This window comes from Lithobates pipiens, unplaced genomic scaffold (assembly GCF_037356315.1).
Source record: "Lithobates pipiens isolate NorthernLeopardFrog02 unplaced genomic scaffold, aLitPip1_a1.2 Scaffold_8, whole genome shotgun sequence".
NCBI lineage: Eukaryota > Metazoa > Chordata > Amphibia > Anura > Ranidae > Lithobates > Lithobates pipiens.
The window spans coordinates 452,962,593-453,250,950 of record NW_027507903.1 but is presented as its reverse complement, the minus strand read 5'-3'; the positions used below and the strand labels follow the sequence as shown (position 1 = coordinate 453,250,950).

The 288,358-nt window shown below is 44.1% G+C and overlaps 3 protein-coding genes across 5 annotated transcripts; 2 read left to right on the top strand and 1 right to left on the bottom strand.

Moving 5' to 3' along the window:
• Positions 1-73,872: 73,872 nt before the first annotated feature.
• Positions 73,873-91,598, bottom strand: LSM11 (LSM11, U7 small nuclear RNA associated). Its single transcript, XM_077468412.1, has 4 exons — positions 91,187-91,598; positions 83,671-83,810; positions 79,557-79,640; positions 73,873-74,764 (listed from the first exon to the last, which is right to left on the bottom strand). Exons 1-4 carry the CDS (start codon positions 91,584-91,586, stop codon positions 74,420-74,422), a joined length of 969 nt encoding a protein of 322 aa, XP_077324538.1. The 5' UTR covers positions 91,587-91,598; the 3' UTR covers positions 73,873-74,419.
• A 14,663-nt stretch (positions 91,599-106,261) lies between these two features.
• Positions 106,262-124,028, top strand: SOX30 (SRY-box transcription factor 30). The gene is made up of 4 exons (XM_077468411.1): positions 106,262-106,843; positions 111,686-111,925; positions 112,537-112,656; positions 122,132-124,028. Exons 1-4 carry the CDS (start codon positions 106,558-106,560, stop codon positions 122,242-122,244), a joined length of 759 nt encoding a protein of 252 aa, XP_077324537.1. The 5' UTR covers positions 106,262-106,557; the 3' UTR covers positions 122,245-124,028.
• Positions 124,029-160,385: 36,357 nt separating this feature from the next.
• On the top strand, positions 160,386-277,574 carry ADAM19 (ADAM metallopeptidase domain 19). Of its 3 annotated transcripts, none has more exons than XM_077468408.1 (22): positions 160,386-160,641; positions 173,613-173,713; positions 189,766-189,836; positions 217,458-217,536; positions 236,725-236,801; positions 241,034-241,205; positions 246,174-246,239; positions 249,064-249,135; positions 253,688-253,854; positions 254,781-254,865; positions 256,093-256,232; positions 259,360-259,537; positions 259,945-260,034; positions 260,191-260,386; positions 261,478-261,586; positions 261,668-261,869; positions 263,153-263,230; positions 269,709-269,817; positions 270,156-270,306; positions 270,806-270,866; positions 272,988-273,167; positions 276,662-277,574. In XM_077468408.1, the coding sequence occupies exons 1-22, from the start codon at positions 160,548-160,550 to the stop codon at positions 276,728-276,730; spliced, it is 2,547 nt and encodes an 848-aa protein (XP_077324534.1). In that variant the 5' UTR covers positions 160,386-160,547; the 3' UTR covers positions 276,731-277,574. The 3 variants fall into 3 exon arrangements, with proteins under 3 accessions (XP_077324534.1, XP_077324535.1, XP_077324536.1); XM_077468409.1 differs by lacking the exon at positions 160,386-160,641 and adding an exon at positions 182,905-182,994; XM_077468410.1 differs by lacking the exons at positions 160,386-160,641; positions 173,613-173,713; positions 189,766-189,836 and adding an exon at positions 214,119-214,269.
• The last annotated feature ends 10,784 nt before the right edge of the window (positions 277,575-288,358 follow it).

Here is a 288,358-nt window from a genome sequence, read left to right as displayed (position 1 = left end):
ATTTCTGCGATTTTTTTGTCCTGTATAAGGTTCTCGTTTAATCGCCAAGTAAATGGATGTCTATGTATTCCAGGTATCCTCATCTTCATTAGCACTGGGGAGTGGTCTGATAGGGATATTATTCCTATCTCTGTTTCCATCACGGTCTCCAGCAGTCTATGGTCGACCATTATATAATCCAGCCTGGAGTGCGTCCCGTGCACTGGGGAGAAAAAAGTGTAATCTTTTGTTTTTTCATGTTGTATCCTCCAAGCATCTATTAATTGATTTTGTCTCAGTTGGAGTTTTAATGCTTTCATATTTTTCCCACTTATCCCCCTTGCACGAGACGTACTATCCAGAGATGGATCCATGCCAAAGTTGAAATCACCCGCCAGTATCACGTCTCCTGTTTTAAAGTTTGCAAGATTCTTCAAAATTTGTTTCAAAAATCTAGTAGGATTTTCATTTGGACCGTATACATTGGCCAAGGTAAATATCCTATCCCCGAGTTTACCTTTCAAGAACAGATAACGGCCCTCTGGATCAGTCTGCCTATCTATCACGGTGAACTTTGTGTGTTTCTCAAACCCAATCGCCACTCCCTTGGCCCTCCTTATTGGGGAGTCTCCATAGAACCATTTCGGGAAGTTGTCAGAGGACAGCTTAACATTTGTATCCTGAGTTAGATGGGTTTCTTGCAGAAACACCACCTCTGCTTTATATTGCTGTAATTCCTGTAGTAATTTATATCTCTTTATAGGCGAATTCAGGCCTTTAACATTATAAGATACAAATTTCACCTCTGTCATCTGAGACTCCCAAAGGAGGTACTTAGTCCCCCCCTTTTAATCCTGTGAATCATTAGAACCCCCTTTTCCTTTTTTTTTCTTCCTTTTTTTTTTCCTTTTCCCCCCTCCCTCTTCTTCTTCTGCAAGGAATATCTTTTCCCCCTTTTCCCTCCAACCTCCCCCCCCCTTCCATCCCTCCCCCCTCCCTCTGGCCCCCTTCCGGCCTTTGCTTTGCATTGTGGACCTCACTCCCTTCTGCAAGCAATATCTATCAGGTTATGGCTCAGGCTGCGGCACTCCCCCTCTGTAATCCCTATCCCCTTCGCCTCAATGGGAGAAGGGGAACACCCTCTACAGAGTAAGAGTGATGGAGCCAGAGCCCCGCCCAGACCCTCCATCACGCTATCCCCCCTCCACCCGCTTCCCCCCGGCCCCCTCATCCCCCCCCTTATCAGTGCAATCAAAACCTGCAATAGGTGAAACACTGAACAGAACAGGATAATCAACACAACCAAACTGATTTCAGTGAGCAACACTGAGTTTGCCTAACAATATACCCGTGGCTCCACTGGAAACAGTGAGCCAAGGCTAATTATGGACAGAGGAAAAAAAAAAAAAAAAAGGGAGAAGAAAAAACAAAAAATCTCAAAAGCAGACATGTTCTCCCCCCCCCCCCCTCCCCCCATCATTACTTATTGCTATATTTCACGGGGTCTAAAGGTATCTTGGGGGTTGGTATTCCCACTTGATTACAGAAGTCCTCCAGTTCGTCTAGGAACTTTAATCTAATAGTTCTTCCCTCTTTCTGCACCATAAGGGCTGCCGGGAACCCCCAGCTGTATCTTATATTTGCTCGTCTCATTTGTTCCAATAAGGGTTTTAATCGTCTTCTCCGTGCTAAAGTTCCCGACGACAGGTCTGAGAAAACCTGTAATGTTGTCCCTTCATATTGAACAGGAGGTAGTCCTCTGAGTTTGCTCCAAATCTTAGCTTTGTCTTCATAGAGATGGAATTTTATAATCACGTCTCTTGGTACCTCTTCCTTTATTCCTGGGGGTTTCCTCACTCTGTGCACACGATCTATCTTTAACTCTACCCCTTCTTCTCTTCCAAGTATATGATTAAATATCTTTCCCATTTTTACTCCTAAGTCTTCTCCCTGTTGTTCTGGTAAAGCTCTGATCCTCAGGTTTTGGCGTCGATTTTGATTCTCCTGTTCCTCCATTTTATAGAGGATATCTCTGTGTGCCTCCTGCATTTTTTTTGCCTGCGTTTTTAAGTCTAGTATCTCCTGGGCCTGTTTACTTGTTTGTTCTTCAACTTCCTCTACTCTTCTTAGCAAGTGCCCCATGTCCGTCCTTACTGTTAAAATTTCAGCTTTGATTGTGTTTTCTAATTTCATGAACATTTCCATCATTTCGCTTTTGGTTGGTATTTGGGATATATCCCTCAGCTCCTTTCTTCTACCCTCCATCTCTGAGTCCCTCTCCTCCCCTGAGGTGTCTCCCCGTGTCTCTTCTAATTTTCCAGTGTCTTTCCTCCTTTCCTTAGCCCCCTGTTTTCTTTCTATACCGGGGCTTTTTTGGCTTGTTTCCTTGAGGTATTTCTGGATCGTGCTTGTATTTAAGCTCTCCCTCGGGGCTTTAGGATCATTCGTTTTTTGATTTCTTCCCTTCATGTTGCCACTCTTTATTTTTCTCTTCCCCAGCTTTCCCCTTTATTTAACTATTTCCAGAGGACAGGGGAGGGAAGCAAGGCCACAGAGAACACTCCTTTCTTAATGTCCTTCCAGGACCGTCTATTAATATCTATAGGAATCAGGGTTTAAGTTACTTTCCTTAGAAATGTATGTGTTATTGTTCAGCTGGTAACTCTGACCTCAGCACACCAATCCGCCTGCTCTTTACCACTCCGTTTGCATCCCTTTATACACAGTCCTTTACGTTTTGCATCACACTCTATGGTGCATTGGTGTATCTGCTGCGGGTATGCAATTTTAGGGAGAGATCACTCAGTGCTATATAAGGTACAGTCAGTCGTTATCATTATAAATAGATGCCAACCGAGTATTCAACCTGCATCTTTTTCCCTTTTTTTTTTTTTTTCCTTTTCCTTCCAGCACTGCCGTCTCGTCTTTTTAATGCGTGTTTAGTCTGTGGTACATGCGTTTTTGAGCACAGCATACACCCATTTTACCCAAGCTTAAGCTTAGTTAGTTTCAACGCTCAAAAAAAAAGATCAACCCACGGCTGAAAAAAGAAAACAGTTCATAATATCATATAACTCTTTTCAGGGCTTCAGCATATATTTTCAGGGAATGCTTATTCAGTGGTTCTACTTCACCCTTCCATTTAACAACTGTCCTTGACACACAGAGAAACTCCTCACTGCTTTCACAAACATTCCTTCCAAGTTCCTGAATTCAGGGCTCCAAAAAATATGCATTTATTACACTTCTGTGTCACTTCTGTTGTCCTATACATGTATCTCCCATCTTTACAGTCCGCAATATACAATTCAAATAGGAAGAGATACTTTTAGTCTGACCTGTTCGTAGCTGTCCTCAGCTTTTCCCTTCTCTTCCTCCTTCTGAGCTCCACGGTCCACTGAAGAGGTATAGAAACAGAGGGCAGCCTGGGGGGAGATCCGAGGGGGGACCGCACGCTCCAGCGGGATCTTCCGCCCCGTCCGCCGTCAGTGCACGGCTCCGGGTCTCGCTGGTGATCTCTCACAGTCAGTCGCTCCTAAGCCGGTATAGTCGCGGCGGGCAGGGAAGCATAGTCGGCGGGGTCAGAGTGATATCATTACGGAGCGTTGCGCTCTCTCACTGCGCTCAGATCCAGCTGGTTCGGCGGGGCTTCCTCCATCTACTCGTGTGAGTGCCGCCGACTGGCCCCTCCCCTCTCACGTACACTCCATGTGTGAACACGTTCTTGTATCAAAAGGATTTCTAATTGGAAAAGTTCTCTTTTACTAGTAAAGAAGTTTAAGCATTTTATCTTTAAGCATGCATCTTCTCCAGTGCCAGGAGCATCTGCCTCTAGCCAGTCTTGACGGCCTCCACCGTCAAGCTCAAGATGAAGACCTCAGGGGCAGTCCCAGGGCCAAAAGAGGAGTTGGGGCAGAAAGCCCGCAAAACAAAATGCTAAAGCCTCCTTATGAAGGGGTGCCCCCGGTCGCTCACGTGGGGGGGAGGCTTCTGCAATTTTCAAAGATCTGACAGGAACAATGTCAAGACAAATGGGTGGCTTCCTCAATTTCTCTAGGTTACAAACTAGAGTTCCGAGAATTCCCTTCTCCTCGTTTTCTAATATCAAATGTTCCCAGAGAAGAGGAAGTCTCTCTAGCTCTGGATCATCTCTTATCCCGGGAGGTGATATCGGAGGTTCCCACAGAGGAACAGGGTTCAGAGTTTTATTCAAACCTTTTTACGGTTCCAAAACCGAACGGGGAGCTAAGACCCATTTTAGATCTCAAAGATCTGAACCGACACTTAAATATCCAGTCCTTTTGCATGAAGTCAATCTGATCAGTTGTCGCCATTTTGCAAGGAGGGGAATTTTTGGCATCGATTGATATCAAGAATGCATATCTCCACGCGCCGATATTTCCCGCTCATCGGAAATTTCTACGCTTCGAGGTAGAAAATAATAATTTTCAGTTTGTGGCTCTGCCATTCGGTCTAGTCAATGCACCACTTGTGTTCACAAAGATCCTGGCACCTCCTTTAGCCAGGGTAAGGGCTCAGGGTATAACTGTCCAGCCTATCTAGACAATCTGCTTTTAGTAAATCAATTGGTCTCTGGTCTAAACTAAAGTTTAATATCAGCTGTAAGATACCTGGAATTCCTAGGCTCGATTCTCAACTTAAAAAAATTCTCCTTAAAACCATCAAGGAAATTACAATACTTGGGACTGGTCATAGATACCGTTCAAAAGAAGTTATTCTTACCCCCGGCAAGAGTCAGCTCCATAAAGGAACTGATTCCACTTGTCAAAGCAAAGAGAAATCCTTCCATTCGGCTGTGCATGAAATTGTTAGGAAAAATGGTGGCCTCTTTTGAGGCCCTCCCTTATGTGCAGTTTCTTTCAAGACTGCTACAAAACACCATTCTGGACTACGGAATTATCCTGTCAGGACTCAATCCGAAAATGCCACGGTTGTGGCCTACATCAATCACCAGGGGGGCACAAGAAGTCGAGCAGCCCAAAAAGAGCTGAATCATGTTCTAGCTTGGGCAGAAAGCAACATTCCTTGCCTATCAGCGATTTTCATTCCAGGGATAGAAAATAGGCATGCGGACTACTTGAGTCGCCAACAATTGTTTCCGGGAGAATGGTCCTTTCACCCCGACATCTTCCTGTCGAGAAGTCAAATATGGAGTATTCCGGACGTGGATCTATTCCCGTTCAGATTCCACAACAAAGTCTACAACTTTGTCAAGGACGAGGGATCCGCTAGCGTGCGGAACAGACACCTTGGTCTTTCCATGGGATCGGTTTTCACTGATCCATGAGTTTCCTCCGGTTCTGCTACTTCCGTGCCTTCTCCGCAGAGTCAAGCAGGAATGGAAAGAGGGGATTCTGGTGGCCCAGAAGATTTTGGTTTTTAGAAATCATAAAGATGGTGGTAGGACTCCCTTGCACCCTGCCGCTGTCGCCAAACCTTCTCGCACAAGGTCTGCCTACCTTACAAATGCTAAATTTAACGGTTTGGCTATTAAAACCCACATTCTAAAGGATCATGGGTTATCCCCTTCAGTAGTGTCTACTTTGGTTAGTGCTAGGAAGTCGGTCTCCAGAGTCATTTACTATAGAGTCTGGAAGGCATATGTTTTCTGGTGTGGATCCAGGGGTTGGCACCCCAGGAAGTATGTCATAGATAGGATCCTTGAATTCCTGCAAATGTGATTGGAAATAAAGCTGTCCTTGAATACTATCAAGGGCTAGGTCTCGGCCTTATGGGTATTCTTCCAACGGCCTCTGGTTTCTCACCCTCTGGTGCGTAGTTTTATTTAGGGGGTAACACAAATTAATCCCTCTGTCAGGGCACCTCTAAATCCTTGGGATTTGAATTTAGTCTTGTCGGCTTTACAGAAACAGCCTTTTGAGCCTATATGGGAAATTTATCTTTTTGGTTACCATATCCTCTGCCAGAAGGGTATCGGAGTTGGCGGCTCTGTCTTGTAAAGAGCCATATTTGATCATGCATAAGGATAAGGTGGTATTGCGGCCTCATCCTGAATTCCTACCGAAGGTGGGGACAGGTTTTCATTTGAACCAGGATATTAGTCTGCCTTCTTTTTTCCCAGAGCCTAGATCTAGGGAAGAGAAGGCACTACATTCCCTTGATGTAGTAAGAGCAGTCAAGGTCTATTTAAAGGAGACCGCTCAGATTCGCAAAACACATGTTTTGTTTGTACCGCCAGAAGGTCCTAAAAGAGGACCAGCAGCATCAAAATCTACGATTTCCAAATGGATTAGTCAAGTGATTGTTTAAGCTTATGGTCTAAAGATGAAAATTCCTCCTTTTCATGTTAAAGCGCACTCCATCAGGGCTCTTGGTGCCTCTTGGGCGGTGCATCACCAGGCCTCTATGGCTCCGATCTGCAAGGCCTCTATGGCTTCGACTTGGTCTTGGATCCATACATTTACCAGATTCTATCAAATTGATGTAAAGGGTCATGAGGATATTGCCTTTGGGTGTAGTGTACTGCAGGCTTCTGTTTAAGTCCTCTAGCCTCTTAATGCCCTACCATTTTTGTTGTCTTCCCTCCCTTCAGTTGCCATTGCTATGGGACATCCCACATGTGGCTCTGTGTCCCTTGATGTATGAAAAGAAAACAGGATTTTTAAAAAGGCTTACCTGTAAAATCCTTTTCTTTGAAGTATATCGGGGACACAGAGGTCCCTCCCTTCTTTGGTATACACGTATATTGCTTGGCTACAAAACTGAGGTACTCCCAGTAGTGGGTGGGGTTATATAGGGAGTGCACGTCTTGTCTTAGGGCGTGCCAGTGTCCTCCGGCTAGCAGGCAGGCCTCCGGTAAGTTTGGGGTTTTTTGCTTCCTCCAGACACCCCCACCTGGGCTGAACTCTTCCCCTCTTCATGAGGCTGAGTATAGGGGTGAACTGAAATGATCGGCAATGCTGTTTTCTTTCACCGCCCCTACTCTGTGGCGGCTTCCAGGTCTCCTCCATGCCATCCCTCCCTCATTCACAAGCCCGTCGGATCAGAGGCTTGTGCAGGAAAACTTTTATTTTATTTTTTTTCGTTAAGTGAATGGAGGGGGAGCACAATGTGAGGTGGGGGCTTGGCTTAGCATGGCATTGGATTCCTCCAACGCTGGAGTGTGTTTAAAAAAAAAAAAACTCCATTTTGTGCTGGCTGCAAAATTGTCAGAGAGACAAGAGCAAAGAGGAGAGTGTGAGGTTTTGGTGACACAGGCATTTCCTATTTGACACATTTACTATTTGCATTAGGCTGAGCATTAATAGCAGTGGCTGGACTATTGCTCAAGCAGTGAATGCAATTTCTTCTGGTAGTACCTCTGCTTTGTGCATCGGGCTATGGTCAGAAGGGGGGGGGGGGGTTGAAACGCCACCAAAAAAGAGCTAAAAGGGTCTCCCTCAAGCTCAGGAAAACCTACTCATTTCTACAAATGGCATCCTCCCCTGAGAGAGGGTGGCTGGTCAGAGTGAGCATCAGGGCCAGGAAATGTTTTCAAAACTGCAGCCCCTGTTTACCAAAAAAAAAATCTTTTTTCCTCAACCATGATGGGATTAAAAAATTTGGGTCAAAATGCGACAGGTTCTCTTCCATTGCACAGAACCCTCAAACTGAGGAACTGGGGGGAGAAGACTAATTCCCTCAGGGGACCGTGGTGAGGCTAATGACTCCTCTTCTGAGGTGTCAAATGTGGGAGAATCCGCTGTTTCAATCCTAACATTGATGGTGCAATTTCTTACTGAATGGTCCGCTCCACATTTATATACTCTTAACTGAGTGTTTGGGTTCGCTAAAGCCTGCTACGCCTCCTTTCACAGCTCCTCCTCAGCAATCACATGATCGGCCAATTCTCACTCTCCTCCTCCTCCTATCCCGAGTGATGTCAGCGGGGGTATCTCAGCCCTGCCCGCTGCGTCTGTCAGAGGGGGAGATGAGAGAGCCAGACGATCATGTGATTGCTGAGAAGAGCTGTGAAATGAGGTATAGCAGGCTTTTTTATTTTTATTTTTTATTTTTATTTTTATTTTTTTTATTCTAAATCACTCACACAGGATTAGAACATGGGGGATGGGTATGAAAATGTGAAAGTGGCTTAACAACCACTTTAACTGGCAATTGCATGGTCATGCAATACTGTACGCAAATTAAATTGATATCCTTTTATTTCACACAAATAGATTTTCTTTTGGTGGTATTTGATTACCACTGGGTTTTTAATTTTTTGCAGTATAAAAATAAAAACATTAACAAATTTTGATCAAAACAATATTTTCTACTTTCTGTTATAAAACATATCCAATAAAAATAAAATGTATGTTCTTTATACATTTAGGTCAAAATGTATTCTGCTATATGTCTTTGGTTAAAAAAAAAAAAATCCCAAAAGTTATAGCATCTACAATCTATGTATTTCAAAATTGATCAGTCCTGGTGTACTAATTTCATTTCTTAAAGCCCTAAAATGCCAGGACAGTACAAATAACCCCTTTTTGTTGGAATGTAGACAGTCTGAGCTATTTAATAAAGGGCACGGTAATTTTTTTTTTTACAAATATTTTTAATATTTTTTATTTAATGTTTTAAACGTTTTTATTTACTTTTTAATATTTTTTTTACTTCATATCATAAGAGTAGTTTGGGGTTACCATAGTGTGGTCACGTTTTTTTTTATTTTATTTTATTGCTTATAATAGTGATTATCCTTATAAGCAATAGTTCTGACTGTCATGAATGGCTTTCAAGCCTGATTACGATTGTGATCTGTGATTGGCTACAGCTAATCGCATGGTACAGGGTGCAGTGATTGGCCCAGTTACCATGTGGGCTAAACAAAGCATCACTAGAGTAAGCAAGCACAGCTGTTATAAATTAAAGTCATTCATTAGTTTACATTGTGATTGCATAGTGATCACGCAATTCCCCAGGCTGCTTTACCAGTAATCCTTTTTGTCCAGGGTCACAGGAGCAGTTTGCTTGCGTGCCCATGTGCTAGGCAACCTACATGTTTGTGTCAATGTCCCTTTGTCTTTCAGTCAGTTAACCATGTTGGCCGCGCTTATGCTTATCAGAAAAAGTTTTCCTGGAAACTGTACATGCCATCAAGATGTTTGATACAGTACCTCGCAACACCCCAAATGAAGGGGCAACAGCTAAGTGGGCACCAACAATTTGAAGCTCAGTAAGCTCTGACATGACTCCATATTACTAGCAGCAAACGCAGTGAATGGCAAAAGTGAGGCTTCCCACCGGTTAGCTTGGTGTCTTATCACACTGGAAGCAAAAGAATGGGTACATCACTTACGATTTCAATGGGAAACGTTGTCACTTACACGTGTGCAAATCACGTAATGTTTCCATTTTTTTTGTCTAACCCCTGTGTGTCTATATACTTTTAACACACACACACATATACTGTAGGTTATTACTTTCACTGTTTCACAGTATAGAGTGGATATAAAAGGTTTACACACCCCTGTTAAAATGTCAGGTTTTTGTGATTTAAAAAAAAAAAAAATAGACAAAGCTAAATGATTTCAGAACTTTTTCCACCTTTTAATGTGACCTATAAACTGTACAACTCAATTGAAAAACAAACTTAAATCTTTTAGTGTGGGGGAGTAAAAATAAAATAATGTAGTTGCATAAGTGTGCACACCCTCTTTATAATATGGTATGTAGCTGTGTTCAGAATTAAGCAATCACATTCAAACTCATGTTAAATAGGAGTCCGTACACACCTGCCATCATTTAGAGCACTTTCACACTAGGGCATCAGCGGTAAAGTGGAACTGTTTTATTTTTAGCTTTACCGTCGTTTTAACTGCGCTATTCGGCCGTTAGCGGGGCAGTTTTAACTCCTCCCTAGCGGCCGAAAAGGGGTAAATCCGCCCACAAATCACCACTGGTATAGCAGCGCTGCCCCATTGATTTCAATGAGGAGGCGCGGTGAGTTCACCACTCCAAAGCTGCTGCTGGCAGGACTTTTTCTGATGCCCTGCCAGTGCACCGCTCCAATGTGAAAGCCCTCTGGCTTTCACACTGGAGTGAATGTAGCAGCTGTTTAAGGGCAGTTTGCAGGCACTCTTTTTAACGCTATAGTGCCTGCAAAGCGCCCCCCAGTGTGAAAGGGGTTTAAAAGCGCCTCTGGTTAACCCCAAATAAAGTTCAGCTAGTATGTCTTTCCTGACATTTTCTTGCATCCTACAGCAAAAGCCATGGTCTGCAGAGAGCTACCAAAGCATCAGAGGGATCTCATTGTTAAAAGGTATCAGTCAGGAGAAGGGTACAAAAGAATTTCCAAGGCATAAAATATAACATGGAATACAGTGAGCACAGTCATCAAGTGGAGAAAATATGGCACAACAGCGACATTACCAAGAACTTGATGTCTCTCCAAAATTGCTGAAAAAAACTGGTCAGGGAGGTTGCCAAGAGGCCTATAGTAACCATAAAGGAGCTGCATTAATATCTGGCAAGTACCGGTGTGGTACATGTGACCACAATCTTCTGTATTCTTCATATGTCTGGGCTATGGGGTAGAGTGGCAAGACGGGAAGCCTTTTCTTACAAAGAAAAACATCCAAGCCCTACTAGATTTTGACATCTGAAGCTTCCCAAAAGCATGTGAGAAAATGTGATATGGTCTCATGAAACCAAGGTTGAAGTTTTTGGCCATAATTCCAAAAGATATGTTTGGTGCAAAAACTATTGCACACTACCAAAAGAACACCATACCCACAGTGAAGCATAGTGGTGGCAGCATGCTTTGGGGCTGTTTTTCTTCAGCTGGAACAGGGGCCTAAGTCAAGGTAGAGGGAATTATGAACAGTTCCAAATACAAGTCAGTATTGGCACAAAACCTTCAGGCTTCTGCTAGAAAGTTGAACATGAATAGGCAATTCATTTTTCAGCATAACAACCCAAAGCATACATCCAAATCAACAAAGGAATGGCTTCAACAGAAGAAGTTTGAAGTTTTGGAATGGCCCAGCCAGAGCCCAGACCTGAATCCGATTGAAAATCTGTGGGGTGATCTGAAGAGGGCTGGGCACAGGGCACAGGAGCTGCCATCGCAATCTGACAGGTTTGGAGTGTTTTTGCAAAGAAGAGTGGGCAAATATTGCCAAGTCAAGATGGGCCGTGCTGATAGACTCATATACAAAAAGACTGAGTGCTGTAATAAAATCAAAAGGTGCTTCAACAAAGTATTAGTTCAAGGGTATGCACACTTATGCAACCATATTTTATTTTTCATACATCATGGGACACAGAGTTAGCGTATAACCCAGTAGGTAATATTAGCCTATCTCTAGGTGAATTGACACTGGTAGACAAAGTTTTAGACAGGAAGTCATCCCCTACATAACCCCTCCCATACAGGAAGTACATCAGTTTTATTTGCCAGTGTCTGCAAGGTGGATTTGCGCTCTCTGAGCTCCAGATCTCTAGTCCCACAAATCAAGGGATTGACCGATCGGATCCATTTGACACAGGCTCTCTATATACTTAGATAAATGGTACCCGAGCCTCACAAAGAAGACACAAGATCCTGTGATGTTTTCCCTGTAATGCAACCTGTGGGCGCTGGACCCTGCGAAGTGGAATCCTGGACACCACAGCGCTAAGGCATTCCTGCAGGGTGCTGTACAGGTCCAAGGGAGTGGACCCTAAACATGAAAGGGCTACCCAGTGCTTGAAGGTGCTCAAGTGACAGGAACCCGCCGTGATGGGTGAAGACCCCCTTATTTACTTTTTGGGGGTGTCCCAGTGATCGTAACAATCAGTCAAGCTAGCTAGTGACTGGACACCTGTGTTCGGTGACCATATGGGGGAATTTTGGGCTAGCTGTGGGTGTTTGCAAAGTGTACCTTTTTTTTGCTTGTGTCTGTTTTTTACCTGTACGATGGCGCATGACGGTGCGCCATTCCAACTTGGTTCGCTATGGCGCACATGCATTGTTTGGCGGCCAAGGCTTATGCGGCTTCGCCATAAGCGCTGTGCGCACTCGGAGCCGCACATGCACCGTTGCCTAATCTGGGTGCTCGGAGATTCTCCTCATGCGCAAAATACAGCCATGCCCGTTTGCCGGGACTGCGCACGTGTATGCGCATGCAACCGCAGAACACCCTGGGGCACAGCCAGCTTATTTAAGCTGTGTATGCCAAATATGCGGTGCTTTCAGAAGGCAAGAAGTGGGACACAGAGCAGGCCCTGAACCAGGCATTTGCAGCATTTCTCCTTACATGGGTCAAGTGAGTAACCAGGTGTTGCTTGGCAGGCTAAAGTGCTTAGTAGGATTGTTGCATAGGGGCTTGGTGAGCCCTATCAAAGCATCTCCCTTCTGAGGTGTGTTTTAATACTACACCCAGGTACTCTTTTTGTGGCTTGTAAATGTCTTCAAAAAAAGTGGGACTAACGCTAGAGGGAAGAGCACAACTATGTCATCAGTAGCAACCTTGTCGTATCCATAGTGTTATATCCCCTGAAAGACCAGAGGCTTCCGGGGCAATCTGACCTGCTGCGCCTATTTGGTATTGTGCCTACAGTCAATGCTGCTGCTTTATCCTTTCTTACCAAGGATGAACTGACCTCAGCCCTAGCTGGGTTAGAGCACAGGATTGCTGGCATGATTGCCTCCATCCCGCAGGGTGGCAAGAAGCGCGACAGATCCCCCTCCCCTGAGCCTCCTAGTTTGGAGCAGGAATGGGTTGAGGATGGGGGGGGAGCTAAAAGCTCAGGATTCTGCACAGGGCCTGGCGGATGAGTCTGCTTCTGAGCAATCTGGACAGGAGGGTATCCAGTTGGTGTCTACCTCTCAGTCGCAGAGTTTTTTTATCGGTTGTTGAGCCCCCCCCCGGTCCTCTTTGCCTCTTCAGGCTGCACAGGCTTTCCCCTTACACCCACCGTTGGAACAGGCAGTGTATACTGATTGGGAACATCCTGACAGGATTTTTGTTCCTTCTAAGAGGCTTGCTTTCCCTTTTATATTCCTTGGATGATAAGTTCTTTAACCACCTCAACCTGAAAATTACTCAGTCATGCAACACTGTACCCATATGAAACTTGCGTACTTTTTTCCACACAAATAGAGCTTTCTTTTAGTGGTATTTAATCACTAGTGGGGTTTTTATTTTTTGTGCTATAAATAAAATAAAATGTAAATTTTGTGGAAAAAATGCCTTTTTCTTTGTTTCTGTCATAAATTTTTGCTAATTAGTAATTTTTCTTCATACATTTTGGCCAAAATTTATGCTGCTACATATCTTTGGTAAAAATAACCCACATTAGTGTATATTATTTGGTCTTTGTGAAAGTTATAGAGTCTACAAACTATGGTGCCAATCTCTGAAAACTGATCACATCTGATCAGGCCTTCAGTACATCAGGTGTATCTCATTTCTTGAGACACTAACAAGTCAGGAAAGTACAAATACCCCCCAAATGACCCTGTTTTACAAAGTAGACATTCCAAGGTATTAACCACTTGCCGCCCGCCCTATTACAAATTGACGGCGGCAAAGTGGTTTCATAATCCTAACCGGACGTCATATGACGTGATTAGGATTATGAGCCGCTGCGCGCCCCCGGGGGCGCGCATCGCGGCGATCGTTGTTGCGGGGTGTCAGTCTGACACCCGGCAACTACGATCTCGGTAAAGAGTCTCCGACGGAGACTCTTTACCATGTGATCAGCCGTGTCCAATCACGGCTGATCACAGTGTAAATGGGAAGAGCCGGTGATCGGCTTTCCCTCACTCGCGTCTGTCAGACGCGAGTAGAGGAGAGCCGATCGGCTGCTCCTCTGACAGGGGGGGTCTGTGCTGATCGATTATCAGCACAGCCCCCCCGAGGATGCCCACACTGGACCACCAGGGACACCACTAGACCACCAGGGAAAAGGTAATAAAAATCCATAATCCTCCCTAGACCACCAGGGTGCCAGTCAGCACAATGGGTGCCAATCAGTGCCCATAATGGATGCCAATCAGTGGCCACAATGGGCATCACTGATTGGCATGAATTATTGTTTGGCACTGATTGGCATCCATTACTATAACACCGATGCTGCCTATGAGTGCCCACCTGTGCCGCCTATGAGTGCCCACCTGTGCCGCCTGAGTGCCCACCTGTGCCGCCTGAGTGCCCACCTGTGCCGCCTGAGTGCCCACCTGTGCCGCCTGAGTGCCCACCTGTGCCGCCTATCTATGCCCACCTGTGCCGCCTATCTATGCCCACCTGTGCCGCCTATCCATGCCCACCTGTGCCGCCTATCCATGCCCATCCGTGCCGCCCATCCGTGCCGCCCATCTGTGCCAGCTATCAGTGCCAATTTGTGCCACCTATCAGTGTCCGTCCGTGTCGCCCATCCGTGTCGCCCATCCGTGTCGCCCATCAGTGCCGCCTATCAGTGCCACTTCATTGGTGCCACATTGGTGCCCATCAGTGCCACCTTATCAGTGCCCATCAGTGTAGCCCCATCAGTGCCCATCAGTGAAGGAGAAAATGTACTTATTTACAAAGTTTTGAAACTGAAACAAAAAAAAACATTTTTTTTTTCAAAATTTTCGGTATTTTTTTATTTGTAGCGCAAAAAATAAAAACCGTAGAGGTGATCAAATACCACCAAAAGAAAGCTCTATTTGTGGGAAAAAAATGATAAAAATGTCATTTGGGTACAGTGTAGCATGACCGCGCAATTGTCATTCAAAGTGCGACAGCGCTGAAAGCTCAAAATTGGTCTGGGCAGGAAGGTGTTTAAGTGCCCTGTATTGAAGTGGTTAAGTAGCATGGTGAGTTTTTTTTAAGTTGTCGTTTTTTCCCACAATTCTTTGCAAAATGAAGATTTTTTTTTTTTTTTTTTTAACAAAATTGTCATATTATCAGGTTATTTCTCACACACAGCATATGCATACAACAAATTGCACCCCAAAATACATTCTGCTACTCTTCCCGAGTACGGCGATACCACATGTGTGAGACTTTTACACAGCCTGGCCACATACAGAACACCAACATTGAAGTAGTACCTTCAGACGTTCTACGAGCAAAAATTACGCATCTCATTTCTCAACCACCTATTACACTTCTGAAGGTCATGGAGCACCAGGACAATGGCATTTCCCATAAAATTACCCAATTTTGGAAAGCAAACACCCCAAAGTATAATCTGTGAGGCATAATGAGTCTTTTGAATGGTTCATATTTTTCCAGACGTTTTTGGAATATGTGGAAAAAAATAAAAACGCATTATTTTTTTGCACAAAGTTGTAAATTTTTAAGATATTTCTAACACATAGCATGTATATAGCAAAAATTACACCCCAAACCACATTCTGCTACTCCTCCCGAGCATGGCAATACCACATATGTAGGACTTTTACACAGCCTGGTCACATAGAGATGCCGAACATTGAAGTAGTACGTTCAGGTGTTCTAGGAGCATAAATGACACCTCATTTCATTCCTACCTATCACACTTTTGAAGGTCCTGGACCACCAGGACAGTGAAATTACCCACAAAATTACCCCATTTTAAAAAGCAAACACCCCAATGTATATTCTATGAGGCATGGGCTGCAAATAGGTACTCGGGTACTCTGATGGGTTGCAGATAGGTACTCTGGTACTCTGATGGCCTGGTGACAGGTACTTGAGTACTCTCATGGCCTGCTGACAGGTACTTGAGTACTCTGATGGCCTGCTGACAGGTACTGGGGTACCCTGATGGCCTAGTGACTAGTATTTGGGTACTTTGAAGGGCGGTGATAGGTACTCAGGTACTCATATGGACTATGACAGGTACTCGGGTACTCAGATGAACTGTGACAGGTACTCAGATGAACTGTAACAGGTACTCGGGTACTCAGATGGACTGGGACAGGTACTCGGGTACTCAGATGGACTGGGACAGGTACTCGGGTGCGCTGTGACAGGTACTCGGGTACTCTGATGGGCTGTGACAGGTACTCGGGTACTCTGATGAACCGTGACAGGTACTCTGATACTCTGATGGGCTGTGACAGGTACTCGGGTACTCTGATGGACCGTGACAGGTACTCTGGTACTCTGATGGGCCGTGACAGGTACTCGGGTACTCTGATGGGCCGTGACAGGTACTCGGGTACTCTGATGAGCCGTGACAGGTACTCGGGTACTCTGATGGGCCGTGGCAGGTACTCGGGTACTCTGATGGGCCGTGACAGGTACTCTGGTACTCTGATGGGCCGTGACAGGTACTCGGGTACTATGATGGACTGTGACAGGTACTCTGGTGGACTGTGAGTGACAGGTACTATGAGTGGTGGTGACAGGTCCTCTTTATTGGGGGGGCAATCAGTGTGATTGGTGTACTCTGTAAGCGGTAACGAGATGTTACCGCAATCTCCTCCTCACACACGATCGGTGTGTGGGGAGGAGATCCCGGTAACATCTCGTTACCGCGGTTTGTTTACATTTTAGTGATTGGCTGTGAAAGGATCACAGCCGATCACGTGAGTAAACAGCTGGCCAATGGCTGTTTACCAGCGTCGGTGACTAGCAGTGCTCCCGGGGAACACGCTACCACCAACGTGCATGCGCAGCGCGCTCGCACGCATGCACCGTGCACAGTGGGGGTGTGACCATCTGTGATCGGCCGTGACTTCATCACGGCCAATCACGTGGTAAACAGCCATAACCAATTGCTGTTCACCCCCTTCGGTGGCGAGCGGTGTCTCCGTGCGCATTCCCTGTTTAAACGGGAGGCCGTCATATGACGGCCTCCCGCCACAATAGGTGCGCCGCCTGGCCCTCATTTGACGGCCGGCGGTCAGGAAGTAGTTAGGGAGTGGAGCATGCCAGCCATAGATGCAGGAGTCTCTTCCTTAAACAAGAACTTAACTTGTCCGGTGGATAATGCACGGGGCTTGAAAGACCCTGTTGACAAGAAACTGGAGTCATTATTAAAGGCTTCCTTTTCTTTGGCCAGTTTAGCTATTCAGCCAGCTTGTTGCAGCAATTGGTATCTGCCAGTCCATAAAGGATCAGGTCAGATGGCCTGACAGGCCTAACCAGGAGGATGATCTGGCTGAAAATAAGACATATTCCTTGAGCGCTGTTTTGCTGTTGATGCCTTTTAAAGGATTCAATACAGCAGGTTTCTCATTTAGCTCTCTTGTCTGTACATATGTGCAGATTTGTGGCTTAAGAACTGGTCACCCGAGCTTCCTTGTAAGAAGTTATTGGCAGATTTCCCCTTTCATGGGGAACATTTGATTTGGTGATGATTTGGACAAATATATCCAAAAGCTTACCGGAGGGAAGAGCCCTCAGGAACTGCTTACTCAGGTGTCTCAGCGCCAAGGCAGTTCCACCGCCAACAGGGCACTAGAGCTAGGGGCAAGGCCAGGGCCAGAAACGGCCCTTGGTTCAAAGCTCTTCTAAACCCGGCACCAAGCCCTCCTTTTGAGGGGACGCCCACACTCTTATCGGGTGGGGGGAAGGCTGCTGCACCTTGCGGACATTTGGAGAACAGTGGTTCAGGATAAGTGGGTCACCTTGACTATATCCTTCCCTTACAAGCTGGAGTTACAGGGGGTTCCCCCACAGAGTTTTCTAAGATCCAGCGTTCCCTCGGATTCTCCAAAAAGAAACTTGCTGTTTCAGGCACTACATCATTTAGTGCATCAAGGAGTGATTGTACAGGTTCCTGTATCCAAAAAGGGCGCAGGGTTTTATTCAAACCTGTTTATGGTTCAAAAAACAAACAAAGACACTAGGGCCATTTTGGATCTAAGATCCCTGAACCAGTATCTACTAATCCAGTCCTTTCAGATGGAGTCTGTCCGCTCAGTTGTAGCCTCACTCTAGATGAGAGACTTTCTAGCCTCCATCGATATAAAGGACACGTATTTACACATAACTATCTTTCAGCCTCCTCCAGAGGTTCCTGCGATTTGCAGTAGCGGAACGTAATTTTAAGTTCGTGGCTCTTCCCATTGGGCTTGCCACAACTCCACGGGTGTTCACAAAAGTCCTAGCACCAGTACTGGGTCTTTTAAGGGCCCAAGGGATCTTGGTGCTCTGGTATCTGGACGACGACCTGCTCAGAGATCAGTCACTACAGGCTCTAGAACAGAGAATAGCCTGCACACTGCTGTATTTGGAAAGCTTAGGCTGGGTCATAAATACCGAAAAGTCAGCCTTGAGACCAGCTCAAATTCGGAAGTATTTAGATCTGATCCTACATATGCTCCAAGCAAGGGTATTGTTGCCACCCGTCAGGATCTGTGCCCCGAAGGATCAGATGCGGGTCTGTATGAGTCTTCTAGGAAGGATGGTGTCCTCCTTCAAGACAGTGCCCTATGCCAAGTTTCATTCCAGGCCTATACAACAAGACAGCTTTGAACAGGAGAGGGCAAGCCCTGGGTTATGCAATGTTCCTATCTCCTCATGCACACTTAAGCCTAAACTGGTGGTTTCAGGATCAGAACCTGTGAAAGGGAAGATCCTTTCTCCCGGTAACTTTGAGAGTACTGATTTATAGATGCCAGTTTCTTAGGCTGGCGAGCGACCCTAGAGGGGCTCACAGCTCTGGGGAAATGGTCAAGGACAACAGATCCTGCCCATCGATGTCCTGGAGTTACGGGCAGTATGTCTGGCCCTACGGTCCTGGACAGGGGAGCTTCAGGACTGCCCTATTAGGGTTCAGTCTGACAATGCCACTGTAGTGGCCTATATATAAACCACCAAGGCGGTACCAGGAGTCGTTCAGTTCTGAAGGAGGTGAACCACATACTAGACTGGGCACAGGGACATGTCCATATCCCGGAAGTAGAGAACTGGATCCCTTGTTTGGGACACACTGCTGTAGCTTGTTGTTGAACCTGGATGCCAATAGGTCGGCCTCTGGCCATCCCCAAAGCTGGCAAATTTCCTGGAACACTCCTGGGTGTAAGGATCATTCCCCGGGCAGATCTGCTGGTGGCAAGATAATCTGCCCTCCCTGTGCACATGGCACTAATAATGTTTTCAGAACATGTTTACATTCTTTCTAGTCCTGATTAAAATTAGCCTGCTTATGTAACGCCCCTTGTTACCATAAATGTACAATTGTAATATTAATGTGATACCTATGTAACCATGTGTATAAAAACCTTCAAATGCATCATAATAAAGGAGAACAGTTATTTGGAAATATGCTGAGCGTATCTTTTGTGTCTGTTCCCTACTGCAGTAGTTATTAATTTGGAACCACTAATCAATATGAGGATAGGAGTTGCCTATCTTTAAAATATCTAAGTCATATTTGTGATATTTTTGGTTGCTATATCCTCAGCAAGGAGGGTTTCAGAATTGGCAGCTCTTTATTGTAAAGAGCCATATTTGATTATTCATGAGGACAGAGTGATGTTACGCCCTAGTCCAGGTTTTTTGCCAAAGGTGGTTTCAGGCTTTCATCTGAATGAAGATATTGTCCTGCCATAGTTTTTCCCAAAACCAGGTTCCAGGGAAGAAAAGTAATTACATTGTCTCGATGTGGTCAGAGCAGTGAAGATCTATTTAAAGAAAACTGCTCAGATTCGTTAGACTGATGTCTTATTTATTCTGCCAGAAGGTCCTAAGAAAGGACAGGCAGCTTTGAATTCCACTGTCTCTAAGTGGATTTGGTAGGTTATTATTCAAACTTGTGATTTAAAGGAAGGAGGAGGGGTTATATAGGGGACTCAACTTCTTGTATTGGGTATACCATTGTCAACACCTGAAGGTCAACCATAACCCATTAAGTAATTACTTAAGGCTCTGTGTCCCATGATGTACTCAAAGAAAAGGATTTTTTTTTTTTTTTTTCAAATAACGTTTTATTCACCATCAGTGAAAACAGAGGCATAGAAACAGTACAGTAGTGCAATAAGAGACAATCACATATAGGGCTATACAGAAGTAAATATAGGTATGTGACAGGCAGCAGCGGAGCACAAACATGTGCCATAGAGTCCAGTGTTTCGGGCGATGGAGTGTCACGGGGCGGGGGGCACCAAAAATCAGCCATCCGCCCCATAGCCCCCATGACCCAGTACGTGCTGCCCAGTGGCCTAAACCAAACATACAATGCATAGCAAGTGAGAATCGCTATAAAAACTATAGAGATGAGAAAGAAAAACAGAGAAAGGGGAAAGAAAAGAAAGAAAAGAAAGAGGAGAAAGTGCCAGAAATCCAGGTCGTCATACCTCACCCATTTCGCCCCTAGTCTTCCCGCAGTCGCCATCTCTCCCATATTCGGTCGAATTCCTCCAGCCTGTCCCTCAATCTGGCCGTCATCTTCTCCATTAATTCTACGTCCTTAGTCCTGGAGTAGAGGGCCTCCATGGATGGGGCCAGTCTACTCTTCCAGTTAAGGGCTATTAGACAACGAGCTGCAGTAAGGATATGCCGCAGAAGCTGCCGAGACGGCTTAGCCATCCGCGGTTGGGACAGGCCAAAAAGATAGAACTTGGGCGTAAACGGGATAGGCACCTCAAATACCCGGCCAAGGAGCTGTTGGGTTGATATCCAGAATGGGGCTATCAAAGGGCAGGCCCAATATATGTGAAGTAGGGTGCCTCTGTCCTGAAGGCAACGCCAGCATCGATCAGAGGCAGAGGGGTAGATTTTGTGGAGCACGGCTGGGGTCTGGTACCAGTGATAGAGAATTTTGTAAAAATTTTCCTTGTAAAGTGTGCACAAGGAGGATTTGGCCGCTTGCCTCCACATCCCCTGCCAAGCTTCGAGGGGGAGTTCCTCACCCAGCTCTCTTTCCCATCTCAGCATATACTTGTGCTTGCCCTTTGTGGGAAAGTGGTGCGCGTTAAGAATGCGGTATATGTCTGATATCATGCCCCGACGGTTCCGCCCCTCAAGTATGAGCAGTTCAAAGGGGGTGGGCGGGGAAAATTGGAGTCTCGGAGCTATTGTTTGCGCAAAATGTCTGATCTGTAGGTAACTGTAGAACATCCGTTGGGGGAGGTCGTGTTTAGTCTGTAGGTCCGAGAAAGACAGCAGTTTTCTCGATCTGGGGTCCACTAGGTGTCCCAGATGAAATAGCCCCCGGGACGCCCAGGGCCAAGACATCTGGTGAGTAAGGCCGTCCGGGAGTTTAGGGTTACAAAGAAACGAGGTTAGCAAGGATGCCTCCGAGTGGAGCCTGTGTTCCCGGGAGATTTTCCTCCAGAGCTGATTAAGCTGGACCATCGGCCCCAGTAGGCGATTCGTATCAACCTGTGTGTCCGTGCCCCAGAGGAGGCTATTCGGGTGCATCGGGGCTAACCATAGCTTCTCTATCTCCGACCATTTGTTGTATGACCACTGCGTGTACCATGAAACTATAGCCCGTAATTGCGTTGCTTGGTAGTACCTAACCAGGTCGGGGAACGCCAGACCCCCATCCGAGCGCGAGGCAATCATAACAGAGGCGGGAACCCGATGCTTTTTATAGTTCCATAGGAACTTCAGTAAGTCTCTCTGGAGCATACGGAGGTGCGCGTAGGGGATCGGGATTGGGAGCGTCTGGAATAAGTAAAGAAGTTTGGGGAGGATCACCATTTTAATAGAGGCGAGCCGCCCTAAGAGCGATATTTGGTGAGCCTTCCATTTATGGAGAAGTGCCCTGATCTCCCTATAGAGGGGGGGGAAGTTGGCCTGGTAGAGGGTGTGAAAGGAGGGGGTAATGAGAACCCCCAGGTATTTTAGAGAGGATTTCTCCCATCTGTAGGGAAACACCGCTCGTAGGTGGGCCTCTTCCGTCGCTGGCATATTAATCGGGAGGGCCACTGATTTGGAGGCATTGATTTTGTATCCCGAGATCTCCCCGTATCGCTGCAGCTCCGCACTCAAGATGGGCAGGGATGTCCTAGGCTGAGTCAGGGTGAGGATGACATCGTCAGCGAATAAAGATATTTTAAATTCCCTATCCCGAACTAAAATGCCCCTGATATCTGGATTGCTTCTAATGGCCTCCGCCAGGGGCTCTACACAGAGAGCAAACAGCAAAGGAGAAAGGGGGCAGCCCTGGCGGGTGCCATTGGCAATAGAGAAGGTTGGAGACGCAGCATACAGCGTTTTAACTTGCGAGGTGGGGGTGGTATAGAGGTGCTGTATTGCTTGCAGGAAAGGACCCTGAAATCCCATGTGGCGTAAAGTCGTCATCATGAAAGGCCAGCTCAGACGATCAAATGCCTTTTCTGCGTCTAAACTCAGAGCCAGGGAGGGGAGAGCAGTCTTATTAGCTACATCTATTAGGTCGATGACTTTCCTAGTGTTATCACCCGCCTGTCTGCCAGGTACGAAGCCCACCTGATCCTTATGGATCAGAGCCGGAAGAATCGCGTTAAGGCGATTCGCTAAAATTTTTGTAAAAATTTTCAAATCTGAATTCAATAGAGCAATAGGCCTGTAGCTGGCACAGAGAGTCGGGTCCTTGTCTGGCTTCGGAATGACAGAGATAAAGGAGGCCAGCATCTCAGTTGGGGCCGGGGTGCGCGCTAGGAAGGAGTTGAACAACTTGGTCATATAGGGACTCAGGATAGGTAGGAATGTCTTATAATACTCGTATGGGAATCCGTCAGGGCCTGGGGATTTGTGAGCCGGAAGCGCTTTTACAGTCTCCAGCAGTTCCTCATCTGTAATTTGGGGCGTTAAGGTCGTGAAGGTCCGAGTCCTTCAGTCGGGGCATTGTCAGGTTTTCCAGGTAACTGTTAATGCGGGCAGTCAATGCGGGGGAGGGTGGATTATGGGGTATATCCTGTTTATTATAGAGATCAGTGTAGAAGGCCGCAAATGTGTCCGCGATGGCCTGTGGATGAGACAAAAGGTCCCCTTTATTGGTTTTGATTTGGGAAGGCGTAGAGGCTTGTGTTTGATCAGCCAGTTTCCTAGCCAGCAGGGTATGTGCTTTATTCCCCTTATCATAATAGAGCTGTCGCAGACGGACAAGCTCCTTCTCCACTGATCCCAGAGCAAGATCCCTTAGAGTCATTCTCGTCTGTACGATTTTCTTAATCAGTGTCAGGGAAGGGGCTCCTTGGATCTTAGCCTCGAGGGTCTTCAATTGACCTTCAGCCAGCAGCCTGGCGGCCTGTGCGTCTCTCTTCAGTGCCGAGGAGAGGGCAAGGCAGCGACCCCGTATAACGGCTTTGTGGGCTGCCCACAAGGTGGGGGGGGTAACGTCTGGAGTGTCATTTTCAGCAAAGTACAGTTGGAGTGAAGACTCCAGCTCCGCTTTGGACGGGAGATGCTGCAATAGGTAATTATTCAGTCGCCAGTTGCAAGGCTTGCGAAGCGGGACCCCAATGTCTAGCGTCATGGTTATCGGGGCGTGGTCAGACCAGGAAATAGGTAGGATGTGTGCGGAGCGGACAGCCCTCAACGTGTGATTATTTACGAAAAAGTGGTCAATGCGTGAATGAGTGCGGTGGGGGGCCGAGTAGAACGTATATTGGCGGGCTTGGGGGTGCAGGGTTCGCCAAACGTCAAACAAGGCTCGTCTTCTGGTGATCTGGCGAAACAACTTGGAGTCCCTCAGGACTCTGGGCTGAGGCGCCTGTGGGTTTCCCACATGGCGGTCCTGTGGGACTGACTGAGCAAGGTTGAAGTCCCCCCCTATCACCAGAAGCTCGGAGTGTGTTTTAAAAAGGCGGGACAAAACTCCTGACAGAAAACGGTGCTGGCGTGCATTAGGGGCATAAAGGGCACACAGGGTGAGGGCCTGCGTGTGCCAGGTACCTCGGAGTATGACATAGTGGCCCTTTGGGTCTAGGTATGTCGACGTGCATGTAAAGGGGGAACCCTTCCGGATAAGTATAGCCACCCCCGCCCGCTTGCGTGTACTAAAGGCCTGAAAGACCTGGGGGAAATGTCTAGAGGCAAACTTAAAGGAATCGCCCTGGTTAAAGTGAGTTTCCTGGACCATCACTATGTCCGCCCCAGATTGCCGGAATTCCCGAAGCGCAAGATGGCGTTTCTTGTTGGAGTTTAACCCATGGACATTGAGCGACAGTATCTTAGCCATAGTCAGGGGGGTGGTCGGGGGTAGTCATACTTAGCTGAGACCGATGAAGTGACGAATGTCCCGGGGAGAGAGGCGACCGTCGGGGAAGGACTGGCGACCAAGACGACTTCTGAGCGATATCCACACAGTGGGCGGGGTAGAGAGAAGACCTGGAAAAGAAAGGAAAGAGAGAAACACAGACAAAGAACATAACCAGCGTTTAGCTGTAACGTATATTAGGTCCGGGTGCCCTACAGGGACACCGAGCCTAAACGGTTCCTATAGGTCTCCTGGCCCGGAAGCACCAAAAAAAAGGGGGGGGGGGGTCCGGGCAGGTAGACGCCAACAGTTAATAGTCTCTGGAGGAACCAAAGGGTGGAATGAACCACGGGGGGGATCAGTAACCTGGGAGTCGAACTGCTCTCGGACTCTTCCTAGGCCAGCCCTAGGTAAAAGACAGTTCCAAGTAGGAACCTTGTAAAGCTCAGGCCCTCGGGGGAGGGAGTGGGGAGCAGACCCTATGTGGGGAGAAAAAAGTGAGGGAGAGCACTCTGGGGAGGACAAAAAAGAGAAAAAAAGGAGGAAAGCGGGTCAAAAATAAGGTGCAGGGAGTTCCCCCGGCGGGGGATTCCATGTCATTTGTGCGTAGGTGATCTGCGATCCGGGTCCGGTCCTCTGTGTCTCTTGGCCGAGGGTACCTTCTGCCAGAGCACTGGCGGGGGTGGCGGGGAGGCTATCAAGTCCCAGGCCGGGAGTTTAGGGACCGGTATGCCCAGGGTGTCACAAAAGGAGTCGAGGTCCTCCGGGTAGCGAAGAGAGGCCGATTTCCCTTGATGTCTGGCCGTGAGGCAGAAGGGGAAACCCCATCTGTATGGCATGTTCCTGTCTTGCAAGGTGCGGAGGAGAGGCTGCAGCATCCTACGTTTTTGGAGGGTTATCCAGGAGAGGTCCGGGTACACCTGGATCGGGGCGTTATCAAACATGAGGTTGCGAATTGATCGGGATTTGGACATAATGTCTTCCTTGAGGGGGAAGGAGTGTATCCTGCAAACAACATCTCTTGGTTTGGAAGCAGGGCCTTTAGGACGTAGGGCCCGGTGTGCTCTGTCCATCTCAATATGTTTGGCCGGGTCCTCTCCCAGCATTTCGTTAAATAGCGTTTGCAGGGAAGACTGTAGGTCCTCGGGTCCATCCGACTCCGGGAGTCCCCGAACACGTATGTTGTTCCTGCGACCTCTATTATCTAGGTCCTCTACATGGCGCTGCATGTCCCGCAGGAGGAGGCGGTGATCCGAGTTCTCCAGTTGGGTGCGGTGTACAGCCATTTTAGTCTCCTGAATTTCTTCCTCCGCCATCTCGACCCTTTCAGCTAGGTGTTTAAGGCCAGCGTGCAGAGTCTGGATTTCAGCTCGGCAGGTGGCTTTCACGTCTGCCACCAGTTGTTTGAAGTCGTCCTTAGTTGGGATAGCGGTCAAATATGCGTGCCAGGGGGGGTGTCCGTCCCCGTGTCGCTCCGTGGGGAAGCGGGGACTCGCAGGACAGTGGGGGGGACGGTGGGGGGAGCCTCCCTGTGGGGGACCCGAGGCCGTGGAGGGGGGCCAGGGGGACAAAGGGTGTCCGTGGTCCGGCCAGGATGTAGCGTGGGGAGAGAGAGTCATAGGGTCCGGAGAGGCCCCTTGGGACCGTGGGGAGCGGGGGTGGGCTACTTGGGCATAAGAAAGGCGGGCAGTGTCCTGGCCTCTGACTGCGCTGGAGTCCCGGGAGCGGGGCTGTCTCTGGGCCTTGGGGGGGGCGAGTGGCCTCAAGGCATCTTGGGGCCCCACATCAGAGAGGGGGAGAGCTACTGCTACCGCTCGGCTGGGGAGGCCTTGGGGATCTCCTGTGGCTCCTGAAGAAACGGGGGTAAAGGACCCTCTCATCTCTGGGTCCGAGGCCGTTCGCAACAGACGGGGGAATGCTTCTGAGCATTGTGTGAAGGGCAGGTGGGGCTGCAAGATGGCAGTATGAGTCCCTGGAGAGGTGGGGGAGGAGGCGTGGGGGGGATGCTGCTGACTCACCCCTTGTGCTGATGCATCGTGCAGAGGCTACTGTTGGGCCCTCCGGCCATCCCAGGATCCCGTGTGGCCAGGAGGGTAGAGAGGCTCTGTGTGCCTGCGCTGGGCCTCCAGGCTTGCAGGCTCCACGCCGTCCGTGCGGCCTAGGCCGGATCGCGGCCTGCTCACCCCCGCGGCCTGGATACGGCCGGAATCACACGGGGGGTGTCCCATGTCTTCTATCTCCCATGGGGGGTCCACTGCAGACGGGTGCAGGTGCACCTCTCGGCGTTCGCCCATCAGCGGCGGCGGCGGTGGGAGGTCCCGCGGCATCGCGGTCGGGTCGTCCGGCGCCATCTTGCGGCCTTCGCCCGGCGGGAGCACGGGCGGCTGGAAGTATGACTTCAGGGAGGATGACGGGCCCGGGGGTGGCTGGGATGATCCCCGGGCAGACGAGGACCTGGTGGCTCGCGATCTCCCCATCGTGCTGCGCTATAAAACCCCCGAGATAGGCCGTTGTAGCGCTGGGCTGGAGGAGAGCTCTCACTCACAGCGTCCTTCCAGCTCGGCTTCCGGTCACGCCCCAAAGAAAAGGATTTTACAGGTAAGCTATTATAAAAATCCTATTCTTTCGTCATACCTGTAAAATCCTTTTCTTTGAGTACATCATGGGACACACAGATCCCTCCCCTCTTTTTTGAGGACTTACTACAAAACTGATGTACTTCCTGTATGGGAGGGGTTATATAGGGGAATCACTTCCTGACTTTGTCTACCAGTGTCCTTTCACCTAGAGATGGCATATAACCCAGTAGGTAATGAATATTAGCCTAACTCTATGTCCCATGATGTGCTCAAAGAAATGATTTTTACAGGTAAGTATGACAAAAAAAATCCCATATATCTTTTATTTTTTTCCTTTTTTATTTTTATTTTTTTTACCCCCCACCTAAAAGATTTCAGTTTGTTTTTCAACTGAGTTAGAGTTTATAGGTCACATTAAAGGTGGAAAAAGTTCTGAAATGATTTATCTTGGTCTCATTTTTTTTACATCACAGAAACCTGACATATTAACAGGAGTGTGAAGACTTTTTATATACACTGTAAATAAACCCCTTCTAGTAGTGATTATCTGCTGTTTTTGTACTATGAAGGGCTGACTTTTTGTTTAACCCCGTCATGGCAGGTGATATAAAAAGCATGCTGCTGCTACTACTAAATACCTTAGTGACAGCATGTGCTGGTTGCATCAAGCTACCTGCCTATGATGAGGATGTCTGTCATGCATAATATTGTATTACAGTCCTGTCTTAAAATCTACAAAACCAGTATTTTAGGTGTCTCAATTTTTTTTTCTCTTTAAATAAAAATGTTGATCTTGGAGGCTGATGCTGTGTACCAGATTCAACCTCTAATAGTATATACAGTACCTGTGTATATAAAAGAGAATATTCCTGCACCTAATCAAAGAGTAATCTAATTGTTGCACCGCTGCACACACTGAAATGGGGTACTTGAACCCCAATTGGAGAAGACAAAAGGTAAAAAGGTAGTGGTGCGCGGTACTATGGTGAAGAATCTAGTTAAAACAGGTTTAATATATTCAATAGGTACTCAAAAGATTAGAAGATAAATGTAATATCGTCTCCACTACAGGTAATAAATGGAACGTAGAAAAAGAAAAGACAATATATGTATATAAAAAATATAAAAAATATATATATATGTATATATAGTGAGGGACCCTCACTCCTATGAGTAGTAGTATTTTGACTGGTAGACAAATGGATAAGAAAAACAATTAATGATAAATAAGACTGGTGGTCCCAATGCGATTTTTTTAGGTAGCAGAGTTGCATAAAGTGGCAGTGCTGAATATAAAGAAGGTCCGTGAAAATAACTACTACTGTATTTGTTTCAGTGACTAAAGTACTATACATAAAATAGTGGACGAAATAAAAAATATATAGAGTGAATCACCATGCGATTTGTTAAAAATTACGAAAAACGCATACAAAGTGCTAGTGCTGAACAATAAATAGATCTGAAAAGAAAATCTGCTAAGTCAAAGTATATGTGTAACAGTGTACAAAAGTAATCATTAGCTAGATAAGGCAAAAGATGTAAGTAATGCTTGCCTTGTGACTAAAGAAATCGCATATGGTGTTAAAGCCAAGGGAGGGTTAAGCAAAGTGACTCTGTGCGGGTGTCTTTATACCATAGACTTAAATATCGGTGCAGTGCACTAAATTGAATCATACAATCAAAGAAAATAAATCAAATTGTTGAATCAAAACAAAAACGCATAAACGATCCAAGTGTTGGTGAGAGGGAAACAACCCTCTGGGAATAATCCAAAACAGAAGGAAAAAGGTGCACAGTGTTTGAAGCTATAACAAATATAAAAAAAACAACAATGGAACAGTAATCCTAGTTAAAATTGTCCATTCAGCTGGTGCAACAACAAGTGGCGATTAGCCCAAAATCGCATGTAACAAGACAGTCGCCTTTTTTTATATTTTTTATAGCTTCAAACACTGTGCACCTTTTTCCTTCTGTTTTGGATTATTCCCAGAGGGAATAGCTAACCTAACCATATAGCTGGTTATTTATATGTACCACTGCATATAGATATTCAAGAATAAATTGTCGTTTTTTTTTTTGGTTTGTGTTTTTTTTTTTACTTTACATATTACCTTAAAGTGATTGCAAAGTCTCGTTTGTTATTAAAAAAAAAAAATTGTATACTTGCCTCCTCTGTGCAGTTGGTTTTGCACATAGAAGCCCAGATCCTCCTCTCAGCTCCTGGCCTCCTGTCAGCAGCTTGCTATGGGGGCACCTGAGCCGAGTCACAGCCCCCAGTGTCCAGTCATGGAACCCCCGACCTGGCCCCCTCTCTCCCCTGATTGGCTAACTTACTTTGACAGCCGCAGAAACCAATGGCGGAGGGACTCGTGGACATCGCTGGAGAGAGCTGGGATTAGGTAGGTAATTAAGGGGTGCTGGGGAGGCTGCGATACACAGTTGTTTTTTTTCTCTTAATGCATAGACTGCATTAAGATAATAAAAACTTTTTGGCTTTACAACTCCTTTAATTATGCGCCACACACTGTTTTTGGAGGTTTTTATCCGTTAATCATTAGTTGCAGCTAGGGATGGGCCAAACACCCAAAAACAGGCAAAACGTTTATGCGAACCCTATTAAAGTTTATGGGACACGAACATGAAAAATCAGAAGTGCTCATTTTAAAGGCGTATATGTAAGTTAAAAAGTGTTTGGGGATCCGGGTACTGCCCTAGGGGTCACGTATCAATGCAAAACACAGCAAAATTACATTTCTGAAGGAAAAAATTTAATTTAAACTTGGTCGCGGCAGTAATGTATTACCGACTAATATAGATTTAAAAAAATCAAGAAAAAAAAAAACAGCGTGCAGCCCACCCCAACCCCCAACCCCCACCCCCCACCAGCCCCACCCCCCACCAGCCCCCATACATGACCCTTCGGGGCTGGTATGGATTTTATGGGGAACTTTAAGCCAAAATGTTATCGGAATCTGGAAGCCTCCTTTAGGCTAGGTTCACATTGCTGCGATGCGGGAACGCCGCGAATCCGCGGCGTTTTCCCGCATCGCATACCTCCCGCCGGCAGTTCACACTGCCCTATGCGGACGGCTGGGGGTGTCAATGTTATGTTAATGACACCCCCAGATCCGTCGGCATATCGCAGTGCGATCTGCCGACTCGCACAGGAATCGGATCGCATGGTGTGAACCCCCATGCGATCCGATTCCGTTGCGGACCCAAAAAAGGGTCCTGTGCGAGTTTGCTGCGGGACAGCTGCGAGTTCAGCCATACTATCTGTATGGCTGAACTCGCAGTGCTACGGAGATCGGATGTGATTTGCTGTGCGAATCACATCCGGTTCTCCCCCCGCAGCGGTGTGAACCCAGCCTTAACCACTTGCTTACTGGGCACTTAAACCCCCCTCAGTCCCAGACCAATTTTCAGCTTTCAGCGCTGATGCACTTTGAGTGACAATTACGCGGTCATACAACACTGTACCCAAATGAATTTTTTATCATTTTTTTCCCACAAATAGAGCTTTCTTTTGGTGGTATTTAGTTACAGCTCGGAGTTTTATTTTTTGCTAAACAAACAAAAAAAGATGCAAAAAAAAAAAAAAAAAAAATCATGTTTTAATAGTTTGTTATAAAATTTAGCAAACGGGTCATTTTTCTCCTTCATTGAAGTGCGCTGATTAGGCGGCACTGATAGGCTGCATTGGTGGGCACTGATGGGCTGCATTGGTGGGCACTGATAGGCTGCACTGGTGGGCACTGATAGGCATAGTTAAGGCGGCACTAATAGGCACAGATAAGGCGGCACCGATGGGCACAGATAAGGCGGCACTGATGGGCAAAGATGGGCACAGATAAGATGGCACGGATGGGTGGCACGGATAAGTGGCACGGATGGGTGGCACGGATGGGCACTGATAGGTACCACAGATAGATGGGACTGATGGGCACTGATAGGTGGCACTGATAGGTGGCTCTGATAGGTGGCACTGCTGGGCACTGATGGGCGGCACTGCTGGGCACTGATGGGCGGCACTGCTGGGCACTGATGGGCGGCACTGGGGTGCAGCACCTGAGGCAGATTTTGGGTGGCACTGTGGGTGGCACTGCTGGGTGGCACTGTGGGCACTGCTGGGTGGCACTGTGGGCACTGCTGGGTGGCACTGTGGGCACTATGGGCACTGCTGGGTGGCACTTACTTTATTTCAGGATGGCACTGCGGGTGGCAGGTGGGCACTGACAGGGGGCAGGTGTCCTTTTACATTGCTGGCCGTGATCGGGACTGATGTCCCGAACACGGCCGCCGGCGATCGGCTTTTTTTTTTTCTCCTCGCGCTGTCAGCGCGAGGAGGAATACTAGCCGATTACCGGCTCCGTTTTATCACATGATCAGCTGTCATTGGCTGACAGCTGATCACGTGATAAGGGGTCGGGATCGACCCCTTACACGGATCGGTGATCAGGCGAGTCTCACGGACTCGCCGATCACAGAGCGCGCCGCGCGCGCCCCTCAGGGGGCGCGCAGGCCGCTCGTAACCGGGACTACGTCAATAGACGTAGTCCCGAAAATGTGGGTCCGCGCTATTGCCGTCATTTTGCAATAGCGCGGATCCCAAGTGGTTAAACAATCCCCAGATCCTGGCCCCCCTCCCTGGCATTGGGTACATTGTACCCCTACCCATTCACCAAAAAAAAAAAAAAGTGTCAAAGTAGAAACCACAATAGATAGTTTTTGATAATTCTGCCCGACTGACCAGAAAAATAGAAAAAACAAAACAAAAAACTTTGCCTCCATGGGAGGTCTCCCACAAGCTGCTGTCCTTTACCTTTGACAGCTCTTATATAGTCAAGGGCAGCAACCTGCTGACTTAACCGGATGACCCAGCCCGATCTCACAATGTCAGAAGGTGATCGGTTACGTCAGCTGGCCCCGCCCTTGCTTACATAACTGCTGTCCAGCCAAGAGGCAGCAGTCGCTGGGAGGCCTCCCATCGAGGCGGAACATTTTTTATTTTTTCAATTTTTCAGGTCTGTCGGGCGGCATGATTGAAGATGGAAGGACACCGCGGGACACTTTTTTAAAGGAATTGTCAAAAATTGTCTCTTGTGGTTTTTACTTTTTGACACTTGTTTTTGGTGACCATGACAACCAATGGTCAGGGTTTTTTGGGAAGAGACTCTTGTGCCCATCAGACCTTGGCAAGCATCATGTCTCCTCCAGACATGATGCTTGCCATTCAGGCTAAAGAGTTTGATCTTTGTTTCATTAGACCAGAGAATTTAGTTTCTAATGGTCTGAGAGCCCTTCAGGTGCCTTTTGGCAAACTCTATGTGGGCTGACATGTGTCTTTTTACTGAGGAGTGGCTTCCGTCTGGGCGCTCTACCATACAGGCCCGATTGGTGGAGTGCTGCAGAGATGGTTGTTGTTCCTAGAAAGTTCTCTCTCCACAGTGAAACGCTGGAGCTCTGTCAGAGTGACCATCGGGTTCTTGGTCACCTCCCTGACTAAGGCCCTTCTCCCTTGATTGATCAGTTGGTTGGACGGCCCACTGTAGGAAGAGTCCTGGTGGTTCTTGACTGCTTCCATTTACGGATTATGGAGGCTAATGTGCTCATTGGGACTGTCAATGCTACAGAAATTTTTCTGTATTCTTCCCCAGATCTGTGCCTGGTTTGTGCTGGCATGCACTAACTGTGGGACCTGATATAGACAGGTGTGTGCCTTTCCAAATCATGTCCAATCAACTGAATGTACCACAGGTGGAAGTTGTAGAAACATCTTAAGGATGATCATTGAAACAGGATGCACCTGGGCTCAATTTTGAGTGTTATGGCAAAGGCTGTGAATCAAGGGTCTCAAACTAGCGGCCCTCCAGCTGTTGCAAAACTACAAGTCCCATCATGCCTCTGCATGTGGGAGTCATGCTTGTAATTGTCAGCCTTGCAATATCTCATGGGAAGCAAAGGTCCACAAAGGCCCTTTTTGTTATGTTACAGTCTTATTCCAAAATGGATTAAATTCATTATTTTCCTCAGAATTCTACAAATACCCCATAATGACAACCTGAAAGAAGTTTGTTTGCACTCTTTGCAAATTTATAAAAAAAAAAAAAAAAAAATCACATGTATATAAGTATTCACAGCAGGGGTCTCAAACTGGTGGCCCTCCAGCTGTTGCAAAACTACAATTCCCTGGACCTAGTGATTTACAGACTGTCCCTGCTCCAAACACCAAACTGTCCCTCAGTCCCTACACTGATAAAAGACAGCTGCAGAATCAGTCAGCACTTAGTTCAGCAGCACAGCAGTCAAGTATAATATGCTTTCTATATTTGAAAGAAAGTATATTATACGTGTGCAACCCTATATACTGTACACCTATACCAGTCCTTAAAAGGACCAGTGCGGCACAGCACAGTTGGTGTCACACTGATTTGGACTGTGCCATTGCCGGCAATAGCCACTGACTTGCCATGAATTTATTTTAGCTGACAATTTTTTTTTTTTTTTCACATTTAGAAGCCCACTGACAGCTGATGACTCATCTGTTGCTAAGGACCTGGTGGCTGGTTTCCTGACCCGCTCCTTAGCAACCAGTATATACCGTGAATGTAAAAAAAGACAGAAATCACAGAAAGCACTGCAGAAACGTTCAAAAGCAACATGCATAGATGTGAATCGAGCCTCAGATACTATCAAGCTGGTCCAGAGCAATGATGTGCAAGTAGACAGGATGATATTTACTAAAACTAGTGCGCTCAGAATCTGGTGCAGCTGTGCATGGTAGCCAATCGGCTTCTAAGGCCCTTTTCATACTGACGTCCCGTTCAGGCCCGCCTGTCAGTTTTTCAGGCAGACCTGAACGGGTGCTCCATAGAGCTCTATGGAGCGTCGGATGTCAGCGGTGACATGTCCGCTGACATCCGACCCGCTCCGATCCGAAAAAGTGTAACGGAGGAAAAAGCTATTTTTCCATCCGTCTGCGGATCGGGTCGGGTGACGACGGGCACTGCGGTCCGTCGTCATCCGATCTCCCATAGGGGAGAGCGGCGCTGTGACAGGTCTGTCCCTGCGCAGTGTGCAGAGACGGACCTGTCATCTCCCTGCTCAGCGGGGATCGACGGAGTGATCCCCGCTGAGCAAACGGATATCCACGGGGCGGATCAGAACTGATCCGCCCCGTGTGAAAGGACCCTAACTTTGGCTTTTTCAATTAGGCTTTGGCAATAAAACCTGGAAGCTGATTGGTTTCTATACAGAGCTGCACCAGATTTTTCACTCTTCATTTTTAGTAAATAAGCCCCCTCTGTGCATGGAGGAGATAAAAAGTGCTGAAATACAAAAAGGATGAAAAAAAAGTTTAAAACAAGTATTTTATGGCGAGAGGAAAAAGTGAATACACAGTACTTTAGCATACTAAATATCATAATTTAGGGTTTACATCTACTTCTCACACAAGTATTCTGCTGTATGATCGACTCTTTTTAATCTAAGTACATTTGGCAGGGGATAGGTGGCATCATCACAAAACTGTCCTGATTTTTTTTTTTTTCAACCATTGTTCTCCATTCCCTTGCTTACCTCAAATCGCTTCTGTGCGACAGTCCAGATGTTTTCCACCGTTAAACCTTCTGACCCCAGCCTGCGCCTGCCCGCTTCATTCCTTCCGCCGTTTCACACCAGCCTCGGCTCACTCATGGAGGGAAAATAATTACAATTTGGGCAAAGTAATTTTCATAAATAATTTAAGGTTGTTTAATGACATCTCCTCGTGCTGATGGGCGCAGGGGTGCCGCGTCCAAACTGCACTTCATCTCCAGCCCTTCTAATTAGAGGGAAATTCATGGGCTGCGGCTTAATGGTGATGGAACATGATTCACAGCCTGAATAAGAGATGAGAAGCTGGGGTAATTAGCAGGCTGTGGTTTTTAATCTTTCAACAATTCGCCCGCTTTAAATTGGTCTCACAGAATAGGAGCTTTCATGTGTTGTTAGATCAACAGCATCCATGCTCACCTTTCACACAGGAGAAGGCTGCGTTCTACTCAAACCCTTCCACTGTGGTACCAAGCCTGCATGGGGGTTGAAGTGGAACTCTGGAGGAAACTCATTAGTGGTGTCACTAACTGGCCAGTGGATTATTGAAAGGAAGAGATGGAGAATGCAATCAGCGGTACCCTGGTTTTCAGTAGATTTTAAGGTACCAGGGTACATGGTTCTCCCCATTGACCTGTAAAACCTAATTTACACCCATGCATGTGCTAAAGACTCTAAAGCCCAAACTGTTTTTGTTGGGTAGGGTAAGAAGGGTTAAAGTCCTGTTAGGTTTATATGGCTATGGCCCATGCCATGCAGATATTTTATCTTCCTTCCTGTCTCAGAGACAATATGTGAGAGGAAACCCCTTATAGCTGTCGCCACAAGTGTCTCCATTGGAAGATTTGTTCTCATTTGCTATGCTGGCGACAACTGTGAAATGTACACTCACCGCCACTTTATTAGGTACACCTGTTCAATTCCATGGTAACACAAATTGCTAATCAGCCAATTACATGGCAGGACCTCAATGCATTTTGGCATGTAGATGTGGTGAAGACGACTTGCTGAAGTTTAAACAAGCATCAGATTGGGGATAAAGGGGTATGTAAGTGACTTTGAACGTGGCTTGGTTGTTGATGCAAGATGGGCTGGTTTGAGTATTTAAAAAAACTGCTGATCTACTGGGATTTTCATGCACAACCATCTCTAGGGCTTACAGAGAATGGTCTGACAAAGAGAAAATAACCAGTGAGGGCAGTTGTGTGAAGCAGGTGGGCTACAGCAGCAGAAGACCACGCCAAGTGCTACTCATGTCAGCTAAGAACAAGAAACTGAGGCTACAATTCACAAAGACTCACCAAAATCGCATAATAGAAGATTGGAAAAACATTGCCTGGTCTGACGAGTCACAATTCCAGCTGCAACATTCAGATGGTGGGGTCAGAATTTGGTGTAAACAACATGAAAGCATGGATCCACTCTGCCTTGTATCAACTGTTCAGGCTGGTGGTGTAATGGTGTGGGGTATATTTTCTTGCCACACTTTGATCCCCTTAGTACCAATTGAGCCTCGTTAAACGTCACGGCCTACCTGAGTATTGTTGCTGACCATGTCCATCCCTTTATGACTACAGTGTTCCCCCTCTTCTGATGACTACTTCCATCATCATAATTCACCATGTCACAAAGCTCAAATCATCTCACACTGGTTTCTTGAAGATGACAATGAGGTCACTTTACTCCAATGGCCTCCACAGTCACCAGATCTCATTCCAATAGAGCACCTTTGGGATGTGGTGAAATGGGGGATTCGAATCATGGATGTGCAGCTGACAAATCTGCAACAACTGTGTGATGCTATCATGTCTATATGGACCAAAATTTCTGAGGAATGTTTCCAACACCTTGTTGAATCTATGCCATTAAGAATTAAGGCAGCTCTGAAGTCAAAAGGGGGTCCAACCTGGTCCTAGCAAAGTGTACCTAATAAAGTGGTCAGGGAGTGTATAGTTTCATAAATTCCTGTCCTGGCCAAATAGGGTGAACCTCCTCAGCAGAGACACAGATGGCAATAGAAACCAAAAAATTCAACCTTTTTAAAGCAGAACTTCAACAATTACATTGTTTGCCTTCTTTAACCACTTGAGTCCCAGGGCCATATTAAAAAGGTGCTGGGAACACGTTTTTTTTTTTTTAAATAGTCCTGGCTGCTATACTGGCTAGGAGTGTGTGTACATTTGTCAAGCCAACTGTTGGCTTTTGTGTGGATCACTTCCACAATTGCCGCAATATTCTCCCCTCCCCCGCTGTGTATACCTGCGAGCCCCCGGTGCAATAATTGCAGGTGTCGCTGGGGAGGGTGGCAGAAGCTCTATGAATGCTCATACGTAGATAAACCACCTCCTGTGAATTGACGAGAAAACTACATGTATGACATCACGTACTGATCTAGAATTGTTAGTCTGTGAAGCTATTCTTAGAACATTACTTGTGTTCCATTAATGTTTTAAACATTTTTTTTTTTTATCATATCATAATACCAATATACAAAATTTTCCTTCGAAATTCAACCAAGGATACGATATTAAATACAGTTTCAAACCCTCCCCCCCTTCCCCGAATCCACCCCCATCACACGCACCTTTCCCGAATCCAACCCCCATCACAGGCCCCTTTCCCGAATCCACCCCTCCATTACATGCCCCTTTCCCAAATCCACCCCCCCCCCCCATCACACTCCCCTTTCCCTTCCTCTCACTATAACCTTTATCTCTTATATTCCTTTTCACCCGCTTCCCCCTCGCCTATCAACTCATCGCCTCAACATATCTCCTCATCTTCTTAAACGTCTTCCACTCTTTCCATTTATTTGCCAACCCCTCCATTTCTTCCTCCCCACAATATCTCACGTATTTCATGTTATATGTCTCTTCTACTCTCGTAATCCAGTCCCTTATTTTAGCGCTTTCTGTTTCTTGCTACCTTTTTGGTATCAAGCTTTTAGCAGCGTTCATCATATGAGGTATCATTGATTCTCTGTATTGCTTTGAAAATAAGTAAATAAGATTGCGCTATGGACAGATATAATGCCTATACACTGCAAAACTGAAAGAAAAACAGGTGAAAATAAAAATGAGATAAAAAGTAAACTCGAGAGGTTGAAGCTGCCTGTGCTTAGAATCTACCCCTTAAAATAAAGGAGTAGGTCAGAGATAAAGTATGAATTAAGCTGTGGCGCTAAAACCTTTTCTAACAAATATCCTGGTGTCAAAAAGGTGTGTAGAGATCTAATCAGTGTAATAAATAGATGGCCCTGTTTATTGCCCCGGAAAATAATATAAATAAATACTGTGAATTGATGTGAAATGTGTGGTCTCCTGAGGACCACCTTATAGGTGGTACCTACCAAATATTATATATATACTTCTTATAAATGCGTGTTGTGTAGAAAAGACAATTTTTTCCTGTTGGCATGCAACTCAAAAAGTACACATGTGTTATAACCAAAGAATAGTGAAAATATTTCATAAAAATGTAAATAAATAAACCATATATGCTAAGTGAGAGAGATCATATGCAAACCACAAGCCACTATATTAGTGGTCTGTAAACTGTGCTCTATATTATGAGTCCCAAGAGTGACAGTCCAAGAACAGCAAAAACAAAAAGAATTCTTTCAATGCCCAAACAAATTTTTTCAAATCGCATCACACAGTTGCTCGAAAAAACGCATAAAGTCTCTTCAAGTAAAAAGGGTAGACCAAAGTGACTAGTGCAGAAAGGTTAGGAACAATCTTCTCCGGTGCGCCACTCAGTGTCAGAGAAATAATTGCGCTCACCAGACAGAGAACCCTGAAAGGGTTAGCCGAGCAGTCACAGAATAAGCCACTGTGCAGCTTTCCTTGGGCTCTGCTCCTGCTGTGCTGGGGGAATGTTCGCCCTTTTACTTCCGCAAATAGTCCGTTTAGCAAGTGCATGAGGGAGGAAACAGAAGTACAACCATAGTGCAACACTGTTTGTTAACGATTTATTTATCTAAAATCCAAACTACTCACAATATTTCATAAAACAATTCGCCTTTGAAATGGCTGCGCTGGCGTTGCTGCCTGTATAGCAGTATGAGGTGCACGTCCTAGGCCACGCCCTACGCGTTTCGTCAGAGCGACGTCATCTGGAGCGGCCATGTTGGTGCACCTTATCGCTTATGTAGGGTGCAGCGCTCCACTGCGCTTGCGCGAAGGATCCGCGCCATTTTAACTGTGGGAATGCCCTGACTGTGCCGCTACGGATCCTACTGCGTGCTGTGTGTTCCCTCATAACAGCACAGACACGGAGAAAAGTCCGTATTTTCATCTCCCCTGCGGGCATAGGGCATGATAAACTGTTATATTGTTATATTAAACTATGGAGCACTGCAACCCACATATTTAATCCAGGCACTTAGAACAAAAACAGGCAATAAAAGAAACTAATAAAATACAAAATACACACAAATATATAAATAAAAACGGTATGTATGTAATCTACTAACAGACTATCCCATACTTATGACACTTTCAGAACTCCTAAAATACCTGATTTGTTCTATTTTTAAAACATTAAAATTAAGAATTAATCTGTTGCAGACACTTTCCTAGGGAATGAATATAATTATAGCATTTTAGTGGACACGGAATCAGGAAGAAGGAAAATTAAATGAAACAAACTAAAAACCTGTGTGTGTGTGTATATATACACACACATCTTTACACTCACCTATGTGTATAAGGTTGCAAACAATAATGAAAATATATTATATAAAAAATTATAAAAATTATTATGAGAAATTTATAATGCAAACTCATTCAGTCAGTCAGTTAACTGAAATCAATGGATATGGGATAAGGTAATATGTAACCACAGGTGGAAATAGGTTTATGTGGGAAGCATATTGTAAAAGAGTACCGGTATGTTTCCTTTTTTTTTTTTTTTTTTTTTTTTTTTGGGAAAATGCTTACTCCCAAGGGTGAAGAAAAGGACAAAGGAATATATGCATATAAATCCCTCATTGGGGGGTGATGCGTCATAATCAATCTATTGTAGGCTCAACATTTTTTGTATTTTTGTATTTTTTCGTATTTTTTTGTATGTATGTGTATACTGCCCCCAATAGGGGATATGTGTATAATCCATTATTTAGGCCCCCAATTATACTATTAGGCGCCAAAGCTTTAGGTGGGTCTTTTTTATATAATACTACAAATTATTATTCAATAGATTAGAAGGAGCCTCGTATAATGCTTAATATGATGTTTGATTTCTATTGTATTCAATCCTATCTCAAAAGGTGTCTGGTCTAACTATAAAGAAGGGGAAATTGAACACATTCAGAAATTGGTCAGAAAGCAATTCAGATCCAGCTCCACATTCATTCCCTGTGGTTGAAGGGTGTCTAAGTCATATATCCATTTGGTCTCATTTTTAGATATTTTAATTGTTTTGTCCTCTCCTCTCCAGTGGGCCCTTATTTTATCAATTCCATAGAACACCATCTGCCCTGGGTCACGGTTATGGAAGTCCCTAAAGTGTCTGGAGACACTATGTTTGGGATACCCTTTTTTGATGTTCCTAATGTGTTCTCCGATTCTGGTTTGGAGTTCTCTCGTGGTTCGCCCTACATATTGCTTGGAACAGGGGCACTCAATAATATAGGTGACATGAGTGCTTTTACACGTGATGAGCTCATTTATTCTGTATTCTCTTTTGTTTGAGGATGACTGGAAAGTAGTTCTCTTTTTTTCTGTTCTCTTACTATTCCTACAAGGGAGGCATTTGCCACATTTGAAAAAACCTTTTAAATTGCCTGCTACTTTTATTTGTCTTGGGGGATCAATGGTATTTTTAACTAATTTATTTCTCAGTGTGGGTGCCCTTCTGTAAATAAACAGAGGTTTTTTTGGTAGGATGTCTTTGAGTGTACAGTCCGCTTTCAGGATAGGCCAATGTTTTTTAATAATGGATTCCACATCTCTGTGTTGCCTATTGTACCCTGTGAGGAAGGCAGTTGGTAAATTGTTAACCTCTTCTCGTCTTTTATCTTCCAGTAGTTTGTTCCGTTCCATTTGTTTTATTTCGTTTTTCAACTTGCGTAAACCGTTTTCATCATATCCCTTATTTTTGAATCTTTCAATAATTATTTCCGCCTGTTGTTCATAATCAATGCTTCTGCTGCAATTTCTATATAATCGCATCAGCTGGCCCTTAGGTATATTCCCCAGCCACTTAGCATGATGGCAGCTGTTTGTGGGGATGTAGCCATTGCGGTCCGTGGGTTTAAAAAAGGTGCGTGTACCCAACCTGTTGCCTTCCTTGTATATTTGTAAATCTAAGTAGTCCACACTGCAGTTATTATAATTACCAGTGAATTTTATGTTGTAAATGTTGTTATTGATCTCATTAAAGAACTCCTGTAATTGTTCCGTTGTGCCTCCCCATACAATGACGATATCATCTATATATCGACGGTACATTTTAAGGTTCTTCCTGTGTACGCCATAAATTTGCTCTTCCTCCCATCTGTTGAGAAACAGGTTCGCTACGCTTGGGGCATATTTAGCCCCCATGGCTACGCCTTTGGTCTGATTATAGTATGTTCCTTTGTACCAAAAGTAGTTGTGATTCATTGCCATCTTTAAACCTTCCATCAGATATTTAATTTGCTCTTGTTTTAGGTCAGACAACTGCTGCAATGCCCACTCAACACTACTGAGCCCATCATCCTGTTCGATATTAGTGTATAATGATTCCACGTCGATGGTGACCAATAGATCGCTCTCTTCGATCGTCAAGCCTCCTAATTCCCCTATCAGTTGTTTGCTGTCACGCAGATAGGATTTTCCTCTAGTTACCAGTGGTTGTAAAAAACCATCAATGTAGGCCCCTAGTCTGGAGAACAGGGAGTCAATCCCACTTATAATTGGTCGCCCTGGTGGGTTGTTCTGGTTCTTATGAATTTTGGGGACATAGTATATGATAGGAGTTTTAGGTGCCTTCTGCACCAAATATCTGGACTCCTTTCTATTCAAGATACCGAGGGTTTTCCCCTTATCAACATACTTTTTGAGTTTCTTTTCATACTCAGCTTTGGGGTTTTTCTTCAATTTCTTGTAGGTATTAGGAATATTAAGTAGATTTTCCATTTCTTTCTCATAATCTTGCTTGTTTAGAATTACCAAGCCCCCTCCCTTGTCAGCTGGTCTGATGACTATACCCTTCTGCTTCTCTATTTGTTTAATGGTTTCCCATATATTTTTTCCTTTAGTTCTTTTTATTTTTAAATTCTTCAGGTCATTCTCCACCATCTTCTTAAAGACTTTTATATTCTCATCCTGTGTTACCTTGGGGTTAAATGTAGAGTTGTTCCTCAACTGGGAATGTTTGTAAATAGTATTGTCATTGTCCCTTGCGTTTGACTTTGCTATGCCGAAAATTTTTTTGATATTAAGTTTTCGCACGAATTTTTGGAGATCAATGTAGGTCTCAAATTTGTCAAGGCCCCTATCAGGGGCAAATTTCAACCCCATATCCAAGACCCTGAGTTCCTCTTCTGTAAATTCAATCTGACTGAGATTATAGATACCTTCCCCTAATATTCTCTTCTTCTTTTTCTGGAGGCCTCCTCTCTTCCCCCTTGTGCGTTTTCTGTTTGCCAATCCGGTGGTCTGTACGGTTCTTCCCTTCTCTGTTGCCAAGGACGCTCGTAGTCTCCTTGGTTTCTCCTTGAATTGTCTTGTCTGGTCCACCTTGGATTCCAACCTCCATTTCTGTAGGGACCCCGTTGTTGGTTCCTTCCTGGGTACCGGAAGGGTCTCGCTTCTCTCCGTGGATCGTATTGAGTATCTGGTATTCTGGGTGGCCTGCGTTCCTGTCCCCTGTGAAAAAAATCCCTATCGTATCTTCTATAGGGGGTGTGTTGGGGATATCCCCTCAGAGGCGAGTACCTGTTGGAATGCCTTGAGATATTAGGCGTATAGGGAGTGCGGTTGCCCCAGTATCTATTCTGGGTTTGTTCTTCAAAATTTCTATTTTCTGGTCTTCTGTAAGCTGGCGTTGCGGGGATGTCCTGTCTAGTAATGTTGTTTTGTGTCTGTAAGTTCCCTTGCCCATATTGTTCATCTTCCTGTACTTCATTTTCTCCTGATTCTTCCATTAATGAAGTTTCATTTTCCACATCGCTATAATTATTGTCTGTCTGCCATTTGTAAACCTGCTGGTTCTTGTAATCCAATACGTCCCTCTTAAACTTCTTTTGTTTCTTCTGTTGCACTTCCTTGTCATACTTCTTTATAACTTCCTGTAAATCTTTTTCTTTGTTAATGTATTCCTCTGTTTCCTTGAATGGTATTAGTTGGTCCCTAAGTTGTGCAATTTCTATTTCTATGTTTTTCAATTTATGCTGTCGCCTAAAGACTATTTTTTGTAACAATTCTGTCTCACTTTGGTTAAAAAATCTATACCATTCGTCCATCAGTTGTTTGTCATTGACTGCATCGTTAGGAGAAACATCCCAACGTAATCTTCTAGGGGTAATTTTCTCAGCTATATACATCTCTAGTATGGCCACATCCCACCATACTCTCAATTGTTTTTCTAGACAGTGTTTTAGATGTTTGAATAAACTGTCTAGATCCTGCCTGATGACCACATGTTCTTGATTGAACACCTCCATTAAATTAACTTTTCTGCTATTAACATATTTGAAAATGTCCATTGCTGCAACTTAGAGTGGGAACAATAAGTCCCACGGAAATGAAAATAAGTAAATAAGATTGCGCTATGGACAGATATAATGCCTATACACTGCAAAACTGAAAGAAAAACAGGTGAAAATAAAAATGAGATAAAAAGTAAACTCGAGAGGTTGAAGCTGCCTGTGCTTAGAATCTACCCCTTAAAATAAAGGAGTAGGTCAGAGATAAAGTATGAATTAAGCTGTGGCGCTAAAACCTTTTCTAACAAATATCCTGGTGTCAAAAAGGTGTGTAGAGATCTAATCAGTGTAATAAATAGATGGCCCTGTTTATTGCCCCGGAAAATAATATAAATAAATACTGTGAATTGATGTGAAATGTGTGGTCTCCTGAGGACCACCTTATAGGTGGTACCTACCAAATATTATATATATACTTCTTATAAATGCGTGTTGTGTAGAAAAGACAATTTTTTCCTGTTGGCATGCAACTCAAAAAGTACACATGTGTTATAACCAAAGAATAGTGAAAATATTTCATAAAAATGTAAATAAATAAACCATATATGCTAAGTGAGAGAGATCATATGCAAACCACAAGCCACTATATTAGTGGTCTGTAAACTGTGCTCTATATTATGAGTCCCAAGAGTGACAGTCCAAGAACAGCAAAAACAAAAAGAATTCTTTCAATGCCCAAACAAATTTTTTCAAATCGCATCACACAGTTGCTCGAAAAAACGCATAAAGTCTCTTCAAGTAAAAAGGGTAGACCAAAGTGACTAGTGCAGAAAGGTTAGGAACAATCTTCTCCGGTGCGCCACTCAGTGTCAGAGAAATAATTGCGCTCACCAGACAGAGAACCCTAAAAGGGTTAGCCGAGCAGTCACAGTATAAGCCACTGTGCAGCTTTCCTTGGGCTCTGCTCCTGCTGTGCTGGGGGAATGTTCGCCCTTTTACTTCCGCAAATAGTCCGTTTAGCAAGTGCATGAGGGAAACATCAAATCAAACATCAAACATCAAACATCATATTAAGCATTATACGAGGCTCCTTCTAATCTATTGAATAATAATTTGTAGTATTATATAAAAAAGACCCACCTAAAGCTTTGGCGCCTAATAGTATAATTGGGGGCCTAAATAATGGATTATACACATATCCCCTATTGGGGGCAGTATACACATACATACAAAAAAATACGAAAAAATACAAAAATACAAAAAATGTTGAGCCTACAATAGATTGATTATGACGCATCACCCCCCAATGAGGGATTTATATGCATATATTCCTTTGTCCTTTTCTTCACCCTTGGGAGTAAGCATTTTCCCAAAAAAAAAAAAAAAAAAAAAAAAAAAAAGGAAACATACCGGTACTCTTTTACAATATGCTTCCCACATAAACCTATTTCCACCTGTGGTTACATATTACCTTATCCCATATCCATTGATTTCAGTTAACTGACTGACTGAATGAGTTTGCATTATAAATTTCTCATAATAATTTTTATAATTTTTTATATAATATATTTTCATTATTGTTTGCAACCTTATACACATAGGTGAGTGTAAAGATGTGTGTGTATATATACACACACACACAGGTTTTTAGTTTGTTTCATTTAATTTTCCTTCTTCCTGATTCCGTGTCCACTAAAATGCTATAATTATATTCATTCCCTAGGAAAGTGTCTGCAACAGATTAATTCTTAATTTTAATGTTTTAAAAATAGAACAAATCAGGTATTTTAGGAGTTCTGAAAGTGTCATAAGTATGGGATAGTCTGTTAGTAGATTACATACATACCGTTTTTATTTATATATTTGTGTGTATTTTGTATTTTATTAGTTTCTTTTATTGCCTGTTTTTGTTCTAAGTGCCTGGATTAAATATGTGGGTTGCAGTGCTCCATAGTTTAATATAACAATATAACAGTTTATCATGCCATATGCCCGCAGGGGAGATGAAAATACGGACTTTTCTCCGTGTCTGTGCTGTTATGAGGGAACACACAGCACGCAGTAGGATCCGTAGCGGCACAGTCAGGGCATTCCCACAGTTAAAATGGCGCGGATCCTTCGCGCAAGCGCAGTGGAGCGCTGCACCCTACATAAGCGATAAGGTGCACCAACATGGCCGCTCCAGATGACGTCGCTCTGACGAAACGCGTAGGGCGTGGCCTAGGACGTGCACCTCATACTGCTATACAGGCAGCAACGCCAGCGCAGCCATTTCAAAGGCGAATTGTTTTATGAAATATTGTGAGTAGTTTGGATTTTAGATAAATAAATCGTTAACAAACAGTGTTGCACTATGGTTGTACTTCTGTTTCCTCCCTCATGCACTTGCTAAACGGACTATTTGCGGAAGTAAAAGGGCGAACATTCCCCCAGCACAGCAGGAGCAGAGCCCAAGGAAAGCTGCACAGTGGCTTATACTGTGACTGCTCGGCTAACCCTTTCAGGGTTCTCTGTCTGGTGAGCGCAATTATTTCTCTGACACTGAGTGGCGCACCGGAGAAGATTGTTCCTAACCTTTCTGCACTAGTCACTTTGGTCTACCCTTTTTACTTGAAGAGACTTTATGCGTTTTTTCGAGCAACTGTGTGATGCGATTTGAAAAAATTTGTTTGGGCATTGAAAGAATTCTTTTTGTTTTTGCTGTTCTTGGACTGTCACTCTTGGGACTCATAATATAGAGCACAGTTTACAGACCACTAATATAGTGGCTTGTGGTTTGCATATGATCTCTCTCACTTAGCATATATGGTTTATTTATTTACATTTTTATGAAATATTTTCACTATTCTTTGGTTATAACACATGTGTACTTTTTGAGTTGCATGCCAACAGGAAAAAATTGTCTTTTCTACACAACACGCATTTATAAGAAGTATATATATAATATTTGGTAGGTACCACCTATAAGGTGGTCCTCAGGAGACCACACATTTCACATCAATTCACAGTATTTATTTATATTATTTTCCGGGGCAATAAACAGGGCCATCTATTTATTACACTGATTAGATCTCTACACACCTTTTTGACACCAGGATATTTGTTAGAAAAGGTTTTAGCGCCTCTGTATTGCTTTGTTGAACATTTCACCCAATGAAACAAACATGTCCATAGTTCTTCCACTATCACTCTGTTGGTAATCTCTTTTACAAGTTGTAGGCTCTCGTTCCAATATTTTTTTCTTTTTGGACAATCCCACCAAATATAGGCCATAGTTCCTACTACCTTAAAACCTCAATAACACTCCGGGATTTCCCTAATTGGTATTTGCATGCTTTATCTGGTGTTATATACCACCTTCTCAGACATTTGTAATTCATTTCGGCTGTGTTTGTATCTACCGTATGTATGTACCAGTCTCCTTATCTTTCCTATATTTTGCTTATTCCCTCATGTCCCCAATTCTTTCGCCTATTTTTTCTTTTATATATGGTGGAACCTCCAGCCCCCTTGCTGCCGTTAAGATTTTGTAGATCCAGTATATACTGTTTTCTTGTATTTGCCACTGTGCATAGCCGCTCCAGCGGCATTAAATCTTCCCCTGATCTTATTGGTTGGGACAAATTCATAACGAAGTGCTTCAGCTGAAGATGCTGCCATTTGTTTACCACCATGTGCTTTAATTCTTGATATATGCATATTTTCCCCTTTTTTATTATATCTCTTAGTTGTGCATTTTAATTTTTTTTAGCCAATTCCTGCCTACTTTCCCTTTCCCCCATGTAAAATCATTGTTTTTTTTGGGATTAATGGTGGATTATATTTCCATTTGCCTTAAACCCCAGATTCTAAGTGCATTTCGTGTCATTACATGTGTGTTCTCTCCTAGTGCCCTAAATTGTGATGTGTTTTAAACATTTAAAGGGACACATGAGAACATTTTTAGCCAGCCTCCACATAAACACACATACATACTAAAAGACATGCATTGGGGAGCCTTCGTATGAAAATGGCGTTTGCCCTACAAATGATACATATGGCCGTGCACGTCAGAGTGAGATCAATAATTCTAGCACCAGAGCTCCTGGGTAACTCTAAACTAATGACGTGCAGGGGCTTTTAAAGTGTCGCCAATGGGAAATATAGGGTATTGATGTTTCTTTGCTGTTTCGCAGGCGCACACAATTTCTAGGTTTACATGTTGGGTTTCCGTTTACTTGATGCAACTACATCTTTTATATTTTGCATTTGATAAACTGTTGCGATAATATGTAACATAAAAACACAACCACCATTTTATTCTCTGGGATGTTTTCTTTCAGATATATAAATATATATTTGGAAGTTTAAAGTATTCTTCAGGCCAAGATTTTTAAAAAATGTAAACAAAAAAATAAAAAATAAATTAAAAAAAATGGCTCTAAGGCTTCCTAACACTTGAAATTAGACGAACTCAAATTAAAAATCTGCTGTTTTAAGGGGAATATATAGAAATGTTTATTGTGCCCAATCGGTACTGAGAAAAATTTAATATTTGCCTGGAATTCCTCCTGAAAAACAGCAGTGCACTTCCTGTAATCCGTATTTCATAGCTGTATATCTGTAGGTATAGATGATCATCTGCCTCTGACTGCTACTACTGGAGTTAGATTTGGTGATGTCACTAATATGCTGCTCGATGTGCAAGACGCTGCCTTCATTCTGAGGACCTGAGCTTCCTCCACCTCTCCTGCTGCTTCATGATCATTACCCCACCAGTCATAAGATTGACGCTTTGACATGAGGAAGCAAAGCCCAGCCATTTTAGACTGATGCGGCCGCAGTCCGCATTGCAGAAGGGTCCTGTGCATCTTCTGGTCCATTTCAGGTGCAAATTCAGCCAAAAATTCCGACCTGATTCACACATGAAATGGTGAATAGACACGCAGCCGCTCCCTTGCTGTGAGCCGCATCTAGTGTGAACCCAGCCTTACCAGAAGGCCACCTCCACGCAGAGATACAGTGTGGAACAAGGCGTGGTCATGGGTGTCTGTGACACTCTTTAGATTTCTGCTTGCCTCTGCATAACCAATGTCAATGTGGGTGACAGATTCAGATTCATGGGCGGCACAGTGGTGTAGTGGGTAGCACCCTGGCCTAGCAGTAAAAAAGGTCGCTGGTTTGAATCCCAACCATGACACTACCTGCCTGGAGTTTGCATGTTCTCCCTGTGCCTGCGTGGGTTTCCTCCGGGTTCTCTGGTTTCCTCCCACACTCCAAAGACATGCAGGTAGGTTAATTGGCTTCTGTCCAAAATTGGCCCTAGTATATGATTGTGAGCTCCTTGAGGGTAGGGACCGACGTGAGTGTGCAATGTACAGGGATAGGGACAATTGTAGACACTCACTCAGGTTGAACTGGATGGACTGGTGTCTTTATTCAACCTTACTAACTATGTACCTGTTGAAAACAGGTACCTGAATTTTTGGCAAGTACCACATGTGGGGGCACAGTGATGTTGGCATGTCCTTACATCCTCATCCTCAACACAGCTGAGTTCCCTAGTGCAGTGGCTGAGATTTGTAGCTAGAGAGGCAGAGTCTAATAGTGAATTAGGAGACACTAGTTCCTCATCAGGTAACTTCCTATTGGCAGTGAGCATATCCATAGCCAACAGATGGCCTGCTGATGTCTATGGAATCCACCCACTGCCTGCTGTCAAACAGAAGCAAGAAAAAAAAAAGTCCTGATGGGTAACTAATGTCTCTGCTTACCCCTGCTCACTGTCAGCATCCTTAACAACCAATGACAGGGGGTAGCGGCGGCAGCAAACATGCCCCTGATACGCAGCATACCGCGACAGACATGGGATAGAACCAGCAGACCAGTTACTAAGGACACATTTTTATCACCGGTGTATACTAGAATCATAAGTCATTGGTGCCCATCCAAAACAGGTTTTTTTTATTTTCACTTGCTGTATATTGTGTCATGTCATGGTGTCAGACATTTTATGCATACATCCTTGTAAAGTTACTAAAAGTTCCAATTTAAGCAGTGCTTGATAAATGCTGCTTTGCTTTTTAATGCAATTAGAGTTCTTTGATTTAAATGCTTCAGTTGTACTTTTTATCTTTGTTCTAGGTTAGCTCTATTAGGATTTGATACACATTATTAATGATAAGTAACTATTTATGTAATCAACATTGCTGTGTGTGCAAATTGTGCCATGATTGTAGTTGGAGCACCAGCACCACCTAGTGGCTGCATCTGATTCCACTAAGGAACTTCTCTGTAGAAAGGCCAGTTCTGTTATTACACTCATTTATTTAGAGCTGGCAGAAGGCATATACATAAATGGGTCTGTTCACATTAGTTCCTGATGCAGCAAAGTTTTTTACAATTTAATGTCCCTTCTACACACTCACGCTGAAGGGTCACTTTTAAAGAGAAACCATTTTGCAATGAAGCATATTTTTGGATGGTAGAATGATTCATGGGAGAAGACAAACTCAGTGCAGGTAATTTTAAAGTGCAATAAAGTAGAAAGACATATGCGGTACATCTCAGCAATATATGCCCATTTCTGCATGCTCTTTCATTTTAAATACCCTGCAAGTACAGAAAAATACATGTTGATCTAATAGAAATGCACACAGCTGTTAATTCCTATTGCAGCATTTTTGTGGACTCGGGTGTCAGTTCTGCCCGCTGTCTTTTGCTAAACTACTGAATCACAACCCTTCATCTCACATCCACGACATTAGCACTAATTGATCTGTGATCTAAGGTAATAACTGGGTGGGTTAATCAGGCTCCATGGGATAACATTGGAAGTGTGCATAGGACTCAGAACAGCGCAGAATTTTTTATGTCAACAGGTATTTTTTGTACTTGCATAACAGAGCTCTTTCAATGGTTTATGTACCAGAGAAAATAAGAGAAGTTAATTCTTGGGGTTTACATACACTTTAAAGGGTTGGTTAACGCACGTTTCACTTTCTATAATCTGTTCTGTCTTAAAAGGATATGTCCCCTTGTGTGTCTGTTGTATTAAAAACAAAAAAAAAAGCTGTATATACCTTATCTGTGACCACTAATCAGCAGTCACATGACGCGCCGCATATCTCCTCTCTCCGTGTGACAGAAGCAGTGGGAGGAGCTGAGATTCCCCCCGTTGATGTTATTCTGGAGGGGAGGAGGAGAGAGCTGGAGAGATGCGGTGCGGCACGTGGCTGGTTAGCGGTCACAGATAAGGTATATACAGCTTTTTTTTATACAACAGGCACACAGGGGGACATATTCTTATAAGGCAGAATGGATTTTTAGAAAGTAAGACATGTTATTAAGGCAGCAGCAGGGGGTGGGGTGGAGTGGACGCTGACACAGGAGCTGAAAGGCAGGGATGGGAGAGGGGAGGATGACATAGAAGCAGAGAAGAGAGACAGGAGAGCTGCGTATGACGGAGGTACGCAAACTGACCACGGTGTCAGGGCTCAGCAGCCATGATTACTGTGGTCAGTTTACAGAGGGCAGAAACTGGCAGGATCAGGGAGGTTCTTCAGGTGATAGAGGGGTCAAAATGACACAGGACAAGCACTGTGTCATATACCATGCTTTAAAGGAGCAGGATCCATTTTAGTTTTTTTTGTTTAAATACGCTTTAACGCAACTCCTGGGAGAACCATGGTCATAAGTAAGTGGGGCCAGTAATCCCCAAAACAGCAATTTTGAATTATAGCTGAATTCTGGGCACAAGTAACCAGAATACATACACACCAGTTCGCCACCTTTTTTCTGTAGGCTCATACAGTATATATAAGCATTGAATCAGGTTCTTTCTATGTCCCCAAAATTATCTAATTAAAGGTTTTCTGAGCCAAACAGCTTAGTGCACATGGCGTCATCTATGGTCATACCTGGCCATAAAAGGACACTGGAGCCCATGAGGATAATGAAAGTACAGTTCGTAGATACAGCTGTATCCAGTGCCCATTTTTACAACCCTAAGAGTAGATCTCTGCTCAGAAAAGGTCCAAGCATTGCAGTTTCTTGTATCTCCCTCCAGCCGGTCCAAAGTTCAATGGATCCTGAGTTACCACTGAGATGATGGGGAATCCCAGAGCAGACAGGTGACACAGGTAGCTGCAGAGCTAATATCAGAACCAGTAATACTACCTGCCAGTTAGGCAGTAAATATAACTAAAGCCCAACCTTTTTGTTATCTTTTAGAATAGAGCAGGGAAGGGTTAGAAGACCTGTCCATGTGTTTTTTTTTTTTTATTTGCTGTCCGTGTCTTCACTGTTGAGATCTCCCCTAACTTTCTGTACCAGAGATACAATAGAAAGGGAGACTAAATCCTTGAGACATGTGTCATTGGAAACAGGTCTCCCCAATGGAAAATTAAGGCTGGCCATACACAGAGCAAATCTCTTTTCTGCAACCAAGAAATTTGCTTGATAATTCCTATCAATACAGACAGTGTTGATGTGGGAATCCTTCCTGCTGGGCCATTGTCTTCTCCCGGTGGGGAAAGCTGTCCCCACCAGTAGAAGACACTGATTATTGTTACCCTGTTTCCCCGAAAATAAGACCTAGCGTGACTGTCGGTGATGGCTGCAATATAAGCCCTACCCCCCAATAAGCCCTAGTTAAAGTCCTTGTAGGTCTTATTTTCAGGGTAGGGCTTATATTGCAGCCATCACGACAATCATGCTATGTCTTATTTTTGGGGAAACAGGGTAGCGGCTATAGCAGCTTCTAGCGATAATCTCAGGTAAACCCGGCATGCTGGTTGCTCCCAAGTTGATTGATAAACTTGGTACATTCAGCCTGCCCATACATAGTTCGAATCTCACCGGTTCCAGCTGAACCGACCAAGATTTGAACTGTGTATGGGCCTGCGTTACTCTCAGCTCCTTTTGACAACTGTCAATGGTCACCAGGCCAAGTAGAGAGGATCTCCCCAGTGGGAACAAAGACGATAATAAAGACCTGACAGGGGTTCTAATTCCCCCCTCCCCTCCTCTCAATCCACCACTAAGGGCTCATACACATCATGTCTTTTGAGCTGCACTAATCTGCATAGATCAACAGAGGCTCAATTCAAGAGCTGAAAAATATTTTATTTTTTTATGTGCCCTGGCACACCATTGATGTGTGTGCTGTGTTATCTATCAATACAGCATGTGTCCATTTTTACACAGCATAACTCACCACCTCACCTTGCTGCACCACGTAACAACATGCTGCGGTGCATAGAGCTGAATGAAATTTTATTTTGTGAAAAAAACGCAAACCCTGCCCCTCACTGACCCTACACAACGCACACCAGAGGAAGTGCATTTTAGCACACAGGCTGGTGTGAACGAGCACTAAAATAATTTTGATTGCTTTCCATTCACTAAAGTCAACAAGAGACCCTTTAGTGTTGAATAGAGGGGCAGGACCTCCTCTACTCTACTAGAAGGATGAGTAGCAGCGGACTTCAGATTAAAGTGGAAGACTCTTTTAAGCATCTTTCCCCTCACGTAGCAATATTAGTTGCGATATGAAAGTTCATTTAAAGTCTTAACATATTCTTTTGTGTGCGGTAAAGAAGCTATTAGTGGCGAAGGTGCCAGGTGCGCAATTAACATTTTTTTTTCTAATTTGACCACAATTACTTCTGTGTCAGGAGAAAAGAAATAGTTTGCGTTAGCATATCTCTCCCTGGCATCTGGGAGCGGCAGAACAGCTGGCAGCCTAATGAATATGCATCTGCTTAAGAGCCTGTAGTTCATTAATAAACCAGTAGATGGAAGGGGAGAATTGTGCTCATCAGCCGAGGAGGAGATGGGAGTCGGCGAGCTGTGAACTGTTACTGTCACACGCAATCCTGTTACAGTGGTAAGTTCTGCGAGATGACTGAAGCAATGAGGAAGGACAGCCTTTAAAGACTGCAGGCCGATTTCATCTGACACACTTAGCAGATGTACTTGCAGTATTTAAAAGTCCAGTCCTATTCAATCAGCACAAAGGCGACGGCGGGATTCTGTATTATATATGGATGTGAATGCATAGAGAATAGAAGGCCTAGTTTAACAATGTGTCTGAGCTAACAGTTGTCTGCTGCTCAGAGCAACCAGAATCTGTCTTTCCTTCTCTTGCCCAAAATAAGCAGACCCGATGTTACAGGCATGCGCACAGGGTTTGCCAGATGTGCCTGGGCACACCCTAATCACCCTGTTTGCATTAGCATTATTGCTTTGTGTGCCAGTGGGGAGATGGGAAAGATCTTCCACTGAGCGACTCTGCATAAAAGGAGAAGTATGGAAGCATTTCTGTCTCACTCAGGCAGGGATATCATGTGGCGATGGGGAAGAGTGCCACAAGGAAGACTGTATATGTGTATATAAATATATATACACATACACACACACGCATGTATGTTTTTTTAGCTTTAGTGTGCACACCCTAATGCAATATGCAGCGCACACCTATGTCTGCTGTACAATACACTATGTGGTGAAGTTTTGGGACACTTGACCATCACACCTATAGAAGCTTTTGGGACATCCCACTCCAAAATCATGTGCATTAATAGCAGTTGGGAGTACCGGGACCTGCTGGTACAGCACCCAGGGCAAGGATACGGAACTGTGCCCCCTTCCCCACTATTAAAGCATGCGTTAGAATAGGATTACTGCCATGTGTCCATTCTCTGGCCCCTTGCTCTGCTGTGCCCAGGGCAGTTGACCCTCCTGCCCACCCCTTGTGCAATAACAGCCTCCGCTCTTCCAAGAAGACTTTCCACAAGATTTTGGAGTGTGTCTGCAGGAATGTGTGTCATTCAACCAGAACAGCATTTGTGAGTCATGTACCGATGTTCAGTTAGAAGACCTGATCCACAATCATCATTCCAATTCATCCAAAAGATGTTCACTAGGGTTGAGGTTAGGGTTCTGTGCTGGACACTTAACCATCACACCTATAGGAGCTTATGGGACATTGCAAAATCATGGAAATTAATATGAAGTTGGTCCTTCATTGTGGCAATACCAGCCTCTCCTCCTCCACAAAGGCTTTTTACAAGAGTTTGGAGTGTTTCTGTGGAAATTTATGCCCATCCCACCCATAAGAGCATTTGTGAGGTCAGGTGCGAAAGAGGGCACACCAGCCTAGTGCATTATCCCACAGCATTAAATAAAAATCAACATTATTAATACTCTCAAACTTGTGAGCTATCAAGCTACTTTTCTATAGCCCATATTTTGAAGGTGATCCCTTCTTCATCAGAGCCAAGTTGGCTGTTTTTTTTTTTTTTGGCAATAACAGCCACTACTCTTCCATGAAGGCTTTCCACGAGATTTTGGAGTGTGTCTGTTGGAATGTGTGCCCATTTAACCAGAAGAGGATTTGTGAGTCAGGTTCTGATGTTCGACTAGAAGACTTTGGGGGTTATTTACGAAAGGTAAATCCACTTTGCACTGCACTTGTAAGTACAGTCGCTCTAAATCTAAGGGGTAGATCTGAAATGAGTGGAAGATCTTTCCCGATTTTATCAGCTAAAATGTTTTTTTTATTTTCCTTGAATATCCCCCTTGGATCTACAGTGACTTTACTTCCAAGTGCACTTTCAGTGCAAAGTGGATTTTCCTTTAGTAAATAACCCCCTTTGTCTACAATCACCATTCCAATTCATCCAAAAGATGTTCAGTAGGGTTGAGGCTAGGGTTCTGTGCTGGGCACTTGACAATCACACCTATGGGAGCTTTGTGTCCAAAATCATGGAAATGAATATGAAGTTGGCCCTCTGTTGTGGCAATAGCCAACTCTCCTTTTCCAGGAAGGCTTTTCACAAGAGTTTGACGTGTGTCTGTGGAAACTTGTGCCCATCCACTCATAAGAGCATTTGTAGGGTCTAGTGCTGATGTTGAGGGTTGAGGTCAGAGCTCTGTGTGAGGCACTCAAGTTCCTCCACACCACACTCATCAAACCATATCTCCATGGATCTAGCTTTGTCCAAATGGGCACAGAAACAGATAAAGGTCTTCCCCCAAACTATTGCCACAAGGTTGGTAGCACAAATTGTCTAAAATGTCTTTGTATGTTGTATGTTTTTAACATTAACAGAACCCTTCGCCGGAAACACCTAAACTCAAATATTTGCAGAGGCATCCATATCCTTTTGGCCATATAGTGTAGGTGTGATGGTCAGATGTCTACATACCAATGTAGTGTATTAGGATGTTAGAGGTCAGTGCAATGGACCTTGACTTTTTAAGTAACATTGGTTGAGTATTTTTAGGATGGGAATTATAGGACAAATTTTCCATTATTTTTGGTAGCTAACATGTTTGTGTTGGGGAATTTACTTTCATAATTTCTCCAGTTAGCCCTGCTTACATGGTCTTGCAGATTATAAACTGACTAGCTCTTAGTTGACTCTTTCCTTTGATTATTGGGTAAAGACAGGCCCTTGAGTCTGATTGATTGCATAATTGGGACACTACTAAGTAGTTGTAAACCCTAACTGGATGACAATTAGTTTGCTAAAGCACTGCATATTATAAACCATTGCTTTTTTTAAATAAAATGTTTGTTTTTACCTTTTTTTTAATTTTACATTTTTTTTTTTTTTTTTTATTTTTTTTTTTTTACATGTGTTGCATTGCAGTGCTGCCGATTTCCCACTGACTTTTTTCAGCCATTTTCCATCTTCGAGCACTTCAATGATAGCTGCATGGCTATTCTCAGGGTGGTCTTTCTCAAGGTGACTGTGGATCTTTTATGCCTGCTGTATGGTCGCTTAGAGAAATGGAGGCGGATCTTTTTTATTTTTTTTTTCCGGGTCCGTTGGCAGAGCGAGAGAAGAAGATGAATGGACTTCATGGGACATTTTTATTTTTTTAATAAAGGACTTGTCACAAGATGTGTCTTGTGTTTTTTTTTTTAACATTTTGACACTTTTTTGTGAAATGGTAGGGGTAAAATGTACCCATTACCATTTCAAACGGGGGGGGGGGGGCGGGAGCTGGGGGTCCCCTTGTTAAAGCGGGCTTCCAGATTCCGATAAAGTGTTGTGGGGAGAAGGTGCTTTGGGCTACCCCAAAGCACCCTCCCCATGTTGAGGGCATGTGGTCTGGTACCGTTCAGGAGGGGGGGGCGCTCTCTCATCCCCCCTCTTTTCCTGCACCCTGCCAGGTTGCGTGCTTAGATAAGGGTCTGGCATGGATTTTTGGGGGGGACCCCCACGCCATTTGTTTTTAAAATTTTGGCATAGAGTTCCCCTTAAAATCCACACTAAACCTGAAGGGTCTGGTATGGATTTTGAGAGGGATCCCTATGCCATTTTTAAAAAGAAATTTGGCACAGGGTTCCCCTTAATATCCATACCAGATATGAAGGGCCTGGTATTTGGGGGGACCCCCACGCAATTTTTTTTTAAAATTATGGTTCAGGGTTCCCCTTAATATTCATACCTGACCCAAAGGGCCTAGTATGGATTTTTAGGGGGACCCCATGCCGTTTTTTTTCAATGACTTTTATCTGTATTGCAGAGACCCGACAATTTATTATAGCCTCGAGTAGTTTTAAATGACCTTTTAGAAATGTCATTTTGTGCAGGGACTGTTCTAAACATGGGAAAATGTGCCACTTTACTATAGACTCTGCCTAGGTAGGAAATTTAAAGTAATATTTCACTTTTATTTCACTTTAAGCATTAGAAAAATCACTGCTTGCGAAAAAACGTCCGTTTTTAAAACGTTTTTTTTTTTTTTTGCATTGATACATGTCCCCTGGGGCAGGACCCGGGTTCCCAAACACTTTTTATGACAATACCAAGCATATAAGCCTTTAAAATTAGCAATTTTCGATTTCTCCCATAGACTTTTAAAGGGTGTTCTGCGGCTTTCAAAATTTTTACTTTTCGGCAAACAAGTGAACACCCGGTGTTCGAGCTCATCCCTAGTCTCTAACCACACTTGACTGAAGATTTCCCTTTGCACCTTCTTTTCTTGTGAAAACTTTAAAATCAGTTGATTTCCTATCACTTTCTGTACTGGAGACAATGGTCACCAGGACAATTACAGATGGTGGATCTTCTCAGTGGTCTACTCTATACAATATTTAAAGAAAGTTATGGCTTTACACACACTTTAAAGTGACACTAAACTCTGGCTTTAAAAAAAAATAAAATAATCTATGCTAGTATTTATTCTTAACTCAAAAAAAAGCACCTTCTGTTGATCTCAGCCTCCTCCAAATTTTGTTCCTACTGTGATCCAACTCATTGTTGGAGGGTGGCTACATTTGCTCTCCATGGTCTCACTATATGTAGGAACATAGTCGTTCTCTCTTGCTCACTCCTGAGATAGACTATTGGATTTGTAGCGTTCATAAAGCAGTCCACATGACTGTCATGAACATGCACTGATAATTCCGAACAAACAAGTGAGAGTAAAAGGAGAGGTTCGAGAGCTTGCGGAAGGCATTACACAGTAAGATGATTTCATGAAAAACAGGTTACAAGTTATTAGGTAGTGGATGTGTATGGATTATTTTTTTGAAAATAAGGATATTGTTTAGTGTCACTTGAATGAAGTCACATCTATTCGTCAAGTAACATACATTCTAGATATTCTGCATAATCTCTGTCATTCTATATTTGATAAACATTTGTACAATAATTGCTTTGGGTCTATTTGTGCCATCCTAAAGAACATTACAGCACATACCATGAAGACCTTTGATGTTGCCACCAGCACTCAGGACCATAAAGTAAATATAACCGTGGCCTTTTCTATAGTGCCGAAGTTCCTCGCCTTTGTTAATTAGGAGACAAGATTAACGGCCTTTTCGATGGCGTTCCGTTGCAGGAATACAGATCGCCCTTTGTCCGCCAGTGACCTAATTAGTTAATAAAGTAATTGAATATTAAAAAGGATGTTGCGCGTGATTAAAATGTAAGGGGCACTCAGAACATTATTACATACATAAATCATGTATCAGCCTGTTCATTTACATACGCACATCTCCATCGAATGTTCCCCGCTCCCCGCCAATTAGTCTGTGTGCACAATGTGTGGAGAGGGCTTGATAGGCTGATAAAAAAAACAGGAACAAGTCTCTGCTGAAACATCTAAGGCAGCTGCTCCGGTCACACAGGTAGAACATGGAAGACATTAATCATCCCCGTTAATAATAAAAGAACACAGCTTGTAGAATTAGAGGCAATTTGTAAAGTAGTCACTCTTTCTTAAAGGGTAACTCCACTTTCGTGGGGGAAAAAAAATAGCAAATAAAGAAAAAATAATATAGCACATATAATTGCGACACTAATCATATTGTAATTGAATGATATTAAAAATTACCTTTCCTTTTCAATCTGCAGCCGCTGTAATTTTCTGAGAATGCATTGCAATATGGCTACCTGGAGTTGTTCTGTACACAGAGTGTGTACTGACCACTCCCCAGAAACATAATTTCCTGCTTATGTGATTGGTTCACCAATTTTCCCACAAGTCTACACTAAGATACAAATCAGATTTCAGGCGTCCCCTGCAACAAAAATGTCATTTTTGGAGAGATACATTCAATAGGAGCATGTCTAAAGGGATGCAGGGCCAGCAGATTTCCACATTACTGCCCTGCAGCTGCACACCTCACAGTTAATTAGACCCACTCGGTACAGAGGCACAGACAAACACACATGGATTTCTTCACAATACCAAAAGGTAGGAATCTGCAACAAGGTTGTTATAAACCTTGCAATGTACAGAGATCATCGGGGGGGGGGGATGTTTTTTTCTCAACAAAAGTGGAGTTATCTTTTAACCACTTGCCACCTTCCGGCTGTCATATGACAGCCAGGCGGGGCGGCTCTCGTTCTGGGAGGGCGTCATATGACGTCCCTCCATTTAAACAGGGAATGCGCGTGATCGTGCGCGCGCATCCCTGTTCCTTCGGTGGCGGCGTGTCACGGAGACACCGCTCGCCACCAAGGGGGGTGAACAGCCATTGGGCATGGGCCATGATGAAGTCAGGGCTAATCACAGGTGGTACCGCCCCACTTTGCAAAGCGCATGCGTGCGACCGGGAGTGCGATGCGCATGCGCGTCTTTGGTGGCGTGTTCCCGGGAACACTGCTCGTCATGGATGCTGGTAAACAGCCATTGGCTGGTGGCTGTTTACCACATGATCGGCTGTGATCCTTTCACAGCCGATCACTAAATGTCAACAAACCCCGGTAACAAGATGTTACCGGGTTCTCCACCTCACACACCGATCGTGTGTGAGGAGGAGATTGCGGTGACATCTCATTACCGCCTACAGTGTACACCAATCACACTGATTGCACCCCCCAATAAAGAGAATCTGTCATCACCCATCAAAGTACCTGTCACAGTCCATCAGAGTACCTGAGTACCTGAGTACCTGTCGCAGTCCTTCTGAGTACCCGAGCACCTGTTGCAGTCCATCAGAGTACCCGAGTACCTGTCACAGTCCATCCGAGTACCCGAGTACCTGTCACAGCCCATCTGAGTACTTGAGTACCTGTCACAGCCCATCCGAGTACTCGAGTACCTGTCACAGCCCATCTGAGTACTTGAGTACCTGTCACAGCCCATCTGAGTACCCGAGTACCCGTCACAGTCCATCAGAGTACCCAAGTACCTGTCACAGTCCATATGAGTACCCGAGTACCTATCACAGTCCATATGAGTACCGAGTACCTGTCACCATCCTTCATAGTATCCGATTACCAGTCACCAGCCCATCAGTACCCGAGTACCTATCTGTAGCCCATCAGAGTACCTGAGTACCTGTCACCAGCCCATCAGAGTACCTGAGTAGCTGTCACCAGGCCATCAGAGGACCCGAGTACCTGTCACCAGCCCATCAGAGTACCCGAGTACCTGTCATCAGCCCATCAGAGTAACCAAGATTCTGTCACCAGGCCATCAGAGTAACCCGAGTACCTGTCACAGCCCATCTGAGTACTTGAGTATCTGTCACAGCCCATCTGAGTACCCGAGTACCCGTCACAGTCCATCAGAGTACCCAAGTACCTGTTACAGTCCATATGAGTACCCGAGTACCTATCACAGTCTATATGAGTACCGAGTACCCGAGTACCTGTCACCACCCTTCATAGTACCTGATTACCAGTCACCAGCCCAGCAGTACCCGAGTACCTATTTGTAGCCCATCAGAGTACCTGAGTACCTGTCACCAGCCCATCAGAGTACCTGAGTAGCTGTCACCAGGCCATCAGAGGACCTGAGTATCTGTCACCAGCCTATCAGAGTACCCAAGTTCCTGTCATCAGCCCATCAGAGTAACCGAGTACCTGTCACAGCCCATCAGAGTAACCGAGTACCTGTCACCAACCCATCAGAGTAACCAAGTACCTGTCACCAGCCCATCAGAGTAACCAAGTACCTGTCAGCAGCCCAACAGAGTACCCGAGTACCTATCTGCAGCCCATGCCTCATAGAATATATGTTGGGGTGTTTGCTTTCCAAAATGGGGTTATTTTGTGGGTAATTCCACTGGGCTGGTGCTCAAGAACCTTCAAAAGTGTGATAGGTAGGAATGAAATGAGGTTTGTAATTTATGCTCCTAGAATGTCTGAAGGTACTACTTCAATGTTGGTGCTCTGTATGTGGCCATGCTGTGTAAAAGTCTCACACATGTGGTATCACCATACTCGGGAAGAGTAGCAGAATGTATTTTGGGGTGTAATTTGTTGTATGCATTACTAATTAACAAAATTTTATGACAGAAACAAAGAAAATGGCATTTTTTTCACAAAATTTACGGTCTTTTTTTATTTATAGCACAAAAAATAAAAAACCCATTAGTGATTAAATACCACCAAAAGAAAGCTAATTTGTGTGAAAAAAAGGACGCAAGTTTCATATTGGTACAGTCAGTGTTGCATAACTGAGTAATTGTCATTCAAACTCTGAGAGTGCTGAAAATTGGTCTGGGCAGGAAGGGGGTGTAAGTGCACTGTATTGAGGTGGTTAAAGGCATACCCCGCTTAAAACTGAAAATCAAAGGGAAATCAGTTTTCTTAGGGGAAAAAAACTCTCAAGGTAAGTATATATATATATATATATATACTGCAAACATTGTAGCAACTTTCAGAAGGGAGCCAACTGCACAATCATGGGATAGAAATTCTGACATATCTTTCAAAAGTAAGAGGTATTGTCGCATATATAAAGTGGGTATAGAAAAGGATCACCCCCTTTAAAATAATCTCATTGTGTTGCTTTGCAGCCTAAAATGAAGACAGACACAGTGGGGTTGACCTACTAAAGACAAATCCGCTTTGTACTGCAAGTGCACTTTCAAGTACAGTCGCTGTAGATCTGAGGGGGACATAGAAGGAAAATAAAAAACAGCATTTTAGCTTGTACATGATTGGATGATAAAATCAGCAGAGCTTCCCCTCATTTCAGATCTTCCCCTCAGATATACAGAGACTGCACTTACAAGTGCACTTGCAGTGCACTTGTAGTAGAAAGTGGATTTGCCTTTCGTAAATAACTCCCAGTGTTTGTTTTCTCCAGCTGTATTTACTCAGTGTAACCTATAACATCCAAGTGAAAGATATACACCAACATGTCAGAAAAAAAATAAAAAAATTCAAAAACAGAATCACTGAGTTTGAAAAGGGATCCCTCTTGTGTCAGTATTTTGTTGAACCACCTTTTGCTTTAATTACAGCCTTTAGTCTGTTGGGATAGGTCTCTACTAACTTTGCACATCTAGACTTTGCCATATTTGCACACTCTTCTTTGCAGAACTGCTCGAGTTCAGTTAAATTTGATGGTAACTGTTGGTGGACTGCAGTATTCAAGTTATTCCACAGATTTTTAATGGGATTTAAGTCTGGGCTCTGACTAAGCCATGCAAGGGCATTCACATTTTTCTCCTTTAACCACCGTGTGGTCATTTTTGCTGTGTGCTTTGGGTAATTGTCATGTTAGAAGGTAAACCTTCTTCCCATTGACAACTTTCTGTCAGAGGCCCACAGATTTTCCTTTATACATTTTTCCTTCTATCCTGACAAGTGCTCTGGTCCTTGCTGCAGAGAAATTCTCCAATAAGAGAATATTACCACCTCCATGCTTTACTGTAGGAATGGTGTTATTTAGTGTTGAGGCCAAATAATAAAATTTTAGTCTCATCTGACCATAACCCCTTTTTCCATGTGGCCTCAGAATCTTCAAGGTGCGTTTTGGCAAAGCGCAGTCATAACTGCATTTGGCCTTTCCTGAGGAGTGGCTTTTTTTCTTGCAACCCTCCCATACATGCCACATTTGTGGAGAATTTGTGATGTTGTCACATGCACACAATGACCACTCTTTCGTAAATTCCTGCAACTGCTTCAGAGTTGCTGTAGACCTTTTGGTAGCCTCTCTGACAGGTATCCTCCGGGCTCTTTCATGCAGTTTGGAGCAGCATTCTGGTCCAGGGAGGGTCTGTGTTGTACCAAATACCTTCTACTTCCTAATAATAGATTTCACTGTTCCTCTAGGCATTGATAATGCCTTTGAATTTTTTTGTTGTATGCATCTCTTGACTTGTGCCTGTCCACAACTTTATCCCGGAGATCTTTTGACAGTGACTTGCCCCCCATAATTGATTGTTTGATTCAGTTGTACTACCAGGGAATGAAATGCTCCAGGAAAGCTCTTGTCATGCTGAGCTAATAAAAATGATCACAATTGACAGTCAAATGGCTTTGTGTGCCATTGAGAAGGTGCTTAGCTACACCTGATTGATTTTACAAGTAATTTTTAGGAGGGGGCGTGATCCTTTTTAAGTGATTCTGTTTTTTGATTTTTTTTCTAACAGGTTAGTGTTATATCTTTCACTTGGATGTTATAAGTTGCACTGAGTAAATACAGCTGGATAAAACAAAAAAAGTGTCTGTCTTCATTTCAGGCTGTAAAGCAACAAAATGTGATTATTTTATAGGGGATTCTTTTCTATACCCACTGTATATAGGGCTATGTATAGGCCAGCCTTCCTTAACAAGAGGAAGAAATTGTGACAATTTACATGACCTGTTTGAACAGAATTCTCCCACTGACCTACAATGTAATTATTGGTTCACTTCATGATTTATTACAGATAATAATTTTGTTGCATAGAGGAGGTGGTAACCGAGGTTTAATCCTGGGGGTCAAATATGCTTAGTATGCCATTGGGTGTAATTTTTATACAGGGGTTCCCTGAGACCTGAAGTCACAGAGCATGTGGGCGGATCCTGACTTCACTGTCACGATTTTGCCGAGCCTGGACCGACCCAGCTCAGCCTCTCAGTGAGCCGTTAAGAGGCTGAGCCGGCCACTATCAACCCCTCCACAGCCCAGCACTCCAGTGAGTGCCGGAGGGGGTCAGAGCAGAGAGCTGCAAAAACTGAGCGATCAGTGGTGTTAGATCGATCAGTTCTCAGTGTTAAAGCCAGCCGGGAACTGATGCTGCATCCAGCTAGTTAATTATTGTAAGGGTTAATTCTGCTTAGACCTGGGACAATCGGTAGAATTCTTTCGGAGCTCCGGAAGCATTCAATGCACAAGACAAGAGACAGTTATTGAATGAATGCTTGGCTTTAATGGTAAGACTTGCATCTTTATACAAATTATAAACAAAGAATATTACACAACTTACAGAGAAGGAGGGAGGGAGGACATAGTTCATCACATTACACATAATCCTTATACAAACATATAGCCTCTCAGACATAGTCTTAAACTAGTGTTTTAGCTGACGGTTGATATTATCTAAAAACATAATTTAACTAAGTAATGCTGATGATCTGATTTTGTCTGAAGACATCATTTCAAAACCAGTTTTTACCAGACCTTATCTATACTGTGGTCATCGTGAAAAACAAGACCCTAAAATAAGAGATTAGTCCTGTCAGCTATATTCAAGTTTCAGTCATGTTAACTCTTTCTCCTCCTTCAAGTATGATTTAAAATAATAGAAAAACGGATTCTCATACAGTACTTCCCTTTTAAAACTTAGATGAGATCTTCCCAGAAGTATCAAATTAATGTTGGCAATGCAATCTCTGCTGTAGGTCAAGTCTTAAACATCTAATGCACCTTTCTTCTTATTCAACCCTTCTGGACCCAAGTTCATAAGTGGATTTTGAGCATTATGGATACATCTTTCCATTCAGAACCATGTTGTTATCTTTTGCATGACTCTCATGAATCACCATACACCAACAATGAATACCTTGCCGGCCACTGTCGTCTTCTTCAGGGTGCTGGAAAGCACCTTCTTGATTGGTCAAGGAGCAAGACATCATCTCATGCAAGTTCAGCTCAGTGTGCATGCAATAGAAGCCTGAAATCAGGCATGTAAGGGTGTCTTATTGCAGAAAAGACACAGCATATCTCCTCCACAATAAAAAAAAACTGCCTGCTTGCAGTGCTTTAAAAAATATGTTTAGGTTTTTAATCAATGCTGCAAAAAATTTATTTTTAAAACAGCTTACCTGTAAAATCATTTTCTTGAAGTACATCACGGAACACAGTGCACTAAATAATGACTATCTGGGTTTATATGCTACCTTCAGGTGATTGGACACTGGCAACCAATAGTAAGAAGGTTCCTCCATTTAACCCCTCCCACACGGGAAGTACCAAGCAATGAAGATCCCAGAAAAGAAGGGGGGGACCTCTGTGTCCTGTGATGTACTTCAATAAAAGTATTTTACAGGTAAGCTGTTTTAAAAATCAATTTTTTTTCTATCATACATCATGGGAAACAGAGCACCAAATAATGACTATCTGGGATTTCCTAAAGCAATGCATTTTGGGGGGGGGGGACATGGTATTCCTAGACCCCATCCGGACCCAGGATTTATAAGCCTGCTTGCATCATGCTGCGGCCAAAAACTCCTTTTGAGATCTAACATCCACCTGATAAAACCTGGTGAATGTATGAACCGAAGACCAAGGGACCACTTTGCAAACCTGAGCCACAGACACCTGCTGGCGCACTGCCCATGATGTACTAACTCCTCTAGTGGAGTGAGCTTTTAGATACTGAGATGGGACCTTGTGCTTTAAACCATAAGCCTGGATAATGACCTGGCGAATCCATATAGAGATGGTTAAACTAGTTGCTGCCTGTCCTTTCTTAGGACCCTCCAACAGGACAAAAAGGGAGTCAGTTTTCTGAAATGGAGCAGACATCCTCAAGTAAACCTTGATTGCTCTTACCACATCTAGTAAGTGAAGCTATTTTTCTTACTTAGTCTTAGGATTTGGAAAAAAGGAAGGCAGAATGATATCCTGATTCAAATGAAAACTGGAAAGCAGGCAAAAAATCCGGACAGGGGGCGCATGACCACCTTATCCGGATGTAAGAATAAAAAGGTTCCTCACAAGAAAGGGCTGCCAATTCTGACAGCCTTCTAGCCGAGGTTATGGCCACCAAAAAGACAGATTTCCTAGTCAATAGGATCACAGGAATATTCTTAATAGGCTCAAATGGTTGAGCCTGTAAGACTGATAGTACCAAGTTCAGGTCCCAGGGATTTAAGGGTGGTTTTACTGGTGGCCTCAAGTGCGTTACCCCTTTGACAAAGGTTTACACTAAAGAATGGGATGCAATTGGCCTCTGGAAAAAAAACGATAAGGCTGAGATTTGACCTTTTATGGTCCTTAAAGCTAGGGTAACATCAACTCCTGTTTGAAGAAAGGCGAGGACCCTGCCATTTCCTCACCTCGTACCAGGAAATGTAAGACTTCCAGACCCCATAGTAAATCCTTATAGAAACTGGTTTCTATGCGTTTATCAGAGTAGACAAGACTGAACTTCTAATACCACTGTCTTTTAGTATTCTGGTCTCAATAGCCATGCCATCAAATTTAGCAACCATAAAGAAGAATGGAATATGGGACCTTGGGATAACAGGTCCGGACGGCATGGGAGACACAATGGGTCTCCCACTGCTGTCTTCATAATCTCTGTGTACCATGACCTCCTGGGCCAACCTGGAGCCACCAGGATCACTGGTTTTTGTTCTTCCTGAATCCTGCTGACTGGTCCAGTCGGACTGGACTCTGACAGGAAGACCCCACAATCTGGATGTCCAGAATAGGAGAGCCAGGCGGGCAGCCCGAATCCAACAGATTGATGGGTAAGGTCTTCTCCACTTGGGACCATACTTCCTGGACGGAAGCCTCCTCCAGGACTGCTCCCCACCCGAGATGGTTGGCGTCAGTAGTCACCACTTTTGAGGCCACAGGCGGAAAGGATTTTCCGCTTTTTAAGTTGCTGGTTTTTGACCCAAGCGGAGAAGACCTTACCCATTAATCTGTTGGAGATTCGGGCTGCCCGGCTGGCTCTCCTATTCTGGACATCTAGATTGCGGGGTCTTCCTGTCAGAGTCCAGTCCGACAACTCCACGGTGGTAGCATACATCAACCACCAAGGAGGCAGCCCAAAAGGAAGTGAATCATATATTAACTTGGGCAGAGAGGCATGTGCCGTTTCTTTCAGTGGTCTTTATACCGGGTGTGGACAATTGGCAGGCAGATTACCTAAGTCGCCAGCAATTGTTGCCAGGGGAGTGGTCCCTTCATCCCGAAGTCTTTCTTCAAATCTGCCAGCACTGGGGGATCCCAGACGTGGACCTTCTGGCATCCAGATTCAATGCCAAGCTGGACAGGTTTATGTCCAGGACCAAGGACCACTCGCTGTTGAGACAGACGCGTTGGTGATTCCCTGGAATCAGTATTCCCTAATCTATGTCTTCCCTCCAATCCAGGATTTTGTCGCACCTGCTACGCAGGATTCAGGAAGAACAAAAAACAGTCATCCTGGTTGCCCCAGGAGGTCGTGGCACACAGAGATTGTGAAGATGGCAGTGGGAGACCCATTGTGTCTCTCATGCCGTCCGGACCTGTTATCCCAAGGTCCCATATTCCATCCTTCTTTACGGTAGTAGTGCAAAACGGGACATCTGAATCGAGTCCTTTAATGCATCTACTGCGAAACATAAAGCGCGAGGAAGCTCTAACAATTCGTCAGTAGATTCCTCCTGAAAAGGTAGGCTCCTAACCAGCCTTTTAAAATTATCCATCAGGTACTGCCAAATACAGATAGCTGCCACCGCTGGTTGTACCGCTGATCCAGCAACCGTAAAGGAAGCTTTTAACAAGGACTCCAGTTTTTTATCTGCTGGATCCTTAAATACCTGAGCATTATGCACAGGACAGGTTAAGCTTTTATTAACTGAAGAAATGGCTGCATCCACCAAAGGTGTAACCCACTTCTTCCTGAATTTCTCATCAATAGGATATAAAAGGGAAAACCTCTTTGGAGGTCCCAGTCAGCATAAATCACCTGCTCCAATAATGGATGCAAAGGGAACACCTGGGAGCCTTGCTGAGGTCGCAAGGATCCCAAAGTAGAACAGGAGAGTCCGGGCTCCTGAACCGGGAGTAATTTAAACCCAGCTCTTACCATTTAAGCTAGAGACTGAATAAACAATTTCTGGGACTGGGAGGCTGAAATTGGTCCCTCAGAACTCGAATCCTCCGCCGAGGAATCTTCAGCCCCTCCTTATCCTTTGTGGCCACTTCCTCCACATCCTCTGTCCATTCTGGTTCCAGATCATCTGGACCCATCTTGCTAAAAGAGTCCTGGTGTTCAAATGACTCTCCACTGGGGCCAGGCTCAGGAGATCTATGACACTTCTTTCCTCCCTGTGTTACTGTGGCAATCATACCTGCTATTTTTCCCTCAAGGCCTCATACGATAAAAAGACCCTTCAAACTTGTTGCAACTGTACACTCACATGTCCCAAACCTATGAGTCTCAACCGCACGTTTCCAGAGCCCCTGCTTCTTATAGCGTCCATGATGCCGAGAACCAGCATCGCCGCGCACAGGGAGCACGCCTGCGCACCGCACAACCTCTGTGGCACATGTACACTCCCATGCATGGCCCTGCGACGCACGCGGTACAGACGCATGCCCGCGATGCACATGGTACACGTGCACAGCTCTGGCACACGCTGTCCTGGTGCATGCGCACGAGGCCCTGGCGCACATGCGGGACACATACAGCATAAGTGCACACAGCCGGCTGTCATCCTGTAACATCAGACACAGTAGGACACAATGGCGCACCTAGGATCTCTTGTTGACATACAGAAACATAATATTAAGGCATCCCAGAGGGAGTACTCACCGTCCACACCTGAGACAGGCCCAATCTTCCCCCATCACGGCGGGTAGCGCCTCTGAGGACCTTCAAGGACCAGGTCCCCCATTTTTTTGGGGTCCACACCCTTGGACCTGTAAGGCACCTTATAGGTTCCCTTGGGCAATTAAGACCAGGAATACCATTGAACAAGGGTCCAGCGCCATATAGGACACATTATAGGCAAAACCCCATTCTTGAGGTGAGGCTCGGGTACCATTCATTTTAACCTTTTTGCCATCTGAATGGATCTGATATAACATCCTCACTGGGACATCATTGAAGAAATTTGAAGACAGCCGTGACCATCACCTTAAAGATACTGGCAAAAAACTAAGATACTTTCTGTGTGGGAGGGTTATATGGGAGGAACCTTCTTACTATTGGTTGCCATTGTCCAATCACCTGAAGGTAGCATATAAACCCAGATAGTCATTATTTGGTGCTCTGTGTCCCGTGATGTATGATAAAGAAAATATTATGCTTCTCTAATAGAGATGTAGCACCCCCCAAAATTTTGCAATAGAAGCATATACTAGACGTATCTTCACAAACACAGTAAGCTAGAGCCATCTCTGTTGGTAAGGCATGAACAACTTGCATTCAGTAAAAATTCCTGAGCACTCAACCCTGGGCTATACACATCTGATTTCTCCCCCTCTATTTTCCCTATTTTTTTCCTCCCAATAACAAATATGTTGAATTTTTTTCAAAGTCTTTTTCTGCACTCAAACATGACCACAACCATAAATTCCCCTTTCTGGTAATTTTTTTATTTATCTACTGATAAATAATGAATGCTCAAACCAACTGACTTTTGCTCTTGAATAACTTCCCCTTACTTTTTTTAGAACATAAAAATATAAAAACTGTTCTACTCCTGCAAAATCATATGTTATAGTTATTATCTATACTTTGAATGCCAACATTATATCTCTGTACATTAGTGATATACCGATATCCGTATTTGGTGTAAACTGTATATGTCTTGATAAATAAAGTCATAAATACTCTGGCTGATTAATATATAAAAGATGTTATGTTTAATAAGCATATAAAGATGAACTCCAGGCAAACGGATAATACACAGATGAACTACATACTGTATATAAGGGCGTTTTTACTGCCAATATATTATTTGCTGGTGGGACACTGCAGAGAGCCTGGACACCAGGGATCCATCTGTGCTGTGTCTCCATGAATTGCCGGTGCAAGCATCGGTGGGCCAGCCTTCGGGATCCTGCAAACCGGAAGTGAAGCCGTACTTCCGGTTTGTGTAATCCCAGCGGCTTGCGCTCCACAGCCAGTTGATGGCCCGCCGATGCTTGCACCGGCAATTCATGAAGACCGAGCACAGATGTGTCCCTGATGTCCAGGCTCTCTGCTGTGTCCCACCAGCAATACATTTGTGCAGGTAAAACCTCCCCACGGATTGTCATATGTTTGTTCATAAACACATACAAACAAACTTGTTTTTTTCTTTATCTGTACTGCTTTGTGCACTGCTGTATTTAAACACTAGGCATTTTGTGGTGCCGGTCAGCACAGCTTTGAAGAAGAGGGTGTGCCCCCCGAAACACGTCAGTGTGCCTAATGTGAGGTTTTAGAAGCACTTGCACACCTACCTCATGTCATCCTTCCACTTACATGCTGTACACTCTGTACTTTTGTGGGTATGCATTTTATTGGTTTCTTTTCATTTTAATAAATACATTTTTCCTCGGGTAACGCACCAGGGGTTTGCACATTTCCTTTTTTGTTTTTGTAGTTCCACACTGGATACCACTATGCACAGAGGGTTGCATTCACTGGACATTGGACTGAGCATGTATGTGTCACTGGTTTGGGCATCCCTCTGTTGAGGGCCACTGCGCGCTGGATGTGTTTGGCTGTTTTTTCTAGCAGGGGAGGTGATCTGATCTTTCTGTGCTACAGTTTCTCTTTCACCTCCCTAGCACCAACCTGTGAAGGGACAGTGAACACTGACAAGTTCATCTTTCTATTACTCTGCTCTCTCTTGCACTGCATTTCACCTGACTGGCTACTTGTTTTTATTCATTGAATAATGTGCGTCTTTTATATCTGCTTGGAGTTTAGCTTTAACCACTTGCTTACTGGGCACTTAAACCCCCCTCCTGTCCAGACCAATTTTCAGCTTTCAGCACTGTTGCATTTTGGTGGCACCAGTGGGCACTGGCAGGTGGCACTGGTAGGGGGTACTAGTGTGCACAGATGAGGCATAATTGCCTCTTTCTATTCGGGACCGATGTCCCTTGCAGATGAGCCAGTGATCTGCTTTTTTTTCTCCACACGCTGTCAGTTTTTGTTTATATCATGTGATCAGCTGTCATTGGCCTCTTACTCAGATCGGCGATCACCCAAGTCTCAGTGATCAGAGCAGTGCGTGTCATATGACGGCCGCCTGGAAATTCAGGTCTGCACTGTGGCCATCATTCAGCTAAAGCATACACATCTAGTGGTTAAAAAAAAAAAAAAAAAAAAAAACAGCCCAAATAAACCAGATAGTAAAGTATTTGGTGGGTACTGAGAAATGCAATACTATCCCCCCAGGTGACAATACTAAGATAGATTTTGTGGTATTTAATCACCACTGTGTTTTTATTTTTTGCTAAACAAATTAAAAAAGAGAGAATTAAAAAAAAAAAAAGTTTTTCTTAGTTTCTGTTGTAAATGTCTGGCAGCGAATTCTCTACATCCTGTACCCCCTGGACATATTTCACCACCTCTTTAGTACAATCTGAGATTATCGGAATTAATGTCAATACCTGATCCCAGTGTGTGGGCACTCAAAAGGTATTAAATATGTGGGTCAAATATGTGCTGGGGTCAACTAAAAACTTTTGAAGAGCTAAAACGCAAATACAAACTCCCTAATTCACATTTCTTTAGGTTTCTGCAACTTAGGCACGCCTTCCATACTCAATTCGATAATTCCTAGTTGGTCTTTTATACTTCAAGTTTAGAGAAATCGGTCAGGGGTGAATCTCTACCCAAGCCCTTGTCCGGCATTTATAAAGTGTTTTTACCCAATGTACACATGGGCCTAGATGCTCTAAAAGCCAGGTGAGAGACGAATTTCCCCACACTAGACTCGGAGGAGTGGGAGGAAATGTGGGAGTGTTCATTCTCACAGTTAGTTTCAGCCAGGGACTAGTCCAGTTCAAAATCATACATTATTTTACGCCCATGCGCCTACACAAAATAAACCCATTGACACCCGATTCCTGTTGGAGGTGTGCTTCACTGGAAGCAGATTTTATTCATATTTTTTGGAAATGTTCCCTGGTTGAGACCTTTTGGACTGTGGTTGCAGCAACTTTTCTAGCAGTCACTACAGTCCAAATCCCATTGACAGTGGATATCTGTCTGCTGGGCCTTGTAACTCCTCTGGCTCGTACCCAGGCAGTTAGAACCCTCTTAGGGATGATACTTTACCATGGCCGTAAAGCCATTGTCCTAAAATGGAAATCCCCCCGCTCCATCATCAATTACCTCTGGAAACATTTGATTAATTCAGCCCTTCAATTACACAAAACTACATACTTGGCTGTACCAAGAAATTTCATAAAGTGTGGAACATTTAGCGGGAATCCCCCTATACAAACGTTGATTGCCTGGAAGACTTATTATTTTTGGTAAAGTACTTGCCAATGGCATTGCATTTCTGTTCTATTCAGGGGAGTCACTCCTGCTGTCTGGAGCTGGAAGAGGGTGTATTTTATCATCCTATGAGTCAAGCATTGTAGAATGTCTAGGAGGATCGATTGGTAGGAGTCCTATTGGCGGTTAGAGCGTACCAACTGTTTTGATAGTATTAAGATGCCTTGGTTTAGGGCTATGCACAATAGGCTCCGTTTTAAATATTTTCTCGAAAACAATAAAAATAATTTTCAAAAAAAATAACAAATTTTGTAAATAAAAATAATTTTTCTCCTTCACTGATGTGCGCTGATGAGGCTACACTAATATGCAGCACTTATGGACACTGGTAGGTGGCATGGATAGGCAGCAGTCTTAATCCCAGCTTACCATTTTACTTTTCATGCATTTATACATCCATGCAAAGATCAACAAACCGTGCCTGGGCTAGAGACTTGTGCTAAACGATGACCTTATGACTGTGACACAGGTTATGCATAGGAAGATTGTATTTGTGTAGTTATATTGAGTGATTAATGCAATAGGTTGCCAGTATTGAGTTCTGCCAGCCCTAGACCTGCTTTGTTCCAGCCCCCCCCATTCACCAACCGTGGTTCTAAGGTGGGGTGCTGGTCCCATCAGGGCACTAGCTGGACAGCAACTGGTATGTACATGAAGGTGCCAATATGGGGAGGTCAGGGGGCATTTGTGGGTTGGGTGTGCCCCAGCTCCCACTGGGGGATTGGTTTTCTCCCATTGTAGAGCACACACTTCTGGGATTGGTATTGGGAGGGTACAGCAGGGGAGGTTTTATATGCAGGGTGGGGGGAGTAGTAGTGGGGGGACCTTGGATGTGTGTGATGCTTATTATTCCTGTTTTTTGCATGCACAATAAACTTATTTGGGTGTGCATATGTCCTTTCTTTTTTGTTTGTATATGGGGCTGCACTGATCATGACTGCCCTGCAGATGTCCCCACTGAGGAATGCTGCTTACTGACTCTCCTTGTGCGCCATCAGCGCGGGGAAAGGAATGCCAATAGCTGGCATTCCCTGTTTACACTGTGATCAGTTGTGATTGGACACAGCTGATCACATGATAAAGAGCCTATGCCAAAGGATTGTTAACGTGATCAGTGATGCCTTGTGTCAAGAATGGGAGGCAGACATATGACGTCCTCCCAGAATGAGAGTGCTCCTGTCTGTCTATCATTTTACTATGTGGTGGGAGAGAAGCAGTTAAAGAGCTACAGGCAAATCTGGTACCCGACACTTCTGGGTGTGTTAAATACCTGACCCCCACCAGGCATTACAGTTCCTCCAGCCAACCCTTACATCACTACAGAGAGAGTCATAAAGTAATGGCCAGCAGAAGCAACCACAACGCTCAGTGGGGAACCAGGGATCCAACACACCCAGAAGTGCCAGCTATTATGAATCAAAGGAAAGCCTGGACAACCACATTCTGTAGACACCTTTATTGAAGACGGTTTAAAAATGCTTCTGGTACAAAGACATCAGAGGCACAGGATCAGTGAAAAGCTGACATGTTTCACACCACTATGCGGTGCTTAGTGGTGTGAAATATGTCAGCACTCCATAGTGTCAGCACCCCATAGTGGTGTGAAACATGTCAGCTTTTCATTGATCCTGTGCCTCTGATGTCTTTGTATCAGAAGAATTTTTAAACAGTCTTTAATAAAGGTGTCAAAGTGCGGCTGTCCAGTCTTTTCTTCGATTCATTCCTACATGCAGAGCCAGCAATGTCTCCATTAGCAGGTGGGATGCATTATGAGATGTCTGCCTAGTGCTGCGTGTTTTTTTTTCTTACTAGCTTTGCCTGTAGATCTTCCAGAGAGCAAATATTTCATTCACCACCCTCCAGAAAAGTATGAACTACAATTTAAGAGGCAAAACTTTTTTTCTTCATTTTGGGAAAAAGTGAAGGTTATAACCCGTCAGGTTCCCCCCCCCCACCATTTGTGACCCATTTTGGAGATTTCCCTTGACTTCTTGTACCATAGCAAAACAGGAAGTTAGAGGAAATTCCTATAAATTAAGTAAATCCCTTGGGGACCCCCAGGTCACCAAAACTAGTGTCCCCATTTGGAACATTTCTCCTCTATAAAACTTTTCTGGGGACGACCCAAAATGTATGATTTTTCATTTACTTTCAATGATAATGGTAAACAGGACAAATAGACAGGGTGAATCTACCCAAGGGGGCCACAGACAGCAATAATAACTGACAGGTGTTCTAATCCCTCTCCACTCCACCCAAAACCAAAAAAAGACCAGGAACATCAGCATGAAATGAGAGCTCTTGATCTTCTTGCTCCAGGTCAATGACTTAGAAAACACCTAAGCCATTAGATCAGCATGAAAACCCAGAAACAGGTATTATCGAATTCTCAGTAATCAGGCCCAATAATTTCTCCTACTGATCCTGCAGCTGTGGTAAACCAGTCCTGTGTAGTACATTTCCTCCGCCAAGCAGAATAAAATATATCAAAAGTGATTTGCACATGATCATATTATGAATTGAGGCAAATAATTACAAAGTGTAAATGTCTTCTTCCACACGCTACATCTCATGCTTCCATATAACAGTATCCAGGTTGTTACATGTCCCTGAGGATCTGGGTGAAGGTGGTTACAATGAGTGTCTGGTCTCATCTTTGGGTTCTTAGAGTACAGGTTCTCATGTTTGCAAGTGAACCAGTACAATGCTTTCTCCCCGAATAAAAAGCTGTTTTATGTGGCGCTTGTACACTTTCTGATAATCAATCTTCTCTTTGGGCCATCTAGTCCTCAATTTGGGTTTATCACCAGAGATTCCCAATTGTCCTTGATCCTGAACAGTGGTGCTCCTGCCTCGGGCTTGGGCAGATCTGCTAGGATCTTGGACAGAGGTTCTCCTGTCTGTGCTCTGCCCGTGTGGAGCTTTGTGATGTGGAAGGGAAATTCCAGGTGTCCTTTCTACAGCACTTTGTGTTTCTGTAGAGGATTGTAACTCAGACTCCTGCAGCTTAAGCCTGTCAAACAGCTGCAAGACAATTTCATGTAAATTAGAGATAAGCAAATGCAAGTCATAAGTGGCCATAAAAACAATATACAGTAGTTTGATGGACAGCTAGTGAGTACAGGAGGTAAGGTGCATTCTTGGATGCAACCCTCCCATAGCACAGCTGAGGCTTGTCAATTTCAGACAGTTAATTTACACCAGGGATAGATAACCCTTGAGAGCTGGAGATCCACCCAATCATATATATATATATATATATATATATATATATATATATATATATATATATATATATATATATATATATATATATAAATAAATATAAAATCGCACCGTACCTGCACTCTTCCCCTCCCCCCCCACACACACTGGAATTGGATCGCATGGGTGTGAACACCATTTTTTGGGGTGTCACTAACTTAACATCGACACCCGCTGCAGTTTGCATCAATGTGAACAGGGTGTTAATCTTTCTGCATTGATAGTGGTAGTGTTATTTCAAACTACCCTCCCTATCGGTGGGCAGTGTCAGTGTTAATTAACCCCTTTATCTTGTATTAGTGGCCAGTGGCAGTGTTTTATTAGCCCCTTCATGCTGCACCATAAAAGGGGTTAATTAACATGGACACTGTTGCCACTAATGCAGCACAAAACGGTTATTTAATTGCCACTGATGCATCAGTGGCAGCACATTACTAATATTTTTAGCCCCTTCCTTGCCCCCGCAGAATGCGGTGCTTGTAGTGCCATTCATTTAAAATAGCACCTTGACTAACCTTGATAGTTCACCTCAATTCACGCGCATTTCCTTGTATCACAATATTACAATGCACACATGGTAACCACCATCTGCGAGTTGAAGTGCACCATGTTAAAAAAAAAAAAGGGGATCTCAAGCGAGAAATTAACCTAACCCTTACCTAACCAGCAGCAGTAAAAGGGTTAGCCTTTCTTTTCATTTATTTAAACCTACATTTTTACTGTCATGGGGGCTGATAAGTGTATCAGAATTCATGGGGCACCCCAGATGACGTAGTGGAAACGCGTTGGGTGTACTCCTCTGCAGACATCGCTGTTTCTTCATTCATGTACATGCCATTTTTGATATCTTCAAAATGTGAGTTTTTTTATGCCTATTCATTAAAAATTTCTTCGTGACAATATAACGCTATGTTGGGCTTTTGCTTTTTTGGTTCTATGCACAAGACCATTACCTCATCTCTCATTGGATATTAACGAATTTCTCGCCTATTTGACGTGGTGGTGCAAGCTGAGTTAGTGGAGTATCTACACCTATTGGGTGAATTCCATATATAAGCCTACATGACTTGGGGGGCATATGCCTGACTAAGTCCAAGTCTTCCGGTAAGCCTCCCCTAGTTTCACGGTGGTGGTGGTGGTGATGCACCTATGAAGAGTACACACTTTTTTGAAAGTTGTTTTTGGGAAAGTTGATTTTTCTACAAATTTATTTCTGGACTTTACAGTTTGGGACTTATTTAGCACTTGCACACTTTTTTGAGAATTATTCCTGAAGGATTATTACTTATTTATTTATTCCACTTATATTTCAAAGGTTTATTTAACTGTTTAAATGTGGTTTTCGTGGTTTATGTCCTTTTACCACTAGGGAACATGTTTTTCTTGTTTTAAGATTTTTATGGTGACACATATAATTTCAAATTTTTCTCTTGGTCATAGCGCTACACATATATTTTTTCTTCAGGTCCTGCAAAGAAGAATAGGCCAAACAGCCCAAAAATAGGTGTGCCAAGCTTGTAGCATCATAATCAAAAAGACTTGATGCTGTAATTGGTGCCAAAGTTGCTTCAACAAAGTATTGAGCAAAGGCTGTGAATACTTATGCACTTGATTTTTTTCCTTTATTTTTAATAAATTTGCAAAGATTTCAAAACAAAACTTGTTTCACGTGATCATTATGGGGGATTGTTTTTAGAATTTTAAAGGAAAATAATTAATTCAATCCATTTTGGAATAACGCTGTAACATAACAAAATGTGGAAAAAGTGAAGTGCTGTGAATACTTTCCGGATGCACTGTAGCCGTTTTAAATTTGTGGCTTTTACATCTGCCCGAATATAAGATTTAAAGTGAAATTATAGCCATCTAGAAAATACCAGCAGCACACATTGGTCACAGGATATTCAATTGCTACCCTGCATAGGCTGGCAATATGGGAAAAGCATATGATTTAAGATATAATGTCAGAATTCCCTGGTAGTAAAAACATTTTATAACATTATTGGGCATCAGCAGAGGTGGCTGTCCAATTAGGAGGCCGCCTAAGGCCTCGTACCCGCCTAATTTGCCTGTGCTTGATCACTAATGCGGACTGACCAACTGGCTCCAGGTGCCATCTGTAAAAGGCGTGCAGGCAGCCATAGGGCACACCGGGTGGTCCGCAAGTCCATGCGGGGCATAAAGCAGCTGAGCTGAGCCTTCAGCCTGCGCTGCTAACCTGGCCTCTCCATGTCTGGCCGGTTGCCTATTTGGGTCAAGAGTCGGGCCAGGCGGCGGAAACTATCCAGCTGCCCTATGACTGTCTGTGAAGGGGAAGGAGGAGCTCCAGTGGATGGATTCCATCCCGGCGCTTGCTGCAGTCTGGCCGACTGCCCAGAGAGAAAGTGAGTGCCTGGCTGTGCAGCCCTCCTGTGTGTCTGAATAGGAGGAGCGGTGGGGAAAGCTAAATAGGGAGGAATAGATTTTTCCATATTCCTTCTGCAGCCGCTGAATGCCCGCTTCTTCTGCAGACATTCATTGGCTGCAGAAAGAATATGGAAAGATCAATTCCTCCATATCGTCGCTCCTCCTATCCGACTTTTTTTAATTATTTTTTTTAACTGCTTCCGTACTCCCTGGTTCCTCCCAGTTCTCCCTGCCCACCCTCCCCCCCTGCTCCCCCACTGTGCTGTCCAGTCCACCCCAGTGCTCTCTGGTCCTCCCTGGCTTCCCCCCCAGTGCTCTCAGAGCCCCCGTGCTCCTTGGCTCCCCCCCTCCAACAGTGCTCTCTGCCCCCTGTGCTGTCCAGTTTCCCCCCCAGTGCTCTCTGCCTCCCCCCCCCCCCATGCTCTGGCTCCCCCTGTGCTTTCTATTCCACCTCGCACTCTCCAACTCTCCCCACAGTGCTCTTTAGCTCCCCCATGCTTTCTGCCCCCTCTTTCCTCCCTGGTTCCCCCCCCATGCTCTCCACCCCACTGTGCTATCCAGGTCCGCCCAGTGCTTTACAACCCCCCCCCCAAACGTTCTCCACCACACTGTGCTATCCAGCTCTACCAGTGCTCTCCACCCCCCACCCTCCCTGTGCTCTTCTGCTCCTTCCCCAGTACTCTCTGGCCCCCGTGCTCTCCACCAGCCCCGTACTCTCTGCCCCCGCCAGGCTCTCCGCTCCCGCCAGTGCACACCTCTAGTGCTCTCCACCTCCCCCAGTGCTCTCCCCCCCCCTACTCTAGACTCCCCCCTCTACTGCTCTCAGCCTCACGCCTGTGCTCTCCGGCACCCCAGTTCTCTTTTCTAGCCCCCTCATCCCCCGGTAGCTCTGCTAGGTTCCCCCTCCTTTCCCTCCAGCTGCTGCTGGGGTTTCTCAGGCTGGAGAGTGAGGAAGGGACCGCTCGGTCTATTTTTTTGTCCCAGTCCAGGCCTGGCAGCCAAGGTGAGCAGCGAGGCTGGCAAGGATCGATAGTCCTGGAGGGAGAAGAGCTCTAAAGTCCTCCCAGGACTGGAGAACAGGCTGACTGGAAACAAGGACAGGTGGACGGTACAGGTGACCAGGGACCACTTCATCTCACTGTTCTCATCCAGAATGAGAATGGACCCTGCTTGCTGCTGGCTGTCATGAACATCCTGCTGGCATGGAAGGTACCGTACCAAGCATCACACATAGCTTCCCACAGACAGGCACTGCAGACTGGGACATACAGTAGGGCACAGGAGGGGCTGCAGTCAGGGACAGGGCTAGGGATCTCTCTCGATCTCTAGCCCTGGACCCCCCCCCCCCCCTCACTCTCCTTCCTCTGTGGATGTGGAATGATTCAGTAACACCCTCTTCCCATTTTCCCAAGGCACAGGGGTGTCCTAGAGGGGTTGTCACCTTGCTCGATCCCAGATGTTGTATTGGCTGCATATGTCTGATGGGTGAGGAGGGTGCCCTGGAAGTGGTGCTGATCGCCTGTGTGCTAGATCCATGCATCTTTCTGCAGCACAAAGCCTAGAGCCGCCTCTGGGCATCACAAATATCAGGATAGGTGGTTACAGATCCCCATTAAAGGCTTGGCTTACCTTTCTGACTATTTTGCACGTTACACCAATATTTAAGGTATAACATGCAACATGGCCACATTTCTCAACCCCACCCATTTACCCACATTGCAAGGTGCCTCTTACCACACCATCCTGTGGATATTAGAATTTAGCACGGTTGTGCTTAGTACAATCCACACAGCCACATTGTCCATTCACGTGGACCTCTGAATGGAAAGACTACAAGTCCCATCTTTCACTGTGGCAGGGGGATTAAGATCGTGCAGGCACGATTGTGGTGATGTCTCCTCACGTGCAATTGGTTTACTTCCTCCATCTCAATAATTGAAGGTCTGTACCTCTATACGGGCAGGGACGTAAACAAACAATGTAAGAGCCTGCACACTGCACCCACAATGCACTAATCCTGGTTGCGATATCTCTGCAGGATTCTATGCAATAAATAGATATTTTTTTTAATTTCATTAATATGGGCAAGACACTACTACTACTACTACTTTTTCAGAATGTTAAAACAGATAGATGGATAGGTTACCCGTGTCAACGTCAACTGGGGCTCATTGTAGAAAGCTTTCCCAAGGACAGGCTTCCTATAGGTTTCATCTACATCGACCATGGCCTGAAAAAGAAACAATAAAATTAAATTGGTGTATCTAAAATAACTTCAAAACCATTACGCTTTTAAAATAGGTGGTCGGGGCGACACATGTTGTGGGCATGGCTTGGATGAATCGAGCTGAGGCAGCTTTATCTGCTAACCACTAGGGCTGGGCAGCACCCAACTCATCAGACCTTGTTAGCCTGAGCGATGGCCACTAAGCATTTACCATGGGTCATAGTTTTTTCTTATTTTTACACCTCCACTGAGAATTGTACACAGTAAGAGTTTGTCAGCAGGTCCCAGCCAATGATTCATGGCCAGGACCTACTGATCGGCTGTGTCCATTCACAGCCCAGAGCCTGGTGTTGACAATTAACTCAGTAGGGATAAGAAACAGAGATTATTAGTAAAAAAGCAGCACACATTAGACATATTAACCGCTTAAGGATGGCCGCCTGCACATTTACGTTGGCAGAATGGCACGGCTGGGCACAACCAGGTACGTTGCTCTTCAAGTGCCCAGCCATGGGTCGCACGTGCGCCACCGGCACGCTCGCGACCCGACGGCACGCTTGCGACCCGGTCCTGAGCTCTGTGACCTTGGGACCCGCGGACCCGATCGCAGCTGGTGTCCCGTGATCGGGTCACAGAGCTGAAGAATGAGAAGAGGTCTGTGTAAACAAACCTCTCGTCGTGCTTCCTAGTGTGGCTGTCACCGATCGTCTGTTCCCTGTTATAGGGAAGGACGATCAGTGACGTCACATGCCAAGCCACGCCCCCCCACAGTAAAAAAAAAAATAAAAAAATAAAAACACACACACACACACACACACACACAACGTCACACATAACCCCTCCTCGCCCCCTAGTGGTTAACTCCTTCACTGCCAGTGTCATTTACACAGAAATCAGTGCATTTAAATAGCACTGATTGCTGTATAAATGACTGGTCCCAAAAATGTGTCAAAAATGTCCGATGTGTCCACCATAATGTCGCAGTCACAATAAAAAATTATATATATATATATATATATATATATATATATATATATATATATATATATATAAAAATAATAATAATCGCTGATCACCACCATTACTAGTAAAAAAATAAAAATAAATTATTAATAAAAATGCTATAAAACTATCCCCTATTTTGTAAATGCTATAACTTTTGCGCAAACCAATCAATAAATCACTAATTGCGATTTTTTTTTTCCAAAAATATGTATCGGCCTAAACTGAGGAAATTTTTTTTTATATATATATTTTTGGGGGATATTAATTATAGCAAAAAGTAAAAAAAAATTGCATTTTTTTTTTTTAAATTGTCGCTCTATTCCTGTTTATAGCGCAAAAAAATTAAAAACCGCAGAGGTGATCAAATAACAAATAACACCAAAAGAAAGCTCTATTTGTGGGGGGAAAAAAAAAAAAAGGACGTCAAATTTTGTTTGGGAGCCACGTCACACGACTGCGCAATTGTCAGTTAAAGCGACGCAGTGCCAAATCGCAAAAAGGGGCCTGGTCCTTTGGCTGCAAATTGGTCCAGGGCTTAAGTGGTTAACATGTGTTAGACCCCTTTCACACTGTGCTGCCCATAGCGTCAGTGGTAAAACACCGCTATTAAAAAAAAAAAAAAAAAAAACTTTCGCTGCGGGGAAACACAACCTCTTTGTTAATTGTATTTCCTGTCAGGTGGGATCAGTCATCTCTCAGAGTGCCATCCTGGAAGACGACTTGAGAAATTAGATTTTTTTTAATTGGAAGTGTTTTAAAGCAGAACGAGCGTTTTCAAAATGTTTTTTTTTTCCTTTTAGTTTATAGTTTAGTTTATAATAAAAAATAAAAACACAGTGGTGATATAATACCAGCAAAAAAAAAGCTGTTTGTGTACAAAAATTATTTAAATTTAGTTTGGGTACAGCATGGCATGACCGCGCAATTACCAGTTAACCACTTCCGGATCGCTGCATTCCGATATAAGTCAGCTGTTTGAAGAGGGATATCTTTGCTATGGCAGCAGCTAGCTGCCATAACCACGGTATCCTCTTCTTCAGCGGGCAGTCCGGTTTCCAATAATAGTGGTCTCTGCCGCGGATTCGCCGCAAGATCACTTTTATCGGCGGCGGGAGAGGGGAGGTGATCGGGTCCTCTTCCCTGTGTGGTATGGAGATGAGTGAGGGGAAGATGGCCCCCACCCGTCTCCATACCATTGCAGGGCGGAAGTGACGTCAAAACATCACTTCCGCCCATAGCTATTAAAAAGGGCCATTTTTTTTTTCCACAATGACAAGATTATATTTTTCTTCTTATTGCATTTTAGTGTAAATATGAAAATTGGGGTCTTTTTGACCCCCAGGTCTCATATTTAAGAGGTCCTGTCATGCTTTTTTCTATTACAAGGGATGTGTACATTCCTTGTAACAGGAATAAAAGTGACACATTTTTTTTTTTTTTTTTTTAACAGAACAGTGTAAAAATAAAAAAAGGTTAAAATAAGAAAAAAAAGTTAAATACATTTTTTTTTTTAAACGCACCCCATCCCACCAAGCTCACGTGCAGAATTGAACGCATTCATGAATAGCTCCCGCATATGAAAATGGTTTTCAAACCACGCATGTGAGGTAGAGCGAGAGCAATAATTCTAGCCCTAGACCTCCTCTAAACACAAAACATGCAACCTGTAGAATTTTTTGTAAATGTCGCCTATGGAGATTTTTAAGGGTAAAGCGGCAGCAATTTTGAAAGGTGATGTTGGGTATTAATTTACTCGCGGTAACATTATCTTTTACAATATATAAAAAAAAAAAAATTGGGCTAACTTTACTGTTGTCTTATTTTTCAATTAAAAAAAGTGTATTTAAACAAAAAAAAAAAAAAAAAGTGTGCTTGTAAGACCACTACGCAAATACGGTGTGACAGAAAGTAGTGCAACAACCACCATTTTATTTTCTAGGGTGTTAGGAATAAAATAAAAATTTATACTGTTTGGGGGTTCTAAGTAATTTTCTAGCACAAAAAAATATGTTTTTAAATTGCGAACAACAAATCTCAGAAAGAGGTTCGGTCCTTAAGGCTCGGTCCTAATAATTCATTTAAAAAAAGGGTGCACTTAGCCAATACTAAAAAAGAGTGAGTGAGCAATAACAGCTGATTTCCCTTTGGGGAGACACCCACATATGAAACCTGTTAGGATCTGGTAAACTGCCATCTATTTTATCCCTAATACAGTGGTGAAGCACTTTTGGATAATTTTGCATGGAACTTTCACATATTAATTGTTTTGGATGGACAATGTTATTTGACACAGCAGTCAGTTCACAGATGGACCAAGTCATTTTATCTACACGTTTTGTTATTAAGGTTGTTTTTTTTTTTTTTTAGAAAAACACCAACTATTTTGAAATTATCAATAAGAGGTTTTTCATATCAGTTATAATTTTAGGACTTTTGTTTTTCAGACTCTTTCACTGTTTTGTTTAATTTTTTCGTCACTTTGTATCAATTGTTCATTTACACATGGAATTTATTATATAAGCCTATGAGCTTATGCACTTTAGTTTGACAGCACACTTCACATAGTTTTTGTAGTAATTTTTTGTTTGTTTTGGATAAAGTAAAAGGATTAGAATATCTGTCAAGTTTTAGTGTGATCTGTGTCCCTATGTGACCCAGCTCAGTGTACAATTCCGGCATCTGCAGGGAGAAAAAAAGAACTCCTGTGTGCATGAACAGGAGTCACGTCAGTCTGGCTAGGTCAGTCAAGATGGCAAAAGGCCCCAAACCTGGAAGGATCCAAGAAGATATCAGCACTGGTGAGGAAGCTTGCGGACATCACATCACTGTGCTTCTTGCTGCAAAGGCCAGTTATAGGTGGGGAGAGTAGCCATTTGTTTGTCACATCACTGGAGGGGAGGGGATGGGAGGAAAGTACAGTCCAATTTAATGTCTTCATGGAGCAGCTGACCATTGAGTGCCAAACACCTGACCCCCTGGACAAAAGCCTGAAAATGAAGCCTTGTAGAGTATTATTGTAAATAAGTACCATGTTCCAAAATTTGTCAAATGCAACAACGAATCCAGAGCACACGCCACGCAGTCCCTTAAAGGTACGGATATGAATGTTAACCTTTAACCGTTCCTGTACACAGCGATACAGCACTCCCAGAGGACCACCTTCATGCACTGAAATACAAAAGTTACATCAGTATTATAAATGAGTCTGCATTGAGGTGTAGCCAATTACAGGTAGGGGTGATATCAGCACAAAAGGGTATTTATGTTATGAAGATAAATGACTTGTACACGCTGCCCTATAGTCACTATGCATAGTGATGTATACATTTTCATATTATTTTCTGCACACATTTTTCTGTATATGGGCCGGCATCACCAGAAGACCTAGAAACCTCACCATGTTCAACCTAGTTTCATGGAGGTGGATTTACTACAGGAAAAAAAAAAATGGGCCGGGGTAAACCTCAAGCCTCATGTGTGAGAGTGAACATGCACCATCCAGGACCTTATAAAGCTGATCATACACTGAAAATCAAAGTTCAACTCCTAGCAACAAAAGTAATGATCCCTTGCAGCAGGGCTGTGCCTACACTGCAAGGGTTACTTGCTTGCTTTGGTCTAGGGCAGTGATGGCGAACCTTGGCACCCCAGATGTTTTGGAACTACATTTCCCATGATGCTCAACTACACTGTAGGGTGCATGAGCATCATGGGACCATCACTGGTCTAGGGCATGGGTCTCCAAACACAGGGCCAGTTTACTATCAAACTTTTGGGGGACCGGAATGTGGCCAGTGGGGGTCGAAAATAGTGATGCACCGAAATTTCGGCCGCCGAAACATATCGGCTGAAAATGCCCTTTTCGGCAGTTTGCCAAAAGAGAAAAACGGCCATTAATGGAGCCGAAAATGGGGCGTGGCCTGGGTGAGGGCGGGGCTCCGCCCCCGCCCTCTGGTGACGCCCATCATGGGGGGTGTATAGCGCAGGAGAGCCGCCTCCGCCGCCTGTTTGATCACAGCGCCGGGAACATCATTGCTTTCATTTCAATAGCTGTGTGTTCCCGGCCGCGCGCCGTCACACGCAGCCTCTCCCCCTTGTCCGGGCACTTAGATAGACAGATCATCCGCAGGATTGGACGGATGATCTGTCTATCAAAGTGCCCGGACAAGAGGGAGGGGCTGCGTGTGACGGCGCGTGGCCGGGAACACACAGCTATTGAAATGAAAGCTGTGATGTTCCCGGCGCTGTGATCAAACAGGCGGCGGAGGCGGCTCTCTTCCCTGCACACAGTGCACAGGCTGGCTGCAAATGGGACACACTGGCTGCAAATCGGACACACTGGCTGCAAATCGGACACACTGGCTGCAAATGGGACACACTGGCTGCAAATGGGACACACTGGCTGCAAATGGGACACACTGGCTGCAAATGGGACACACTGGCTGCAAATGGGACACACTGGCTGCAAATGGGACACACTGGCTGCAAATGGGACACACTGGCTGCAAATGGGACACACTGGCTGCAAATGGGACACACTGGCTGCAAATGGGACACACTGGCTGCAAATGGGACACACTGGCTGCAAATGGGACACACTGGCTGCAAATGGGACACACTGGCTGCAAATGGGACACACTGGCTGCAATGGGACACACTGGCTGCAATGGGACACACTGGCTGCAATGGGACACACTGGCTGCAATTGGCTGCAATGGGGCACACTGGCTGCAATGGGGGATGCCTCCTGTACCACGTCCTCTGTCTCTGACCATCTCCTGTACCACGTCCCAAGTCTCTGACCACCCCCTGTACCACGTCCCCAGTCTCTGACCACCTCCTGTACAACGTCCCCAGTCTCTGACCACCTCCTGTACCACGTCCCCAGTCTCTGACCACCTCCTGTACCACGTCCCCAGTCTCTGACCACCTCCTGTACCACGTCCCCAGTCTCTGACCACCTCCTGTACCACGTCCCCAGTCTCTGACCACCTCCTGTACCACGTCCCCAGTCTCTGACCACCTCCTGTACAACGTCCCCAGTCTCTGACCACCTTCTGTACCACGTCCCCAGTCTCTGACCACCTCCTGTACCACGTCCCCAGTCTCTGACCACCTCCTGTACCACGTCCCCAGTCTCTGACCACCTCCTGTACCACGTCCCCAGTCTCTGACCACCTCCTGTACCACGTCCCCAGTCTCTGACCACCTCCTGTACCACGTCCCCAGTCTCTGACCACCTCCTGTACCACGTCCCCAGTCTCTGACCACCTCCTGTACCACGTCCCCAGTCTCTGACCACCTCCTGTATAAAAATATTTTTTAAAAACAATCATTTTCGGTATCGGTGCTGTTTCGGTATCGGTTTTCGGCCTAGTGTATTTTTCATTTTCGGTATCGGTTTCGGCACCAAAAAACCCATTCGGTGCATCCCTAGTCGAAAATGTCCCAGGCTTGACATCAGGTGCGGTGTTCAGTTTCATAGTTCATGTGGGCAGCAGCAGGAGGAATGGTGCCCCATCACTGGTGTCAGTGGGAGGAATGGTGCCCCATCTCCTGTAGTGAGCGGAAGGTAGTGTCCCAACATTGGTGTCAGTTGGGGGAATTATGTCCCACTGTTGGTGTCGGTGTTAGGAATAGTGCCTCAAAGCAGCAGGAGGAATAGTGCCACAAGGGCTAGCAAAGAGCCCCATCCAGCCCTCGGACCGTAGTTTGGAGACCACTGGTATAGAGGAAAAAAAAAAAAAACAATTTACTTACCCGATCATCCACCCCTTCCCGCAGCTAGACTAGTCCCTGCAACTTCCTCTCCTTCAGGCTCCAGCAGTCTAGTGTCCTGACATCAAGGCCAAAGCATCCAAGCAAGATCCATAGCCTAGCAATAGAAATGATGAGGCCAAGGAACAGTCCACCACTGAAGCATGGGTTAGGGCCTTCTGCTAATGGAATTGAGCATCAGGCAAGTACCTCTCTCCTAGACAAAACAAGCCATCAATCCTTGCAGTATAGCTGCATCCCCACTACAAGGGATAATTTAAAATTTTCCCAGAACTGGCTCTTCAAAGCGGAGTTCCACACAAAAATTGAACTTCTGCTTTAAGGGAGGTGACGCCCCGACATGCCACATTTGACATGTCATTTTTTTGGAGGGGCTGGGGGGAGCCAGTACCCTCTTTTCAGAGGGTCCCAGCTCCCACTTCCTTCCAGCGCACCGGAAGGGGGATCACCTCTCCCCCCCTCCCTCTCGGCAATCATATGGGACACGTCACAGGTCCCAGATGATTGCCCGGCCAGTCACGGCGCGCGGCATGCGCAGTGGGTGCCCGGCTGTGAAGCCACAGCCGGGCACCCACAGTTACAGTGCTGGCACCGCAGAGAGGAGGGCTTTGCACACCCGCACCGCTGGACCCTGGGACAGGCAAGTGTCCGATTATTAAAAGTCAGCAGCTGCAGTATTTGTAGCTGCTGCCTTATTTTTTTTTTTTTTTTTTAAGCAGAACTCCGCTTTAAGTCTGACCTTCTACCCTTAAAAGCATTTGATTACGCCAAGTTCGGTGTGTTTGAATGCTTTTGATTTTTTTTTAAATGGAACTACTTACATCAGGTGAAACTGGACATGATGTAAGGTCATCGCTTCCAATTCCCTATATCATAGAGATGTACGGAGCAGTACTGGTTTTTGTTAGGCTCTATGATCAGAAGGCGATCGGGTGGGACAGAGGATCCCGATGAAGCAGCAGAAGGAGGAGAAGGCCCTCCTGCTGCTTCTAAAAAGCAAGCCAGTGGCTAGTTAGCCACTAGGATTGCTTTTTACAAAGAGAGCTGACAATTGGCTCCAAAAAAAATAAAATAAAATAAAAAACACGATACTGGGATGATGCCTGCAGCTGCTGGAAAAACAAGGCCAGTCCATGGAAGCCCCACCTCACAACCTACAGGACTTAGACCTGGTTTACACTAATGAGACGTGTGATGTGATTTGAGTTGTACAGAATCACATGCCAAGGGAAATCTCATTGTTTTCAGTGGTGCCAGTTGTAATCAATGCAACTCAGAATAGTGTGATTTTGGAAAAGGTTCCTGCACTACTTTGTTGTTATCACAGTGCAGCTTAGCCCCGTAGAATATGCAAAATTGTATCAAAGTTGCAACACCTAATCGCACTGTAAATGGCATCAAAGTTGCATGCATTAGTGTGAATAAAGCCTTACAGTGGTTGTAAACCCTCCCCCCACAACTTTGTCCCATGTAAATCAGCATAAAAAACCTGAATGAACACTGCTTGTAGATCTCTCCTTACTTAGTATTGTTGTAATCCTTTTTGTTCTTTAGAATGAAGTCACTGAGCATGCCCAGATCTCCCCTGATTTACGGCACACTCTCTATGTGCTTATCTATCTGTTATCAGGACTTCCTATGGCACAACACTGAACTCCCAGGAGACTTCAGAATCATTCAGAGCTACCTTCTACACCCCCATGTGACCATGTGACATGACATGCAGTGTAAACTTGGCCATTACTGCAGTCTTATCAGCTGAAGCTGATAAGACTGACAAAGGGAAACATTAGACATCGGCACAAGTAAATACTATGAAATAAAACAAGCCAGCTATGAACAGGGAAGCAGAGGCATAGAAACGTTGGATTGAGAAGGAGGCTTGGTTAACAGTACAGGAAGTGCTCAATGTAAGGGCGGAAATATACTCCACTGTGGACTCAGAAAACAATACTTAAGATGGCGCTGCCTAACCCCTGGAAACAAGTTTTTTAAACAGTAAGTAATATGTGATGTGGGCTGGATTACAGTGGCTATAGTCTGATAATTACTTATTATAATGGACTAAATGAAGAGAAGCATCAGAGTGGGAGAGTTTACTTCCTCTTTAAAGGATCTGCTACTGATAGCTTGGTGCCACAACATACATTCAGAGGTCTAGTGGCATCCATGTCTCAATGGGTCATGGCTGTATTGGTGGCAAAAGGGGATCTATGCTACATTAGGGGGTGGTCATAAAGTTGTGGCTGATTGGTGTAAGCACATTGTTTTTAGAGGTTCCCAAGGACTGACACAGCTTTCCTCCATAGTGGTCAGCTGATCTGGAACAAGCATGCAGACTTCACTGACTACATGCTTCTTCCTGGTCAGAGGTCATCAGGCTGTGAAGACAAGGATCAGGGCGACAGACTTGGATCTTGGCCATTGATGGGCCAAACACACCCGTTTGGTTCGTACCGGAACTCCCGAACAGAGAAAAAGTTCTGACCCGAACAGCAAACCCTATTAAAGTCTAAAGCCACGTACACACAGGCGGACTGTCTGTCCAACTTAGTCAGCTGAAACACATTTCAGCGGACAGTCTGGCGGACTAAGTCTTTCGGAATTTCCGTAATATTGTCCGTCCAACTTTGGTTTCAGCGGACAGTCCGCTCGTGAGTAGGCTAGTTGGACGGACTAAGTATGGCGCATGCTCAGAAAGGATTTACACAGCGGAAGGTTGCATTGCTGAGTATTGGACGTCCTATTTCTAGTCCCGTCGTACGTACTGTACACGTCATCGCGCAAGCTTTCAACGGACTGTCTGTTCATCGTGTGTGGTCAAGTCCGTTCATTCAAAAGTAGGACAGACTGTCCGTCGGATTGTCTGACGGACTTAGTTGGCCAGACAGTCCGCCCGTGTGTACGCGGCTTAAGGAACCTTAGCCTAATTTTGAAGGCTTATATGCAAGTTATTGCCCATAAAAAGGGCCTGGGTACTGCCCTGGGGGACATGTATCAATGCGAAAATAATTTTTTTTAAAAGATAATTTTTTTTAAAAGATAATTTTTACAGCTGGAAACATCAGCTGCGGTGCCGACATCGATGGACTCCAAGACAGGTAAGTGTCCTATTATTAAAAGCCAGCAGCTGCAGTCTTCTGATTTTTGCAGCGGTGAGCGGACCTCCGCTTGAAGGTGAAAAAACAAAGACTTTACAACTCCTTTAGACCCCTTTCACACCATGCTGCATATAGCGTCGGTGGTAAAAACGCAGCTATTTTTAGCGTCGGCAGTAAAACAGTCGGATTTGCGGCACATTTTGGCCACTAGCGGGCGCTTTTACCCCCCACTAGCGGCCGAGAAAGGGTTAAAACAGCCGGCAATACGCCACAATAGCGGCGTTTTGCCCGCGGTATTACAGCGCTGCCCCGTTGATTTCAATGGGGAGCAGCTGTGGAGGAGCGGTAAACACACCACTCCTTCATCGCTCAAAGAAGCTGCTGGCAGGACTTTTCCTGATGTCCTGCCAGCGCACCGCTGTAGTGTGAAAGCCCTCGGGGCTTTCACACTACAGACAATGGTGCAGCAGTTTTACGGCGGATTGCAGGCGCTATTTCTAAAGCTATAGCGCCTGCAAAACGCCCTGGTGTGAAAGGGGTCTTAATGCGCAACAATAAAAATGAAAAATTCCTTTAAATAAATCTAGTAGTCTTAGTAAAGTGGCGCATCTGTAGCATATAGAGAATATACTGCAGCAAAAGTGAAAATTTCTAAAGAAATTTTTTTTTTTAATTACATTTAAATTGCCACCAATACAATACCATACTGGCATGGATTTTAAGGAGAACCACGCCAAATAAAAAAAAAAAAAAAAAAAAAAAAAAAAAAACCACACACCAAACACACGGTGTGGGGTCCCCCCAAAATCCATACCGGCCCCATGTCCAAGCCCTTGTTAAAGGGGGCTTGGAGATTCCAATAAGCCCCCAGCTTGCAGACACCCACAAGCACAGCCCAGGGTTGTGGAGATGAGGCCCTTGTCTTTGCCCACCCCCCATGATGAGGGCATGTGGCCCTTCGTCCCTCCCTTTTTCTGGCCTGTTTTTTTTTTTTTTTTTTTTTTTTTTTTTTTTAACATCTGTTGTTAAGGACACAGCGGACAACTTCCCGGCCTGCTCCTTAGCAAACAGTTATTTTGGGGTAGGCCCCACACTGTTTTTTACATTTTGCTGTGGGGTTCCCCTTAAAATCCATACCAGACTTTAAAGGGGGACTCCACGCCAATTTTTTCCCCCACTTTTTTATTGTTGGCAATGTTATTTTTTTTTTTTATTCAGCTGTCAGCGGGGAAGCCCATTGACAGCTGATGACTCAAGGATGATGACTTGTTAAGGATGCCACAGCCGGCTTCCCAGCCCGCTCCTTAACCAGCTATGCCCTGTGCAGTGCGAACACCCTGCAAATTCAGGTGTTCCCTGAACGGGTGAACATGAGATGATTGGACAGAACATGGCATGGGATGATTGGACAGAACGTGACAGGGGATTACATGTGATGATTGGACAGAACATGACAGGGGATGACACGGGATGATTGGACAGAACATGACAGGGGATGATTGGACAGAACTTTTGCTCGGCCGAACCATTCACCTAACTCTATTAGCCATGAGAGGTGTTCTATCCCAGTAGTGACAGACATGTCTGAGAATTTTGCGCTGTGTCCCTCCACCTACACAGGGGGCGCTGCTGAGCCTTGTAGTCCCCCCTCATGGCTGCACTCACGTGGCATGCGGGTCAGCACGTTTTTGGGGGGTTTCCTCCTCCTCCTTAGGGGTCTCTCCTCTTCCTCCGGCTTGGTCACCATCAGCTTCTTCAGCCTCTCCACCCTGTCGGGGTCCGGCGCCGGTTTCCTCCCCTTTTTCTTCGTCCCCTCCGCCCGTCCCCGGGCCCGGCCGCGACCGCGGCCACCCCCCCGCAGGAAGCTCTCATACTCGGCCAGGTTGTTGAAGCATCGGACTTCGGGGAAAGGGAGCGGGGTGCGGGAGGAGTACAGGGCCAGCAGGGGGTCAAAGGACTCCGAGCTGACATCCAGACAGCTGTCCGGTACATCGTCTTCATCCCCGGACACCGGATCACCAGAGACCCCGGCCTGGGCCTGACCTGCCGGAGCTTCCCGCTCCATGTGTGCAGTACCGCAAAGCGGACACTAGATGGCAGCATCACACCGTACAGCCGTCACATGGTCACTGCCTCTGCTGGCTTTTAAAGAACTTTTCTGATGGGCACATAGAGGGCGCTAGTGCTCACTACCCAAGCTGAAAATAATAGCTGCCTGGCTGTCATGACTCATATCACTTCTGTTCCTTAATTGTTATAGAAATACTAACTGTCTGGTTGTCATGTCGCTTCTGTTCCTTGTTCGTTATAGAAATACTAACTGACTAGCTGTCATAGCTTCTGTTCCTTATTCAATATAGAAATACTAACTGACTGTCTGTCATGCCAATTCTGTTCCTTATTCGTTATAGAAATACTAACTAACTGTCTGTCATGTCGCTTCTGTTCCTTATTCGTTATAGAAATACTAACTAACTGGCTGTCATGTCGCTTCTGTTCCTTATTCGTTATAGAAATACTAACTAACTGGCTGTCATGTCGCTTCTGTTCCTTATTCGTTATAGAAATACTAACTAACTGGCTGTCATGTCGCTTCTGTTCCTTATTCGTTATAGAAATACTAACTAACTGGCTGTCATGTCGCTTCTGTTCCTTATTCAATATAGAAATACTAACTAACTGGCTGTCATGCCGCTGCTGTTCCTTATTCTTTATAGAAATACTAACTAACTGGCTGTCATGCCACTTCTGTTCCTTGTTCAATAAATACTAACTGACTGGCTGTCATAACGCTTCTGATCCTTATTTAATAGAGAAATACTAACTGACTGGCTGCCATGCAGCTTTTGTTCCTTATCCATTTTAGAAAAACGAACTAACTGGCTGTTATGCCAGATCTTTTCCTTATTCATTATAGAAATACTAACTGGCTGGCCATTGTACCGCTTCTGTTCCTTATTCAATATAGAAATACTAACGTATTGGCTGTCATGCCACTTCTGTTCCTTATTCAATATAGAAATACTAACGTATTGGCTGTCATGCCACTTCTGTTCCTTATTCAATATAGAAATACTAACGTATTGGCTGTCATGCCACTTCTGTTCCTTATTCAATATAGAAATACTAACGGACTGGCTGAGTACCGCTTCTGTTCCTTTTTCATTATAGAAATACTGACTGGCTGTCGTGCTGCTTCTGTTCCTTATTCATTATAGAAATACTAACTGACTGGCTGTCATGCCGCTTTTGTTCCTTATCTATTTTAGAAAAACAAACTAACTGGCTGTCATGCCAGTTCTGTTCCTTATCCATTATAGAAATACCAACTGACTGGCTGTCATGCTGCTTCTGTTCCTTATTCATTATAGAAATGTGAACTGATTGGTTGTCATGCTGCCTCTGTTCCCTACCAATTTTAAAAATACCAGCTGCCTGGTTGTCAGGCCGCTTCTGCTCACTATTACTGTCACATGGTCACTGCCTGTGCTGGCTTTTAAAGGAGAACTTTTCTGATAGACACACAGAGGGCGCTAGTGCTCGCTACCCAAGCTGAAACTAATAGCTCCCTGGCTGTCATGTCATTTCTGTTCCTTATTCATTATAGAAATACTAACTGACTGGCTGTTATGCTGCTTCTGTTCAACCTTCCATTATAGAAAAACTAACCGATTGCTATTCATTTTGGAAATGCTAGTTGCCTGTCAGTCATGCGGCTTCTGTTCACTACTTATTCAGGAAATGCCAGCAGCCTGGCTGTCATGTTAACCCTCTGGATTCAGTACTCTTACACTTATCTAGAACGCATATGTAAATAAGGGCTTCTTATTTTCATGCATACTTGCTCCAGATCAGTTAGTTTACTTTAGTACTACCTATGCCTAATTCAGGCATTTGCACCAGTTTCAGTAAAGTTACCAACATTGGTGGCAAATTCAGGTAGTTCCAACCACTGCCACTTAGACCCCTTTCACACTTAGCTGCCCCGGGAGTCAGTGGTAAAGCAACACTATTTTTAGCACTGCTTTACCGTAGTTTTGGTGGCGCGATTCAGCCGCTAGCGGGGTGTTTTAACCCCCACTAGCGGCCAAAAAGGGGATAAATCTGCCCGCAAAATGTCGCTGCAGCGGCGCTTTGCCGGCAGTATGGCAGCACTGCCCCGTTGCTTTCAGTGGGCAGAGGCCCTTTAGGAGCGGTGAGTTCACCGCTCCTAATGTGCTCCAAAGAAGCTGCTGGCAGGACTTTTTCCCTCCGGCTTTCACACTGGAGTGAATTGAGCCGCTGTTTCAGGGCACTTTGCAGGCACTATTTTTAACGCTATAGCGCCTGCAAAGCACCTCAGTGTGGAAGGGGTCTTAAAGTGGCCTGTTTGCCATTTATGTGACTCTTAAAGCGGAGGTCCACCCTAAAGTGGACCTTCCGCTCATCGGAACCCCCCCCCCCTCCGGTGCCACAATCGGCACCTTTCAGGGGGGAGGGGGGTGCAGTTACCTGGATAATCCAGGTAACTGCACCCACTTCCGGGACAGCTCTCTGCGGAAAGGGGCGTAACTTACGCCCCTTTCCGCAAGTGCCCGCCCCTTCCCGCAAGTGCCCCGCTGCCTGCTGGGAAACACACAGCTCCCAGAGGCAGCGGGGAGCGTCCTTATTGCGCAGCGCAATTCGCGCATGCGCAGTAGGGAACCGGGAAATGAAGCCGAAAGGCTCCATTTCCTGATTCCCATACCCAAGATGGCGGCGGCAGGACCCGACAGACGACCTAGCGATCGGCTTCGGGTGCCGACATCGCGGGCGCGCTGGACAGGTAAGTGTCACTATTTTAAAAGTCAGCAGCTGCAGTATTTGTAGCTGCTGGCTTTTAAAAAAAAAAAAAAACAGTGGACTCCCGCTTTAATACAAGTTAACCACTTGATCTCAGGTAGATTTACAAAATTATTTAAAGGCCTAGATGTGTCCACTTCTCTACAATATCCACAGAGGTACAAACAAACAACAAGTACTTTTTGTGCACTGTATTAGTAATTATTTTTTAATTTTTTGCACTGATTGTTTGTACCTCTGAGATAAAGATCTGGATCTTCTGCTATACTTAATAGAATAGACCCCCCCCCCCCCTTTTCTTCCCTTATGTGGATATTGTAGAGAAGTGGACACATCTAGGCCTTTAAATAATTTTGTAAGAAGGGTCTACTATTAACATGCATAGTCATGTCAGTTGGAAATATTTTCATTACCACAATTTAATTTATTTTGGACACCTGATCACTTTATATTTAATTGTAGTGGCATGTTCCTGGTTTAATGTATACAATCCACATGCACTACCTACCTCCGGTCTAATACATCCTGTATATGCTACGTTGTTGGGGAGTATATATAGGGGGTAAGTGGGAAGCGTGTGTAAATTGGGATAAAGGCATCTCTCGTTGGGGATCTTGATTCCAAATACCACTCCTTCTTTTCCCTCTCCCCATCCCTCTTTTTTGGGCTATTACTCCATTCCCAGTATCTGGTGCATATACATCTTGCACTGTGGTTTGGTGTGTTAATTAATCCCATCGTTCGTACACTGTAAGTCACCTTTGGACTGGGGAGTTTAATTTGTATATTACAACGTTCTCTCGCCTTAGGGCATTAATCCAGGCAAAACATCTTGTTTGGTATAGGTAGCACCTAAAGCCCCATATTAATATTGTAAACAGCGTGTTGTCTCCTGCTTGGTATGGAGACGAGTTAGGGCAAGATGGCCCCCACCTGTCTTCATACAATTGCTGGGCGGAAGCGACGTCAAAACGTCACTTCTGCCCACAGCTCTAAGACCCCTTTCACACCACACCGCCCATTCTTAGCGGCGTTTTACCGCCGGATTTGCGGTGCTTTTCAGCCACTAGCGGGACGCTTTTACCCCCCGCTAGCGGCCGCGAAAGGGTTAAAACCGCCGGCAATACGCCGCAATAGCAGCGTTTTGCCGGTGGTAATATAGTGCTGCCCCATTGATTTCAATGGGGAGGAGCGGTAAACACACCGCTCCTTCACCGCTCCAAAGAAGCTGCTGGCATGACTTTTTTCTGACGTCCTGCCAGCGCACCACTGTAGTGTGAAAGATACAATGGTGCAGCTTCTTTAGGGCGGATTGCAGGCGCTATTTCTAACGATAGCACCTGCAAAACGCCCTGGTGTGAAAGGGATGTTAAAGGGCCAATTTTTTTTAAAATTACAAATTGTTTTAAATTTTTTTTTATATTATTGCATTTTAGTCTAAATATGAGCTCTGAGGACTTTTTGACCCCAGATCTCATATTTAAGAGGACCTGTCATGCTTTTTTCTATTACAAGGGATGCTTACATTCCTTGTAATAGGAATAAAAGTGATTATTTTTTTTAAACAGTGTAAAAATAAAAGGTAAAATAAATAATAATGATAAAAAAATTTTTTAAATGTGCCGCGTCCCGCCGAGCTCGCACGCAGAAGCAAACGCATACCTGAGTACCGCCCACATATGAAAATGGTGTTCAAACCACGCATGTGAGGTATTGCCGCAATCGGTAGAACGAGAGTAATAATTCTAGCCCTAGACCTCCTCTGTATCACAAAACATGCAACCTGTAGAATTTTTTAAACATCGCCTATGGAGATTTTTAAGGGTAAATGTTTGTCGCCATTTCATGAGCTGGCTCAATTTTGAAGCGTGACATGTTGGGTATCAGTTTACTCGGCGTAACATTATCTTTCAAAATATAAATATAACAATTGGGCTAATTTTACTGTTGTCTTATTTTTTTATTCAAAAAAGTGTTTTTTTTTTCCAAAAAAGTGTGCTTGTAAGATCGCTGCACAAATATGGTGTGAAAAAAGGTATTGCAATGACCGCCATTTTATTCTCTAGGGTGTTAGAAAAAAAAAAACAATGTTTGGGGGTTCTAAGGAATTTTCTAGCAAATACTTAAACACGTGAACACCAAAATCTCAAAAAGAGGCTGGTACTTAAGTGGTTAACTGGCAACACTGTGCCCAAATAAAATGTATGTACTTTTTCCCCACAAATAGAGCTTTCTTTTGGTGGTATTTGATCATCTTTGCTTTTTTTTTTTTTTTTTTTTTTTTTTTTTGTGCTATAAACAAAAAAAGGCTGACAACTTTGAAGAAAAATATTTTTTACTTTCTGCTATAAAACATATCAAATAAAAAAAATAGCAAAAAAAAAAAATCAAATGTCTTCATAAATTTAGGTCAATATGTATTCTGCTAATATTTTCAGTAAAAAAAAAAATCCCAAGAAGCGTATATTGACTGGTTTGCCCAAAAGCTATATTGTCAGGAATCCGTCCGTTCTGTACAATCGACTTTCCGTACGCGCACGCGCACTCGTGCCGCGGGTCGTCGTGGGTACGAGCGTCTTCCAACGCGCGCGGGTGCACGTCGATCGTATGTGCGCGCGGTACACGCACGCACGGACGAGCGTTAGCTCGATTGGCGCCAGTGGCCCTTTTTAAAGGCGCAGCTACAGTGGTTCTGTGCTGTCTCGTCTGCAGCTAGTGCCTGAAAATACCTGCTTACCTGCCTGCTACCTATCTGATATCTGACCCGGCTCCGTTTGACCTTGCTGACCTCTCCTGCTCCGACCCCGGCTTGTTTGACCCTTCTTGGACTGATTTCCTGTTGCCGAACCCCTGCTTGCACCTGATACCTCTACTGTCTCCTGCCTGTTCCTGTATCTGCTACCTTGCATCCAGAGGTTCCATCCATCCTGATCCAGTGGCCTGCAGCCTTCTGCTTCCCTGCTACAGAGAGTTCCTGCTTCAGAGGATCCTCATCTCCTGACACCTGCTGCTGCACCTGGCTGGACTCTCCCACCCCACTGCGCTCCGGTCTCCCTGTTCCCATTCCAGTGAGACCAGAACCAGAGCCGTAAGAGAGGTCCCCTTCCACTAAGTCAGACTCAATACCCAAGGTTCTTAACATATATCTTCTACAAACACCCCACAAATCGGATAAAGGGTCAATCATAGTGGGCCCTTTACCACGTGATCAGCTGTCAGAAAATGACAGCTGATCACTGAAGTAAACAGAAGCCGGTTATCAGCTTTTATTTTTATTTTTTTACCCTCATGCTGTCAGCATGAAGAAAAGAAGAAAGGCATTAACGGGCTTCTGTTAGAGGGACATCAACCCCCTTAGTGCCCATCAGTACTGCTAATCAGTGCCCACGAGTGCTGCCCATCAGTGCCCATAAATGTAGCCTATCAGTGTCACCTATCAATGCCACCTCTGTGCCGCCTATCAATGCTCATCAGTGTTACCTCAGTGAAGGAGAAAAATTACCTGTAAAATTTGTTTTTTTCTTTTCATAATTTTCAGTCTTTTTTTTTTTTTTGTTTGTTTAGTAAAAAATAAAAAACCCAGTGGTAATTAAATACCATCAAAAGAAAGCTCTATTTGTGTGAAAAAAAATGTCATAGAATTTGCTTCTTCTTTAATGAGGATAATAATGAAGCTGCTTTTCTGGTGATACTGATAGAGTTATTGCAAACAATTTTTTTTTCTAGTGATATCAAGAATAATATTATTATGCTTCTTTTTTTCTTTTTTTTTGGGCAAGTTACCACAACACCATTATCCTGTAGTTTTTAAGATCAAAGCTTAAAACGGGATAATGGTGTTGTGGTAACTTGCCCAAATAATAAAAAAAAAGCATAATAATGTTCTTGATATCACTAGAAAAAAAAAGCCTTTGAAAATTCATTAGCAATAACTCCATCAGTATCACCAGCAAAGCAGCTTCATTATTATCCCATTAAAGAAGAAGAGAATTGTGCGCTGCATTTGGAGATTTCAGAATTTGCCACGTAACGAATGTTAATTCTCCATTACAAACCATAGTTTACAAGACCGACCGCTTCTGCTTCCGAGCATGCGTATTTGTACTTTGGACTTTTGTCCGACAGACTTGTGTACACATGCTCGAACAATCCGACAACACACATTTGTTAGCGGAAAATTTTAGAACCTGCTAGCCAACATTGGTTGGCGGAAAGTCCGACAACAATTGTCCGATGGAGCATACATAAGGTTGGATTGTCCGTCAACAGGGCGGCACAGTGGTGTAGTGATTCGCACTCTCACCTAGCAGTAAAAAGGGTCGCTGGTTCAAATCCCCACCACGATACTACCTGCCTGGAGTTTACATGCTCTCCCTCTGCCTGCGTGGGTTTCCTCCTGGTACTCCGGTTTCCTCCCACACTCCAAAGACCTGCTGGTAGGTTAATTGGCTTCTGTCCAAAATTGGCCCTAGTATATGAATGGGGACCTTGGATTGTGGGAACCTGATAGGGACTGATGTGAGTGTGCAATGTACAGGGATAGGGACAATTGTAGACACTCACTCAGGTTGGACTGGATTCAACCTTACTAACTATGTAACAGCCTAACATCCAATATTTCCCGTTGGAAAGTCTGATCGTGTGTACGGGCCTTTAGAGTGCAAAAAGGGGAAACCTTTCAACTTTCCAAACCACAAAAAAGATACCACAGGTCAAACCACCAGGATAATCACTCCACTTCCAGGCGGAGAGCCCCAGGTGCTGGCTAGTGCATGCACAAATGAGAAGAAATGGAAAAACTCTGGACAGCCACACTCCGAAAAGGATCTTTTCTTGTGCCTTTTATTGTAAAATAAAGATCACATAACACGATACGCAGCAAACGTGATACAGAACAAAATTCTGACGTTTCACACTGAAATCAGTGCTATGAGTAAGCACTGATTTCAGTGTGAAACGCGTCAGTATTTTGTTCTGTATCACGTTTGCTGCGTATCGTGTTATGTGATCTTTATTTTACAATAAAAGGCACAAGAAAAGATCCTTTTCGGAGCGTGGCTGTCCAGAGTTTTTCCATTTCCTCCCACAAAAAAAGTGAGGCACACTTTCAAAGCATTTGCAAGCGTTGAATGTGTAACACCAGTGGATACAAGGCCTTAGGGGGAAGCTGGTTGGCTGTAATAGGCAAAACTACAGGCCATTATTGACATTCCCATAAATAGAAATGTATGGCAGGGCAAAGAAAAAAAAACATGCAATACATGTCTACATTGAGGGGTTGATTTACTAAAAGCAAATAGATTGTGCACTTTGCAAATGCACATGCTCCAGTATAGCTTCAATTTGCATTAAGTACCCGATCACGTGCAAGGAAAATTTAAACAAATGCATTTTTGCTTGCACATGATTGGATGATGGAAGTTAACAGGACCTTTGGTCATTTACTAAGCTCTGGAACAGCTCCTCTTGCAGAGAGCAACTTCACTCTGCCTTTAGTAATTCAGCCCCAATATGTTGTAACCCTGCAAGTTCATAAAAATACCTCTAAGCCCCTGTACACACGGTCGGAGATTTCAACAACCAAATCCGTCGGATTTTGTCCGTCGGATCTTGTCCGAAACTTGCATACACACGGTCAGACTAAGTTGTCGAAAAATCCGATCATTCAGAACGGGATGACGTAATTTCGTTACGATGGGACTACATTCAGGCTAGTAGCCAATAGCTTTGATGTAGGAATTTGATCTGAGCATGCGTGGCACTTGGTCCGATCAAAATCCTCTACACATGATCGGAGTATGTCCGATCGAACCAGTTGGTCGGGAAATATTTCCAACATGTTGGAAAATTGGGTCCGACGGAATCAGTCCGATGCATACCACACACAGTCGAATTATCCGACGACACGGTCCGATAGGACACATTCCGACGGATTCTCCGACCGTGTGTACAAGGGCTTAATCTGCCAGAATTGCACTCAGCTCCTAAAGCTGGCCATAGATTGAGACATTTTTTTTCAACCAGCCTGTAGGCTGATTAAAAATATTTGAATAAATTCCCCCATCCACCAAAGCAATACAGGAATCCTCCCCCCTGTGCTGTTGTATTCTGACAACGGGACTCCTCCACTGTCAAAATACACTGATCAGTGCAGCAGCCGATTGACTGCAATGCTGCTCACGCAAAATTTTTCCAAAAAGCCTGTTCCTGAGAAGTTAATCTTTAGATCAACTTCTCAGGAATGGGAATGGCCGTAGATGAATGTAAATTTGTCTGGTCTCTGCAGAACCGGCTGAATTTCGTTCCATCTATGGCCAGCTTAACTCCTGCTGTAGAAACACAATTGAGAACATGACTAGGCACAACTTGGTAGTGTGAGCCCTACTTAGTTATTTTTGGCTAAACTACGCAAACCCTCCCCTATCCGTTTGTCCACAACATAGAGATTACTTGTCTTGTAGTTCCAAGATAAGAACTAAGAGGGCTAAATAGACTCCTTAAGATAATGCAGAAAGTGTGCAGAGGACACGGGCAGCTCTGAATTTCTGGCAGGATCGCCAGGTAATTTTCACACTTTTCAGATATACGTAACAATGCACTCAATGGTAAATTCAAAAGACCAAAAGGGAGAAAATAAAAGTTCAATGTTAGGGGTTACATATACTTTAATAAATATAGCTTTCATACCTACTGTATAACACATATCCATAATTATTACAATTTTTTTTTTTTCATTTTAAAGCATTTAAACCTTGCGATAATGCTGAAACTTCTGTCAGGTTTTTATTGTTGTCTGTGTCCTCACTGGAGATAGTCGCCCTCTCTTTTTGTCCTGGTGACCACTGTAACTAGGACTGAAAGAACCAAAATGTAGGGCAGGGGTAGGCAACCTTGGCCCTCCAGCTGTGGTGAAACTACATATCCCATCATGCCTCTGCCTCTAGGAGTCATGCCTGTGATTGTCAGGGTCTTGCAATGTCTCATGGGATTTGTAGTCTCAAAACAGCTGGAGGTTGCCTACCCCTGATTTAGGGTACTGTATATACTGGAACAGTAATAGAGAGTAAAGCCGGCCATAGACTGATTGAAATAACTTTGATCCATATATGGGCAGGGTAGTTGTACTGAAGTCGATAGCTCGATTGACTTCAGTATAACAAACCTGTCTTTTTTTTTTTTTTCAATTCCTGCCTGCTGGCAGTGATCATTATATTCTGACGGCTAGGAAACCCTCTGCTGTCAGAATACAAAATCTTCACCAGGGAGATTTCCCCATCAACACTGACTGTGGGGGAATCTGGGTACAGGAAAGAAAATAGCTTAATGTATGGCCTACTTAAAGCTTTGATAACCGTTTAAAAAAAATTAAAATCTATCTGCAGGGTAAGGGCATAATGTGCTAGTATGCATTGCACACTAACATATTAGGAAAGACTTCGCTTAAAATAAAGCCCCTCAGCGGTGTGCTGTCACCATTGCAGAGGCTTCCATCTTCACCCTTTGAGGTTCACAGGCTGTTGCTGCTTGAATGTCTGAGCCGCAATGATGTCAATCCCGCGTATGCGATTGGAAGTCATGGCACAGAGCTCTGATGGAACGGCACGGGTAGGCATATGTAGTCACAGGAATGAACGGATGGTGAACATGTTTCACACATCTTGTGCTCAGTCATAACCAGGCTGCTGCTCATTCTAATATCTCCTAAAACAATGCACGTTTATGAGATATTAATTTAACCTACAGGCAAGCTTTATTATAAGCTTACCAGTAGGTAAAAATAAGAATACAGAATTTAATACCACTTTAAAGTGGTTGTAAACTCTCCCCCACAACTTTGTCCCATGTAAATCAGCATAAAAAACCCTAATGAACACTGCTTGTAGATATCTCCTTACTTGCTTAGTATTGTTGTAATCCTTTTTGTTCTTTAGAATGACATCACTGAGCATGACCAGATCTCCCCTGATTTACGGCACACTCTCTATGTGCTTTTTTATCTATTATCAGGACTTCCTACGACACACCACTGAAATCCCAGGAGGCTGCATAATCACTCAGAGCTTCCTCCTACACCCCATGTGACATCACATGCAGTGTAAACCTGGACATTACTACAGTCTTATCAGCTGAAGCTGATAATACTGACACAGGCAAACATTAAACAATCAGCACAAGTAAATACTATGAAATAAAACTCTCCCCCACAACTTTGTCCCATGTAAATCAGCATAAAAAACCCTAATGAACACTGCTTGTAGATATCTCCTTACTTGCTTAGTATTGTTGTAATCCTTTTTGTTCTTTAGAATGACATCACTGAGCATGACCAGATCTCCCCTGATTTACGGCACACTCTCTATGTGCTTTTTTATCTATTATCAGGACTTCCTACGACACACCACTGAAATCCCAGGAGGCTGCATAATCACTCAGAGCTTCCTCCTACACCCCATGTGACATCACATGCAGTGTAAACCTGGACATTACTACAGTCTTATCAGCTGAAGCTGATAATACTGACACAGGCAAACATTAAACAATCAGCACAAGTAAATACTATGAAATAAAACTCTCCCCCACAACTTTGTCCCATGTAAATCAGCATAAAAAACCCTAATGAATACTGCTTGTAGATATCTCCTTACTTGCTTAGTATTGTTGTAATCCTTTTTGTTCTTTAGAATGACATCACTGAGCATGACCAGATCTCCCCTGATTTACGGCACACTCTCTATGTGCTTTTTTATCTATTATCAGGACTTCCTACGACACACCACTGAAATCCCAGAAGGCTGCATAATCACTCAGAGCTTCCTCCTACACCCCATGTGACATCACATGCAGTGTAAACCTGGACATTACTACAGTCTTATCAGCTGAAGCTGATAATACTGACACAGGCAAACATTAAACAATCAGCACAAGTAAATACTATGAAATAAAACAAGTCAGCTATGAACAGGGAAGCAGGGTTGCCATAGAAACTTTAGATTGAGAAGGAGGCTTGGTTAACAGTACAGGAAGTGCTCAATGTAAGGGCGGAAATACACTCCACTGTGGACTCAGAAAACAATACTTCAGATGGCGCTGCCTAACCCCTGGAAACAAGTTTTTTAAAGTTTCTTTAACCACTTTCAGACCGGACCATTTTGCTGGTCAAAGACCAGACCACTTTTTGCGATTCGGCACTGCGTCGCTTTAACTGACAATTGCGCGGTCGTGCGACGTGGCTCCCAAACAAAATTGACGTTCTTTTTTCCTACAAATAGAGCTTTCTTTTGGTGGTATTTGATCACCCCTGCGCTTTTTATTTTTTGCGCTATAAACAAAAATAGAGCGACAATTTTGAAAAAAACGCATTATTTTTTACTTTTTGTTATAATAAATATCCCCCAAAAATATATAAAAAAACATTTTTTTCCCTCAGTTTAGGCCAATACGTATTCTTCTACATATTTTTGGTAAAAAAAAACGCAATAAGCGATTATTGATTGGTTTGCGCAAAAGTTATAGCGTTTACAAAATAGGGATAGTTTTATAGCATTTTTATTAATTTTGTATTATTTTTTTTTTACTAGTAATGGTGGCGATCAGCCATTTTTATTGTGACTGCGACATTGTGGGGGACCCATCGGACATTTTTGACACATTTTTGGGACCAATGTCATTTATACAGTAATCACTGCTATATAAATGCAGTGATTCCTGTGTAAATGACACTGGCAGTGAAAGGGTCAACCAATGGGTGGCAGTGTAGGGGTTAAGTGTTCCTAGGGGTGTGTTACTAACTGTGGGGGGGGGGGGGTTGGGCTTTCATTTAGTGAACACTGATCTCTGCTCCAATCACATGGAGCAGAGATCAGCGTCACTAGTTGCTAGGCAGAATGGAGAAATGCTGTTTACACGGCATTTCCTCCATTCAGCCGCCCTGTGAGACGATCGCGGGTATGCCCGCGGCGATCGAGTCCGTGGGTCCCGCGACCGGACTCACAGGGGTCCCGACCAGCGCAGGAGCGCACCACTGGCGGCGCGCTCCCGATGGCAGGGCGGCATTGAAGATTGGACGTACATGTACACCAATATGCCTGCCCGTGCCATTCTGTCGACGTACATCGTCGTGCGCTGGTCAGGAAGTGGTTAAACAGTAAGTAATATGCGATTTGGGCTGGATTACCGTGGCTATAGTTTGATAATTAATTTTTAATAATGGACTAAATGAAAAGAAGCATCAGAGTGGGAGAGTTTACTTCCTCTTTAACTCTTCCAATAGGGACAATGATAACTAAGGGAAGATTGTACTGTCTTAGGAGAGATCTACTCTCCCTTCTTGTTGTGTTTCAGGATTAAAGAAAATGTCCCTAGGGGAAAAGGCAACAAGAAATTCACTATATGCAAAACAAAAAAAAGTTTTCATTATACATAAACTTTAACAAATTGCATGCATCCGGGTTACAATAATGAAAATTTGGCCCCGCTCTGCTTGCTTTTCAAAGACTAAATCAGGCCGGGGGAGATCAGCCTATACTAGGGGCTCGTTCAGATATAAGCACTACGGTAACACTGTGGTGCGTTCCAAGTTCGCCGTTACTGTACACTGCACTGAGTTGCCACTCACAATAAAATGGCAATGCAGTAGGACAGGTGCGTGGATGTGCATTTCAGTTCCCTTTTTCTTTTTATAAATATCACCCGATCACAATGGACAATAGCAGTTCAACATACTGCACATACTTGTATTACTGTGCGCATGTAGTGGCAAAAAAAAGTAATGTGCACTTTTAGGTCCATTGCTGTGCATGGTAGCCTGTTCATAGCTTTAGAGGTCTTAACACAAAATACTTTAATGTGTGATGTAGAGAAGGGTCAAAACCCTGTTTGTGTAGCCTTAAGCCGCGTACACACAATCGGAATTCTGGCCAGAAAAAGACTGATGAGAGCTTTTCATCGGAAAATGCGACCGTGTGCATGCTGCATCGGAATTTAGCTGGTCGAATTTCCGCCAGCCAAAAATTGATAGCATATTCTCAATTTTCCAGACGGAAAAACTTTCTATAGGTAATTCTGATCGTGTGTATGCTATTCCGACACGCCAAAAATCACGCATGCTCAGATTCAACTACGAGACAGACGCTATTGGCTACTGGCAATTGAACTTCCTTCTTCTAGTCATGTTGTACGTCACTGCGTTATAAATGATCGGAATTTGATGTGACCGTGTGTAGGCAAGACAGCTTAAGCCGAATTCCATCGGCATTCCGTCGGGAAAACCATCAGAGCTTTTTCCGACGAGAATTCCGATCGTGTGTACATGACATTAGGGAGATTTCCCTTAAGTTCCAATGTCCAAGATTCAACAAGGAGAGAAAGAAAATCTATACAAAGTGAGGACAATCCGTTCTCTCCCATAGACTGCGGTCACTTAAACAGGTGTCTCCATTAGAAGATTTCCTCTCATCAGTTCCTGTGACAACATTTTGGATATCCCATCACTTTCTGTATCTGAGACCACCAGGAAAAATAGAGGGGGGTTGAATCTACCCACTGGGGACAGAGACAGCAAGAAAAGAAAAAAAAAAAAAAGCCTAATTCAGTTCAGTCCACTCAGCACCATACCCTTGTTGCCCCTGCACAGCCAATAGTGATAACATATTATAGCTCCAGCACACTGCATTGCTAAATCTTTCAAAATACAAATTGAGATTCAATTGTAAAGTGCATAATTCTAAAGTGCAGAATTGGGAAGTGCAAAAAGAGACAACATCCACCAATGAGGTAGAACCACAATAAATTCAATGTTCGAGACTTTCCCCATGCATTATGCTGACTTTCTGTGTAAATGAGCAATAAAAACCTGCCAGGGGTTACCACCCTCTACCAAAAAGCAACAAAATCAGTCTTGGTTATATATACCCTTTAAAATACCAAAACAGACCTTATATGTGTGGGTCTGCCCTGAGGGGTGCCAGAGGGCCAAATTAAATCTGACACCTCTGTCCATGGGAGAAGAGGAATCTAAGCAATGTGGGTCAGTGATGAACCCCTAACAAAGTTCAAAGCCTCCAGGGTAATATTTGCTGCTTTTGTAAAATTGTTAGGACTAGGCACGATACAGGGCAGCAATATACTGGCCTTTGTAGAGGACCCAGAGTGAGCCTTTAAAGCACCAGTACTGTATCCTAACTGGCCTCCTAACTGTCACAAGGACCTGTAATAACATGGACAACCAACAGAGAAAGGGACCTGCTCAGGCTAGGAGACCTCTCCCAGAAGGCAAGAAGGAAGGAAGATCTGGTGAGACAGGTCAGTCCAAAATGAAGAAAAAATGCAGTCTAGCTGGGCTCCAGAGTAAGAGCTCTACCCCACTGCCCAAATCACCCCAGGGCCCAGAGGATCAGCTAAACCCTACAGCACAAATCACCCCGGATCTTCACATCCCAATGGAGCCAACTGCTAAAATAAACACCACAAATGCTGCGCTAACTGTACACCCCTCAGAGGCAGGTAAAGTGACATCAGTTATACTTCAATCATAAGTGATGTAGGCTGTGCTTATCTACATGGGGGGGTCATTCCCAAAGACTGATGCCACCGGTGGTTGCCCGTAGCAACAGATCAGACCTTAGCTAGCACTAGTCAATATCATGTTAGAAACTGTTTTCTGGTATGCATTAAAAAATACAAGTATGTGTTTGATTCGTTGCTATGGTAACAACTCTAAGGGCCGTACTGCGAAAGGAAATGGTCCCAGATAGCCAAGCAACCGTCAGGCTGAACATTAAAGGCTTTACTTTGATCAGTTGTCATGGAAATACCTTTAGAGGCCTTTCACTGAACCAGTACCTTCTCAGTCTGTGTAGGAATTGAATTATTCAGTCTTATAAATGTATCATGTGCGGGTTTACATCTAAACGATTCTTTATATTTTCACATCAGTTTATTTGCAATAGTCTTAATTTACAAAGCCAAAACACCAGCATCAAGGCTTATTCATAGGGGAGCTCAGCCCCGTACAGCGTGAAGGAGTTTGTTTACTTTTGTACTAGCACTGAGCTGCATGTAGGCGGCCTATATAAAGTGGATTGATATACATTGACTGTATTGATTCACCTGTACAGCCAAGTTTGACAGGCACCCAGGGCCAGATTTACGGTCCCCAAGGCAGGACTGGGCATCCTAGTTCTATGCACCCATCCATGCGTACCTGTCAAACTCAGCTGTGCAGGTGAGTCCTTATAGTTCATGTGTATCCATTCACTTTATATAGTCTGCCTGCAAGCAGCTCAGTGCTAGAACAAAAAGTAAACAAAGTCCAGTGCAGTCCCAGCACAATTGGTGTAAATGAGCCCCTAGAGGTGCAAGTTAAGAGTCAAAGGTTCATTTTAGGGGATACTAAGGTAGCTGTTTTAAACTTTTGAGGAAAAAAAAAAAAAATATATATATATATGTATACTTATGTGCAGGAACTGCTGATGAACTTTTTTTGATTGGGAAACATAGGATCTGCACTGTAGAATTGGCTGCTCTGAAAACTGGCAAACTGTTTGACAATTTGTTTTAAAAGTACAGCCAGAAGGCTTAAGACCCCTTTCACACCAGGGTGTTTTGCAGGCGCTATAAGAAATAGCGCCTGCAATCCGCCCTAAAGAAGCTGCACCATTATGTGTAGTGGTGCACTACAGCGGTGCGCTGGCAGGACGTCAGAAAAAAGTCCTGCCAGCAGCTTCTTTGGAGCAGTGTGTTTACTGCTGCTCCCCATTGAAATCAATGGGGCATCGCTGTAATACCGCCGGCAAAACGCCGCTATTACGGCGTATTGTCGGCAGTTTTAACCATTTTTCGGCCGCTATCTGGGGGTAAATGTGCCCCGCTAGCAGCTGAAATGCGCTGCAAATCCGGCGGTAAAACGCCGCTAAAAATAGCGGCGTTTTACCGCCCACGCTATGGGCGGTGTGGTGTGAAAGGGGTCTTAGAGTTGGGAACACTTTTTAGCTCAGAAATCTATAGGGAGCTTTAAGATTTAGACTCATATGCATACCGAAGTCCCACAATAAGAACTAATAGCATTGGGGTCCAAGGCTGAAAATGGATAAAAAGGGGGAGATTTAGTAAAATTGATGCACACAGAATCTGGTGCAGCAATGCATAGTTAACCAGCTTCTAACTTCAGTATGTTCAATTAAAGTGGTTGTAAACCTCAGTCATTAAATCTGAACAAAGCACATACAGTATATCTGTTCTGTTTACCTATCTCTCTCCAATGCTCTGTGTCATTTCTCTCTGGTGCTTCGTTACAGTTATCAGCATGAGTTACTTTTGAGAAGTTTTCCTGACACATGAGATATATTTGTGAAGGGGAGGGAGCTCAGCACACAGCTTGTCTATTCATAACACAGCTCTGTAGCTTTCCTTTGCTCCTGTTTGCTGTGTGGAGGTAAGCACTCACACACTAAACGCAGCTCTCTGCCCCCTGCTCTGTGATACTAACAGATGGAGAAGAATTTCAACATGATTCTGCTCTTTTGAAGGGTTGTAGGAAAGAGAAGACTGCAGAAAAACAAGGAAAACTTATATGGGAGGATATGTTTTAAATCTGTGTAACACCTGAGGCCGGTTACTTCACTGGGTATTTGAGAGTGTTTACAAGCACTCTAAGCTTTGATAATAAAACCTAGAAGCTGATTGGTTACTATGCAGAGAAGCACGAGATTCTGTGTGCACCAGTTTTAGTAAATCCCCCCTAAGGACTCGAAAACAGAAACCTCTACAAAAGGAACATGTTGGCAACAAAACACTTTTTCTTTTTCTTTAAGGGACCAGTCCCTTTATTAAGACTGGGTTCACACTGGATGCTGATGTGGCTCCCAGCAGGTGTCCGGTGCGCCCTGGTTCACTATTTCAGGTCTGATTTCAGCACGAATTTTAGGCTGAATTCGGACCTGAAACAGACCAAAAGACGCACAGGACTCAAATTTGCACCGGAGCCGCATCGGAGATATGTGAACCGGTTCCATAGAGAGCTGGTCACAATCCCCTGCTATTGCGAATTTGATACAGGGACTCCGCATCCAATTCGCAATAGTGTGAACCTGGAACTACACCTAAATATTTTAACACCACCTGACTGACTCTAAACACTTTTACACATTTGAATGTAAGTACTTGTACTCTGTCATGGGGACACCCAAACTGCTGTTCTGATCTGATATTAGCAATGAAATCTCCACTCTACAGGTTTCCCCTATTTAACACCCCATGTCCACAAGTACAATCAACACCCTTATTCAAGATGAGGTTGCTAAACTTATTTCTAACACCCATTTAAATACCTGTGCCCTGCACCCAGTTCCCTCTCAAATGCTCTGGTCACCCTCTGTCTCTATACTACACCCTCTAACCCACATCTTTAATCTCTCTCTCTCTTCTGGCATCTTCCCCAACACTCTAAAATATGCACTACTTAAAAAGCCTTTCTTGGACCCTACAAATCTTAACAACCTATGCCCCATCTCCTTGCTTCCCTTTTCCTCCCAACTCCTTGAATGCCTGGTCTACAACCAACTGAGTGATCGCCTCATTAAGAATAACCTTCTTGATCCCCTTCAGTCTGGATTTCGCTCTCCATACTCCACATAAACAGCTCTTTTAAGACACTCAAAAAAGACTTACTAACAGCAAAAACCAATGGACACTTTTCTGTACTCCTACTTCTGGACCTTTCGGCTGCCTTTGATACCTTTGACCACCCCCTCCTCCTCAAAAAACATTACTGCTTCGGTCTCCGTGACTATGCTCTTCACTGGCGCTCCTACCTATCCCACCGCACCTTCAGGGTCACTTACAATTCTACTTCCTCCTCTCCTCTTCCTTTCTCCATCAGGGTTTGTTCTTGGATCTCTCCTATTCTCACTCTATATCTCCTTCTTGGGTCAGCTGATAGCCTCCCATGGCTTTCAATATCATTTCTATGCTGACAACACTCAAATCTACCTCTCTACCCCCTCAGCTCACTCCATCGTCTCCTCATGCATCACTAATTTAGTAACAGACATATCAGCCTGGACGTCACAAACGCAACTTGTCCAAAACTGAGCTCATAATATTTCTTCCTCCACGTGCCACTTCCCCTGACTTCTCTGTCCAGAGCAATGGCATAACCATCAACCCATCCCCACATGCCAGGGAGCTAGGTGTTATCCTAGCCTCAGAACTCTCCTTTTGGCCTCACAAAGTTTGCCACCTCAACCTCCACAACATCTCGAAAATACGCCCCTTTATAACCAATGAAACCACAAAGCTCCTAATTCACTCCCTTATTATTTCTCGCCTCGATTACTGCAACTATAGGCTATGCCCTATTCAGTCCATCATTAATTTTGCTGCCAGAATCATTCACCTTACAAACCACTCGGCGTCTGCTATCCCTCTCTGCCAATCCCTCCATTGGCTGCCACTCACCCAGCAAATTAAATTAAAAAAACTAAAAATAACTTACACAGCCATCTGCAACTTGGCCCCCAGCTACACCACTAACCTAGTTTTTAGAATCGTTCTCTTGGTTCCTGCCAAGACCTCATGCTCTCTAGATCCCTTGTCATCTCCTCCCATGTTCGCCTCCAGGAGAAGGCGGCACAGTGGTGTAGTGGTTAGCACTCTCACCTAGCAGTAAATAGGGTCGCTGGTTTGAATTCCAACCACGACACTACCTGCATGGAGTTTGCATGTTCTCCCTGTGCCTGCGTGGGTTTCCTCTGGGTACTCCAGTTTCCTCCCACACTCCAAAGACATGCAGGTAGGTTAATTGGCTTCTGTCCAAAATCGGCCCTGGTATATGAATGGGGACCTTGGGTCGTGGGCTCCTTGAGGGTAGGAACCAATGTGAGTGTGCAATGTACAGGGATAGGGACAATTGTAGACACTCAGGTTGAACTGGATGGACTGGTTTCTTTATTCAACCTTAGTAACTATGTAACTTCTCCTGAGCCTCTCCCATCCTTTGGAATTCCCTACCTAAATCTGTCTGGCTAGCTCCAATTCTATCCATGTTTAGACGATCCCTGAAAATGTTTCTCTTCAGAGAAACCTATCCTGCCTCCACCAAACAACTGTGCTTTCATTTTCTTCATCAGCTTATCCCCCACAGTTATTACCTTTTGTATGACTTGACCCTCCTTTTTCGATTGTAAGCTCTAAGGAACAGGGCCCTCTGCTTCCTCCTGTATTGAATTGTATTGTAACTGTACTGTTTGCCCTAATGTTGTAAACTTTTGGTGCTATATAAATCCTGTATAACAAAAATATGTAGGATCTGCTATACCACATTAAGATTCTTAGGATTTCTGCTAGGAATACCTGACCCTCCATTCTCCAGGAACAGAAACGGACAAATCAAACAGCCAATAAATGCGTACATAATTTGGGCCCGGATTCAATGCCAAGCCCTCAGAAAAGCCAACCCCACAGCAACCTTTGCTGAAATTAGTGAGATGCTGGGAACAAAATGGAAAAAACTCTCTGAAGAAGATAAAAAGCCTTACTATGAAAAATCCTATGAAATAAAAAAGGAACATCATAAAGCATTTCCAGGTATGAAAAAAGCAATCTAACATCAGACATGAAAAAGCAATTATCTTATTCTTAATTGCATACACGGGTAGGTCCTGAAGATTGATAGGAGATTTGCTTGCACGGCCATTAAGGGAAAGAGCTAACAATATCTTGGAAGAACAGCATTGATTGGCTGAGAAATCCAGCAAGGCAATCCACTAGAAAGAGGCTTTTTATGTAGGGAAAATGTATGAAAGCATATTAGACCATGTCTCAAGTTATTAGTCTTTAATGTTATTCATTATGGAGTAAAGATGAACGTTAGATGGGTTGAGGGGAAAAATGGAACCCATAACCAACTAGCTGTTTCACGGTAGAGACAAATTTTTGTGGGTTGAAGAAATTGTACCATGCAAACTGTGTCATGGTGCCACATTGATTGGTGGGTATGTTGAAAGGTGGGTTTCCTAAAGGACATCTTTCAGCATTCAGCAATATACATTATACAACTATTTCAGGCCTGTTTATATTCACACTGGAAAACTTGAGTGGACGGGACCAGTTGATGAATATCTGTTTTGGTTCATTGCAATAAATACTTTTCTGGATTAAGATTTGTGTTTGGCTATTAACTTTATATTCCCATTTAGATTGGAAGTTCCAACCACATCGAAAAAACAAAAGCACTTCATTTAATAAATCCAGTGTGACCGCCACTTCGGGATATAGACCAACAAGCTTCCTGATACCCAAACCTATTCAAAATACAGGTAGGTTATATTGTTTTATTTTATTTATTTTTGTTCAATTCTTTGTTTTACACTACCTTCACACTGAGGCAGTTTTCAGGCATTTTAGAGCTAGAAATAGCCTCTAAATAACACCTGAAAACCGCCTACCATTCATTTCAGTGTGACTTTTCACACTGGGGCGGTGCGCTGCAGCATCTTTAGGGTGGTTTTGGGAGCGCCTGGAAAGCACTTTGGAATCGTCGCAACACGGGCACTTTTAACCCCTTCTTTGGGATTAAAAGTGCCCAGCTAGCGGGCCAAAAGCGCGCCGATAAAGCATTGCAAAAAGGAGTGGCGCTTTAGCGCTAAGGGCCAAGCACTGCAGTGTGAAGGTAGCTTAATTTTCAAGGAATTTGGCTATACCATACAGATCAAGACAAGATCACATCAGGTCACTTCAAGTTCACATCATTATCAAGATTATTAGAGAGAAAACACTTAGCCCTTGTACACACGGTCGGACATTCCGACAACCAAATCCGTCCGAAACTGTTGTATACACATGGTCAGACAAAGTTGTCGGATAACAGAACGTGAGGACGTTATTTCGTTACGACTGGACTACGTTCACGCTAGTAGCCAATAGCTTTGGTGTAGGAATTTGATCTGAGCATGCGTGGCACTTTGTCCGATCGGAATTCTCTACACATGATTGGAGTATGTCCGATCGGAGCATTTTGTCTGAAAATTTTACCAACAGTTGGAAAACTTGGTCCGTCGGATATTCCGACGTAAACAGTCTGATGGAGACCACACACAGTCGGAATATCTGTCAAAACGGTCCGATCGGACACATTCCGTCGGAATCTCCGACCAGGTGTACAAGGGCTAACAGATGTACTAAATAAACCTAAACAGTGCAAAAACACCCTGATGTCGGGGGAAAATGAGTTTTATGCAGTATGTAAGAAGCAAAATATTTTGTACAGCAGACCAACAGTGGTGCATAGTGCACAAAAGTAGTAGTAGTAAGAGAAGATGGGAACTAGAATAGGAGATGGGGAGGGAAATAGGAACCAGAGGGAGTAGAGAGGGTATATATGAGGAAAGGGAATGGGGGGAAGACAGGGAAAGGATAGAAATGAAAAAAAGGGGGGGGTGTGGCCTGACAAATAGATCTATCTCCCTCTCGGAGAATTACATTTATAGGACATGTCACTCCATAACCTGCTTTGGAGACTAATGTCGCGTACACACAATCAGACTTTTCAACGGACTAGGTCCGGCGGACCGGAATCCGTCAGACAATTCAATTGTGTGTGGGCTCCAGTGTACTTTTCTTACCCAAAAGTCAAACGGACCAAAACCGACGCTAGGGCAGCTATTGGCTACTGGCTATGAACTTCCTTATTCTACGTCATCACGTTTGAATCTGTTGGACTTTTGGAGTGATCGTGTATGGGCAGGTCCGTTCGCTTGAAAGTCCGGCGGACCTCCGATGCAAAGTCCGTCGGATAGTCCGCCGGACCAAGTCTGTCGAAAAGTCTGATCATTTGTACACAGCATAAGACTGAGAGGCATAGAAAATCAAGCTCTGAATGGAACTGTGAGTCGATATCCTGGTTGGACATGAGTCTGCAATCAATGGAGAACTCTCGAAAAGTTCCATCGCAGAAGTGTTGAAAATTGTGGGTCACCCATACCCAGTTGAAACATGTGCCTAATACTGGGATTAGAGGACTTGGGTAAGGATAGAGAGTAGACATCTTAAAGAATGAATTAGCAACCCTCAGAGTGACACCTATCATGGGATGTTGGGTGATCGTCGTGGGACAAGAATGAGGAAGGGTTCCCGCTAGAAACTGGTCTACTGTCACCTGCTCAAGGTCTACCCACGGGTTGGGATCATGAGCAACTTACCACTCCATAATTCTAGACAGATGGGAGGCTTCATAGTAGCTCACGGGGTCCGGGAAGCCGATTCCTCCTCTTTCCTTAGGGAGGGACAGTATGGATCTGCGGAGTCTAGCTAGTCTACCTGCCCACATGAAACAGAGAAATCTCACCTGTAAATCGCCCAGGAAACTCTGCGGGAGCCTAATAGGCATTTTTTGAAATAGATAAACGAGAGGTAGCATCACATTAATTTTTAAAACATTTGTTCAGCCATACCATGTGGATGTCTCTTTATCCCACCGCCGAAGATCTGTTTTAAGCTTGCAAATAAGGGGCGAAAAATTAAGCTCAAAGATCCTGCGAAGATTGCAGGGAATTTTTATTCCAAGATAGCGTATATGGGATTCTGTCCATTTGAAATTAAAAGATAGACTTAGGCCCCGTACACACGAGTGAATTCTGCTCAAGTTTGGCTTGCATGCACACGGTCACACAAAAGTTCTCTGAACTTTTGACCATCAAGAATGCGGTGACGTACAACACTACGACGAGAAAATGAAGTTCAATGCTTCCAAACATGTGTTAAATTGTTTTCGAGCGTGCGTAGGAATTTTGCACGTCGGAATTTGTACAGACGATCGGAATTTCTGATCAGAACTTTTTCCAACTGAAAAATATAGAACCTGCTCTCAATCTTTTGCTAGCTGGAATTCTGCCAGCAAAAGTTCGATGAAGCATACACACGGCCGGAAACTCACATCCGACTTTTGCTGGCAGAATTTCTGATCATGTGTATGGGGCTTAAGTTGTTGATGTGTTGTGGAAGCTATCCTGATGCCCATGGCTTCCGATTTATTGTAATAAATTTTGTAATTAGACAAATTACCATATCTATGTAATTCTGATAGAAGAGATGGGAGCATAATGCACGGGGAAGTGCTGAAAAAGATAGGGGGTGGGGGGGGGATGGGCTCACATAGTTCTCAGAAAGGGTCCAAGTATAAAAATGAGAGGTGAAAGTGGGGAGCCTTGGCAGGTCCTGTTCCGTAGAAGAAAAGTGTCCGAGAGAACCGTTGACTCACTCTGGCCAAAGGCGTAGAGTATAGTGAGTCCAACCACCATCTCATACCTGACCCAAGCCCAATATGTTCCTATGTAGTTTGCAGAAACACTGCATCCGCAGAGAAAAGCACCAAGGGAAGTGATGGGTCTGGGCATAATGGATTGCATTCAACACCTGTTGTGTGTTGTCTCGATCTTCTCCAGCAGGAGTAAATCTAGATTGGTCTGGTTGAACTAGAGAAGGAATGAGTGAAAGCAATCTGGTTGCTAGAATTTTTGTGAAGCTTTTTAAGTTGAAGTTCAAGAGCGAAATCGACTGGTAACTGGGACATTAAGCAGGGTCTTTACCCTGCTTGGGAATCACTGTCACATGTGTCCGCAGGGTAATGTCTGGGATGATATGTCCATCTCTTAAAGAGTTGTAGGCTGTCACAAATCACGGAGCCAGAGTAGAGGAGAATGTCTTATAGTAGGACAGGGTGTATCCATCTGGTCCCTGTGCTATGCTATGGATTTTAGGGCAACAAGAAATTTGTCAGTTGAAATTGGTTGGTACAATTACAATGTCCACAGGGAGCTCTGGCATTTTCGAGGACTCAATGTGCCATCAAGCTAAAACATGTTTGCGATCGCTCGCCGGGGTCAAGGAATGTGAGATTAAGATGTACAGGGTTGTGTAGTGTTCTTGAAAAGTCTGGGCAATAGCTGGAGGGTGTCATCTTTAGTCTTGATTTGTGCTATGTGAGTCTTTGCCCTAGTATTACATAAGGCATTCGCCAGCACTTTACTGGGCTTATTGTCAAGTTCATAAAACGCCCTCCAGCAGTAAGCTAGTTTTGCTTTAGCTTTCTCAGTTAACAATGAGTTTAGTCTACCGCTTGAATCTGGGAGTTGGTCTGCTACTTGTTGTGCTTGCAAGGCTCTATAAGCTTGTTCTAGTTTATGGATTTCAGTCAAGTGTCCATTTAAACAGTGCTTTTTGTGTTGTATCCCTAATTTAATGAACGTGCCACGCAACATGCATTTGTGGGCATCCCAGAAGTTGAAAGGTGTAGTGTCTACTGTATCATTAGTAGTGAAGAAGGAGCCTAAGTCTCAGGCAAGTTGACTTTTGTATGTCGGATCATATAAGAGTGATTTGTTCCGTTTCCAATGCCACTTACGGAGCTCACACCAACCCAGCTCTAGGGAGCAGTGAGTGGGGGCATGGTCCAGGAGAGTAAAAGACCCAATGGCGGTCAAGGAAAGGAGGGGAAGAGAAGTCTGTGAAATGAGTAAGTAATCCAGTCTAGTGTAGGTTTTATGATGCGAGGATAAAAACGTGTAATCTTCATCCTATGGGTTGATTATCCGCCAACTATCAACCAACTGGTGTTCATGCAGAGCTCTCAGTTTAGAATATGAAAGATGGGAACCACCCATGAAGGTGAAGTGTAAAGTGTTGGATCTAAGACTAGGTTTAGATCACCCCCTACCAGCACCACTCCCATCTTATGGTGGTCTACCAAGGACAGGCAGGAGATCAGAGACTTGATCCTCATTCGGTAGGTACACACAGGCTAAAGTGACTCTGTGCTTAAATAGGGGACAATAAACTGAAGAAGCCAAGACTACATAAAAATTTAACCAAGTAATTGCCTGCAGGCAATGTTCACTGTTTTCTATATCACATTAGGTTATTATTAGGGATGCACCGATACCACTTTTTTGACATATGAGTACCGATACTTGACATCATGTACTCGCCGATACCAATTACCGATACCTGATTTTGGTCATGTGACCATTTTAAAAAAAAATAATGAAAAATTACATATTTTCGCCATAATATGAGGAATTAAAACATAGTCAAAAGACATGAAAGAAAACATGTTTATGTGCTGGTCACAAAGCTGTTAAGCGTAAATTGCACAGAACGTGTTATATATATTAAAAAAAAAAAGTCAAATGTCATCAATGACATGTACAATGCAAGTTCACAATTTAGGCATGAGGAGAAGCAAGAACACTACAGTACCTCAGTCAACTCACAACACAAGACATTATAAAATTTCAAAAAAACAAAAAAAAATTAAAACACAACATGTGTTTGTTTCCAGTTCAACTTCTTACACATTTCACAGACAGAACATTCCAGGATGGCAAGGAACGATGTGTGTTAGGTTGGCATGTAGGCTGTAGTAAGGCCTCATGCACAGCTCAAAGCAGCTGCTTCTCCAGGTGTTTAGCTCTTTGAGCTTTTTTCTTCTCTACCTGTTACCCTTCCCCTCAATGTTAGCCTATGTGTTCATTCATGGCCATTGGCCAAGGAACACTATGCGGTTTTAGAAGTTTAGTGGCAGGGCAGCTTACATGCAGCAGGCAGAAAAAAAATCCAAAGAAATTGGAAATGGAAATCTTTGAATTTGTTTTCTGCCTGTAAACTTTCCTGCTACTAAACTCCTGAAACTAGTGTGCAATGGGCTGACATGGAGGGGAGGCATTAACAGACAGGAAAAAAGCTCAAACTCCTTGAGGAGCAGATCCTTTTAGCTGCTTTGTACAGGCATTATGCCTTGAAAATGAAAAGCTCAAATGTTACACAGAACATGAAATATCATCATTGTTGATGATGCCACATATAAAACAAACATCACCAGTTCACATCAACCAACCCAAGTGCAATACAGTTAAATAATGTTAGGCCTGAGGAGGAGCAACTGAACAGTACCTCAAAATTAAGATTATTTTTATTTTTAGCTACTAGTTCAACTTCTTATGAAACTCGTGAAAAAACATTTTTCACAGATCAAAATTAGGTTTATTCCAGGATGGCAAGGCCAAGGAGCCAAGGACTGAGCAGCAGTAAGGCCACATGCACACTAAGACCCCTTTCACACCAGGGCGTTTTGCAGGTGCTATAGCGTTAGAAATAGCGCCTGCAAAACACCCTAAAGAAGCTGCACCATTGTTTGTAGTGTGAAAGCCCTGAGGGCTTTCACACTACAGCGGTGCGCTGGCAGGACGTCAGAAAAAAGTCTTCTTTGGAGCGGTGAAGGAGCGGTGTGTTTACCGCTCCTCCACCGCTGCTCCCCATTGAAATCCCATTGTAATCCCGCCGGCAAAACGCCGCTATTACGGCGTATTGCCGGCTGTTTTAACTCTTTGGCGGCTGCTAGCGGGGGTAAAAGCGCCCCGCTAGCGCCCAAAATGTGCCGCAAATCCGGCGGTAAAACGCCGCTAAAAATAGCGGCGTTTTACTGCCCATGCTATCAGCGGTGTGGTGTGAAAGGGGTCTTAAGCTCAAAGTAGCTGCTCCTACATGCGTTTAAGCTCCCTGTTTTTGAGCCTTTCGTTTGCCTGTAGTGTTAACTCTATGCCGCTCCATATTAGGCTATGGGTCCCCCATGCATTGCACGTTGAATCACCTATAGAGTGCAATGTGCACACCATAGGTGATTAACTTTTTCACTTCAGGAAAAAGTTTGTGGCATGGAGTTAAAAAATGCAAATTTTTTTTTTCAAAAGGCCAACATGGAAGGGAGTTAACAGGCGGAGGAAAACGATAAAAAACGCTCAAATGCCAGATGGAGCAGAGCAGTTGCTTTGAGCTGAAGCGTGCAACTGTGCATGATGCCTTACAGTTGGACAGTAACAGGCGGTAGATTACTTTTCCAATTCAAACACAAGTGGCAAGTTTTTCTTTAAGAAACAGAATAATCTCTGTATGTTCAGTTAGAAGTCGGTTTCTGGTGTCTGTCAGAATGTGTGATGCTGCACTGAACAATCTCTCACTTTCCACACTACTGCAAGGAGCTGAAAGATATTTTTGTGCAATTTGGGCTAGAGTGGGAAATCGCAGTTTATTGACTGCCCAATACTCAAGAGGTTTTTCCGAATGAGGCACAGTGAGCTCTCCAAGATATGCTTCTAGTTGCATGGTAGCAGATGTGGGAGCACTGTTCTCAAATGTAGATGAATAAGCAATTTCTTGGAAAACACTGTCCACAGTCACACTGGTACCTGGCTGTTGCTCAGTGTGAGGCCTTTTGGTAGCTGGTTTCTCAAGCACCTTAGGTGTAGGTGCCTGTGCCTGTAGTACCTGTTCAGAAGATATTTCTTGCATTTCCAGCACAAACATCTCTTTGGCCAGCCTGCCGGCATCTGCATTTCAGAAGAACCAATCTTTATACCTAGAAGAAGAAAAATGCAAAACATTAGCCAACGTCATGCAAGCAAAGCAACAACTGTGGAAGCTTGCTGTGGGGGCACTGCTAGAAGGAAAGGTGAAGGAGGGGGACACGGCAAAAACAGTTGTCTGGCCTGCTCTGTGCAAAACTATTACACAGAGGCAGAGCAGGTAAGTGTGTTTGTCAAATTGTCATTATCGATTTTGCAAGCAAGTGATAACACTGTAAAATATCACCTTCATCCAAAAAACAAAATCATATCAGATTCAATATTCAAATAAAAACAAGTCAAAATGGCAGCCAGCAATAACGAATTGATTACCTTGGATCGAGTAAGGTAGCGATGCAATAAAGTGGATTTTGCCCAAGGGCCCTATGCCACTAAGGGGCCCCATCAGGGTTGCCAGCCTCAATAAAACCAGGGACAGTATGTAAAAATCTGTGTTTTAAAAAAAATCCCCAGATTATAGCTGCCCCGTCTCTCCAGTACCTTTTCTGTGTGTGTATGTGTATTCTGTGTGTGTATACTGTGTGTGTATATTGTGTGTGTGTGTATACTGTATGGCCCCATAATCTATTGTCTGGGGACCCCATAATCTTCTATTGCCCGGGAGCCCCATAATCTCCTATTGCCTGGGGGCCCCATGAGTTGTCAGTCCACCCCTGGTGGGAGATGTTTACCCTGCATATCACTAGTTCTAGTTTTATATCGGGTAGTCTGCAGTGCCCTTTCTCCAGATGGGACTGAGATAAAAGAGCTGAGCACTGCACTGTATGTTGGGTCATATGATGATCTAAAATATGTGATGTAATGATATCAGCAAAGTATTTTAAGTGATAAGCAATATCCTTATCTGAGAAATAAGGGCAGAAAGGGACGCCGGAAGGTGAAATAAGGTCAGAATAACAAAAAATGAATGATCTCACTACAATAAAGTCAAATCTTATTGAATACTGCACTTTACATATCATCATCCTTCCCCTTCACACTTGTCTTTTTTTTAATATTTCGAATGGCGCTAGCCTGACCTTATGCTGTGTCATTAATAAATGTTTAAAAAGAAAGAAGCAATGTTGTCCTTAACAAATAGTACATTTTTGAATTAGGTATTAAATTGATTTTAATTGCAATTCAAATAGGTTTGCAACACAAAGGGCAACATCGATCTGATTGGTGCCCTCAACAAAAATCCACCAAAATCAACCTACATGTGCTGATTAGAATTGAATTCTTTTCTTTTAGATTCTATCATTTTATTTTCTATTCTATTCTGTTCTATTCTTTTATTTTCTATTCTATTCCCTTATTTTCTATTCCTTTCTTTTATTTTCTTTACAATTCTATTATTTTATTTTATATTATATTCTCTTATATTCTATTATTTTTTATTATGTTTTATTCTATAATTTTATTTTCTATTTTCTGTTTTGTTCTGCTTTAATCTATTCTTTTCTGTTTTATTTTATTCTATTCTGTTCCTGTATTTTATATTCTATTTTTATTCTATTCTTGTTTATAAATTTGATTTGAATTTGAATATTGCTTCGTTATTTTGGATTTGTTTAAATTTGTTACGATTGTAATTCAGAAATTCTCGCACGCCGATGTACGTCCCTACTTTGGAGACGAATATCACTGTTATGGCAGCAGCCGTGTTCGACCAGCTACAAGATAAAAGTGGTCTCTGCGGCAAATTCTGCCCCCACCCTTCTCCATACCATAGCAGGGTGGAAGCGATGTCAAAATTTCACTTCCGCCCATACTTCTTAAAAGCACAGTTTTTTTATAAAATTTTTTCAAAATGACAATTTTTTATGAGATCTGAGGTCTTTTTGACCCCAGATGTCATATTTAAGAGGTCCTGTCATGCTTTTTTCTATTACAAGGGATGCTTACATTCCTTGTAATAGGAATAAACGTGACACATTTTTTTTTTTTTAAACAGTGTAAAAATAAAAAATAAAAAGGTAAAATAAATAAGAATTATTTTTTTTTAAATGCGCCCCGTCCCACCGCGATCCCGCGCAGAAGCGAACGCATACGTGAGTAGTGCCCGCATATGAAAATGGCGTTGAAGCCACACACGTGAGGTATAGCTGCAATCGCTAGAGCGAGTGCAATAATTCTACTTAAAGTATTGCAACGACCGCCATTTTATTCTGTAGGGTGTTAGAAAAACTAAATGTATAATGTTTGGGGGTTCTAAGTAATTTTCTAGCAAAAAAAAAAAAATTTTTTAACTTGTAAACACCGAGTCTGAAAAAGAGGCCCGGTCCTTAAGTGGTTGAATGTTTTTTTTCCCTAAAACTGCAATGTATTGCAGTTATTATGTTTGGCCTGTGTAGATTTTCTTCTAACTGACATTTTTCCATTCTATTCCCTACAGAGGCTGCAACTTTACCCCTTCTGCCACAATCAAAAAGAATTGTCCATTCCAGAGTTATGGGGTTGAATACCCACAAAGAGAGACTTCTTTACCTACCCTACCCTATGATCTGACCCCTCATTGGGACATTTCCAATTACTAGGAAGATACAAAACTTTGACTTTTTTTGTGGGTATTGCTATATCACATTCCCAGCAAAATCTCTAAATACTATTCCTATAAAAATCCATATTGTCCTTTGGAAAATATTATTTCTTCTTAGCATCTGTTTGTTTTGTATTAGTACAAGTGATCTAAGTATCTGCTTATGTATTATATTATATCTGAGTGTTGGGTACTAGGTTTTTAAGGATTCGTTGACCACCCAGAAAATAAAGTTCCGCTATACATCAACTTTAAGGGCCAGTTCACACTATTGCAATGCGAGAACCCTGCAAATCAACTGTGAGTTCCCGCATCGCACCCGGAACGCACGGCAGTTCACACTGCCATATATGAACTGCTGGGGAGTGTCATTATATGTTAACAACACCCCCATTTCAGCTCGCATATCGCACTGCGAACTGACAGTTTGGACATGAATCGGATCGCATGTGTGTGAACATATATGCGATCACATTCTGGTCCAAACTGATAAAAGGGTCCTGTGCGTGTTTGCACCGAATGCGGTGCGATATCAGCCATTGCACCAGCACAGACATCGCATGTAATGTGAACAGCAGTGCGTTGCGCATTACATGCCATGTCTGGCATCGCAATAGTGTGAACCGGCCCTTAATAGCCAAATACAAATTATTATTATTATACTGATGTATATGACAGTTTACGCAGCACTTTACAACTTGAGGGTAGACAGTACAATACACTTTAATACAGGAGAAATCAGAGAGCCCTGCTGCTCATTAGAGCTTACAATCTAAGAGACTTGGCACTTTGAAGAGTCAAAAAAATCAATCTATTTTTTAACTGGTTCCTATAGATTAGCATAGCCCATTGCAGTTTGCAAAATGTGGAATTCCCCTATAGGTACTTATGTCCCAAAATCTGACAAACCAATATCTGTTCAGGAATAGGAGCCAATAGCAAGATGCTATTGCGGTGCCAAAGATATTTTTTTTTTTAATAAATCAAAGAGCGCCATTAATAAATGTATCAATCTTTCAATGATCTGTAGTAAACCGCAATCTTTATAGGTTGCTATGGGCTTACATTATAATAGCAATTTGTATTGGCTTATAGAGTAAATCTGCCAATTATATTACAGGAGGAGCCAATGTTCACTAACGCATGCAAGGTCAGCCAAAACGTTTTTTTTTTTAGTCTTGGATAAAGTGTGGAAGGATTATAACTCCAGGTTTATACTTTTAATTAGAAAGGAAAATCTCCAACAGGGATAGAGACAACAATAAAAAAAAATGTCAGGGTTCTAGCCTCCCCCTACTACTAAAAAATAAAAAATAAAAAATGAAAAAAAAAATGCTCTTTTTATTTCCGTCTGTGATTACTGTTGGAAATTTTCCTTCACTTCCTGTCTGATGAAACAGTTTTTACCAAGACAGGAAGTGAGGGTAAATAATAAGGAGCTGGAAACTGGTAGCATTGTATGAACTGCCCAGCCAGTGCTGTTACACCTTATTTGATTGACAGGTTCTCATGAATAGCAATCACAAACATGCTGTACCCCTTACACAGTGTAATTTTGTTTGCTTCTTACAATGCTTGATGTTCATTTTTTGCCCACTGATGATGTTTTATATAACATCTAATTTGTAAAAACAGCTAGAGAACACCCTGTGGGCAACATTCCTATTATCATTTTATCTGTTAATGAATTGTTTCTGTTTCATTTAATTTCATTTCATCTCATTTATTAAAATAAACGTTCATGAAATGTAAAGCTACGTTTTACCAACCATCCACTTCTCTGTCTAAGATTGTGGCACGGATTTGTTGGTGTGGTTAATCTTGTGCTTATTAACCGCTTGCCGACCAGCTGGCACAGTTATACTGCAGCAGGTTGGCTCGGCTGTGCGAATCGCTGTAGGTTCACTTCAGCCTCATACGCGGCTTTCTGTGGGGGCCCACGCCGATTGGCCAGCAGGGGAGGCAATCAGCGGGTTCTGGGGGACTCGATGTCCACCGACCATCGTGATCATTCCCCGCAGAACAGTGTTCTGTCAGGGGATCACACAGAGATCCTGTCTTTCTGCTATGCAGGAAGACGGATCTGTGTGTTGTCCCAGGCAGCCCACACCCCATACAGTTAGTAAACACACCCAGGGAACACATTTAACCCCTTGATCGCCCCTGAATGTCAGTTAGATGTCCGATCTGTCCACCGCAATGTCACAGTCCCGCTAAAAATCGGAGATTACTGCCATTACTAGTAAAAAAAAAAATAACGATAATAAAAATGCCATAAATCTATCCACTGTTTTGTAGATGATATAACTTTTGCATAAACCAATCAATACAGGCATACACCACTTTTAAGTACACAATGGGGTTTATTTACTAAAGCTGGAAAGTGCAAAATCAGGCTCACTTCTGCATAGAAACCAATGAGCTTCTAACTCCAGATTGTTCAATTAAGCTTTGGTAATAAAACCTGGACACTCATTGGTTTCTATGTAGAGGTGAGCCTGATTTTGCACTTTGCAGCTTTAGTAAATAAACCCCATTGTGTACTGAAAAGTGGGGTATGCCTGTATACGCTTATTCTGCTACATACCAAAAATATGTAGCAGAATACTAATTGGCCTGAATTGATGAAGAAATTTGTGTTTTTTTTTATTTTTGGAGGAAAATTTTATAGCAGAAAATAAAAAATATATTTTTTTTTCAAAATAGTTTTTGTTTATAGCGCAAAAAATAAAAACCACCAAAAGAAAGCTCTATTTGTGGGGAAATAAAGGACATCAATTTTATTTGGGTACAGTGTCACACCTTCACGCAGTTGTCAGCTAAAATAACACAGTGCCGTATCACAAAAAATGGCCTGGTCATTAAGGGGTAAATCCTTCCGGGGCTAATTAAATTTTCATTACATGACATTGACTACACGAGTAGTATCGTTGTGAGCTGTATGGAGTTTGTATGTTCTCACTATGCTTGCATGGGTTTCCACTGGGTACTCTGATTTTCTCCTACGCTTCCACGTAGTGGTAAGTGAATGAGGAGCTTCACTCGCTCAGTCAACATTGACTATTTTAATTCTTATGCTGCTAGCATTTGTAAACAGATAGAAAAGTATATGGTTTTTACTTGTTTCAAACTTTTTTTTTTCCATTTCTTGAGTTACTTCCTAGTTCCCAGGCCTAAGCAAGTGATGTCATACATCCTAGGAGTCTTCAGGAGGGGAGTAGGGGTTTTTTCAGCTAAGCACACCCTCCTGCCTGCATTCCTGAGCTAAGGTCAGATGGATTCCAGGAGGTAAACACCACATGAAGCATTTACCCTTACTCAAGATGCCCATGGCCAGAAATGCTAGAGCGTGTTTTTCAAAGTGATTTCTCAACAAAATAAAGCATGAAGACATGGATGAATTTGCCTTGAATATTGAAAATGAAATAAATAGTGTTTTTGCTTTGTGGTACTCATAAGCAGTGTAGTTCCACTTTAATTAGCTGAAGCACTTCAACTTTAATTTAGTCTTTAGTGTGTGTTTACAAATTGGCTATTAACATGTGTTTACACATTACCTCACCAAATTCTATGGAAGAGTCTTATGCAGGCCATACACGGTCGAAATTCAAACAAATTTTCTTTTCAAAATCAGAAAGTTCGTTTTTTTTGTGATCCGATGGCGCCACCATTGATTTTCGAAATTCGGCCCACCAAGCCTTTAATTTCACCTCATGTTGCTACAGAATTTTTTTTTCGTGGCCGGGAATCTTCTTTTCTCTCTGTAAATTTTCTTTTCTTATTACATTTCTCGCACGATTCTCCCATCATTGATTAGAATATCGTTTGTTTTTCCAAAAATTTCCAACATGTCCGATTCCTCAAATTTGATTTCCGCACGAAAATCGTCTGTTGCTGCAGCCCACTAATGGTGCAAAATTCATACAAAAATCCTTAGATATGATTTTCGAAAGAGAATTCATTCGAAATTCGAACCATGTATGGCCAGAATTAGATGTGGAATCCAGATAGGTGGCCCATAGAATTGCTAAGGATACAACTGAACAGTGATATACATTGCTGTGCAGGTATTTATTGTGGTGATTTATTATTTATTGCTATGACAGTAATTATTGTGTCTGAGGTTTAGGGCTTTAGGTTATTACCAAAGATAGCCCTGGAAAGGTTATCTATTTTTAACCTGTCAGAGATAATGTCATCAATCCGCAACATTGTAAGTTTACAACAAGTCACAAGGCAAAAATACTGTTTAGCTTCTCGGTGGCTGGCTCTGGCCTGCAACTTCCCTCTTGTGCTTTACTATTGAGCTATCACTGCGAAGGGTGGCCTCAAAAACAGTAATTGAATATACTATAGATTGTCAATCATTGGATGGGGTGATTGTATTATTTTTCTTTTTTTAAACCTTTTATTCCTTTATTTTGATCTGGTGATCGGCCAGTAACACACCTCCTTAGGGAGCTACAGTCACTCCTCCGCTGTACCTATGGAGGAGCAATGTATCCACCCTTGGACAGCATCATTGTCAATCAGTGGAGAGGGCGGTGTTGGTTGGATCAGTAGAGAAACTTTACATAAGTGACTAAAAATTGACAGTGTAACTCCACTTTCGTGGGGAAAAAAATAGCAAAAAAATAATATATATATATATATATACATATATACATATATACATATACACAGTTGTGCTCATAGGTTTACATACTCTTTCTTTTTCAGAGAATATTAATCATAACACAAAAACTTTTCTTTCACTCATGGTTAGTGTTTGGCTGAAACCATTTATTATCAATCAACTGTGTTTACTCTTTTTAAATCACAATGGCAACATAAACTAGCCAAATTACCCTGATCAAAAGTTTACATACCCCAGTTCTTAATACCTTGTATTCCCCCCTTTAACATCAATGACAGCTTGAAGTATTTTGTGGTATTTGTGGATGAGGCTCTTTATCTTCTCATATGGTAAAGCTGCCCATTCCTCTTGGCAAAAAGCCTCCAGTTCCTGGAAATTCTTGGGCTGTCTTACATGAACTGCACATGAACATGAGATCTCCTCAATGATATTGAGGTCAGGAGACTGAGATGGCCACTCCAGAACCTTCACTTTATTCTGCTGTAGCCAATGACAGGTTGACTTGGCCTTGTGTTTTGGATCATTGTCGTGTTGGAATGTCCAAGTCTGTCCCATGCGCAGCTTCCTGGCTGATGAATGGAAATGTTGATCCAGTATTCTTTGATAACATACTGCATTTCCTGTGCCTAGGTAGCTCACACATCCCCAAAACATCAGCAATCCACCTCCGTGTTTCACAGTGGGAATGGTGTACCTACACCATAGGCCTTGTTGACTCCTCTCCAAATGTAGCATTTGTTATTGTGGCCAAAAAGCTACATTTTTGTCTCATCACTCCAAATGACTTTGTGCCAGAAGGTTTGAGGCTCGTCTCTGTGCTGTTTGGCGTATTATAAGTGGGATACTTTGTGACATTTACATAGTAATGGCTTTCTTCTGGTGACTTGACCATGTATCCCATCTTTTTTCAAGTGCCTCTCATTGTGCATCTTGAAACAGCCACACCACATGTTTTCAAAGAGTCCTGTATTTCACCTGAAGTTATTTGCCGGATTTCCTTTGCATCCAGAACAATTTTCCAGACAGTTGTGGCTGAAATTTTAGTTGGTCTATCTGACCGTGGTTTGGTTTCAACAGAACCCCTCATTTTCCACTACTTGATTATAGTTTTAACACAGCTGATTGGCATTCTCAATTCCTTGGATCTCTTTTTATATCCCTTTCCTGTTTTATACAGTTCAGCTACCCTTTCCCACAGATCCTTTGACAATTCTTTTGCTTTCCCCAGGACTCAGAATCCAGAAACGTCAGTGCAGCACTGGATGAAAGATGTCGAAGATAAAGTGTAAGCGCTCAACTTATATGTATGTGTTTTTTATGGTGATCATACGTGTTCCTGTGTCTCAAAGTACATATAAAATAACCCCAAAACAAAGGGGGGAATATTGCAATTTTGTGACGAAGAAATAACTATAAGGTTATCTATAAATATATATGTGAAAACCAAAAAATAATAAAGACTGTGTGGGTAAAAATTATCCCAGTGAAAAGGAAGCCAAACAATGACTATAATTATATACAAACATTGCTAATAATAAATGAAAAAAGTCCATAAACAGGCATATAGTCCATATGGGAATGTGCAAGGTATCAATCCAAACGTGTTGTGCTGACAGCCAGGGTTCCGTGATATTAAACCAGAGGAGATGCTATTTCACCCTGTGACGGTCCCACCACCTTATAAGGTACAGGCTTACCGGATCTAGATGACCCTAGCAGACATACGTCTCAGGGGTCAATCAAAGCTTATGGTCCTAGCCAAGGATTGGATGTATCAATCGTGCCGTGTACGATCCCCACAAACGACTAGATGTAATCACAGTTCTTCATATGTATGTGCAAATCCGACAACAACTCAGGCATGGAAGATGAAGAAACAAAGCCAACATGGCATAATAACGTTTTTTAAAAAAAAGACCTTTAATAAAAAATATTCTCAAACTCACATTTCCAGGGTGGATAGTAAAGCATGTCAGAGAAACAAAGGTGGCAGTAGCAGAGTCCTCCCGACGCGTTTCGACCTATAGGTCATCATCTGGGGTCATGACTGGATGAAAGATGCAAGGGTCTGTCAGGGGTCCAGAAACTCATTAACATTTTATACACACACACACACACACACTAATTAGAAGCAAACAGATCACATGTGAGGATGGTTACCTTTAATAGCCATTCAGACCCCTTTGTGTCAACTTGTGTGCATGTTATCAGGGCAAAATCACTAGGGTATGTAAACTTTTGATCAGGGTCATTTGAGAAGTTTTTGTTGCCATTACTAGCTGTGCACACATAGTCCCACAACATGGACACTGACATAACAAAAGTATTAAGTGAATCTGGGATCGACAACGACAAGCATTCTTTTTTTATCTGTGAAATTTTGACAATTCAGGAGCGCATGAAGGCCATGGAGGAGAGGCAAGGTCAGGGAAGGCTATGAAGGGGGTGCAGGAGATGATCAGTGCCACAGTCAGGGCAGCGCAGTCCTGTGCCAGTGTGCCAACCTGTGCTTGAGACCCTCCCTCTGCCCGGCCCTTACCCCCACCTATGCAGGGCTCCACTGCGGTGGTCCGGAGGTGCCAGTCATGGTGCTGGCACTGCCTGCTGATTGGCTTCTCCGCTGCTATCTCCCTCACTGTTTGAAACCAGCACCGCGATAGAGACTGACCACTGACACCAGCACTGTGATAGAGAGCACTGACACCAGCACCGAGATAGAGAGGACTGACACCACACCAGCACCGCAATAGAGAGCGCTGACACCAGCACCGAGATAGAGAGCACTGACACCAGCACTTTGGCTCAAGTCTGTTGCTCCTGCTCTACCCATACCACCCCTGCGGAAGGGTCTGCCTCTTCCTCTGCCTGTCATTTTTTAAATGACCCTGTGACAAAAGTCTCTAGAGAAGTGCAGTATGTATGTGGAAAGTATATTATACGTGTACAAGCTTATATACTGTACACCTATAAAAGGACCTTTGTGGACCTAGTAGCAAGTGATTTGCAGACTGTCCCTGCTCAGAACACCAAACTGTCCCTCGGTCCCTACACTGATAAAAGACAGCTGCAGAATCGGGCAGCACTCTGCAGCACAGCAGTCAGCAGTGCACCATAATATACTTTGTATATTTGAAAGAAAGTATATTATATATGTACAACCCTATATACTGTACACCTATACCAGTCCTTAAAATTACCTTTGTGGACCTAATAGTAATAGCTAGTGATTAAACTGACTGTCCCTGCTCCACACAGTGTCCTGTCCCTACACTGACAAAAGACAGCTGCAGAATCGGTCAGCAGTGCACTCAGCAATCAGCAGCACAGCCGTCAGCAGCAGTGCACCAGAACCCTATATACTGTACACCTATACGAGTCCTTAAAAGGACCTAATAGTAATAGCTAGTGATTAAACTGACTGTCCCTGCTCCACACAGCGTCCTGTCCCTACACTGACAAAAGACAGCTGCAGAATCGGTCAGCAGTGCACTCAGCAATCACCAGCACAGCAGTCAGCAGCAGTGCACCAGAACCCTATATACTGTACACCTATACCAGTCTTTAAAAGGACTTTTGTGGACCTAATAGCTAGCGATTTGTGTCACTACAGTCTGTCCCTGCTCCACACAGCAACCTTTCCCTACACTGACAAAAGACAGAATGTAAAATGGCCGCCAGATCAGGTCTATTTATAAGGTAGGGGGAATGTCCAATTGTCCATGTGCTGAAATGTCTCAATTGGCTGCCCTGTACCCCATGATGGATGTGTCATCATGGGTCAAAGTTCTTCACAATGTAAACAAATATGGCCACCGCGAACAGCGCCAGAAGTCCGCCGGTTTGGCGAATCGCGAATGAGCAAAATTTGCATTTGCCGCGAACCGACCGCCAGACAAACCGTAAGGCCATCTCTAACAGAAAGCCCCCAGAAATTTCATTTCCTGCTTTTGTGATTGGCTTACTGATTTTCCCAGAAGTCTGCACTAAGACACAAGCCATATTTTTGTAATCCCCAGCAACAAAAAAAGTATTTTTGGTGAGATACTCCCAAAGGGGAAATCATGTCTAAATTTTGTGTCTGGATGCAAGAATGAAATGCTATGTGACTAGCTGTGCAGCAGTGTGGAACCCTATCATTTGCAACTTCTACAGGGGTAGTGCTACACGTAAAATAATAAAAAATGGATCATTGTAAGTAACCCTGTTAGTGCTATATGGTTGGTCTCAACCCTCTATCTTCAACCTTTGCTGGACATCTTAGTCTGTTAAAAAAAGTTGAAAAACAATAGTCATACTGGCTGGATCACCATGTTACAGGGGGACTCAAACAAGGACTGCTATCTTAATGCTACTGACAGGCTGAATCATATACTATAGCTGGGGTGCTGTGTAAAATCTACATAAAAACAGAATGCAATCATTTGCAAATGTCATAAACCCAAAATGTATTCACAATAGAAAATATGAAACAAATCAAATGTTTAAACTGAGAAAATGTAGCATTTTAAGAAAAAAATAAAGTAATTTTGAAATTAATGGCAGTAGCACATCTACTAAAGTTAGGATAGGGCAACAAAAAGCTGATAAAGTACAACCACAATTCCAAAAAAGTTGGCACAGGGTGATGTCTACCATGCTGCAGCATTTCCTCTACTTTTAACAACACTCTGTAAATGTCTGGTAACTGAGAGGAACGTTGTCCCATTCTTGTCTGATATAGGATTCTAACTGTTCAATGGTCCTGGGTCTTCTTTTTCCTATTTGTCTGTTCAAGGTGGCCATTGGCCAACTATTTTAAATTGGAATATGACAACTCAACAGTGCCCCCTATCTGTGTGAGCTATCCCATCTTTTTCTTTCTATTCTTTACTCCTCATCCATGATACTTGGAGCTGGTAGATGGATTTGATGCCTAGTGGGAGCAGCTGTCAGTAAGGAGGACCAGAAATAGTGTCTGCACTGAAATGCTTTTCATTACAGGAATGTTACTCTATGTATGCGGTTTGAAGTCAGAGAAGACTTGTGCTCATAAATCATTTAAGGTCTTCTTCATGGCAATATTATGATGCTATTTCAATTCAAATGTAATTATTGATGCTACAGTCATCACTGCTAATGGCACGAGCTCTTGGCTTCCATCTCACCCTGTATTGTATAAGAGTTAGCCAGAAAATAGCCTTTCACTTCCTACTACAAACACAGCTCATAATTGTTTATGAAGTCATTTACCAAGAAGAAACTGTTTTCCTGGCAATACCCTTGTTCTATATAATGTATCACATTATTTTTGTTAAATAGAACCTGTAATGTTTAAGTAATTAAAGCAACTGAACTTTCAGTTTAAAGCGGTTGTATTGTCCGCTTGGTCATTTTTACCTACAGGTAAGACTATAATAAGGCTTACCTGTAGGTAAAAAATCATATCTCCTCAACCTGTACGGTTTAGGAGATATTCACCTTGCATACAGCCGCTGACGTCAGTAGCGCACGCGCAGTGAAGGTCCTGCAAAGGTCCGGCGTATCATGACGGAAATTGCTGGAACGGAGGGCTCCCGCGCGCATGCTCCAGCCACTCACAGCTCCAGAGCTGCGAACCCAGAAGAAACCTAGAGGGAACATGTCAGCTCCCTCAGCAGTGACCGGGGGGTCCTGTGTGAGCTTCAATCTTAGGTAAGTATTTCATAATGAGCTAGTATGCGGTGCATACTAGCTCATTCTGTCTTTGCTTTACAGGGGTTTTTTTTGTTTTTTTTGGGGCATACAACCGCTTTGAAGCAAAACTATAGTTCCAAAACAGACATGCTCGTTTTTGCAGAGGACACATGCAATGGGGTTGATTTAGTTCAGGTATATAGACTGTGCACTCTGCAAGAGCAGTTACTCCAGGGCTTAGTAAATGAGCAGAAGCTCTGCTGACTTCCATCATCCAATCATGTGCAAGCAAATATGCAGTTCAGTTTTTATTTACCTTGCACGTGATTAGGTATTCTTTGTAAAGTGAAGTTTTACCTCATTTATTAAGCTCTGGAGCAACTGCATTTGCAGAGTGCACAGCCTATTTACATTTAGTAAATCAACCCCAAGGTCCTCTCCACGATAAAATACACTGTGATGGACTCCTGACACCCTGACTGGGTGTCTCCACCAGAGAGCTGGTTCCTCGCCACTGGAACACAGGAACAAGGGGAATTGCACCCAAAAAATAGACGACACTAGCTTAGGTGCAAACAGGAACTGGCTTTATTGAAAATTCACACGAATTTTTACCACACAAAATCAAATACAGGCACACCCCATTTATAAGTACGCAATGGGGTTTATTTACTAAAGCTGGAAAGTGCAAAATCAGGCTCACTTCTGCATAGAAACCAATCAGCTTCTAAGCCCAGATTGTTCAATTAAGTTTTGGTAACAAAACCTGGAAGCTCATTGGTTTCTATGCAGAAGGGAGCCTGATTTTGCACTTTTCAGCTTTAGTAAATAAACCCCATTGTGTACTTAAAAGTGGGGTATGCCTGTATTTGATTTTGTGTGGTATAAACAATGAAAGTCATTTCATGTGATTCACAAAATTTAGTAATAAATGAAGTGAAAAAGAAGCTCCAAAACATCAAAAAGTCCTGGTTGTGAAAGAAAAATAGTGATATCCTTCCAAATCAACTGCAGGTGTTAAACCTCGTGCTCCCCAGGAGGTAATTAAAGGGGTTGTAAAGGTTTGTGTTTTTTCACCTTAATGCATCACTGATGCACATATTGGGTGCATGTAGTGAGGGGTGATAACTCACTGATGCACATATCGAGTGCATGTAGTGAGGGGTGATAACTCACTGATGCACATATCGAGTGCATGTAGTGAGGGGTGATAACTCACTGATGCACATATCGGGTGCATGTAGTAAGGGGTAATAACTCACTGATGCACATATCGGGTGCATGTAGTGAGGGGTAATAACTCACTGATGCACATATCGAGTGCATGTAGTGAGGGGTAATAACTCACTGATGCACATATCGAGTACATGTAGTGAGGGGTAATAACTCACTGATGCACATATCGAGTGCATGTAGTGAGGGGTAATAACTCACTGATGCACATATCGAGTGCATGTAGTGAGGGGTAATAACTCACTGATGCACATATCGAGTGCATGTAGTGAGGGGTAATAACTCACTGATGCACATATCGAGTGCATGTAGTGAGGGGTGATAACTCACTGATGCACATATCGAGTGCATGTAGTGAGGGGTGATAACTCACTGATGCACATATCGGGTGCATGTAGTAAGGGGTAATAACTCACTGATGCACATATCGGGTGCATGTAGTGAGGGGTAATAACTCACTGATGCACATATCGAGTGCATGTAGTGAGGGGTAATAACTCACTGATGCACATATCGAGTGCATGTAGTGAGGGGTAATAACTCACTGATGCACATATCGGGTGCATGTAGTGAGGGGTAATAACTCACTGATGCACATATCGAGTGCATGTAGTGAGGGGTGATAACTCACTGATGCACATATCGAGTGCATGTAGTGAGGGGTAATATCTCACTGATGCACATATCGGGTGATGCAGCTGTCAGATTACAGTTACCAGCAAGGTAGATTCTTTGTATGTTGTTTAGGTGTCCGTTTAGTAAACTGTGATAAGCTGAGATCAGGATGATCTCTGCTTATCTCAGAGCATTGCAGGTTTAATATACTGAGATCAGAAGATGGAGAACTATTTTTCTCTTCTCATCTCAGTCCACAGAACGGCTGCATTGACTGCAACAGAAACAGCATGTTTAGTAAACAGAGATGCCACTTTATCTCTGTGCTTCTCTTTCAAGTTCTCCTTTCTGGCTTCTCCAGCCCAGAGGTGGAGATAGCAGGAGATCTCTGCCAGAGAATAGCTTCTTCCTTCTCCCGTGGCCAAAAATGAAAGTAAAAACTTTCTTAACTGCAGTGAAAAATACACCAACAGCAGGTTACAAATACATTAACTATACAATTACACACAGAGATTATATATATATATATATATATATATATATATATATATATATAAATATATATATATATACACACACACACACATATATATACATACACACACATATATATACATACACATACATATATATATATATATATATATATATATATATATATATATATATATATATATATATCTGTGTATGTATATATTTATATTTGTGTGTGTATATATATTTTCAAAAAACTCACGGAACGGATCGTTCCTGGGATCAGAGTCACGGATTGGATCATTTTTCGGATCAGCAAATAATAATTGGCTGAGCATGACTGGGTATCGCTGAGTATGGCTGGGTATTACCGAGTATGGCTGGGTATTGGCAAGTATTGGCTGGGTATGGCAGAGTATTGGCAGGGTATGGTAGAGTATTGGCAGGGTATGGCAGAGTATTGCAGAGTATTGGCAGGGTATGGCAGGGTATTGGCACGGTATGGCAGTATTGGCAGGGTATGGCAGAGTATTGGCAGAGTATTGGCACGGTATTGGCAGAGTATTGGCACGTTATTGGCAGGGTATTGCAGAGTATTGGCAGGGTATTGGCACGGTATGGCAGCATTGGCAGGGTATGGCAGAGTATTGACAGGGTATGGCAGACTATTGGCACGGTATGGCAGAGTATTGGCACGTTATTGGCAGGGTATTGGCAGGGTATTGGCAGGGTATGGCAGTATTGGCAGGGTATGGCAGAGTATTGACAGGGTATGGCAGACTATTGGCACGGTATGGCAGAGTATTGGCACGGTATTGGCAGAGTATTGGCACGGTATTGGCAGAGTATTGGCACGTTATTGGCAGGGCATTGCAGAGTATTGGCAGAGTATGGAGGGATGACTGTGACTGCAATTGTTACAGAGCAGCGCTGTGGACACTACAGATCCAGCCCACAGCACTGCTTCTATCCGATCTCTCCCCTCCACTTTACAGAAGGGAGAGAGGAACCGACGTTTGTTTACAAGTGATCACTCCATCATTTGACAGAGTGATCAAATCATAAACGGCTGACGGGTGCACCAAGATAGCTGCCGCTCCAGAGCTAGGCCAAAGCCGCGACCTTTCCTAAGGCCGAGACCGCGGATCGCTGCGTGTGCCGATCCGAACAGGGTGACCCATTCGAATCACGGATCAGTGACGATCTGTTGCACCCTTAATATATATATATATATATATATACACACACACACATACACTCACACAGATATACACATATATATATAGGCATATATATAAAGGCAGTGTTGTGGCTACAGAAGTACAACTGATGCTGTAATTTTGACAGTTGCGCAGATGATGCATCGCTGATAACGCAAGGTGGCTGTAAAATTAAGAGCATCAGATGAGTCCAGTACACACTGCGTTTGCATAAGTGTATATGTTAATATGCCTGTGTGAAAAACGCCATATATACTTTACACACACACATATATATATATATATATATATATATATATATATATATATACATATATTTATTTTTTATTATTATTATTATGTATTTATTTATTATTATTTTAATTGTTAATTTAATATTTTTATTGTTATGCTTTTTTAAAATTACTTTGAACTATTTAATATATATATTTATTGTTTTTATATGAATGGTGCATATCTGCATGACAAATAGGGTACTATCATTTCAGAATACACCATTCGCATAAATATGCACATATGTTATGTATTAATTAGAATGTTTTACAGTTTTGGGGTGTCTTTTTATTGGGTAGGGGGATTATATCTTTATTATTAACTTAATATGTGCAGTGTATGTGGAGTGCTTCGCATTTCACTTTGGGATTCTGATACTGAAATCTCCTGAGCTATTGTGAGATTACAGAAACAGAAGCCGTTCAGGATTCTCAGAGCGTTTGTAGATCACTTCTATTCTCAGTGGGAGAAGTGATCTACATGATATATTAAACTGCCACATGGGTGAGAACAAATATCTCCGAGAAGAGCAGAGAACTCGAGAGATGTAAAATATCAAAATATACTAAACGGACACCTTAGTATGGTTGGAGGAATCAAGCTGAACAGGAGAAATCTATATATGCATGGTTAGCTTTACATTGCCTGGCCTAGTTAACTGGCTTGATAGAGAAAATTTGGCATGGTTTGATTAGTTTGCCAGAACCAACCACATCATCAATTTCTCTTACACAGACTTTTGCTTACACTGCTTACACAGACTTTTAAAACATCCATTGTCTCTGATAAGTACTGTTTAAATTATTCTTGCTGCCACAGTGTCTGTCCATAGTCATTCATCTATTTTAATTTGGTCTCGGCAGCAGCTGCCATAGATGCAGACAAGTTTCAGCTTGCTATTTCCATAATAAACTTCCCAACAAGAGGAACAAGATCAATGAAGGTATTTCTGAAACATATGACTGTATGGGATCCCACAACTATTAAAAAAAGGGCATCTTTCAGTATAGAACACACATAAATAAGTGGGCACTTCATCAAGCTGAGTGTTAACATGCCAGCTTGTTGGACATCATAAGGGGATGATAATAGTCAAAAGGAGTTAAAATTTATTAAAATTGACTAATAAAAGTCCATATAGACCATGTTAAAACACCTGGAGAGGCAGCTCAGTGGAAAGTAGGAAGCAAAAGCACAGGCGCCAATCTAAGTGTAGTATAAAAGGGAATTTATTGCACAAATAAATATTGGCACTCACAAGAGTGAAGTAATCACAAGCATAGGGTACAAATGGCAGGGTGTCATTGGAGAGGGTACATCTGTGAGGCTTCTCACAGATAGCTCAGAGCGGGCCACGCCGGTGTTTCGTCACATATGAAGACCCATCACATTTGGCTACCCGCTGGACTGCGCATATGCAATGCCACCATTTGTGTTCCAACACTGTGGAGATCTGCGCTTGCACAGAATTTTGGGCCCACACCCCTGAGTCCAGGTTCAAGCCATCCAAGTGGACATAGAGTTAGATTATAATTATGCCAAGCGAAGCGAGGCCGTGCCCGAAGCACGGCAAGCAAAGCGAGCCCACGAGGGGCCCTGTCTTGGAACGCATATGGCTGTGGCGAGCATGCGCACTCCACGGGTAGCAAAATGTGATGGGTAGCCGAATGTAACGTGACACCGGTAGTTGCCAACGTTTCCTGGGTCTGGAACGCACAGGGAGCCAGGGGGTGACGTCACTTCCGGGACGTGTTGGACCAATAGGCGGCGCGTTTACGGAGCATACCCTCTTTTTTCAGGCCTAACAGGAGCCATGTTAAATGTGGGCTTTTAAGCACTATAGCCGCTGCTGCTGTGTCTTAAAGTCCCGAACGTATATATGACAGTACATACAAGGACACAGAGCTACCTGACTAATTGACTTCCATAAAAACATTGTACAAAACTATTTTGCAAAACATTTAAAAAATGTTAAAAACATTACAGATACTTGAAAGACATGAGAATGAGCATGAGTGAAAGAAAATTGTATGTGAGTGTATAATAGGTAAAGAGTTAATATTGAAATTCATTTAAAGAGGTAATGATAAGATTAATTTTAATAGTGGGATCATAAATTAATAATGTATTTAATTATATATGATAATAATGAATCAATAATAAATAATGAAGATGAAAGAATAAATGAAAAAAATAAATAAATTAATGAATGAATGAAAAATATTTTGTGAATGGAAAAATGAAAAAAGGAATAAATGAAAAAAAAAAAATACAAAATAACCAATAGGAAATGGGCAAATGAAAAGTGAAAAACGAGAAATGAAAAATGAAAAATGAAAATTAAATAATAAAAATAATAATAAAAATAAATATAAAAATAAAATTAAAAATGAAAATAAATATAAAAATAAAAATAAGTATAAAAATAAATGTTATATGTTATATGATATAGTGTTGTAACAATAAACTGATAATTATTACTATATGATTATTACCGTAATTATGAGTACTTACTTTAGTTGATGTGTGTCATAGGATGCGCACTCCTATGCACGCGCGCACGGGTATGGCGCTCTGGCACACAGTTGTGCTCAATAGGAATGCGCTAAAGCTCATGCGCATGTGCGGCACGCGCATGCACACGAGCACACGCACACAGGGCGTGACCCCTCGCTGACCTATAAAGGAAGTGTGAGCATCCAAACACACTGCTGGTTCGTCTTCAGCTTCCTTTGATTCCCACGTCTGCTCTTGTGACCTGTCTTACCCGTTGTGACCCGGATTGCCTTATCGACCTTGCTGATCTTCTCCTGACCCGACCTCTGGCTTGACCTTGGACTCCCGCTTTCTGAATGTGTTTGACCCTCGGCCTGCATCTGGACTTATCTGCTATCTCCTGTGATCGACCCCTGGCTTGCCTCCTTCTGTCTCAGCATTCCTGGTACCTGTTGTCTTCTGATCTGGACTGTGTTTGACCCCCGGCCTGCCTCCTGCATTCTACCTTTGCCTTACGGACTTACTACTATTGTTCCTGGACCCTCCCAGGGGACATCACCTACCAGCTCTGCTCAAGCTACCTGCTGATCTGCTAGCAAGTGACTGTCCTACTGGATGCTTGTGCCTCTTGGTGCCAACCACCCTCTGTGCCACCTTCAGGGGTGGTCTGCGCTAAGTCGCAACAGTGACCGCTCTCGGCATGATACATGATTACATGATAGTATGAACCAGCTATGACAGAGGCCAACAGAGCAAGTTCTCCATTAGAAGTCCTGTGCCAGCAAGTCTCGGCACTCACGGAAGGAGTCCAGAAACTACAGGATGGCTATGTACAGATCGACAGCAGGCTTCAGCAATTAGCCACAGCTCTTGCACCCACAAATCCTACGTAAGCCTCCGCCAGCGGTGCCTCCACACCTCAAGTCCAGCCTTCACCCGCAATGATGATGGCAGTACCTGAACCGCGAGTACCCACGCCTAAGCGATTTTCAGGCGACCAAAAGAAATTCAGAGCTTTTAAAAATGCCTGTTCCTTGTACTTGGCCTTGCAACCCAGGAATTTTTCTTTGGAGATCGTCAAGGTCGGGTTTATTATCTCTCTTTTGACTGAGGAACCCCAAGCATGGGCCCACAGCCTTATGGAACAGAGAAGTCCCTTGCTAAACTCTATGGACACCTTCTTTGAGGCTATGGGACAATTATATGATGACCCTCAGCGTACTACCACAGCTGAGGCTACCCCGCACGCCCTCTCACAGGGGAGGAAACCGGTGGAAGATTACACCTTTGAGTTTCGCAAGTGGTCAGCTGACACCTGATGGAACAAGGCGGCCCTGCGCTATCAATACCAGTTAGGGCTTTCCAAGAACCTAAAGGACGAGTTGGCCCGAGTAGAGACTCCTGCCTCCCTGGAGGAATTAATCCAGCTAGCCACAAAACTGTCACAACGACAAGGGCCTATAGCTTTGTTATATCCGGTGGCCTTTGCATCTCGAAAACTGAGCCCACCAGAGAAGAATTATGATGTAGGCAACTGAGAACTATTGGCCATCAAGTTCGCCCTGGAGGAGTGGAGATACCTCTTGGAAGGAGCCACTCATCCCATCACAATATTCACAGATTACAAGAATCTTGAATATTTGCGGACTGCCAAGCACTTAAGACCCCGTCAAGCCCGTTGGGCGCTGTTCTTTTCGAGATTTCATTTCCATATCTCGTATCGGCCTGGATCCAAGAACAAAAAAGCGGATGCACTCTCGCGCATGTTGCCTGAGCCCTCCCAGGTAACGGAGCCTAGTACGATCTTGTCACGCCAAAACTTCCTCCTACTTCTACAGCCTGACTTGACTACAGCTATCAGAACAGCTTCCGTCCATTGCAATGACCCAGTCTTGTCCACCTTGGAAAAACGTGGCAATCTGTTTTGGGCCCGAAACAAGGTCTTCGTCCCCCTTGAGATTAGGACTCTAGTTCTAAAGACTTTTCATGATCACAAGTTGGCCGGTCACTTTGGGACACAGAAAACAACTGAACTGATCTCTCATTCCTTCTAGTGGCCAGGTTGTAGATGGGACTGCCAGACCTACATTGCCTCTTGTGTACTGTGCCAGCATAACAAGGGTCCCAAGACCAAGCCCTGGGGCCTGTGGAGGCCCTTGCCCATTCCTGACCGGCCTTGGGCAGACGTCTCGATGGATTTTATTGTGGAGCTACCGCCCTCTCGGAAGGATTCACCACAATCCTTGTAGTAGTCGACCGTCTTTCAAAGATGGCCCATTTCCTACCTATGGTCGGTACCCCCTCTGCCCTGGAAACTGCCAATCTCTTTATTAAGGAGATTGTCAGGCTCCATGGGGTTCCCAGCAATATCACATCAGATAGAACTCCTCAATTCACCTCTAGATTCTGGAGAGAAGTCTGCAAAGCACTGGAAATCAAGATCTGTTTGTCATCTGCAAATCATCCCCAAAGCAACGGGCAAACTGAACGGACAAACCAAACCCTTGAGCACAGGGGCGGATTGACAACTCATGGGGCCCCCGGGCAATAGGAGATTATGGGGCCCCCGGGCAATAGGAGATTATGGGGCCCCCTGGCAATCAGAGATTATGGGGCCACATAGTATACACAAACACACACACACACAGTAGACAATCACACAGTATACACAGACATGTAAACACAGTATACACAGACATGTAAACACAGTATACACAGACATGTTTCTATTGGCTGAGAAGGTACTAGAGAGGTGGGGCAGCTATAATCTCTGGATTTTTAGACCAAAATTATGTCGGTAAGGGACATTTCAGAGACAGATGTAAAAAAAAACACAAATTTTTACATGCTGTCCCTGGTTTTACTGAGGCTGGCAACCCTGATGGGGCCCCCTAGTGGCATGGGGCCCTCGGGCAGTGCCCGATTGGCCAAATGGTCAGTCCGCCCCTGCTTGAGCAGTATCTTCGTTGTTTTTGTTCAGGATCCCAAATCGATTGGTCGTCCCTTTTGCCGTATGCAGAGTTCGCCTACAACAATTCAATACATGCAACTACCAACCAGACTCCCTTTTGGACTAACTGTGGGTTTCCTCCTTCTTTCCTCCCCAACTCCATCCCAGAATCTACTGTTCCTGCGGTCCAAGATCGAATAACCACCATCCAATCTAATTTCCAAAGGATCCTGGAGACCATACAGAAGGCCCAGGATGATTACAAGAAATACAATGATAGGGGAAGGAAGGAGAATCCTACCTTTAAAGTTGGGGAGAAAGTCTGGCTATCTGCCGCTAATCTAAAGCTTCCTTGTCCCACACGCAAGCTGGGCCCCAGATTCATAGGGCCGTTCAAAATCAAAAGAGTAATAAATCCTGTAGCCTTTGAACTAGTTCTCCCTGGATCGTACAGGATACACCTTGTTTTCCATGCCTCCCTTTTGAAGCCATTGGTCCCTAGTCCTTTTCCTGGAAGAGAAGCTCCTCCTCCACCACCCATCAAGATCGATGGAGAGGATGAGTTCGAAGTGGAAGCTTTACTAGGATGCAGGAAAGTGGGTAGGCAAATACAATACCTGGTAAAATGGAAGGGGTATTCTTCGGAAGATAACTCCTGGGAACCATCCAAGAATCTTTATACTCCCAGACTAATTAAGACATTCCATCAGCAACATCCGGAATTGATGGCTAGCTTGGGCGTCCGGAGGCCGCCCCTCGGGGGGGGCACTGTCATAGGATGCACACTGCTATACGCATGTGCACGGGTATGGTGCTCTGGCGCATGGTTGTGCGCAATAGGAATGCGCTAAAGCGCACGTGCATGCGTGGGGCTATTGAGCGGCACGCGCGTGCAATGCGCACGAGCGCGCGCACACAGGGCGTGATCACTCGCTGACCTATAAAGGAAGTGTGGGCATCCAAACACACTGCTGGTTCGTCTTCAGCTTCCTGTGATTCCCACGTCTGCTCTTATGACCTGTCTTACCCGTTTTGACCCGGATTGCCTTATCGACCTTGCTGATCTTCTCCTGGCCCGACCTCTGGCTTGACCTTGGACTCCTGCTTTCTGAACGCGTTTGACCCTTGGCATGCATCTGGACTTATCTGCTATCTCCTGTGATCGACCCCTGGCTTGCCTCTGGATTACCCTTCTGTCTCAGCATTCCTGGTACCTGTTGTCTTCTGATTTGGACTGTGTTTGAACCCCAGCCTGCCTCCTGGATTCTGCCTTTGCCTTACGGACTTACTACTATTGTTCCTGGACCCTCCCATGGGACATCACCTACCAGCTCTGCTCAAGCTACCTGCTGATCTGCTAGCAAGTGACTGTCCTACTGGACGCTTGTGCCTCTTGGTGCCAACCACCCTCTGTGCCACCTTCAGGGGTGGTCTGCGCCAAGTCGCAAAAGCGACCGCTCTCGGCATCTTGGCCTTGGTGAGTACATTTACATGATAATGTGTAAACTGAAAAGAGGGGAACGGGATTCCTGAATGAAAAATGTAATTATGATTATTATAATAATGATCTAATATCGAACAAGATTGATTTAAATTTCTTACACAGAATATGTGAACATATGAACCCATACCTACATGTATCCACATGCTCACATATGCCAACATGACTCATATCAAAAATGCATATAAAATATAATGACACTATATGTACATAACCACACCATCTAATGGGGGCGGAGGGAGGGGGAGGGCCCAAAGGAAGTGAGGAAAATGTTGTATTGGATCAATGTTATAGTATCTGATCAAACTGTTGACCACTATTTCCTCATTTAAACCTCCAGGCATGAGGAAATCCAAGGTATATGTCCAATATGTCTCCCTCTGGCAGAGATGTTTAAAACAGGAATGTCAGTAATGGACTCTATGATCCACACCCTGAGGCCCGAAGAGTTTATCTTCTCCTCCCTACACAAAGCTGCGATGTTTTCCAAATCTCTTCCTCCAAGTACATATGGTTTTCCCAACGTAGTGTAGACCACAAGGAGAAACAAGACAATAAACCACAAAATCTGTGGAACAATTGAAAAAACTGGAAATCTGGTTTTGCCTTTCACCTTGAATTCCTTTTGGCCATGGTTGACATGTTTACATGTTAAACACAGTGCCTTACGGCACTGGTAAATGCCTACTTAGTGAATGAGGCATAAAGTTTGTGTCAGTGAAGTGCAGTGGGATTTATACTTGCTGGGGGCTACCAAGTTTTTTACATCTCTGGCTTTTCTTTACGAAAATTTAGGTTTGGCAGGGGTAGTGGGTTGCAAATAGGGGTCCTCAAGCAAAATGGACCAGTGTTTACCCACTATGCGTTCCATTTCTTTGTGTTTAGTATGGAATTGGGTGACAAACCTAACTGGTTGGACAGTGATAATGTTTGTGTTTTTTGGCTGCACAGAATGGTTCGATAAGTAGAAATTGAAGGCTTTGTCTATGAGTGTTACTGGAAAATCCTTCTCAATAAATTTTTTTGTTTGTTAGACCCTTGTTCAATATAATCTGATTCCCTGGTGCAGTTCCTGTGGAGGCGGCAGAACTGGCTCTTTGGGATGTTTTTGATCCACTTAGGATCATCATTTTTTACACATTTTGTTTTATTCATTAATAATTTTTTTCATTCATTCATTTTTTTTCATTCATTCTTTCATCTTTATTATTTATTATGTATTCGTTATTATCATATATATTTAATTACATTATTAATGTATGATCCCACTATTAAAATTAATCTCATAATTAACTCATTAACTCTGTAAATTAATTTCAATATTAAATCATTAGTTATTATACACTCACATACAATTTCCAAGCATCTGTAATGTTTTTAACGTTTTTTAAAAGTTTTGCAAAATAGTTTTGCATATTATCGTTATTATTGAAGTCAATTAGGTAGCTCAGTGTCCTTGTATGTACTGTCATATATATGTGTTTAATAGCCGTGGCACTTTAAGACTTAGCAGCAGCGGCGATAGTGTTTTTAAACCCCACATCTAACATGACCCCTGTTAGGCCTGAAGAAGGAGCACATGCTTCGTAAACGTGTCGCCGATTGGTCCAAAATGTCTCGGAAGGGATGTCATCCCCTGGTTCCCTGTGCGCTCCAGACCCAGGAAGCGTTGGCAACCACCGGCGTGGCCCTCTCTGAGCTATCAGCGAGAAGCCATGGATGTACCCTCTCCACAGACACCCTGCCATTTGTACCCTATGCTTGTGATCAGAGCAGCCATCAGAAATATTTGGGCCCCTTACACAGCTTTAGTCCTGTTCCCCTCGACCCCCCCCCCCCGAGCCTGACCACCAACATCCAACATTTCCCAGAGTTTGCCTATGGGCCATCCTACCGAATCCGCACACCGGCCACCTCACCGGTATGCACTCAGCCCTCCCTCAATCCTGTAGATAAGGCCAGCTCCCTCACACCTGTAAATTTGTCAGCTCCCCAAATCTGTATATTTGTCAGCCCCCCTCACACCTGTATATATGTCAGGCCCCCCCACACACACCTGTATATATGGTAGCCCCCCCACACACCTGTATATTTGTCCCCCCAAACCTGTATATATGTCAGCCCCCCCACACACCTGTATATATGTCAGCCCCCCCCACACACCTGTATATATGGCAGGCCCCTCACACACACCTGTATATATGTCAGCCCTCCCCCATACACATACACACCTGTATATATGTCAGCCCCCTTCACAAACACCTGTATATATGTCAGCCCCCCATACACACACCTGTATATATGTCAGCCCCCCATACACACGCACACACACCTGTATATATGTCAGCCCCCCATACACACACACACCTGTATATATGGCAGCCTCCCTCACACACACCTGTATATATGTCAGCCCCCCACTCACCTATATATATATGTCAGCCCCCCACACACCTGTATATATGTCAGCCCCCTCATAACCTGTATATATGTCACACTTAAGTGTGACAAACATGCAAAGGAACAGGAAATGAGGAAGGGGGCAAACACTTTTTCACACCACTGTACACCTGTATATATTGCAGCCCCTCACACACACCTGTATATATGGCAGCCCCCCTCATACACACCCGTATATATGTCAGCCCCCCACACACCTGCATATTTGTCCCCCCAAACCTGTACATATGTCAGCCCCCTCACACCTGTATATATGTCAGCCCCCCCACACACCTGTATACTGTATATGGCAGCCCCCTCACAAACACCTGTATATATGTCAGCCCCCCATACACATACACACCTGTATATATGGCAGGCCCCTCACACACATCTGTATATATGTCAGCCCTCACCCATACACATACACACCTGTATATATGTCAGCCCCCTTCACAAACACCTGTATATGTCAGCCCCCCATACACACACCTGTATATATGTCAGCCCCCCCATACACACGCACACACACCTGTATATATGTCAGCTCCCCATACACACACGCACCTGTATATATGTCAGCCCCCCATACACACACACACCTGTATATATGTCAGCTCCCCATACACACACACACCTGTATATATGGCAGCCCCCCCCTTACACACACCTGTATATATGTCAGCCCCCCCCACGCAACTGTATATATGTCAGCCCCACCACACACCTGTATATATGTCAGCCCCACCACACACCTGTATATATGTCAGCCCCACCACACACCTGTATATGTCAGCCCCTTCACACACCTGAATATATGTCAGTCCCCCATACACACACACCTGTATATATGTCAGCCCCCCCATACACACACACACTCACCTGTATATATGGCAGACCCCTCACACACACCTGTATATATGTCAGCCACCCCATACACACACACCTGTATATATGTCAGCCCCCCTCACACACACCTGTATATATGTCAGCCCCCCACACAACTGCATATTTGTCCCCCCCAAACCTGTACATATGTCAGCCCCCTCACACCTGTATATATGTCAGCCCCCCCACACACCTGTATATATGGCAGCCCCCTCACAAACACCTGTATATATGTCAGCCCCCCATACACACACAACTGTATATATATGTCAGTTCCCCCCCCCCCCACACACACACACAAACACCTGTATATATGGCAGACCCCTCACACACATTTGTATATATGTCAGCCCCCCATACACACACCTGTATATATGGCAGACCCTCATACACACACACACACCTGTATATATGGCAGCCCCCCTCACACACACCTCTTTATATGTCAGACCCCTACTCACCTGTATATATGTCAGCCCCCCCATGCACTTGTATATATGTCACCCCCCTCACACACTTGTATATATTTCAGCCCCCCCCACACACACCTGTATATATGTCAGTCCCCTATACACATACACACCTGTATATATGGCAGCCCCCCTCACACACACCTGTATATATGTCAGCCCCGATACACACATAACTGTATATATGTCAGCCACCCATACACACACACACACACCTGTATATATGGCAGACCCCTCACACGCACCTGTATATATGTCAGCCCCCCATACACACACCTGTATATATGTCAGCCCCCCATATACACACACACACCTGTATATATGTCAGCCCCCCACTCACCTGTATATATGTCAGCCCCCATGCACCTGTATATATGTCAGCCCCCCCCACACACCTGTATATATGTCAGCCCCCTTTACACACCTGTATATATTTCAGCCCCCCCACACACACCTGTATATATGTCAGCCCCCCATACACACCTGTATATATATCAGCCCCCCCCCACACACACACCTGTATATATGGCAGACCCCTCACACACACACCTGTATATATGTCAGCCGTCCCATACGCACACACCTGTATATATGTCAGCCCCCATACACACACACACCTGTATATATGACAGCCCCCCTCACACACACCTATATATATGTCAGCCCCCCACACACCTGTATATTTGTCCCCCCCAAACCTGTATATATGCCAGCCCCCTCACACCTGTATATATGTCAGCCCCCCCCACACACCGGAATATATGGCAGCCCCCTCACATATACGCACCTGTATATATGGCAGCCCCCCTCACACACACCTGTATATATGTCAGCCCCCCATACACACACAACTGTATATATGCCAGCCCCCCCATACACACACAGACACCTGTATATATGTCAGCCCCCCCCATACACACACACCTGTATATATGGCAGACCACCATACACACACACACCTGTATATATGGCAGCCCCCTCACACACACCTGTATATATGTCAGCCCCCCACACACCTGTATATATGTCAAGCCCCCCCCCCCACACACACACCTGTATATATGGCAGACCCCTCACACACACCTGTATATATGTCAGCTGCCCCATACGCACACACCTGTATATAATATATGTCAGCCCCATACACACACACACCTGTATATATGACAGCCTCCCCTCACACACACCTGTATATATGTCAGCCCCCCACACACCTGTATATTTGTCCCCCCAAACCTGTATATATGCCAGCCCCCTCACACCTGTATATATGTCAGCCCCCCCCCCCACACACCGGTATATATGTCAGCCCCCCATATACACACACACACCTGTATATATGTCAGCCCCCCACTCACCTGTATATATGTCAGCCCCCCCATGCACCTGTATATATGTCAGCCCCCCCACACACCTGTATATATGTCAGCCCCCTTTACACACCTGTATATATTTCAGCCCCCCCACACACACCTGTATATATGTCAGCCCCCCATACACACCTGTATATATATCAGCCCCCCCACACACACACCTGTATATATGGCAGACCCCTCACACACACACCTGTATATATGTCAGCCGTCCCATACGCACACACCTGTATATATGTCAGCCCCCATACACACACACACCTGTATATATGACAGCCCCCCCTCACACACACCTATATATATGTCAGCCCCCCACACACCTGTATATTTGTCCCCCCCAAACCTGTATATATGCCAGCCCCCTCACACCTGTATATATGTCAGCCCCCCCACACACCAGAATATATATGGCAGCCCCCTCACATATACGCACCTGTATATATGGCAGCCCCCCTCACACACACCTGTATATATGTCAGATCCCCATACACACACAACTGTATATATGCCAGCCCCCCCATACACACACAGACACCTGTATATATGTCAGCCCCCCCCATACACACACACCTGTATATATGGCAGACCACCATACACACACACACCTGTATATATGGCAGCCCCCTCACACACACCTGTATATATGTCAGCCCCCCACACACCTGTATATATGTCAGCCCCCCCCACACACACACCTGTATATATGGCAGACCCCTCACACACACCTGTATATATGTCAGCCGCCCCATACGCACACACCTATATATATGTCAGCCCCATACACACACACACCTGTATATATGACAGCCTCCCCTCACACACACCTGTATATATGTCAGCCCCCCACACACCTGTATATTTGTCCCCCCAAACGTGTATATATGCCAGCCCCCTCACACCTGTATATATGTCAGCCCCCCCCCCACACACCGGTATATATGGCAGCCCCCTCACATATACGCACCTGTATATATGGCAGCCCCCCTCACACACACCTGTATATATGTCAGCCCCCCATACACACACACCTGTATATATGCCAGCCCCCCCATACACACACACACCTGTATATATGGCAGACCCCTCACACACACCTGTATATATGTCAGCCCCCCCATACACACACACCTGTATATATGGCAGACCACCATACACACACACACACCTGTATATATGGCAGCCCCCTCACACACACCTGTATATATGTCAGCCCCCCACACACCTGTATATATGTCAGCCCCCCATGCACCTGTATATATGTCAGCCCCCTCACACACTTGTATATATTTCAGCCCCCCCCACACACCTGTATATATGTCAGCCCCCCATACACATACACACCTGTATATATGACAGCCTCCCTCACACACACCTGTATATATGTCAGCCCCCATACACACACAACTGTATATATGTCAGCCCCCCATACACATACACACCTGTATATATGACAGCCTCCCTCACACACACCTGTATATATGTCAGCCCCCATACACACACAACTGTATATATGTCAGACCCCCCCCCCCCCACACACACACACATACCTGTATATATGGCAGACCTCTCACACCCACCTGTATATATGTCAGACCCCCATACGAACACACATGTATATATGTCAGCCCCCCATACACACACACACCTGTATATATGGCAGCCTCCCTCACACACACCTGTATATATGTCAGCCCCCCACTCACCTATATATATATGTCAGCCCCCCACACACCTGTATATATGTCAGCCCCTTCATAACCTGTATATATGTCAGCCCCCCACACACAGCTTTAGTCCTGTCCCCCTCTACCCCCCCCCCGAGCCTGACCACCAACATTCCCCAGAGTTTGCCTATGGGCCATCTTACCGAATCCACATACCGGCCACCTCACCTGTATGCACTCAGCCCTCCCTCAATCCTGTAGATATGCCAGCCCCCTCACACACCTGTATATATTTTAGCCCCCCCCACACACCTGTATATATGTCAGCCACCCCCCCACACACCTGTATGTATGTCAGCGCTCCCTATACATACACCTGTATACTGTATATGTAAGCGCTATATGTCAGCACCCCCCTCCACACACCTGTATATATGTTAGCGCCCCCCCCCCCCCCACACACTTGTATATATGTCAGCGCCTCCCCACACACACCTGTATATATGTCACCACCCTCCACACACCTGTATATATTTCAGCGCCCCCCCCCCCCACATGTATATATGTCAGTGCCCCCACACACACCTGTATATATGTCAGCGCCCCCCCACACACCTGTATATATTTTAGCTCCCCCCCACACACACCTGTATATATGTCAGTGCCCTCTACACACACCTGTATATATGTCAGCACCCCCCCAACACACACACACTTGTATATATGTTAGCGCCCCCACACACACCTGTTTATATGTCAGTGGCCCCCCACACCTGTATATATGTCAGCGCCCCCCACACACACCTATATATATGTCAGCACCCCCCAACACACACACACCTGTATATATGTCAGTGCCCCCCAACACACACCTGTATATATGTCAGCGCCCCCCACACACCTGTATATATGTCAGCACCCCCCACACACACCTGTTTATATGTCAGTGGCCCCCCACACCTGTATATATGTCAGTGCCCCCCCCCACACACCTGTATATATTTAATCACCCCACCACACACCTGTATATATGTCAGCACCCCCCACACACACCTGTATATATGTAATCGCCCCCCCCACACACCTGTATATATATCAGTGCCCCCCTCACACACACACACCTGTATATATGGCAACCCCACATACATAAATCTGTACACACACAAGCCTCTGGCCCCTCCCTGTAGACAAACAGCCACTGTACATATGTAAGCAACCCCCCCCCCACACACACACACCTGTATATATGTTAGCGCCCCCCCACACACCTGTATATATGTCAGCGCCTCCCCACACACACCTGTATATATGTTAGCACCCTCCACACACCTGTATATATTTCAGCGCCCCCCCCCCCACACACATGTATATATGTCAGTGCCCCCACACACACCTGTATATATGTCAGCGCCCCCCCCCCCACACACCTGTATATATTTTAGCACCCCCCCCACACACACACCTGTATATATGTCAGTGCCCTCCACACACACCTGTATATATGTCAGCACCCCCCCCCCAACACACACACACCTGTATATATGTCATTCCCCCCCCACACACCTGTATATATGTCAGCGCCCCCACACACACCTGTTTATATGTCAGTGTCCCCCCACACCTGTATATATGTCAGCGCCCCCCACACACACCTATATATATGTCAGCACCCCCCAATACACACACACCTGTATATATGTCAGTGCCCCCCCACACACACCTGTATATATGTCAGCGCCCCCCACACACCTGTATATATGTCAGCGCCCCCCACACACACCTGTTTATATGTCAGCGGCCCCCCACACCTGTATATATGTCAGTGCCCCCCCCCCCACACACCTGTATATATTTAATCACCCCACCACACACCTGTATATATGTCAGCACCCCCCCCCCACACACCTGTATATATATGTAATCGCCCCCCCCCACACACCTGTATATATATCAGTGCCCCCTCACACACACACACCTGTATATATGGCAACCCCACATACATAAATCTGTACACACACAAGCCTCTGGCCCCTCCCTGTAGACAAACAGCCGCTGTACATATGTAAGCACCCCCCCCCCCACACACACACCTGTATATATGTCAGCGCCCCCCCACACCTATATATATATATATATATATATATCAGTGCCCCCCCCCACCTGTATATATGGCAGACCCCTCACACGCACCTGTATATATGTCAGCCCCCCATACACACACCTGTATATATGTCAGCCCCCCATATACACACACACACCTGTATATATGTCAGCCCCCCACTCACCTGTATATATGTCAGCCCCCATGCACCTGTATATATGTCAGCCCCCCCCACACACCTGTATATATGTCAGCCCCCTTTACACACCTGTATATATTTCAGCCCCCCCACACACACCTGTATATATGTCAGCCCCCCATACACACCTGTATATATATCAGCCCCCCCCCACACACACACCTGTATATATGGCAGACCCCTCACACACACACCTGTATATATGTCAGCCGTCCCATACGCACACACCTGTATATATGTCAGCCCCCATACACACACACACCTGTATATATGACAGCCCCCCTCACACACACCTATATATATGTCAGCCCCCCACACACCTGTATATTTGTCCCCCCCAAACCTGTATATATGCCAGCCCCCTCACACCTGTATATATGTCAGCCCCCCCCACACACCGGAATATATGGCAGCCCCCTCACATATACGCACCTGTATATATGGCAGCCCCCCTCACACACACCTGTATATATGTCAGCCCCCCATACACACACAACTGTATATATGCCAGCCCCCCCATACACACACAGACACCTGTATATATGTCAGCCCCCCCCATACACACACACCTGTATATATGGCAGATCACCATACACACACACACCTGTATATATGGCAGCCCCCTCACACACACCTGTATATATGTCAGCCCCCCACACACCTGTATATATGTCAAGCCCCCCCCCCCCCACACACACACCTGTATATATGGCAGACCCCTCACACACACCTGTATATATGTCAGCTGCCCCATACGCACACACCTGTATATAATATATGTCAGCCCCATACACACACACACCTGTATATATGACAGCCTCCCCTCACACACACCTGTATATATGTCAGCCCCCCACACACCTGTATATTTGTCCCCCCAAACCTGTATATATGCCAGCCCCCTCACACCTGTATATATGTCAGCCCCCCCCCCACACACCGGTATATATGTCAGCCCCCCATATACACACACACACCTGTATATATGTCAGCCCCCCACTCACCTGTATATATGTCAGCCCCCCCATGCACCTGTATATATGTCAGCCCCCCCACACACCTGTATATATGTCAGCCCCCTTTACACACCTGTATATATTTCAGCCCCCCCACACACACCTGTATATATGTCAGCCCCCCATACACACCTGTATATATATCAGCCCCCCCACACACACACCTGTATATATGGCAGACCCCTCACACACACACCTGTATATATGTCAGCCGTCCCATACGCACACACCTGTATATATGTCAGCCCCCATACACACACACACCTGTATATATGACAGCCCCCCCTCACACACACCTATATATATGTCAGCCCCCCACACACCTGTATATTTGTCCCCCCCAAACCTGTATATATGCCAGCCCCCTCACACCTGTATATATGTCAGCCCCCCCACACACCGGAATATATGGCAGCCCCCTCACATATACGCACCTGTATATATGGCAGCCCCCCTCACACACACCTGTATATATGTCAGATCCCCATACACACACAACTGTATATATGCCAGCCCCCCCATACACACACAGACACCTGTATATATGTCAGCCCCCCCCATACACACACACCTGTATATATGGCAGACCACCATACACACACACACCTGTATATATGGCAGCCCCCTCACACACACCTGTATATATGTCAGCCCCCCACACACCTGTATATATGTCAGCCCCCCCCACACACACACCTGTATATATGGCAGACCCCTCACACACACCTGTATATATTTCAGCCGCCCCATACGCACACACCTATATATATGTCAGCCCCATACACACACACACCTGTATATATGACAGCCTCCCCTCACACACACCTGTATATATGTCAGCCCCCCACACACCTGTATATTTGTCCCCCCAAACGTGTATATATGCCAGCCCCCTCACACCTGTATATATGTCAGCCCCCCCCCCCCCCACACACCGGTATATATGGCAGCCCCCTCACATATACGCACCTGTATATATGGCAGCCCCCCTCACACACACCTGTATATATGTCAGCCCCCCATACACACACAACTGTATATATGCCAGCCCCCCCATACACACACACACCTGTATATATGGCAGACCCCTCACACACACCTGTATATATGTCAGCCCCCCCATACACACACACCTGTATATATGGCAGACCACCATACACACACACACACCTGTATATATGGCAGCCCCCTCACACACACCTGTATATATGTCAGCCCCCCACACACCTGTATATATGTCAGCCCCCCATGCACCTGTATATATGTCAGCCCCCTCACACACTTGTATATATTTCAGCCCCCCCCACACACCTGTATATATGTCAGCACCCCCCAACACACACACACCTGTATATATGTCAGTGCCCCCCAACACACACCTGTATATATGTCAGCGCCCCCCACACACCTGTATATATGTCCGCACCCCCCACACACACCTGTTTATATGTCAGTGGCCCCCCACACCTGTATATATGTCAGTGCCCCCCCCCACACACCTGTATATATTTAATCACCCCACCACACACCTGTATATATGTCAGCACCCCCCACACACACCTGTATATATGTAATCGCCCCCCCCACACACCTGTATATATATCAGTGCCCCCCTCACACACACACACCTGTATATATGGCAACCCCACATACATAAATCTGTACACACACAAGCCTCTGGCCCCTCCCTGTAGACAAACAGCCACTGTACATATGTAAGCACCCCCCCCCCCCCACACACACACACCTGTATATATGTTAGCGCCCCCCCACACACCTGTATATATGTCAGCGCCTCCCCACACACACCTGTATATATGTTAGCACCCTCCACACACCTGTATATATTTCAGCGCCCCCCCCCCCACACACATGTATATATGTCAGTGCCCCCACACACACCTGTATATATGTCAGCGCCCCCCCCCCCCCCACACACCTGTATATATTTTAGCACCCCCCCCACACACACACCTGTATATATGTCAGTGCCCTCCACACACACCTGTATATATGTCAGCACCCCCCCCCCAACACACACACACCTGTATATATGTCATTCCCCCCCCACACACCTGTATATATGTCAGCGCCCCCACACACACCTGTTTATATGTCAGTGTCCCCCCACACCTGTATATATGTCAGCGCCCCCCACACACACCTATATATATGTCAGCACCCCCCAATACACACACACCTGTATATATGTCAGTGCCCCCCCACACACACCTGTATATATGTCAGCGCCCCCCACACACCTGTATATATGTCAGCGCCCCCCACACACACCTGTTTATATGTCAGCGGCCCCCCACACCTGTATATATGTCAGTGCCCCCCCCCACACACCTGTATATATTTAATCACCCCACCACACACCTGTATATATGTCAGCACCCCCCCCCACACACCTGTATATATATGTAATCGCCCCCCCCCACACACCTGTATATATATCAGTGCCCCCTCACACACACACACCTGTATATATGGCAACCCCACATACATAAATCTGTACACACACAAGCCTCTGGCCCCTCCCTGTAGACAAACAGCCGCTGTACATATGTAAGCACCCCCCCCCCCCCCACACACACACCTGTATATATGTCAGCGCCCCCCCACACCTATATATATATATATATATATATATATATATATATATCAGTGCCCCCCCCCCCCCCACCTGTATATATGGCAGCCCCACATACACATATCTGTACACACACAAGACTCTGGCCTCTCCCTGTGCAAAAACAGCCCCCCCTCCCTTTCCTTCACAGCCCCTACTTGCAACTTCCTACCTGGTCCCAGCTCATTTTTACAAAGCTGACATGTTGCTGAAAAGAATAGTACAGGCAAATCACTGTCACACGAGCTCGATGTCTCAAATCAATGACACCAGAACTGCAGAAACTGTGAGATCGTTTCTGTACTGCACAGCACGGATCCCCTTCACCTGTCCTGCCTTCTTCTGGCCCGGGCAGGCCCCTCGGGCCCCCGCGGCATCTTACAGTGGTACAGTGTGGTTCCCTCTCTAATGGCAATGGTACAGTGTGGTTGCCTCTCTGATGGCAATGGTACAGCGTGGTTCCCTCTCTAATGGCAATGGTACAGTGTGGTTGCCTCTCTGATGGCAATGGTACAGCACAGTTCCCTCTCTAATGGCAATGGTACAGTGTGGTTCCCTCTCTGATGGCAATGGTACAGCGCAGTTCCCTCTCTAATGGCAATGGTACAGTGTGGTTCCCTCTCTGATGGCAATGGTACAGCGTGGTTCCCTCTCTAATGGCAATGGTACAGTGTGGTGCCCTCTCTGATGGCAATATTACAGCGTGGTTCCCTCTCTAATGGCAATGGTACAGCGTGGTTCCCTCTCTGATGGCAATGATACAGCGTGGTTCCCTCTCTGATGGAAATGGTACAGCGTGGCTCCCTCTCTGATGGCAATGGTAAAGCGTGGCTCCCTCTCTGATGGCATGGGTACAGCGTGGTTCCCTCTCTGATGGCAATGAAACAGCGTGGTTCCCTCTCTGATGGAAACGGTACAGCGTGGCTCCCTCTCTGATGGCAATGGTAAAGCGTGGCTCCCTCTCTGATGGCATGGGTACAGCGTGGTTCCCTCTCTGATGGCATGGGTACAGCGTGGTTCCCTCTCTGATGGCAATGAGTACAGCGTGTCTCCCTTGCTGATAACATGGGTACAGCTTGGTTCCCTCTCTGATGGCAATGGTACAGCGTGGCTCCCTCTCCAATGGCATGGGTATAGTGTGGCTCCCTCTCTGGCTTCCGCCAGCACAGTCCTCTCTTTTTCCTGTCTCCTGTAGCAATAACTTCCTCAGCTTCTTCCTGGGTTCCAGGCTTTCTCTCTCCCCCAGCAGAGCTGCCTGTGCACAAGAATGGGACAGTCAATGTTCTGGAACTACATGTCCCATGATGCTCCCTCCCCTAGACCCTAGTCTCTTCAGATTGGCTTTGCTGTGGCCAATGGGGAGGGAAACAGACCGAGCAACGAGCTAAGCGGTGAAGCAGATGAGAGCCACTCCCTCTTCACTGCTGATAGGAGAAAGGTGGTGGCCTGTGGGGGAGATACACTGACAGCCCGCAGCTCGCCTCCCTCCCATGTCACAGCGCTGCTTGTGTTCACTGGGCGGACTGAGCTGAGCAAAAGAGTCCGCTTTACTGGTGGAAAGGGGGGGGGGGTGCTGCTAGTGAAAGGTGGCGGTGGCTCAGATTACTAAGCTTTTTTCTCCTTCCCCATAGTGAGGCTTCTCTCTCCTTCTCTATAGCGGGTGGCGCGCAGGCCCCTTGGGACTCTGGGGCCCCTTACAGGAATACCCCCTTGATGGCGGCCCTGCATGCAGGGGACAGCAGTATGGGCTGTCCCCCCTTCTGCCTCAGCTCGCAAGGCCGCCTGTCAGACAGACAGCGCGGTCGTACTCCATTCGGTCGCTTGGGATGCTCCTGTCTGTCTGTGGCTGAGTGACAGGCCCAGCTGAGAGATCGCCCTGCACTCGTGGGTGGATACTCCCGCGGCTAGCAGGAGACTTGGGATGTTTGAACTACACGGGAGGAGCTTGTGAATAATCTCAAAGCAGTTGTGACCACTGTCACCAAATAAAACATTGGTAACACAATACGCCGCCATGGATTGAAACCCTGCAGTGCCCGCAAGGTCCCACTCCTCAAGAAGGCCCATGTACAGGCCCACCTGAAGATTGCCAATGAATAGGAATGGGCTTTATGTACGGGTCGAACATGAGATCGACTCGAACATTGGCTGTTCGCCGAATAGTGAACAATTTGGGGTGTTCCCGGCAAATTCGAAAGCCGCGGAGCACCCTTTAAAAGTCTATGGGAGAAATCAAAAGTGCTAATTTTAAAGGTTAATATGCAAGTACGGGAGCAGTGATTTTAAAAGTGCTTAAAGTGAAACAATAAAAGTGTAATATTCCTTTAAATTTTGTACCTGGGGGGTGTCTATAGTATGCCTGTAAAGTGGCGTATGTTTCCCGTGTTTAGAACAGTCTAACAGCAAAATGACATTTCTAAAGGAAAAAAGTCATTTAAAACTACTCGCGGCTATAATGAATTGTCGGTCCCGGCAATACACATAAAAGTTCATTGATAAAAACGGCATGGGATTCCCCCACAGGGGAACCCCGAACCAAGAAAAAAAAAAGAAATGCATGGGGGTCCGACCAAATTCCATACCAGGCCCTTCAGGTCTGGTATGGATTTTAAGGGGAACCCAGCGCCAAAATAAAAAAAAATGAAGTGGGGTCCCCCCAAAAATCCATACCAAACCTTTATACGAGCACGCAACCTGGCAGGCCGCAGGAAAAGAGGGGGGGCGAGAGAGTGCCCCCCTCCTGAACCGTACCAGGTCACATGCCCTCAACATTGGGAGGGTGCTTTGGGGTAGCCCCCCAAAGCACCTTGTCCCAATGTTGATGGGGAGAAGGGCCTCATCCCCACAACCCTTGCCCAGTGGTTGTGGGGGTCTGCAGGTGGGGGGTCTTATCGGAATCTGGAAGCCCCCTTTAACAAGGGGACCCCCAGATCCCGCCTCCCCTTGTGAACAAAAAAAATGTCAAAAATGTTAAAAAAGACAAGAGACGGTTTTTGACAATTCCTTTATTAATGTCTTCTTCTTTCCCTCGCTTCTTCTTCCATCTTCTTCTGGTCTTCCTTCGTTGTTCTTCTTCTTCCTCCATCTTGTTCTTCCTCTGCTTCTTCCTCCGGTCTTCTCGTCCGACATCTTCCTCCAGCTTCTTCTTCTCCTCTTCGTCCCCTGGACGATCCGCGTCAATGGGAGTCTCCCGCTGTGTGATGCTACTGTTCACGTGACAGCTCTTATATATAATGGAGGGCGGGGCCACCCGGTGCCCCCACCCCCTCTGACGCACGGGGACTTCTCTATGGCTTTTACCATGTTGTCAGAGGGGGGTGGGGTCATCCGTTTACGTAATTTAAGCTGGTTAGGCTGAATTTATGGTCGGTGGTGAGGCTGCATTTATGGGCGCTGTTGAGAATGCATTTATGGGCGCTGTTGAGAATGCATTTATGGGCACTGTTGAGAATGCATTTATGGGCACCGGCGAGGGTGCATTTATGGGCGCTGGTAAGGCTGCATTTTTGGGCACTGCTGAGAATGCATTTATGGGCACTAGTGAGGTTGCATTTATGTGCGCTGGTGAGGCTGTATTTATGGGCACTGGTGAGGTTGCATTGTTGTGCGATGGTGAGGCTGCATTAATGGGCACTGGCATGGGCGTCCGCAGAACTTTTTTCAGGGAGGGGCATCATTTTAAGGTCACCCATTCTCTGACCCTTTTTCGACAATGACATTATCACAGTCATAGACTGCAGACATAGTACAGGTGATGGTCAGAGACTGCGGACATGGATCAAGAGACTGTCAGAGACTGCAGACATGGCACAAGAGACTGTCAGAGATGGCATACATGGCTTAAGAGACTATAAGAGACTGCATACATGTGGGGGGTGACAGAGAGAGACGGAGGGTGACAGAGAGAGGGCGGGTGACAGAGAGAGGGGGTGACAGAAAGAGACAGAGGGGGTGACAGAGAGGAATGTGACAGAGAGAGACAGAGGGGGGTGACAGAGAGAAGCGGGGTGAAAAAGACAGAGGGGTGAGAGAGAGAGGGTGGATGACAGAGAGGGGTGATGAGGGTCATCGCTCCTGATCTGATCCCTGATTCCAGGGGGGGGGGGCACCCCCCCTTGCCCCTACCTGCGGACGCCCATGGGCGCTGGTAGGTGGGGTATACATGGGCAGGGCAAAAGAATGTTTCGCCTAAGGTGTCAAATCCTTGCACCAGCCCAGGCTACAATGCATCAAAGGAGGATTCCTAGTGGCTGACACAGCCCAGGATCGGAGGAGCGGCATTATAACTAGTCGATGTAATAAATAGAAATAGAAGAGCTGCTCTGAGGGGCGTGTCCAGAGCGGAGCAGCCCGGCTGTGTATGCAGAGCTCGGCAGGACATGGTCTGTGGATGACAGCCGGGCTGCATGTGGACGGGGGTAGCCGGGGATCCCGCGGATGGAAGGAGCTGCGGGGCTCGGGGGGATCCGAGTCTGGATATGGATGGGGATGACGCTGATTCTGCTGACACCTGAACCTCCGACACTGACAGGCAAGTGGATGGTAAACACTCCATAGAACAATGAGTGTCTTCTTATTATCATCATCGCTCCATTACTATGAGCAGGGTGGTGCTCGGTGCATACATGTGTATTGGACTGGGGGAGGCAGTTCATATCCACACTGGATGGTAATGATTGAACTACTAGTGACCTAAAGCGAACCTGTCTGAGCAAATATATTGCAGATTTTGGCTTTCTATTGAGGATGCATTGATTGTACAATCTCCTTTAGATCTACACATCCACTAGGTAATGCAATCATATGACTGAAAAGATACAAATGCAATTATTCCTCATATTCCGCTTCAGTAAAGATCGATTTTTTTTTTCTTTTGTGATCATTCTCTTCCAATAGGAATAATCACTCTATTATAGTTAATAACTAATTTGATTGAAATAACACACATGGGAAAGAGAACTTTGATTGCCAGCTATCGATCACATCCCTGTTTTCGTAATGTAATCTTGTATTCTGATTGATCGACATATGATTAAACTCATGCACAAAGTATCTGAGTAATATTGATAATAACAATATTCCACCCTGGCTGATCGACTCAGTTTGCTCAAATCCGTTCAAAATCAATTGGAAGGGAAGTGATCTGAGTGTGTGGCCACCATAAAGGAGATTGCACAATTAAATTGTATGGCCAGTGTGCTCCTTATCTCACTACTTGAGTCGCTGGCACAATCTGCACACTTGGCTGGCTGTATGCTTGTGCAGTGACCTGCTAAGGAAGGATGAGAGCCCCTGTAGCATGCTCCTGGCAGCTCCCATATTTCAAAATGTCTAAACAGATCAGATTTCTTGTATTCAATGTTTAAAGCAGCCTTTTCAACACAGAGCAACCCTTCAAATAGTTTTCCGGTCTTGGGGAAACCGTGCTAAAAATTAGAAATCTACAACTCATGATACAATAGTGTGATGGTCAGTGGTAAGAATAGTCCTTACGCTTGTGGTCATTGGGAAGAATTACCTCTTAGCCCTTGTACACACGGTCGGACATTCCGACAACAAAATCCGTCGGATTTTGTCCAAAACTGGTGTTGCATACACACGGTCGGACAAAGTTGTCAGAAAATCCAATCGTTCGTAACGTGATGACGTTATTTCGTTACGATGGGACTACGTTCAGGCTAGTAGCCAATAGCTACTGGTCTAGGAATTTGATCTGAGCAAGCGTGGCACTTTGTCCGATCGGAATTCTCTACAAACGATCAGACAAAGTCCGATCGGATCATGTCTCAAAATTTTATAGCCCAGCTCTAAAACTTTGTCGGTCGGATATTCTGACGGAAACAGTCCGATGGAGCCCACGCACGGTCGGATTATCCGACAACGCGGTCCGATCGGACATTTTCTGTCGGAATGTCCGACCGTGTGTACAAGGGCTTACAGATAGCTAAAAAGATCAATGGTGTCAGTGGGAACTTATCTGAGAGGCAGAAATTGCCCAATGCTGAAGGAACCCCTAGCAACCTTTGTAGGAACCCTGATTGAGAATCACTGGTTTAAAGTCATAGTGAACTTTTTAACTATAACTAGAGTTACATTAAAATACATAATTATTTAGCAAGCCTGTATATGTATCATTACTGGCTGAGATGAAATGAACCCTGCTTGGAAGATACAAGAGATACTTAAGGGTAGGTGATCAGCGCTGAACATCATTTCCAGGGACAAATGTGCTGGGCTGGAAATCGGGGACTGTCTGCTATGATATAAATAGGGAAAGAACGTCTTATAATGATAGATTATTGAATATATCTATAAGGGCCCATTCATACTTCTAATGCCGCGTACACACGACCAGACTTTTTGACAGCAAAGGTCTGACGGAACGAGTCCGTCGGACAAATCTATTGTGTGTGGGCTCCATTGGACCTTTACTTGCCAAAAATCTGGTGCATTTTAGAAATAGAACATGTTTTAAATTTTGCCGCCGGAACTCCACCGGACCGAGAAATCCATTCATGTGTATGCTAATCCGTCGGACAAAAACCGACGCTAGCGCAGCTATTGGCTACTGGCTATGAACTTCCTTATTCTAGTTCGGTCGTACGTCATCACATTCGAATCCGTCGGACTTTGGTGTGATTGTGTGTGTCCAAGTCAGTGCATTCAGAAAGTCCGCCGGTACTCCGACGAAAGTCAGTCGGGAAGACTGTCGGACCTAGTCCGTCGAAAAGTCCGGTCGTGTGTACACAGCATAAGGCTTGTTTAAATTACGCTGGTCATGTGTGAACGAGGCCTTGGCATGTCCTCCATCTGCAACTCAAGAACCTCCTAGCTTGAGGTTTAGTTCACTTTTCTGACCACTGTAGCCTTCTTCTGGGGGGGTCAAACAAATGTAGGAATATTCAACGCTGATACATAAACAAAAAAATATACAAACACACTGCAAGCTGGCACTTCAGGTAAACTCAACAATCACCAAAATGAATAAATAATAAAATAGTGCAGCGTAATGAACAGTTCTATAACGGATTACAAAGGAAATCACTAGATAGTGAAAAATCCTCTAATCCAAAGGAGAGCCCAAATAAGTGCATGGATAATAACAATCCCATTGCATGCGGTGAGAACACAAAACGAATGGCAGATCCAGTGCTGTTGATCCCTCCACCACAGATAAAATTAGCCTCTCACCTCAGAGCATCAACCTGCAACAGGTCATAAAGCAGTGAGCAGATCCCCAGGTAATCCACAGAAGCAGGTAAAAACAATGCTCCTCGCACAGATAAAAAAGGGAAGAAAGCGATCTAATGCTCACTGTATAAACGCTTTAATAACGCAAAAAATTACACAGAAATGTACTCACAGTCTACCGCACTCCAAGCCGAGTGCTGGCGTATCAACATATCACAGTATTCTAACCAAAAAGATGGCTGTAGGTGACGTCATGCGTAACACCTGACCCCCGCTCGGGGTCATATGATATGTTGATATGCCAGCACGCAGACCCGGGACTGGGATGTAAACAATGCAGAGACCTGTGCTTTTCACCTGCAACCCACTAATCCTGGTTGCAATGCTAAGCAGGCTTCATTACAAAATGTAATAAATTATTTTTATTTTTTTTATAATGTGGGTGCATTTATTACATTTTTGCAAAGGGTGGACTATGTCTTTAATGTTAGGTACTGTCATGTCGGCCTATATTTTGTCTGTGATGTTTGGCGCTATGAAGAGATGAGCTCATGTGTGTTCAGATCTTAGTCCAAACCCACCTGAGTGAGCCCACCAAGAAGCTGTCAATGAACTGTGCCATTCATAAGCGTCCGAGGCATACCCTGCCTCACAGCCGCACATATACAAGAGGCATGTATACATTCGGCTGCCGGGTGGGGAATGCCTTGGCTGCTTATGATTGGCACAGTACATTACAGGACAGCTTCCTGGTGGGTTTAGACTAGGATCTGAACATGCCTGAGCTCATCAATGCTACATAACCCTAACTGTGCCCCACTGAAAGGAGACCCGGCTGCTGAACTGTCATCAAGCACCTCCTTTTAACATTTGTTTAAACAGGACCTTAGACCTACAGTATGTATGGGAGCTGTGCACTCATTAGCTACCTTTGGAATTCCCTTTGTATGATAACTATTCTGGGTTAATTTTCAAATCAGTATTTATTGATTACAAAATAAGCGCTGAAATTCCATTTTGACATGTGGTCCTGTCTACAGTAAGAGGAGGCCCAATGTTTGGACGCATAACATGAGTGGATGAGTATACAGAAATACTGACATCAATATTTATTATAACTTGAGAACATGAATGTATTCATTCATGCAATATTTATAAAGTGAACAGTATATGCGATCGGTCCTATGTATACCACATGTACACGCAGTGGCCTGTTTTTAATCATGCAGATCGCATTAGCAGATCCTAGGGCAGGCATGCAGGCGTCGTTTTTTTTTTTCTGTGTTTGATGTGTGTCTGAAGCAAAGTTACTGTAGATTTAATTTTAATCTATTGGTGTAGTGTGACCAATATGAGGCATTGCTTGACTTGTTTTACTTTGCGGCCATTTGGACGCATCCGTTCAAACTGCAGGCAACATAGTCTAAATACAATATTTTGTGTGCATTATATTGCAAAAGGCAATGCAAATGCAAGGCTAAGGTACAGTCAGGTTCATAAACATTGGAACATCGACACAATTCTAATCTTTTTGGCTCTATACACCAACACAATGGATTTGAAATGAAACAAAGATGCGCTTTAACTGCAGAATTCCAGCTTTAATTTGAGGGTATTTACATCCAAATCAGGTGAACGGTGTAGGAATTACAACAGTTTGTATATGTACCTCCCACTTTTTAAGGAATCAAAAGTAATGGGACAGAATAACAATCATCCATCAAACTTTTACTTTTTAATACTTGGTTGCAAATCCTTTGCAGTCAATTACAGCCTGAAGTCTGGAATGCATAGACATCACCAGACGCTGGGTTTCATCCCTGGTGATGCTTTGCCAGGCCTCTACTGCAACTGTCTTTAGTTCGTGCTTGTTCTTGGGGCATTTTCCCTTCAGTTTTGTCTTCAACAAGTGAAATGCATGCTCAATTGGATTCAGTATACAAAAATAGGGAGAAAGTGCGCCAGGCTAAGTGCAGTATATAGGAAAAAGCATTTATTAAAAATGAGAACATACAGCCAAGTGGCTACTCACAAAGTTAAATGAAATTCAGGCATGTAGATAAATATAGGGATATTTCCACGTCACAGACCGGTCCACGATGGTGTAGAACTGGTGGGGTGCTAGCCACAAAGAGAAGGCAGTAATGGGATTGCCTCTGCGTCCCGAGCGGTAGTGTGGAGACACCGCTCTGCTCCGACAGTACTGGCTTTTTCCAACGTCCGGACAGTCGAGCAACCGAAACCGGAAGTGTGCCTCAGCATGGAGCGCAAGCTCTGTGATCCGGAACTGACGGGTGGGCCAATCAGAAGACGCGTTTCACAACTTCAGTTGTTTCCTCAGCTCTGCTTTTTACAACTTCAGTTGTTTCCTCAGTTCTGACAGTCTATACAGGAAGTGGTGTGTATATATAGAGAAACGAACATGTGATCGCATTGGGCGGAGGGGCGGATGGCATCCAATAATAACAATAAATGAACGGAAAATTACCAATAACATCTGAACTTAGAAAAACAAAGGAAAAATTATATAAAAAAAATATAAAAATTAGAAAATCTAAAAAAGCCGTATATAAGACCATATGAATAATTTTATCTATATAAATAAAAGGCTATATATTTATAATGACCCAGAATCATTATTAGATATGTAACAAAAAAAAGGGGGGGGGGGATTTTTACGTAGAAAAAATGTAATAAATAAATTGAAAAAAATAATAGAAAAACATGGTAAAAAATATATTAGAAAAATATAAAGAAAAATGAAAGTATGTATAATATAAATATAATAATAAATATACATTAGATGTATTTATATAAAGTGTTTGGACAAGGGGCAGTGCCACAGCAGAACTGAGGAAACAACTGAAGTTGTGAAACACGTCTTCTGATTGGCCCACGCGTCACTTCCGGATCACAGAGCTTGCTCTCCATGCTAAGGCGCACTTCCGGTTTCGGCTGCTCGACCGTCCGGACATTGGAAAAAGCCAGTACTGTCGGAGCAGAGCGGCGTCTCTCTACACTACCGCTCGGGGCGCTGAGGCAATCCCATCACTGCCTTCTCTTTGTGGCTAACACCCCACCAGCTCTACACCATCGTGGACCGGTCTGGGACGTGGATCTATCCCTATATTTATCTACATTTCTGAATTTCATTTACATTTGTGAGTAGCCACTTGGCTGTATGTTCTCATTTTTAATAAATGCTTTTTCCTATATACTGTACTTAGTCTGGCGCACTTTCTCCCTGTTTTTGTATATTGTATTCTTTAGAGAGCCCTGCTTCTCCTCTCAAGATTGTTGCAGCCGACGGTGCATCCCCATTTTATTTTAATTGATACTGACATTTTAGCATTGCTTTTATCTGCGCAAAAGAGACTTTAGAGTGACTGATCCCTTGCGCCATCTGATCCCATGTATTTTCTTATCCTCAATTGGATTCAGGTCTGGTGATTAACTTGGCCATTGCATAACGTTCCACATCTTTCCCTTAAAAAACTCTTTTTGGTTGCTTTCGCGGTATGCTTCGGGTCATTGTCCATCTGCACTGTGAAGCGCCGTCCAATGAGTTCTGAAGCATTTTGCTGAATATTAGCAGATAATATTGCCCCAAACACTTCAGAATTCATCCTGTTGTCAGCAGTGACATCATCAATAATTACAAGAGAACCAGTTCCATTGGCAGCCATACATACCCACTCCATGACACTACCACCACCATGCTTCACTGATGAGGTGGTATGCTTTGGATCATGAGCAGTTCCTTTCCTTCTCCATACTCTTCTCATCACTCTGGTACAAGTTGATCTTGGTCTCATCTGTCCATAGGATGTTGTTCCAGAACTGTAAAGACTTTTTTAGATGTTGTTTGGCAAACTCAAATTTGGCCTTCATGTTTTGAGGCTCACCAATGGTTTTACATTTTATGGTGAACCCTTTGTATTCACTCTGGTGAAGTCTTCTCTTGATTGTTCTTTGACACACATACACCTACCTCCTGGAGAGTGTTCTTGATCTGTCCAACTGAAGGGTGTTTTCTTCACCAGGGAAAGAATTCTTCGGTCATCCACCACAGTTGTTTTCTGTGGTCTTCCGGGTCTTTTGGTGTTGCTGAGCTCACCGGTGCATTCTTTCTTTTTAAGGATGTTCCAAACAGTTTATTTGGCCACACCTAATGTTTTTGCTATCTCTCTGATGGGTTTGTTTTGTTTTTTCAGCCTAAAGATGGCTTGTTTCATTGATAGTGACAGCTCTTTGGATCTCATATTGAGAGTTGACAGCAACAGATTCCAAATGCAAATAGCACACTTGAAATGAACTCTCGACCTTTTTATCTGCTCCCTGTAAATGGGATAATGAGGGAATAACAAACAGGTGGGCATGGAACAGCTGAGCAGCCAATTGTCCTATTACTTTTGGTCCTTTAAACAGTGGGAGGGGCATATACAAACTGTTGAAATTCCTACACCGTTCACCTGATTTGGATGTAAATATCCTCAAATTAAAGTTGAAAGTCTGCAGTTAAAGCACATCTTGTTCGTTTCATTTCAAATACATTGAGGTGGTGTATAGAGCCAAAAAGATTAGAATTGTGTTGATGTCCCAATATTTATGGACCTGGCTGTATATCCCCAACCTCTATATGGAGGAAGGGTTCCTTTCGCCCCTCAGACTTTTTCCAAGTCAGCACCCGGAAAAAAGTTCCGACCCAAGCCTTGGACACCAAAAGCAGCTAAACCTGGTTCTAAACCTTCTGCACAATGACGGGACACCCTCCCTTCAAGTGGGGAAATATCTGTCGGGCTTTACAGCTGTGGAGCTCAGGATCTAGGAATATCTAGCCTGTGTCCTGTACTCTGACTAAATAATTACTTCCGCATGCGCGCAGGCCGTTTCTTCAGTGTGCATGCGCCAATGACGTCAGCAGCAGTGTATATAATGAATATCTCCTAAACTGTGCAAGTTTAGGAGATATTTACAGTACCTACAGGTAAGCCTTATTATAAGCTTACCTGTAGGTACAAGTGGTGTAACAGAGTTTACAACCACTTTAAAAGCACTAAGTGTCATTTCTGTCTGCTGCTATCAGCATAAGACACTGGCCACATCACTTCCTGTCACCAAAAGAGCTTACAATCCAGATGCAGAGTTCAGAATCAAACGCACACCCAGATGTACAGAATGCATGCTAACTGAATGAATAGATGCAGACAGCAGTATTGTACAGTAATTTACAGCCAAATCCAGCTGTCAGCAATCTGTCTTTACTGTTTAGCTAAAAGCTATTATATAGCAGTGGGGTTAAAGGCATAGTTCACCTTTACAAAAAAAAAAAAACTGCCTATGCAGATAAGAGATGTCACCTAGATAAACAAAAGCTGTGCATCTTTGACCAAAGTTGAACAATGGGGCTGATTTACAAATGCTTTGCGCCATGAGTTGCGGCGCACGCCAATGTGCAACGGCTGGTTTCGTATTCACAAAGCATTTGCGCCTGTAACACAGCGCAATTCCCCATTTACTATCAACATGCCGGCGCATGGGAGGCGGCTATCGGTGCGCCGCTATAGACATGGCGCACGCATTATTCAACTCAGAATTGAAAGAAGGTGGAAGTGCCAATATTATGGGGGTGATGTGTGTGATGTGAGGAAGTATAGTTATAACTGTCCAAGTAACAAATATGCCCAAAATAGAACGGAAAACTAACTTTCTGTGAACAAGCCTGCTGCGCTTGCAAATACACTGCGCGAGGTCAGTTTATGCACTGCGCATGTGCAAGCGACATTTGCGCACGTTCAAGTGGTTTGGTTCACTGTGCCGGCAAAATCTTAGTAAATGCCAAGCCACGTAGATGCATTTGCATAAGTTGAACAGGCGCACCTCTTAACTTTACTTTTTGTTTTTTTTGCGCTGGTTCAGCTGTTTTTTTTTAAGGCTATTTGCACACAGGTCATGTTAGCATTAAGAAAAAAAAAATGCGTGGGGGTCCCCCGAAATTCCTTACCAGGCCCTTCAGGGGATGAGGCCCTTGTCCTCATCAACATGGGGACAAGGTGCTTTGGGGTCGACAAGGTGCTTTGGGGGAGACCCCAAAGCACCCTCCCAATGTTGAGGCCATGTGGCCTGGTACGGTTCAGGAGGGGGGGTGCTCTCTCGCCCCCCCCCCCCTATTTTCCTGCAGCCTGCCAGGTTGCATGCTCAGATAAGGGTCTGGTATGGATTTTGAGGGGGGCCCCCCACGCCATTTTTTTTTTTTGGCGTGGGGTTCCCCTTAAAATCCATGCCAGACCTGAAGGGCCTGGTATGGACTTGGAGGGGGACCCCCACGCCATGGCGTGTTTTTTTTAAATTAAAGTTGCCTGGCCTGGGGGTGACTTAAAGTCGCATTGTAAGTCGCCCCAAGTCGTGTTGTAAGTCGCCCCAAGTCGCGCTGTGATTCACACTTAAGTCTGTGATTCACACTCAAATTGCCTCCCAAAGTCGTGCTAGAAGTCATGTTGCCCCTGTGTGAACAGACTATTAATGATACGGAATGCGCTATTATCAATGGGATATTATTATCGCGTGCGCCGGCATATTATCTGTTGCGCTTATGCGTGCGCTGGTTCATACGCTCACTTAATAATTTAAGAGTGGCCTAGCTGTTACTGTTCACCTTCACCATCACAAGAGTGAACACTTTCCCCTGATTCAAACCCCCGCCCATGCACATTTTATCCCCTAATGCAGTAGTTCTGAACTCTGCGTTTAAGAGCTCACTCCTGCGATGAACAGTAATAGCTAGGCCTTTATTAGCAATGTCCTGGGAGTTTTTCAGTCAGGCTTCTTGAGGTACCTAAATAGGCCTACTGTTAGCAAGGGCATATTATTCAACTGTGGTCAAAGCTGCACAGTTTTTATCTACAGATACTTCTTATCTCCATAGGCAGCTTTTTGGTAAAGGTAACTAACCATTTAATGCATGGCACACCTATTTGCACCTATTTATTAATACATATAATCTATCAGTTCATGACGGCTGTGTACAAAGTATTATAATCCATAGAAAATCAATGCATGTTCGTTTACTGATGAGCTGTAAACAGATTCATTCTGATTGGTTGCTGTGAGTGATTGGCTGTTTGCACTTGCTCAGTGCATGGTTTTATTAAATATTGAGTGTGGACATAGTTTTCTGACACATGTACTGGCCTCAGAGCATTTGTGTATATATAATTGGGCAAGCAGTGGCTGAGTGTTCCTGGGTGTAATATATAGCACACTATATTTAGAAAGGAAGATGAAGAATTCACACAGTGAGTGTGGGAGGACGGAGAACAGACCGGGCCCATTTACACATCCACACACAATCTCCAGGGGAAAGTCTCTGAAAGCTCTGCATAGTCACACCTGTCATGGCCGCCCTGACTCCCTCTCAGTGTCCTTCTTTTTGAATGAAATATCACTGCAGGCAAATGTGGCTCTCAATTATGTGTGAAGTGCCCAGATTTATTTAAAGATGAGCAGACTAAACAGGCTAGATCACCCCCTCCATAGTGATACCAGCCCCTGTGCCTTTCAGTACCAGGCTGCTGCTTTTAGAAGACCTAGGCCGAAAACTAAGGCATGACCTACTTGTTTTTTATAGTACAGCTAAAGGCACAATACATTTTTTTCATTTTAGAGAGAGTTGGGCTAGATTCACACATGTCCGATGCAAATTTCCCCTCCCTTTTCACTGCAAATTTCCTAGGCAGCTGTTCATCTGCGATTTAGAAGCGATTCAGATGCAAATTTTGGGAGCCGGCGGGCACTGGCATCTTTAACATTAGCTAGATCAGTGGCATTACAAAGTCTAGGACATCATATGGCCCTTAGCTATTTAACCACTTCTAGTCCAAGGACGTCATATGACGTCCTGGACCTTGAGTGGGGATATCTGATGCATCATTCAGATATCTTTTTCGCCCGGTGATTCTGTGCACCGTAAGAACAATCATAGCAGCAGTTCAGCCACTTGATCTTTCTTATAGAGGGCGGGAGGGAACCCCCCCACCCCATCTCTCGCCGCCCTCCGGTGCTTTTCAATGTGACTGCCGTGCCGGAGAACGAACCGGTCGGCGCCGGAAGTTGCTTAAAAGATTTCTGGTGACCAGATGGCCCCCAGTCATCTCTATGACACTCGGACGGCCGGGTGTAAACAATGCAGGGGACTCAGCTGGAAAGGCCGAGACAATTCATTTTATTTTATTTTTCTAATCTTGGTCTTTCCAGCCTGGAGGAGAGATTTGGAGTTTTATAGACCCCAGATGTTTCCATAAAGAGCACCTGTTGTGCACTATTCCTATTACAAGGGATGTTTACATATAAGAAATAAAAAACCCAGTGGCGATCAAATACTACAAACGAGAGCTCTATTTGTGCGGGAAAAAATCATATAAATCTTGTTTGGGCACAGTATTGCATGACCTTGAAATAACCAGGTAACGCAGGAAATTGCCTGGTCATAAAGAGGGTAAAATTTTCTGGATCTGAAGTGGTTAAATAGGAAGGATTTTGGGTTGAAATTGAGGCCTATAGAAAGGGTGAGCATTTTAAGTGAACTTGCTTTTAACAATGCCATTGGGTTAGGACCAGGTCTCTAGAATCAATAGACTGAATTCACAGAAACCTTTACTGAGCCTACCGCTGGGATCCTCTACTGTGCGTCTGTAAAGGACCCATATTATGTTGTGCATAGAAGTGTGCTGGAGATTAAATACTTTATTATCATAGAGTCGGCCAACTGGCACCATGCCAGTATTGTCATATGTCCGGCACTGTTTAATATCACATTGCTTTATATTTTCAATAGGTCTCATGGAAATAATTGTTCATATGAACTTGGTTTTCAGGACAGCTCTGTTTATTGAAGAAGTGTTTCAATATCTTCCTGTTGCCAGCATGTGCCAGAATCTGTATATACAGTACATTAAGACACTAGTTCTAGATGTGAATTGTTTAGGTTTGCCAAGTTATATTTTGAGATTTGTTCATTTTGATGTTATATCAGTGGTATTATCAACACCTATTTTTGAGAAGACTAAACAGAGCCATCCCAGGTTGTGCAAAAATATTAACTCTTGAGAAAAAATACAGATTCATTAAAAATAAGAGAGTAGAAAAAAAGAGACTTTACGCCCCTAAATCACTCCCCCCCATTCAGGTTATGGAAAATCTCACCATGACATTGGAGGAACAGGAAGACGAATATTGGAAGATCTGGACTCCCTATTTCTTATAGGGATCAGACACCACTTGGTTCGTTCTCAATCTCCATAGTCTGGAACACCTGATGGTGGGATGAGTCCTGTGGGGTGATCTCTTCTGGAGAGAGTCCACCGCTCACTTTTAGTCCCTTTTCTTTTTTCTTTCCCTTCCCCTTTATCTGGTTTCCTCTACCCCCCCCCCCCCCCCCCAGGGAGAATTGGCACCACTGGCACACCCCCTGTGTATGCCTACGGTCACGTGACTTTGAGGTTGCGGCAGTGTGAACCGAACCACCTACTTTCCCTTCACAGCAGTGACCTTCGAGTCTGCCAGCCTTCTAATCTCTAATATAAACAAAGATCAGGTTCACAGAAAAAGAAGAAGAGATCAGCTGGTTGAGAAAATTACTTGAATTACTATTGCTTCTAATGTAAACTTTTAAGATTAATTGCTTCACAGTGGCTATAGCTACAGAGGTCAACGAGTGCTTTCAAAGTTTAGATGGCTTTCACACCAAGCCGCCCATAGCATCGGCGGTAAAACTCTGCTATTTTTAGCGGCATTTTACCGTCGGATTTGCAGAGCATTTCGGCCGCTAGCAGGGAGCTTTTACCCCCGCTAGCGGCCGAGAAAGGGTTAAAACCGCCCGCAATACGCCGCAATACGCCGCAATAGCAGCGTTTTGCCAGCAGTAATGCAGCACTGCCCTATTGATTTCAATGGGGAGCAGCGGTGGAGGAGCGGTAAACACACCGCTCCTTCACCGCTCCAAAGAAGCTGCTGGCAGGACTTTTCCTGAGGTCCTGCCAGCGCACCGCTCCAGTGTGAAAGCCCTCAGGCTTTCACGCTGGAATGAATGGATCAGCAGTTTGAGGGTGGATTACAGGCGCTATTTCTAGCGCTATAGTGCCTGCAAAACGTCCTTGGTGTAAAAAGGGTCTTATTTACTGATTATACTTTATAAGAGAATATTCAAACTATTATAATGCCATTGCTTTGCTGCCTCTGTAATATTTTCAGAAAGAAAATCGGTGTCTTTGTGTCCAGGGAAATAAGTGTTTATTTTCATCTTCTTGATCACAGCCGCCAGTAAGCATTCCAGCCTTCTTGAAAAGATCTCACATTCTGAAGTGACTGAACCACGCTGGTTGACATCCCAAAGCATAGAAAATAACAACGTGAAGGTGAGTAAACCTGAATGGATGGGTAGACAGATGCCATAGTCACAGTTCAAAAATAAATTAATTTAAAGTGTATGTAAAGGCAAAAAGTTCTTTAGTTTTAGATAAATTAATAGAAGACCCTTAGGCCGCGTACACACGGGCGGACTGTCTGACGGACTTGGTCCGCTGAAACGTGTTTCAGCGGACAATCCGCTCGTGTGTGGGCTTCAGCGGACTTTTTCGGCGGACAGTCTGGCGGACTAAGTCTTTCGGAATTTCCGTAATATTGTCCGTCCAAACTTGGTTTCAGCGGACAGTCCGCTCGTGAGTAGGCTAGTTCGACGGACTAAGTATGGCGCATGCTCAGAAAGGATTTACACGGCGAAAGGTTGCATTGCAGTGTATTGGACGTCGTACGTGCTGTACACGTTATCGCGCAAGCTTTCGGCGGACTGTCTGTTCATCGTGTGTGGTCAAGTCCGTTCATTCGAAAGTAGGACGGACTGTCTGTCGGATTGTCTGACGGACTTAGTTGGGCAGACAGTCCGCCCGTGTGTACGCGGCCTAAGTCAAGTTTTTTTTCTGTCTGTGTCCCGGTTGGCATGATTCACTCTTTTATTTTTTTTTGGTCCATCGAGAGAGAAAGTAAAGAAAATGTAAAAAAAATGTAAGCTGTACCCAGAACAAGAGGTCAGCGTAAATTTTCCAATTTTCCAACGGAGTGCCTGTTCCAGGGACAACTGTATAGATAAGAATTTTGTTAACTTTGGAGAGATTTAATCTCATTTTCTGCTGTTTTGCGTCTCTAGCGCAGGAAGTAAAGGAAAATTTCCCCAGTGGGACACAGAAAGCAAACCCTTTAACTACTCAAAAAATGTTTCGACTTGAGATGCATTTTAAAGGGGTAAAACTCCATCAAATTAATTAAGGGGGTAATGATGGAGGTTCACACTGATGCAAGTCTTAGGCGGATTTGATCCAATCCAAAAGGCACAGATTCGCATGTCATCTGAAAAAACATTGTTTGCGGTTCAATTTTGAAAAAAGGGTCCTGTGCGAGTTTGGCTTGGTGTGAATTATCTCCAGCTATGCCAAATCCCCTCACAAATTGCATTCATTCGCATTAGAATCGCACTTTGAAATTGCATCAGATTCGCACCGCATCAGTGTGAACCTAGCCTGAGGCTGGATTCACGTCTATGCGAATTGGATACGGGTTTTCACACATCCAATTTGCATAGCAGGAGAATGTGACCGTCTCTCTATGGAGGTGGTTCACATGTCTCTGGGACGGCTGCGGAGCGCACTGCACAGAAACGCTGTGCGTCTTTGCTTCCACTTCAGGCAAAGATCGCTGCCCTGATTTGTCCCTGAAACAGAGAACTGGGACGGACAGCGTTGCTGTGCGATCCGTGGACGTTTTTTTTATATATTTGCAAAGATTTCAAACAAACATCTTTCACATTGTAGCCACCCCAACCTATAATTAGCCTTTGCATTAATGTGCACATGGAATGGCAACGCACATCACAAACAAAGATTTCCCAGCACACTTACCAGCTAGTCTGCAAAATAACCAAATTGACTAACAATTCACATTAAAAACAGAGAGTTTTGTTTGCACACATTTGCAAATATATGTGTAAGCCACATGTGCACCTTACTGCAAAGGCTAATTATAGGTTGGGGTGCCACTTTTTTGTACAGTTGGTTAAATTGGATGTGGTGATGCACTGGTTGCCTTCAGCTGCCATTGTGCTTTTTCTGGGCATCCAGTGTTCCTTTCCCTGTGCCTTTTAAGGTTGCATGGGCTCCCTCCAGGCAAACCTGCATTTAAAGCAGTAGTAAAGTCCCTTTTAGGGGCCCCCTGCAGGTATATACCATAATGTGCTAGTATGCACAGCATATTTAGCACATTATGGCAGACTTGCCTGTCAAAGAAGTGTGTGATTGATCCGGTGGGTCCATCTTCACCCAGTCTTCCTTGTGGGTACCCTGTCTTCAGCCAATTGAATTACTGGACCTCAGTGACGTCACTCCCGTGCATGTGCACAGGAGTCACATTGCCGTGACACAGATCAAGGGCCGTAAATGTGCATTGAGCTGCGCTTGCGAGGCATCATAAATATCCTAGCTGTCAGCAAGTTTTCAAAACGTGGCTTTACTACCACTTTAATCTATCCACTGCTATGTGCTCCAACATGGGAGACTGAAAATGATAGCGTTAGGACCGCAGTACACAGAGGAGCCTTGATGTGAGCATTGTGGCTTATGCATATATTTGCAAATGACTGCAAACCAAACCCTCTATTTTTTAACGAGAATTGTTAGACAGGGATAAATGTGGTTGTTTTGCAGGTAAGTGTGCTGAGAAATCTTTGTTTCCCTTGCACAGAAACTGCCTATGCAGTTACAGGAGACCATTAGATAAAAGCAAGGTCAGAGCTGAGTATCAAAGTGCCACAGTGGAGTTTTGGAGTACAAAAAGTGGGATTTTATCCCAAACATTAATAAAGTGCATAAACCAAAATGTATGGAAGCTAAATAAATCCTCCTTCATCCACACCAACAAAATATGCAAGAATTGGAGTACGGAACATTAAAACCTACTACAAGGCCATATTACTGACACAAACCACTCATCAGTGGTCATCTGATTCCCGCCTTGCATTGGTACAAATAGAGGAAACAGCCTTCAAATTCCCATCAAATTCCTTGCTAGCTGCCATATGGCTTCAGGGCAACACTCTTCTCTCCCTTCTTTGCTTAGTAAATGCAACTATTAAAATTTGGAGATCCATCTCTCAACAAGCAAACAGCATTCCTAGGCACATCCTATCCTCCCACCTTATCTTGGCTCTAGGTCTCTTAATTGAAGGTTTGTCCCTTGATTCATGGGAGGCTCTGGGAATTGCCTCCATAGGGACTTCCTCAACAACCAATGCATATACTCTTTCCAAGCTCTGCAGGAAAATATGCAGTCCCCAATCAGGACTTTTACAAGTACCTTCGAATCAGACACATTCTGAATAAATTACTGTGGTCATCCAATACTCTCCCCTTGGACATTCTCCACTTCTATGAACATCCACGGCCCTCATATAAAGGAACTAGATACTTTTACCACTTACTGAATGAAGTGGTGCCTCGACAAAAGCTTACGCACATGGTGAAATGGGAACAAAACCTTCACTTCTCTGCAGACTGGAATCAATGATACTCTGCATCTCACACCACACTGAAGTACTCCAAATGTCTTTCCCACTTGGAATCATCACAAACTCCTTTTAACAGTGGTATCATACCCCGCAGAAGCTTGCAAGGTTTTTTCCATCAATTTCAACTTTTTTCTGGCAGAACTGTGGCAGGCAAGAGACAACTGCTCACATATGGTGGACATGCTCAGGTCTCACACAATTCTGGACAAAAAATTCAGTCTTTGATGAATGATATTACTGATACAAGAGAAATCTTACTGCTGTGGCTGGCCTTGCTTTGCTTGGGTTTAGAGGATTGGCCTAGACATATTCCTATCCTGACATGCATCCTTATTGCTGCTCGTCTAATCATAGCCATAAATGGAAAAGCAGAGTACCCTTTCAACCCTTCAACAAGCTATAGCCACTATCAACCAACACATGCACCTGGAACACATGTTCGCCAAAGCCAATCTAACCATGCCAAACTTCCCCTTAGACTGATCTCCCTGGCTTGCTGATGCTAGGGCAGCAAAAATTGCCCCCTAATAAAACTTTGTCTCTCCCCTTTGTACTAGCCTTCCCTGACATAATTTAAGCTGTGATACCAAACCCAGCAAGGTCGACTGCACTTGTAACTTAAATTCAGTAAGTCTCCTATGTTGCAGCTACAAACCTACTATTAGTCCCGGTTCACACAGGGACGACTTGTCAGGCCGCGTACACACGGGCGGACTGTTCGCCCAACCTTGTCCGCTGAACAGTGTTTGGGCGGACAGTCCGCCCGTGTGTGGGCTTTCAGCGGACAGTTTCAGCGGACAGTTGGACGGACAAAGTCTTTCGGAAATTCCGAAAAACTGTCCGCTGAAACTGTGTTTGAGCGAACAGTCCGCCCGTGTGTAGGCTACTTTCGAAATGAGCAAACTGTTCCCGCTCGGAAAGTCCGCCCATTTCGAGCACGTGTACAGGTAGGCGGGGCCCGCGAAGGAGACGTCGCGGGCTCCGCCGCCTGGAATGGGCTTAAAGGGGAACCCCAACGCCGAAAAAAATCGGCGTGGGGGTTCCCCCAAAGTCCACACCAGACCCTTGTCCGAGCACGCTACCCGGCCGGCCAGGAAAGGGGGGCGAGCGAGCGCGCCCCCCCTCCTGAGCCGTACCAGGCCGCGTGCCCTCAACATGGGGGGTGCCTTGGGGAAGGGGGGGCCGCGCGGCCCCCCCCACCCCAAAGCACCTTGTCCCCATGTTGATGAGGACAAGGGCCTCTTCCCGACAACCCTGGCCGTTGGTTGTCGGGGTCTGCGGGCGGGGGGCTTATCGGAATCCGGGAGCCCCCGGATACCGGCCCCCCACCCTATGTGAATGAGTATGGGGTACAATGTACCCCTACCCATTCACCTGTGAAATAAAGTACAAAAAAAAAACACAACACAGGGAAAAAATATTTTATTGCACAGCTCCGGGGGTCTTCCGTCTTCGGGGGTCTTCTCGCCGGACTCCTCCGCTATCTGTGTGTAGCTCTTTTGCTAGCGGAGGAGTCCGGCTTTCTTCCTCCCCGCCGCCGGCCTCTTCTCCCGACTTCGGGGGTCTTGTCCCCCTCTTCGGTTCTTCTGCCGGGCCACCGCGCCTTCTTGTAGCTCTTTTACAGGCGGTGGCCCGGTCTTCTGTCGCCGCTGTCGTCGCCGCCGCCGCCTTCCGTTCTTGTTCTTCTTCTTCTTCTTCTCCAGGAGATGTTGACTCGACGAGCTCTCCGGCCGGAATGCCAGAGACGCGCTGTGCGGTCACTTATATAGTGACAATGGGGCGGTGTCACATGGTATATGTCACATGGGTTGGTCACATGGGTTGATGTCACATGGGGACTATGACATCGTAAGGGGGCGGGGTCACCATGTGACCAACCCATGTGACATATACCATGTGACACCGCCCCATTGTCACTATATAAGTGACCGCACAGCGCGTCTCTGGCATTCCGGCCGGAGAGCTCGTCGAGTCAACATCTCCTGGAGAAGAAGAAGAACAAGAACGGAAGGCGGCGGCGGCGGCGGCGACGACAGCGGCGACAGCGGCGACAGAAGACCGGGCCACCGCCTGTAAAAGAGCTACAAGAAGGCGCGGTGGCCCGGCAGAAGAACCGAAGAGGGGGACAAGACCCCCGAAGTCGGGAGAAGAGGCCGGCGGCGGGGAGGAAGAAAGCCGGACTCCTCCGCTAGCAAAAGAGCTACACACAGATAGCGGAGGAGTCCGGCGAGAAGACCCCCGAAGACGGAAGACCCCCGGAGCTGTGCAATAAAATATTTTTTCCCTGTGTTGTGTTTTTTTTTTGTACTTTATTTCACAGGTGAATGGGTAGGGGTACATTGTACCCCATACTCATTCACATAGGGTGGGGGGCCGGTATCCGGGGGCCCCCTTCTGAAAGGGGGCTCCCGGATTCCGATAAGCCCCCCGCCCGCAGACCCCGACAACCAACGGCCAGGGTTGTCGGGAAGAGGCCCTTGTCCTCATCAACATGGGGACAAGGTGCTTTGGGGTGGGGGGGCCGCACGGCCCCCCCTTCCCCAAGGCACCCCCCATGTTGAGGGCACGCGGCCTGGTACGGCTCAGGAGGGGGGGCGCGCTCGCTCGCCCCCCTTTCCTGGCCGGCCGGGTAGCGTGCTCGGACAAGGGTCTGGTGTGGACTTTGGGGGAACCCCCACGCCGATTTTTTTTCGGCGTTGGGGTTCCCCTTTAAGCCCATTCCAGGCGGCGGAGCCCGCGACGTCTCCCTCGCGGGCCCCGCCTACCTGTACATGCGCTCGAAATGGGCGGATTTGCCTCCTCCTTACGTGGGCGAGTCCGTTCATTTCAAAAGTTGAGCGGACTGTTTGGCAAACAGTTCGCTGAAACAGTCCGCTCATGCAAATTTTGAGCGGACTGTTTGCCGAAACTGTTTGATGAACAAGGTTGGGCAAACAGTCCGCGCGTGTGTACGCGGCCTCAGGCAACTTAGCCATCTGACAAGTCGTGCTATGTTCTGTACTATGGAACCATTCTAATAGGAGCGACTCAAGTCGCTCTGACTTAGAAAAAGGTTCCTGTACTATTTTTGGGGCAACTTCAGGCAACTTGCATTGACTTCTATACATAAGTCATTTTGCAAGTCGCCGCTGAAGTCGTGTGCAGATCACCTCTGTGAGTCGCACTGCATGTCGTGTCGCCCCTGTGTGAACTGGCACTTAGCCTTCCCCTCCTTCACTAGACTCCTGCCTTTCTGCTCTATTTCTTTTTTCTTTTCCTCTTTTACTCAATACCCAGATGAGTACATGCTGCTTGTTCATTCCTAACTTATTTTTGCAACCTATTCTGTACCAATTTCCTTGGTTCGCATACATGTTTCATTTGATTGTTATCGCACTCATATTTGTACGTGCTCTCTTTTGAAAACCTAATAAAAATGTAATATAAAAAAATAAAATAGAACCCCCTTTATCGTGGCTGCAACATAATGTAAAAAATGTATAAAGTCATAAAAGAGGTTATAATGTTTTTTTTTTTTTTTAAGTCTTAATCATATATACAGTGCATATGGAAAATATTCACAACGCTTCAGTTTTTCCACATTTTGTTATGTTACAGCCTTCTTCCAAAATGGAATAAATTCATTATTTTCCTCACAATTCTACATACAATACCCCATAATGACAATGTGAAAGATGTTTGTTTGAAATCTTTGCAAATTTATAAAAAAAAAAAATGAAAAAAAAAATCACATGTACATAAGTATTCACAGCCTTTTCTCTATACTTTGTTGAAGCACCTTTGGCACCAATTACAGCCTCAAGTCTTTTTGAGTATGATGCTACAAGCTTGGCACACCTGTTTCTGGCCAGTTTTCCCCATTCCTCTTTGCGGGAACTCTAAAGCTCCATCAGGTTGGATGGGGAGCGTTCGTACACAGCCATCTCCACAGATGTTTAATCGGGTTCTGGGCTCTTGCTGGGCCACGCAAGAACATTCACAGAGTTGTTCCGTAGCCACTCCTTTGTTATCTTGGCTGTGTGTTCATAGTCGTTGTCCTGTTGGAAGATGAACCTTCGTCCCAGTCTGAGGTCCAGATCACTCTGGAGCAGGTTTTCATCAAGGATGTCTCTGGACGGGGGCGTGGCCTGACCATGGAGGAGTGAAGACGTGTGTCTCCTCAGCTCCGTCTCACCGCCGCATTATAACAGCGCAAGGAGGGTGAATCTGTCCCCATCCTCACACAGCGATGTCCCACAAGAGCCGGGCGTCATCCCAGCACCCGTGGGTGGACCGCTCGCGGCAAGCACAGCTCGATAATTTCTTCCCGGGGCAGGAGGAGAAGGGCCGGGAGGCCTCCAAAATGGCGCCGGCCAGCAAGGCCCTGAAAGCTGGCAAGGCCGCGCCATCCGCGGCCGCAAAGTCACACCGGAGGGACGCATCGCCGATACTTTCCCTGCAGTCGGTGAGTGATTCGCCCCCCCCGGCTTCCCCAGGGTCCCCCGGATTGCCGATGGAAGCCCCTGACGAACCGGACCCCCTGGCTGATGCTGATATCAGGCGCCATATTTTATCCCTCCCCACCAAGGCTGACCTGGAGCGCTTTGCTGATAGAGTGGAGAAGGCGTTTAAAGAGAACATTGCACAGCTCAAGGCTGACACAGTACACCTGGGGGGCAGGATGGAGTCCCTGGAGCAGAGGTTTGAGGAGGCCCTCCCTGTTATTACTATGCTGCGGGACCAATGTGATGCGCAAGGCCGTCAGATTGAGGCCCTGCTTTGTCAGTTAGACGACACCGAGAATCGCAGTCGCAGAGCTAACATTAGGATCCGGGGCCTCCCTGAGGCCACAGGAGCTAGAGACATTGTTCCCACCCTGGAAGGCGTCTTCAAGGAGATCCTAGGCCTACCTGCCACAGCTACTGTGGAAATTGACCGTGCACATAGGGCCTTGAAACCCCCCTCCCAAGATGTGAATAATCCCAGAGACATTATCTGTAAACTACATGAGTATACGCTTAAGGATCGCATAATGCAGAAAATGAGAGGGAAGCCCTATTTTGATTTTGATGGTGCACATCTAGCTTTTTACCAGGACATTTCAAGGCGCACTCCTATGCAACGCAGGGCCCTGCGCCCCCTCCTGCTGGCTCTTCAAGAGGCTGGCCTGCCGTACCGCTCCTTCAGGTAACTAGGGACGGTAAGACCGTGACTCTCCGTACTAAAGATGATCTCCCGCACTTTTTAGCTTCTTTGGAGTTGGAACAGATTGACTTCCCGGACTGGAGGAACCCTTCGGACTTTGCGGCTTTTAGATTGCCGACACCGCAACCGTGGCTGCCCGCTAGAAGTCAGAACCGCAGACGGCGCCATAGGAGACAATCCATGGATCCTTCCACGGACTCTGCTGCCCTGGGTCCCTGAGGGTACCGAATCTTTCTCCCAGGGACACACTCCTGTGATCTGAGGAACTCTGAGTTGACTCGACTTGACTTACCTGGAATTCCCCACGGCACCCTGTGCTGGTCCGAGTTTTTGCTTCACATTTGTAGTTAATTTTCTTTTTTTTTTTTTTCTCTTTAATGGCATTGTTCTTGTTCGGCCGTGGGGAACCTGTTACACGTTAGTCATTGTTGCTTTTCTTTACTTTCCCCCTCCTTTATCGCACCAAGTTAGATGCGGTGGGCGGAGGTGGGGACCCACTTCCCTCTTTGTTATGGGATTCCACGTACCCCCAGTAGGATGCCCGTTTTTTTCCCTTTTTTCCTTTTTTTTCTTTTTTACGGGCTTAGAACCTGGTTGGGATCTGCAGTTGTGGCCTGGGCCCCACCCTCCTTTTGGGTGGGGTGGGGTCCTCGCCATAACTTTTAGTTTTTTTCTATCTCTGATCGGCCTAGGCTGCTATGTTTTATCAATTGTGCCTTATATATCTCTCACGCGTATGTTTTCTCTCCCCCCTTTTCTTTCTCTCTCTTCCCGTGATTGCTCTCCTTTTTCTGACTTTTCTTTCTTTAGGTCATCCCTGCCACTCTGCCGTCTGCACCGGGCGCACCACCAATTTTCGAGTATGACCCGGCCTGAATTTTTTGGATGGCTACACTGCAGGTAAGCACTTACAATGTTAGGGGCCTATGCTCTCCTCATAAGCGTAGTAAGCTCTGGGGGGAATTGAAGCGGCTGAGGTCACAGGTGATTCTCCTTCAGGAGACTCACTTTACACATCAGTCGTCCCCTAGACTACCTACCCATCTTTTTAACCAGTGGTTCCTGAGCAACTCCCCCCTAGCTAAATCGAGAGGTACAGCTATTGGCATACACAAGTCCTGCCCCTTTCAACCTTCTGATCATAAGGTAGACCCCCAGGGCAGATATGTTTTTTTGAAGGGCACCATAGCTGGACAACTCTACACGTATGCGACGATTTATGCCCCTAACGCCGACCAACTCACTTTTATTGACCGTACATTGGACTGTCTAGCGGATTTTAGGGAGGGCTTTTTAATTGTAGGAGGCGACTTTAACGTAAGCCCCGACCCCCAGTTGGACACATCCCATGCGAGACCCTCCCATTCCTACAAATTCCTTAAACATTACCGCAAGACTATGCAATCCCATCTCCTATCGGACGGTTGGCGGACACTACACCCCCATGATAGGGACTACAGTTATTATTCGAAGGTGCATGATGTCTACACGCGTATTGACCTCATCTACGTTGACCGCAATGTCCTGGAACTCCTTCAGTCCGCGTCTATTGACGTAATTTCTATCTCAGATCATGCCCCAGTGACGGTGGCTTTTGCCCTGCCCATGGGCCTGCAGAGGACCTGGACATGGCGGCTCAATGATAATTTATTAGATGATAGGGTAGCGGTGAAGGAGGTCACGGATACACTGACTAACTACTTTAGGGAAAATCCGCCAGCCGAGCTGGGCGTAGGGGTTGTATGGGAGGTCCATAAGGCGGTGGTTAGAGGGGCCTTAATTTCTCAAGGGTCTAGGCTGAAAAAAGAACGTCAGGCTGATTTTACACGGGTATACACTGCCCTTCAGAAAGCCGAACTCGATCATAAGACTAATGGGAGTCCAGAGGCTTTGTCGGCGTTGACGGAGCTACGGGAATTGTTTCTGCGGTTGTTGGACCGCCAAGCCCGCAAACATTTTCGCTTTTTGGCCCATAAATATTATGAACACGGGAATAAGTGCGGACGGATGCTGGCCCGCGCCCTCCGTAAACGCCACGCTCAGACCTATATTCACAAATTGCACGATTCTGCGGGGGTTCCGGTGGTCCAATCCTCTAAAATAGCGGCCGGGTTCCGTGAGTATTACGCGACGCTGTATAATCTGGACTCTACAATCTCTCCCGCGACCCGAGTGGACAGGCTCAAGGCGACCCGTGCCTACTTGGCGGCGGCTGATCTGCCGAAACTCACTGAAGAACAATCCGCTGCCCTGGAGCTCCCAATTACTGTGGAGTAGCTTGGGGCCACGGTGGAGTCCTTGCCTAATGGTAAGAGTCCTGGTCCGGATGGATTTACTAAGGTTTACTACAAAACGTTCCTGCCACAGCTGCGGGCTCCTATGTGCGCCTACTTTAATGCAATAGCTGGAGGTGGTGCCGTCCCCCCGGAAGCCCTTCTAGCTCACATCACCGTGATACCGAAGGAAGGCAAGGACCCCACCGTCCCCCAGAGCTACCGCCCTATTTCCCTTCTTAATTTGGACATAAAGATTCTGTCAAAAATTTTAGCAAATAGAATGAAGCTCCTTATTCCTGACCTTGTCCACCCTGACCAGACAGGCTTTGTTGCTGGGAGGGAAGCCAGGGATAACTCCCTTTGAGCGGTCCATCTTATTCACTGGGCACGCTCCCACCCAGCCCCGCAACCATATATTGTTTTGTCCACTGACGCTGAAAAGGCCTTTGACCGCATAGACTGGTCCTTCCTGACAGAGGTGCTTCGCTCTATACAATTAGGCCCGCGGATGTTGACTACGATCGCGGCCCTATATTCCACGCCTTGTGCCCAGGTCAAGGTGAATGGGACTCTGTCAGCTCGGTTCCCCATTAGAAACGGCACGAGGCAGGGGTGTCCTCTTTCGCCCCTCTTGTTTGCCCTGGTGCTAGAGCCATTTCTCCGCACGGTAAGGGCTAGCCCTGATATTAAGGGCCTCCAAGTTGGTAATACAGAACACAAACTCTCGGCCTATGCTGATGACGTGTTGTTTCACCTTACGGACCCCCTGCTCTCTCTGCCGAACCTGATGAAGGAACTGAAATTTTTTGGGTCGTTATCTAATTTTAAGATCAATTTTTCGAAGTCGGAAATACTCCCCGTTCACATGGCCCCTCACCTTGTAGCGTCCCTCAAGGCAGCCTTTCCCTTCGTTTGGACTATGTCGTCCCTGCGATACTTGGGAGTGCACTTAACGAACCGTTTTGATACCCTGTACCTAGCCAATTACCCACCTTTATTGGATGCGATCAGGAGAGATCTTTTGCAATGGACGGGGACGGCGTTCACGTGGTTTGGCCGGGTGAACGTCATAAAGATGAATGTCCTACCCCGTATACTTTTTTACTTGCAGATGCTTCCGGTCCCCTTGCCCAAGTGTTTTTTTGACCGCTTAAGTAGTATGATGTCTCGCTTTATTTGGAACGACCGTAAACCTAGAATAGCGTTACGGATGCTGCGTCGTTCGAAGAGGAGGGGTGGCCTGGGTGTTCAGGACATTAGACGGTATTATCAAGCTGTGGCCCTCCAGAAGATTCTGGATTGGCATTTCCATTCTCGAACTAAGCTCTGGGTCCCTCTAGAGAAATGTCTGGCGGGTAGGAATTTATCCTACGCGCCCTGGCTGCCCCGGGAATATAGAGGCCTGGCGGAGACGACCTCCCCCTTGACGACCCATGTGTTTTCAGTTTGGGACAGGCTCAACCCAACCCTTAAGCTAGCTCCCCCTATGTCCCCGTTGGCCCCACTGGGTGGATTTTTATGGTTCCCGCCGGGAGAACGGATGGCTTTTTTTGAGGATTGGGTGGACGATGGGAACGCTAGTTGCGGGAAGCTCTTAAGGGATGGTGGTCTCATGCCGTATGAAGCCCTGCCCGTAGGTAGGTGCGGTTCACGAATGAACTTCTGGAGATATCGACAACTGCACCACTTTTTCCAGGTACATGGTCACACTATCAGGGATCCCTTGTCCCTTACCCCATTTGAGCGCAATTTTCTAGCGGAGGAGCCAACTCCGCACCTGGTTTCTGAGTTATACCAGCTGTTAGACTCAGCCGGCCCCCAAGCCACCCCTGCCTATATTAGACGATGGGAGACTGACATGAGGACGACGTTTACAGAGACGCAATTATCGCACCTTTATTCCCTCACCCATTCGTCCTCTAGGGACTCCAGGGTCCAGGAGACCAATTTTAAGCTATTGGCACGTTGGTACCGGGTGCCAGTGGACTTAGCTTGTATTTACCCCTCCGCTTCGGAGCTATGTTGGAGGGGATGTGGGCAACGAGGGACCCTAGTTCACATATGGTGGGAGTGCCCCCTAATTCGACCCTTCTGGGAAGACATACAGGGCCAAGTAAAGGCAGTGACCGGGATAGATGTCCCTCTCTCGCCGCTGCACTTCCTTCTGCAGGTACCCGCGGTCCCGCTCAGTGTTTATAAGAATACTGTGCTGGCACATTTGCTGAATGCAGCAAGACGCCTGATTCCGATATACTGGAAAAGGCCTGGAATCCCCACTCGAGAAGAGTGGTGCAGGGGAGTGCACGCGGTGAAAGAGGCAGAGAATTGGGTTGCCACATGTAAAGGCCTTGAAGACCGATTTCATGAGATCTGGAGACCTTGGTCGGCATATGCATCGGACCCTAACCACGTACCCTCCAGTTTAGATGTGGCTCTGCTGGAGTTGGCAGACCCTACCCTTAAGGCTCTCAGACTGGGTGGAGCCCGGGGGGGGACTGGATTTCCCCCTGGAAGCTCTTAGCGTGGGAATACTGCCTATGAAACGTAACACTCGGGAGTGGTGTACCCGGTGCGGACAGAGCAGACGTTTGGAGCCTATACTCAGGTAACTTGACCTACTCTTCCTGTTTTCTTCCTGTCTTTTTCCTCTTGCCTCCCTTCCCTTCTTTTGTCTCCCCCAATGTACCCCCTCCCCTCTATCCGCTGCAGACGCAGCTGTTCTTCCTTACTACCCTATGCTGTCCTTTTCTCTCTTTCTCTTCCTCTTTCCTTACCTCTCCACCTTTCTCTGGTCTGAATGTCGTGTAGCCTGAGCTACCGGAGCTGGTAGATGGTGGGCTGGGATCCCTATTTCGACGCAGGGGCTGCCAGGCAAGAATTTTTGAGATCGGCAGGGGGAGGCGTTCCGGCCGACCCTCTGTGGTGACACCGGCTCCCGGGATACGCTGGCGGTGGAGGGTGGCTAGTTGGCGGCTGTTAGGGCCCCCCCCCCTCTACCCCAGTGCCGGGACGGTGTCCATTTTTCGGGTGACTTTTTACCAGAGTAGTCCCACTATCTGTTGGGGTAATTATTTTCTTTTTACCCTTGCAATTATACGGTTTTCCCAGCCCACCTACTAGGTGTATACCCACGACATTCTCCCTTTCTTCATGACTCTAAGACCTCTCTCTTTAAGTTTGTTTATCTGTTCAACTTACATGCTGTTAACCTGACACTAGAGTGGCTTTTCTGAGGCCGATAAGTATTGCACTTGAATGTGATGTTGGACTTGTCTTGTTTTTCATGTTTCTGTTTCTGTTATACTGCAATAAATACTGATTACACAAAAAAAAGGATGTCTCTGGACATTGCTGCATTCACCATTCCCTTGATCCTGACTAGTCTCCCAGGTCATGCCGCTGAAAAACATCCCCACAGCATGATGCTTCTACCACCATGCTTCACTATAGGGATGGTATTGGCCAGGAGATGAGCAGTGCCAGGTTTCCTCCAGACATTACGCTTGCCATTCAGGCCAAGAGTTCAATCTTTGTTTCATCAAACCAGAGAATTTTGTTTCTCATTGTCTGAGAGTCCTAGTCAGGCTGTGATGTGCCTTTTTTACTGAGGCGTGGCTTCTGTCTTGCCACTCTACCATGCAGGCCTGATTGATGGAGTGCTGCAGAGATGGTTGATCTTCTGGAAGGTTCTCTCCACAAAGGCTGGAGCTCTGTCAGAATGACCGTTGGGTTCTTGGTCACCTCACCGACTAAGGCCCTTCTCCTCCGATCCCTCAGTTTGGCCGGGCGGCCTGTTCTTGTAAGAGTTCTGGTTGTTCCAAACTTCTTGCACTTACGGATGATGGAGACCACTGTGCTCATTGGGATCTTCAATGCTGCAGAATTTTTTTCTGTACCCTTCCCCAGATCTGTACCTCGATACAATCCTGTCTAGGAGGTCTACAGTCAATTCCTTGGACTTCATGGCTTGGTTTGTGCTCTGAAATGCACTGTTAACTGTGGGACCTTATATAGACAGGTGTGTGCCTTTCCATATCTTGCCCAATCAACTGAATTTACCACAGGTGGACTCCAATCAAGTTGTAGAAATGTCTCAAGGATGATAAGTGGAAACAGGATGCACCCTAGCTCAATTTTGAGTGTCATGGCAAAGGCAGTGAATACTTATGTACATGGAATTTTCTCCTTTTTTTTTTTTTACTTTTTTTTTTTTTTTTTTTATAAATTTGCAAAGATTTCAAACAAACTTCTTTCACGTTGTCGTTATGGGGTATTTCAAATCAAAACCAAAACACTGCGCTATCAAAAAAACAAGAAAATCAGCTAACACACTAAAAATTGATATTTTAGTTCAAATAGGATATAAGAAGAAAGTGTTGCACTAAAACGAAAAAAACAAATGTGTGCAAATATCACAAGTGTGACCCGTGTGTTTTGCCCAATATAAACTCAAACAGTTGTTGACAAAAATAGTAATTTGTACAGTTACAATGTGAACATATATGTGAGAAATATATAAGAGAAAAAAAAGTCCTTTAGTGGAAAACCAGACACAGTCCCCCTTGGTGCAAATAGAAAAATCAAGATGTCCTCCAATCCACAGGAATATTGAATGCAAACACCTTGGTGCCGATACCACCACCCTAAGCAGATGTAGGCTTACCGACTCCCTTTGACCCAAGCGAACATACGCTCCAAGGGTCAATTACGCTTTGATGTAAGGCGACTGAGGGGCACTCCGACCAACAAACATTGGAACTTGGGACTCAACACTGGAAATCACTTCTAAGGCCAGGTTATGCACGAAACCAGTATCCAGCAAATGCAGAACAGGTCACACTCCCCAAGAAGACCTCCAGCATGGATGGGACATGCTACATTCCAGAGGGGGGGTGACCTGTTCTGCGTTTGCGTTTCTGTGGTATTGGCGTTTCTGTGGTATTGGCACCAGGGTGTTTGCATTCAATATTCCTGTGGATTGGAGGACATCTTGATTTTTCTGTTTGCACCAAGGGGGACTGTGTCTGGTTTTCCACTAAAGGACTTTTTTTTCTCTTTACATATATGTTCACATTGTAACTGTACAAATTAATATTTTTGTCAACAACTGTTTGAGTTTATATTGGGCAAAACACACGGGTCATACTTGTGATATTTGCACACATTTGTTTTTTCATTTTAGCGCAACACTTTCTTCGTTATGGGGTATTGTTTGTAGAATTTTTAGGAAAATAATGAATTTAATCCATTTTGGGATAAGGTTGTAACCTAACAGAATGTGTAAAAAGGCAAGCGTAAATACTTCCCGGATGCACTGTATACTTTAGAGTGTATGGACTACAGTAAATGCAATATGCTTATAGGGATTTATTGTATGTGCATTTTGTTTTTTTAGCACCCAGCACACATAGAAGTAATTATTAAAGCAGAAGGAAGAGAGCTGATACTATCTCTACAAAGAAACGAGTGAGTACAAGGAAAATAAGTATTGTATACATAATTGTTTATGAATTAAAAGTAATTTTCTAGCAAAAAACCCAGATTTCACTGTGTGTATAAAACAAAAGAAAAAAAAGTTTAAAAAATTGTCCAAAACTTCAAATGGTTAAAGAGATTTTCTCTCGTTCCTGTTGTGCTTCAAGACAGTAATTGAAGGAAATAGAAAAAAAAATGACATGGGGTTTAATAATTCCATATGTTATATAAAAAAAATATATATGTTTTTTGATACATTTTTTTTGCAAGCCATCCTGACTGCCAGAGGATTTTTTCCAGTCATCACTGCAACTGCAATTTGCCTAACCATGGATGCGCTTAATAACTAAGAACTCTTTTTGTATAAGTCTGATATCTTAGTATCTTAAATTTTTTATTATGATCAGTTCAGTGGTATGGTTGTTCTATATGTATAGATTGTAAACAGTGTTAACTTTGTCGTTAACTTTGTCGTCAAATATTTTCGTCTACTTAATTAACACTATTTTAGTGGACTATAAAGAAAAACAATTCAGATGATTAAAATATGACTAAGGTGGAAGAAGTAAGTTGTTTTAAATATTTGGGAATTGTAGTGACAGGAGATACTAAAGATTATATCACTTTAAACCTGAAACCTATTTTGTGAAAGTTTAAGCTTAAAGTTTAAGTTTAAGCTTAAATGTCAGCTGGTTCAAACTGCCATTATCTGTTACAGGCAGAGCTAATCTCATTAAAATGGTGTGGGCCCCCAATTGCTGTATATCCTTCACAATGCACCTGTTTGGATACCCGGATATTGGTTTAAATGCATAGATTCTCAATATAGAGCATTGTTATGGAAGAAGGGAGTAGCATGTGTTAAACTAAGCTGCAATACCCTAAAGACCAGGGGAGAATGGCTGTTCCACAATCCCTCACCTATTTTATAGCTGCTTATAGGGTGGGATTTGTCAGTGGTAGCGGACCCTTCCAAGACTTTGCTGATCCATTCCCTAATGGAGTACTCTGCAATGTCCAAATGGAAATGGGACTTCCGAAGGCCCCATCGAAGTGCCAGACTGTACATTTGCTTTTGGGATTCTGGAAAGAGTTGTCCCTTTTTGTTACATAACTGTTACTGCATGTACTTACAGCTCTGAAATGCCGTGAGAATAAAGGGTAGACTATCTGTTTTGAGTTCAGATTCCGATTTCCTTCCCTCTATATTTAATACGCTAGATAAAAAGGGAATAATTTCATGCATATATGCCTGCCTGCTAGCCCATATCCAAGCTCCAGATCTGTTGCCCTGCAGGGAGAAATGGGAATCAGATGTTGGCCCTATAGATGGCGATAGCTGGGAACAGATACTGGCGGCTGGTCTGCTAGTCTTGGTTTCTGAAGCTCAAAAGTTGTCATATTTGTTTATCCTTCAGAGTGTACAGAACACCTGTACAGTTATATAAGTGGGGTAGAAGAGAGTATTTATCACCTACAGTTGCAGGTAAAACTAGTTACTTGGCAGCCTAGTGGAAGAGCTATAACCCCCTTTCTACATATATTGCCCTGATTAGGTTGCTTTATCTAGCCAGGAAATTGATTTTATGGTATTGGCTCTCCCCCTGGGCCCCCACTTCCAAACAATGGATACAACAGGGGAATTATATACTTATAAGGAAAAGAAAATGCGTACCAACACAGAAATGTGTCAGGTAAATTCACTAACATTTAGCAAGAATGGCTAGAGAATCCAGGAGTAGCCCCTCCTCAACTTGTTCTTACCAGACTGCTCCAAGTCTAGGAGAGGAGACAGGTATACCCTACCTACAGGCTTAAGGGCAAGCGTGATATCGGGGATTTCGGAATAAAATGGATACTGCTGTGGGATTTATATTATTATTATTATTCACGATTTATATAGTGCCAACAATTTACGCAGCGCTTTACAATGTATAGGGGGGGGGGGGGACAACACAATTGCAGTACAGTTTAATACAAAAGGGACAGGAGGGCCCGGCTCATAGGGTTTACATTCTAAAGGGAGGGGTTGGTGGTACAAAAGGTAATAGCTGCAGAGAATGATTTGATGTGGGGGTGGCTCGGGGACAGTTAGGTCGGTGTGGGATAGGCTTCCACTGGTTGTTAGGGATGCTTTATTACTGGACAGTACACACTTTTAGAGAAGAACCTTCTATGTTTTCTGTGTTTCTTTGGTTTGAAGTTTGGTAATATGTTTGTTACCATATATATTGTTTATTCCAATCAAATGCACAGCTTTGTAAAAGGTACCTTTTCTTATGTATATAACAGTCTTATGTTCTTTCATTTCCAAGTATCATCTCTGATTGATTGATGTACCTTTCTGAAATTTTTTATTTTTGCACAATAAAATATTTTCAGATTTAAAAAAAATGACTAAAACTAAAATGGCATTTTAATCAAGACTACGACTAAAACTGAATCTAAATGTAATGTTAAAATTAACACTGCACTACCATATTAGATTAAGTGGTGGGCAACTACTACGCTGCTGAAAGGAAAAAAAATTAAATAAGAAAATGGGTTTCCTTATTTTCTTTTTTTCTTAATATTTAATGTTGGTAATATATTCAGGTAATATATGCAATGGCATTACAGCCAATAGTATTGTGTGTGTGTGTGTGTGTTTTTTTTATATTCTAAAGTTGGACTTCTGTTTTGTCAAAAAGCAATATTTTTGTTTGTTTGTGAAACTTTGTTTTATTTATAAAGACGTTATATAGCACAATGGCTAAATCTCTGTCTGTAGTGCATGTTAAAACCTTAAAGCGGAGTTCCACCCAAAAATGGGACTTCTGCTTTAAGCACTCCTCACCCCCTTACATGCCACATTTGGCATGTAATTTTTTTCTTGGGGGAGGGGGGAGTGGGAGCTTCGTTAGGAGGGGGACTTCCTGTCCCACTTCCTCCTTCTGCCCTGGGGACCGATAAGGCCACTCCTCCTTTCACCTTAAGTGGCCCCACCCTCTAGGCGATCTCCTGGGACACGTGACAGGTCCCAGGAGATCGCCTGTCCACTACGGGAGTGCAGAGAAACTCGCGCATGCACCGTGCATGCCCGACCGTGACAGCTTTCAGCTTGCCCAGAGTGGCAATGGAGGCGCCGGTGGAGAGGAGCGACCCTCCGTTTGGCTGCATCGCTGGACCGTGAACAGGTAAGTGTCTGTTTATTAAAAGTCAGCAACTACACTTTTTGTAGCTGCTGACTTTTAATAAACATAAAAAGCCTGGAACTCTGCTTTAATGCCATAAATAATAACATGTTATTAGATTTTCACTTCAGGAGTATATAACGAGTTTGGCAATTCTAGAGAAATGCTTAACCACTTAAGGATCAGCCTTGTTTTGGAATTTTGGTGTTTACATGTTTAAAACAGTTTTTTTTGCTAGAAAATGACTTCGAACCCACTTTTATTCCTATTACAAGGAATGTAAACATCCCTTGTAATAGAAAAAAGCATGGCAGGTCCTCAGATCTCATATTTGGACTAAAATGCAAAAAAAATATAAAAAAATTGTCATTTGAAAAAATGACAACAGAAAAATGTTCCTTTTTAAGAGGTATGGGTGGAAGTGACGTTTTGACATCGCTTCTGCCCTCCTATGGTATGGAGATGGGTGGGGGCCATCTTAGCCTCACTCGTCTCCATACCCAGGATATGACATGACCCGATTGCCTCCGCCGCTACCGACGGCTCCGGTAAGCAGCAGAGGCTGCAGGAGAGTGGCGGGAGGGGGGGTGGCACCTCTCCCGCCGTCAATAATGGTGATCTCGTGGCGAATCCCCCGCAGAAACCACCATTATCGTAAAGAGGACCGGCTCCTGAAAAGATGGATGTCTCGGTTGTGGCAGCAGCTGCTGCCGTTACCAAGATATCCCTCTTCAAGTGCCGCTGTATATGTACAGGAGCCAGTTGGTAAGTGGTTAAATAATGCATTACAATTTAACAAAACCCATTTGATTTTAGCCAACTGAAATACGTCTAAAACTATTCAGATGACTAAAATATAACTAAAACTGCATTTTAATTAAAAGAATAAAATATGATTAAAACTAAAATGGCATTTTACTCAAAAGTCAAACTTAACACTGAATGTAAAAGAAGTGTTTTATGATTATGCTCAGTGGTCTGGTCATGTTGGAGTGTTGAATCTGCAGTGCATACGGAAAGTATTCACAGCGCTTCACTTTTCCACATTTGTTATGTTACAGCCTTATTCCAAAATGGATTAAATTCATTATTTTCCTACAAACAATTCTACAAACAATACCCCATAATGACAATGTGAAAGAAGTTTGTTTTGAAATCTTTGCAAATGTATAAAAAAACAAAGTACATAAGTATTAGGCTCGGTTCACACAGGAGGCGGCATGACGTGGCACGACGCGGCACGACTTGCCGCGCCGCGACCTGACAAGTCGCCCCCGTTCTGTACTACGGAACCGTTCTAAGAGGAGCGACTCGAGTCGCTCCGACTTAGAAAAAAGGTTCCTATACTACTTTTGGGCGACCTCGGGTGACTTGCATTGACTTCTATACAGAAGTCATTTGCAAGTCGCCGCTGAGGTCGCGGCAGGTCCGGCGCGGCAAGTCGTGTCGCCCCCTGTGTGAACCGAGCCTTAACAGCCTTTGCTCAATACTTTGTTGAAGCACCTTTGGCATCAATTATAGCCTCAAGTCTTTTTGAGTATGATACTACAAGCTTGGCACACCTATTTTTGGTCAATTTCTCCCATTCTTCTTTACAGGACCTCTCAAGCTCCATCAGATTAGATGGGGGAGCGTCAGTGCACAGCCATTTTCAGATCTCTCCAGAGATGTTCAACCAGTTTCAAGTCTGGGCTCTGGCTGGGCCACTCAAGGACATTTGCAGAGTTGCCCTGTAGCCACTCCTTTGTTATCTGTGTGCTTAGGGTCGTTGTCCTGTTGGAAGATGAACCTTTTCCCCAGTCTGAGCTCCAGAGTGCTCTGGAGCAGATTTTCATCAAGGAGGTCTCTGTACATTGCTGCATTCATCTTGCCCTTGATCCTGAGTAGTCTCCCAGTTCCTGCTGCTGAAAAACCTCCCCACAGCATGATGCTGCCACCACCATACTTCACTATAGGGATGGTATTGGCCAGGTGATGAGCGGTGCAATCTTTGTTTCATCAGACCAGAGAATATTGTTTCTCATAGTCAGAGAGTCCTTCAGGTGCCTTTTGGCAATCTCCAGGCAGACTGTCATGTGCCTTTTCCTGAGGAGTGGCTTCCGTCTGGCCACTCTACCATACAGGCCTGATTGGTGGAGTGCTGCAGAGATGGTTGTTCTTCTAGAAGGTTCTCCTCTCCCCACAGAGAAACACTGGAGCTCTGTCATGCCGCGTACACACGTAGCGGACTATCTGGCGGACATCCCGCCAGACTGTCCGTCGGACTTTCCGAATGGGCTACTTGCCCACACACGGCACTTTTTCAGCGGACTAATACGGCGTAGTAAGTCCGCCGTACTATCCGCCCTACTTTTGAAATAAACGGACTCGCCCACGCACGCGGAAGAAAGTCTGCTCATTTCGAGCGCGTCTCCAGGTAGGCGGGGCCTGCGAAGGAGACGTCGCTGGCCCCGCCACCTGGTATGGACTTAAAGGGGAACCCCAACGCTGAAAAAAAACGGCGTGGGGGTCCCCCCAAGGTCCACATCAGACCCTTGTCCGAGCACGCTACCCGGTCGGCCAGGAAAGGGGGGGACGAGTGAGTGCCCCCCCTCCTGAGCCATACCAGGCCGCGTGTCGGGAAGAGGCCATTGTCCTCATCAACATGGGGACAAGGTGCTTTGGGGTGGGGGGGCCGCGCGGCCCCCCTTACCCAAGGCACCCCCCATGTTGAGGGCACGCGGCCTGGTACGGCTCAGGAGGGGGGGGGCGCTTGCTCGTCCCCCCCTTTCGTGGCCGACCGGGTAGCGTGCTCGGACAAGGGTCTGATGTGGACCTGGGGGGGACCCCCACGCCGATTTTTTTTTCGGCGTTGGGGTTCCCCTTTAAGTCCATACCAGGTGGCGGGGCCAGCGACGTCTCCTTCGTGGGCCCCGCCTACCTGGAGACCCGTTTGAAATTAGCGGACTTTTCTCCGGGCGGGAAAAGTCCGCTCATTTCAAAAGTACGGCGGACTGGCACACACACGGCCGGATTGTCCGCCGAAATGCGAGTCCGGCGGGAAGATTGGAGTGCAAAACTACTTTCTAAGTCCGCCGTACTTTCGGGTCAAAAAAGTATGCCGGAGGCTACACACGGGGGGGATTGTCCGGCAGACTTCAGTTTGCCGGACTTTTCCACCCGCTTGTTTGATCGTGTGTACGCGCCATCAGAGTGACTAAGGCCCTTCTCCCCTGATCGCTCAGTTTGGCCAGGTGGCTCGCTCTGGGAAGAGCCCTGATGGTTCCAAACTTCTTCCATTTACGGATGATGGAGGCAATGGGGCTCATTGGGAACTTCAATGCTGCAGACATTTTTCTGTATCCTTCTCCAGATCTGTGCCTCGATACAATCCTATCTAGGAGGTCTACAGACAATTCCTTGGACTTAATGGCTTGGTTTGTGCTCTGATATGCTTTGTTATCTTGGCTGTGTGTTCATAGTCGTTGTCCTGTTGGAAGATGAACCTTCGTCCCAGTCTGAGGTCCAGATCACTCTGGAGCAGGTTTTCATCAAGGATGTCTCTGGACATTGCTGCATTCACCATTCCCTTGATCCTGACTAGTCTCCCAGTTCATGCCGCTGAAAAACATCCCCACAGCATGATGCTTCCACCACCATGCTTCACTATAGGGATGGTATTGGCCAGGAGATGAGCAGTGCCTGGTTTCCTCCAGACATTACGCTTGCCATTCAGGCCAAGAGTTCAATCTTTGTTTCATCAAACCAGAGAATTTTGTTTCTCATTGTCTGAGAGTCCTAGTCAGGCTGTGATGTGCCTTTTTTACTGAGGCGTGGCTTCTGTCTTGCCACTCTACCATGCAGGCCTGATTGATGGAGTGCTGCAGAGATGGTTGATCTTCTGGAAGGCTCTCTTCTCTCCACAAAGGCTGGAGCTCTGTCAGAATGACCGTTGGGTTCTTGGTCACCTCACCGACTAAGGCCCTTCTCCTCCGATCCCTCAGTTTGGCAGGGCGGCCTGTTCTTGTAAGAGTTCTGGTTGTTCCAAACTTCTTGCACTTACGGATGATGGAGACCACTGTGCTCATTGGGATCTTCAATGCTGCAGAATTTTTTCTGTACCCTTCCCCAGATCTGTACCTCGATACAATCCTGTCTAGGAGGTCTACAGTCAATTCCTTGGACTTCATGGCTTGGTTTGTGCTCTGAAATGCACTGTTAACTGTGGGACCTTATATAGACAGGTGTGTGCCTTTCCAAATCATGTCCAATCAGCTGAATTTACCACAGATGGACTCCAAGTTGTAGAAACATCTCAAGGGGAATCAATGGAAACAGGAGGCACCTGAGCTTAATGTTGAGTGGTATGGCAAAGGTTGTGAATACTTATGTACATGTGATTTTTTTTTATTTTTTTTAAATCTTTGCAAATTTAATAAAAATAAAAAAAAACTTCTTTCACGTTGTCATTCTGGGGTATTGTTTGTAAAATTTTGAGGAAAATAATGAATTTAATCAATTTTGGAATAAGGCTGTAACATAACAAAATGTGGAAAAAGTGAAGCGCTGTGAATACTTTCCGGATGCACTGTACATTATGTTAATACAACTCTATCATGACAAGCTCCAGGAGTCCAGATATGTTTGGAGATGAAGTATTCTGTCTGTGTAGACCATAATTGAATTGAATTATGTTCATGTTCGGTGGTCAGGTTCTGTTGGTAAGGTGTAATGTCCATCTTTCCACATGAATTGTAATATAATTATGTTATGAATGTGCCAGGTCACGTCGTAAATGTAATTTTTTACATCTGTAGCGTGTAATAGAATTATAATTATAATATGATACCGTCCAGTGTTCAGGTCATTTTCATCTAACTGAAGTAGAATCCTATTAAGCAACCAGGTCATATGGATGAATGGTAGAGCCACACGATGTATATAGAGGACATTGTCTAAGAATAACACTTTGCACCTCTGTCCAATTTTTGACATACAACCATATGGATTCCTCAGGAGACCCTATCACCTTGCCCATTAAGGGCAAGGTTAGAGACTTTCTTATTTGCCCATCCCTGAGCCACTTACTTTCTCCACTTGCCCTCAAACCATAGTCAAAACCACATTTTTTCGGGTTTAAGTGGGGGATGTAACCTCCTGCCATGATGCAGTGCTTAGGCCTGAGTAGTCAACTGCTAGGCATGGACACTGACATGCGAGTAGGAGGATAGCATTAACCATTATCAACCCTGTTTAAAGTATATGTGAACCCTTACCTTGTAAAGAAACCCATTCTGTCTAAAATAACGTGTGTGTATAAATACACCTTTTTTTCTAAATTCCAGATCCCCTATGTACTAATATAACATTAATGTACTTCTTTTGCAAAAATAAAACTGCTTTCCACTTATTCTATACAAACTTACCTCACTCTTAATGGCTGTTTAAAAACACCTATCCATTACTTCTGCCTTACTTCCTGGACAGACTATAGGTCATGACACGGGAAGGAGTTTACCAGCTGAGGGTAGATGATGCAGAGTGTGTGCTAATGAGATCAGCTGGTCAACTTCTTCCTGTGTCATGACCTAATGTTTGTCCAGGAAGTAAGGCAGAAGTAATGGTTAAGTGTTTTTGAACAGCCATAAGGAGGGTGAGGTAAGCGTGTGCAGAATAAATGCAAAACTGTTATATTTTTTGCAAAATAAGTACATTAATGCTATATTGGTACACGGGGGGCTGGAATTTAGAGGGGAAAAAAAAAGGTGTACAAAGGTGAACTTAGCCTTTAAGCTGGTCATAGATGAGTCAATTTTTCATTCAACCACTGGTTTGATTGAACAAACTGACTCTATTCCCCAGTCCACACATTCGAGGTGAATGGGGGAATTCTCCTGCTGTGTCTTTGTATTCTGACAGCAGAGAGACTTCCCTGCCACCAGAATACACTGATCAGTGCTGCAGGCTATAGACTGTGATTGCTCAAGTGGAAATTTTTACCGACAGGGTGGTTGAACAGAAGTCGATCGGTAGACTGAAAAGTAGACTGACTTTTGTTCAACCACAGTTGCCATACATGGATCGAAAGTCAGCCAATCCCTGCTGATCCGATCGATTTTCGTAGTGAGGTGTGGGCGGAGAATGAGGGGGGCGGCATGTCAGAAGGAGACAGAGGAAGGGCATTACGCTGATCTTCCCAGTGAAGATCTGTGCAGGGAACATGTCAGTTTAAGTCTGACCATTGGAATACAAGCAGACTGTGCTCCCAAGTAGAATGCAAAGAAGAAAACTGACCACACTGGGATGAATGCGCTTCCATGCCTAGCGTGGCCAGTTTGAAATAGGAAAGCTGGGGGACTTGCAGAATCACCAGATATTTCACTCAAAAAAAATTGATGCAAAGAGAACAGGATACTTTTTAATACAACTACACACATAGTAACACAGACACATATCTGGAATTAGAAATGTTGGGGGTAACATACACTTTAAGCTCTTATATTATACAGGGCTAAGACAGGGTTTAACACTTGGTTCAATGTAACAGTGGGGCAACATTATGAAGATGGGTAAGTGAGGTAGCTGGGTAAGGCACACATCTACACACTTTTAGGCATATTCTACTGTATATGGAAAGTTTGTGGACACCTGACTACCTATATGAGTTTGTTGGATATGCTATTCCAAAGACAATGGAGGCTAATATAAAAACCTCTGCCCCTCTGTATATATATAACATCCTCCACTCTGCTGGTAAGGTTTTGCACAATTTTTTTACATTTAGGCGTGCATGTGAATTTTGCCCATTCGGCCAAAAGAACATTTGTGAAGTGAGGTACTAATGTTCAACGAGAAGACCTGGCTTGCAATCCGCATTCCAGCTAAGCACAAAGATGCTTAGTATGGTTGAGGTCAGGGCTCTGTGCAGGCCACTCAGGTTCCTCCTTGCCGTACTTGTCAAAGCATTTGTTTATGGAGCTGGCTTTGTGAACAGGGGCACATTCACTGTGAAACGGAAAAGTGCCTTTCCCAAATTGCTGCCACAAAGTTCAAAGGGCTCAATTGTGTAATATTTCTGTGTATGCTGTAGTATTAATAATACCCTTCACTGGGGACATCGGAACTCAGTCATTTGGAAGGGTGTCTCCATATTTTTGGAGCATACACTGGAAGGTGTGTTGATGTGTTGTTGACAAACTTTTGACCACCAGCACTAATAAATCTATCTATCTATATCTACTATGGTAATTATTTTTTGGTAGAATGTCCCTTTTATGTGTCAAATTCTGCCTTTCATCAATAAAGACGTATCAAGATCTTAAGAGCTTCCTGTCTGCAGCAATAGAAGCAAAATAATGATCTTGGTTATTTCTACCAAAGGACATCGAACTTAAAAGGAACTCTCGGATCTATTTACTGAAACCACCAAAAAGGCTATTGGAAGGAAATGCACAGGAATAAAACACATTTAGTCCACACTGGCTGGCTTGATCTTCTTCCTGTGCTTTTCACTTAACATGAGGAGTAAATCTGAAATCTGGGTCTCTGTGACTCATATTTATCTATGTAGGCTAGATTAAACTTCCTGCAGTCCTCTTACATTTGGTGTGCTTGGCAGGAGAAAATATGTTCACATAAAGCTGTCCAAGATCAAAACACATGTGAGATTCTCTAAAAATCCTTTTTAAATGATATTATGTAGTCCTTCTGTTTTTTCTTATTTTGAGTTGTTTTGGGTCGCTGTGTATCCAATAAAACAAATTGGATAACACCTTTTAAGAGAACCATATGTACACTGCCATTGCTGTCCTCATGCTAAAAATGCTAGCTGTCCTGCTGCTCCAGAGAATTTTCTGACCCAGAACAAGCAGGGCCGATCCTCGGGGTTTGTTAGGGTGCACCACGCCCAGGCGCCGCGAGCTAAGGCAGAGGGGGCGCCGAAGCTCAGGTGCTGCGAATCCCCCTCCCACTTGCTCTCCCCATCTGCAAATGATAGGAGTGAGTCCGAGGAGGAGAAACTGTGAAGTAACATGCTGCATCTTGTGGCAGGTAACAGTGCCAAGTGACAGGCTGCATCTGGTGGCAAGCAGTGGTGGCAAGTGTCATGCTGCATCTTATGGCAGATAATGGTGGCAAGTGACAGGCTGCATCTGGTAGCAGGCAATGGTGGCAAGTGTCATGTTGCATCTTGTGGCAGGTAACAGTGCCAAGTGACAGGCTGCATCTGGTGGCAAGCAATGGTGGCAAGTGTCATGCTGCATCTTGTGGCAGGTAATGGTGGCAAGTGACAGGCTGCATCTGGTGGCAGGCAATGGTGGCAAGTGTCACATTGCATCTTGTGGCAGGTAACAGTGCCAAGTGACAGGCTGCATCTGGTGGCAAGCAATGGTGGCAAGTGTCATGCTGCATCTTGTGGCAGGCAATGGTGGCAAGTGACAGGTTGCATCTGGTGACAGGTAATGGTGGCAAGTTGCAGGCAATGGTGTCAACTGTCACGCTGCATCTTGTAGCAGGCAATGGTGGCAAGTAATATGCATCTTGTGGCAGGCAATGGTGGCAAGTAGCATGCTGCATCTAGTGACAGGCAATGGTGGCAAGTGTCATGCTGCATCTGGTGACAGGCAATGGTGGCAAGTGATAGGCTGCATCTGGTGATAGGCAATGGTGGCAAGTGACAGGCTGCAGCTTGTGGCATATAATGGTGACAAGTGACAGGCTACATCTGGTGACAGGCATTGGTGGCAAGTGACAGGCAATGGTGGCAAGTGACATGACATGCTGAATCTTGTGGCAGGCAACGGTGGCAAGTGACAGGCTGCATCTGGTGATAGGCATGGTGGCAAGTGACACGCTGCATCTGGTGGTAGGCGATGGTGGCATGCTGCATGTGGTGGCAAGTGACAAGCTCAAGGTTCCCACCAATTCTGCATTATGGTGAGTTAAACTATTTCATTATATCGTACAACTTACAATGTAGTATTAGAAATAATGGGATTCAATCATCCTGACACCATATCAAGCATGGTGTCGGGATGATTTAAGTGCTAACACGAGCTTTGGAAGGATTATTTAATTTTCCTTGTTTGTTTTTTTTGAAATATTGAAGGAGCCAACCGGAGCTGCAGACTTTTACTGCGTTCTTTATTTCTTGTTTCCAAATCCCTGCATTGCTAAGTAGTCGAGCTGTAATTAGTGAATGCTGGTAAAATCCAGGATGTGGTTGGCATGCTTGCAGTTTAGACTTACTGAAACAACTGTAAACTCAAAAGTTTAGAATTACTGGTGATAAGCTGTTGAGCATTATCCTCAAGTGTTGTGCCATTGACTCATTGCCATAGAAACATTTGTAAAGAGGAGGAGTTAGTAAGATGACCACGACCATGTGGGGGTGCCATAAATACTTCTGCCCCCAGGCGTCTTTGACCCTAGGATCGGCCCTGAGAACAAGCATGCAGACCTTGAAGTTTTAATTTATATTATATTTTATATAATTTTATATTTTGGAATATGGAATTGTTTGGAGTAGGAATAGCTCTGTAATTTTTTTATAGGTTATAGGACCTGTAGTATGCTGCTTCCGGATCATTGACTCTGAAAGAATCAAAGGCATTGGATCAGCATGACAGGTAGCGTTTTCACAGGAGGTCCACAATGGTGGCTTACATCATTTATCTCTCATGAAAGGTTTTCTTAAAAGAGAGCTCCGGTCAATAGTTGTCAGCTGTTAGATACCTGTGGCTGTTCTGACTTAAAGCAGATATATATATATATATATATATATATATATATATATATATATATATTACAGTGTATACCTTTTTTTTCACAAATTTTCAGGCCCGTCTGATAACATCATGTATGCAGAAAAGTTGAGGTAGGGTCGAACTAAGGGGCAGCGGGCTCACATCCCAATGACCTAAATCAAGTGGACAAGATGTTACCCCTTAATGGGACTTTAATGGCCCTGGTGATTGAAGGATCAATCACAATTAGCAATACACAAGGTATAACAGGAAAAAAATTGTAGAAAAATATATAATTGTATTCAATATATATGATATTATAAAAGAGGAATCTGTCCATGTAAACAAGATAAGTGGCTAAACAACATAAAAGTCAACATGGCATGGCAATGACTATGTTATACTCATAAGTCCCGGACTGCCGTGATTGGGTGATGTGGTGGAGTCCAGGGACCACACCCTGGGGTGAGGTGAGATTGTGCATGTATGGGGTATTGTCCAATTTTAGGCCTAACCAAACCCCATTACCCATAACCCCCTGAAATAAACAATACCAGACACCTGTATTTGGGTTTAAATGGCCATAGCAGCCTTTTATTAACCAAACATAACATAAACACTTTAAAACATTAAAACTCAAAATTACCAGAAACCATATATATATATATTGCCGAGGGTTTTTGAAGGCACCAATGTCATTAATTTTCTGTATCCGGCACACCCTTTTGCCTCTTACCCGGCCCCTAGCCGTAACTTACGCCAGCACAGAGACAATAATTGGCAAAATTCACCCAGCCGGTACAGCCACCTCTCACTTCTGCCCTCCTTAGGGCAGATCCACTTGTTTCAGTGATGGGCCCAGCCCATCTTCCTCCGAATACCTTTTACCATCCCCGCCTTCAAAAACCCTCCGACCACCGCCAGCTGCTACGACTTTAGGAAAGACAACACAAAACCAGACAAATACCTGTCAGACCCTAACTGCACTAAAATTGGGGCGGGCGAGCGGGAGAATGTCCCTAGATGGCTGTCCTGACTGCAACTGCTCTCAGGCTCCCCACACCCCACATAGCAACCCCCTAGGGACCACCCTACCACACCCTCTCCTCCACCAATGACCTTTTACTTAAGACCACACCACCTTTCTGACCTCCCCCTGCTCTTACTAACTTGATTAACCCTTATCTTGCTAGCCTTTTCTGTCCAAACCCCATCATGCAGGCCCTCCACCTACGTTTCACTATGGTTCCTGGCCTATACTGTCTCCTTTAGATTATGCAGTAAGAGGGCCTATCTGATGGGATATAGATTGAATTGACTGTTGAGGTAGACTCTTTCACTTTTGTGTTTTGCATTTGTAAATCTAAAGCAGACCATACAAGTTGCAAAGTGTGCAATCTGCTTCAGATCTACCAACAACTACAGCGCCTTGCAAAAGTATTCACCCCCCCCCCCCCCCCCCCCCCTTGGCATTTTTCGTGTTTTGTTGCCTCACAACCCGGAAATAACATGGATTGTTTGAGGATTTGCATCATTTCATTTACAGAACATGGCCAAAACTCTGAAGATTTTTTTTATTTTTTGTTATTGTGAAGCAAACAACAAATAGGACAAAATAACTATTCACCCCCCTAAAGTCAATTCTTTGTAGAGCCACATTTTGTGGCTATCACAGCTCCAAGTCGCTTTGCATAGGTCTCTATGAGCTTGCCACATCTTACCACTGGGGTTTTTGCCCATTCCTTCTTGCAAAACTGTGCCAGCTCCTTCAAGTTGGATGGTTTGCATTTGTGAACAGCAATCTTTAAGTCTGACCACAGATTTTCTATTGGATTGAGGTTTGGGCTTTGACTAGGCCATTCCAAAACATTTACATATTTACCCTTAAACCAGTCAAGTGTTGCTTTAGCAGTGTGTTTGAGGTCATAGTCCTGCTGGAAGTTGAACCTCTGTCCTAGCCTCAAATCACACACAGAGTGGTACAGGTTTTGCTCAAGAATATCCCTGTATTTAGCACCATTCATCTTTCCCGCAACTCTGAACAGTTTCCCAGTCCCGACTGCTGAAAAACATCACCATAGTATGATCCTGCCACCACCATGTTTCACCATGAGGATGGTGTTCTTTGGGTGATGTGATGTGTTGGGTTTGCCCCAGACATAGGGGATCATCAAAGATTTGGATATTTTTTTAGAACCTAACTCTGACTTGTACTTGTACTTGTACTCAAAAACATTATCCCTTGCTTGTTTGGAGAGTTCCTTGGTCTTCATGGCAGTGTTTGGTTAGTAGTGCCTCTTGCTCTAGTGTTGCAGCCTCTAGTGGGGCCTTTCAAAAAGGTGTGTATATGTAATGACAGATCATGTGACACTTAGATTGCACACATGTGGACATCATTTCACTAATTATGTGACTTCTGAAAGTAATTGGTTGCACCAGAGCTTTTTATGGGCTTCATAACATCGCCTTCATAACATACGCACATGCCAATAATCATTTTTTTATTTCTGAAAAATTGTTTTATATATATATTTTTCTAATTTTACTTCACCAACTTAGGCTATTGTGTTCTGATCCATCACATTTGAACTAAAGGCTGTAATGTAACAAAATATTTTGCAAGGCACTGTATGTATGTAGTACAAGGGCCTGGATAATTGAATACAAATTCTATCCATATTGAATAGATTGTATAGGTAGGCCATTACAGTTCATAGTTTTGGTAAGGAGAGGCAGCAGCAACACACTGAGCTTGTCAGTGAATGGCTGTGCAGCTGGGGCTTATCAGGTAAGTCTGATCATTGGAGGAGAGCAGGCTGAGTTCCCAGCATAGCTAGAGAACTGACCAGGATGTGCTCTGTTGCTTAGTGTGGTCAGTTTTTAATAGGAAATCAAGGGGACTAGCAGAAACATCAAGGATTTCACATACAGAAAGCAATACGAAGAGAACAGGATACTTTCTCATACAAGTACATGGTACAGCAGGCTCCTTTTAGGAATATGAAGTGTTGGGGTAACAAACGCTTTAGGCTTAGGTCTTTTACCTTTTTGCTTTCACCCACTTTAGGGCCCTCTTCTCCCCTCATTTCTTATCCTCGTGCCATAGGGGTAGGAAGTACAGTGATATATCCCAAAGGGGGTTACAGACAGCTAGAAAGACTTGACAGAAAGGTTGACTCTATCCATAACTAGAGTTTGGCTTTAAGGCAAAATAAAAGCCTGGAGAATTTAGCTGCTAGAGAGTCTCAGCTTCTTTATTGCAGTGTGGAGATGGGACGGAACCATACACCTAGGAAGAATCTTTCAATAAGAGTCTCCAAGAAATACAAAAACAGGTGACTCAACCTTCCAGCACCCTCCTGAATCGAATACCTGCTTTGTGGTTCTGCCTTTAAAACCGACATGTTATGTACACCATACTGTATTATCCCCTAAACACAAAGGATGGCCATCTCTGTAGAGTAGATTAAATGAAGTGTCCAGTGTATTGTTTTTATCTGATACTACCAGCCATTATTAAAGGATAAGAAATAGCTGCGACTTTGTTTTTCCTGCAAGATGTGACCTCAGGAGGCTGAATGTGTGCCCTTGTCTGGAGTGAGTGATGAGATCATGCTGATGACATCACACTGTCTGCCTACAACGACCCTCTGACAGTGATTTCATTGTGTGATATATCCTGTGGCTCTCAGCCAGAATCTCTATTCCCCTCTGACACCCAGAAAGCTTTTAGTTTAATGAAACCTGTTCGCTGGAGCTCCTTCCCCCTCCCCTAAGCTAGCATGGAGGAAGAGGACGGGATGGCTGCTGCTTTTATGACAATCTCTTAATGACATTATCTGTGTGCAACTTCCGACAGAATCAAATCTGGAAGGAAGAAAGTGAAAAGGGAAAAAGCATCGCGTAAGCTAAAAAGCACAAAGAAAGCTGATTATTCAGTATCTGCACTACAGCATATGCTGGCCTTAATTACATCTAATGGATAAATGAATAGTCTCACAGTAAAACAGTATGGTTATACATTATCCTAATGTTATACTGAATGCAAACAACAGTAAAAAAAAGTTTTACTAGTAGTGAAAATATAATTGCATTTAATATGTCATGTGATTAAAGGTCAACTAAAAATAAACAGCCCAAACGTGTTAATCCTTGTACACACGGTCGGAGAATCCGTCGGAATGTGTCCTATCGGACCGTGTCGTCGGATAATCCGACTGTGTGTGGTATGCATCGGACTGATTCCGTCCGAATCTCCGTCCGACCCAATTTTCCAACATGTTGGAAATATTTCCCGACCAACTGGGCCGGACGGACCTAATCCGATCATGTGTAGAGCATTTTCATCGGACCAAGTGCCACGCATGCTCAGATTAAATTCCTACATCAAAGCTATTGGCTACTAGCCTGAATCTAGTCCCATCGTAAGGAAATTACGTCATCACGTTCTGAAAGATCGGATTTTTCGCCAACTTGGCCTGACCGTGTGTATGCAACAGTTTTGGACACAATCCGTCGGACTAAATCCGACAGGCAAAATCCGACGGATTTGGTTGGCAGAATCTCCGACCGTGTGTACAGGGGCTAAGGCTCCTGACGTAATCTAAATTAGAACCCCCGACCAAGTGCTTACTTACCTATTCCTTGCAGCTGCCTCTTCCCATGTTTATAGAATTCCGCCTGAAATCCTCTTTGGTACTGCCTGCGCCTGCACAGTAACTCCTCCTAGACTTGAATGGGGAGGCACTCCTAGCATAGGAAGGGTGAACTTTTTTGTGTGTGTGGAAATCATACCTTTAAACTGCACCCTAACAATATCTTATTTGTCACCTTTCGGTCAGTTAAATATACCATACAAGCATTTTGTTACATCTCTTATAAGTGCAAATAATACCTGTTGAGCCTTTGAGAAATCCAGTGCTGTTCTGTACACTCTCCTAAGTTCTCTAAAGCACTCTAATCAGTCAGGCCATCTCCTCCCTATATTATGGCGATTACAGAGGTGGCGGTGTTCAGTAGTCCTTCCAGTGCAGTACTGCTCCTCCTTAAGCCTCGTACACATGATAAAAATATCGGAAGAATGATCTAGGTTTTTTTTTTGCATGCTAGTCTCATATTGAAAACCAATAGGTTACTAAAGTTACAAAAACTCCCATACAACATATTACTTCAGAAATTAATTCATATTTTGTATTGTAATGTATTCTTTCATTTCCGAGCATGTATGGTCTTGGTTGAACATTTTTTTTCATACAAATACCATACTAATTACACAAAAATAATTTGTTCTGTTATCGTATGAGAACATTTTTCATGCTTGTTCTTTTCGGATATTTTCACGAGCTGTCATGATCAAAATGCTCTCAAAATCTATGTACTAATGATAGCGGTATTTTTCATATCATTTTCTCATCGTGTGTAATAGGCATTCGATACAGTACGATTACTGAGTGTTGTCAGCCTAGGACAGGAAGTGCATAGCTCCCAACTGTCTGTCATTTGGAAGGGCTGTCTCTCTTTTAGAATCAAATCCCTCTGTCCCTCTTTCCTTTTCAGTTGTCCCCCTTTTTGGTGTTCTGTATAAACCTCTTTAAAAATCTGTTTGCCTACCAGATGTAATACATTGTATTAAACCATTCATCCAGCTCTAAGGTAATATATTTGTTATTTATAATGGCAAAATAATGAAAAAGTGGTGAAAAAATGTTTTGTTTTTAACAATTTTTTTTGTCTTAATTTTTCATGGCCTCTGTAACTAGGGGTTGTGTCCCTTGCTCAATTTGTGCAGAGTTTAAAGGTGTTCTTTCCTATCTCGAATAGTTGAGGAGTATGAAAGTGTGTTACTGGCAGGATCACAAATAGAGATGAGCAAAACAAAGTTTGGAAGTTTGGTTCGTAGGAAGTTTGACAAACCCAGCAGGAAGTCCTTGAACCCTAAGCATATTGTTGAAACCTTTTTATGGCTAATTTGCAAGCTATAAAAATAATAAATGGGTAGCTGGGCACTGCTATGGGGGAAATCTACCAGTGTAAAAATGTTGGGGATGAGACTTTTGTCCCCTCAACATGGGGACAAACTACCTTGCAAGGGAAGGAAGCTTTGCCCCCCCCCCCCCCCCATTGAAAGATACCTTAGCAATGTTGAAGACATGGCCTGTCTGGTTCAGGGGGTATGGATGCAGCACACAATCACCACCCCCCTCTCTTTCTTGGTCACCCAGAATGCTTTTCTTGATAAGGGTCTAGTATTATTTTAAGGCAGACCTCATAAAGATTTTAGTTTTTATTTTAAAAGGAGCGTACACAAACAAATCAGTGATGTAGTTGACCACATGTGGACGTGACCATTTTTGGACAATGTTGTCACTTGTGATCCCTGGCGGGTCTGTTTACAAACCGAAATTGGGCGTTTAGGTGGGTAAGCTGGCCTATTATGGCTAGTTCGTATCTTAAACTGCGAACTTCATTTAAGTAATTGTATTGTAACTGGGAAATGAGTGATAGCAGGGTTGAAGGTTTTGCTCAGTGCACAGTGTGCCACATGTATGCAAAACTGGTGCAAGAGCTCCAGGATGCATACCGCTGTGACAGATGTGAGCAGGTTGCCCTTCTAGAAGCTCGCATTAGAGATCTGGAGGAGCAAGTTGCAACACTGGGTGGAAAGGACAACCTTGAAAGGGGTCCTCTGCTCGCTGAGCAGGTGGTCAGTAGGGTTGATGTGGAGGGTGGAGGGGCAAGTCAGGATTATCACGTAGGAAGATGGGTTAATGTAGTTAGAGGGAGTGGAAGGGGCTCGCAGAAAAGGAAGGCCAGTCCTGTGTTTGTGCATCAAAACAAATTTGCCGAGTTGGGTGAAAATGTGGAGGTGACAAACACAGAGGTGGCAGCCCTAGATGTCACTGCTCCCCCTAACAGCCGGGAGAGCAGCCCATCTAGTAGAGGAGGTGAGGGGAGTGCAGAAAGGCCTAGACAGTTGGTGGTTATAGGGGATTCTATAATCAGAAGGACTGATAGAATAATTTGTCGCCAGGATCGCCTCAACCGAATAGTTTGCTGTCTCCCTGGTGCTAGGGTTCGGCATGTGGTGGACCGGGTGGATAAATTACTGGGAGGGGCTGGGTATGACCCAGCAGTCTTGGTCCACGTTGGAACCAATGACCGTATACATGGAAGGTGGAGGCTCCTCAAGAATCAATTTAGAGAACTAGGCTGCAAGTTGAAGGGAAGGACCTCCAAGGTGATATTCTCTGAAATATTGCCTGTGCCATGCGCAACACAGGAAAGGCAGGGGGTGATTAGAGAGCTGAATGCATGGCTAAAGACCTGGTGTAGGGAGGAGGGATTTGGGTTTCTAGAGCACTGGGCTGACTTTTCATTGGGGTGCAACCTATATGCTAATGATGGTTTGCACTTGAATGGAAGGGGGTCTGCTGTGCTGGGGAAGAGGTTTATGGGAAGGCTGGAGGAGTATTTAAACTGGGTTTGAGGGGGGAGGGTGAACCAGAAGTACATTGGGCAGACAGGTCAGTTAGGGGTCAGACATTAATGGAGGGTGGAATGGGGATAGATGGGGGGTGGGATATGGCAGGTGTCAAGAAATTTCCCATGTTGCAAACAGCCATTGAAAACTATAGTGCAATTTGTACTACTAAAAATAATATGAAAAACACCAGAGCAAAATGTAATAATGCATTAAAGTGTTTATTCACCAATGCCAGAAGTCTGCCAAGCAAAATAGGTGAGTTGGAAGCTGTGGTGCATCAGGAGAGCTATGATGTAATCGGTATTGCTGAAACTTGGCTTCAATCCTCACATGACTGGGCTATTAATATTCCTGGCTATGCACTCTTTCGGAGAGACAGGGTAAAAAGGAAAGGTGGCGGGGTCTGTCTCTATGTGAGAAGTGATCTCAAAGCAAGTGTGAAAGAGGACCTGGTGGATGGAGAGTGTGATGAGTCCGAAGCATTATGGGTGGAACTGCATTTAGATGGGGGTAGTTCAAAGTTAATCGTTGGAGTTTGTTATAGACCACCCAATGTGAATGAGGAGGTGGAGACTCAGCTCCTTGCACAGATGGAAAGGGCTGCAAGGGCTGGGACAGTGATAATAATGGGGGATTTTAACTACCCAGAAATTGACTGGAGTAATGGCACTGCTGGGACAGTTAAAGGGCAAAAAATGATAAACCTATTACAGGACAATTTTATGGTCCAGTTTATTGAGGCCCCAACTAGGAATGAAGCTCTGTTGGACCTGGTAATCTCAAACCATGCAGAGCTTATTACTAATGTCCAGATAAAGGAACACCTGGGTAGCAGTGATCATAACATGATTTCCTTTGATGTTAGCGCTAAACAAGAAATGCATACGGGTAAGATAAAAACACTTAACTTCAAGAGAGCTAATTTTCCAAGGATGAGGGCTACTCTCCAGGACTTAGACTGGGAGAGAATATTCGCTTCAATGGGCACAGAACAGAAATGGGAATTCTTCAAAAAGACTGTTGGGGACCTCACTGCAAAGTATATTCCCATGGGCAATAAGTTTAAAAGGCTAAAAACAAAACCTATGTGGCTCACGGCCAAAGTTAAAAAAGCTATAAACTGTAAGAGAAGAGCTTTTAAAAAATATAAAAATGAAGGATCACTAGTGTCATTTAAATGTTACAAAGAAATTAACAGTATATGTAAAAAGGAAATCAAGGATGCAAAAATTCAAAACGAACGACAGATTGCAAAAGATAGTAGGACAAACCCCAAAAAATTCTTCAAATATATTAATAGTAAAAAGGTCAAGTCTGAGCATGTAGGCCCTTTACAAAACAATCTAGAGTTGGTGACTGGGGACAAAGAGAAGGCTAATTTATTAAACACTTTCTTCAGCTCTGTGTACACAAAAGAGCATGGGGGAGCTCATGTCCATAATGGGGGTGGTAGTGACACAGCCCCAAATGATCCACAATGGCTCAAAAGGGATATGGTCCAGAAATACTTAGACAGAATAAAGGTGGATAAAGCACCTGGACCTGATGGCATCCACCCACGGATCCTAAAAGAATTGAGCTCTGTAATTTCAGAGCCATTGTATCTAATTTTTAGGGACTCATTAATGACGGGAATAGTCCCACTGGATTGGCGCAGGGCGAACGTGGTGCCTATATTTAAAAAGGGATCAAAGTCTTTACCAAGTAACTATAGACCTGTTAGCTTAACTTCTATAGCTGGGAAGATACTGGAGCGTTTAATAAAAGACCACATCGACGAGTTCTTGCTGAACAATAACACTTTAGGCAACAGACAGCATGGATTCATGAAAGACAGAAGTTGTCCGACAAATCTGATTTCTTTTTATGAGGAGGTAAGTAAAACCTTGGACAGAGGGGTGGCGGTGGACGTGGTATACTTGGATTTTGCAAAAGCATTCGATACAGTTCCGCACACACGGCTCATGTGTAAGGTAAAGTCTACAGGTTTGGAAATATCAGTTTGTAAATGGATAGAAAATTGGCTAGAAGACAGAATTCAAAGAGTCGTGGTTAATGACTCTTACTCTGAATGGTCTAAGGTTATCAGTGGTGTACCCCAAGGTTCAGTGTTGGGACCCTTACTTTTTAACATCTTTATAAATGATATTGGGTCTGGCATCAAAAGTAATATTTCTGTCTTTGCAGATGACACCAAGATATGCAGTGGAATAACGTCTTTACAGGATGTCTCCAATTTACAAGCCGACCTCAATACACTGTCTAATTGGGCGACTATGTGGCAGATGAGGTTTAATGTTGATAAATGTAAAGTTATGCACTTGGGGCCTAAGAATATGCATGCATCATACATGCTAGGGGGAGTACAACTGGGGGAATCCATAGTGGAGAAGGATCTGGGGGTTTTGGTAGACCATAAGCTCAATAACAACATGCAATGCCAAGCTGCTGTTTGCAAAGCGAGCAAAGTCCTTTCTTGTATTAAGAGAGGTATGGACTCCAGAGAAAGAGATATAATTTTGCCCCTGTTCAAATCATTAGTAAGACCTCACCTGGAATATGCCGTTCAGTTTTGGGCACCAGTTCTCAAAAAGGATATCGGGGAACTGGAGAAAGTGCAGAGAAGGGCAACCAAACTGATAAGAGGCATGGAGGAACTCAGCTATGAGGAGAGATTAGAGGAACTAAATTTATTCACTCTTGAGAAGAGGAGATTAAGGGGGGATATGATTAACATGTTCAAATATATTAGGGGTCCATATAGTGAACTTGGTGTTGAGTTGTTCTCTGTACGGTCAACCCAGAGGACACGGGGGCACTCTTTACGTCTAGAGGAAAAGAGATTTCAGCTTCAAGTACGGAAAGGTTTCTTCACAGTTAGAGCAGTGAAAATGTGGAATAGACTCCCACCAGAGGTGGTTCTGGCCAGTTCAGTAGATTGCTTTAAGAAAGGCTTGGATACTTTCCTGATGGTACATAATATAACTAGGTACTAACATAGGTAAAGTTGATCCAGGGAAAATCCGATCGCCTATTGGGGGATCAGGAAGGAATTTTTTTCCCCTGCTGTAGTAAATTGGAGCATGCTCTGCTGGGGTTTTTTTTCGCCTTCCTCTGGATCAATTGTGGGCATAAAATTGGGTATCTGGATTGTACGATTATTTTTTATTTTATTTATTTGTTTTTAAGGTGGAACTGGATGGACTTGTGTCTTTTTTCAACCTGGCTAACTATGTAACTATGTAACTATGTAACAGGCTGGGCTCAGGTTGAACGTGAAAGCTTATTCCCAATTACCAGTTAAAAATAAAGGGAAAAAAGCCTGGAAAGAGCAAATTAATGCAGCCACTTCATCTAAGGACTGTTATGCTACAATATATTACACTTTTGTTCTCGGGTTTTAGAGCTTCGGCACTAAGGGCCAAATTGTTGATGTTGTAACCTGCAATCTAATGAAATGCTCAGCTCTCCAATGTGTTTAAATCCAAGGATCATCGGGACCTACCTGGAGATTTGTGTCCCTGTATATGTTGCTGAAACAGCTTTAATGTAAAATAACCCTTTTTTAGTATGTTAATTCTGTCATGTTTATATAATAATTTGATTCAAAATGTAAACAAGCATTTTTAATCCACTGTAGAAACTGGACATAAGCAGTAGGAAGGTATCGTATAGACAATGTAAAGCTTATTTACCGGACTTTGTGTGGATAACATCCTTCCTCATCTATTTCTGTTTGACCTCTAATCCTCTGAGTAAAGTCACATGACAAGCTGACATCAACAATGGTTTATGGCTGCTGTGGTATGAAGATGTCATAGCCCACCATCCCCCTAACAAGATTTATTACAGTAAATGATACCTCCTATAGATCTGCAGAAATAACCATGGTTAACCATTCAGCATCAGATTCTGGTTTGGATGTGTCTTACCGCAGACATAGTTGTGTCATCTGACGTGTCGAAGGCACCGTAGCTCTGGGACATCAGGACCAAGGACAGGTTCCCATGGTAATATATATTCTCAGCACTGGCAACCTGGGGCAGGTAATTTTTGGCTCAAGGCTTCCCATGCTAAGAACTTGTGTGCATAGCAAAGCTGGTCAGTGTATCATAAATAATGTATTTAATATACTAAAGCACCTCTAACACGTTACCATACCCTAAAATGAGCCCATTTGACCTAACAGCCATATCCAAGCAATATGTAACTCCCTTTCACCCACTCAGTAATTATTTTTTATCACAGTATCTCTTGGCTGATTGTTTATTTTGCATACTAATTGATTGTTGTTGGTTGACTGGGACCTTCCTGTGGCTAGGAGAGATTTTATTGTTGATTATAGTTTATGCTGCAATATATTACATTTTTGTTCTCAGGGTTTAGATACAGTTTAGAGCTTTGGCACTAAGGACTAAATTGTTGATGTTGTAACCTGCAATCTAATGAAAATGCTCAGCTCCCCAGTGTGTTTAAATTTAAGGATCATCGGGACATACCTGGAAATTTGTGTCCCTGTATATGTTGCTGGAACAACTATAATGTAAAATAACTATAATGCCGCGTATACACGACCGTTTTTCCCGTCTGAATAAATTCCGAAGGTTTTCCCGATGGAGTTCCGACAGAGTTCCACTGAAACTGTCATGCGTACACACGATCACACCAAAGTCCGAATGTTAAGAACGCAGTGACGTACAGCACTTACGGCGGGACTAGAAAAAGAAAGTTCAGTAGCCAATAGCCTCTGTCTCATACTTGCATCAGAGCATGCGTCGTTTTTGGTCCGTCGGAACAGCATACAGACGAACGGTTTTCCCTATAGGAATTGGTTCCATCAGAAAGATTTAAAACATGTTCTATTTCTAGGTCCGTCAGAATTTTCGTAAAAAAAAAAAGTCCAATAAGGCATACACACGATCGGAATATACAATGAAAAGATTCCGTCTGACTTTTTCTATCGGACATTCCGCTTGTATGTACATGGCATTAGTATATTAATTCTGTCATGCGTTAATATAATAATTTGATTTAAAATGCAAACAAGCATTTTTAATCTACTGTAAAAACTGGACATAGTTTGGCTGGGGTGTACCTGTGGCTAGGAGAGATTTTATTGGTGATTATAGTTTATGGTTTGCCCACTTTCCAAAAATGGTTCCTTTTGGGGGTGTTTTCACTGCTGACATTTTAAGGCCTCAAGAAATACAATAAGCAGTCAGAACATCAGTCTTTGCAATATAAAATTAATGTAGGTACAGCATTGCATGACCAAGTACCGGTAATTGTCAAAGTATTGAAAAATTGGGTTCTTCTGGGCAATAATACTGAATCAGAATTCTCATATATATATTGTTGGTTGCCAGTTTAATAAGACCATCTGTTTGATGTAGATGTTATGCATACCAGAGCTCATGGTTTTAAAAAGCTGTGTTGATATTTGAATCTTTTGTAATTTTGTATCAATAAAAAAATTTTTTTTATGATAATTCAATGGTTTAATTTGATCTTTTTTGCTGCTTGAAAGCCCTTGGGAGCACTTTTTTGTCTTCGTATATAGAGCCTGGTTTTCAAGTGGTTAAAGTGTATCTAAAGCTGGCCACACGTGGATTGAAATTCAGCCGGTTCTGTACAACCGCCCTGTCTGATTTTGCTGGCAGCACTGATCAGTGCATTCTGATGGAACTAAAAAAACTGATTCATGTATGTGCTGCATTAAGCAAAATCTATATTTTTCCTTTTGGCTAGAATGCTTAAAACCCATGCCAGATTGGCAATTATTAAAGGAAGGGAGGGGGATGCAAAAAAGTGGAACTTCTTGTTTTGGGTTAACTTTCAGTCTCATGGAACCCTGCAAAAAATTATTATAACTACAGCTCTGGGTATATCAGTATGGACAGTATGTTTTATATAAGAATAAATAAAAGAGAGAACGAAAATGTGAAATACTTGACATATTGAACACACAGGGCTGTTCTATACAACAACATTATTTTCAGTAACGATAAAGACAATAAAAAAATAAATGATAATGTCCAGAACAGATGAAAAGCAGGACAAATTGTAAGGGTTTCTTCACATTGGTAGTTGAAAAAGGGTCCCTTAAGCTTAAGTAAGAATGCTCCATACAATAATGGTCAATTAGAAGAATTTATTTTAAAAATGACAACACTGGCACCTGTTTAGTAATGGCAATCTACCTTTAAAAATGAGGTATGGGTTTGTAAAAAAAAAAAATAGTGTGTGTGTGTGTGTGTGTGTGTGTGTGTATATATGTATGTATGTATATGTATATATATACTCACAAAAGTGGATGCAGCTAAGCGATCAGTGGTGTTTTGATCGCTCAGTTCACGATCTGAAGCTGGCGGGGGACTGATGCAGCATCACTCCAATGCTGCATAAGTCCCCCGCTGGCTTCAGACCATAAACTGAGTGATCAGACACCACTGATTGCTTAGCTCTGTCTTCAGCCTGCAGAGTGCTGGTGACTGTCAGTCACCGACTCTCTGCTCTGCCCCTCTAACACTTACTGCACCTGCTGGCCTGTGGTGGCAGCAGAGTGGCTGGGAAGGGGTGGGGCCACACCATGACTCCGTGTCTGAATGGACACACAGAGCGGCTGCTCGCCTTGGGTGCCCCATAGCAAGCTGCTTGCTGTGGGGGCACTCGGTAGAAGGAATGGGCCAGGAGCGCCGGTGAGGGACCAGAGAAGAGGAGGATCTGGGCTGCTCTGTGCAAAACCACTACACAGAGAGCAGGTAAGTATGACATGTTTGTTATTTTTAAACACAAAAACCTAGACTAGTATCACATTAACTTCCTGTCTGGAACTTTGGTTCTGCCTCCTGGAACATGTAACAATGAACATCATCTGAGGGGGAAGGAACTGGTAATGTAGCCTTCCCAGGATGCATCTTTAGGACCCTGGTTACACTATCAATGCCTCATGCAACCAGTAAAAACCTTAAATAAGTAAAAGATTTGATTAGCTATTGAACATCAGATGATTTCATATCAGTATGCAGCTATGCACCTTTTTAAAGCCGGTCATTTGTAATAGCACCCATATTTCTATGCTTTCAGGTGCCCTTTAAGATAAATAATGTCATTTTTAACAGTATCAGTTTGAAAGTCTGAAAGAACAATGTTTGCACTGTTAGCAGTATTGGACATCATTTACACTGTAAGAAAAACGATCAATTAACTTTTAATTTTCATAATTGCTTTGCAGACAACTCATCCACATGAATTACACAGAGACCCATTACAGCCCCGGTGACATTCCTATCATTCAGAAACCCAATATGACGGTATGATACGGTGTACGATCCACAGTGCTGTTTTTGTGCGTTTCTTTATTTTACAGATTCTGAATAACAAGGTCTAGATTGCTGTATGTATTATTATGTATAATTATGTGCTTTGCTAGATCTTTACCCTGCAAATAATAATACTTCAACAATTTCCTTCTGAACTTACCACAAAACCTAACGCCATTTTTTTGTATGTCCAGCCACAACAGCTTTTTTGGGGTGTGTGGTAAAGCATTAGAACCCTTGTCAGTTTTTTTTGCTCCAGGATTAAAATAAATAGTCATGCGTAGGCACTCCTTATCTTCAACATGTCATAGCAAGGGCAGGACTTTCACATAGCCAACACAGGCTGTGGCATAGGGCAGCAGGGCTACTACATAACCACCCACATATATTCTTGAGGATTGGTAAGATCTGTGAAGGTTCTCATTTACCCAAGTTATGATATAGCTAGCAGTATTTGGTCATAATTAGCTTGACTGGTTCTGTAATGTTGAAGACGTTTCACCGCACATCCAAATGGCTTTCTCCGCTCCAATGAGTGTCTGGAACATACCCCAAAATTTATAGCCATGCAAGGTAACTCAACCACCTTTATACAATCACCATGGAATGTATCAAGGCAGATGTTGATGTTCTAAGAACATGATGGGAGATGTGAAAGATTGTTAAACCCCCATTGCATTGTGCCATATTACCATACCTTGTGTGGCTACAACTGACCTTGTTGATGGGATAGCAAGGCTTTACAGTTGACTAGCGTAGGATGAGGATAGTTGTCCTAGGGTTACATGATGTATACATCTGGCCACGGCCATACCTAAGCTGGTTTGTATAAGGATGGACCAAGCACTACAAAATGTTTTGTTGTCATAAGCCAATCATGTGAATTCCTATGTAGCAGTACAACAGTCAGGCATGCATGGTTAACCACTATAGCCCCAGAAGATTTGGCTGGCCAAAGACCAGAGCACTTTTTGCGATTCGCCACTGCTTCGCTTCAACTGACAATTGCGCGGTCGTGCAACGTTGCTCCCAAACAAAGATGACTTCCTTTTTTCCCCACAAATAGAGATTTCTTTTGGTGGTATTTGATCACCTCTGCGGTTTTTATTTTTTGCGCTATAAACAAAAAAAGAGCAACAATTTTGAAAAAAACACATTATTTTTTACTTTTTGCTATAAAAAATCTCCCTAAAAAATATATAAATTTTTTTTCCCTCAGTTTAGGCCGATATATATTCTTCTACATATTTTTGGTTAAAAAAAAAATCACAATAAGCGTTTATTGATTGGTTTGCGCAAAAGTTATAGCGTCTACAAAATAGGGGATAGTTTTATGGCATTTTTTTTTTTTTTTTTTTTACTAGTAATGGTAGCAATCAGCAATTTTATTGTGACTGCGACATTATGGCGGACACATCGGACACTTTTGGCGCTGTTTTGGCATCATTCACATTTATACAGTGATCAGTGCAATTAAAAATGCACTGATTACTGTGTAAATCTGACCGGCAGTGAAGGGGTTAACACTAGGTGATGCTGTAGGTGTTAAGTGTGCCCTAGGGAGTCATTCTAACTGTGGGGTGGGGGGGGGCTGTGTGTGACATATTACTGATCAGCGCTCCCGATCACAGGGAGAGCTGATCAGTGACACTGTCATTAGGCAGAACAGGGAGATGCTTGTTTATATTAGCATCTCCCCGTTCTTCTTCTTCTCCGTGAGGCGCTCGTGGGTATGTTTGTGGAAATCGAGTCCGCGGACCCGCTGTCAGACTCACGGAGCTTGCGGCGGGCACGTGCGCACCCGCTGGCCAAGCCTCGCAAGATCACGTACAATAACATGATTTCGCAGAGCCAGCCTGCCGCAGTGAAACTGCGGCGACTGGTCCGCAAATGGTTAAAAGAGAAGTATGACCAAAATTATTTTGGCCATACTTCTCTTCTGGGTCATAGTAGTGCACTTAGTTCTGCACTCCTGCTACCCAGATTTAACTGTCAACGAGCTAAAGCCCGCTGTCGGCTGACATCACAAAACCAGTCCAGGCTCTGAAAGGATCCCAACTTTAAGGAATCTGTTGACTAACAATTGACTTGTGTACAACCAGCCTGTTGGAAAACTTTCTTTTGATCATCTCCACCAGCTATAGCTTGTGGTTTTGATGAGTGTATTCTGATTGTAGGGAAATTTCTCAGCTGTCCAAATACAATAGCTCAATGGGAGGGAATCCTCCTCCATCCATATAGAGTGTGTGGATAGGAGAATAGAGTCATTTTCTTTGTTCAACCTGCTGGTTGAATAAAAAAATGACTTGTCTATGGCCAGCTTAAAGTGTTCCTAAACTCAGGACCCTGCATTCACTATATCTGGTCTCCAACAGAACATGGAAGTGCAATTATTTTAGTAAACATAAACGGCAAAATACCTTTTCTCATCAGCAATATATAGCAGTCTTCTGAATTCTATAAGTGTCTGGTTAAAGCTTGTAGGAGAAGGTTTCATTCTACTCTGACTGTCCTAAGAGGCTGCAGGATCCATGACCCTCTGTATTGACAGTGCTGATTGGCCCCATGTTAATCACATGCATCCTCCCAAGAAGAAAAAAAATCTCTAGCAATACACACCAAACTGAGCATGTGCAGAGTTCCCCCAAGACTCTGGTTTATCAGGAGATGGATTGGAAACAGTTTAAGAAGGGGAGGATTAGAGAAGACAGGATCAAACAGCCTTTTTATACAATACAGAGGATTAACCCCTTGGATTCCACAGTGAATATATATATATATATATATATATATATATATATATATATATATACATATATATACTGAGTTTACTGTTTTAACTGTGCATCTAGTTCAAGCACTTCTCTTATTGATAATATGCAAAATAACAGCTATACCATTAATATATATATATATCTTTTTGGAATGGCAGGTCTTAGTAACTGCCCCATATTGTCTTTAAAGCATATTGTCTTTAAAGCATATGTAAATACGGTCAATAAAATCTTAAATTTGATTTTCCATGTAATGTAATGTTGAAACTCGATAAAATAATACCTGGTGAAGGCCCTTGCTTGAGTACTATCTCTGATAAGACGACAATGGGGACCTCTCCCAATCCTCATTTCCCAGTTATGCTTCTGTGTTGTCTCCATAGCACGTGGGCTTCCAGTGGTGACAACAAATGCCTATTTCAACACATGTGCATGGTAGAGGCATGGTTCACTGTTGTGACCTTCAGGAGGCTTGCGCCGTGTAATTTTGTATTTGAATTTTTATTTCCCACCATTTCTGGAGTACATGTAGTCAGGAGGTGGCTGCAGAAGATTAGCAACACAAAGATGAAGAAAAAGAATTAAACCAAGTTAAAAATTAAACTGTTCTATGGTGCCTTGCAAAAGTATTCACCCCCTTGGCATTTTTCATGTTTTGTTGCCTCAAAACCTGGAATTAACATGGATTGTTTGAGGATTTGCATCTTTTAATTTACAGAACATGCCCACAACTTTGAAGATTTTTTTTATTTGTTTATTGTGAAGCAAATAACAAATAGGACAAAATAACAGGAACAAGTCAATGTGCATAACTATTCACCCCCCTAAAGTCAATACTTTGTAGAGCCACCTTTTGAGCCACCTTTTGTGGCTATCACAGCTCCAAGTCCCTTTGGATAAGTCTCTATGAACTTGCCACATCTTACCACTGGGATTTTTGTCCATTCCTCCTTGCAAAACTGCTCCAGCTCCTTCAAGTTGGATGGTTTGCACTTGTGAACAGCAATCTTTAAGTCTGACCACAGATTTTCTATTGGATTGAGGTCTGGGCTTTGACTAGGCCATTCCAACACATTTACATGTTTCCCCTTAAACCACTCAAGTGTTGCTTTAGCAGTGTGTTTGGGGTCATTGTCCTGCTGGAAAGTGAACCTCCGTCTTAGCCTGAAATCACACACAGAGTGGTACAGGTTTTGCTCAAGAATATCCCTGTATTTAGCAACATCCATATTTCCCTCAACTTTGACCAGTTTCTCAGTCCTGACTGCTGAAAGACATCCCCACAGCATGATGCTGCCACCACCATGTTTCACTATGGGGATGGGGTTCTTTGGGTGATGTGATGTTTTGGGTTTGCGCCAGACTTAGCATTTTCTTTGATGGCCAAAAAGTTCAATTTTAGTCTCATCAGACCAGAGCACCTTCCTCCATACATTTTGGGAGTCTCCCACATGCCTTTTTTCGCAAACTGAAAACATGCCATTTTGCTTTTTGCTGAAAGTAATGGCTTTCTTCTGGCCACTCTGCCATAAAGCCCAACTCTATGGAGCGTACGGCTTATTGTCCTCCTACGTACGGATACTCCAGTCTCTGCTGTGGAACTCTGCAGCTCCTCCAGGGTTACCTCAGGTCTCTGTGCTCCCTCTCTGATTAATGCCCTTTTTGCCCAGTCCGTAAGTTTTGGCGTGCGGCCATCTCTTGGCAGGTTTGCTGTTGTGCCATGTTCTTTCCATTTGGTTATGATAGATCTGATGGTGCTCCTAGGGATCATCAAAGATTTGGATATTTTTTTTTGTAACCTAACCCTGACTTGTACTTCTCAACAACATTGTCCCTTACTTGTTTGGAGAGTTCCTTGGTCTTTATGGCCATGTTTGATTAGTGGTGCCTCTTGCTTAGGTTTTGCAGCCTCTGGGGGGCTTTCAAAATGGTGTGTATATGTAATGACAGATCATGTGACACTTAGATTGCCTACAGGTGGACATCCTTTCACTAATTATGTGACTTCTGAAGGTAATTGGTTGCACCAGAGCTTTTTATGGGCTTCATAACAAAGGGGGTGAATATATACACACATGCCAATTATCCGTTTTTTATTTCTGAAAAATAGTTTTATGTATATATTTTTCTAAAGAAAGTGGAGGCCCAGCAAGAAGAACCGAAGAGCGGGACAAGACCCCCGACGTCGCAAGAAGACCCGCGGACGGCGGCGGCGACAAAGGAGAAAGCCGGGCTCCTCCGCTAGTAAAAGAGCTAGCAAAAGAGTAGAAGATAGTGGATGAGTCCGGCGAGAAGATCCCCGAAGACAGAAGAAGACCCCCGGAGCTGTTTAATAAAGTACTTTAAAAATCTGTGTTGTGTTTTTTTTATGTACAATTTTTTTCCTCAGGTGAATGGGTAGGGGTACATCGTACCCCATACTCATTCACATAGGGTAGGGGACCAAAATCTGGGGGCCCCCTTATTAAAGGGGGCTCCCAGGTTCTGCTCAGCCCCCCCGCCCACAGACCTCAACAACCAACGGCCAGGGTTGTCGGGAAGAGGCCCTTGTCCTCATCAACAAAGCACCCCCCCATGTTGAGGGCACACGGCCTGGTACAGCTCAGGAGGGGGTGCGCTCGCTCGTCCCCACCCCCTTTCCTGACTGGCCAGTCTGCGTGCTAGGATAAGGGTCTCTTATGGACTTTGGGGGGATCCCCACGCCATTTTTTCGGCATAGGGGTTTACCTTTAAATCCATACCAGGTGACGGGGCTCGCGAAATGTCAATCTTGCCGATGGAGGCGGCGACATTGACTTCCTTCGCTAGTTCCGTCAACCTGGAGCCACGTTCAGAATGAACAGACTTTAATCCGTGTGTGGGCCAGTCCGTTCATTTCAAAAGTCCGGCGAACTCCCGCCATAGTCCGGCGGATTGTTCGCTGGACCTAGTCCTCGGAAAAGTCCGGTTGTGTGTGGGCGTGTGTGGGCAGGTCTGCTCGTTTGGAAAGGACCTCCGCTGCAAAGTCTGGCGGACCTCTGCTGCAAAGTCCGGCGGATTGTCCGCTGGATAGTCTGATCGTGTGTATGTGGCATAATAGTAACTGAGCCAAAGTGTTTTATTTTTAACTAAAAAAAAAAGTGTTTTGAGAAACTGAATGCCATTCAGTGGGGGTTTACATCTACTTCAAGATGGAGGTTAGATTACTAGGGGACCTTACAATGACTGTCCTGTGTTGCCTCATCATGTATAGCCAAATTACTACATTTTTATATGACAGATTGTGTTTTAGGCTCCCTGGTCCTTAGCAGCCGTCTACTCACCCCAGGTGACCGAGAATATTCTCCATAAAATTTAATTATTTGCATTCAGCTGATTCACTAATTTATCTCCACTGTCTCTCCTTCTGTTCTTCATCAAACAAGGGCAGTCACAGGACGTCCTGGCTTCTATGCAGTTTGTTTTAGCCATAGTGCTAACTCAGTGTGTTTTTCTGCTGCTACACTATTTCCTCAGATAAACTCATGCCCCATTTTGGTTTGACCTGCAGTTCCTGACTTTACTTCCTGACACACTTCTCAATGCCTTGGGGTAAACCATTTTGGGAAGTAGGTCAGGAGTGAAAAGATGGCGCACTCTGCCAATAGCCCAGGGTTATTTGGGCCTGCACACAGCTCGGGATTCCATATTTATTTATAGAACATACAGATACAAGCCATGACATGACTGACGGAGAGGTCAGAGGAGGACAGATGTGGTCAGATGCATAAGTCTGGTTGTTTATACAGATGCTCGGAAAATGCAGATATTTACCGGCAGATGCGTATTACACTCATTAATTAGCAGGCTGTTTTTGTCTAAAGTGAAACATCAGCGTATTTATCTGTTTATGCTCTGGGGCAGTGTATAGCTCTGTTGTTTGTATATTTAAAACTTTACATTTTAGGCTGTATGTATGAAGAAACAAAACAAATTTAAATCTCAATTATCCCAACTGTGTTTATACTATGTGCAAGGGTTAAATATTAGCCTATGGCAAATACGGAATTTAGGTTAAAGCCTAACGCCTAACCAAAATGTATTTTTGTTAGTTTTGGATAAAGCAGCTAAAATGTCTGTGAAACCATTGGGGAGGTATTCTTTCACTTCCTGTAGCAGAGACACCCAAGCCCTGAGAGACGGTAAGAGGGATCCAAAAGGGGAGGAAGTAATTCAGAGCACCTCATTGGATTAGATGGCCAGTGTTGATTAACAGCCTACAGCATTGGGGAACAAAGGGCTGACAGGATCACCAAGAATTTAAAAAAAAAATTTTTTTTCAAGAAGAACATTGGAATGTTTTCAATAACTTTTTTAATAACCACTTGAGGTCCACGCTATAGCTGAATGATGGCCACAGCGCGGACCTGAATTTCCGGGAGGCCATCATAGGACATCCGCCCCTTTGGACGCTACCCGCGTGCCCCCTGCAGGGCACTTGCTGTGATCACCAAGTCACTGAGACTTGGATGATCACCAATTCGAGTAAGGGGCCGATCCCAGCCCCTTACCACTTTGATCAGCTGTTAGCCAATGACAGCTGATCACGTCTGCAAACAAAAGCTCGGTAATCTGCTTATTTTCCCGATCACCGGCTTATGCTCAAGGGACATCGATCCCCGAAGAGGAAGGGGGCACATCTGCCTCCTCCTCTGTGCCTGCAAGTGCCACCTGCCATTGCCTACAGTGCCCACCACTGCTACCTATCAATGCCCACAAGTGCCACCTATCAATGCCCACCAGTGGTGCCAATCAGTGCCACCTAGCAGTGATGCCTTTCAGTTTAATCTATCAGTGCCCATCACTGCCACCCATCAGTGCCCATCACTGCCAGCTATCAGTGCCACCTATTAGTGCCACTTCTAAGTGCCCACCAATGCCACCTATCAATGCCCTTCAGTGCCACCTCTGAGTGCCACCTTATCGGTGCCCATCAGTGCAGCTCATTGGTGCCCATCTGTGCAGCCCATCATTGCCCATCAGTGCAGCCTCATCAGCGTACATCAATGAAGGAGAAAAATTACCTGTTTGCAAAATTTTATAACAAAATATAAAATATATATATATATATATATATACATATACATTTTAAATTCCTTAAGTCTTTTTAAAAAACCTTAACAAAAAATAAAAACCGCAGAGGTGATCAAATACCACCAAAAGAACGCTCTATTTATGGGGGAAAAAAAATGATAAAAATTTAATTTGGGTACAGTATTGTATGACCGCGCAATTGTCATTCAAAGTGCATCAGGGCTGAAAGCTGAAAATTGGTCTGGACGGGGGGGGGGGGGGGGGGGCTGGGTGGTTTAAGTGCCCAGTAAGCAAGTGGTTAAAGAAAACCACAATAAAGTTTTAAATTTTTTTTTGATAATACATCAAAATAATCTGGATCACCAAGAATCTGTGTTCAGTTTTTTTTTTTCATCCTCCCATTGCTCAGAATAGATACACTTTTTGTTAAAGTAGATGGCTTAGAGTAGAACTATAGTCCAAACTTTTTTTTTCATTTTTTGGATAGGTTAAAGAAGGGTTATAGGGTATACCCCTGTTAGTTTTTTTTTTTGGCATCTGTGTCCCAATGAGGAGATCTACCTTCCTTCCCATCCCACAGCCAAAACAGGAAGTGAAAGGAAATCCCTGCAAGTTTAAGGGAATCTCTTGGGGCCCCCCCAGGTCACCAGAACTAGTCCCCCCAGGTCACCAGAATAGGAAGATTTACCCTCTATTACTTTTCTGGGGACAAAATGTAGGATTTCCTTTTACTTTCTCTTTCAATGATAACAGTAAACAGAACAAACCAAGAGGATGAACCTCGCTAACGGTGGCACAAATAGCAATAAAAACTGACAGGTGTTCTAATTCACCTCCAGATATTGCCTTTAGTTATATTTTAAAGAATAAGTTCACCCCCCTCCCCCCGAGTCCCTGTTTTGACAGTGAGCGGGGGATCTTTTCCCCCCGCTTCTGTCACAGTCTAAAGAAAAAGGTTTTGTGAATGGGAAAACTACAAGTCCTGACAGCTTTTGCAGCTGCCGTCGGCTTGTAGTTCTCAATCAACTACCAAGGTGCTATTAAGCCATCTAGGTAGGTAGTTGAGCTTCCTGTCAGAGTGTGACTGCCTGCCCATACGAGGTACGAGAAGACAGCTTACATAGACATTCTGCAGGACCGTGGCATTACACCCGAGATCTGCTGATGATGAATGGTTTTCAATTTTTTTTCTACAAATAAATATCTTAAAAGTGTGGCACACATTTGTATTGAGCCCCCTTTACTCTGATACCCCCAACTGAAATCTAGTGGAACCAATTGCCTTTAGAGCTGGTTCACACAGGGGCAATGCGACTTTTAATACGACTTTTGGAGGCAACGTGGACATGACTTATCAACGACTTGGGGCGACTTACAGCACGACTTTAAGTCGCCCCAGGCCAGGCGACTTTTGCCGTGGCCAATCAGAGAATGAGCTCTCAAGGGGGAACTCAACGCCAAAAAAAAACAAAAAAAAAATGGCGTGGGTCCTCCCTCCAGGAGCATACCAGGCCCTTAGGTCTGGTATGGGTTTTAAGGGGAACCCCCTACACTGAAAAAACGGCGTGGGGGTCCCCCTAAGATCCATACCAGACCCTTATCCGAGCACGCTACCCGGCCGGCCAGGAAAGGGGTAGGGACGAGCGAGCGCCCCCCCTCCTGAGCCGTACCAGGCCACGTGCCCTCACCATGGGGGGTATGTTGGGGAAGGGGGGGCCGCGCGCCCCCCCCCCCCACCCCAAAGCACCTTTGTCTCCATGTTGATGAGGACAAGGGCCTCTTCCCGACAACCCTGGCCGTTGGTTGTTGGGGTCTGCGGGCGGGGGGCTTATCGGATTCCGTGAGCCCCCTTTAATAAAGGGGCCCCCGGATCCCGGCCCCCCACCCTATGTGAATGTGTATGGGGTACAATGTATCTCTACCCATTCACCTGTGAAAAAATGTAAAAAAAAAAACACAACACACAAGGGTCAAAATAGTTTATTGCACAGCTCCGAGGGTCTTCTTTCGTCTTCGGGGGTCTTCTCGCCGGACTCCTTCGCTATCTTCTGCTAGCTCTTTTACTAGCGGAGGAGCCCAGCTTTCTTCTTCGTCGCCGCCCTCTTCTTCTGACTTCGGGGGTCTTGTCCCCCTCTTTGGTCTTCTGTCGCCGCTGCCGCTGTCGCCGTCTTCTGTTCTCACAGGGCAATCTTATAAGAAAGCCTGTTTGAGTCTTCAAAAGACTTGAGACTGGGGCAGAGGTTCACCTTCCAGCAAGACAACCACCCTAAGGCTCCATGCACATTGGATGTTAAAATAACGCTATAAAAACACCAGCAGCTTTGCAGTGAGTCCTTTAATGTTTTTAAAAAAAATTTCAACAGCGTTTATTCACGTTTTTTTGCGTTTTGTTCACATTAGCATTTTTGTTTGTTTTTTTTAAGAATTTTTTTTATATATTTTTTTTTCAGTTGATCAAGTACGTTAAATGCTGGTGAACCACGTTTTTGAGCGTTTATCAGCGTTTATGTGCATTTAACGCTTTTAAGCATTTTTTGTGGTCAGAAAAACAGCTCTTGAACGCGATTTTAGGGCATTCAGACAACAGCCCATAAACTCCACTGCTGATAAACATCCAAAAACGTCAGTTTCTGAGCTTCAGTGTGCATGGAGCCTTAACATACAGCCAGAGCTATGGAATGGTTTTCGATCAAAGAATATTCATGTGTTCAAATGGTCCGGTCAAAGACCAGACCTAAATCCAATTGAGAATTTTTTTAACGGAGACTTCTGTTCTTTGCAAACCTTTGAGTCTCATTATGGTCTATGGTCTATAACATAAAATCCCAATAAAATACATTTCCATTTTTGGTTATAACATGACAAAATGTGGAAAAAGTCAAGGGTGTAAATACTTTTTCAAGGCACTGTAAATATTGGCTGCATTAAAGTATCATTATGGCAGTTAACATGTGAAATAGCTCTGTAAATTTACCCCAACTTTGTCCACAGGCCCAGCAGTCAGGGGCCCCACCAGCAAAACATACATAAGATATGGCCAGATTTGCATGCATTGCTTATCAGACTACTGATTACAAGCCAATGTGTAAGGCTTGGTTCACACTATTGCGAATTGGATGTGTTTTTTTCCGCATCCATTTCGCAATAGGAGGAGATTTTGACCGGCTCTCTATGAAGCTGGTTCACATATCTGTGCTGCGGCTTCAATGCGAACTTGCACAGGAGCCCAGTGCATCTTTGGGTCTGTTTCAGGTCCGAATTCAGCCAAAAATTCAGGGTCAAATCAGACCTGAGACAGTGAACAAGGACGCACTGGACCCCTGCTGGGAGCCACATTAGAAGATAGTGTGAACCCAAACCTAAAACAAACATTTACAAAGCTTTCATCAAACTGCTTTCTTAAAGTATATCTCAACCATCACCTTGTAAAACAACCTATACAGTTTAAAGTAAAAATGAAATAAACATTATAAATACCTTGTTTTTCCCTTTTTTTTTTATGAATGGTCACATGATCTTCCCAGTGAATGGCTATGGGAAGGGGGTGGGGGCATGTCAGCACAAGTCTGATCATTCGAGGAGAACACACTGAGTTCCCAGCATAGCTAGATAACTGACCATACTGTGATTTCATTCCTAGTCTGGTCAGTTTTTAATAGGAAAGCAGAGGGACTGGCAGGAATACCATGGATTTTATGCAAAAGAAACAAAACAAAGGGAACAGGATATTTTTTTAATATAAGTACATTGTACAGCAGGTATATAGTCGTGCTCAAAAGTTTGCACACCCTGGTAGAAATTGTGCAATTTTGCATTAATATTGAAAATATGACTGATCATGGTAAAAAACTGTCTTTTATTTAAGGATAGCAGTCACATGAAGCCATTTATTATCACATAGTTTTTGGATCCTTTTTAAATCATAATGATCACAGAAATCAGAAATCATTTTTCCACATTTGTGGCTTTTTTAAATCACAATTAGTGTCTGTGTATAAATAGTCAATGAGTTTGTTAGATCTCACATGGATGCACTAAGCAGGCTAGACACTGAGCCATGAGGAGGTAGAAAAGAACAGTCAAAAGACCTGCGGAACAAGGTAATGAAACTTTACAAAGATTCAAAAGGATATAAAAATATATCCAAAGCCTTGAATATGCCAGTCGGTACTGTTTAATCACTTATTAAGAAGTGGAAAATGAGGGGCTCTTTTGATACCAAGCCAAAGTCAGGTAGAACAAGAATAAAAAATGTGGGAAATTAACCTTTGCCATTTTAACCTGTGTGTGCCACCTTCTGTGTATATACCAAGACCAAACATTCCAGGATATGTAAACATTTTATCAGGGCCATTTAGGTGATTTCTGTTATCATCAGGGCTTTTTTCTCAGAGAATAGGTGCAGGAACTCAACCATGCCCACCACACACACATACCTGCCAAATTACATCAAATAGTAGCTCTTCCCTCTGCATACAACTCCTCCCTCCACTGCCCTCACCTTCTTCCCCCTCCTTAAAAGCTCACCATCTGCCACGTGTCTTACCTTTGTTGCAATATTAAGCTGAAGCACTCATCCGGCTGTAGTACCTCCCAGCATACTATACTATACCACAGTCATTTACAAGGGAGATCGTGCAGTAGGAGCATCAACAACTGGTCACCAGGGAAAAAATGGAGACCACATGCAGCCTTCAAATGCGCCCTCTCCCACCCATGACTGCACGGAACCCTGGGCACCTATTCTGTATCTCCTTTGTCCCTGTCCTGCACTCTACTCAGGAGATCTGACCTGTGGGAGCTACTGGGAGATAAGCTATCAGTTGTAAATGCAGAAGCTGGACTTCTGTGTTACCAAGTGCTAGTGGTGAGCAGGGAGGAGAAGACCTGAGCCAGAGGTGGTGGAACTGAGTTCCCCCTAGTTCCTGCTGAAAAAAGCCCTGGTTATCATTATGATTTAGAAAGGATCCAAAAACGACGTGATAATAAATGGCTTAATGTGATTGCAATCCCTAAATACATGACAGTTTTTTTGGCATGGTCAGTCATTGTTTCAATATTAAAGCCAAAATTTCACAATTTCTGTCAGGGTATGCAAACTTTTGAGCACAACTGTATATCAGGAATATGAAATGTTTGGTTTACACATTCTTTAAAGCCTTTAAAGCACCCTTCTCTATTCTCAGAATGTAGAGCAGCAGTACTGGCTGTAGTTTTAATGATACTAAAGCTTGCTGAAGGTCTGCAAAAGCTCACGGCTACTGCAGACTGCATCTTGCTCTCTGCATTTTAATTTAATAAATATGTCTGTTAGACTCCTTATCGAATCCCAATGTTTGCTGGCCCAGGTCTTGAGGATCATCACATCTTCTAATGAGGCTCAAAGGTTTGCAAAGAACAGAAGTCTCTGTTCTAAAAAAGGGAACCAATATAGAGAAGATTGATCCTCCTTACTGCCTACACAAAGAAATGGCCTCCTATATGGTTGATACTGACAGAGGATAAAGCTGTGAGATTTTCAGTCGCTTAAGTCTATGCAAGCTGTGATAAGCCTCTGGGAAATTTTCATAAAACACAACCATGTCTTTGTCCCTTGCGCTTCATCCCCACCCTGTCCATTGAAATCTGTGTATGATTGCTCCCTAGCACTGTGGAAAGGGTTAACTCCCAGCCAGTGAGATCATCACGATACCCAGGAAGCTGAGAATGGGGGTGCAGGGAAAAGGAAATGAGGATAGATGTATAAGAATGCTTGCCTCAAAGAGCTCAATGTTCCTTGTCTCTTATCCCTCTGCCTTAAATGAACTCACACTGACCAGAATCATCTATCTTGTATGACTGTACAGCGTCTGGTCTGCTTGATGTTATTGCAAAGGACCTATTTATATTACTAATAAATAAAGGAGAGCAGACGAAAGTGCTGTATGTTTAACCGCTTCAGCCCCGGAAGATTTGGCTGCTCAATGACCAGGCCATTTTTTGCGCTACCTCACTGCGTTGCTTTAACTGACAATTGCGCGGGCCTGCAACGCTGTACCCAAACAAATAGAGCTTTCTTTTGGTGGTAGTTGATCGCCTCAGCGGTTTTTATTTTTTGCGCTATAAAAAAAACAATTTTATTCCTCAGTTTAGGCCGATATGTATTTTGGTAGGCGTATATTGATTGGTTTGCGCAAAAGTTATAGCGTCTACAAAATAGGGGATAGATTTATGAAATTTTTATTATATATATATTTTTTTGTAGTAATGGCGCCGATCTGCGATTTTTATTGGGACTGCGACATTATGGTGGACACATCTGATACTTTTGACACATTTTTGAAACCACTGACAACTATATAGCGATCAGTGCTATAAAAATGTACGGATTACAGTGTAAATGTCACTTGCAGGGAAGGGGTTAACACTAGGGGGATCAAGGAGTTAACTGTGCTCCCTATGTGTGTTTCTAACTGAGGGGGGTGGGACTGTCTAGGAGGAGAGAGAGATCAGTGTTCATACATAGTATGAACACACAATCTGTCTCCTCTCTCCTGAAAGAACCGAGAGTGATCACAGGAACCCAGCGGTCATCGCGCCCGGCGGGCACTCACATCGGGGTCCAGCACACGCTGTGGGCCTATTGGCCAAAAAGGCAAAGCGACATAAGGTAACGTAGTTTCGCCCAGCTGTGCCATTCTGCTGCAGTAAAGCTGCAGCGGCTGGTCTGCAAGCAGTTAAAGTATATCTACATCCAAGGTATTTTATAGTTTTCATAAAAATAGGGAAGGGTTAGATCCCCAATCAGTGTTTTTTTAAAGCTGTCTGCGTCCTCCCTGCATATATTTACCCTCTCTATTTGTCCTGGTCACCATTGTCCTTGAGAAAGAAAGTGATGGGAATCCAGAAATTCGGGGTTGTCACCAGTACAAAAGATGATGGTAATTCTTTCAGTGAGGGCACTTGTTTCAGATTGTTTCAGTGACAGCTGTCAAAGAGGGGAATTTCCTCCTACTTTGGAGAGATTTCCGATAAGAGTGGTCTCTGTGGCGGATTCACCGCAAGATCACTTTTATCGATGGTGGGAGAGGACCCCCCCCCTCCACGCTACGGTGCCCTCCGCCGCTTAGCGAAGCTGTCAGCAGCGGCGGAGGTGATCAGATCTTCACTCTTGCTGGGTATGGAGACGAGTGAGGGAAGACGGCCCCCACCCGTCTCCATAACATTGCAGGGCGCAAGCAACCTCAAAACGTCACTTCCGCCCATAGCTCTTAAAGGGCCATTTTTTGGATTTTTTTTTTTTTTAAATTACAATTTTTTTTATTTTATTGCATTTTAGTAGAGCTGCAACTAACGATTAATTTGTCTGTCGACTAATCTATCGATTATTTCTTCGATTAGTCAACGACTATCCGATTATTTTTTTTATTTTTATTTTTTAATGAATCTAGTGTTTTTTTTTTGATTAGCTATGCATTGCAGGGCAGGACAGAGTATTGGCGGGCATTGCAGGGCAGGGCAGAGTATTGCAGGGCAGGGCAGAGTATTGCAGGGCAGGGCAGAGTATTGCAGGGCAGGGCAGAGTATAGCATAGCGCATAGTATAGCATAGTATTGCAGGGCAGGGCAGAGTATAGTATAGTATTGCAGGGCAGAGTATAGCAGGGTATAGCAGAGCAGGGCATAGCAGGGCAGGGCAGGGCATAGCAGAGTATAGCATGGCAGAGTAGAGTATAGCATGGCAGAGTAGAGTATAGCATGGCAGAGTAGAGTAGAGTATGGCAGGGCAGGGTAGAGTATGGTATGGCAGGGTATGGCAGGGTATGGCAGGGTATGGCAGGGCAGGGCAGGGTATGGCAGGGCAGGGTATGGCAGGGCAGGGCAGGGTATGGCAGGGTATGGCAGGGCAGGGCAGGGTATGGCAGGGCAGGGTATAGCATGGCAGGGCAGAGTATGGCATGGCAGGGCAGAGTATGGCATGGCAGGGCAGAGTATGGTGGCATGGCAGGGCAGAGTATGGTGGCATGGCAGGGCAGAGTATAGCATGGCATGGCAGGGCAGAGTAGAGCATGGCATGGTAGGGCAGGGCAGAGTATGGCATGGCAGGGCAGAGTATGGTGGCATGGCAGGGCAGAGTATGGTGGCATGGCAGGGCAGAGTATAGCATGGCATGGCAGGGCAGAGTAGAGCATGGCATGGTAGGGCAGGGCAGAGTAGAGCATGGCATGGTAGGGCAGGGCAGAGTAGAGCATGGCATGGTAGGGCAGGGCAGAGTAGAGCATGGCATGGTAGGGCAGGGCAGAGTAGAGCATGGCATGGTAGGGAAGGGCAGAGTAGAGCATGGCATGGTAGGGCAGGGCAGAGTAGAGCATGGCATGGTAGGGCAGGGCAGAGTAGAGCATGGCATGGTAGGGCAGGGCAGAGTAGAGCATGGCATAGTAGGGTAGGGCAGAGTAGGGCATGGCAGGGCAGAGTAGAGTAGAGCATGGCATGGTAGGGCAGAGTAGAGTAGAGCATGGCATGGTAGGGCAGAGTAGAGTAGAGCATGGCATGGTAGGGCAGGGCAGAGTATTGCATTGGCAGGGTATGGAGGGATGGCTGCATCCATCCGACCTCTCCCCTCCACTGCACAGATCAGTACAGAGAGGGGAGAGAGAAACCGTCGGAGCGATCACATTGTAAACACCTGGGTGTAGAAAGATGGCCGCCGCTTCGGAGCTAGGCCGAAGCCGCGGCCTCTCCTAAGGCCGAGACCGCGGATCGCGGCATGTGCGCACGGATCGGTGACGATCCGTTGCACCCCTAGGGACGGCGGCATGGAGGGGGAGAAGAGAGGGGGACGGCGGCACGGAGGGGGAGAAGAGAAGAGAGGGCTTACATTGCAGCCATCACCGACAATCACGCTAGGTCTTATTTTCGGGGAAACAGGGTATGTACTGTATAAGGCTTGGTTCACACAAAATCGCTACAATTTGGGATCAGACTTATGAGACCCCAAGTTGCATGATATGTCAAATTCAATGTTAGACAATGAGAGCTGTCTTAATTCGCACTACTGAAGTCACTCTGACTTTAGAAAAGGTTCCTGTACTACTTTAAGGCGACTTCTAAATTATTTATATTGTATACTTCTATCAAAGTAGTACTTAAGTCTCCAAGAAGTCACCTGGCAAAGTCGCACCGCAAGTTGCAGCAGTGCGAACGGATCCTAAAAGATGAACAGATGCAGATTTGTAATGCCCCGTACACACGAGCGGACTTTTCAACATCCAAAGTCCGACGGACTGAGTCCGTCAGACTATTCGATCGTGTGTGGGCTGCAACGGACTTTAGCTTCGCAAAAGTCTGACGGACTTTAGAAATGAAGCATGCTTCAAATTTTCCCGACGGAACTCCGCCGGACCCGGTCCCCTTCGAAAAATCCGCTCGTGTGTATGCTACTCCGACGGACTAAAACCGACGCTAGGGCAGCTATTGGCTACTGGCTATGAACTTCCTTATTCGAATCCAGTCGTACGTCATCACGTTCGACTCCGTCGGAGTTTGGTGTGATGGTGTGTGTCCAAGTCCGTTCGGTCGAAAAGTCCGCCAGAACTCCGTCGGAACTCCGGCGGAACTCCGGCGGAACTCCTTTGGAAGTCTGCCGGACATAAGTCCTCTCGTGTGTACGCGGCATTAGAAGTCCAATGTGGATAGCAATCCGGGCTTCCTCCATAGATACAGCTGTGTGACTGAGTGTAGCCACCCAGAAATAGAAAGCATGTTATTTGTGGGGTTATGAGGTGAAAATAAAGGGGAAAGACATGAAAAAAAACGAAGCGGGTATCAAAAGGGTTAACACGGACCATAAACTTCTCTCACGTCTCCTTAGATCTCAGCAAGGACGCCAGGTCATGGGTAGAAAGAAAAGATCTAAGTGCTCACCGCTTAAGTATAAGATTGAATTTTTGTGTTCAAACACAAACTAGTCACATAGAGATGATAAAAACACAGCATGTAAAGCCGACAATCATGTTAGTTCTGTAGGGCAGCAGTGGGTGATGTCATGCGTAGCTCCTCCCCCGTACATGTTGCGTTCAATCAGAACTTTGACGTCACCGAACTCCTCCCCCTTCCCTTCGTTAGCAGACGAAAGCACTTGGGGGAAGGGGGAGGAGTCTAGTGACGTCAATGTCCGTGACGTCACCGGAACTCCCTGAAGACCCGGAAGCCGGCAGAGAGGTGAGTACCGATCAAAAGAATTTTGATCGATCAAAAAAATGAATCGATTAATCGAGGAATGCATCTTTAATTTCCACAGCCCTACGTTTTACCCTATGTACAATAAAACCTTTGTATTATACATGTTATAGTTTCATTTGTTTTGGCACCTTAAAAGTCCCCTCTCTACCAATTACATTTCTTCCTATTATTTGGGATGTGGTGCCTTGTTCCACCCATCTCTGGTTGATTTAGCTATTGTATTGTCAAGGATGTAGCCTAAACTATTATCTTCTGACTGAAACTGTATGTATGAATTAATCTATGTTCCATATTTACTTTACCATATATTTGAATCCAGAACACAACGAATAAATATATACAAAAATACTATGTGTTAGGGTTGATTTACTAAAGGCAAATCCACTTTGCGCTGCAAGTGTACTTGGAAGTGCAGTCGCTGTAAATCTGAGGGGAAGATCTGAAATATGAGGGGAAGCTCTGCTGATTTTATAATCTAGTCACGTACAAGCAAAAATGCAGATTTTTTTTCTTTTTCTTGCATGTCCCCCTCAGATTTACAGCGACTGCACTTCCAAGTGCAAAATGGATTTGTCTTTAGTAAATAAAGCCCATTGCCATTACCTATTCTGCGGTATTGTACTCACAAGTCAATCAAGTAATAAACCTTGTAAATAATATACATTGCTTTTTTATGTATATATTTATATACAAATTGTTCAGCACCCTGGAGAGTACATAGGCCATTCACATAAGTTACTGCCTTAAACGAAGCTGACAATCGATGGTCACACATACGCACAGACATACAGTACATACATACCACACACACTTAAAAGACTTGTTCAGAGGTCATAAGGTTATTTTACTAAAAGAGTTAAACGATTTACTGAGAAATGAATAAGAATAGTTAAGGTGTTTAGTAAATACAGTGAAACTATGTTTCCTTCAGTCATGTATTCCAGACATTGCAAATAATTAGGCATTTAAATTGAACACAGATTTAAACTTTTTCTTTACTGAATAGTACAGACAACACCTGGCTTTTTATAAGAACCTATTTAGAAACTATTCGGTCTATTTAATGCAATTTGATAGCAAACCTTTTTGATAGTGTTTCCTTTCATTGTACTGACTGGCTGATCTGATTTTAGGACCACTGCTATTACCACGGCGTTGTTCAGGGGCAGAAAGACTCCGATGTAGCAGTCAGCACCTGCTCAGGAATAAGGTATACAATCTTCTTCTCTACTGCTAAATATACTTCCTTGTAGAAAATGCAATGGGAAGCCTCCCCTAGAGGTTTCTTTATGTCTATTGAGTCCATGATGTAAGCAATGAACCCTTCTCCTACCAGACAATGTATCTTCACTCTTCCTTCCTCTGTTCGGCTCTGTTTACTTCACTGGCACATAAGGGTCTCCTCTTCCGTCATGTATAAGACACCTGTACATTCAAAAAAAAAAATGGCTACTCAGGTGGCTTATAAAAGTTTGTATGTTATTATTTCATGAAAATACATTTGCTATGATTTACTTGCGATCTTCTCGGTTTAACTATTTTACGCATTAATGCTACACAACTAACCTCCCTTAAAATGTAAGTTGACTTATGCCAATCACAGCACCTCCACACCAATCTCGTTGGTCCTCCTCATAAATTTTAATAGAATTCTTACCTCACACTGTCCAGATTTGCCACGGGCCAGGCATTCCTTTCCAAGTCATGGCACCTTCCTGGTCTCCTCTTCATTCCACCCCCTACCCTGGAAGGTGCACCTACATACAGTTTTTTTCAGAGAAAAGTACTAGTGACTGTGTTCCATACTAAATGCATGTGTCAAATTGATTTTATCACTTCCTATGGATGTGTAGACTGCAGGGCTGGAGTGTAGATTAAAACCAGGCCGGAGCCAGGACATGGAAAGAAGTCCCTGGTCTTAGGCAAAGGAAGGCCTGGAGGACTCTATAATTGAGTTAATTTTTTTTTTTAAAGTCTAAAAAGGGGAACTACACACAGAAAGCCAAATGCACAGTTGAATTACATGCCATATATGTGAACTGTCTTACCTACCAAAGGATTTGTAATTCTGTTCAGCCAGTCTTATAGATCAGTCACCTCTGCCAGACACCATAGCCAGGTCCCTCACCTCCAGTGTAGTTAAAGAAGAGCGTCAGTCCCCCCCCCCCCAAAAAAAAAAATGAATTGAAGGACACTTACCTGTCTAGCACGGTCCTCACTTGAGCCTGTTCTTCACTGGGCTTCGGGTCCCTAGTGCCAGCAAATCAACTAAGGGAAACCGGCTGTGAACCATGCTGCACTTTGTGGATGGTCGCGCATTCTTCTGGGACCTGTGATGTGTCCCAGAAGCCCCCTGGCGAAGGGGGGGGGGGTAAACTTCCGTTCGGATTGCTACGGTGATCCGGGTGGAGATGGGAGTGGATACCTGTCAAAAACCAGGTACCTGCTCCCCTCAAAAAATGTAAGTGCCAAATGGTAAAGAGGAAGGGGAGGAAACAAGAGGAACGTCCCCTTTTGGATGAAGTTCCTCTTTAAGTGGTACAGTTTGGTCAAGGATCCACTGCCAAGCTGAAGATTGAAAATCGAAGGAGCGGAAGCATATTGAAAAGGTCATCTTTGTGCTCTCTCTTCGTGTAAGTCCATAGAGTTAGATTGATAGCACTCTGAAAAACTATAGAGGTGTGGTACGTTCATAGTGCTGACCCTCGCGCCTCCAGCTCTACAAGACAGTGGTGAAGCTTTGCTGATTTCCATCATCCAATCATGGGCAAGCAAAAATTCTGTTTTCTTTTAAACTTTCCTGCACCTGAGTGAGTATACTTTACAAAGTGTAGCTTCACCACATTTACTCCGGGGAAAATTAGTGCAACTGTACTTGCAAGTTGCATAGTCTATTTTCCTTTAGTATGTAGGACATATGGTTTGCGATTAGATACTGGTAAATAAAACTTGTTAGAGCTGCCCCCAGGGTGCACCATATAGCCCCCCCCCCCCCCCCCCGGGACTTGTAGTTTTGCAACAGCTGGAGGTCCGCTAATTGCATATCCCTGCTGTAGAGAATGTGATTTGCCAACTCTCTAGAATGTCCCTTATCTCGTGGACAGAATTTTGGGAGTAAAAACTTGGGCTGGTGAACTTTCTTGTAAAAAGCATCTTGTACGCATGCCTTTTGATGGTGAACACCTGTTTGGTAAATCCTTTGATAAATTCACCGGAGGAAAGTACTTTTTAAAGATCTTAAAGAAGTTGTAAAGTCTTGTGGATTTTAAGGTGCATTAAGGGGAAAAGCCTTCGTGCTGCAGCTGCCTCCCATAGCCCCCATTTTTCTTACCTGAGCCCGGTCGTTCCAGTGACATGCACGAGCCCAGCAGCTCCAGACATTGGCTCCCTGTCAATCAAATCCAGTGATGCGGGGGGCGGGGCCGAGTCCTGCTGTCTGTGTCAATGGACGCAGCAGCAGGACTCGGGAGTGCACCCAAATGGGTGCCCTCACAGAATGCGGCTCTCCATGGGGACACTGGATAAGCCGCCGAGGGACCCCAGAAAAGGAGAATCGGGGGGCCGCTCTGTGCAAAACCCTTGCACAGAGCAGGTAAGTATAACATGTTTGTTATTTAAAAAAAAAAAAAACATTTACAATCACTTAAACCACTTCAGCCCTGGAAAGATTTACCCCCTTAATGACCAGGCCATTTTTTGCAATACGGCACTGCATCGCTTTAACTGAAAATTGTGCGGCTGCGCGATATTGTACCCAAAGAAATTGATGTTTTGTTTTTTCCCCCCCCACAAATTGAGCTTTCTTTTGGTGGTATTTGATCACCTCTGCCTTTTTTTTTTTTGCGCTATAAGCAACAAAAACTGAAAATTTTGGGAAAAAAAACAATATTTACTTTCTGCTATAATACATGCAATACATACAAATGTATTCATTAGTTTAGGCCAATATGTATTCTGCTACATATTTTTGGTAAAAAAAAAAATGTAATAAGCGTATATTGAATGGTTTGCGCAAAAGTTATAGCGTCTACAAAATAGGGGATAGATGTAGGGACTTTTATTTATGTTTTTACTAGTAATGGCGGTGATGTTTATCGAACTGCAAGATTGCGGCAGACAAATCTGACCCCAAGTGAAACTTTTTGGGGACCAGTGACATTATTACAGTGATCAGTGCTAAGAAAAAGGCACTGATCAATGTATAAATGACACTGGCAGGGAAGGGGTTAAAACTGGGGGGGTGATCAAGGGAATAACTATGTTCCCTGGGTGTGTTCTAACTGTGTGGGGGATGGGCTTGCTGGGATAACAGAGATCACAAAGCAAAGGATATGTGTAGTGCTACCAGTGATGCACCTCCATCCCTAAATACGACATAACAGAAACAATTTTTTTGCCCTGGGACTTTGTAGAGGTGAACACTGTGAGGTCAACATATGTGAAAAATAACTTTATTGAGTACCGGTATATAAAGGTAATCATACATGGTTTACATCAATCATACATGGTTTACATCAATAGATAAAAACAGTTGGTAATAAGTAGAATACATAATATAATGTAAACACATCTGTTGCAAAGATCCATGTAATATGATACACAACATGTAAAACTTGATGCGCTTCGCAAGTCAAGGCTCGCTTCTTCAGGAGTAAGTACATTTAGCAGTGTATTTAAAATAGAAAAACATCAATTGTAGGCATATGTTATAGTGATGGGGATCATTAAACAACATGGTGAGGAACACACCGATCAGAACACAAGGATCATTGTTTCTGATCATTAGGAAGTTGTCACCTGTCAGCTGCCGGACCCACGGGAGCACTCCCACAGTGGGCGTGCACGCGCCCACATTACCACATGCATGGACTGAAGTACAGGTATGTCAGTTTGCGCAGCCAAGCTGCCTTGCCGCAGTATATATGCGGAAGGCGGTTGGCAAGTGGTTAAAGGTGGGGAAAAACAGATGTGGACATCTTGGTCTCCAGGGACAGCAAGCTGAACAAATTTCTAGCCAAGACCAGGGACACTAAAGCCTCTGCAACGGATGCTCTGGTGATTTCTTGAGCTAAATTCAACCTGGTTTATGCCTTCCCCCTAATGAAGACCCTCCCTCGACTGATACCAAGATAGAGGAGGAAAGGGCCACTCACCTGGCTGTAGATCACTTGCCCAGCTACCTTTACCCCATCAGGTATGGCATCTCTGATCTGCTGAGGGAAGGAAGCTGAGAAACATATTTACCCAAGCATCTCCAGAAACCCAGGGAGTTGCAGGAAATGGAGCCAATGGGGCCTGCACTTGCGTCTGAGAAAACGAGCATTCCATTATATAAACATCATGTAAACCCCAAAATATGGTGTAACTAGCAGACAGTAGAAACGATGTACTGTGTTTCCAATTTTAAATGGCATTGATGCAACAGGATTTTTTTCTCTACAGGGGACTAATAACTGTAAGCAATAATCTAAGTTTTGTAGTGGAACCGCTACCAGGAGACAGCCATAGACATCTGATTTACAGAGCAGAACATCTGTCCCTTCCAGGAGGGAAATGTGGACACTCGAACAGTGAGAAGCAGAATTTCTCCAGCTTGAACCAACCTCATCACAGGGTGAGTGCTATGCAGGCTTTATAGACAATCGTAATAGTTGACTACATTGTATGTTGTCATGAGACCAACAGCGGATATAGAGCTAGGGGATCATTGTGCTACAAAATGTCAGTGATCTTTTCTCCTGCAGTCCAAAGGCATGCTGGTTCGTTAATTGACTCCTGTCCAAATTAGCCCTAGTATATGGAAGTGAGATAGGAACATAAAACTGTTAAATCCTTGAATACTAGGACTGATGTGTATGTACAATGTCAAACATGTATACCAACGAGCCTGGTATACCTATTTGCACATGCTGTAGACACCTTAGTGCTGGGACTGACACATGTGAGTGCAACCTAAGCTACTATTTTTAAACCATTTTAATCACTTCAGCCCCGAAAAGGATTTGCCCCTTTAATGATCAGGCCCTTTTTTTGCGATACGGCACTGTGTCGCTTTAACTGACAATTGCACGGTCATGCAATGCTGTTCCCAAACAAAATTTATGTCCTTTTTTCCCCACAAATAGAGCTTTCTCTTGGTGGTATTTGATAACCTCTACGGTTTTTATTTTTGCCTTATAAATAAAAAAAAAGACTGACAATTTTGAAAAAAAAAAACAATATTTTAAATTTTTTTTGTATAATAAATATAACAAAAAAAAAGTCTTCATCAGTTTAGGCCAATATTTATTCTTCTACATATTTTTGCGATGAGCATATATTGATTGGTTTGTGCAAAAGTTATAAAGGCTACAAAATAGGGAATATATTTAGGCATTTTTATTATAAATTTATGGCATTTTTATTATAAATTTATTTTGTGATCTGTGATTCTTTTTTTTTTGCGTGACAGCGACATTACGGCAGACAGATCAGACACTTTTGACACTTTTTTGGGACCAGTGACCTTTATACAGCGATCGGAGCTAAAATTGGCCACTGATTACTGTATAAATGTCACTGGCAGGGAAGGGGTTAACACTAGGGGGAGATCAAGGGGTTAACTGTTTTCCCTGGGGGTGTTCTAACTGTAGGGGGGGAGTGGGCTACCTAGGACATGTCACTAGGCAGAACAGGGAATTGTCTTGTTTACATAGGCAGTTCTGCCTCTGTACACAACAATCGCGGGCTGCTGGCGGACGCTCCCGCGCCACGCGCCCACCAGCCTCCCTGCACAGTCTGACGTACACCTATGGCGGTTTGCACTGGAGATCCGACCTATGCAGTATAATGACGGCGGCTGGTCAGCAAGAGGTTAAATAAAACATATTACACCATAAAGCTCTTCTTTGTGTCCCTGGAGTTTGTTCCCACATCCCCAGCCTATGCCAGAGGGAGTCTTAAAGTGAAGAGGTGTAAACCCAGGATCCACCAAGATGGATCCTGGGTTTACACCTACCCTAAGAAAGTGGTCATACACCTCTGGTGAGTTGCCATCTACCTCATGAGCACTTGAAGATGCATCAAACTAGAAGATGTATGTTATGTTCTATATGGTGTTGGGATGGTCACATTTATTAATTTGCAATTGATTAAGCACATGGTTTATCATGCACTATGTATCATGTTTAATTACTATTTATGTGATGTTTTGTAGCGCCAACACCTTTACTCTTTGTTCACTATATATATGCGTGTAATAAATATTTTGGTTCTCAATCCTTTGAAGTGAGTTGTGGGGTCTATTGTTTATGTATTGCATGAGAGGTAATCTTAGGAGGAGTAGCTCTTAGGACACACATTCTTTTAACTCCAGAGTGATCATCATAGGGAGCGCATGTATGATATCTCATGTTATCCTGCTCAACAGGGCTTATGTTCCAGTTCCATGTCTGTTAGACAATGCTAAATACTTTCAAACACCGCACATCCCCCTTATTAATCACCATATGGTGTAACTTTACAGATGTTTGGAGTCTTCTGCACTTATAAAGTGTCCAAGTGGTCTCTGAAGCTGTGTAACTTGGATATATAACATCTGTCTGTTGTATGCTATGCATGTCTTTCATTAAACATGCCCCCTATGGAATGGTAGTTCTCTGAAGGCAAGCTGATAAAATATTGCTCATTTACGTTGTTACTGATTTGAGTTGTGTGAGTCTGTGTGCGAAACCCTTATAATGCTGAATGGCTATCAGCAGACTAACTATAGGGGCTAGCTAAGTGACTACCGTCCTATATGCATCCTGTATAGAGTCTGCATGGTCTCCCTGCATACAGCAATGTCCTGTGAAGGTGCCAACCACTGCACTGCATGTAAAGAGCACACGGGAATGCTCCCTGCAGGACATGGGCAGTCACTGGCAGGCTCAATGCATGACTTTTTGACAGTAACTGGTGCTTAAAATTTTCTGGTTATTGTGTATTGCTTTAAGGGGAACTGACATTTTTATTAAGTCACATTGCAAGTTGCTGTTTTATTCCATAAACATTTTATTAGTACCTCACAAATACAATTTCCATACTATAAACAGGTAAGGTAAGGTTACTGCGAACCACATGGTTGAGGGATAATTATTAAAAAGATTGACAATAAATGAAAGTTATTACAGCTGTCATTTTGTAAGTGTTGTGTGTACTTTAGGTCTAAGTAGGCAAACAAAAAGCATTTTTTGTCCGAGTTGTGTCATTACAATTGAAGAGGTGAAGTAATAAGGTGGTGTTCACAAGACTTAGCCCTTGTACACACGGTCGGAGAATCCTATCGGACCATGTCGTCGGATAATCTGACTGTGTGTGGTATGCATCGGACTGATTCCATGTTGGAAATATTTCCCGACCAACTGGTTCGATCGGACATACTCCGATCATGTGTAGCGAATTTTGATCGGACCAAGTGCCACGCATGCTCAGATCAAATTCCTACATCAAAGCTATTGGCTACTAGCCTGAAAGTAGTCCCATCGTAGCGAAATTACGTCATCACGTTCTAAAAGATCGGATTTTTCGACAACTTAGTCCGACCGTGTGTATGCAACAGTTTCGGACACAATCCGTCGGGTAAAATCCGACGGATTTGGTTGCCAAAATCTCCGACCGTGTGTACGTGGGCTAAGGATAAGAAATCCATTCCCCAAATGTATCGAATTTACTAGGACAGCCTCTGGCATTGTAGGATCCTCTATATGGAGGCAGAACTGTGTTCACTTATTGCTTCCAGATATTAACATTTAATAGCCAAGTAGATATCCAGTTTATGAATATGGTTTCCATGCCAAAAAAGACAATAAATGGGTCTTAAAATGGTTTTCTTGGCCTTCCCAAGGTGTATGTCACCATATTAACCTAAATGGCACCATTTTGGACTACATATATTGGCACCTAGGAAATACTCTGCAGTAACTTTACTGATAATTTCCTGTTCAGACACCTCAGACTTTATTGCGCCAGGTCAATGGGTCTTTAGTTGTTGTCTTGGATGGCCTGTATCTATAGAATTACAGATTCTGATTACACACTTGTTTTACCTACTCTAGTGTGTGACCTATGGATTATGATTTAACAGTTTTACTTTTTTATAGTCCATTAAGCATCTGTCCTCAGTTTGCCTAGCCCTTGCTTTAAATTCTCCAAATCTCCAGTCTTTGACCAGCAACTTACTGCTGGTCATTACATAGTGGGTTGGCAAGTTTTATTGGTAATAACTGATAAGTCTACATTTGTTGTCTATAATATAACAGGAATGCTGTTTTTTTTTTAAAATACTGATAAGCCCATGATCTGGCACAAACCATACTCATTCTACTTCTGACACATTTTCCACTACAGAAGTTCCCTAGCATGCACTAGAAATACCACATGTGTACCATTATGACGAGGCTTTGACATGTTATTGCAAGCATCTTGAGATGACCACATATATCTTCAGTTATGCTGTAGCACCTCAAAACTTATGGCACTTTGCTATGCAAACATCAACTCCAGCTAGAAAGTTTGCACTCAACCCTATTTTTTCTTAGGCCTTTCTATGTGTCAGTTTGGCCACCCATTATACAGAAAGATATGGAAATTAGGATGGGGCAGGACCAATCACCAAAGCTTGGTCTTGGAAACCCCCAGGACAATCAAGAACCCAACTGCAAACACGTGCAGTCACTTCTGTGTGCCTGCAGTAATATGTAGACTCCAAATTTTCTTGGTACATACAAACCTAATCTTACGTTATTCATATTGGTTTAAGTGTAGCAGTCAGGAGTATGTACGGTATAGCACATCCTGCAGATAAAAGCAGTCATGACTATATAATGACTATATAACGTACGGCACAGCATACTGGAATCAGGAGTATGTATTGCACAGCACCACTTAAAGAGTTCAGTCAGGAGTATGTCTTCGTTATGTGAGGAGTAGTTAGTCAAACATTAGTGATCAACGAAGAAGTGACTCTTTACATTGGTGGTCAGTAGGAGGTATACTTTAAAGTCTGTCAATTTCACATAATTTATTACATAACCTGACTGTGATCATCCTCTTTGGGATATGTGCAGGTGTCTGTCTTTACTGTCCATTGAAACACAGATATAAAGACTCAATGAAAAAAAGGTTTATTATAGTCTCCATCCCTCTTTGCTTACTTTTGAACCTCTATTAATCCTTCCTTTAAGAAGTAGGAGGAGTATTACTTAGTCTACTCTTTATCTTTAGTGATTGTACTTGTATCGTTCATAACCGGTTAATACACAGAACGAGAAAAGAAATGCTGAAATTGATATAGACATCAAAAGGAAGAAGAACCCTACTTTTTATTTGCAATCTGCTGGCAATATAGTAAAAAAAAAACTTGGGCAAGAAGAATGGAACCTATAGTATATAATAAAGACCTGTCATGTTCCTTATTTAATTCTGAAGTTTAGTAAAAAAAAAAAGAAGAAGGAAACAAACACTGAACAAAATTTAAAGTAAAAGGCTTACCCCTTACAATTGTGGTTTGTGCCTATTCTTCATTATTGACAATGCTACAGTTGACTCAGACCGCTTCTTCCAGGTGAAGAGAGAAGAAACCGAGGGGGAAAGATGTGTTGAGCTCTACCTAGTGGCTGACTATGCTGAGGTAAGGCCTTTATGTTGTTCGAGCTTTGCGAATCTCACTATTTGTTAAACTTGGTCTGCCCACAGAGGAGTTAAGCAAAGTGTTGTGCTGTGGTCTATGCCAGGTGTGTAGGGGGAGAATTCCCCCTCCTGTAAGCAGTAATCTCCCCCAGTTTCCCATCAGCAACCCCCCCACCCCCCAAAAAAAAAAATCCACCATGAATCCTGCAAGCCTAATTCCTTCCAAACAAAAATGCAAAAATGCCCCTCTCCTGAAATCCCCCCCCCCTCCCAGCACATATCTTTGTTTCTCCCCCAACATAAATGCAAATTCTCTCCCCTCTTCCAGCACACATGTTTGTCTCCCCATCCACTCCCATCACAATTCTTCATCCTTCTCAAATCCCCCCTCCCAGCACAAATTCTCTCTCCTCCTCCACCTCAGACACAGCTCTGCAGATGGCAGAGGGAGGTTTTTCCTCCCAAGTTCCCCCTCGCCATGGAGGAGCTCAGGCTCAGCTTTCTTGGCTCTGAAGTCTATTGTTGTGACAGGCAGCCTGCTGGGATAGATTTTGGCTGCTGCAGTGGCAGATAATAGTGGTGTCGGGGACCCTGGACACCCAACAGGAGAAATGGAGAACATGCTCTGGGTGCCCAGTGCTAGCGAGGCCACTGTTTTGCACTATTTTTTCCCAGTTGGCAGCAAGTCTGAGAACCAGGAAAACACAGTCACGTATTTCTACTGTTCTCGGCTGCAAGGTAGGGATTGACCGATTTTCGGTGCAGCCAATAATTCACTTTTTTAGAAGTATCGGTCGAAAAACTGACCGATATTGCTTCAAGGAGTTTGCTTTATTGTAATAACAACAGATGCAGCTCAGCAGCCGCTCAGCTGTTATTACAAGCAGCGGGAGGGGCACGCCCCAGCTCTCCCGTCCCACCAGGAGGCCCGAGCAACCAGCCAAAATGTCCGCCGGCTGGCCTAAGACCCAAACAAAACTGATGCTTTGTTCCGGTCTCGGATCTAGTAACCAGGAAGCGATATCATAACATCACTTCCCGGATTACTGGCATCTTAAAAGTGTCAGTTTTAAAAAATAAAGTATTAAACACTAATCTTAATGTTTTGAATACTTTCAAGTGCAGAGGAAGGGTTTTGGGTCTTATAGACCCCCAATCTCTCCATAAAGAGTACCTGTCAATGCCTATTATTGTCACAAGGGATGTTTACATTCCTTGTGACAGTAATAACAATGATAGAAAACACCAAAAATGTAAAAGGACTGTGTAAAAAATATTTTTTTAAATGTACAAAATATCGGCAAATAATATTGGCTATCGGCAGGAGAGGTGGCCGAAATATCGGTATCGTATCAGCACCGAGAAAACAATATCAGTCGATCCCTTCTGCAAGGTTAATGTTCTCATTTGGACTTATAAATTTTTATTTTGGCCTATAAAGTCGTATTGCAGTCATGAGGGGTAAAGAAACAAGTTTTACTGTAATGTGTCACAACAGAGCAGAACATATTCACCTTGTCTTGACTTCCCCACTATTCTGTTTAGTCATACTTTAAAAGCCTGTGTAAGCTCCAAGTCATTGTAGTTGGAGCTTACACAAGGCTGAGGACTGTATTCCCACCTGGGCTGGGCCAATCACCAGCATTGTCACATGAGAGAAAGGGGAATGAGGGACATGCCCCTCTTTGCTGCATGGTCTTTCTGGTACAATGATTTTTTTAATGAACTATAAAATAGAGAACAGTCGTAAAAATTCCCAATCAGGGAATATGAACAATAGACACAATGTAGAATTTTGTGATCAAAACACAGAAAATATGTGCCATAGAGTATAGACTTTTATCCAACAATGAGAGAAAAAAGGAAGGGGGTGGGGGGCAGAGTGACAAGAGGAAGGATAGAAAGAGAAGAAAGGGGGAGAAAAGCAAGGAAAGGAAGGAAAATTCCCCCAGGCTGGGAGGTGAAGAATGTTAATTAGAGAGGCCTAGGCTGGTCGGATGCAAGGTTGGAAGAGCGTAAGACTATCACGGGGCCCACACCTTAAGAAACTTGGCATGAGTATCGTGGAGGATACTGGTCATCTTTTCATTGATCAAAATGGTTGTCAGGATGTTCTTCAGCTCTGCAAAGGAAAAAGATGGCCTTTTCCAGGCCCTAGCTATTGCGCTGTTGGGTGCAATAAATAGGTAAGTGGGCAATTTCTGCCGGTAGGAGAAGAGGCCCAGGGTCAGACAAAGGAGCAATGCTAGTTTGGCATGGAAGAGAGTGAACAAGAGTCTAAAGACTCTCAACAAAAATCCCACAAGGCGGGGACAGGACCACCAAATATGGATTTTGTCTCCTGGCTGACCACAGCCCGGGAAGCATCTCACAATGCATTGCATAATCTGTAAATGGAAAGGAGCTTGTACAAACAAACATTTAACATGTGTGGTCAGTTTAAGACAGAACAAGTCTTGACTGAAATCCCGAGAGATATTGGCCATTAATGTAGTAAATAATCTGAACCTTAAGAATGATTAGTGAATGTGATGGCTAAACTAATCTGCTCTTTGTTAAAAGTACTCCAAAGTGTCAGTTCTCCATTCTGGCCTCCGACCAACAATAAGCTTACAAACATTCTAAGTAAATTAACATAATGCAGAAATGAAGCAGACGGTGTGTAAATATGTCCACATGGGTGTCAGCGATCCTGGGAAGAAAGCCAGAGGTATATTGGTTTCTAGGCCATTTAGTGAGATCAATAGCATGTTGCATGTTTCCCGGAGCTGACAGCTATACATTTGAAGTAGAGCTCATTTATTGATTTATTCTCATTTTCTTAGTTTCAGAAACATGACTCAGACTTGGAGCAGACCCAGAGGAAGATGCTGGAAGTTACCAATTATATAGATAAGGTATGAGTTCTAAGAAACACCATGCTTTCTAACCTGATTGTTAAAACACAGTAATAGTACTTGTTAAGTAAGGCCTCATACATATGAGCGTCAGAATGGGTTGCTTGACATGTGTTCTCTGGCGGGCATAACAAAAAAAAAATTGTTGGGCCAAAGAAAGTCTGGAACCATCTCCCCGTTTTGATGGTGCGTAGGGGAGTGTGGGTACCTCTGACACCTGGTGGCTGTGGAATGGATCAGAAGCTTTCAGTGCCAATGGACTGGCATTGCCACATTTCAGTGTGGGACTGGTAACTTTAGGCACAGACTTCAAATGCCAGATAAGGTACAGTGTCTTGAAAAATTATTCATACTCCTTGAAGTTTTCCACATTTTGTCATCTTACAACCAAAAACGTAAATGTATTTTATTGGGCTTGTATGTGATGGACCAACACAAAGTGGCACATAATTGTGAAGTGGAAGAAAAATGATAAATGGTTAATACTTTTTAGAACCACCTTTCTCTGCAATTACAGCTGCAAGTCTTTTTGGGGATGTCTCTGCCAGCTTTGCACATCAAGAGAGTGACATTTTTGCCCATTCTTCTTTTCAAAATAGCTCAAGCTCTGTCAGATTGGTTGGAGAGCATCTGTGAACAGCAATTTTCAAGTCTTGCCACAGATTCTCAATTGGATTTAGGTCTGGACTTTGACTGGGCCATTCTAACACACGAATATGCTTCAATCTAAACCATTCCATTGTAGCTCTGGCTGTATGTTTAGGGCCGTTGTCCTGCTGGAAGGTGAACCTCCACCCCAGTCTCAAGTATTTTGCAGACTCTTAACAGGTTTTCTTCTAAGATTGCCCTGTATTTGGCTCCATCCATCTTCCCATCAACTCTGACCAGCTTCCCTGTCCCTGCTGAAGAAAAGCATCTCCACAACATGATGTGTTCAGGGTGATGTGCAGTGTTAGTTTTCCACAACACATAGCATTTTGTTTTTAGACCCTCTGACCAGAGCACCTTCTTCCACATGTTTTGCTGTATCACATGGCTTATCGCAAACAGAAACTGGATTTCTTATGGCTTTCTTTCAACAATGGCTTTCTTCGTGCCACGTCCCTCACATTTTTGTAAATATTTCTTTTCATGTGACAACACTGAAGAAATTACACTTTGCTACAATATAAAGTAGTGAGTGTACAGCTTGTATAACAGTGCAAATTTGCTGTCCCCTCAAAATACCTCAACACACAGCCATTAATGCTCTCAACAAAAGTAAGTACACCCCAAGTGAAAATATCCAAATTGGGCCCAAAGTGCCAATATTTTGTAAGGCCACCATGGAGTTCACCAGAGTTTCACAGGTTGCCACTGGAGTCTTCTTCCACTCCTCCATGACGACATCACGGAGCTGGTATATGTTAGAGACCTTTGCGCTCTTCCACGTTCCTTTTGATGATATCCCACAGTTGCTCAATAGGGTTTAGTTCTGGAGACACGCTTGGCCAGTCCATCACCTTTACCCTCAGCTTCTTTAGTAAGGCCGTGGTCATCTTGAAGGTGTGTTTGGGGTCATTATCATGGTGGAATATTGCCCTGATGCCCAGTCTCCAAAGGGAGGGGATCATTCTCTGCTTCAGTATGTCACAGTACATGTTGCCATTCATGGTTCCCTCAATGAACTGTAGCTCCCCAGTGCTGGCAGCACTCATGCAGCCCCAGACCATGACACTCCCACCACCATGCTTTACTGTAGGCAAGACACACTTGTCTTTTGTACTTTTTAACTGGTTGCCGCCACACACGCTTGACACCATCTGAGCCAAATAAGTTTATCTTGGTCTCATCAGACCACATGACATGGTTCCAGTAATCCATGTCATTAGTCTGCCTGTCTTCAGCATACTGTTTGTGGGCTTTCTTGTGCATCATTTTTAGAAGAGGCTTCCTTTTTGGAAAACAGCCATGCAGACCAATTTGAGGCAGTGTGTGAGGCGTATGGTCTGAGTACTGACAGGCTGACCCCACTCCCCTCCAACCTCTGCAGCAATGTTGCTGGCACTAATACGTCTATTTACCAAAGACAACCTCTGGATAGGACTCTGAGCATGTGAACTCTTCTTTGGTTGACCATGGCAAGGCCTGTTCTGAGTGGAACCTGTCCTGTCAAACCACTGTATGTTCCTGGCCATCGTGCTACAGCTCAGTTTCAGGTTCTTGGCAATCTTCTTATAGCTTAGACCATCTTTATGTAAAGTAAAAAATCTTTTTTTCAGATCCTAAGAGAGTTCTTTGCCATGAGGTGCCATGTTGAACCTCCAGTGACCAGTATGAAAGAGTGAGAATGATAACACCAAATTTAACACACCTGTTCCCCATTCACACCTGAGACCTTGTAACACAAATGAGTCACATGACACCGGGGAGGAAAAAGGGCTAATTGGGCCCAATTTGCACATTTGCACTTAAGGGTGTATTCACTTTTGCCTGCGGTTTAGACATTAATAGCTGTGTGTTGTGTTATTTTGAGGGGACAGCAAATTTACACTGTTATATAAGCTGTACACTCTACTTTACATTGTAGCAAAGTGTCTTTTCTTCAGAGTTGTCACATGAAAAGATATAATAAACGAATATTTACAAAAATTTGAGGGGTGTACTCACTTTTGTGAGATACTGTGTGTGTGTGTATGTATGTATAATTACAGTATGCAAAGTGCTGTGTAAATCGATGGTGCTGTATAAAGTAAGAACATGTAATAAATAAATACCCCTCAATGTTCCAACACTACAGTCTGCATCCTTCTCCACCTCTAACCACAGTCATTATCAAGGCAGCTGTCATTGACATGTCCCTGGGGATGCATCGTCAAAAAGCTAAATGCTGAAGAGCATACAGTGCCCACCCCCACAACAGAGTCCTTTACCACCCTTCACATCACCCCCCCCCCCCCCCCCCCAATCACTGCAATCTGATCCCTGCGTTCTGAGCATAATGCACTCCTGAACCCTGCATTATTAGCGTAATGCACTCCTGAACCCTGCATTCTGAGCGTAATGCACTCCTGAACCCTGCATTCTGAGTGTAACGCAAACCCTGCACTCTCTTGTAATACTTTTTATTTTTTGTGTCCACTGCATTTGAGATCTACATTTGGGGTTAACAATGTATCATCACCCACAGTAGATCACAAAGGCAATGCAGTGCAGGAAACACATGGAACATGCCTTTCTGGCATCACATTCTGGTGTTAACTGGCCCTAACAACAGGACACTGTGCCTGGTGATCTTTGACTTCATCAGTGATGTTCAAGTAGATCTCCATCTCTCTAAGGTTGCCTACCCCTGTCCTAATGTAAGCAGTTCTTTTTGTGTACTACTTGTTTGTTTTATTTTTTGGGATGTCTCACCGTATTGTGGGGGGCAGTCCTTAAATGTTTTATTGTATACTATATTTGTTATTGAAATAATAAAAAAGAATTTTCCAAAAAAAAAAGCGAAAGATGAATACTGATAGGCTTATATGGGATAGCGCTAGTTCCCTTACTTTTTAGCATTTACATTACATTTGGCCAACTGCTTAGATCACATGGACTCTTATCACTTTTATGCTGATAACACACAGATATACATCCACACTAAACCGCATTCTACTTTTGCTGCTTCTAACTGTATTTTTCATATGTATTTGGTATTTTGTGATATGTATTGTGGGAAGGCCCCCAATTTTCTTCAATTAAACTTTGAGAAGACTGAGGTCATGCTTATTGGCACCCCGATAGATAGGCCAGTATGGGTAGCCTATCTATAAATGGCACTGTACTTGAGATTCAGTCTAAACTGAAAAATCTAGGGTTGTTCTTGATTCTAGTTTAACCTTTGATCCACATGTACAAAATGTTGTCTTTTTTTCCACTTGAGAAACATTGTTCGGCTACATCCTATGCTATCATACACTGTAGCTGAAATGCTGATCCATACATTTGTGTTCTCCCAACTCAACTACTGCAATGGTATACTCGCTGCTGTACCTAAATCCACTATTAATCCACTGCAATATGTACAAAATCCGACAGCCAGAATCCTGACGAGGTCTGGTACAAGTGATCATATCACCCCTATCCTGGAGTCTTTGCACTGGCTACCCATCAGGTTTTTGCCTAAAATTTTAGATCCTCTTGCTCACCTATAAGACTCTCCATTGCTTGGCACCTCATTATCTTTCTGAACTTTTATCAACTTACCCCGACCTTCATAGCGGGGGTGCTCCTCAAATTCTGGTCATCTGTGTGTCCCCCCCTACTCACCTACACTCGATGGGAGAGGGAGCCTTCTCCTACTATGCCCCAAAACTCTGGAATTTACTTCCAAAGAACATCAGAGAGTCATCTTCTCTACACTCGTTCAGATCAAATCCAAAAACATTTTTTCTTTAGACAAGCTGTCACGTAATTATCCCTTTTTTCCCTGTTTTACCCTGTGTATTTCTTGTGTTTTTTTCCTTTTCTTTGTAAAAAAGTTTGAGAAAATAAATAAAGTTTATTTTTTTATTTATTGTCTGTTCAGTTTTATAGAGCACTAAAGATTCGAATTGCATTGGTTGGGTTGGAGATCTGGACTGCTGGAGATAAATGCAATGTTACAGAAAACCCATATATGACCTTACGTGCCTTCCTGTCCTACAGAAGAAAGATCCTACAGCAGACGCCACACGACAATGCACAGCTTATAACGTGAGATCTTTGTGACATTACTGTCTTCATCCTAATGCATCCTCGGAATTTTAAGCTCAACAAGTGAAAATAATGTCTAATGTCAACAGCACACTCCAAGCAGACCGCTAAATTCACAAATGAAATACATATATGGGAGCTGTTTTACCTGCCAGAAAATTTGTAGCTCTGTCCATCCAGCTCTACCACAAAACACAGCCCTTCCTAGCAGGGCAGGAGACATGATTTGTAACTGCTGTAGTTCACTAATGCTTACAGATCCCCTACACAACCATAGCTTGTGACTGGACAGTGAAACGAGAAGCAGTAGACTGAAGAGCCCACCTCTGTCACTTTACTGTCTCCTACTATTAGCATGCTCCATGCATTGCAATACAACCGATTGGCTTATTGTGCTGCTTCTCCTTCCTCCCAGTCTGAGCTCTGCATACAGTAGCTCCTACCAAGCCAAATTCAGATGCTTACAATGCTTGTGATATTAAAATACAATTGGGGAAATATTGAATAATACAAAACACAATAGTGTGAGCCTAATAAATCTACTTGGATACATTAAGTATCACTAGCCTTCCCTATATGCTGGAACACTGACAGTTAATAATAACTTCTCATTAAAATAATACTCCTCTGAATATTATATAACAGATTATTTAATTGATCTCATTTTGCTTAAATCCCTAGCTAAGTCTACTGACCTTTTTAACAAAGGACCATTAAATGAATCTGTGTTAGGAAATATAATGAGTATTTTACTATAAAGGACACCCTGTCATATGGACTCAGCTAGTATGCAACAAATTTATTTTTCCCGTTCTACACTGCTTTACTTATTATTATTATTATTATTATTATTATTTGTATAGGCCTTGTTATGTTATTGCATATGTTGGAATACTGTTAACTGTATTTATCTTTTGTTTCTGCAGAGGGCGATCTTTTCACGGTACAACCATTGGGCTGGCCCCACTTCAGGCGATGTGCTCTTCCTATCAGTCTGGAGGTGTAAATATGGTAAGAGAAAGCGAATCTGATTTTATTTTTGTAAATCAGTATGAAAATAGCCGCTGCAGTGCACAGTCGGTTTGCTAGAGGCTGCTTCAAGAAAACTTCCAGATAAAAGTAGAAGTACCACTTACTCTACTGTAAGTACTTGCCTCCCCAGCCTTAATTTGTGCAGCCAAATTTTTCTTTCAGTAATGTACTTGTAAACGATAGACTACTTTATAAGCACTGAACAGGGCTCAACAAATCCCAGGCGTCAGGTCACCATAGTGACTAGAAATTGCGTCCTGGGATTTTGTCAGCCCATTCACTGCTGGCGTCAGACGTTTCTGCACTTCTGGGTAGGGGGCTGCAGTCTCGCTGGATCCCTTACATGCCAATCACTGGTTCCCGGCCAATGATTCATAGCCGGTACCCGCCGATCGTCGGAGCGAATGACAGGGGAGAGATCTATGTTGTAAACAACACTGATCTCTCTAATGACAGCATGGAATTGGGGTTTTTTGTCTCCCTGCTCTGCAGGGAGACATAAACTGGCACATCCCTTAGTAAAACAGTACACAGTGCAGTTACATTGCACTTCCTAGGCACATAGTTAACCCTTTGATTGTCCCGGATGTTAACCCCTTCCTACCCAGTGTAAGTACAGTGACAGTGCATTTTATTAGCACTGATCACTGTAGTCGTATCACTAGTGATGCCAGTGTCAGAATGCCTGCTGTACTATTACAGCCCTTCTATAAGTGGCTGTTGCCGCTGTTACTAGTATACATTTTTATTTTAAAAAAATTATTCCAGTATACTGTATATACGGTCATTTATAAACACTATAATTTTCACACAAACCAATTAATGTACACTTATTGGATTTTTTTTTTACAAAAGAATACATTTTGGCCTAAATTTCTGAAGAGATTTTTTTTTAATTGCTATGGGATATTTTTTATAGCAAAAAGTAAAAAATATTGTTGTTTTTTTCAAAACTTTTGGTCTGTGATCAGTGCTAATCTTTCATTTATTGCGCAAAAAAAATTAAAATGCAGTGGTGATCAAATACCACCAAAAGAAAGCTCTATTTAAAGTAGCCCTGCGCCATATAGCAAAAAAAGCTGTCTTAAAAAACTCCAAAGTAAATTTGTAAAGCCCTGTCACCGGATATGATATGTATTGGTAGATTCTTTTTTTCTTTCAAACACTGTTTCACCAAATGAATGTAACCTTCATTTACTCTTATAGGATCATTCGGACAATGCTATTGGAGTTGCAGCTACAATGGCCCATGAAATGGGACACAATTTTGGCATGAACCACGATGCTGCAGGCTGTTGTACAGCCAAACCTGAAGATGGAGGCTGCATCATGGCAGCTGCTACTGGGTGAGTCAACATTTCTTATATAGTACAGTGACTTCTGCTAGTTATATAGCATTATCACAACCTTTGCAAAGCCCGAGGCTAGGAATAAACAGGGCAACTTCATGCCAACACAACAGCTCAGTGTGATGCTAAGGCAACAGTCAGGGTTGGTTATGATTACTACTTTTGTCAGAAGCACTTGTTATGATATATGCTATATCGGGGCTCAAAATTTTAAGTCCTGAGCAACTAGCCAGGCCTTAAGAGTTACTTGCCACCAGTTGCCCTACCCTGCCCCACCCCTAATTCCACCCCTGGAATGTTTTATGCAGGATTAAGTTACAAAAATAAATATAAACAGCAGCTTTATCAGTGCAGCCTCACCAGTGCCCATCAAAGCAGCCTCACCTCTGCCCATCAATGCAGTGTGAGCAGTGCCCACCAATGCAGCGTGACCCGTGCCCATCATTGCAGCTTTGCCTGTGCCCATCATTGCAGCGTGACCTGTACTGAGGAAGAGAGTGGGCAGCCGGATCTCAGAGTAGGGATTGCCCACTGTAACAGCTTACATTTGAATTTCCGTCTGCTCTTGGTCACACACAGCCCCGCCTCCTGACCCGGAGCCTGTGACAGACAGAATGCCGGTCCAATGCTGGGATGTGTTCTCTCTGTCACAGGTGCCGGGTCAGGAGGTGGGACTGTGTGTGACTGCGAGCGGACGGCAATTTAAATGTAAGCTGTTACCGGCCAGCTCACCTCTTCCTCTACTTTCTCTTCCCCCAGGGGCGGTTGCTGGGAAAACAGCTCCCATTCAACGGTGCTCGCCTCCCACCCCTCCCCCCACTCAGAGACAGCCCACAGTCACTAGAAACCATTCTCCACTCGCAAAATGCAAGTGGAAAATTTGAGGGATGTACTATATTACCAAAAGTATTGGTATGAATTAGAGCGGAGACTGCGAGCCAGGCCTTCTTATCCACATAAGTGCCTGACCTTACAAATGGTCAAAAATTCCCATAGACACACTCCTAATACTTGTGGACAGACTTCTGAGATGAATTGAAGTTTTTATAGCTGCAAGGGGTTGGCCACCGCAACATTGAACCCTACAGACTAAGACTGGGATTCCATTAAAGTTCATGTGCGTGTAAAGGCAAGTGTCCCAATACTTTTGGTAATATAGTGTATGTTGGACCATGTGACGTTATACATGGTGAACCATGTGATTTGGCCTGACCATGTAAATATCCCTATGCAACCTAGTCCTCTTAATGGGTAGAGGGAAAGAAGGTATTAAGAGTATGTTTGCTTCTGCAGACAAATCACAAGATAAACAACAGTACTTATTATGCACAGACAATGGGCAAATGTCCCTCTGTCCATTTTCCTGAGGACATCTTCTGGTCTGTGGCTATAATCAAATCATTCTCTGCAGATATTACCTTTTGTACCACCACCCCCTCCCTTTAGAATGTAAACTCTACAAGCAGGGCCCCCCTGTACCTTTTGTATTGAACTATACTATAATTTTGTTGTCCCCCCCCCCCCCCCATACATTGTAAAGCGCTGCGTAAACTATGTATAATAATAATAACCTAATAATATCTTAATATCCTACCTCAATTGGTGTAATGGACACTTTGTGGGCTGTGTGCCACCTAGCTACACTGTGGAAAGCTAATCATGTACCCGTTAATGCTGCTGTATGGATCTAATAATGTACCCTCGTGCAGAACCCTGTGCCATGCACATAGTTCACATGCTGTTTTCAAAAAAAAAAAAAAAAAGTGCAAAAAAAAAAAAACAGTGGTGATCAAATACTACCAAAAGAAAGCTCTATTTGTGAGACAACAATGATATAAATGTAATTTATGTACAGGGTTGCATGACCGCGCAATTGTCAGTTGTCATATTCTTTAGCGGGGTCCTAGTTTCAAAGCAAATTTGTCAAACCTTGATCCAAGACATATAAAAGCCAATGGCTGAACCTTTACTTTAAAGTGGTTGTAAATCTCAGACATAAAAATGAACAAAGCACATCCCTCTATAGTGTGTACATTTAAGAAAAATGGTGACAGGGAAGGGACCTCCAGCTAATTAACAGCCTCAGCTCAGTTCTTGTGTGCTGTGCAGTGTTAATTTCGTCCACTAAAACTACTAAAACATTTTAGTCGACTAAATGAATATTATTTTAGTTGACTAAAATATGACTAAAACTAAAACAACTGAAATTACTAAAATACGACTAAAACTAAAATGCCATTTTAGTCAAAAGACTAAGACTAAAACTAAATTGAAATTTTACTTCAAAATTAACACTGGTCTGTAGTTCATGTTCATACCTCAGTTTAATAATAAATAACATATTCGATTTTTCACTCCAGCAGTATATAATGAGTTTGCAAATTGTAGAGAATTGTTAACGAATGCATTACAATTAAATTAAACCCATTCGATTTTAGACGATTAAAATTAGTTTTAGTCGACTAAAATGTACTGGAGATTTAGTCAACTAAATACGACTAAAACTAAAACAAATGCAGAAGACTAAAATGGAACTAAAACTAAAATGCCATTTTAGTCCTAAGACTAAAACTAAATTGAAATTTGCTACCAAAATTAACACTGGTGCTGTGAGAAGGGGGAGGGGTCTCCCTTCCCCCCTCCCCTCCAATCACCTCTCAGAGCTCTCCTCACTGAGCTCTGCAGAGTGTAATTTCACATCCCTCCACACCTTGTTTTGTGAACTCTCAGACAAGCTTTATAAATGTGGGACATTGAATGGATGCAGAGAAGAGAAGACTACAAATAGACAGGTGCAACCTATGTAGGAGGATTTGTATCACCTGAGGCCAGTCACTGGGTATATGTAAGGGTTAACAACCACTTTAAGGTCCAGTTGTATACTTTTTTTTTTCTTTTTCTTTTTTTATATGCTGTATTGACTTCTACTTTAAGCTGATAACCCCTGGCATACTCCGCTCAAGGCACTCAAAAGATTGTGTAACACCTATTGGGTACTGTGCTGTAAGAGTCGATAATCTTAATTTGGCAAAAAAAAAAAAAGAAGAAATAAGAAATAAAAAAACGGTAAAGGGATTAATGAATGCAGAAAATTACAATGTTGTTGACTGTTTTGTGTTTGCAGACACCCTTTCCCCAAAGTGTTCAATGAGTGTAATAAGCGAGAGTTGGAACGCTTTCTGCGCTCTGGAGGGGGAATGTGCCTCAGCAATACCCCAGACACAAAGACCCTTTATGGAGGAGCACGTTGTGGGAATGGCTTCTTAGAAGAGGGGGAGCAATGTGACTGTGGGGATGTAGAGGTATGATACACTATCTATGTATTAATGCAATCATTGGCTCTCCCTCTCTTGTAGAATCCTTGTACTAGCGTACAAGGTCATGTAGTTTAAAGGGGATGTACTGTATAGTGTATTTTTAGTGCCTACATGTTTTGGGTTTTATTGTAGTGTTTAAATCAAAATCAAAGTTCTGCAACAAACAATTACCAGAGGAGATGCAAATTCCCTTTTGCCAATAAATCCTTTTCCTGGATCCTGGTGATTTTTAATCTTTTGAGTACATCCTGAATCTATTATTCACGGCATGCCAGAATTAAGCTTTACTAAAACTATCCAATAGTTCCTCTTTAGACCTTTCATCATTACATTTTTATCACTTGGATTCTTCAGTTTCTCTAACTCTATTTCCCACATTTTCTGTCCTCCAGCAATGTGACAATCCATGCTGCAACGCTACAACCTGTACCCTGCTGCCAGGGGCAGTGTGTGCCCATGGGACCTGCTGTCATCAGTGTAAAGTAAGATATCTCTACTTTGTTATTCATGCAAAGGAGAAGAATTGTGTCCAGCTGACACACACAACTATCTGCTTTTGTATGATGAGTCCAAAAATAATATGGTCTAATGTAAACCACATGTGTACATTAATTCCTTGGTGTCACATTCCTGCTTAGCTCAGGCCACCTGGGTTCCCGTGTCGGAAGACTTCCAGAGCATGTGACCTGCCAGAGTTTTGTACCGGACATTCTCCTGTGTGTCCTTCCAACTCCTTCCAGCTGGATGGAACGTCCTGCCAAGACGGAGACGCTTTCTGCTACAACGGGAGGTGCCTGACCCACCAACAACAGTGTCGGCAGCTCTGGGGAACCGGTGAGCCAAGCTAGAGAAACCTAGCCCTTTGTTGCATGTAATCCCTAATATACAGACTATTTTGTCAGCATACACGCAGTAAAGTACATCACTTTTTTATACTTTTCTACATTTCTACTGTTTACTGGATGAGTTAAATCCTGGCATATGAAGCTATAACAGTAAGAAAGGAAGTGTGCATATAACTTAGATCCTCAGATTAGGAGTTTTGCATGGAGTAATGGGGATGCTAGGCCAATCACATAACACACAGATGACCACTAGAGCAAGTATTAAATCGCTGTGTCTATGTATCAGTTGAGTACAGTTCCTCTCAGTCCCTGCCCTAGTAACACAACAGGAAGTCCTCAACTAAAAACAACATAAAAAAAACTTGAAAAACTACTAAATCAGACCTGAATTACTAGTAAATTTGCTGATTGTGTCTCCAGAGGAGAAATTCTCCATGTGCCTGTCCTGGGGTCACAACAGGAAGGAAAAGAAACAGTGATACAAAAAAGACGCCACTCCCCCCACCTATAGCTGGTCATTGCAGTAAGAAACATTGGAAGGTATAAACAGGGCCAAGGATAAATCCAAGGGAAAAAACAAGCTTACTTACCGACCATCTCGCAGAAAACCAATTAAACCTGTCTAACAGTATGAGTTAAAAGCAGGGCTTTAGTCTGCACGCATTTGAAAATGCATGCGTAAGCCACAAAGCCTCGTCATGGCACCCTGGTATCTGTGGTAACTAACACTAACTTATAAGTGCCCCACAGTGGAGGCACATGCATTCTGATGGATAGGTGAGGGCAGGTGGACTGAAGGGGAGCCACCCCTTCTTAATGTACAAGGACACACTGAACACCCAACATGTAGCTCAATGGCTGCGAAGGTGTCAGTTCTTTGCCTGACCAATATACACGACAGTGATACAAAAAAAGATGCCACTGGTCCCATCTATAGCTGCCCATTGCAGTAAGCAGCATTGGAAGGCTACATAAACAGGGCCAAGGATAAACAGGAAGGAAAAGAAACAGACAAGTAGTGATACAGAAACTACAACAACAGAACAAATTCTTGACAAATGCTATGCGTATGCTCAACAGGCGCAAGCATTGCCCCGGATGTCTGTTTTGAAAGGATTAATGCAGCTGGTGACCAGTATGGCAACTGTGGACGAGACCTAAATGGTGAATATCGAAAGTGTGAATTTGGGTGAGTTAGGTTTTTTTTTTGTACTGTTTATCAGTTAATCTAATGGGTCATTTTAGTATATCTATTATAACCTCCTTGTAGGCATTTCAAGTGTGGAAAGATCCAGTGCCTAAGCTTTTCCTCCAGACCCATAGAAAACAATGCTGTGGCCATAGACACCACCATCACGGTACAGGGGAAACGTGTGCTCTGTAGGGGGACCCATGTTTACAGAATCACTGAGGAAGAAGATATGATGGATCCCGGCCTGGTCCTTTCTGGAACTAAATGTGGAGAGAACCAGGTCAGGCCTACACTTTAAAAGCTTTCTTCATGCAAATATTTGAAATACAGCATATCTCATATTAGATTGTCCATTGCAGCCAATCAGATCATTCCTGTAATTCTTGGAGTGCACATTTCCAGGAAGCCTCTCAAAGCCCTGCACTTACCCCCCATATATCAACCCAATGCAGATGCCTTTCTGTTATCCATATAATAGGATTATGCTACAGCAGGGGTCTCAAACTGGCGGCCCTCCAGCTTTTGGGAAACTACAAGTCCCATCATGCCTCTGCCTGTGGGATTCACACTTGTAACTGTCAGCCTTGCAATGCCTCATGGGACTTGTAAGTTCTCAACAGCTGGAGGGCCACCAGTTTGAGACCCCAATGCTACAGCATATCTTTTTTTGGCAATTGGCTAGTATCACACACAATCCTCTTATTTAATTTACATATCAGGGCAAGATTAAAGCAAAGTATGTTTAGAAAATCTCTTCAGTAAATGTACATATTCCCATAGTTTGTCGCTTTAAAAATTCTGCAATAAAATACCTGTTAATCTCCTGACAAAGATTCAGCATCTAAAGGGTTTCTCCCTGTTTCGTAATCCATCTACTATATTTCTTAACCTAACACCCATATCCCAAAGGAGATGCAAGAAATCTATATCGATTCACTTTGTGTCCATTCACACTTATATGACTTGTCATCCGACTTTGGACATCAAAGTTGGATGACAAGTTGTACCCCATGTTTTCCAATGATATCCATTCATATATGTGCAACTTAAAGTTGTAGTGATTTCAAAGTACTTCATCCACTACTTTGGTCTGACTTTCATGCAACTTGGGGGCCATAGACTTCAATGTTACCCTCAAAATTTGCATGAATGTCATACCTGAATGTTTTACATGCAACAGTTGTCCATTATCTTTGGTCAAAGTCGCATCCAAGTCATACTCATACAAAGTTGTGTCAAAGTTGCACCAAGGTTGCATTCCTATGTCAAGCTACAAGTGTGAATGGAGCTTCACTGGACACTGCCAGGCTTTTATCCCCTAGTTTAGATACACTTATAATCAACATTGTACAAGTTCAGTTGGGTATAGTAAAGCACCGCCAAAATCCCTAATCTCCCTTCCTGTCTTTTGATTTATATTTTAGTAGGCTTAAAAAATCAGACCTAGGAAAGATGTTTTTAGTGAATTTTACACATTGCTGTTTGCCTTATGGAACACAAGCCAGAGTGTTTACCATTTATGTTCTGTACCTGAATGCATTTGTATTTATTTGCTTTCTCCAGATTTGCTTTGAGGGACAATGTCGAAATACCTCCTTCCTTCAAGTGGATGAGTGTACGAAGAAGTGCAATGGAAAAGGGGTGAGAGTCTAGCCTGAACTCACTTGGAATCCAAAAATGTAACAGTATAACTGGGTATTTTGGGCAGAAAGTGAACAGTGAACACCCCCTCATATTGCAAAGGAGTAAATTTTCGCACAGTTTAGTGGTGCAGCGGTAAGTTGTAATACCTTATTTATGGCTCCAGCTAGCTTCCTCTATCCATGCAACCAGTCCATCACTGCTGCCTTTCTAATGTGCTCTCAGCCACATGGAATACAGGTGATGATGCAGAGGGACCACCAACAGCCTGGAGTTTTGAGTAGAAGAGAAGAGCTTTGGATCCTGCCAGACTGGGGGATAAGGTAAGTATTAAACCTCATCCCTGCAGTAAATGAGCAATTAACCCTTGCAAGGGGATTATGGGTGGGGTACTACAAGGGTAGATTTTGTTTCATTCCTGGGGTTTAACTTCTTTATATTTTAATTCACTTACAGCTCCATAAACTTGCAGCTACAGCGTGGCTCTCCAGTTCTGGGAGGACATCCGCGGGGCGTGCATTGGGTAATGTCTGTGATCGGGACACAGCGGATCACAGAATGGGGTAAAGGGCCAATCACACCGGCCCTTTACCATGTGACCAGTTGTGTCTAATCACAGCTGGTCACGTGTAAACAGTCCTGCCTGTTATTCGTATCGCATCACCCTCCTACTATCATTGAAAATGAAAGTCCCACATTTTGGTTGTTCCCAGAAAAGTAATAGAGGGAAAGTCTTCCAATGGGAACGCTATTTCTGGTGAGCTGGATCTCCCCAAGAAAGTCTCTTACTTTACAGGGATTTCTCTCACTTCCTGTTTGGCTGTGGGACAGGAAGTGAAGGGAAATCTCTGGAATGGGACAGATGGTGAAAAAAATCTGACCAAGGTTTTAACCCTCCCTTGCTCTATCCAAAATGAAATTGGACTTGTGGAATGGTGACAGGTACAGAAGAGGAACTAGGTTTCAGGATATTATCAACTTATCAAGCAATCTGCAGATAGCCTTGATCTGTAGAACTCTGTATTTTAAATGAGTGTACATATCACATCTCATGAAGCTCACCAAACACTTTCTAGCAATTAGCTTCTCTACAGCATAAAGCATTTTCATACAGCATTGGGCACTTTCACGCCCTTGCTGCCCAGGCCAATTTTCAGCTTTCAGCGCTGTCACACTTTGAATGATAGTTGTGAGGTGCTAAGAGCCTGAGCCGGCCACTCAGTGAGCGCAGGGGGGGCAGAGCAGAGAGCCGCTGACTTATGCTGAGCTGCTCTCTGCTCAGGGAGCTGTGAGAACCAACCAATCAGCAGTGTTAGATCACTTGGTTCTCAGTCTTAGTGGCACCAGGGGACAGATGCAGCATCGGACCGATGCTGCCTTTACCTAGGTAAGCATAATTATTAACCACTTCCTTACCGGGCCTATTCTAGCCCTCCTCTGTGTAAAAATCCAAATTTTTTGGCTAGAAAATTACTCAGAACCCCAAACATTATATATTTCTTTTTTAGCAGAGACCTTAGAGTAGGCATGTCTGGCCCGTGGGCCAATTGCGGCCTGCGTTACAATTTCGAATGGCCCGCCTGGTAATTTGAACATGTATATCTTTTGTGGCCCCCAATGAATACCTGAGCGCCGGGGGACACAAAAGATATACATGCTGGCTTCCTTGGAGGGGACAAGGAGGAGGCGGGATGAGTGCCGTACATCCAGGAGAATTTTCTGTTTGCACGGCGGCCTCTGTAATAGGAAGTCCTGTCTCCTGTGCTGCTATTGGATGACTGTTTTGTCCATCATAGGAGACGAGACTTTGTATTAAAGAGGCCGCGAGAAAACAGTTTCTCCTGTATGTAATCTGTTGGCGCCTCGTCCCGCCCCCTCCCTGTCCCATCTGAGGCTGCAGATGGGTATCAATCAGGATGCACTGATGGCAATGGTGAGGCTGCATTCCTGGTAATGGGGGTGCTGCATTCCTGAAAATGGTCAGGCATGGCAATGGTAAGGCTGCATTTATGGCAACCGTGGGTCTGCATTCATGGCAACGGTGGGTCTGCATTAATGGCAACGGTGGGGCTGCATTCATGGCACTAATTAGGCAGAATTCATGGGCACTTATTTTGCTTCCCAGTTCTTTATTTAAAATTTAAGTTTTTCCTGAAACTTCCCTCTTAAAGTGATGGTGCGTGTTTATACACCGATAAAAACGGTATATCCAAATAACACGCTCAAGCTCAGGCAAGAGAATTCTTGTTGGGCAGTGTATTAGTGCTTGAACGAACATAATTAGACCAAATTTTAATGGTTCAAAGAATGTCTCTTTCAAAAAAGTTTGGACATCCCTGCCTTAGGGAATAAAATGGCGGTCGTGGCAACTTTTTACATCACAGGGTATTTGCGCAGCAATTTTTCAAACGTGTTTTTTGTTTGGGAAAAAAAAAGTTTAATGAATTAAAAAAAAAAAACTGTTAGTTAGCCCAATTTTTAGCCCAATTTTTTGTATAATGTAAAAGATGATGTTACACCGAGTAAATAGGGCTGTCCCCCCTGCCACCTGTAGGAACAATCGGTCGGCTGAACTCCTGCTTTGATTGTTCTTATGGTGCAGAGAATTGCCAGCCAAAAAAGATGATATCTGAATCTTTTAGATGTCCTCATTCAAAGTCCAGGACGTCCTATGACGTAACTTGGGTGGGAAGTGGTTAAATAAAAAGAAAATCCATATTCTCTTTTAAATCACTCCAGAAAAGTAATATTGCCAATGTAGCTTACTTAGCCCCATGTTTTGCCCCGGGTTCCATTTGCCTGGCTGCAGATTCCAGCATGATAGATTCTAAGCCTTTCTATAGACATGTTTGGACCTCTTTCAGGTAGAATTTCCTGGGGGAGTACTGCTTGGACCTTAGAAGAAGGGGTTAAGTCATGATGGCTAGTCTTGTGAATGTAACTGTTAGTGGAAATAAAAAAAAAGTATCACAGACAGTAATCAACTGTATTTCTAGAGGAACTTTGGGCAACTATGTGGCAAATGAGGTTTAAGGTTGATAAATGTAAAATTATGTACTTGGGGCTAAGAATATGCATGGATGCATCATACACACTAGGGGGAGCACAACTGGGGGAGTCAATGGTGGAGAAGGATCTGGGTGTTCTGGTAGATCATAAGCTTAATAGCATGCAATGCCAAGCGCAATGCCAAGCTGCGGTTTCCAAAGTCCTTTCTTGTATTAAGAGAGGTATGAACTCCAGAGATATATATATAATTCTGCCCCTATACAAATGATTAGTAAGACCTCATCTGGAATATGAAGTTCAGTTTTGGGCACCAGTTCTTAAAAAGGATATCAGGGAACTGGAGCAAGCGCAGAGAAGGGCAACCAAACTGATAAGAGGCATGGAGGAGCTCCGCTATGAGGAAAGATTAGAGGAATTGAATTTATTCACTCTTGAGAAGAGGAGATTAAGGGGGATATGGTCAACATGTACAAATACACAAGGTATCCATATAGTGAACCTGGTATTGAGTCATTCACTTTAAGGTCATCACAGAGGGCAACGGGAGACTCTTTACATCTAGAGGAAAAGAGATTTAATTTCCAAATATGGGTTTATTCACAGTAAGAGCTTTGAAAATGTGGAATAGACTCCCTCAAGAGATGGTTCTGGCCAGCTGACTAGATTGCCTTACGAAAAGTCTGGATTTTTTCCTAAATGTACATAATATAACTTGATACTAACATTATAGGTAAAGTTGATCCAGGGAATATCCGATTGTCTCTTGGGGGATCAGGAAATATTTTTTTCCCCCCGCTGGAGCAAATTGGATCATGCTTTGCTGGGGGGGGTTTTGCCTTTCTCTGGATCAACTGTGGGTATAGGATTGTGTATATGGGATTGTATGATTATTATTTTTTTCTCCCCTTTTATTGGTTGAACTAGGTGGTCTTTTTTCAACCTGACTAACTATGTACCTTTTGGTGAAGTTTATAGGAGAAGAACACACGTTTAAAATATCTTTGCTGCCACCTTGTGGACAAATATAAATATTATGTCAAATTTTTGCTGTACTATTATTTTATAATTATTATTAATACAGCAGGGGTCATCATCCCTGTCCTCAGGGACCACTAACAGGCCAGGTTTGCAAGATAACTGAATACATCACAGGTGATATAATTTGCTGCTCAGTGATTGTATATTCTAGTCTGCATCTCCCCAAGGTAATACATAAAACCTGGCCTGTTAGTGAGCCCTGAGGACAGGGTTGATGACCACTGTTATATAGGATTTATATATCGCCAACAGTGCTAAAAGTGCAGCGCTTTACAATATTTTTACCTGCCAGGACAGAAACACGAGGGCTGCCACTGATTCATTTTTTTTTTTTGAAGGTGGAAGGTCTGTGATTGTCATCCTAATACTTTCTTCACTCCTTGAGCAAGCATTAACCCAGAACAAGAACATTCATATTGCGTGTCCTTTTATAAACTTTTATTTTCTTTTTAAGCTGGTGCTAACCTGCATCAGGTGCATAAAAAACATGAGCACACAAGTGAAGCACACAAAAAAGTGCACAGGGGCGTACACATGGTCTTCCACGAAAGAGAAGGGACCCTGGTCCTGATCCACCTGGGTGCAAGGCTCCTGAGAGGGACTGACTGGTCCACCCAGCTGAGACCAGGTGGACCCATTTCTTGGGGAGGCCTATTTTAGCAAGGCCTAGCCAACTACTAGGTGGGGCTCCCCTGAAGGGAGACCCCTTGGGAGGGGGAGATAAAGAGCAAGAGGCCACATGCCCTCACCTCCAAGACTTTCAGGGCAAGCCCAAAGACCTACACCCTACTAGTCAGGTGTCCTTATACGTGTCATTAGTCGCATGGTTGCATTGGGTCATTGACAACTAAAGGTGATGGCCCTGAAGCTTGTCCCTTTTAAAAAACAAGCTGCCACCTTGTGGACAAATATAAATATTATGTCAAATTTTTGCTGTACTATTATTTTATAATTATTATTAATACAGCAGGGGTCATCATCCCTGTCCTCAGGGACCACTAACAGGCCAGGTTTGCAAGATAACTGAATACATCACAGGTGATATAATTTGCTGCTCAGTGATTGTATATTCTAGTCTGCATCTCCCCAAGGTAATACATAAAACCTGGCCTGTTAGTGAGCCCTGAGGACAGGGTTGATGACCACTGTTATATAGGATTTATATATCGCCAACAGTGCTAAAAGTGCAGCGCTTTACAATATTTTTACCTGCCAGGACAGAAACACGAGGGCTGCCACTGATTCATTTTTTTTTTTTGAAGGTGGAAGGTCTGTGATTGTCATCCTAATACTTTCTTCACTCCTTGAGCAAGCATTAACCCAGAACAAGAACATTCATATTGCGTGTCCTTTTATAAACTTTTATTTTCTTTTTAAGCTGGTGCTAACCTGCATCAGGTGCATAAAAAACATGAGCACACAAGTGAAGCACACAAAAAAGTGCACAGGGGCGTACACATGGTCTTCCACGAAAGAGAAGGGACCCTGGTCCTGATCCACCTGGGTGCAAGGCTCCTGAGAGGGACTGACTGGTCCACCCAGCTGAGACCAGGTGGACCCATTTCTTGGGGAGGCCTATTTTAGCAAGGCCTAGCCAACTACTAGGTGGGGCTCCCCTGAAGGGAGACCCCTTGGGAGGGGGAGATAAAGAGCAAGAGGCCACATGCCCTCACCTCCAAGACTTTCAGGGCAAGCCCAAAGACCTACACCCTACTAGTCAGGTGTCCTTATACGTGTCATTAGTCGCATGGTTGCATTGGGTCATTGACAACTAAAGGTGATGGCCCTGAAGCTTGTCCCTTTTAAAAAACAAGCTGCCACCTTGTGGACAAATATAAATATTATGTCAAATTTTTGCTGTACTATTATTTTATAATTATTATTAATACAGCAGGGGTCATCATCCCTGTCCTCAGGGACCACTAACAGGCCAGGTTTGCAAGATAACTGAATACATCACAGGTGATATAATTTGCTGCTCAGTGATTGTATATTCTAGTCTGCATCTCCCCAAGGTAATACATAAAACCTGGCCTGTTAGTGAGCCCTGAGGACAGGGTTGATGACCACTGTTATATAGGATTTATATATCGCCAACAGTGCTAAAAGTGCAGTGGAGGGGGAGATAAAGAGCAAGAGGCCACATGCCCTCACCTCCAAGACTTTCAGGGCAAGCCCAAAGACCTACACCCTACTAGTCAGGTGTCCTTATACGTGTCATTAGTCGCATGGTTGCATTGGGTCATTGACAACTAAAGGTGATGGCCCTGAAGCTTGTCCCTTTTAAAAAACAAGCCAGGGATGGCAGATCATATATTCCTCTTTTTTTTTACTGTCCCTTTAAAATCAAATAATTTCTCCCTCTAGGGAAAAGTTCCATTCAAATAAGTTTAATTTTCTCTAAACTGTAAATTACTTTTCTATTTAATAGGTTTGCAATAATAACCAGAACTGTCACTGTGCTCCTGGGTGGAGGCCTCCGTATTGTAACCAGACAGGAAATGGTGGCAGCATAGACAGTGGACCGGTACCTACCGACGGTGAGTGTTCTGTTTTCCATATGGATGGCAGATGGTACTGTTCCCAGGATTGAAAGTCATTCTTACAGTTAGGCAAAGTAGAACTTGTCTCAGGTGGCACCCTCTAATGCTTGAGAAAAGATTTTCACCTTTGCCCCTGGCTGTTGGCTATTCAGTGAACTTTGAAGAATACATATTAGTTTCACCAGGCTCTAACTTTTAAAATTCTAGGTACATTAGTAGGGGGCTGGATTTCGTGTGGATGGAATCAAGTGTCTTTGGTGGCACCAAAGAGCAGAACATTCCAACAAGAACTTTGCACACTAACCCACATTTATTACATCTCTTTCTATTTCTAGGTTCAAAGTCTGTGGTGCTTTGGGTATTTTTCTCCATTTTATTGCTAGCTGGAATAGCCGTCATTGCATCCGTATACCTTTATAGACGCAGGTGTCTGAGTAGATTCCACAAACCAGAAACTAGTCCTGCAGCTGGCTACCTACACACAAGGTAAATTAACATTTATTCTGTATTGTTTTCTGGTGCCTACATACTGCTTGCTTATACTCCTGACACAGTGACCAGATATACAATATGCAGTGAGCAACACATTAGGTAAGACTATTTAAAACTAAACTCTGGGTATAAAAAGCCATTCAGCTGTGGATTCATTCGAAATGTAATCATTAAATGTATATTTTGAATTTAGCTAGTAGAAGTATCTAAAGCTTTTTTAAATGGTATTTTCTGTATTTCTTGGAGGGAGCAGCAGATTGTGAGACACTCAGGTTCAACAGCATTGCTCAGCCTTTTTAGGGTAACCCCTGGTGGCAGAAGGCGAGAGCAATGTGCTGACCACATTGGTTTGGTGTTGCTTCATCATTGTCCAATGCGCATGTTAGGGTTGGAAACAATCACTTGATAGCAGTACCTGAGGACAGGTTTGGGTTTTGGTCACTGATGGCAAACACGGGAGGCATTAACTCACTCTATTTTCTTTTCTGGACAGTGACAGCAGTGATAAATGCAAAATCGATGCTACCTCCAGACACAGACAACAGACATCCATGGTAAGGTTCCAGATCATTTTGCGTTGCTTTCAGAAATTTGGTGCGGTAGGAGGAAGGTCAGTCAGGTGGAAGTATTCAAAAGATACCTTGGTAAAGATCGCAAATAACACTTCCACCAGGTAGCCCAAAACAATGAAATTACCACTCCCCCAAACCTGTATTAGTCAGATCAGCATGTGAATAAACTGGTGCACACAGACACAGATTCCTTGTTGCATAAATGTGAATGAAATTGGTAAAAGATGTCTTCAGCTCCTGTTCTCTACCTGTAGAGCATTCCTTAGGCTTGTTTCACCCTTTTCAGGACTTAATTGTAGTGGTGGAGGTCTAGAGGAGTGAAGATAAATCTATCTAACAGAGCCCCACATAACAGTAAACACCTTACAGGGGTTCCAACCTTTCCTCACGCTATCCAAAGCTAAGAAAAAAAAGTTTGAGGTTTTAGGTTGTCTTGAGGAGACATGTTTCAATATGTATGTCTTATATGTTTCAATCTGATTGTTTGATAATATGGTTGTTTCATGTGCCTATCAAGTTACAAAATAACATGTATGGATATTCTTGATGTTTAAGTTGATTTTTTTTTGCACATATAAGTGGTAAAACAATAATAGAAAATGCGCTGACAGGCATATAAATAGAAAAAAGCTGCTGGCAAAAAATAGTCAAACTATGTAACAGTGGTAATTGTGTAAATTGCCATGCTAAAATGTGATAATATGCAGGGTGGCTCAAGTAAAGTGAAACATAACATATAAAAGAAAAAGAAAATGCATGTCCATATGTAAGTGAAAAAAGGTCCAGATTAGGTCTTCTAAAACACTGCAGTGACACTTTGCAGAAGGGGGGTGTTCAATCCACTTTAACAATCACCATGTGAGCCTTCACCAACAACAAGCAATGGACTGTTATCAGAACAACAGAGTCAAATCAGCATATATATGACAATCCCATAAAACAGAAATCTGGTTCATATTCTTTGGCTGGAGAATATCTCACAAATCCAATCAATGGAAACATCAATGTCAACCATAAATGCACGAAATTCTATATAAAATCAAAATGGGGGCATAAACGTTTAGTCCCCCAATGATGTCACATTTGACAAAATGTGGTTAACGCACGTGACATCCCCACGCTTACTTGGACTGGTAATTTTTGTGAAGCATTGTTTGGAACCTCTATCATGCATCTTGGGTTTTTTTTTTACATACAAAGTGTGTATTGTTTTTATCCATGTGAGTAGTATTCATACTTTGAAGTGCAATAAAACCTTTTAGACAGTTTTACACTATGTGAATTCTTCCATTTTGCTTTTATGTGAAATTTTGCTTGATGGAATTGTCATATATATGCTGATTTGACTCTGCAGTGGAGTCCTCACGATCTGGTAAGAGTCCATTGCTTGTGGTAGGTGAAGGCTTGCGTGGTGATTGTCAAAGTGGATTGAACACCCCCTTTTTGCACTGCAGTGTTTTGGAAGCCTTAATCTGGACTTTTTTTCACTTCCATATGCACATGCAGTTTTTTTTTCATACTATATGTTATATTTCACTTTAGTTGAGTCACCCTGCATATTATCGTATTTTAGTGTGGCAGTTTATACAATTACCACTATATAAGTGGAAGTAATCCGACAAGTTAGAAATTGTTTAATTTTCAGTGGGTATATAGCGTTTTTATGAGAAAGAGAAAGCACTTTTTTTTCCAATTCTTTCATTGATCAATTTTCTTCTTAATAATGAAGGCCTTTGATCAATTATAAAGTATACAGTAATACGACTAAAATTGATCACCAAGTCACTTTTAAATTGGATGAAGTAAACAGCAAATTTATGTGCCATCAGTGACCTAAAATAATCAAAAACTATTATTAAAACTTCAGATCAAATCTAAAAAAAAAAAAAAGAGTATGATTGATTAGACTGCTGAAGCTCTAATTAACCTGAAAACATTTTGTGGCATTATTAATTGCATAAAAGGACCTTCAATGAACAAAGACATTGGTTGTTTAATAGGGCCGTGCACAGAGATTAGTTAATTTTTTCATACAGTTTAAAGGATGCTAGTGAATGTTACTGATAACAAAGAACTAATTTGATTTTTATGGTCCCTCTACAGGGCTCAAAAAGTCCAGTAAGTTTACAGTCCAACCACAGGACAGCCGATCAAAGGACTTCATCCAGTCATCATCCTCAAAGCAGACAGCTGGAAGGTGAAGCAACAAAAACTGCATCTCCAGTAAGAATGCCTCCACCGTGCAGGCCAGCACCACCTCCTCCACCTCAACAACCTCCGAAGGTAAAGCTGATTTATAGGACAGCTGATCGACTGATCAACTTGGGTACATTCAGCCTGCCCATATATGGTTCGAATCTTGGCCAATCCTTGCTGAACCAGCCGAGATTTGAACCATCTATGGCCAGCTTTATGTACCATAAGCTGTAGATATAATAGTTATTAGCAGGGGTTCCAGGAGACCAGAGAGTTATTTTAAGGGTTCCTCCATGTTAAAGGATACGTTTCCACCCCTTGTAACGTGTTCCAGAATGTGCAGCCTTTCCCCTCCCTGTGATAGCGGGCAGGGGATCCTCTCCCTGCACCCACTGATAAAATTTTGAAAACAGCACAGAGCCCCACACAGCTGAGTCATTCACTTACAGTTTCCTGGTAATGAATGCCTATAAGTACCATCAGCCATATCAGTTGATGGCTTGCAGTTTTCAATGACCCGCAAGGGCGCTGGTGAATGCTCTCCTACTCCATTGATTTTCCTGCTGTCAAGTAACTGCTTGCTCATATGAGGTACAAGAAGACAACTATGCTGAGAGTATGCAAGAGACTGAGATTGCACCTGCGATCTGCTGAATGCGGATGCAATGCCCTGCAGGCTGCTTAGAAAAAATAATAGATGCAAATTTTTTTACCTGGAAAAAAAATTATTATTATTTATTAATGTTTTTCAAAAGGTCAACTTTGACTTTAAAAAAGGTTGAGAAATGCTATTGTAGGCATAAGGAGTACAAAGGCACCCTCAAATACAAGGAAAACACAGATATTTCTCAGGCCGCGTACACACGGGCGGACTGTTCGCCCAACCTTGTCCGCTGAACAGTGTTTGGGCGGACAGTCCGCTCGTGTGTGGGCTTTCAGCGGACAGTTTCAGCGGACAGTTGGACGGACAAAGTTTTTCGGAAATTCCGAAAAACTGTCCGCTGAAACTGTGTTTGAGCGAACAGTCCGCCCGTGTGTGGGCCTGTCCGCTGTACTTTCGAAATGAGCGGACTGTTCCCGCTCGGAAAGTCCGCCCATTTCGAGCGCGTGTACAGGTAGGCGGGGCCCGCGAAGGAGACATCGCGGGCTCCGCCGCCTGGAATGGGCTTAAAGGGGAACCCCAACGCCGAAAAAAATCGGCGTGGGGGTTCCCCCAAAGTCCACACCAGACCCTTGTCCGAGCACGCTACCCGGCCGGCCAGGAAAGGGGGGCGAGCGAGCGCGCCCCCCCTCCTGAGCCGTACCAGGCCGCGTGCCCTCAACATGGGGGGGTGCCTTGGGGAAGGGGGGGCCGCGCGGCCCCCCCACCCCAAAGCACCTTGTCCCCATGTTGATGAGGACAAGGGCCTCTTCCCGACAACCCTGGCCGTTGGTTGTCGGGGTCTGCGGGCGGGGGGCTTATCGGAATCCGGGAGCCCCCTTTAAGAAGGGGGCCCCCGGATACCGGCCCCCCACCCTATGTGAATGAGTATGGGGTACAATCTACCCCTACCCATTCACCTGTGAAATAAAGTACAAAAAAAAACACAACACAGGGAAAAAATATTTTATTGCACAGCTCCGGGGGGTCTTCCGTCTTCGGGGGTCTTCTCGCCGGACTCCTCCGCTATCTGTGTGTAGCTCTTTTACTAGCGGAGGAGTCCGGCTTTCTTCCTCCCCGCCGCCGGCCTCTTCTCCCGACTTCGGGGGTCTTGTCCCCCTCTTCGGTTCTTCTGCCGGGCCACCGCGCCTTCTTGTAGCTCTTTTGCAGGCGGTGGCCCGGTCTTCTGTCGCCGCTGCCTTCCGTTCTTCTGTCGCCGCCTTCGGTTCTTCTGCCGGGCCACCGCGCCTTCTTGTAGCTCTTTTACAGGCGGTGGCCCGGTCTTCTGTCGCCGCTGTCGTCGCCGCCGCCGCCGCCTTCCGTTCTTGTTCTTCTTCTTGTTCTTCTTCTTCTTCTCCTGGAGATGTTGACTCGACGAGCTCTCCGGCCGGAATGCCAGAGCCGCGCTGTGCGGTCACTTATATAGTGACAATGGGGCGGTGTCACATGGTATATGTCACATGGGTTGGTCACATGGGTTGATGTCACATGGGGACTATGACATCGTAAGGGGGCGGGGTCACCATGTGACCAACCCATGTGACATATACCATGTGACCCCGCCCCATTGTCACTATATAAGTGACCGCACAGCGCGGCTCTGGCATTCCGGCCGGAGGGAGCGACGTGTCAACATCTCCTGGAGAAGAACAAGAAGAACAAGAAGAAGAACACGAATGGAAGTCGGCGGCGACAGCGGCGACAGAAGACCGGGCCACCGCCTGTAAAAGAGCTACAAGAAGGCGCGGTGGCCCGGCAGAAGAACCGAAGGCGGCGACAGAAGAACGGAAGGCAGCGGCGACAGAAGACCGGGCCACCGCCTGCAAAAGAGCTACAAGAAGGTGCGGTGGCCCGGCAGAAGAACCGAAGAGGGGGACAAGACCCCCGAAGTCGGGAGAAGAGGCCGGCGGCGGGGAGGAAGAAAGCCGGACTCCTCCGCTAGTAAAAGAGCTACACACAGATAGCGGAGGAGTCCGGCGAGAAGACCCCCGAAGACGGAAGACCCCCGGAGCTGTGCAATAAAATATTTTTTCCCCTGTGTTGTGTTTTTTTTTGTACTTTATTTCACAGGTGAATGGGTAGGGGTACATTGTACCCCATACTCATTCACATAGGGTGGGGGGCCGGTATCCGGGGGCCCCCTTCTTAAAGGGGGCTCCCGGATTCCGATAAGCCCCCCGCCCGCAGACCCCGACAACCAACGGCCAGGGTTGTCGGGAAGAGGCCCTTGTCCTCATCAACATGGGGACAAGGTGCTTTGGGGTGGGGGGGGCCGCGCGGCCCCCCCTTCCCCAAGGCACCCCCCCATGTTGAGGGCACGCGGCCTGGTACGGCTCAGGAGGGGGGGCGCGCTCGCTCGCCCCCCTTTCCTGGCCGGCCGGGTAGTGTGCTCGGACAAGGGTCTGGTGTGGACTTTGGGGGAACCCCCACGCCGATTTTTTTCGGCGTTGGGGTTCCCCTTTAAGCCCATTCCAGGCGGCGGAGCCCGCGACGTCTCCTTCGCGGGCCCCGCCTACCTGTACACGCGCTCGAAATGGGCGGATTTGCCTCCTCCTTACGTGGGCGAGTCCGTTCATTTCAAAAGTTGAGCGAACTGTTTGCCCAACCTTGTTCGTCAAACAGTCCGCTCGTGTGTGGGCAAGTCCGCTCATGCAAATTTTGAGCGGACTGTTTGCCGAAACTGTTTGACGAACAAGGTTGGGCAAACAGTCCGCGCGTGTGTACGCGGCCTCAGGAATAATTCCAAAGGATACATTTTTCTGGTTGCTCAAGCACAATTTACATTTCTAGCTGTTCTTTAGAACATAACAAATTTAAAAAAATTTAGTTTAGGTCCACTTTAAACTTTTCATAGTAGGGTTGTTTACACGCAAACAATTTTGTTATGTATTTTTTTTTTTTTTTTTTAAGTATTAAAGTTATTAATCTTTTTATATTTCAGGTATTGCAACCCCCCAAAAGAGTGCCACCTCCCCTTCCTCCAAGTAGGACACGGCAAACTGCCAAGTGACACCTTAGGACTGACACCACAGAGGCAAAAGCGTGTTCCATATCGGGAATTAAACAGGACAACTCACGTGTCTTGAATGGAAAGTCTGGAACAGATGTGTAACACCAGACATGAGTAAATAATGAAGAATTTCCACCCAAGATTCCGACCATCACCTACACGTACTGAAAGGCAGCTACGCTGTATCTCTTGTGTCAGTGATGTTAATATTGCACTAAATGGCTGTCCCAGTTGTGCTTAGGTAATGTGCACTGAACAAACTATAGAGTCGGTCAGTGCTGTGAAAAAAATGGCAGGTCAGGAGATCAAGATGGATTGTTTAGGTAAATGAATGTCAATTCTGTTCTTAGGTAGGGCAGGAAATGATAATATTCTTAATACGGCATAATACAGGCAACCTAGCAGAGCCATAAGCTGTCAGCAGTTAAAGGGTCAGTCCAGTTAAAACGCATATTTCAGGTTTGAGTGAATGCTGGAAAATGAATTTCCTTACATCTCTGGGATTAAAACTGAATTTAGGGCAGCTATAAAACAAAGCATTGAATTCTGTTATGTATTTATTGAAAAATTATTATATGTATTTTAAACAACCAGTATAAATAACCCAATTTTACGTCAAACTCCTGTTGTCTCCTGTACCGCAGCACTCATACTGGGAGAGGGAGATTCACATGACCTCATCAGTTTGTTGCTCCTTCACTGTCTAGGCACAGGCTGGAGGTAGGGTGGTGACCTAGCTGTGTTTCTCAAATTCATTAGAGAAAAGTCAGGTCTGTGCTATGTGATAAAGCTGTGTACATCTCAGGAATGGATGAACAGAAATAAAAGTCCTTTGGCAGGTAAATTCAGTTCTCTTATATCTACTTCAGCTGTAAATGTAGCTGTTTGCCTAGGGTTTAGCTTAAGGGCCGGTTCACACTGCAGGCGAGGCGAGGCGACTCTGACTTGCCTCGCCGCGACCTGCAGCGGCCTCGGCGGCGACTTGCAAATGACTTCTGTATAGAAGTCAATGCAAGTCGCCCCGAGGTCGCCCAAAAGTAGTACAGGAACCTTTTTTCTGAGTCGGAGCGACTCGAGTCGCTCCTCTCAGAACGGTTCCATTGTACAGAACGGGGGCGACTTGCGAGGCGAGTCGTGTCGCCTCGCATCGCCCGCTGTGTGAACCGGCTCTTAGGATCTCTGTGCTTGAATTTCCAGGGCTGCACATCTACAGTAACCATCTTAAAGAGGCCCTATTAGATAATGGAGGATGTAAAATTAATTGTGGGAGCACCCTGGCTTGGGAGGGACCAGAGCTGTGGCCTACGTCAAAGATAGTAGGTAGATAGTATTCATTTCTCTTAAAGCCCAACTCCAGACAAATCTTTTTCTTTTAGTTGAGGATAGACATAAAGTGGTTGTAAACCTCAGACATGAAATATGAACAAAGCATATCCTCCTCTAGCGTGCGCTTGTCTCATTTAGGAGCACTAACTGTCATTTCTGTCTGCTGCCCCCCTTCCTCTGCTATCAGCATGAATCACTTCTGACAAGTTTTCCTGACACCAAGAGAAAATAGATGGCAGGGGAGGGATGTCCAGCTGATTGACAGCCTCAGCTGTGTGCTGTGCGAAGGAGGGGTGTCCCTTCCCTCCAATCAGCTGTCAGAGTTCTCCTTACTGAAGTTCACACAGTGTAACTTCAGCTTCCCACCCCCTTTTTACTGAATTCTCAGACAAGTTTTATAAGTTCTAGATTTTAAGCAGAGGTTGAGAAGAGAAGACTTGAGATAAACAGGTACAATTTATGTAGGAGAATCTTTTTTTATCTCTGTGTATCATCTGAGGCTAGTCACTTTACTGGGTATATGTAAGGCCGCGTACACACGGGCGGATTGTCTGCCCAACTAAGTTCGTCAGACAATCCGACAGACAGTCCGTTCAAATTTTGAATGAACGGACTTGACCACACACGATGAACAGACAGTCCGCTGAAAACTTGCGCAATGACGCGTACAGCACGTACGACGGGACTAGAAAAACGACGTCCAATACACTGCAATGCAACCTTCGGCCGTGTAAATCCTTTCTGAGCATGCGCCATACTTAGTCCGTCCAACTTGCCTACACACGAGCGGACTGTCCGCTGAAACCAAGTTTGGACGGACAAAACCAAGTTTCAGCGGACAAAATTACGGAAATTCCGAAAGACAAAGTCCGTCAGACTGTCCGCTGAAAAAGTCCGCTGAAGCCCACACACGAGCGGATTGTCCGCTGAAACACGGTTCAGCGGACTAAGTTGGGCAGACAATCCGCCCGTGTGTACGCGGCCTAAGGGTTTACAACCTCTTTAAGAAGAGTAAATACATCTTTAAAACATTAAATTTATTTCATCTCACTTCCTGTTCCTGTGGCAGCCAAACAAGAAATAAAAGGCGCGATTGTCACTGGGATGGGAAGACGTTGACTAATAACCAGATAAAGGTCCTTGCCCGTCCCCATTTTACTTTAAAATAAAATAAAAAATATTTAATTGCCAAAGTGGAGAGCTTTTTCTCACTTCCTGCTTGGCATGTGCAATATGGGGGGGGGGGGGGGAGGGGGGGTTAGCTCCAACCATGTGAGAACTGCAGACAGACCCCCTCCCCTCATTTGCTGCAAACAATACATGAACATTTTATAATGGGTATAAGAAACAAGTGAACAAACCCATAATAATACTACTTACAGTGAATGTATTGCATTGCATCAATTTGAATGTGTGGCTTTGTATACACCAGCCCTGTCAGGCAGCACTGCACAATGCATAGACAAGGCATTTTGCCATATTTCCTATTTTTTAAGTTTACTGAAAAAAATATAGCATGTTGCATTTTTGAGCAGAGCTGTGTGTATAACACATCACAATGCACCGCCGGTCATAAGCCCCATACACACTATCAGTTTTTCTGCTGAGTTTTTCCTTCAGATTTACCAAAACCATGTAGTGCAAGGATCTGCTGCCTGATTGCATACAAATTGAAACTCCTAAGGTTTGACCTCATATTATATGGTTTTGGTAAATCTGAAGGAAAGACTCAGAAGAAAATCTGATAGTGTGTATGGGGCTTTAGAGTTAAATTGAATTTAATCATAAAGTTTAAAGTGTTTCTAAACCATAAAACAAAAATGTAATTAGTTGTTGCTCACCAGTCCTTTTAAATGTGGTGGCTGCATCAGTTTTCTCTTTTTAGGTGTTAGATGAATCTTGGGAGAGGGTAGTGTTAAACTAGTAAATTTAGGTGGACTTCACTAATAAATTAAAGCTCCAGCTAACATTTTTTTTTTTTATAGGCAGTTACAGCATCAGTTTTTTTCCTTCCTCCTAAAAGGGGTTGTACAGTTAGAAGGTTTTTTTCTTATTGTAATGCATTCTATGGTAATCATATTCTATGGATTAAGATAAAAGGCCTTCTGTGTGTAGCAGCCCCCCTAACATTTACCTGAGATCCCTCTCTGTCCAGCGATGTCCAAGAGTGTCTCAGCCGTCCCAGATTCTACCCCCTGATTGGCTGAGACACAGCAGTGGCACCATTGGCTCCTGCTGCTGTCAATCAGTGAGCTAGCCAATGAAGAAAGAGAGGGGGCGGGGTCGTGTCGGGGCTCTGTGTCTGAATGGACACAGGGAGCTGTGACTCGGCTCGGGTGTCCCCATAGCAAGCTGCTTGCTGCAGGGGGGGCACTGAACAGGGGGAAGAAGCCAGGAGCAAAAAAGAGGCACCCGAAAAGAGGAGGATCCGGGCTACCCTGTGCAAATTCACTGCAACAGGTCAGGTAAGTATGACGCTTTTTTTTTTCTATAAAAATAGCAAACATGTGGCTTTACACTCACATAATGGTTTTTCATAAATTAATAAAAAAAATGATTATTTTGAACATCCCTGTCAGTTTTAAATGGTTTGTATCAACCCTCTAAATGTCACTTTTTCTGGTTAGCTTAGTCCATTTAGTGTTCAGTGAAGCTGAAAAATAACAGATTTACTGACCAGATCGCCAGGTGAAAATAAAGAAAAAATCCTAAGCCCTTGTACACACGGTCGGACATTCCGACAACAAAATCCGTCTGATTTTGTCCAACGGATTTTGTCTGAAACTGGTGTTGCATACACACGGTCGGACAAAATCCGATTGTTCGTAACGTGATGATGTTTGTACATTACGACGGGACTACATTCAGGCTAGTAGCCAATAGCTTTGGTCTAGGAATTTGATCTGAGCATGCGTGGCACTTTGTCCGATCGGAATCCTCTACAAACGATCGGACAAAGTCCGACCGGATCATGTTGTCGGAAAATTTTATAACCCAGCTCTAAAACTTTGTCGGTCGGATATTCAGACGGAAACAGTCCGATGGTGCCCCCACACGGTCGGATTATCCGACAACACGGTAATTTTCCGTCGGAATGTCCGACGGTGTGTACAAGGGCTAAGAATAGGAAATGAATGCAGCCACCACATCTAAGAACTGGTAAGCTACAAAATACATTTTTGTTTTGGGATTTGATACATTTACGGTAAGTTAAAAAAGGGGGGGGGAAGCAAACATCGCAGCACATGCACAAGGAATACCAGCGCATATGCATTAGCGTATCTTAACACAGACCGACTGGTGTGAATGAACCTTTACTCTTTAATACATGTTTACTCAGGTGCTGATATTTTAGGAGACAATCTTCCCTCTCTATGTAAAGTAATAAATGTTTATGAAATAGTATTAAAGCTCTGTAAAATAGATATGCAATTTGCCATAAACTTAAGAGAATTGGTAGAGTTAACCAATATAAAATATAGAATCCATAAAACACAGTGCTATAATAATGCACAGCTTTCTGGGAGATCAGTATCCTCATTTATATTTATTCACAACAGAAAAAGAATATATGAATTATAATAAATATAACTGAATTAAAATATACCGCGCCGCGATTCTGCCTACAATCCCAAAACACACTTAAATTGAACCACGCTTGTTCAGTCGTGGCAAACTGCATTGTGCGAAGCTTGTCACCCAAAACAATCTCCTCCTTTTTGACCGACAAGCTTCGTACATTGCGGTTTTCTGTGATTGCAGCGTAGTTTATTGTACGACAATTGCAGCACATTCGCATTTATGTGCCATTGAAAATATATGGCACCAGAAAAAGCATGCTGCGATATGTCAGTTTTGCAGAGCGTTTTGGGATCGCAGGCAGAATTGTGATTGCAAACACCCAGGTGTGAACGGGGCTCTATATTTTTAGCAGTGCTTTATTATTGGGTCTTATTATTGTCTTTCAACAGATTTAAAAAAAAAAATATCATCCCAGTAATGAGAGATATGTTTTTAGAAGTTGCTGCAGTTATTAAAATTTCAGGACTTCTGGATAGCAGTATAAAGTATGTACATGTTCAAAAATCTATAGGTGCTAAAATATATCTACCTGCAGTTGTGTAAAGATAACAGTTTATCCTTCCCTGGTGGAAGGAGGTTTAGGCGCTGTCCATTTATAGGTTACTAGCTTTCTGGGTAGAGAAAATACCCATAGTTGTCACTTTTTTGCTGGGATGCACTATATTAACAATACTGCTTCAGTAAGGAACTCGGGGCATGTCTTTGCTTAATATACAAAGTGAATACTGATGGGTAGGCCATTAAAAGGAGTTCTAAATGCAGGTAACAAAATCAAAATAAAAAAAGTTTCCTTAGCAATTGCTAAGATGATCCATATTCTGGCTGGACTGTTCATTGCATCAGATTGGAGTCACTTGGTCTGAGGTAGCAGAGTCCTTAGTCTTGATACTTGGCACAGCTTGTGCTATGGGTGCTTAAAGTTCAACTTTGGTCTCACTGCCTTCTGATCTAATTTTGTACTTCTGCCCATCTAAACTTCAAATTTTTAGTTTGCTGTAGAAACGATAAAGCCAGTATATTTCTACATTCACAGTCAGATGCCTGGGGGAGGCTCTGTTGGGCTGCATCATGTAACTTCCTCCTGTCTGCTGGGACTACATGTCCCATGATTCCTTGCAATTGCTTCCTGACCTTCCTGTCAGAATTGTAGACAGAGTGGGTAGGTAATGGCGAGTGAACTTATCAGAGTGGCATTGTAATAATCCCACCCAGAGCAAGTGGGTTTACATCATCATTACAGTGGAAGAAAACTACACAGAGGCAGTGAGATAGGCAAATGTTTGTAAGATTCAATGAAACAGCAAGTTTAATAGAGGATATCACTGTACATGTTGGAAATATGCTTTTGCAAAATGCACCGAGGGAAAAAGTACATTAGTGCCAATACACTTTAATTTTAACCAGAATTTGGATTTAAAGGCATCTAGTGCTTATTTACTACAGTTGCCTGCAGATTTTTAATTTTACTTTAGTCAAACTTCCATAAGTTCCTATACGCACTGAGATTTTGCCAGTGTGATTCCCAGCGGCAAGAATCTACAAAAGTGCGTTCACCTGCAATTACCTCTGTTGAACAGGTGTGTGGTGAATCCTCAAATTCGTGGGATTTGCACTGTGGCTAAATAAATGCCCGTGCGATATGGAACCCAAACTTCAGAGAAGTCTCAAACCTTTTACAGGCTAGGAAAACTGAATGGGCATGATATTCTTGTGTATTGCCTTTTAATGATCAGCAAAAAGATTGGAGAGCCTTACCCATACCCTTATTGTACAGTACAGGATACAGGCAGCTTATTTATACCATGGATTATAGGTATGTACCTTCATGTGATAGGACACTGGTAAGCTTTTGAGAGCACACTTCTCTTAGGTGCCTCCCCTATAACCCTGCCCCACTTTGTGAGTCCTCAGCTTTTTGCTAGTGCCTGAAGGTGATGGATCTCTTTTCCTTTGCAGACAAATCAGCTACACAGGTTTATTATTTTTCAATATTATTTTCCTTCAATCTACACCTCACTGTCTTCTAATGCCTAAGCAGAAGCAGTGTATCCAGATCGGTGCAACCTCAATAAAACCGTACCTGAATCCCACACTGTGAGGGATCACCTGTAATGCTGATTCGGGCACTGGACTCTCCATCAGGCACTCACCTTGGCACCTGGCGCAACATGTTGAGTCAGCCACAGGGTGCTATTCAGGGGGATTCCCACCCTGGTGGCCACAGCCTGGGTCCAGTCCAGTGTCATGGACGGGTAAGGCAGAGTCACTCTGTAATACTGCCAATTACTGTTTAAAGGGGGCTATGTTTGGAATGTATTAACTTCACAGTGCAAACTTTTCAAACTTGCCACTAAAATGTAACCACTCAGAGATCAGTCTTAGGTGGACCACCAGATGTTGTCACTGGTCAGACACTTTAACACCACTTCCACCTAGAGCAGGGGTCTAAAACTGGTGGCCCTCCAGCTGTTGCAAAACTACAAGTCCCATGAGGCATTGCAAGGCTGACAGTTACAAGCATGACTCCCACATGCAGAGGCATGATGGGACTTTTTTTTTAGTTTTGCAACAACTGGAGGGCCTCCAGTTTGAGACCCCTGACCTAGAGCCATTGAAAGTTACTCAGGAGCTTCCTTCCACCCTTCGCCACAAGGGTTCATTCAGGACAGTCAACACCTAGGTTACCTTGTACTTCTTCTAGACACACTCCAAAGGGGAATAACCCCACTAGTTGCTACGGAGGAGACTAGGTGAAAGAGAGCTAACACAAAATAGCAGGCAAACATTTGCTCTGCCAAAGGTCTGCTCAACACTCAGAGTGACAATGTGCCCTTTGCACTGAAGCAGGGTCCAGTTTTAACACCGGTCTTAGCATCCAATTCTAGTTCTGTTTGAGTGACACAGCAAACAGACTATTTGACTAAAGCAGAATTCTCTGCATCTATGTCACAATTCCTTGAACAGATAATGGCTTTAATACGGTCATCTTTGTCCAGGGATCCAAAACATTCTCCTCTTCTCCTACTTCAGTTTCTCAACCAGAATCTGACCCAATATTCCAGTCCTGGTGGATGCAGACACAGGGACAAAGGGAATGAAGAGAATATTGAGACAGTATTGGAGGAAGCTGAAGAGGATTCCTTTCCCCAGCATTGTCACTATATTGAAAAGGAAGCTTCACAGAGCATGCTTCCTAAGGTTGAAAAGCCCATAAAACCCTTGGCATTGTGCAAGCTCACTCTCCTCCATCTCGCCGTGCCCTTTTGGGCACAAACTGAGACCTACAAAATCCTGCAAAGAATTCCCTTTTCATGAACAGATATGCCCCATACACATGATCGGACTTTCCGACAACAAAGCCATGGATTTTTGTTCGAAGGATGTTGGCTCCAACTTGCATACATGCGGTCACACAAATGTTGGCCAATAATTATAAATGTGGGAACGTGGTGAAGTACAAGATGTACGACGAGCCAAGAAAAAGGAAGTCCAATAGCCAGTGCGGCTTCTTCTGCTTGATTCTGAGCATGCGTGAACTTTTATGCGTTGGACTTGTGTACACACGATCGGAAATTCCGACAACAACGTTTTGTTGGCGGAAAATTTGAGAAACTGCTAAGATTTGGCAGTCTGACAACAAATGTTCGATGGAGCATACACACGGTCGGACTTTCAGCCAACAAGCTCACATCCAACATTTGTTGTCGGAAAATCAGATTATGTGTTCAAAGCATTAGAATCTGCGGTCTATGATGATTGAGACACCCATGAAAGGCTTTTCATTCTCCCCTCCAAACCCTTGCCAAGCTTTATCCAGTAGAAAAAGAGTTTATAAAGAAGTGGGTTGTTTCTGTGGTTGATCTTGCCATATCTGTCCTAAGCAAACATTTTACTGTACATATTGAAAATGTTCCTTATTTCAAAGATTCTGCAGATAGAACATTTTAGACACTTTAAAAGCCCTCTTTAGCCTAGCAGCTCTAGTCCTGCAACCATCACTAGCTACTCTTTCTGTATGTCAAACTACAGCTTAGTTAACTAGAACAATGAACAACCAACATGACCCTGTGTGTTCAGGATTGTGGTGTTGCAGAACAATAACAGCAATTGCCTTCTTCTCAATTTTTTTTGTGTGTGGCTGCCTTAGAGCATGTAATGAAACTAATTTCTAGAATGACTGTAGTTTTCATTCACATGTGTTGAATCTTATGGTTAAAAACTTGGACAGCTGAAACTTCCTGCAAAAGACACCTCACATGTATGGAAGACAACTGTTTGGTGAGGGACTTGGCCTGTTAATAAAAGAGAACATAGGTGGGAAAGCTTTAATTCCACAGTGGAAGGTTTCAAAACCACCTTCATTAGAAGCCCCTAGCTCACCTAAACACAGAACTATTGTATGTGCTAAAAAGGCTTCACCTTTAAATCCTAAGTTCAGCCCTTCCTTTCAGAACAAAGCCTGGCCCATGAAGGCCACCAAGCCTTCCCTAAAGCCTGCTTCACAATGAAGGGGCCCCTTCTAAGCGTGGGGGACATCTGTTAATTTGCCTCTCTCTGGGTCACAGAGGTACTAGACCTGTTGTTTCAAAGGGGTTCAAAACTCTAGAACAGCACCGATTCCTTCTTTAAAATCAGCCAAAGATTGTCCAAGGACAGTTAGATTTGCAGAAAGCCTAGAACCACCTTATGTTCCAGGGAGTAATTGTGCCAGTACTGTCACATGAAAGGTTCCAAGGACTCTGCTCAAACCTGTTCACAGTACCAAAGTTGAACACCCTATTCTGAATTTAAAATACCTCAACACATTCCTGCAAATTCTAAAATGTCACATAGAATTTGTAGGAACAGTAATTGCCTCTGTGGGATAGCGGACATACATGGCATCTGTAAATCCAAGATGCCTATCTACAGTACATGTTCCCATTTTCCCACCTCATCTACGATTTCAACACTTTGCAGAGGCAGTCAACCACTTTATTGTACTGCCTTTCAGTCTCAGGTTTAAACTGCCATGCTATTAAAGACACAGTCTAAAATGATGGAGGAATGTATGAGTCTGTGAATTCTACTTTGCTAAAAGCAAGAAAAGCCACTACCAGGAAGATCTATTTTGGTGCCTGGAAATCTTATTTTGCCAGGTGTTAACGCAGTCAATTTAATCCCACAGATTACTCTGTGCATCACATCCTGGTCTTCCTACAATTAGATCTTAACCAGAATTTATCTCTAAGCACACTTAAAGGCAGGCATCAGCCGTATCCATCCTTTTTTAAAGGCCTCTTACTTAACACTCTCTTGTAAAAAAACGTTTATAAAGGTATGTTATGTCCATTCTCCCCGGATCTTGTGCTTCCCTGGGACCTTAATTTGGTTGTCTTTCCTGGACCTCTTGAATCCATCTGGAATATTCCCCTAGGGATTTTTCTCAGCAAAGTGGCTTTTTTTGGTAGCCATCATGTCTGTCAGACATGTCTCTGAACTGCCGGCCCTTTCTTGTAAAGAGCCTGACCTCATACTTCTCAAAAGCAAGGTTGTTTTGCACTTAAGACCATCTTTCCTTCCAAAAGTGACTTCAGCATTCCATCTCATTGAGGACATCCAAAGGAATGGTCTCTACATTGTCTGGCTATAGTCAGAGCTATTGGAGTATAGTATAACTTAAAAACGATTGCTCTCTGCTTCAAAATCCACTATTGCACGGTGATATGAAACATGATTGCAAGAGCTTACATTCTTAAACAAAAAGCTCTTCTTGTGCTGTTGCATGCCCACTCCACCACATCTGTAGACGTCTCCTGGGCTTTTCGGGGCCAGGCCTCTTTGAGGCAATCTTTGTAAGGCCACCATCCGGCCTTTTGTTCATACTTTCTCAAAGTTTTACTAGGTGGACATCCAATCTTCTACAGATGTAGCTTTTAGCTGCAAGTTTCTTACAGCAGCACTCTGAACTTGGGTCCATGACCCTTGTTTTATTGCGCTTGTTGACACAGTTTCATGTGCCTAGTTGTTGCCCAACCTTTATATCCATTGCTTGGGATGTCCCATGGTGTATGAATAAGTTGCCTATGCCCTGTACTGTACAATGAAAATAACAGGAATTTTGACCTGTAAATTCCTTGGAGTACAATACAGGACATAGGACAACCTCCCTTACCCTACTTAGTTTATTCTGCATTGCATGTTATAAAACTGAGGACTCATAGAGTGGGGTAGGCAAAAAAGAGAGGTACCCCGGGGGGGGGGGGGGGGGGGCATGTGCTGGAAAACTTGTCAGTGTAAAATCACCTGAAGGTATGTGCCTCTAACCCATGGTGTATGAATACATTTTCTGTGTCATATACTGTACCCAAGATGGTAATTCTGGGTAAGTCAACATTCTTTTTTTAAGCCTTCTATGGTTTGGGGCTTCCACAAGACAAAGGTCTGCAATTGTATATTTTGCCAGCAGTGACATCTTCTGTTAAAATGTGATACTATGAGCATTCAGAAGATCTGATTCCTCATTGAATTTTTTTTTTGTGGTTAGACTTAAATTGTACAATCGGTTCATCAAGATGGTTCGACAGAGATTCGTTTTCGGCCCTTAAAACTGAAACAAATTGCTAAGTAATAATAAAAATAAAACAATTTTCATAATTTTTCAGCTTGGTGCCCAAAATCTAACTAGTTGACTGCCATAGGAAAGCACGCTGACATTGAACAAGAAACCACATGCCATGC

What these genes read in the sequence shown, in the direction of transcription:
- LSM11 (XM_077468412.1), bottom strand. Translation starts at nt 91,586, where the DNA reads ATGGAGCGGGAAGCTCCGGCAGGTCAGGCCCAGGCCGGGGTCTCTGGT. An exon ending in TTGACAAATTTTGGAACATG is followed by an intron (nt 79,641 to 83,670) that starts GTACTTATTTAC and finishes TTTCTTTTTCAG; the next exon opens with GCCATGGTCGATGTAGATGA. An exon ending in CCCAGTTGACGTTGACACGG is followed by an intron (nt 74,765 to 79,556) that starts GTAACCTATCCA and finishes ATTGTCTTGCAG; the next exon opens with CTGTTTGACAGGCTTAAGCT.
- ADAM19 (XM_077468408.1), top strand. Translation starts at nt 160,548, where the DNA reads ATGGAAGGAGCTGCGGGGCTCGGGGGGATCCGAGTCTGGATATGGATG. An exon ending in TAGAAAATAACAACGTGAAG is followed by an intron (nt 173,714 to 189,765) that starts GTGAGTAAACCT and finishes TTGTTTTTTTAG; the next exon opens with CACCCAGCACACATAGAAGT. An exon ending in AGCACCTGCTCAGGAATAAG is followed by an intron (nt 236,802 to 241,033) that starts GTATACAATCTT and finishes TTTTCTCTACAG; the next exon opens with GGGACTAATAACTGTAAGCA.
- SOX30 (XM_077468411.1), top strand. Translation starts at nt 106,558, where the DNA reads ATGGACAACCAACAGAGAAAGGGACCTGCTCAGGCTAGGAGACCTCTC. An exon ending in TGTACACCCCTCAGAGGCAG is followed by an intron (nt 106,844 to 111,685) that starts GTAAAGTGACAT and finishes GATTTCTGCTAG; the next exon opens with GAATACCTGACCCTCCATTC. An exon ending in ACATCATAAAGCATTTCCAG is followed by an intron (nt 111,926 to 112,536) that starts GTATGAAAAAAG and finishes ATTCCCATTTAG; the next exon opens with ATTGGAAGTTCCAACCACAT.